Source organism: Cricetulus griseus, chromosome 3, assembly GCF_003668045.3.
Source record: "Cricetulus griseus strain 17A/GY chromosome 3, alternate assembly CriGri-PICRH-1.0, whole genome shotgun sequence".
Lineage (NCBI taxonomy): Eukaryota > Metazoa > Chordata > Mammalia > Rodentia > Cricetidae > Cricetulus > Cricetulus griseus.
The window spans coordinates 88097278-88323060 of NC_048596.1; the positions used below are offsets into that span (position 1 = coordinate 88097278).

General features: G+C 45.0%; 2 protein-coding genes across 3 annotated transcripts; both read right to left on the minus strand.

Annotated features, from left to right (window-relative positions):
* Positions 1 to 1390: 1390 nt before the first annotated feature.
* On the minus strand, positions 1391 to 157093 carry Parva (parvin alpha). 2 transcript variants are annotated; one of them, XM_027410101.2, is made up of 13 exons: positions 156893 to 157093; positions 49398 to 49487; positions 48124 to 48194; positions 43904 to 44006; positions 33039 to 33179; positions 25260 to 25375; positions 19653 to 19711; positions 17498 to 17517; positions 16390 to 16451; positions 15852 to 15920; positions 13105 to 13206; positions 11956 to 12028; positions 1391 to 4526 (listed from the first exon to the last, which is right to left on the minus strand). In XM_027410101.2, the coding sequence occupies exons 1-13, from the start codon at positions 157026 to 157028 to the stop codon at positions 4450 to 4452; spliced, it is 1119 nt and encodes a 372-aa protein (XP_027265902.1). In that variant the 5' UTR covers positions 157029 to 157093; the 3' UTR covers positions 1391 to 4449. The 2 variants fall into 2 exon arrangements, with proteins under 2 accessions (XP_027265902.1, XP_027265903.1); XM_027410102.2 differs by lacking the exon at positions 156893 to 157093 and adding an exon at positions 69641 to 69683.
* A 9486-nt stretch (positions 157094 to 166579) lies between these two features.
* Micalcl (MICAL C-terminal like) lies at positions 166580 to 220380 on the minus strand. The gene is made up of 11 exons (XM_035442287.1): positions 220117 to 220380; positions 216309 to 216490; positions 209224 to 209298; positions 204185 to 204318; positions 201735 to 203037; positions 193645 to 193745; positions 191044 to 191121; positions 188389 to 188482; positions 177013 to 177112; positions 172908 to 172981; positions 166580 to 170341 (listed from the first exon to the last, which is right to left on the minus strand). The coding sequence occupies exons 1-11, from the start codon at positions 220350 to 220352 to the stop codon at positions 170157 to 170159; spliced, it is 2562 nt and encodes an 853-aa protein (XP_035298178.1). The 5' UTR covers positions 220353 to 220380; the 3' UTR covers positions 166580 to 170156.
* Positions 220381 to 225783: the final 5403 nt, after the last annotated feature.

Consider the following 225783-nt stretch of genomic DNA (forward strand, 5'->3'; position numbering starts at 1 on the left):
TCTTCGGACATCTGTAGAAGGTCTATGTGTATGTGGTGCATGTGTACACACATGGAGACAAAACACTCGCATACAAAACATAGGAAAAATTAAAAAATATTCTTAAATTTTTATATAGCCAGTGAGTGTGTCAATCGACCATGTGGTACCGTACCTCAGTGTGGTTCTCCTGTTCTCAGTGTTTGCATGACTGTCTTGTATTTTCTAGTAGTTACAAGTGAATATGATGGGAGTGATTTTATTCATTGTTGGGATTAGAGAAGGTGTGAGGATATATTCCTTTTGCAAGGGTAGGATGGAGCATCCATCTTAGATTCCTGAGGAGGGGCTGCATTAAAGGCAGTGAGTCTCAAATAGTTTGCTACTTAGGCAGCATGAAACTATCTGACTTATGGACTCCATCTAGTCTCATTTTCCAGTGGAAAAATAAATGAGCACTAATTGGGGGGGGTCAGAGAGTGGATGATGTATACATGTGCTCTTATACTAGAGAAGGGTGATTCATATGGGAACCGCAATGTATACATGTTGGGGAGTCTAGTTATTGGAAAATTACAACCCTGGAATTCTGTTGATGTAAATAAGCTCCAATATCCTCTGTAGGGTTAACCAAGCAACCCACAACAAAATGAGCTGATAATGACAATGCTGATGATCCATAATTAAAAAGTCCCTATGGCAGCAGCTGGAAATTGCAAACAACTCAAGACTGCTGGTGAGTGGCCGATAAGGAAGCTTTCTCCAAGACTTAGGGGTAGATGAAGTCTATCTGCATATGGGAGATGTGTCTTTTCTTGCAGCCTGGCAGACAGTTGGACTTCACAATATTGCAAGGGATGCAGTAGCCTTTAAAAGGCTTTCTTAGTCAATTGCCAATTAGTTGACCTAATTGTGTGCAAAAATGAAACCTTAATCAAATCATACACATTGGGTTTTGTGTGTGTTTGTGTGTGTTTGTGTGTGTGTGTGTGTGTGTGTGTGTGTGTGTGTGTGTGTGTGTGTCTGCAGTAGAGGATGTTTAATTTGTGTAAGACTCTGGGTCCCAATCCCAGATCACTAGCCATGAGAAAAAAAATACACACAATTTACCATTATGTTCCAAAGGAAGACTTAGAAAAATTTGGTTCCAGGAGCATGAGATGCTCTGATGAGATGTCTTCAGTCCTGTGCTGAGGATGCTGCTTTTTCAGCCTTTGGGCTGGGGTTTCCTTCCTACCTCAAGCAGACTAGAGCTATGCATTTGGATGAACACAGCACTCAGATTCTCATTTTGAAAAGTGTACAAATCATCCATGAGAAACAGTTTAGAAGATTTAAAACGGTTCATTTAATGTCTCATGGAAGATGGACCTCCAAGATTTAACACAATGAAAGACAACGCATAGGAGAGTATATATAATGGGATATCTATATTGGGAAAAAGCACAGCAAAGATTTTGTATGTACATTCAGGCTTTATTTGCACAGAGTATTTCTGGAATCATGCAGAAGAAATGGATCAAGGGAGTCATCTCCTTGGAAGGTGGAGACCGATAGGGAAAAGGAGAGATGGATATTTAGGATTTTTATCAGACATGGTTCCCAATTTCTGAATTCTGTGTTACTTATGCATTAACTATTAATTATGATGATTAGTTGAGATGGGAAGACTCACCCTGACTGTGGTGGCACCACTCCATAGGCTGGGGTCCCAGATTAAATAAAAAATCAGCAAGCTGAGCAGCAGCTTCCTGCTTGCATATGACAGCTGCCTCACACTCCTGCTGCCACGCCTCTCCACCCTCCCCCTCCCCCATGCCCTCAAACTGTGAGCCAGGATGATTCTTGTCTCAGTTTTTTCCTTCCTCTATTTTCTTAGGAGATGAAGGCTGTTTGATTACTTATAATGATGATGTCTCTTTCTTCTTCAAAACCATGCTCATGTCTGAAGTATGTGATCCTAGAATCTAAAGGAAAACACCCATCTCCATGAGATGACAGGGTTATATATCAGACACAAGCCCGGGACTCTGGAATGAGGCAAAGACCTTAGTCCCAATGCCCAGTTATTGGGTACACTGGCAAACTATTAAGAAACTTTCAGAGCTCTGGTATGGTTTCTCTACTGGTGATAACACAAAGACCTAAAGGAGTGCTCTTAGGAAGGTACTATGTACTAATGGCTTGAGCATCAGGGACAAGGCACAACCCAAGAGCAAAGTGTGTTCAAGTGGAGGCAGGCCTCTTATTTCACTCTGCTTCAGTAATGCTCACACAGGCCAAACAGCTACTAATCTCAATTGCCTGCCAGGAATTTAAAAGAGTGTGAGACCAACATTAATCCTAATGAAAAATAAGATATTTCATTAATTATGCAAAAAAGAATTCTGTTTGTACACATAGATCAACAAAAGGCAGAACATTGCCTTCACATCTTAGACGCTCACAGTGCTAAGTAACAATTCCTAGAACAAAACAGGGAGGTGCACAGCAGATCTAAACGTTCTGGGTTCTGAGCTGCCCTGGATGGCCAGTATAAAAAGAAACAAGAGCATGTGGAATGTTGTGGAAAGCCATCTTGGTGAATCTTCAAACTCCGAAGGCTTTACTAGATGTTTGAGTTTGAATGTGGAAAAAGTCCCCCACAGGTTCCTTTTGAACACTTGTGTTTCTCAGCTGGTGGCACTGTTTTGAAAATCTGTGAAACCTTTAGGAGGTGGAGTCTCACTGGGGGAGGGCCTTTGGGATTGATAGCCCAGCCCCACTCCCTCTCTGTTCTCTTGTTCTGACATACATGCCTTGTTCTGAGGTAAGGGAGCCTGACTGCATGCTCTTCCTACCATGGCATCTCCTGCTCCAATGCTTTGCCTTCCACAATAGGCTGTGTGCCTTTAGAAACAAGTCTTTCTTCCCTTAAATTGCTTTTGTCAGGTTATCTTGTTCCAATGAGGAATGTAACTAAGACAAGAGTGACAAGGTGGTCATCACACTTCTGGAGGCAACCCAAGCTGGCAACTCCCTGGCGTATGTATAAGAGTTTTGTGAGGACAGCAGTAGCATAAGTCATTATCTCAAGACCCTCTCAATTGAAGAGCACAAAGGCCAAGGACCATAGCAGCAGCTCTGTCTCTGAGGGTATCCCCCACATGTTAAACACATTAGTATTAAGCTCTCCTACCCCAATTCTTGTTCCCTTAAGTCTGACCCTCCCTCTACCCACCAGCCCCTTTGTTTTTTCTACAGGACCCAGATGCAGACTGGCACAGCAGAACTTTCCTTCCAAGTCAGGTTTGCTCCAGGAGATATGTAACCTGCAGCCCTCGAGTCACTCAAGTGAGGAATCTAGATGCTGAGCTTTGGTTTAAATGACTGACATTTTCCTCAACTGGAATTAGCCAGTAATTGCATGTGGGCAGACTTAGCCAGAATGCTCTAAATGACCAATTAGAAGGCAAAAAGGAGGTCCCTTTTTTTTAAAGTTCAAGGGTCTCCCATTGATGAGCCCTACTTCTCAGGCGATGCTCCAGTGGGTCTGTGCCCAGCTCTCTGCCATGTGCGAGTATACCCTACATTTGCCTAACGATAATGAATTGAGTACTTACTTTGCAGGAAAATATAGGGCACATCCATTACATGCAATCAAGCAAAAAGGCTGCGAAATGGGCACTCTATTAATTCCAAACAGAACCCTTCCCAAATGTCATCCTGCAACCGGAGCGTGGGCTTATTACAAATCTGAAGGAATTAAGGGTAATTTTCATTTGTACAAAGGATTTGAGGGACACGGCTCCTGCCACACACACACTATTAATTGAGTTAAATTCAATTTGGCAATTTTAGTGCGAATCACCCAGCTCTGACCTGGCCTGCCCTAGGGTGAGATCAGAGTGTCTTGTCTGCTAGAGGAAGCAGGTATATGCAGGTAAGGCGAGTCTGCTCGAGCATGCACACACTTTAGGATACATACAGAATGGAACACAGTTGACCAGTTATTAATCAGTAAGTTGCCCAAAGAGGAAAAATACATGCTAATGAGTAGTAAATCTCCAAATCTTTGAGCCTCAGTTTCCTCGTCTGTAAAAGGGGAGAATGACCTCTCCTTTAATGGCAGCATGAGGCTAGTGAACTTGAACACAACAGAGATTTCCCTTCATGTGGGGACTAACTCTGATCTTCATTTCTATGCTCTGTGGGACAGTCTCTAGGCTGTGCCGATTCCCACAGCACATGTAGGGACATCTGGGATCTGAATTTGAATGGGGACAATTTCCCAAGTCACTGCTAGGTCAGTCCCCAGGGCCTATGGATGTGGTTAGCCTTACTGATTTTAATGTCCACTATCTCTGGGTGGTCGCTGGGCTTATGGGAGAGCATAGAGCAAGAGATGGGAGCAAGCAGGATAAGGCAGATGGGAAGCTGGTCCAGACAGCCTGCAGTGAGAGAGACCAGGCAGGTAGACAGACTGGGTCCTCACTCCACGTTCCGGTACTTGGTGAAGAGGTTGTAGAGCACTCTCAGTGTGGACTTCAGGTCACAGTTGACAATGTCTGTGGAGAGACAAAACTCATCAGTGGCCTCTGTGGGTCATGCTCCAAAATTGGCAGTGATGGCCCCCTACCATCCAGCACTCATCCTCATCTTCTGAGTATGGTCTCAGTGGGACTCAGGGCCATCAGGAGCAGGTGTGTGTGTAAGGATGAGTAGATGTGCATCGAGACCTCAGAGCAGGCAAGCAATAAAGGAAGAAGAGGCCAGGTACTAGGGATTCAGTCCCACAGAAATACAGCTGTCACCCTAGAGTGTGACTTCACCATGGACATAGCAGCTGCAGGTAAGAAGGGTGTTTATCTTGGCTATGTCCAGTCTCCTCTGTCCCTAAGGCTCTTCTCCCTTGCCTCCACCTTCATCAGAGTGTTACCTGTGTTTGTGAAGAAGGGGACACTTGAGCCGGGTGTGGTGACACATGCCTTTAATCCCAGCACTTGGGAAGAAGAGGCAGACAAAGTTCTGAGCTTGAGGCAAAGAAAAAGAAGAGGAGGAGGAGGAGGAAGAGAAGAGGAAGAGAAGGAAAAGGAAGAAAGAAGAGGAAGAAGAGGAGGAGGAGGAAGGGGAGGAGGAGGAAGAAGAAGACAACGAAGACGACAGATGATGATGGCAACACTTAGGCTCTTCAGAGAAAGATGGGAGGAGGGCACAGGCCTGCACAGAGCAGAGGCTAGGAACTAATTTCTTCCTGCTTCCTTCTGCCCACTCATCCATCCACTTCCCAGGGTACCCCTCTACTCTCTGCAGTCTCCTCCACCTTCTTCTCCTCTGTCTTTCCTCAGTGAGCCAGTCTTTTAAGAACTAGAGTAAACAAAGGAAGAAAAAAAGGAATTCTGCTATCTAGGAAAGTACACGTAGGAAGTAAAATAAGGAACAGCAACTGCCCCCCCCCAACCCCAGCAACATAAGGGTGGCAGGTGCTGCTGATGAGTGAAGTCAAGACAGCAGGTGCCCTAAGAGAGGGAAGTTGGGCAGGGAGAGGACTGTGCTATGGAAAGGAGAACATAGGGCACATGGGAGAGTTGCATTCCTCCTGTACTGACCTAGGTTGGGTATTCAGCTCTACTCTTGTGTCATTTTAAATATGGAAATGGTATTTAAAGGTATGAGTGTGTAGCTCACATGAGGCAGATGACCTAAGTCAAAAGCTGACCTGGGCTCCAAGATGGGAGACTTAGCACAGAGCCCCTGGGGATGGGGAGAGGTGAGACCAAAGTTCCATCAAGACAGAGTGGGAAGTCAGAGCCCCTAGTGGGTTGAGTGGGGGTTCCCTTAGCCTTTAGGCTATAGTAGCTGTGGCTGCAGCTCCAATAGTCACATGTACTGATGCTAAGACTCCAAGCACTAACTGGCTTCAAGCTGAGGGTCCCGAGCTACAGACTGTCTTAAGAGTTCCCTCACGTCTGATTCTGGTATCCTGGTTGCAAACCAATCCTGCTCTTCTCCAGCTGTGTCCAGATGCACATCAAAATCCCTTGCTGATGGAGAACTGGCTACTGGGATATCTGGAGAGTCACAGAACCCAACATTTCTCCCTTCCCTCCACCCCTTTCAGTCTCCATTTGAGACCCTGGCTGGTGGCAGAGCCCTGTCATGGTACCCTGCACGTGATGTCCCAAGTCCCATCAGAATCACCTTTCCAGGTGCCATTATATGGCATCTGGGCTGATTCCCATTCTCTCCACCCACAAACAGCTCTGAGAAGTGCTCATAGCACAGTAGACAGGCAGAATCAGGAGGCTGTGGGCTGCACGCTGGGGTAGCTTCGCAAAGGCAGGTATACATGGAATCTGGGAGTTCATGTTTTCTCTTCCCCCTCTTCTTTGTAATGTGGATTTGCATGTGTACCTGATTGTTTGTATGCACACCACATGCGTGCAGGGACCTCTGGAGGCCAGAAGAGGGCATCAGAGCTCCTGGAGTTGAGTTATACATGCTTGTACTGCCCAATGTGGGTGCTGAAAACAAAACCTGGGACCTCTGGAAGAGCAGCAAGTGCTCTAAACCACTCAGCCCCTTCTATGCCTGTCAAAGCCAGGTGCGCTCTGAAGTTGACAGGGAAAGCTAATGTTCAGCATAGGAGGACATTTGCACTGGCCATTTGATTTATAACTTAATGTCCACTATGATTTGATGCCCATCTCCACTGCAAGACCCCAGTGGTCAACTTCTCTGACCATTTTCTTACTGGTAAAACTAGGCAACAAGTTTATGAAGAATGCCTAGAACACATTAAGGACACACGGTTTCCTTCTAGTTTTCTCACCTTTGCTCACTAACAGAGCTATTATTGCATACAGCTATGTCATGAGCATGCTACACAACAGCAGGGGTTGCCATTCACAGAGAAGACCTGCTTCTTGATTGTACTGAGTTGATTCTCCATCCCTGTCACCACAATCAGGTATATGTAGGGACAGAGGGGTAACTGCTTAGCGTATGATCTCACCAAAAAAAAAAAAAAAAAAAAGCTGACTACTGGCCATCCAGGCTGACCCAGGCAAATTAGCAGAGCACTGAGAGACTGAATTATCTTAGCAGGGGGAAGGCTGTGGGTTCCTGGGAATCAACAGAGAACCAGGTCAGAGTCAAAGAGCTCCAGAAGAAAACAGCCCTGGGCCTAGGGAAAGGATTCTTCATCTCCTCTTCCTTCTCTAGGAAACAGGGACTCCCATCTGTTCAAGAGCCATCCATGAGGATGGTACAGGTACACCATTATTATTATTATTATTATTTTATTACTTTATTAATCTATTTATATGTGTAGAATTGGAAGTCAGAAGGCAACTTTAGGAAGTAGGTTCTCTCCTTCTATCACATGGGTTCTGGGAAACTCAGTTTTCAGACTTGCAGCAAGAACCTTTGTCTGCTGAGCCATCTCACCAACCCCTTTTTTTAAATTAATGATTTATTTTATGTGCTTTTCCTGCATGGATGTCTGTCAGAGGATGCCAGATTTTCTGGAGTTACAGACAGTTGTGAGCTGCCATGTGAGTCTGGGAATTGAACCCAGGTCCTCTAGAAAAGTAGCCAGTGCTCTTGACCACTGAGACATCTCTCCAGCCCGTTTCCTTGTCCCCCTCCTCCTCCTCCTTTTGAGACAGGGTTTCTCTGTATAATAGCCTTGGCTGTCCTGGCACTCGCTCTGTAGACCAGGCTGGCCTTGAACTCACAGAGATCCTCCTGACTCTGCCTCCCAAGTGCTGGGATTAAAGGTGTGGGCCACCACTACCCAGTTTTTTTTTTTTTAAATAAAAATAATTATCCAGTAGCTGTAGACTTCCATGAAGTGTCTCTGTTTGTGTATCTTTTACATAATGGTTAAAATAATGTAATCAATATGGTTATTTAAAAAGATGTCTCATTGACCTGCTCCCCTTTATCCCAATCTTTTGGTGAGCATCACCCCACTTTTGATTTCTGTGAGATCACTACCTTTGGATTCTGCACATGACAAAGATGGCATGGTATTTGTCTTTAGTATCTGCCTTATTTCATTTATTTCCTCCAAGACTATGCATGTTGTCCCAAAAAATAACAATTCAACCTTTTTATGGCTGAATAGTAAGTATCCCATAGTTCCTATCTGTCCATCCACTAACAGACACAGGTTGATTCTATCTTCTGGGTGCCGTGACTCAAGCCACAGTGAACAGGTAGATGAAGGTATGTCTCTGACATACTCATCTCCTTGTGATATATACCCAGTAGTGGGGTTGCCACATTGCACAGAAGCTCCATTTATAATTTTCTGAGGACTACCCCTACCATTTTCCACAGTGCCAGTACTGATAGACAATGTCACCAATAACGTGTAAGGACTCTACCGTGTTTTATCTTGGAGTTCTCTCCTGGCCTGTGGCTGTGCATACCTGTGAATGGAGCTGTGGGGCCATTGGGTATGTTTACTTCCTGTTGTAACAACAAATAATCTCAGATCTGGTGGCCTACAACACAGATTTGTCACCTCCCTTCTAGGTGTCAAAAGTCCCCAGTCGGTCTCTTCAGGATGTGGTCAAGGTGCTGTCTTGGCTACTCCTATGGCTCAGTGCAGAACCCTTTGTGCTGGATTTTTTTCTGCCATGGAGTCTGCCCACACTCCCTGGCTTACAGCCCCTTCCTACCATCTAGTCTGCATCGGCCAGGCAAGCCTTTCTCATACCCCACCACACTGACATTCTTACAGCTTGTCAGGATGGCTGTGATGATGTGGGGGCTCCTGGAATGGTCTGGAAGAATCTTCTCATCCCATGATCACCAACTCAATGTCTGCCAAGTTCCTTTTGCCAAAGTAATGTGTATACTATAAAAAGAGTTGGATGGGGACTCTTGGCATGTGGGATATTTTGCTTGCCATGAAGGGTGTTGGAGATACCCAAAAACATAAGATAGAGACAGTTTTCCTGCACAGATGTGGCCATTAACCCCTGCCCCTGTGGTTTCTATGGCTCCATGCCTTTGTGATAACCAGAGTTTGAGGAAGCTGTTGCTGTCAGCTCTGCACGATATATCCAGGGCTATGGAGAATGGGGCTGGGGCAACTTTCACAGTTTTGGCCACAGACCAAGCCCACCCATGCTGAGCTGACCAGGGGAACTGCCCTGCCATCAGCTGATGCTCACTACATAGCCTGTCCCAGCCAGCAGACACCCCATGGTTTGCATATGCCACCCATCTGCTAGCTGTCCACAGTTTGATTCTGACTGCATTGGGCTTCTGAATCCCAGCCTGCCTGGCACTCTGGGATCTTGACCATTTTAATGATGAGTCCACTTGAATAGCGGGAACAGTAAAGCATGTTCATTTGAAGACACATACCCCTCAATAACAAGCCACCAACCAGCCTTACATCAATATTCCCTTTTCTCATTTCTCCGCCTCGATTTTCCTCCTCTCCCCTCCCTTTCTCTCCTCATTTCCCCTCACTTCTTCACTCACCATACTGGGTATTAAACTGACGTCCTATACAAGTGATCTACCACTGAGGCACATCCCCAGCCTTCATTTTACATGTTAGTTTGAGACAGTGTCTCACTAAATTGCCCAGAGTGACCATGAATTTGCTAGGTAACCTAGGCTGGCCTGGAATCATTCTCTAAATCTCAGACAGGCCTTGAGCCTACAATCCTCCTACTTCAGCCTCTCAGGTTACAGGGTTCCTCACCCGGTATTTTAGCCCCTCCACTGGCTGTGGATGTGAAGCTCACCCTCAGTTTAAGCCTGTCAGAGCACTGAGAGGCTCTGAAGCCCAGGTGGCAGAAGTCTGAGATGTAACATGAGGGTTATAGAGCTCTGTGGACCCCTGACCTCAGAATCTTGCCAGGGGAAAAGCCTCCATCATGGTATTTTGATCTGGAGACATCGTCAAAGAATTCTTTACAATGTTTGCCATGTCACATCTTCCAGGTAGAAGCACAGAAGCCAGAGGGAATGCTGGGATCTGCTGCTCACAGAGTCCAGCTCCACAGAGCACTACTTTAGCCCCCCTTTACGCACTGGAAATTTTCCGCATGGGCATGATGCCCAGGGTGACAACAAATAAGATACATGTGTTTTTCCACTGCCATTGCTCGGGAAGTCTCAGATTAAGTGGGTCAATAATCATATTCGAAACCTCTCTATACACCAAAACAGTCTTATAGATCGACACTGAGAAAATTCTCTCTGTCTAAAGGGAAACAAAGATCCAAACACCAACATATCAGGACAAGTCTCTCCGGCCTGCAGGTTGGAAGTTTCCATGAAGCAATTCAAGGAGCCAACCACAGAAAATGAAGCTGGGGCTAGAGAGATGGCTCAGCCATTAAAGGCTAGGCTCACAACCCAAAATATAAGAAAGCGAAGCTGGTGCTCTCCAAGTCAGGTGCTGGGGCTGCTGCAGGATGCTAGAGCTCATCCATAGGGACATTGGAATAGACAATCTTGTCTTACCAGGGAGAGTGCTCCTGAGAGCATCTTCACTCCAAAGATCCTCCCCTAGAGGTAATGATGGACATGAGACACAGTGGAAATGAAAGGGAATAAAACATTCAGCTTTGTGCACTGGAGCTGATAGTATTCAGGACTGCAGGTATCACAAACTAGGGTCCCTATCCCTGGTGGGGCCTGTGGCTCATTCCTTCATCCTGATGTTGGTCATGGTTCTTGCCAGTCTTTCTGCTGTATTCTGACTGTCCTTGGGTTCATCACACTGTTCCTTACTACACACAGATAGAAAAGGGACCAACCCTCCTGCATCTACACAGCCTCCTGCTGTACTCTATCTCAACCACTTTCATGCTATGTGTGCAGCTAGTGATGCTTTCCTTCCTTGATTGGTGGCAGGAGCCTTGAGTGAAGGGTGATCTTAACTTTAATGTGCATGATGATGCGCAGGGTTCCAGGCCGGCTAGACAAGTGCCAGCCTTGTGGGTGCAGGGTCTGGAAGGCAGATCTCGGATGGGAGGTAACAAAGCAACACGATGTAGGAGCCACAACCTTTGCTTGTCCCCATGCCATTTAGTGTCCAGGAAGGTGCAAGCACAAGGCTCTTCTAGGAGTTCCAACTTGACAAACATTATCTGCAGCCCAATGTCAACATGGTACTGTTGGTACTGATTACATGTGTGTAACACAAGAGTGTGAACCAGGACAATGACAACAGTGACATGCCTCCCACTCTCAATGCACACATACAGCCAAGCATAAGCACTCCAGGTGTGCCCAATCATTCTCTTCTGGTTTTGTTTTCTCCTGATCTCACACAGTCAACCTTCTGTATCCATGGGCTCCACGTGTATAAATTCATACAACAGTATGCAGAAAATATTGTTAGTAAGTTTTCGGGGCTGGAGAGATGGCTTAGTGGTTATGAGGACCTGAGTTCATATCCCCAGAAATCTGAGAGTGGGGGGATTGCTGTGGATTGCTGGCTGCCAGCCTAGCTGGTAAAAATAGAATAAAACAAATTCAAAGGCTCCCAGGTCAGGGAGAGAACCTGCCTCAAAGGAATAATGTGGAAAGTGATAGAGGAAGACCTTCAATGTCCTTCTCTGTCCTTTGTGTGTATATGGGTACACACACACACACACACACACACACACACACAGAGAGAGAGAGAGAGAGAGAGAGAGAGAGAGAGAGAGAGAGAGAGAGAAACAGACAGACAGACACTGCATTTATACTGAACAGGTCAAATTTCCCCTTTGTCATTATTTCCTCAACAAAGTCCCATAACAACTCTTTCCATAACACTTACATAGTAATAGATGTAATTAATTGCGTACAGGTGGCTGAATGCACATGGGGGAGTGCCTGGATTCTATGTACATACCAAGTCATCTTATATAAGGGACCCAAAGTGTCCTTGGTTTTAGAACCTATGTCACCCAGACAGACCCCATAAATGAAGGTCCCACCCCACTGTCACAGATCCAGGGAAGGGCAAAGTACCTTCTGGCCGGGGTTTAGGCTTTTCTAGCCCTCCATCTTGCATGAGCTCAAAGGCAAAGGAGACATTCAGGACCTGGCAAGACAGATGCAGTGGATATATCATTGCATACCTCCTGGTCCCTAGAACCCAAAGACCCCAGGATCCTAGGATTCCAGGACCCTAGGACCAGTCCCTGGGAAGCTTAGGTGCCTTGCATCATAGTTGTGGGACTGAGGCTGAGCCTATCTGTGGCTAGAGAAGTGGGCTGGTTATGCTGAGAGTGGCCTCTTATACTGATCTTAGTGACTGCCATAGGGGCTCTTTCTGGCCCATCCCATTCCCACACCAATTGACAAAGCCTTCAAACTCAAGGATAACAGTGCATACATTTGCTAGAGTCAGATGGCAAAGCATGTTCAAGGGGACCTCTGCCTTGGGCCAAATGCCTTTTGTTTAGTCAGGTAGGATAATGGCTGCCCTGGTACTGCAGAACCAGGATAGGCCAAACCCAAACCAAACCACCCAGTTGTTTACAAAAGGGCTGGAGACATACCTCAGCTCAATTTCTAGTAGTATGCAGGCACACATGTGTGCATGCATGCACTACTGTACTGCTGTAAGTTTGAGGCCAGTTTTCACTAAATGTAAGTTCCAGGCCAGTCTGGGCTACAGTACCTTTGTCTCAAATGCTCCCCTTTCCTCCACCAAAACAGAAAAGAATCAGAGGTTGGAAAGATGGCTCAGCAGTTAGAGGGCCCGAGTTTTGTTCTTAGCACCCATGTGGCTCACAAATGTCAGCTCCAGGAGGTCCAACGCCCTTTTCTGGGCTCCACAACACCTAAACACACATGTGTACACAGACACTGACACACACATACATATTATAAAAAAGAACCAGTCTGGCCATGGGCCTCAGGGCTAACTAGCCCTAGAGCTACCTTTGCTGTCACCTCTGATAGAGACAAAGCTGGTTGTGTATCCACAGGAGCACATGGCTAGGGAAGCAGGGACAGACAAAAGGCAAGGAACAGTGTTCAGCATGCCTGGAGCCCAACTGTTATTAAAGAGGCTCCATCTTCAAACAACAAAAGCCTGTCTCTTCCTAGACAGGCCCAGTAGAGAGAAGTAGGACTAAGGCTATGGGCTTCCCCAAGGCCACGAACCCTTACCTTCTGTTCAAAGCTGTCCGGGGTCAGGAAGAAGCTGTGCAGGGGTACAAAGTAGCCCTCTAGGAGCCCCATGAGCAGCACCAGGTAGACCCCATCTGCAAACTGCAGGGAGAGCCAGGTGTCAGCACGAGCCTCCTTCATCTCCCTGGAACCAATCTACCCAAGGCCACCTCAATAGGCAGGTTGTTGGCGAGGGCCAGAGGCTGGAGTGGGGAGCTCCACTGGAGAGGGCAGTGTGGCAGTTACCTTGTGTGTTACCTGGCTTACTCCTCAGTTAATCCTGTGGGATAGCCCACCAAACTGTTGTACTCCCACTTTATAGGTTAAGAAAATTGGAACACCACTGTATGGAGGTGTCAGGAGGAAAGATAGATGATGGGCAAGGACAGTGACATGAAGGTCCCCAGTCCTTTTGCTTTTGGAACAGAGAACATGGTGGCATCAACTGGGCCTGGCCTCTTGCTTGCATGTCCCTTCTTTGGGATTTCAGATGCAGACCAGTGCAGCTGTTAGAATCACAGATTCTGAGTCTAGTCCTACTTGCTAGCTGTGGGACCTGGACTGTCTCTGCACCTCATTTTTCTTACCTGCAAAATGGGGGTGCAGCTGTGTGGTGGCTGTTCCATTGGACTAGCATGAAAACTATATATAATGTGTATAAAGCCCCTGGGACCTGCTTGGTATGTAGGCAGCACTTATTAAGAATTATTTTGCTCTCTGGAAAATGACAAAGCGATTGGGATTCTTGCTGACCAAACAGAACTCTATTAAGGATCATGGAAAGGAGCTTGAGACCTGGTTCCTTCCAGGGAAGTAAAGCTACTGGGGTTGGGAAACTGGGTCAAAGCACCAGACTCTTGGGCTAAGTACAGGGTGGTTTGTTCTAGGGCGGTGAGCTGTGTATCCTGGGTGATCAGGAAAGTGGTGGTCTGGGGGTGAGTACATTTTAGGGACTCAGTGTTAAGGTGAACAGATAGGTCACAGTCAGATGCTGATCTGTTATCCTAGCACCTGCAGAGGATGATGGGCCACTACACATCTGTAGACCACAGATGCTAGGGTTTGCAGTCATCCTATTAGGAGAATGAAAAGGACTAGGTTGCTAGTGTCTGGGTCTGGAGCATCTTCATGAAGCTTCCTAGGGTGATGCAAATGACACACAGAGCCCAGGAAGAATTGGAGCTCCTCCATACTCTCCTGGGTCAGCTCATGCTGGTGAGGCCTGTGCATGGTATCCCATGCCACCTGTGTGGGTCCTGGAGAGCAGAGCTCAGGATCTGTGTGGAGACGAGAGCTCTCTACAGTGCAGTTAAAGCAATCAGGTCTGGGTCTGGCTGTGGTTGGAGTAGGCTGAGGTGGGAGGCAACCAATCTGTGAGCCAATAGGGTTAGGATGATTCTGCCCAGAGGGACAGCCAGGTGGTGGCTCCCTGTCTGCTGGGATTGTCCTGTTGGGTGGGACCTGTGGACAGATGTCAGAGTGCTAAGCAGCACCCTCTGGCATAGCAGCCCTGGCCCCAAGTCAAGGGGGAAGTTCCAGAGAGCATTCTAGCTGCTTTTCTAGAATGCTCCAGATTGTCCCAGAGTTCAGACACACAGCAAGAGAGCTCAGTGAAGACTGGAGTGGGCTCTATAGACGACAGGAATTGCTTACACTCACTGAACATCAGTCAGCAGCAGTTCACTCAAAATGAGAGGCCCAGAGTGCCAAATTACAGATTAGTTATTAAGTACTAAGGTAGAAAATGACATAGCAGGTTCTAGTCAGAGTCCAGTAGACACTACCCTGGTGACCTATTTTACCACCATAGTGGGACTAATAAGACAAATGCCAGAGAGTGTCTCCTAGGGAGTGCTGGGGTGGACAGTGAGCAGCCTGTAAGGCCTACAAACCATTTGCTTGGGTCTTTTTCAAAATCACCAATGCCAGCCTGAATGGAAGAGGGGCTCAGAATGCCCCAGAAGTAGCTGAGGAGCTATTGGAAGTTGATGGCTGCTGGTGGGAGAAGAGTCAGTTTTCTTCAGAGGTGTGATTCCTTGATAGACTACTTCTGATCCAGTGGATGGTCCTACACCCTTGTGCATATGGGCAGCTCTGATTGTACTCAGTAGGTTATTTTTTAAAAAAGAGGAGGACATAAAGTTAGAAGAAGGGTGGGAGTGTCTGGGAGGAGCTGGGAAGGGGGAGTAGGGTAGATATGACCTAAATATATTATATACACAAATGAAATTATCAAAGAATAAAACAATGACAAACTCTACTGATGTCATTCCAAGAAAGGATGAGTGTTAAAGGCTGTGTTAAAAAGGGACTGAGGGGATGGGACAGACAACACGGGGCAGGGGAAAGCAGGATGACTGTCCTTTTATCATGTGACAGGCCCATCTTATTGCTCCACACCATCACTTCATGATCCCCCTCTAAACAGATGAAAACAGAACACTAATGCTAAAACTGCCAGCATCTGCATCCAATCAGTGGACAGTGGTGATCTAATCACTGGACAGTGGTGACCCAGGCCAGTGCACTTGTTCTGAAGAGAAACGAGGGAGCCATTCAGAGGTAGAGAGAGAATGAGCTTGGCCACATGTTGTGTGTCATGTGTAAACTAGACAGAATTCTTTATTGCAACTTTTCTAAAAACAGCTGGGGAAAATATCCTATCTGGTTCACCTCTCTGAGCAGCTCACATCTCACATCCCATCCCTCTCCCTGGAAAGCTTTGGGTCCCTGGAACTGGCACTCACCTGTGTCTCCAGTTCTGTGACCTCCAAGTTTAGTTTATTCAGGTGCTTGTTCACGAATGTGATGAGAGTCTAAAAGAGAAACAAAAAGGCACTGAGATGGAGGCTTTCATGTGTCAAAGGGCCCTGGGGCCAGGGAAGAGGCTCTTGGTTAGGTAGCCCACAGGCTGTAAGGGACAGGGGACCCCTGAGAGACAGGAGGATAGGTGGATATCTGGTTGGGGGTCAGGGTGGGCAGCAGGGGAATTAAGAAGACAGCAAGAGACAAAATGACCCTCTGGGTCCCTCTTGTTGATTCCTGCTTTGGTACCATCTCCTGTGCCCAGGGAGTTGAAGAATTCTGAGTGAGGAGCAGAGAATGCTGGAGTCAGTGTGAATGGGAAGACAGGGTAAGCATCCTGCTGGGAGCAGAAGGGCCCTGGATGACTAACCAGCGACCAAGAGAGGGAAGAGATGCACAGGATATCCCTGGTACAAGCTGAGATTTCTTCATGCCCTGAGGGGTCCTAGCCCTTGCTGCCCCCAGATACCATAGGCCTACCTTCTTTACCACGTTGAGCTTGTCTGGAGCATGGTCAAACAGCGTGTCAAAGGCGTCACGTTCTGAAACAGGGAAACGCACACCATGCAGTGTAAAGTAGGGCTGCTGGGAGCCATGTGGTCAGCTACCATAGGGAATCTGTGCTCGATTCTTATCCCAATGTCACCGTCTGTGTGTGTCCGCCAGGTAACACATTTCTAAGCAGACTGACCCGGGCTTGGTCCTTTCTCTTCACTTCTATCCCACATATCCCAATGTAGTCACAGTTCTAAAGTGTTTCTGACATCCTCTGGTCATTTGTTACCCAACTAGCAAATTGTTCTGGCTAATTTTCAGAAAAATTATCCTGGTAGGGGCAGAGGTGAGGGCACAAGAGACCAGTACCTTCCAAGATAGAACAAGGGTCTCTTTCTGGGGCACTCCACATCTGCTAACCCCTCTGAGCCTCAGTTTCCCCTTCTATTAAACATCATCTGAAAGATAAGCCTTCCCTGGGGCTAGTTTTTAGTATAATCAAAACATTTCATGAGATCACCATGAATCAGGCTGATAGAACATAGCTAAGCCATGCTCCTGGCAGGGATACTTCTTGCTGTGGTGCCAGATTCTCAGAACCAGAGGTGACCTAGAAGTTTCCAGAAGCAAGCTGGGATGGGGAGGGTCTGTGACCCAAGGTCAGCCTTTTCCACTTGGCACTGATGGGCAAAGCTAAGACTGCTAGGAAGTGTGGTGTGTGTGTGTGTGTGTGTGTGTGTGTGTGTGTGTGTGTGTGTGTGTGTGTGTGTGATATATCTCCGACCCTTGAAGATTCTATAAACAAGACTGAAGTTCTGGGAGAGGGGAGTCATGATGGGGACTAAGAGTGAGTGAGGCCGGGGACTAGCTCCCAAGTGCATTCAAACATCTCTTCCTAAATTTCCATGCCAGGTACAGGGTAAGTCTTCCCCACTGGGGCCATATCTGTGTTGATGAATAAGTGTTCTTTATGTCACTAAGCTGTCCCTCCCAACCTGGCCAATGTGTCCCCAAGCTGGGGCAGATACATCAGATGATAGTACTATCTAGCTTCAATAAGGCCACCAGAGCTGGAGAAGCACACAACACTCACCATGTCTTCCAGAAAGGGCCCTGGAAGAAAAAGAGAAAACAAAAATCCATTATAGAGTTAGGTTTGAGTTTGGGGCTTGCTTGGGCTACATGAGGAGCAGAGGCTGAAGAAGATGGGGTTTCGATGTCTGGGTTCCCTGGCTGACTGCCAGGAAGTCGGCTTTGTCTTGCTCCTGTGTTGCCTCCAAGTGACACCTGTCATTGCTCCAGGACAGTGTCTCTGAGAGGGCAGGGACTGGAACCTCACTCACAGGCAGAGACAGTCATGTTCTAAGAGAATAAGCACCAGAGACAGGTGACAGGCCACACTGTCTTAGACTAAGTTTTAATGAGGTCCTTTCTTCCAATCTTTGTAGATGCTCTGTGACTCCAGGAAAGCTCTAGAACCTCTCTGGTCTCTGGATCTCTTAATTTCTAAAGTAAAAATAACAGGTACTCTAAGCATTCAGCATCTAGGAAGACTGTATTGGAGTTTCTAGTGCACAGTAAATGTCCAGAAAACTACAAAAAATTATCACACTGTGTGTGTGTGTGTGTGTGTGTGTGTGTGTGTGTGTGTGTGTGTGTGTGTAAGTCAGAGGACAACTTTCAGGAATTGGTTCTTTCCTTCTATCACGTGGGTCCCAAGGCTTGGGAGCAAGCACCTTTACCTGCTGAGCTATCTCACTGGCCCCCATTCTTTTCTCAGTACAATTCTGGTTCTTAAGAATTTTAGGATATGCTTCATTCATTTGCATACCTAATATTCAGTAAATGACCATCTACATGTGGTTTGTATACACAGAATGGTGAAGCTGGAATGCCAGCTAGATCCTGCAGTTCCCCTACATTGCCCAGGGGTGGGGGGCAGCCTCTGCTGTACCAGTATATAGAAAAGAGCTGCACGAACTGTACTGGGCTGTTGTTATGAGGGCTTCACCATGCTTATATTTTTGTGGCAGAGAAAGGGGCCATAGAAAGCATAGCACACAAATTAAAAGAATGTTTCAGAATCTTAAACCTCTCCTTCCCATCCCCACAGAGGCAGCAGTTTCTCCCAGGCCACTCTCCTCTCTGGTCTGTTCTCTTCCAGAAGATGAAACAGAGCAGCCCTCATGGGATGGGAGATCCAGGGAAGACAGTGAAGCTGGACCTGAGATGGTTTTCCTCTTAGTCCTCAAAACCATGCCAAAGTCATTTGGTATCCTACAAGTCACATAACTATTGGTGACTAGGATGGGCCCTGGGAATGATGGGGAGTTTTCATGATGGGGGTGGTCACTACAGGTCATATAGCAGGCATCCTGGGAAGGGTCACTCTCTACTTCTACCCACTCCCAGGCCTTTTTAAAATCACTTGCATTATGGTCATGATAGGCAGAGATTTGACTCCTGTCAATCATGGTTAAAGAGTCCATGAATGGAGACCAAAGCCAATATCCAGTGTATACCACTTTAGTTTTGAGACAGGGTCTGTCACTGAACCTGGAGCTGCTGATTTGGCTGGGCTGACAGGCCAGTGGGTCCTGGAGCCTCCTATCTCTACATCCCCAGTGCCAGGATAACAAGTACACCCAGCTATGCCTGGCTTTTTACACAGGCACTGGGGATCTGAACTGAGGTCCTCATACGTGATTGTATGGTCCTCACTTTGCCAACTGAACCTTCTCCCCGCTCTCATGGAAAACATTTTATACTTCCTCATCTTCAAATTTCTAAAAATAAATAGGATAACCAAACCAAACCAAAAAGACATCTGTAAGGTAGAAAGGACTTTCTGGGTCATGGCACGTGACCAAATAAATCAGACTTAAGAAGGAAGAAAAAACGGCATCCTTTTGAAGATTAACAATTCAGTTCAGCCCCGTGTTTACCACATGACGATTTCATGCTGGTTAGCTTTTTGGGGGGTATGCTTTTTTTCCTGGAGTGCCACAAAATTAGAATTTTCAATCATGGCTAATTCCCCTCTCCCAGTTTCCCCACCCAAGGCTGTACCTTAAGCAGCAAGAGGCATGTTTTGAATGCAAGGAAAAGGCTAAGCTATAATCATCGGCTGCAGCTTAATCCCTCCTGCAATCCCAATAAATGAAAACTAAATATCAGCAAATGGGTGAATTTCAGAGAAACATCTGTGTTCCATTACAAACTCGCTGGCAACAATGGTGTTGACATACTCTGTGTTACCAGTTATTTCCTCTTGGATTTGTCGAGACTGGAGGATCCCTTCTCGTTTCTGGAATAGAAGAGAGAAGAGAACAGAACAGGCTTTAGCAACACAGAAACATTGGTTGGTGTTCCTGACATAGAGAAGGTTATCGGTGTTTTTATAAGAGGGTCAAGAGATGAGAAGATTTGAGAAGCAGTAATGCAGTGATCTGAGGGCACCTGGCTGCATCATCATGACAGAGTGCAACTGGTGATTAGTCCAAACAAGTAGGCCGATTCCTGGACGGCGAAGCCTGCCTTTCTTTATTGAAGATTTCTGTTGGAAGCCAGCTGTTTGCCTCAGGCAGCGAGGCACAGCAAGCCCAATGGAAATGATGGCTGGGTGTGTCTGCCTTTAGCTGGGGCCCCCGCAGGGAGGCCACTGTGTACAGCAGAGCTGTGGGGCTGGATGGAGGTGTTCAGGGCAGCTTGGAGAATTCAGACAGAGGCAAAGGGGACTTTTGCTTTGTTTTGCTTTTTACCCAATAACCATGGAGCTCTTTTAATTTTCTGAATATTTTAAACTTATTCTTTGATAATTTCATGCATGTATACAATGTCTTGATCCTATCTACCCCCTGCTCAACCCTCTTGGATCCTTTCAATGATTCCCACTCCCAGCTTCATGTCTATGTGTACATCCCACTGAACCCATTACTATTGCCTGCACACACATGGGTGTGGGGCCATCCTTGGGAACAAGGGAAACCTACCAGAGGCCACGAGACCCTTCTCTTAGCAGTTACCAGTGGTCAGTGCCTTCATAGTGAAGGATGGAGCCTTATGAGCCCCATGCCCCATTCAAGCTTTCTGACTGGCTTGGTCTTATGCAAGCAAACACAGCTTCCAAGAGAGTTCATGAGTGCAATGGCCATGTCACATTCAGGAGCCAGCATTTCACGGCATTCATCCTCAGGCCCTTTGATCCTTTTTTTTTTTTTTTTTTTTTTGAGGCAGGGTTTCTCTGTGTAGCTTTTGGAGCCTGTCCTGGAACTAGCTCTGTAGACCAGGCTGGACTCAAACTCACAGAAAGATCTGCCTGCCTCTGCCTCCTGAGTTCTGGGATTAAAGGCATGTGACACCACCGCACAGCTGGCACTTGGATTCTTTTTGTCTGCTCTTTGGTGATTTTCCTTGGGCCTTGAGGGGATTGGTGTGGGCATCTCAGTTAGGGCTGAGCACTCAACAGTCACCTATTCTCAGCACAATATGAGTCTGCATTGAGTGCTGTTCCTCCGCAGAAAGAAGCTTCTAGAACGAAGGCGGAGAAAAGCACTAATCTACGGAGTGACGACTCACTGGCACAGTTGTACTGAGTTGAAGGGTGACATTCTGAGTTGAAGGTGGTCCTTCTAGCTCCAGTAGGCTCCACTTGGTGCTGGCATGGGGACTGTGAGTGAGGGGCATCACGTGCTACTTAGGTAACTGGCTACCTCTAGGAAAAGCAACCACTTTGAGCCTTGTCCAGCCAATTTCCTCCTCTTCCTCCTCCTCCTCCTCTTCCTCCTCTTCCTCCTCCTCCTCTTTTCCCTCTGTTCTGTTCAAAGACAGCCCAGATTGGCTTTAGTACTATGTGGACTTCCAGGTCGGTGGTCAGAGATACTTTCCAAGAAGAGGGAACGTTGGGGAGATGCCACTCTAGGGGGAGGTGGCTGCCATTAGTTCCTGAGCAGCTCCCCTGGAGTGTGACTAGCTGAGTTGAGCAAGGGGCCAATGAAGGAGCACAAGAGTTCCCTACGACCTACCTTCTGACAGATGCCAGGAGAAAGACTCACTCTACCAGGTCCCTCTGCAGCCAGCAGCAGACCCTTGCAGCGCAGTCTGGGCACCATAAAAGAATGGCAGAGCAAAGTCACTGTCCCAAAGCCCAAACTAATGCTAAGAAGGGGCCTCTGAGCCAGGGTGTGGTGGCACACACTCTAGTTCCATCATGCTGGAGGCTAAGGTAGGAGGACTGAGTCTGGGTCCAGCCTGGGCTACATCGTAAAACCTTGTCTCAATCCACCTCTTCCCCCATCAAACAAACAAGGGACCTCTGAGTTTAGGAGGATCATCTGAAACATGCCTTCTGGAGTCTCCCCAAACATTCAGAAACATCCCATTGTGTTTTCAATAGCCACAGAACCCTTTCATAGAGGGAAAGGCAAACTGGAAAGAGTCAAGAGTCTCTGCATTAGAACAGGAGGGGACAATGAAGGTGGAAGAAGTAGTTTAGGAAATGAATGTGGGAATGTACCAGGGGAGGAGAAATCAGGATTTGTTCAAAATTCCATGTGAAGCATGCTCAATTTCCACTTGGGCCTCAGAGAAACCTAGTCTTGGGAGGCCACCACTAGACAGAAACTCACTTCCCAGTTCATATGTAACAAAACACTTTTCTATGGAAGGGAAGGGAGTGGGTGTTAGGGAGGAGCCCTCCTCCACAGTCCCCTAACTATCCCTTGGGAGACTCCCCACAGCTTAGTAGCTTACTTCTGTAAGGTTTGTTTTCATTATTGTTTTTGTTTTAAAACAGGGTCAGGGGGTGGTGGTGCATGCTTTTAATCCCAGCACTTGGGAGGCAGAGGCAGAGGCAGACAGATCTCTGTGAGTTCAAGGTCAGTTTGGTCTACAAAGTGAGGTCCAGGAAAGCCAGGGCTATACAGGTTTTTGAAACCCTGTCTCAAAAACAAAAACAGAAAAGGGCCCACTGTTGCCCAGGCTGACCTGGAATTTATTACATAGTCTAGACTAGCCTCAAACTCACAGCAATCCTCCTGCCTCAGCCTCCCAGGTGCTGGTACAGTCGTGCACTATCACACGAGGTATTTCTCGTCAGTTCTGGGTCCTGCTTCTGAGCTTGTTTTCTTGATTAAACTAATCACCCTGTAAACCTTAACACAAACACACACACACACACACACACACACACACACACACACACACACACCATACCCTTTTTCTGTGTTCTCATCCTAACAAAAGTCCCTGCAGAATTAAACCAATAACTGCCTTTGATGGCTGATAATTGAGCTCAAAACAAGGTCTGAGATGACAGCATGGACCACTGTTTCAAAATAGCAGTCTCCCACTGACTCTGCTGCTCAAATCTTTCTTTCCCCCCTTTTTGCCCGTAGTTAAGCAACAGGTAAGTTTTGATATTTCTATTAAAGAACTGCCATATACCTGGTCAGAAAAACAAGTAAAATATTCAATAAATGAACAAAACTAGAAGGCACAGTGGTCACAGAAGATGTGAAAGGCCACCTTACCTAGAAATCTCTCTCTCTCTCTCTCTCTCTCTCTCTCTCTCTCTCTCTCTCTCCTAGCAACAGAAGAGCCATTCGTGAACTGAATGACTGTATGTACAGTTGTAAAATAATTAAGGACTTCCCAGCGCCTGTGCTAGCTAACCACCAAAGCACTCTTGAATTAACGGTAGGGGTCAGGTTTTTCTTTTGTTGTTGTTTTGTTTTCTTTGTCTTTACCTTTGTTGGAGAGTTTTAGGTTCAGAGCAAAATGGAGAAGAGGGGCTAGGAATCTCCCTTGTTTCCCCACCCCAGCACCCGCTATAGTCTTGTCCACCATTGGCACCCTGTGGCAGATGGGTACACCGTTCACAACTGAGTCGATTGCCTGAGCTGCCCTGAGAGGTCAGTTATTATCAGGGTCTGCTGTTGGTATCCAGCTTTCTACGGCTTTAGGCTGCATATCCCAAAGCAGTTCAACCAACTTCAAAATCCTCCGTGCTCCATCCCTCCCTTTCCTGTGGCAGCATTTCAAAACACAAGATGGACTTGTGTGTGACTGGCTGGTAAGAATAACAAGTGGAGATGGTCTGGGTTCTTTAGGAAGACAGCTGTTCCAGGATGCTCTGGGCTGGCCACAAAATACTGGTCACAAAGGCAATAAAGGCAAAGAGCTCAATGACAAGGATTCTGAGTACCTGTCTATCAGCCATACTTAAGGGTCCTGTCAAGAACCACCCTCTGTCCCCTCTGTGTTGTCTTGTCTCTTTGAAGGCAGTGCCAGTGCACCCTATTCCTATTGTATCTTTATGATGCTTTGCAGAGTTGAGTGCCAGGAGGTGTGGAAGAGAGACTTTCTCATTAGGGCAGGAGTGATCTGTTGCTTAGGAGCGCAATTGTTAAATGCTCCCCTCTAGTTACCATCTGACCTGAAAACTCAAAGCCCTTTTGTCTTGTGAACAGGCCTGACCCGATCTGGCACAGTTAACCATCTCCAAAGCTTTCTCTTACTGACTGATGGCAGAGCTGCCTCCTGTTGTCTATTGCAGAACCCTGGATGGCCCTGGATACTTAGGGGGTGTGTGTGCATGCAGAGCACACCCTCTCACTGCATATTTATTTGGAAACAAAACAGAACAAAACAAAAAACCAACCCAGAGACAAGCAAACACAATGATGACCTTTTGCTAAGTGGGCACAAAGTTGGAAAATAAAATTGCATTTGAGTATTTAATGGGGTTAGGAGCAGAGTGAGCTAGCCATGGGGAGAGAGATTGCACCCTCATTGTGGAAATTACACAACCATATGTGAATGGAAACTCCATCCAACAGTCTGGATGAGATGGCTTGAGGTCCCAGATGGGCTTTGCTTGGGGACTGAGAAGCAGCAGCAAGGGGCATGAACAAACATGTATGCTCAGGCACACACCCACACACCCTTGAACATACAACACTTCCTCCCTACACACAAACTTACACATACTTTTACCCCCTATGCTTGAATACACACACACACACACACACACACACACACACACACACACACACATTCCTGTACACACAATTGAACACACACACACACACACACACACACACATTCCTGTACACACAATTGAACACACACACACACACACATTCCTGTACACACAATTGAACACACACACACACACACATATTTCTGTACACACAATTGAACATACACACATACTCTCACTCACACACACACCCTTGAACACACACATGGTTGAACACACTTCGCACATGCACATACATACATTTGAACACACACTACTCACAGGCACACAAACATTTAAACACACATTCCTCATGTACACACACACACACACAAGCTTGAACACACTCCTCACATGCACACACATATGCTTGAATATACACTCCTCTCACGTACACATACACATACACATTGTTGAATATGCATTCCTTCACACACAACACATGCATAACACTTACCCAGGGAATATGCATGATACATACAAACATCTTTTTTCCTCTTCAAGTCTGTATATCTCACAAACATATACACTGTACACCTTCAGCTATGCAAACGTATATACTATATACCTTCAGTTATATGTTGTACAGAGATTCTCCCAGCAGAAAAATGTAAAGCCCACACAAAACTACACTGCACACAAGCACACACTTATTCTTTGCATGCTTACCACGCATAAGGCAACAGGTGCTGATGTCTCCCAACACATAGCACAACCAAGTCTACTTAGTCTCCAGCAGCTGCCTTCTAAGCATCTATTCAATATGCTTTGACTGTTGCAGAGCTCAGCATCTGTGACTTAAGGATACATGTAAGTAGGGTAGCGTTCCTCTTACCTGGACCACAACCACTTGGATAGAAACATGGTCTGGGAGTCGGATTGGTGCCCGGAAATACTGAGACAGAGCGACCAACAGGTGGAGGATGGCAACCAGGCTCTTGGCATGAACAGCTGAAATACAAGATTAGAAAATGGAGCCTTTCTTCAGATTCTAGGCAAGGTAGGCATCTACTGAGGTTACAGCAGTGCCCCCCTTCAATGTTGCCTTGTTGCACCCTAAGCATCAGGGAATTCCCTCACTCATCACCTGTTCTCCCCACCCCTAACCCCCTTAATGTATGGCCATGCCCCATGGTTCTTTCTTGGACACTATGATTGGTAGCTTCCCAACATGGCATTTCTACTGTCGCTTGAGATTCCTCTTGAGGACTTCGGCAATGAATGAGCCTGGAGCTCAGATCAGTTCTCCTTGCCAAGGCCACTGTTCTCATCTGCACCTACTCCCTCCCCACCTGACAGGGAATACTGATTATTACCAATTCCCTTGTTCAAGGCTGGTCACAAACTTTTCTTTAATCAAGAGACACCAACTCAGGAGCCCTGGCTGTCTTCCTCTGTTGAAGGCCAACCTCCCTAGAAGGAATGGGAACCACTCTGGGGCCAAACTCCCTAGAAAAAGGCATGGGAACCACTCAGAAAGCTTAGCTGCTTGTGCCTGATAGGTGGGTGTAGTCCATGTCCCCAAGAAAACCCAAATATCTTCCACAGGTGCTAAGCCCTTTGCCTATACTAAACCATTTATGCTGGTTGTAGCTTTCTCAGTAGATGGGTTAAAGACTGACTTACATGGCTCACAGTCAGGCAGATTAGAACTCAAAGGTGACTTTGTTTCCCTGCTACCTGTTTATTGATGATGGCCTTGGGTAGGGGCCACTCTGGCCACTGAGCCTTAAGCTGGTCATCTCCTCAAACAAGGATGACAGGTCCCAGGTGGACATATACACTGTAAAGACTTCCAAAGATAACACGGGCAGACAGAGCTCCTGGAACACTGCAGGTGGCCAGGAATGACTGGTATTTTTCATTATAATCTGTGAGAAAGTACCTGGCATGGAGGCAATCAGGGCATGCCAACCCTTTCTCTTCCTGTCTCATAAAAGGGTAGACCCGCCAGGCTCTTTGCCTGCCTCAGAGGTCCTACTAGTGTTATGGCTCTTCATTACAGGGACATTTAAGGGAAAATCCAGAGTAGCACATGTCAATGTCACCAGAATTGGGCTCATTATCAGGGTGTCATTTGTCTTCCCTGGATCAAGAAAATCTGCTTTAGGTGCTTTGAGAAGCCACCAAGAAAGGAAATGATTCAGACAGTCCATTGACACTGTTCTTTATCATGGCTATTCCACAGGCAGCATCTCCTAATGTGGCTCAATGTGATACCAAGCAGCAGGTCTGTATTCCAGAAGATTCAGTTCTGGAAAACAGTGTCCATTGACTCTGACCTACAGTGACAACCTACAAAATACTTCCTGGTTGGGACTGGACCACTGATGTGGCACTGTTACTGAAGGATAGAGTCAAATCAGGGTTTGCTTGGATCCTGGGGACTGTAGGCACACTTGAGGCCCTCTTGCTTTTAATGACAAACTTGATGTTGGAAAAGCTCAGGTTCAGTCAAGTCCTGCCTGGTGTCACTACACATCATCTTGGCAAGTGATATCAAAGGCATTAGACAGATGTCAGACCCTTTCAACAAATATTCTGTCCTCCAAGGAATTCTTCTCAAAAGAAATAACCTTATACAGCCACACAGAGAATGTGGACAAAGATGCCAGTCTGTGTCACACATCATCATCAAAAGCAAAACCCTGGGAAACACATCCAGGAGGAAAAGGATGGCCAGATTAGGGCTTCCAAACTTGTTTTTGTCATTGAGAGACAACAAAACCATGCAGTTCTTTACCATGAAGTTCTGATGGGTCCAGAGCTTTCTGTGTAGTAGCCCAACCTGGCCCTCCTGAATTTTTTTTTAATTATTTGGGGTTTTTTTTTGTTTTGAAACTCATTTTAATTTTTTTCTTGATTAATTGCAGAGGGGGCACACATGTGCCATGGCATGCATGTGGAGATTGGAGGACAACTTTTGAGAGTTGACCATCACCTTCTACCATGTGTTGGGTTCTGGGGATTGAACTCAGGTAGTCAAGTTTGGTGGCAAACGTCTTTACCCGCTGAGTCATTTCACTGGCCTTTGAAGGTTGCTTTTTATTTTTACTCCTGCCTTCTTTCTCCCTCATAAGCAGAGAAGCCCTATGTTCTAAAAGCCAACAGCAGAACTCATGAGGGAGAGAGACCATGATGAGGGCCTTCCAGTCTTAACTGTAGCCCACCCATTTCTGCTTCTTTTCTTCCAGCTGTGTCTAAGTTTCTCCTTGTAATCCTGAGGCTAGACCAAGCATATGCAGCAACCACAGACTTCCTAAGTTATGATACAGCCACATAATAGAACCTTTGCACACAGAAAATCATGGTCAAGACAATGTCACCAAAATATTAACAATGCTAAAGGGAAATTCCACAGGAAGCAGACAAGAACACGAGCCATGCACATCTACATTCAGGTGTGTACAGGTGTATATACACACATGCATGCGTACAAACATGTACTTGTCATCAGCACGTGTAAAGGAATAGAAAGTCATTCTGGGTTGTGTGATGAAATCCTGAGCCCTGTCACTCTGTCCTGCTCAAGACTTGAACTATTCCTTGTCCAGTGTGTCCATACCATGGATGCTACTCCTCTGCTAGTCACCTGGTGGCCACATCAGGTGTCAGGCTGCCTCAGTATTACAGTGACTGTGTTATTTTACTTAATGATGACCCCAGGGCACAAGGACAGTGAGGCTGGCAATGCAGATATGTTGAAGTTGCCACTATGTAAAAAGGGACAGGTTTCAATAATACAAAAAACCCTGTGTACTGATATTCCAGATCTGCAGTAAGTATTATATGAATACTCCACATAATTATGAAAAAAAGAATATCATGCTAGGTTTCTTTACAATTAGATTTATTTACTTATTTATTTCATGTGCATGGATGTTTTGCCAGTATGCATGTCTGTGCAACACATGTGTGCCGATTCTACAGAGATCAGAGAAGGGCATCAGATCTCCCATTAGTGGAGTTATAGATAGTTGTGAGATGTCATGTGGGTGTTGGGAACTAAACCTACCCCCCTAAAAGAGTAGCCAGGGCTCTTAACTGCTGAGCCATCTCTCCAGCCCTTCATGTTAGTTTTGTTGTCATACCTTAAAGCACAGGAGTGATGGACATTGTGTATTATCAATGTGCCATTTGCATGGAAAAGGCAGTAATGGCAGGAGCACAAAACAAACCTGTAGACCAATAGGAGTAGAATACCAGGAAATAAACCCACATGGCTACAGCCACCTGATTTTTTAAGGGAAGTATAGAAAAACACACACTGGAGAAAAAAATTATAGCCTCTTTAACAAATGGTGCTGGGGAAAACCAGATATCAACATGCAAAAGAATGGAACTAGAGCTGTACCTCTCACCCCGAGTAGCAATCAATTTAAAATGGATCAAAGATCTCAATGTGGGACCTGACCAGTTGAAGCTGCTGGAAGAAGAACTAAGTAAAAGACTTCCATACAGGCAAGACAAAGCCTTTCCACAGAGAGCCAAATGGCTCTGGAAACAGCCTACAGAATGAGGGAAAGTCTTTGCCAGCTACTATCTAGATCTACAATATGTAGCTTCTATAAAGAACTTTCAAAAAAATTAAACATTATTCCACCCCCTAAATCATCAATCAATAAATAGGCAAATGTACTGAATAGACATTTCTCAAGAGAAATATGAATGGTCAATATATATATGAAATGGTGTTCAATATCTTTAGCCATCAGGGCAATTTAAAAGTACTGTGAGATTCCATCTCATCCCAGTCAGAATGACTACCATCAGGAGAACAAGTAACAACAAATCCCAGTGGGGACACAGGGAGTGAGGAACCCTCATTCACACTGGTGGGTCCACTGTAGGAATCAGCATGGTGGTTCGTCAAAAAACTAAAAATAGAACTACTGTATGTGCCAGCTAGATTGCTCCTGGCGCATCTCAAAAAAATTCCAAGTTGACATGCCACAGAGATACCTGCACATCCATGTTTGCTGCTACACTACTTACAATAGCCAGGAAATGGAACCAGCCTAGATGTCCATTAGCAGATGAATGGATATAGTATATGTGCACAATGGTACAATCTAATTCAGCTATAAAGAAAAATGAAGCTATGGCATTTGTAGGCAAATGGATGCAACTGGAGATCTAATGGTGAAATAAGCCATGCTTCTCTCTCTCTCTCTCTCTCTCTCTTTCTCTCTCTCTCTCTCTCTTTATTTCTTTCTTCTCCTTTTTCTTCATGTGTGTGCTCACATGTGAGGTGGGGAAGAAAAAGAGGAGGTGTGGGAAGGAAGAGGAAGAGGAAGACAAAGAGATCTTAAAGGACAGAGGGAAAAGAAGGAATGGGATACATATGACATGAAAACAAAATAAGGAACTATCTTGGATGAGGAATGAGATCAGCAAGAGAGGGCAAGAAGCTGGGAGAGGAGGATGGATTAGAACAAAGTATAGTGACACATGGGTATGAAAATGGCAGAGTGTAACCCAGTACTTTGTATGCTAACGTAAAGTAAAAAAAGATGGAAAAGCTATTCCATATGTGTGTCTATGCACATGTAATGTCTGGAACTACCCATGGTGCAGTAATCCCCTGGAGATTTGAAAGACACCCCCTTTGGATACAGGGAGATACTATCTATAAATGCAGAGCTGTGTATTCATGGGTGAATAAATAAAAACATGTTCTATTCATTCTTTATTACACACCACACACATGCACACACACACATGCACACATATATGCACACCTTGCAGTAATAATGCCAAAAATTTCAGGGCCCATCTCTGGATAGGCAGCTTATGGAGGCTGTGTGTACAGACTCAGTACAGCCTGGCTCTGCAGCTGGCTCTCTGGAACAGATTCCTGCCTCCATTATTCATCAATCTGTAATCAGGACAGTGGTGGTCCTTCAGCAAACATTAGTGGGCATCAAGTGTACTAGCCATAGGGAAAAAGCTAGAATCCCTGACCCTGGGATGGTGGTGATGTTCATAGCCTCATAATTCTTCTGTGCCTTGATTTTCCCATCCATGAAATGAGGGTGATGAAAAGAATTACCTGAGGTGAGTGAGCGAGCATTGCAAGGATTAAAATAGACATTAATATTTAAATGTTTATATACACTGGCATTTTCTAAATTTTCAATAATAAAAAATTCTGTTTGTGAACAGAAAAGAAAGAAATCTCTATAGTCCTAGATCAAAGACCTTGGTAACTCAGCAGTCTGTCCCTGCCACCCTTGCCCTGTACATAAAGGCGACATAGTGTCCCCAAATGCACAGCCAGGGCTGATTAGAGAGAAAGGGGAGACTTCTCCCTGTGAATTGTGCCTGCTCTGTTCCTTCTAGAACACACTGCTTCTTCTTGTAAACAAGCTCCAGCTCTTCTTGATGCCCGGAGGCATCACAGGGAGCAGCCAAGAGGATAATTATCCCTTCTGACCCACTAATCCATCTCCATTCTGAAGATCCAGCCAGGAAGAGTAATTCACAAGAAGTAAACAGACAGCAAAGACATCTAACTAAAGCCATCTGATATTAGCAACTGATATGTATGCATGTGCGTGTGTTATATGTGCATATGTTATATGAGTATGTTGCATATGTGTAAAGTCAGAGGTCAATATTAGGTGGCCAGTGTCTTCTTCAATTGCTCCACGCTGTTTTTTGAGACAAGGTCTCCTACTGAACCTGGAGTTCACTTATTCACTAGCTGGGGCTAGCCAGCAACCCCCATTGCTCCTCTTGTCTCTTTTAAATTAGCACTGTAATTACAGGCAAGTGGCACTACCCTGGGCTTTTTAACTTTTTTTTTTTTTAATGTGGGTGCTGGGGCTCAAATCCAAGGCCTCATTCTTGTAAGGCAAGCACTTTACCCAATGAGCCGTCTCCCCAGTCCCATGTGTCCTTTTCTGAACATCATTTAATTTCCCAGGGGCACAGGGAAATAGGGCTCCTTAGCAGGGCAGCTTCTGGGGCCTGGAGCCAGGCCCTGTCCTCTACCCTCAGGTGACTCTGGCTAAGCAGAGAATGCCCTGTTCCCAGCTTATCACACTGTTCTATGCCAGCAATGGTATAATTATGCTGAAGGAGGTTCTGGGCATTTTGGCTCCAATGTCAGAAACGAGGAGAGGAGATGCCCTGGCAGCTGCGAGGTCACTACAGTGGGGAATGAGGGATTTCTTTTTCTTTTCTAAGTTTGAAAAAAAATATTAAATAACACCCTCTGGGGGGGTGGATCCATTTTATGTCCTATAAATGGGATGCAATAAAACAAAGTCCCTAATACTTAGATCCAAACACCATGTAACTATTTCATTTGCACTGTAAAAACCTGCGTATGTTTCTTTACAAAGATAAAAATCATTAAACTCTCTGAGTGGGGATAGGCAGTCATTGCTAGTATCAGGTGGCCCACTGGCTTTCTGCTGAATCTGAGTTAGAGTTTATATTAGATGCCAAGGCACACTCTTGAGGCAGCAAATGAATGAATAGTCTAGGAACTGCAGAGATGGCTCAGAGGATAAGAGGACTAGCTGTTTTTTTTTCCAGAGGACCTGGGTTCAATTCTCAGTACCATTTGGCAGCTCACAACCATTTGTAGCTCCAGGCCCAGGGTATCTGACATCTCCTTCTAGCATTTGTGGGTACTGCATCAAGCAAAACATCTATACATAGCTTTAAAAAAAAAAAAGGGTTTATATTTTCTGAAATTTTTGAGCTACACTAGCAGTCAAAGGTGGAACTTAAAAAAAAATCATGTTCTAAGGGGCAGGAAGATGGTTTAGTATGTAAAGGTGCTTGTTGTAAAGCCTGGTGACTAACTGTCAACTTGACACAATGAAACACTGATTGCATTGGGTTGGCCTGTGAGGGTTTCTAGTGGACTGTCTTAACTGATGTGAAGCCAATGAGGTTACCCATCCTGTTTATAGGACTTAAAATGGATCCACCACTTAGGTTAAAAACATTTTTTTTTTCAAATTTAGAAAAAGATCCCCCGCCTCACGTAGTGACTGAGTAGCTGTGAGACCCCACCCAGTGTGGGGGGCGTCATTCCCTAGGCAGGGGTCCTGAACTAAGTGGAGAAACCAAGCAGAGTGGACACAATTAAGCAAATGAATCTATGTGAGGGTGGAAGGAGAGCACTGACTTCACAAAGGCATCTGCTGACCTCCCAATCTGTACCAAGGCATGAGCCTTCCCCCTCATCTCTTCCCACTGTACCAACCCACAGTCTAATAAATAAAATATCAAAACAAACCCTTTTTCAGTGCTTTGGACCTCAGCAGTATCTTTGCTCCTTTTGAGAAACAGAGTGGAAGTGTCAGGGGGTGGGGTTTGGGATGGAACTGAACCTCACTCTTGGCTTCTCAGCTGTGTGGACCTGTGGCCTCAGCATCCCAATGTCTCTACATGCTGGAGACAGCAGCAGTGCTCTCAGCAGGCTGTATAGGTCTCAGAAGTGGCTCCAGGAATGTATCATTTCCTTTCTGAGCTGACCTCACACAAGGCTGCCACAGAAAACCTTCCAGACAAAGGGACACTGGCATGGACAGGAATGGTGGGGACACATCGGGGACTGTGTCGTTTCACAGCTCTCCTCCTCTGCACAACTCACAGTCTACATTCCACTTGATGCTCCTGGGTGGAAGCTTCAGGGTCTCATTGATCTTCTCCAGCACAGTCTGCAGCTTCTGCTTCTGGGCAATCTCTGACTGGGTAACCTCTGCCACGTTGAGCTTCTCACTCTCCAGTTTCTCTGGGGTGACAAGGAAAAACAGCAGCCCTTATCTCAAGTCACAGAAAACCTAATTCATGTCGATTTCTTCATCCATTCACTTATGACAACATTCACTCAATCACTGAATATCTATAGTCAAGCCTATGATTGTTTGGGGTTTCCCCCAGATAATCAAATCTGGAGATGCTGAGTGTCCTGTGGAAAATGGTACTGTGTTTGCCTAGAGTCTATGCAATCCTCTTGTATGCGTCAATCATCTCTGAATTTATTCAAATGCCTCATATAATATAAAGATCATTATACACTGTTATTCTATATTATTTATAGAATCACAACAATAAAAGTATAGGTATTTTAATACAGATGCAATTTTTACTCAAATATTTCAATTTACAGTTTGTTTTAATGCCATTTTTGTTGCTGTGATAAAATACCCCAACAAAAAGCAACTCAGTAGAGAACATTTATCTTGGATCATAGTTCCAGGCTCCATTCCATCACTGTGGGGAAGTCACATGATATCATTCAGAGAGATATGAATGTATGCATGCTCACTTGGCTACATTTCATCACTGTGGGGAAGTCACAGGAGCCTGAGATACTTGGCCATATGATATCATACAGAACAAGGGTTGTGTGCATGTTCACTCACTCGTGCTCAGCTCTACTTCTCCACTCACAGTTCAGAATTCCCCGCCTAGGGATTGGTGCTGCCCACACTGGGCTGGGCTTCCCACATCAGTTAGCTGCATTAACACAATTCCCCATAGACACACCCACAGGCCCACTCAGTGTACAGTGTAGACAATTCCTCATTGAGACAGTTTCCCCAGTTGGTTCTAGGTTGTATCATGTTGCATCTGCAGACGTGAATCCTTTGGATATGAAGGACAAACTGTTTGGAGGACCTTCTAGAAGATCAACATTGCTCCTTGTCTAATGAATGGCAGCATCGGTCCTGGGGATACCTTTGATTGTGCCATGGGCCCCCAGGACCACAGAAGTGGGAGATTTAACTGGCCATCTTTGAATGTTCTTCCTTCATTCTGGGTTTCCCCCTCTTCTTTTCCAAGGATACCACAGTGTCCTAGTTGACCAGCCTTCTGTCAGATAGCTATGTCCTTCTTATAGACAACCTGTTGACTTTTGTATGTGTGTCACATCCAATGACATCAGTCTGATGGAAGCATCTCTTTCCCTTTCCCTCTCAACCCCACCCTCACCCCAGTGCCAATTTGGTCAATTCCAAGGCACATTTTTCATATCCCTAAAATCAGACTTCGTCTTAAAACTGGTGGCCTTCTATAAGTCCTGCCAGTCAGGTGGAAGATGAGCCCCTTGTGGGACTGTTACTTCCATGTTCTAATAATCCCACAGGAGCGTCTACAGAAAGAATCAGACACAAATCTGAAGCAAGAAGAAATAGGTGAGTGGGAATTTTTTTTCTCTCTGATGGTGCTCACATTGTGTGCACTTCAATACCAATGCATCTCATATGTCCTGACACAGGAGACAGCTTGATCATTTTACTAATATAAATTCATATTTTAATCTCTCACAAAGGACAAAACAATGGTAGCCTCCTTGATGGGAATTACAGGGTCTGCATCTAGATCCATCTAAGTCCATGCTCCCCTGCTTATTCAGGACTGACAGAATGCATGGCTCAGAATGTGTTTAAAATAGCTTTTCTCTGCATTTCTAAGGGCTGCCATATAAATATTTCAACTTTCCATCAGTGCTCTGATCAGTGCTTATTTATTTTTCCTAACTCTAGCTGACACAAGTTATATGCTCCTTGGTGTGAGACTGTCCACTGGAGAATCTGTGCAGCTTCTGAAGATTCATGAATTATTGTCAGCACTATGGCAGGATGACTGCGGGCTATTTGTATGTGCAGCATCTTCAAATGGATCTCTCTGCTCTTTTCAGTTGATTCAAACCATCCTTCACTTCTAAAGTGCAAGGATTTATCAAGCATATAGCAAACCTTATATATCTTGTGTGTGTGTGTGTGTGTGTGTGTGTGTGTGTGTGTGTGTGTGTGTGTGTGTGTTTGTGTGTGTGATGGGGGAAAGGAGACAGAAAAAGCTCAGAGAGCAATTTGCCTAAGTCAGTTCTCCCCTTTGACCCTATCGGTCTCAGGGATCAAACTCAGGTTGTCAGACTTGGCTGCAAGCACTTTTAGCAAATGAGTGATCTCGTCAGTCTGCCTTTTCCATTTTAAAGTTGAATTCTTATTTTGAATCCTCTCCTATTAAAGAAAGGGAAAGTTCGCTCCGCACTGCCACCCTGCCCTATTGTTTCTTGCTGACACAGGATCTGTCCTTAGAAGAAAGCTATTTTTTCATACATTACGATCGCAAGCACTGGGAAGGGCTGCACAAAACACTGTGATGATAGTTTGAAGCCCGATCTTGACCTGGGGGGACCCGGGGGAGGGGGGGGGAGGAGCTGCTGGACTACTAGAGGGCTAGGTGAGGGGAGGACAAGGATGTGAGAGCTAGGGACTTGCTGGCCCACTCTATGGATTTTCATATTTACATTTTTCTAATGGCCAGCATTAAGCATTTCTATTTGAGTATCTTCTCTTTTCTCTCTTTCTTTCTTCCCCCGCCCCAAGATTGGGTTTCACTGTGTAGCTCTGGATAACCTAGAACTCACTATGTAGACCAGGCTCACTCACCCTGAGATCACAAAAATTGGCCTGCCTCTGACTCCCAAGTGCTGAGTTTAAAGGAGTGCTCCATGACACCTGGCTTTGCCCTCATTTTTAAAGCAATAGGTGGGAAATAGGAAATATAGACCTGGAGGTACTTGCCACCTGACAAGGCAAGCCTCATGATCCATGCAAAGGTAGGAGAGAAGGGACTCTTATCCGTTGTCAGCAGGAGTGTGTATGTTCATGCACATCTACAATAAACAATTTTTTAAAAAATCTAAATAAAATTTTAAAATGAGATTATAATGCATATATACACACATGTAGAAAAGCACACTTTTTTTTTTCTGTACAAATTTATATCCTGAGGATCTTTCTAGGTTCAAGTCATTCTTTTGAAAAATGACTCTGTACCACACAGAGCTTATTGCACATTTGATCATCCTCTGTAGGTATCTAGCCAGGTTCTATCCTGTTTTCTCTGTTTGCAATAAACATCCCATGTGTCCAAGAAACGAATAGTTGCTGACAAGAATAGAAGCCCATGCCTCACACCATTTGCTCTTGTATCTGGTCATCTCTCCAAATCCCTCTCATTAGTTCTTACATTATTTTACTCAGTAAGACCTTCCTTCCTTCTTTCCTTCCTTCCTAAGTTGTGTGCATGTGTGTAGATGTATGCATACATGTGAAGCTAAAGGTATCTTCCTCAATTGCTCTTCATCATATTTTTTTTTTTTTTGAAGCAGGGTCTCTCACTAAATCTAGAGTGCACTGATTTGCCTAGTCTGCCAGTGAACCCCAGAGAACCCTCCTGCCTCCACTCCCCAAGCCTGATTATATATATACACACACACACATGCTGCTATAGCTTTTCACATGGATGCGGTATACAGACTCAGGACCTTCTGCTTGTGCGGCAGGCACTTTACCAACAGAGACACACACCCACTCAACTATTTTTACAGCTACATAATATTATTCCTCCATGATGCCAAGGAATTAAAGATACTTTCTTTTTCTAGACTTCTAATTTTCTCCTATTCTTAGAGTAATATTAGCTGGGTCTTTGCAAATCTATTGCTGAAGCATTATTTTCCAAGGAAGCCATTTCTCACACATTTCCATACTTCTGCAAATTGCTCGTTAATTGGTTAACATTTAGGAAGTGCTAATATGATTTTGAAATAGGATATGGTTTAGAATTTGTTTTCAGGTGTATTACTTTGTGGCCATTTCCCTGCTTTTAGTTAGAAAACTAAGATGTTCTTGCAGAGATTGGCTTTACACAACAATGGAATGGCATTTAACAAACGCAGAAAGTGTGAAGACAGGGCAGAATAAACTCAATTACCAGAACAATGGAATGATCCTTATGCTTTAACTTATAGAGTTGCAACACAGATCACAGCCTCAAAGAATCAGAGCCTGTAAAATCCCCTTCCTATTCAACTATTCCAAATCACTTTTGTTTTCAAACATTTGTTTTCAAATATCCATTAAATTTAAAAAATAATCAGAGAATTACTTGCTTTATGGACACGACCAAATTTTGTGGAGTTCCACACACTGTTAAAAAGAATGAGAGTTCTCCAGTTAGAGGCTGTATCATACACTATATAGAGGTCAGAGCTGTGAACTGTATTATCATATTTTACTGGTGTGTGTGTGTGTGTGTGTGTGTGTGTGTGTGTGTGTGTGTGTTTGGCAGTACTGTGGATTGAACCCAGGGGCTTGTGCATGCAGGTAAGCATTCTTCCACTGAGCTACATATGCCCAGCCCTGTAAACTTTTCTGAGTGTTTTTATTATTTGTGTGTGTATGTGCACATGCACGTGTGTGCTTGCAGAAGCCAGAAGAAAGCATTGGATTCCTTGACATTGGAGTTATAGGCAGTTGTGAGGAGGCTGATATGGGTGATATGCTGGGAATTGAACCCAGGTCCTCTGCAAGAACAGCAAGTGCTCTTAACCGCTAAGACATCTCTCCAGCCTTCTGAATATATTGTTAAGAGGTTTATTATTATTTTTTTTAAAGAAAATCTACCTATGGTATGGAAAATTTATTAAGTTCTTTTATCTTCTTTCCTTCCCTTCCTTCCTTCCTTCCTTCCTTCCTTCCTTCCTTCCTTCCTTCCTTCTTTTCTTTTCTTTTCTTTTGAGACAGGGTTTCTCTGTAGCCCTGGAGTATCTTGGAACTGGTTCTGTAGACCAGGGTAGCCGTGAACTCAGAGATCCACCTGCCTCTGCCTTCCAAATAAATACTGGGATTAAAGGCGTGTGTCATCATGCCCAGTATGGAGGTTTGAATAGGAATGGCCCCCATACACTCACATGTGTGAATGCTTGGCTCATAGAGAGTTTTACTATTAGGAGGTGTGGCCTGGTTGGAGGAAGTGTGCCATTGTGGGGGAAGGCTTTGAGGTCTCATATGCTCAAGCTACATCCAGTATAGGACACACTGATTCTGCTGCCTTTGGATCAAGACGTAGAGCTCTTAGCCACCTCTCTAGCACCATGTCTGCCTGCATGCTGCCATATCCTGCCATCATGATAAAGGACTAAATCTCTGAAACTATAAGCCAGCCCCAATTAAATGTTTCCCTTGTTAGAGTTGCCATGCTCACGGTGTCTCTTCACAGCAACAGAAACCCTAACTAATACACCAGACATCCTCCTCTTTGTGGAGACATGGTCTCACTCTGTAACTCATGCTGGCACTGAGCTCAAGGTTCTCCTGTTGCAAGATTCTGGATGCCAGCATTTATGTCCCTTGGAATAATGACTGTCACTTGAACTCTTTTATGATGACTATGCATAGGTATGTGTAAGTTTAAAAGTTCAATATTTTTCTAGTCATTTTAATTGCTCATCTATGTAGTGAGTTTAGGAATGCTTTTTTTACCTTAGAGGCTACTTTGTATGGCATGAAATAAATACCTCCATATTCTTTTAATTAGTATCTGATATACTGCCATTTCCATGTTTTCTTTCAACTTTTGAGACTTTGTTTATTTAGAAATTGAATTCTATTATAGACAGAGATTAGTAACTTCCTTTTGTTGAAGTGGTCATTTTGAGACAGGGTCTTAGGAGCCAGGATGACCTTGAACTCACTTTGTAGCTGAAGATGACCTTCAACTTTTGATTGTCCTGCTTCTACCCCCCAAATGCTGGTATTACAATGTGCCACTCTGCCCAGGAATTTTGTTTGCTTGTAACATTGTGTCTTGTTCTTAAATCTGATCATATTTGTTCTTTCAGTGGATAAAGTCAATTTCCATGGACTGTGCTTGCAGTGTACTTGGGTTCACCTGTGCCCACTGACATTAGGGGTCACTTGCACTAGGGGTCATCTGCACTAGGGTTCACCCTCATTAGTGGTTATCTGTATACTACACCTGCACTAGGGGTCAACTGCAATGGGGGGCCACCCTGCGCTATGGGTCTCAGCCTATCAGTATTCTTTAGAAGCACAACCTCATGAAAGACAAGGAAAGGTGGGAAACCACTGTGCACTCAAGAGCAAAGGAAACTTGCCAGCTAAAGCAGTGTTTGAGCTGTGATGATGAAACTGACTGAGCATTATGTTACAAAGAAGTGTATCCTTGGGGGCTGGAGAGATGGCTCAGCAGTTAAGAGCACTTGTTGCTCTTGCAGAGGACTTAAGTTCAGTTCCCAGAATCTACTTGGTGGCTCACAACCATCCTAACTTCAGCTCAAAGGGATCTAATATCTTCTAACATTCCCAGGCACCAGGCCTGTATGTAGTATACATTCATATACATAGGCAAAACACTCACATACATAATATGAAAAATAAATAAATCTAAAAAAAATTTAAACAAGAAAGCAGTATGTCCAAAAGAAGATTGTAGTTTGGTTAAATAGCTTTTTTTTTGTTTTGTTTTTTGTTTTTCAAGACAGGGTTTCTCTGTGTAGCTTTGTGGTTAAATAGCTTTTAAGGTTTTTAGTTTTGGTATTGAAGTGATGGTTGGGACAGCTGTGAACATAACGGGATCTTAGGTGAACAACATGTGGAAACTCCTTGCACAGCCATTGTGTCTCAGAGCCTAAAGTTAGTTCAAAGTCATAATGTTTAGAAAGAAAGTAACAAATGTCCTATGTTGAGCAGATTAGTGAAATGCAGAAAAATCTGGAATATCTCCAGCATGCTACTGAGGCAAGAAATGGTGTATAGGAAAAAAAAAAAGATGGAACCAAAACAGCTAAGAGAAATGAGAAGTTCTAAGTCAAGGTGGCTGTAGCATAATGATGAGAGCTAACCCCACAGAACACAAGACTATGCTGACCTCTTCTATGAGGGTTTTGCATGCTGGTTGAGAGACAGAGTGGATTTCATGCACAACAGATGGGAATGCACTTGTGTGGATGGAGGCACATGAGCAATCCAGATGACCCCAGTTCATCTGAACAACTAGGTGAGGACAGTGACACCATTCATTGAAATGGAAATGGAATGACTTTAGAGGGAACAAGGAAAGCAGCCTGTTTGGGACAGGCTGCTGGCTAGATGGCTGAGGAACATTCAGGTGGAGAACCCTGGAAGACAATTAAAGTTGAACTTGGCAATTTCGAGGAGAACGCTGTTCTGGGGTGAGAGCCATTATGGTAGCATCAATGGTTGAAACTTCCAGGAATGGGTAAGAGCCAAGATGGGCAAGGAGTCTCTCTCTGCTTCCTGACTGTGTATTTTACAATTGATTAGCAGCCTCCTGCTCCTGCCTCCATGTCTTCCCTGCCATGACGGGCTATGTCCCCTCTAACTGTGAACCAGTACAAACTCTTCTTCCTTCAAGTTATTTCTCATGGGCTATTAGATTGCAGCAATCAGAAAAGTAACCATTACATCAAGTAACTCCAACCATGACTGGAAGAAGCAGAGCCTTGGGCGAAGACAGCAGCAGGTGTCAGTGGCAGGAGAGAACCACCTGGAGAACACAAGATCACGGAGACCACGTGATGGGGGAAGGAACACAAAGTTCAGTCAAATGCCAGAAGATGAGTCTGAATCCATATTGATGACCTCGGCAGAGAAAGTTGATGGGAAGATGGGGAGGTGGGCTGCTACACTGTGGGGTGGGAGGGAGTGGCTGCACTGGTAGCAGATGCAGGGGAAGAAGAAAGGCAGAAGACTAGCTATAGGGGTGCTTAAGGTCACAGGGGTCATTTAAACCTGTCTCTAAACTGGTTTATCACTGGGGCTCCTATATCATTCATTATGCTGCACACTGGTTCTCCCCACAGGACATCCTTCCTGTAGGTTTGGAATCCGTGTGCCCAGCCTCACATCTGCAGAGGGCTCAACTGAAGTTCACACAAGGAGCATGGTTTCTGTTGTGATTCACCTTTGTGACATGAAGATGGACATCTCAAGCCATCTGACCTATTTATTCATACACAAGGCCTGATCTGGAGCTACACAGATGTGATGTCAGGTTCTTTTGTAACTCTTCCCTGGAGGCAAAATGACTCTGTGGCCAAGTTCCATCCTTGCTCTGAGAGCTGAGCATAGGACATTTCAAGGCAGCTTCTAAGCCTTATTAGAAATCTTGCTGGAGGGGCCAACAGCTGCAGCCACAGGGGACATGCTCAGTAAGGATCACATCTTCTCCATGATTACATGTGCCAAAGCCTTCTATTCTGTATTCAGTTAGCATTTACAACCTTTAAATATTAATACTCATTAATATTGATGTTTGAGTACCAAATCAGTTTAGCTTCCAAGAAATTACTAGATTTTATATTAGCCCTTCATTCATTTATCTAATATACATTGATTAAGTGCTAGGTGATGTTCGAGGCAGCTGGACAGGGCCAGAGAAACCTGGAAAAAATAAACAAGACCTACTTCTTGATTTTAAGAGTGCCACATGTGCTTACATACACAGCTACAAACAACACATAAGATAAGGCATTAGAAACACATATGTGTGTATGTGAGTGTATACAGATATACACTTATACATGCCAAACATCCCTTACCCCAAATTCTTGGGACAAGAAATATTTCAGACTATATATTTCTTCTTCAAATTTTGGGATGCTGCCATGTACATAATAAGACATCTTAGGAATGAGACTTAAGTCTTAAACACCAAATTCTTTAGTGGCTCGTATACATTTACAGTATGGATACGAAGTCTAAAGGTACTTGTTATTGTAGATGGTATTGCTAGGTAGCCCTGACTGGACATAAACTCATTATGCAGCTGAGCCTGGCCTCAAATTTACAAGGATCCTTCTGCCCAAGCTTCCTTAGTGCTAGTATTATTGGCATATGCTAGCATGCCTAAGCTGAAGTTCATTTTACACAACAGTTCTCGTGATCAGCTTTGACTGCAACTTATCATATATACCATGTGTGGAACTTTCCAGTTGTGTTAGCACTCAACAGACTTTTAGATTTTGGAATATTTCAGATTATATAAATTTGAACACATTTTCCTTTTAGACACATATGGGGCAGGAGATGAGCACAGGTGAATCCATAGCCCTGTCTTCTACATGTGACCATAATGTACAGAGTGTAAAAGGGAGACCCCTGGGTTCAGAAGGATGAATAACAATGGTGTGTCTGGGTAGACTGTGGAGGAAGAAGGGCCTCAGAGGCAGACGCAAGAGTAGTATCGGGCTGATCATATGTCATATGAAATAATGCACTGTAATAGAAAAACCAAAGGTGAGGACAGTCACTTACTTCACCTGTCATGCCCTGTCATGTGAGCCATGTGTGTAGGTATCTGGAGGAAAGGCTGTGGACAGCTGTAGGGGGTGGGGAGATGATCTGAAGACCTGATGGCTGTGTAAAGTGGTCTGGATGGAGCTGCAGGAGAGGGCCCCTGGGGTTTCTAAATCAGGGTGGACAGGACTTGTGATTTAACCAGGTGTCCCAGCTAACAGGTGATAGGCCAGAAGAGGTGGGATGGGAAGAACAGATGCCAGCTGGGAAGCTTTTCAATAGCTCAGAAAAGTGCAAAGGAGGGAAGTAAAAACAACAAATCAGATGGACTCAGGAGAGGTCTCTGAGCAAGAAGGGAGCTTGGCAACATTGTACATGGGGGTGACGGCAAGGAGAGGGGTACTTCTCTAAAAGGGTATACTCGGTCCAAAGTACACCCAGGCAGAGGCGGCTAAAAGGCAGCCAGACATTGGAATTAGAATCTTGGGCCGCTATGGGCTCAAGAGGACACAAGGAGGCTGAGAAAGGGATGCCTACTTCATCTATCACCTACTAGGATCACTCCAGAATTTTCTTTTCCTTCCCCTCAGCCTTAGATTTCCATATGAACAGTGTGTGTGTGTGTGTGTGTGTGTGTGTGTGTGTGACAGCACATACTTATTCTTAATAGCACTCAGCTCAGAGAGGGACACAGGAACACACACAGGCCCACAGATCACAAGTTAACATATCATGTCCATATATATATAGGTTTCTATAGCTGAAAGGAACATATGTAGGCCTATAGATCATAGAGGGATCACATACAGCCCCATAGACAAAGGCACACATACTTATACATGTCCATAGGTCACAGAAGAACACATTCATATGTGTCTGTAGACAACAGGAGGCACATACCTGAACACTCCCATAGATCAAAGAGGAGTGCAGACAAGCATATAAACCACAAAGGGTCACACACATGTCCATAGGTCCCTGCTATCATAGTACCTTCCTACCAGGTGAGTATATACACACACATACCTATATACCCATCAGCCACATAAGTCTAAAAACACAAGGGGCCACTCACACATGTGGAAATCAACCTAGGCATGCAATGAGATCAGTTTCCAGGGGAGTGGGGTATGCTTTGCATTTCTGCAGTGGGGGCTTCTCATCAACCCAGCTGATGACCCAGAAGGCCAGGGAGCAGAACTATGTGGTCCTCAAGACTCCTCTCACAATAAAGCAGTACCCCCAGAAGCATCTAGAGCCCCTGTGTTTCTATTGACCCACTCAATCCACTCAAAACCCCTCTCAGATGAGTCATTGTGACCTGGAACTTCCTCTAAGCTAAGAGGCAGCTAGCATCCCCAAGTCTCCCCTCTCCTACCGAAGAGCTTCTGCAGGACTTGGCCATCATAGAGATCTTCAGCCAGGTCCTTCACAATGATTCTTTCTCCCACCAGCACGTCGTTGATCCAGTCGATGAGTACCTACAGAGAGAGTACGAGAGTCAGAGAAGAGTGGCTGCCTATGTGTTTGGAAACCAGCTTTCTCATGCTGGACAACTGAAATCTACATGAATTTCAATCTTGGTTAAGAGCAGCAGAGAAGTCATGGGACTAGTGTGCAAATGTAGGTGTAAGCCCCAGTACCCCTGTGCATTTACAGAATGTACTGGCTAGTTTGTTGTCAACTTGACACAAACTAGAGTCATCTGAGAGAGGGAACCTCAAATGAGAAAATACCTCCAGTGATCTGGCTATACCAAGTCTGTAGGGCATTTTTCCCCCCAGTTAATCAGGTTTATTGGCATAAGCTTAACATAGCATACATAACCTATTGCCCAAACAAATTTCTGGTATTTATGCCCAGCTAGAAATCATTGTTACCATGCTTTAATTAGTACTTTTAATGACTAAATAATAAAAATAATTGAAATTATTTCTGTGGAACATCAATTTTGTTAATGTGAACTTCATTTTCTTAATTAGTGATTGAACTGGGAAGGGACCGGTTCATTGTGGGTGGTGCTACTCCTGGGATGGTAGTCCTGGGTGCTATAAGAAAGCACGCTGAGCAAGCAATTCAGTAAGAAGTGTTCCTCCATGACCTCTGCATCAGTTCTTGCCTCTAGGTTCCTGCCTTGTTTGAGTTCCTGTCCTGACTTCCCTCAGTAATGAACAACAAAAATCTAAACTGAATAAACCCTTCCCTCCCCAAGTTGTTTATCATCATGGTGTTTTATGACAGCCATAGAAACTCTAACTACAACACTAAGGTTAGCCTTTCTAGTGGGGGCAGTTTCAGTGAGTCTGCTGACCTTCCCTGGCTCTGCCAGGCCTTCCCCTAATGGAATGGGCTTCAATCCAGGCAAGGGTATGGACTCTGGAGTCATGCAAGTGGATCAAAATCCCAGCTCCACCTACTAACTTGTGTGTGCACCGTTGCCATCTACAGCTGTGCACACAATTGTCTGCATCTCTCTGATGTCCATGACGTCCATATGTCTGCCTCTCTGTGAACTGTGGTCTACTTACAGCACTGTGCACGTGCACACTCTTGTTATCTCTGAACTTGTCATTTGTGAGTCTGAGGCAATCTAGTTACTTCTGTTTGAGCCTCTGGTCCTGATCTCTAACACTGCAGCCTGAAGTACTCCCCATGTTAGGCAGTAGAAAAGAATTACCCATGACAATGGCCAAATACTCCATGGAAGGTAGATCTTCTTAGCATATCAAACACTTTCCCTTTAGGGTACTTGGCAGGTTAGTTACTGTTAGCTGGTCACGTCAGGAAGCAGAGATGGGTGCTGGTACTCAGCTCACTTTCGTCTTTTTATTCTGTCTGGGACCCCAACTCATGGAATGATGCTACCCACACTTAGAGTGGGTGTTCCTACATCAGCCTAATACAGATAACTGCTCACAAGCATGCCCAGAGGTTTGCTTCCATAGTCATTCTAAATCTCATCAGTTGACCCTACCCAGGTGGGGAGCACAGAGGAGGAAGCAGCAATGAATACGTCCCCAAAGATGATGTGGCTGAAGACTAGGATTTCAAGGTGGCCGATGTAGCCTAGATCTGGAAAGCCAAAGCTTTCCCTTGAGTGAGGTTATGGACTGCTTGGCAAGGTTCTGCTTTGCTCATGCCCAGCAATGCACACCTCTACTTTTCCTCTTTGGCAAGACTGGTCCTTGGTCTAGGAGACCACTGTTTGGAGCCCAAACAGCAGAGCTTGATCTGATTGTTTCCTCTTGGACCATTAGAGCATTGCCCACCCCACCACAGAAGTAATACTATGCCAGGACCAATTGTGCTAGTTTGAATGAGAATGGCTCCCATCGGTTCAGATATTTGAATACCTGGTCCCTGCTTGATGGAACTGTTTGGGAAGGATTAAGACATATGGCCTTGTTGGAGATGTGTCACTGGGGAGTCTTTCTCTCTGCCTTACACTTATGGATCACATACAAGCTCTTAGCTACTGCTCCACCATTATGCCTGCCTGCCTGACTGCCTGCTGCCATGCTCTCTGCCATGATGGTATTAGACTCTAACCCTCTGCAACTGTGAGCCCCAAATTAAAAGCTTTCTTTTAAGTTGCCTTAGTCAATAGAAAATTAACTAACATACAAGCACAGAGTTAACCCTCTCCGGTATTGGCCCTCCTAGGCCAAGCACCCTGAAGAGGTACAACGGCAGATAGAACCTTAACTGCAGTTGTCCCACCTTCTCCCTGCATTGCATAACCCTCTCCGGTATTGGCCCTCCTAGGCCAAGCACCCTGAAGAGGTACAACGGCAGATAGAACCTTAACTGCAGTTGTCCCACCTTCTCCCTGCATTGCAAGGTGAGGGCTCAGGCTCCTCCTGGGACAGGGGAGCCATCAAAAAAGGGCCAATCTGTGGGGCTTGTACTGAGGCCCAGAGAATAAAGGGGAGTATGACCCCAAGCCCAGGCTACTGAAGTGGCACTTAATTAGCCCGTCTGAGAAGACTACCTTTGGTACTATAGTTTTCTCACAACAGTCCATATCTCACATGGCTTTGTTCCAATGCATTAGGGGCAACTACAGGGACAATATTCTGATTCTACTTCTGACTAGCCTGACTGCTGCTACTGCTGCTGTTGCTGCTGCTGGTGGTGTGTGTATGTGTGATATATTCATGGGAGTACACTTGCTTGTGGGCATGAGTGTTCATATGTAGACACCAGAGGTTGACTTTGGTTATCTCCATCCATTATTCTTATTTTATTTTATTTTATTTTATTTCGAGACACGGTTTCTTCATTGAACTTGAAATTCACCATTTGTTGAGACCAGCTTTCTCCATGTCCCTCTTCCCTCAGTGAAAGGCTTTAAGTGCATGCCAGCAGTTTCCATTCTGTGGGTTCTAGGATCCAGAGTCTAGGATTTGAATGCTTGCATAGCAAGTGCTTTATCCACTAAGCCATTTTCCAGGGCCCCATCTGTCTGCTTTTATAAGCAGTTTTCTTTTTCTCCCCTTCCAGCCAATGCATATGAAACACCAGACTTTGGGGATATAATGGTTCTAATGAAAGGGAAGTCTCTAACCCCAAGGGGCTCACTGTCAGGGAGGCTAGGAGAGACAGGAGGGGGAGGGATGGAGAAGGAAGAGAGAGTGTGTGTGTGCAAGAGAGTGAGCACCTACTCCAGGAGCTGAAACTAACATATTAAGCCAAGGGGCCAATGCTACACAGAGAGGCTGAGTCATAGCAATGAGCATCAGAGAGAACTTCTTGGAGGAAGTGGTATGCAGGAAGCCAGAGGCAATCTAAGTAGAGGGAGCTGCTTAAATAGATGCCTGGGGACAGGGAGTGCTGCAGCCAGCATTCAGCTGTCCCTGTGCTTCTAGGTAGATTATCTAAGGCTGAAGAGAGCCAGAGAAAAGACTCAAATACCACCTGACCCTGCACTTAATAGAAAACTACAGGTAGGCTTTGAGCAGGAAGACACTATTAGTAGACTTTTGAACAATGAAGAGGGACATAGGTCAGGGGACAAGAAGGGACAGGTGAATGGCAGAAGATTTGCTGCATGATGGTCAACATCCCATATACAACAGACAGTCTCTCTCCTTCCCCCACTTTCTTCTTCCTCTTTCCTTTTTTTTTTTTTCTTTTTCTGAGACACAGTCTCAAGTACTCCAGGCTGGCCTCAAACTCTATGTTGCTCAGGATAATCCTGGATTTCTGATCCTTCTGCCTCCATTTCCCAAATGCTGGGATTACAGTCATATATCACTATGCCAGGCTATGCTCTGTTGGGGATCGAACCCAGAGCTGTGTGCATGCTAGGAGAGTACTCTACCAACTGAGCCACACTCTCAGGCCCCAATTCCATCTCTCTAAACCAGCTAGACCATATACAAATCACATGGCTTCCTAAGACTTAGTTCCCTCATCTGGAACAGGGGACTGTTCCTAGCTGACTTTTTAAGTTCCTTTGAGGACTTTGATATGACTGTGACCTCCTTGTAGTGTCCCCTGTATGGTATCTTCACAGAATAGGCGGTCTGTAGACACCTTCAAAGGCTGGGGGGTGGGGTGGGAATTCTTCCAGAACCTTTCCTCATCTCTTCTTACCTTCATCAGCTCTTGAAGCTTGGGATCACTGCGTGAGTTTGGATCCACCATTGTCCGCACCTCATTCTCCTCTGTAAAAGGAAAACAGCCTCAGCCTCTATATTGATTGCTGCCTACTGCAAAGAGAAGATTCTCTGATGGAGGCTGAGAGTAGCCAAAGTGCTGGGAATAGGTAAGTGTGAGGGTTCGGCCCTAAGGGAACACTGAGGAAGAGGAGACAGCTGTAATGTAAGAGCCAGAAAGGAGTGCTGTGATGCACTGTCTTCTGAACATGACATGGCCACTCTACTCATGGTCTCACAGCAGCTGTGGTTATCTGAACCAGCTGTGGACAAGATCAAGCCAGACAGAACTCCAGCTTGGATGGAGAAGGGGTTCTAGAGGCTCCACCCCTTGGTGAGGTGTTACTATAAATCTTTCTGCCAAAAGCTGCCTGAGCCCCACTGCCACGTGTGAGCTTTACGACAGCCGCCCGTCCGAGTTAGGCCCAAATGAATACACAGAGAGACTTGTATTAGTTACAATGCTGCTTGGCCAATGACTAGGATTCTCATCTGTTAGCTCAGTCTCAATTATCATACATCTATATATTTTATAAGACTTTTCTTATCGGATGCCTTATTGGCGTCCCTGCTAGCTGGTGGATCACATCGTGCCGCTGGAACAGGAGCTGAGGGGAAAAGAGGGCCCTTCCTGTTTCTCTTTCGCTTAAATATGAATCTCCTTACGATGTCACTTCCTGCCCGGATCAGCACTTCTCTACTACATTTCCCAGAATCCTCTTTGACTCCTAGTTCCGTCTAACTTGCTGTCTCATTGGCCAAACAATATTTTATTCAATAATCAATAAGATAAACATACACAGTTGTACATTCCCCATCAGTGAGGAGTTACAGGCAGTTGGTGGTCACTGAGGGAAGGAGAACAATTCTTTGGCAGCGTATCCACTTGTGGGTTGCCCATGTTCCAGTGGATAGCTCCCCAGCTGTGCACATGCAGGCAACTTTAGTTGGCTTTAATTGGTCATTAAAAAGAAGAGGAAGAAGAAGAGATGAAGTTGGGAGGGGGAACATGTTGGTGGGTTTGGAAGTTGGAGAGAAAACAGAAGTGGATATGATCATATTCCATTACATGCATGCATGGAATTCTCAAAGATTAAATTCTTAAAATTAAAAAAACCCTAAAACTAAAATGAGAGCTAGAAAAGGAAAAAGGGTTTGGTGGGATTGTCTAAGCTATGGGCACTAAGCTAGTCTAGATATAAGGACAGTTACCCAGCATGGTGTCCTCGGGGTCCAGCTCGAAGGAGATGGGGCTCAGGGGCAGGTTGATGGCGTTCATTCCTTCCTCCTGGAACTCGGACACTGAAAGACAAGGAAGAGCCAGGTCACATGTCATGGAAGGATGACAGGGAGGACTCTCTACAACATCCATGATCAATACTGATGTTGAGAGAATGTTCCTCCTCTCCCAGACAGTTAGCTTTTAGTTGCTTCCCACACTGAGATAGATCCATAGCTGCTCTTCCTAAGGCGACCTAATTGTCCCTTTAATCTCAATTTTCTGTCTGCCATCCCTCTCACTTTCCTGAGAAAAAGGGAGTCATAAATGCAGAGATCCATCTTCTCCCAGAGAAGACTCTGGAACCAACAGGAGCATGGTGGGCACAGCTGCTCTCTGAGGCCACTGTCTTTGGCCTCTGCCTGTCCTTCCTCCAGGGTTGGTTCACTGTCCCTCCTCCTCACTGTGGACAGGATGAAGGAGGCCATCAGTTTCAGGCTGTTATCTCCTGAGCCTTTTTCATGTATAGTTCAACCCTTCTTAGCCTTCCTGAGACATTCTTTCATGATCTGCCCTCCCTCCTGCATCTAACCCCAGCCGCTGTGGGCTCACTCTTGGCTCTGGTTTGGGTTCCTCAGCTCTAGTGAACTGTGGGACCATGTCTAGGAGCTACCACTTTACAGTCCTGTATCCTCAGCTAAAAATGAACTTTCAGTGGGGGAACTACTAACTTAAACAGTTTTCTATTACATTTAATTTCTTTTGGATGTGTGTATGTGTGTGTGTGTGTGTGTGTGTGTGTGTGTGTGTGTAATATGGAGGTGAGAGGACAACTTTTGGGAGTAGGTTCTCTCCTTTATCGTATGGTATGCAGGGGTTGAACTCAGGTCAGCAGGCATGGCAGCATGCACCATTACCCACTGAACCATCTTATCAACCTGACTACTAATTTTTTTTTCATTTTCCAAATACTGTAAATCCACAGTCCAATTTATCAACAAAACACCAAAAAAAACCCAAAAAACCAAAACCAACCAAACAAACAAACAAAAAACCATAAACCATGAGAGCAGGATCATGTTCCTTCAAATACACAACCCCATGAACCTTGGGGGAAAAGATTCCTGCCCCAAGTCAGTTGTGCACCACACACTTGGTGTTGACCTTGGCTTACTCCTCCTAAAAGCCGGAACTCACATTCTCTCACTTTTCACCAATTAAGCACAGAAGGGTCATTTTCTCTGAAGGTGTTGGTCACTGGGAGGTTTGAAGGAGCTAATACGGCAGCAGCAATCAACCTTAATGAAAGCAACATCTTTCCATTTTATTTATTTATTTATTTATTTATTTATTTATTTATTTACTCACTCAGGCCTGTCTGTACCTGGACAGGGAATGCATCAGCTACACCAACACAGAGAAACAGGCCAGTGGATTCTTGTATGTAATGTATGTAAGTTGTATGAGTGTCTGCATATATGTGGGTGTGCATGCCCTGCATACAATGGGCCCAGAACAGGATATCAGATGTCTTCCTCCATCATTCTCTGCCTTATTCCTTTAAAACAGGGTCTCTTAGTGAGCCTGAAGTTTCCACCCTCAGTGCTGGGGTTATGGGTTGGTACAGTTATGTTCAACTTTTATGTGGGTACCAGGGATTCAAACTCAGATCCTAATGCTTATAAGAATAAGTGCCCTTACCCACTGAACCACTTCCTCTGCCCTGTGAGCAGCAGGCTTTTAACATTCCTCAGGACATTGCCCAGTTCCTGTCTCCAGATTTATTCAACTGCCTTTCTGTATTACCCCCCACAAAACATAGTAGAAAATTACAGGTGACCTCAAAGCTCCAGTGAGCACATATAGGGCTGCATTTATTTTCCAGCTAACTACACTTCCTTCTTAGGACTTACATGTACTTTGCTTTTTTCCAGTCCATTTCTTATTTTTTTTTTCTTTTTTGAGATAGGGTCTCTCTCTATAGTACTCTGCTGGCCAGGAACTCACTATGCAGACCATGTTGGCCATGAACTCACAGAGATCCATCTGCCTCTGACTCCTGAGTGCTACTGCACCTGTCAAAAGCACAGTTTTTATTACTTACCACACTCTCCTGGTGACTACCAGGCAGTGGAAATAGCCATACTTACATACTAATGTGAGAGTAGCCCAGGTACCTGGAGGGAGCCCAGGCTGCTTCCTTGAATGCTAGGGCTCCTGACTTCCTCTGACTCTTCTGTTTGTCTCTCCCTAGGTCTGTGGGGCTTTACATAATCATTTATATCTCTGTGAATTAAGCACTCATGCCCTTAGCTGCACCAAACACATTTTAAGTACTCAAAGGTCCTTGGTTCTGCGATCCCCACGCATGGTGATGCAACATTTCCCACATAGGAAGTCTAATTGTCTTATGGGCTCTTAGGAGATCCAGTTGGCCTACACACTGAGGACATTCATGTGAGAAGTCCAGCCAGGCCTGATGGATGAAGTCTCTGTTTACTCTACCACTTGTAAGTCTACTGAGATCTCAAGTTTGGATATCCAAGACAGAACTTAAGATTCAGTACCCTCATGCCTACCCACAACTGTGCAAAAATAAGCTCACTCTCTCCCTATCCTTCTCCTCTGTAGGAGGCACCACTGTTTACACCAGGGGTGTCCCACCTGCTCCTCATTGGTGTTTACATATGACCTAAGGTAGCTTTGGATATGGCCCAACATAGAAATGTAAACATACTTAAATCATTATGAGATGTGTGTGTATCTGTATATCTGTATATATGTATATATACATGTGGGTATGAATATGTGTGTATGTATGTGTGTGGTAACTTGGTTGCATGGTGCTTGAGCATTAACTTAGAAGATGAATGCTTTGTATCAAAATGTCACATGAAATAAGCATAAATATTCTTTTGAAGCACCCTGGTTTACCTACTATTTCAAGTTGAAATCTGGAGAGCCCCCCACTTGGGCTCTTTTCCCTTACCCTTTTTATCAAACACACTGACTAGCTAGTTTTCTAGGCCCCTCCACCAAGCCAGGACCCCAGTCCATCCCCTCCTTACCAACACTTTCTACCCCCAATCCTGGCTCAAGTCACCATTCTCCTCCATCTGCTCATCAGATCCACCTCCTACCCATCCTATTACTTTCTCTTGGATCTCCCACCCCACCTACTTGGCACTGTGCAGCCAGAATGCTCTATGAAATGCAAAGGAGTCAGTCCATCCATCCTCCTGCCTTCTACTCTCCTACTGTCTGTCCCTCCTTGAACACTGGACTCCTGGCTATGACTTCTGAGACTTCTGCTCAGCCTTCTGCTGCCCTTAGATTTTCTCCACAGAATTGTCATCACTTGAAGAAGTTACTGGAGATATGTATTTCTAATGTTCTCCACATCAGAAGGCAAGCTGGGTGAAGTTCTTTGTGACAAGGCCTAGTGTGGCTCAGGCTGGCCTTGAACTTACTGTGTAACTGTTACATAACAGTTTCCCCCCCAAGATCAAAACATTCCAACCTGAAGAAAGCTTCTTAAACAGGAAGAGAAACAACTCAAAATAGCTCCAGGAAGTACCTGAAACTGACCAGATTCAGTAGGACCCTCCCTTCAAGAATAAGTAAAAAAAGCTGAGAAGCCCCCTGTGGTGGTTTGAATAAGAATGGTCCCCATAAGCTCATAGATTTAAATGCTTAGTTATCAGGGAGTCATCAGCTACCCTCTACCTCCAGCCCCCAGATAGGGTTGAAAAGAATTAGGAAATGTGTCCTTGTTGGAAGAAGCATATCTCTGGGGGTGGGCTTTAGATTTCAAGAACCCAAGCCTGGCCCAGTGGCTCTTTCTCTTCTTGCTGCCTGCAGATCAAGATGTAGGGCTCTCAGCTACCTCTCTAGCACTATGTCTGCCTTGATGATACAGTTTTCTTTAAGTCATTTCTGCCCCTGCAAGGAAGTCCTCACCCATATTCCTTAAGTAACCCCAATAAAACTCATGGTTCACCAAATTGTTCTTTGGTGGTATCTCTACTTTGGTTTGTCATGGGTTCCCTATCTGGGGTGAGTAGATATGTGTGCTGTGTCTCCACAGGAAAAGTTTTGTCACACAATGATAGCCAAAGATGACCTTGAACTTCTGAAGCCCCGGCCTCTACCTCTTGGTGCTAGGACCACAAGCATGTCTTTATCAGCTCCCTGGTTATGTGGTGCTGGGGACTGATCCCAGGGCTTCCTGCATGCAGAGCCTCACCCTCCCCGCTCCTGCTGGGGGAAGCTTTGTCCTTGTTGACTACCAGATTCCCAAAGATGCCAGATAGCAGAGTGCTTGGCAGCCAGACTGCCTAGATTCAAACCCATGCTCTACCACTTTCTAGCTATGTGACTTGGACAAGTTCACTAGTTTCCTGTGCCTCAGTTTCCTCATCTACAGGGTGGGAGTAATAATAATATTTCCAACTTCCTAGGTCTGTTGGAAAGATAAAATGAGTTTCTGGTCCCCGAGGAGAGCCAGGGAAATGCAAGGCACTGCTGCTACTTAAAAATGGTATCTCTGATACTCTCTGAACACTGGCAAGTATTTATGGAATAAGTAACCCAGACTGCAAAGGTCACACTTCAGGGCACAGGCTAGATACAGAGGCAGAATTTATCCAAGGAGTTTAAAAAAAAAAAAAAAAAAAAGGCCTTCATGCTGTGTGGTGGGGGTGGTGGGTGGTGTTGGGCCAGGAATCATTTACATTTTAGTCTGAACTTGAGCCTGACTCTCTGTGTGCATGCATGTGTGTTTCTGAGATAACATTTGCAGCTTGTGGTTGTTTTGTTCTTTTGAGACAGGGTCTTGCAGGTAGCCCAGGATGCCCTAGATTCACTATGTAGTACATTCTGGCCTCAAACTTGCATCAATCCCTCTGTGGCCAGTCTGCATTTTGTGAAGGAAGAAAACCCACATTTGTCCCAAATGTAGTTAGAACCAGGGTATAAGAACAGCGGTCTCTAAGTACCTCCTAACTGGAAAGATGATATTCCCAGCCAGGACTCCTAAAGGTGGGTCTGAATGAGGTCCCCTATTGTGGAGCGTTGTTCAGAATGTTTTCAGATGAACACAGCTACGGTCAGAACTCCGCCCTCTGGCCTGCCTCTTTAATTCACTCACAGAGACATAACAAGCCCCAGAAGAAAGGCTCAGATATGCTTGCAATTGGAAATGGGTGTTTGGAAGAAACCATTGGGCAGGAACCCCATTCCCGTTCCATTAACCGCTGACTCAGAGCCAGTTGTTTGTAAAAGCCAATATGCAAACTGCTCAGTCTGCGCCTGGCCCCCGCCCCACGAGGCCCCATTAGCAGCCACTTTCCCAAAACAGCCCGCCTGCTTTGGAAGGTTCCTTTCTATTCAGCCCGAGCAGGGCCCAGCGGCAGCCTGCTTGCCAATCCCTGAGCTCGGAAAGACAAAGGGCCGCGACTGAATTTTCTCAGAGCAGAATCTGAAGATGTTGTTTACTCTAGAACAGCCTGAAGCGCTGGGCCTGAGGGTGCAGCCTCCAGTGGCTCACCGGCCATTAGTCATAACTTAATAAAATCGTACGTAAATGGTTAGCTGAAGGGCCGGCTGGGAAAGCTCCGAGATTGCCTTAGTTCACCCCAGGAAAGGGGTTTCTTTCTTTCATTTTATTTTCTAGAAAATGCCATCTGAAATGATTTCCAAGTGGCCAGCAGAAGGCAGATTTGGGAATTTGAAAGAGCTGGATTCGAATCCTTCTCTGGTTTTTATTAGCGGTAGGACCTGATGTGGCTTCCTGCAGTTAGGTCTAAAATATTCTCTCTGAATTAACAGAGTAGCTGGCACTTTTGGTTTCCTCCAGTGTTTTTATTCTTTTGAAAGAATCCCCATTTTAGTCTAGGGGCCACCTGTCCCTCGTGTGCCCGGAGTGAGATTCTGATCGTTTCAAGTCAGTCATGATGCTCCACACCCCTGCACTGGGGGCCCTATGCTACAACTCTAGTCACTGAGCTGCAGGTGGAAATATTTCTAGGAGTTTCTAGGAATAATTTACCTCCATTTAAGAATGAGTTCGAGGAAGATAAGTGCCCCATTCCCCATCATTATTGTATCAGGCTATTATTTGTAAGCTTGCCACTGCTATTTTATAGCCAAGAGGTGAGTTGGCCTAGAGAAGAAGTTAATATGCTGAAGTTGGCAGGAATGAAGGAAAAGACGGGGATTTTGTTGTTACTAGTGAGTTATAGCCCCGGAATCACCCCTTACTATTTAAACTGGAAAAGTAGGTGTTTTCTTGGGCCAGGGGCACAATCTACCCAATCAATGCACAGGAACCAATATTACATTGAGGGTATAGGTCTGTAATTGATGGTAACTTTACCTCCCCTTTCTCTCCAGGAAGAACAGAATAGCTACAGGACTTGCTAAACCCTAAAGTTCTATGCCTGGGAACCCAAAGAACCCCAGAAGAGAAACAAGAATGGAAAAATGAATGAAGAAAGGTTGTAAAAGTAAAAGAGGGTTGGGGGTAGATCATAGCTGGTAAGGGTGCTTGCCTGGCACACATGAAACCCTGGGTTCCATCCCCAGGAAGTGGAGCACACATTAACCCCAGCCCTGGGCAAGTAGAGACAAGAGGATCAGAAGTTCAAGACCACACATAGTGAGTTCGAGGCTCCATAATTAAATTCACTCAACTGAGAAGCATGTCTGCCTCTGGAGTCTGGAGACCTGCCTCACTCTGCTCCCAGGAGTGGGAGAGAAAGGCCCAGGAGAACAATGGGGTCAGTATGCTGCACTCCAGGCACCAGATGGGAACCAGAGGAGCATTTGTGGAATGAGGCTGATTCTGATGCTGAAGTCTGGGGAGTACAGGGGTTCCCAGAAAAAGGGCCATTTGAGAAGGACTTTGAGACATCTAAATTCTCATCTAACACATGTAGACCCCCCCCCCCCAAAAGCACAAAGTGCAAAAATAGGGAGGTTTGGGAAAACAGGGCAGGGGTTGAGACAGTGGCCATGATGTCTGAACACTATTTTGGAGTGCACACATTGAAGGAGTGGGAAATGAGGGGCAGAGAGGCGATTAACCCAGAGTGTTAGAGCTGTGGGCTTCATCATAAGGAGAAAGGAAAGGCAGAATGCCCCCAATGAACAAGATATAAGCGAGTGTCCAAGGCTGCAGGAGGTGCCATTATCACTGTACAAGCTGACTGCCCTCCCACATACTAGAAAGAACGACTGGAATCTGAAACTAAAAGCAGTGTTATTGTAGTAGCACAAAAATGTAATGCTTAGGGAGAAACCAAACTAAATGTGAATAGGATTGACAAATAAATGGGCAATACAAATCTCTCAGCTAAAACCATAGGAAGATATTTCCTTGTCATTGACAAACTGATTATGAAGCTCCCAGGCAAAGGCAGCAGAGTACTGATAGTAGACTTCAAAACACTAGTAAAGCTATCATAGTCAAAACAGGATGGCATTGATAGTAGTTTAATGGCAAAGAACAGAGAATTCAGAAACAGACCCAGATAGGGTCTCATGGATGCCTGGCTAGCCTTATCATGTAGTTGAGGATGATCTTGAACTCTTGATTCTCCTGCCTCTACCTCCCCACTGCTGGGATTATAGGTGTGTTTTTATCACACTTGGTTTACACATTGCTGGAGATGGAACCCAGGGCTTTGTGCATGCTAGGCAAGCACTGTACCCACTGAACTCTATCCCAGTAACCTCAATTCACCTCTGTTGAAGGCCCAAAGGCAATTCTATATAGAAAACAGTCTTTTTAACAAAGGCTCCTATAGTGACTGGATGTCCAGATGTAGAAAAGTCAACAAAGACACAAAATTTAAACCTTGCCTCAAACTTGAAATAACCATAGATCTAAATCTAAAGTATGATGCTATAAGAAGCTTCTTGGTCACCCTCAAAAAAGGGGGGGGGAGGGCGATACTGACCTTGGGTGTAGCAATGCAGTTATTTTAAGATGAAACAGTAAAAGGAAAACCTACAAAAGCAATCTATTGACCTTTATTAAAACACCCCTTTATGAAGGACACTGCTAAATAATGAAAAGGGGATGGAGAGATGGCTCAGTGGGTAAAGTGCTCGCTATGCAAGCATGAGGACCTGAGTTTGATCCCTAGCACACACACTGGGCATGGTAACACTCATCTGTAATCCCAGTGCTCTTATGGGGAGATGGGAAGTAGAGGCAGGAGCTCCTCACCTGAAGCTCATGACCAGCTAGCTTGGCATGCACACTGACAAAAACAACCGATGGATCCTGGTCAAACAAGCTAAAAAGTGAGGACTGACACTGGAGGCTGTCCTTTGGCCGACTGCCACAGGTCACAGTAGCATGTGCATGCCTGCAAACACACACACATGAATGCACATACACACATATTAACCTATGTCATACACAACATACACGAGAATGGATAAGTCAAACTTGGAACAATTCAAACAACAAAATAATAATTATATTGGATTATACGCAATTCCCCACTCCTTCCTTAGGTGTGTCTGTGACAGCTACCTACCTTGTTCTGCAGTATTGTATGGAAAGAGGGACAAGGCATGGCTTTACACTGGAGCATCCTGATTTGCTACCTCAGCCACATGACCAAGTCAATAGTAACAGCCATGTGGCATGTTGATTCCTCATACTATTGATATGATGAGGTAAAAATGCTACTTCACATTTTCTTCTCAGAACCAACATCTCAGTAGAAGGAAGACCTAAAAAAACACTTGTCCAGGGGCCCGAGAAATGACTTACCAGTTAAGAACACTGGTTTTTCTTCTAGAGGACCTGGGTTTGAGTCCCAGCACCCATTTGATGGCACACAACTATCTTTAACTTCCATTCTAGGGGATCTGACCCCTTTTCCTGGCCTTCATTGGTACCAGATATGGATGTGGTGCACAAACACACATGCCCCTGGGTTAAAGTGGAGACATCATCAGGGCTGCATCCTTCTGTGGGCTCCTAAGGAAACTTTGTACTCTCATCTCTTTAACCACATTCCTTGTCTCTTGGTTCCTTTGCACCATCTCCAAAGCCAGTGCTGGGAGGAGGGGGTAAGTTGTCCTGTTGTACTCTCTTACTCTTTTTTTTTTTCTGTCTCCCTTGTCTACTTTCAAATACCTTGTGCTTACACTAGGTCTACCTGTGTAATCCATCATGGACTTCTCCACCCAAATCCTATCAACAACCGTTAATCCCTTGTGCCACATAAAGTACTTGAGGATTTCCTGGTAGTCAGGGCTTGGGTATCTCTGAAAAGACCATAATGGCTACAGTGGCTTTTTCCATGGACTGGGGTTGTTCTCTTCTCCCCTTGCCCTTCCTTCCAACATATGGGTTCACTTGCCTCCTTGAGAGATTGCCAAAAGAAAATGCAAAGCCTGGATGCTGCCTCCCTCAAGTCCCTCAAACAAGGGAAGCTCTATTACTTTCAACAACAAAACAGTTACTTGTTTCCATAGCTATCATAGGTGAGGCAGGAGCCAGTCCTTAGTGGCTTCAACACAATGCCAGGGTCGAATCACATGCTCCTATACTCTCTATTCTCTCTCTCTCTCTCTCTCTCTCTCTCTCTCTCTCTCTCTCTCTCTCACACACACACACACACACACACACACACACACACACACACACACCCCTGGGGGAAAGAAGCAGAGGGAGAGGCTGGCACTGTGATGGGAAGGGATGGAAGGATGCATAGTCCTCTGTCTTAGGATTTCCACCGGTTTTTAATTTGGTGGGCTTTATAGCTGCTGCAGAGTTGGAAGGTAGCCAAGCAATGACCCTGGGCATGATTTTATTGTTCTGCCCAGCACGTGGTACAGCTGCCCTCCAATTGCTAGGTAGCAGAGAGAGATGGAGGGAGGGAGGGAGGGAGGGAGGGAGAGGGAGAAGGAGAGAGAGAGAGAGAGAGAGAGAGAGAGAGAGAGAGAGAGAGAGAGAGAGAGAGCACAGAACTACTGTTTGGCTTCAGGCAGTATGTGAATGGAAATGTGAATGGAAACATTTGCTGAGATCTTAAATAAGCCATGAGAGTTCAGTTTAAACAGGACAAGGCAGGCGGGTGGGGGGTTCAGGGGAACAACACATCAGTACACTTTGTTTTTTCCATGTTGCCTCTTTGGATGGATAACCATACCACTACCGTGGCTTTAAAGTCTACCCAGGGCTGGTGAAATAGCTCAGTAGGTAAAAGTGCTTGCTGCCAAGCTTGACAACCTGAGTTCAATTTCCAGAACTCCAGTAAGTTGTTCTCTGACTTACACACACACACACACACACACACACACACACACACACACACACACACACACTTTAAAAACCTCCTAAAGTCTATCCCTACTCAAGCAAATGGTTGTGTGATGTTTCAGGTATATATAAAGGTGATGCACCACATCACTGTGGATAGGTGTGAATTTGGGTATGTTCATACATCCTAAGCTTTTGGAAGTATACAGAATTTAATCTAGCAAGTTGTCTAACTGTATGTCCAGTGAGCTGTCTAGTCAGTAGAACTGAACCTGCTTATCTCCCTGGCTCCTAAACATAGAGGGGGCACCTCTGGTACCAGAAGCCATGAATGCATTGGCAGATGAGCTCCAAATTGTTGGAGCTAGCCAATTTCTATGGTGGCTCTCAGATTCTAGCAAAGTACCAGAGACCCAATCTTAACACTTAGCTTGGGTGATGCTTTTCTGGGAAGAGGGTGTTTGTTCTAATTTCATTTCTGTTGCTGTGGCTAAATATCTTGGCAAAAAGCAACATAGGAAAGAAGGGGCTCACAATTCCATAATATAGTCCATTATTATGAAAAGTCAAGACAGGAATTTAAATATTATATCTTCAGTCAAGAGCAGAAAGACAATAAATACATAGAGGCCTGCATGCTTCACTCATATATAGGACCAATTGCCTAGGGAATGGTGCCACCCACAATGAGCTGTGTCTTCTTACACAAATTAGTAATCAGGTCAATCCTCTACAAACATCCCCATAGGTCAACCTGATCTAGACAACTCCTCATTAAAACTCTTTCTAGGCTGTGTCAAGTAGCAGTCAAAACAAACCATCACAGAGAAGTTATGCTCAGTGCAATACACTAAAATTCCCCAGATAGTTCTGACACAGTCCTAAGAGTACAGGGTATGCCTGGGGTGTATGGAGGACCTGTTATTTGCTTTATCTTTGCACAAGTCTTGGATTAAGTTTTCTTTCTGCAGGTCATTCTCTGTGAATCTCTCACCTTCAACATTCATAGCCTTCTTGTATCAATTCTGACGGATGTCACTCATTAGTGCAGTGGCTCTAATAAAGAAGCAGTACATCAGCTATTCATCCACTCTGCGAGAATGACAACTGAGTGTACCTGTGGGCAGACATGGGTGCTGTGTTCTGACTGGGTTCATTTGCTTGTGAGCCAAGATGGGATTTGTCTAAGCATCAGCTAGTAGTTTATTCTGTAGGAACACCACGTGTGGACGCTCAGTCTGTGTGAACCATAAGCCTATGCAACACACTCACACATACAGTTCATTTAATATTCATAACAATCCCCCACCATGCACACAGGGAAAAGTAAGACCCAGAGAGGTTATTTAGCCTGATCAAAGTCACTAGAAAGTAAAGCTTGGATTTAATGCCAGGCCAACCAGTTCAAGAGTTCACATCCTCAATACTAATGCTGTATGAGCCCAACTCCATCTAACAGCTTTCTTTTTATATAAAACTGTGTGGTTCAATGCACTAAGTAGATGGAATATTCCCCAAACACAAATGTTTACCTCTAAAAAATAAACCCTGCCTTTCATAGGCTGCATTTGTTGGGAACATATAGGAATGTCATTACTTCAGCTTTCCCATACAAAGCCAAAGGTTCTTTATCTGGAATAACTACAAATATTGTGCTTAAGGGTCTGTAGGCATTTTTATGTGTATGAGTGGTATTTCTACATGTATGCATGTGTATTGCCTGCATGCCTGATGCCTTCAGAGGTCAGGAGCAAAAAGCATTGGATGCTCTTGAAGTTGTGGATGGTTGTGGTCCACCATGTGGGTGTTCTTAACTGCTCAGCCATGTCTCTAGCCCCTATTTTGCATATGTACTCATTTAAGAGAACTTTGAAAATATAAAACTAGGTGTGTGACATAGCTCAGTGGATTATGGTGCTTGTCACCAAACCTGGTGACCTGAACTTGATCCTCAAGACCCACATGGTAGAAGGAAAAGAAGGGACTTTGTCTTGTTGTCTTTTGACCTCCACAGGTAACTATGTCACAGGTACAAACATACCTCTCAAAATAGGCAAACAGAAACCAATTAAAATGTATTTAAATTTGCTAAAAAAGAAAGAAAAAGTGAAAGCACTTTTCAAAGTGGGGTAATAGCCACTGAGTGGGAATCTCTGGGAATGCTACAACTTCTTACAGTCTTTCCCAGGCCTCATGCACACATGACTTAACCGTCCTGTAGCTGCTGGACATTTAGGGAATTTCCAGATTTGGGGGAGCAGCAGCAGGGTCTGTCAACTGTGAAGGGTGAGGGGTGAGCTCAGTTGATACAATGCTTGCCTGACCTGCATGAGCTCTTGTGCTTGACCCCCAACACAGCATAAACCAGGCTGGAGCTACATATCTGTAATCCTAGCACTCAAGAGGTGGAGGCACAAGACTCAGACATTGTCATCCTTGACTACATATTGAGTTTGAGGTCAGCTTGGACTACATGAGATCCTCATGTGAAAGGATGTGCGCTGGACCAAGGAATGCAAGAGGTGATAATCTCCTTCCTCATAGGTGGCAGTTTATCCTCACCAGCCAGCAGGGAATTAATCCCATGGAAACTGTTGGGATTGAGAGGGAGGCAGGGGCCTTGTAGAAAGCACCCCTGAGAGACTTCCCATCAGCTAAGTTCCACACCTCAACTGTCTCTACATTTTCAGGTCACACAAGGCATAGGATGTGGGATTCCAGAAGCTAGACCTTGGCCAGAAAAAGAGGAGTTTAATTACACTGGGACCTACACTGTCTCCTACAGGTGGGCCAGCACAGAGGTGGCTGTGCATAGCTGTGAGGGACAAACTTCTGTTGTACCCATGAAGGAGCTCATTAAGACCTCTTACCCCAGAGAGAAACCTAAAGAGATTTGTGGGAGATAATCTATTTTTAGGAAGAAATCTGAGAAGGACACATTTTATTTTCCTTCAAGGACAGAGAAATAAAGAACAGACTACGCCTAAAGCAGAACCTTCTTTGAATTGTGACATTAGACCTATGCCATTTCTTAGTCCTGGCTCTATGACATGACCACACAGGAGCTTCTGAGGGTGTCTGACGTTACCCAGGCTGATCTGAGAGGATGGCAAATCCCACTGAGCAGGCACCTTGCTCCCATCAGAGTCCTCCATCCAGTCTTACAGCCTCCTGAGGAAGCTTCTGAGGGTGGGGAGAAAGGCCAGACCCTGTGCTTTCCCCTTTACAACCCTCTGGGGAATAGAGCTGAAATTCAGAGCTAGTTCAGCCCATTGTCCCAACCACTGAGCCACAGGCAGGGGATGAACCCTTTGTCTGATGGAACAACAAATGGTATGTGTGATAGTTACCTTTAATTATCAACCTGACCCAACTTCGATTCAGCTGGGAAGAGAGTCTCAGTGAGACACTGTCTACATTGGGTTGGCCTATGGTCATGTTTGTGTGAGATTGTCTTAATTGATGGGGGAAGACTCAGCCCACTGTGGGCAGCATAATTCCTTAGGCAAGAATTCTTGAACTGTATAAGAGTGGAGAAATCTAACTGAACACAAGCAAGCTATCATGGGTTGGTTTATTTGTCTTTGTTCTTGACTGTGAGTGTAATGTGATTAGTTGCTTTAAGTTCCTGCTGCCTTGACTATTCCACAACAATGGACCTTAACCTGCAATCCTTAAAAGAAAATAAACCCTTCCTCCCCTAAGTTGCTTTTTGTCAGGGTATTTTTTTTTTAATCACAGGGACAGAAATGAAACTAGGACACTCCTTTCTCCCATGCTCAATGGCTGTGCACTGTAATGCACACTTCTCTAGAAGAGAATGAGCCCTTGGCCTGGAACTTCACAACCATGCACACTCAAGTCTAGGGCGCCAAGGGCTGACTTCGAAGAGCTCCAAATGGTAGAAGAACACCATGGTGTCCAGAAAGGACCAGATGGGAAAGAGGAATGGATCTTATGATAAAGGTGGCATCAGATCTTTTTGTTCCCAGAGGTCTGTTTTCCTGTGCATCTCACCCAGCAGTGGGCAATTACACACCTGTGTGCATATCTGAAGAACACATGGATCCCCCGTGATTCCGAAAGGCCCAAGAATGGCCCATCAGCATCTGCCAGCATCCAGCACACAATGAATGCTTAACATGCATTTACTAAATGAGTGAACAGGATGGCAACGTGGGCCACTGGGCTTTTCTTCCCTTCCCACAGCCAAATGTTCAGCTCTACCTTTTACACCAGAATCAGCATTAATCCTTGAAGGTCTGATCTCCCAGAAGGGACCGGAATGGATGGAGGACCAAGGCACCCATGGAGGAGCAGAGTTGGTAATATGTGTTTGTCCAGAACATAGGAGTTCAGGAAATTTTGTGTGAGGCAACTGTGATTATCATTTTAGACCTCCTCAGTGCTAAAGTCCTGTCCAGACCTGGAAATTCATGGAGCATGGCACCAGAAATGGCATAGGCTGCCAGCCTCTGCACCACGAGAGCCATCACAGCTCTCTGGTTATTTATCTTTTTCGAAACCAACAACCCATGTTGACAGCAAATCTGTACAGAAAAATCTATTAAAAGAAATTGTAGTGAGTCGAGCTGCTTTAACTGTCTGCTGTTCTGCTGATTGCGGGCCCTGCACCTCCCCTGAGCCAGCCTTCTATACAACCTTCCATTTGACTCCATTCAATGGATAATTATTGGGTCTCAACTCTGAGCAAGGCAATGCACTGGGAACCTCATTCCAGGAGCATCTCCCAAGCACAGAGCATGATTTGACTTAGAGGCAGAAATGAGCATATACAACAGAAGTTCAGAGCAGCAAAGGCCATAAGATATATATTGCAAAGATCATTTTAAAGCAACTTATGTTGAACCTGTGTGAGCAGGAGTAGGTACCATGCATTATGCGTCCATTTAAATTAACATTTAGCAGCCCTGGTGAGCAATGTTCCTGGGCCACAGTGATGGTTAATTCTGACTGTCCACCTGACTAGATTTACAATCACCATGGAAACACATGGTGTTTCTGGTTGGGTCTATGAAGGTATTTCCAGAAAGGTTTAGCTGAGAAGACCACCTCCACTCACAAATGTGTTGATACAATCTCATAGATTGGGGTGCCTGAATGAATGAAAAGGAGAGACAGAGTTAAGCATCAGCCTCTCACTGCTTCCTGGATGCAGATGAAATGTGGCCAGCTGCCTCATGCTCCTGTCCCTCTGCTTTCCCTGCTATGAAGGACTGTAGCTCAAGCTGTAAGTCAGTAAACTCTTCCTTCCTTGAGATGCTTTTGTCACAGCACCAATAAAAAGGAAATCACATAGCCTCATGCTAGGTTCTGGAGTGAGGACAAGGAAGAAACTGCCCTCACTCACACGGAAGTGAGAATTAGAGAGGACATCTCAAAAGAGGAACTTCAGTGGCTTCAGGAATTCAGCAGGTGCTGAGCAGATGAGAAGAGGACAGGCTAGAGGCTGGCATAACTGTGGGTGTCAGGCCACTCTAGCCAGAATATGCAACATGTAGGTTTAGCCCTGAAAACAACAGCCAGCCCCTTGATAAACAACAACAACAACAAAACAAAAAAACCAGTTTTTCAAGTTTGCAGGGTGATTCTGGAAAGATCCTCCAGGGAGCTAGGAACACAGCTCTATTGGTAAATTTCTAGCTACACAGGATGAGATTCTGTGTTTGGTCTTCAGCATTCTCACAAAAAGCTTGTATGATGGTTTGCACTTGTAATTCCAATGTTAGAAACGTATAGACAGATGGATCCCTGGGGCTTGCTGGCTGGCCAAATCATGAGTTCTAGGCAAGTCAAGAACCTTCTCAAAAAAAAAAAAAAAAAAAAAAGAAAAGAAAAAAAAAAAAAAGAAAGAAAGACAGAAAGAGAGGTTGGGGAGTGATTGAGGAACACATTTAAGGTTGACCCCTGGCCTCTACATGCAATATGCACTTTCGTACGAGCACACACACACACACACACACACACACACACACACACACACACACACACAGAGAGAGAGAGAGAGAGAGAGAGAGAGAGAGAGAGAGAGAGAGAGAGAGGAGAGCCTCCCTAGGATGCACGATACCATGATAAGGTAGACTGAGTTAGGCTTTGGAGACAGGCAGACCCCAGATGAATCCCAGTAGTACAATGTCTTGGTTTTCTTCCTTTCCAAAATGGGAATCATATTGCTTTGCTCAAAGGTTGGTAACAAATTATGATGACATAACACATATAAAATGCCCAGCGCAGCAGGACTTGCCTTCCTGAGCATTCAGTAACTGCTCATTTGCCCTTTCACCACCTCTCCTCAGTGTGTGCCTAGTAATGGGTGACCACTGGGAGAAAGCCAGAGGGGCTTGCCAGAGATGATCTAATGGGCTAAGAATGACTGGGCGAGCTAACTGGGCTCTAAAACTAAGTGAGAGGAGAATCTAAGAAATGATCCAGCCCCTTGTCTTGGGTGGATGTGACAGGATGATGAAAGAAAGAGCAGGCTCACAAGAGGCTCTATAATGCAAAAAGATGCTTTGGGGCAAGTGGCACATTGGAGTATCCAGATATGGAGGGGAAGGGTCATATGATGGCTATGATAGAGTCAGGAGGGAGGATGCTCAAAAAAGAAGACGACAGCATAGTGAAGTCAGATCAATGCCACTGTGAGAAGGGGCTGATATAGTTCTGAACATATTCAGAACAGAGGAGGCATAGGTTGAGCCTATGAGCTCCAGAAGGACCAGTCAGTGTTTAGCTGACCAGAGGAGGAAAGCATCAACATCAACAAAGACAGAGACAGCAATGGGATGATGCTCAACAACCATATGTAAGTCCATGGATTAGTAATGATACCACGGATCCAGGGATGTAGCGTAGTTGGAAAAGTGCCTGCTGCACAAGCATGAGGACCCAAGTTTAATCCCCAGCACCTATGGAAAAATCCAGGCGTGGCAACTAGACTTTGTGATCCCAATGTGAGGTGAAGACAAGAGGATGGCTGGGGCTCACTGGCCAGCCAGCCCCTGCAAGTCAGTGAGCCCGAGGTTTCAGTGAGAGACCCTGTCTCAAAAGAAGTACAATGCTGGGGGCTCTATCTCCAGCTCTGGAAAGTCTATAAACCATTTCAGCTAACTAATGATGCTTCAGTGCCCCCAAAGGATCAATTATCGAAGTAGTAACCACCAATGGCTGCCCACATCACAAAAAGAGGCAAAGAGGAGCTAACACTTCCCACCCTCCCTTAGGATAGAAGCTGTGATGACCCTATATCTACCCAGCAAGCTTTGGGAAGTGCAGGGACTAGAGGAATAGGTTCATCCACACTGCCACCATCCAATTAGCAGAGTCCAGACTGTTAGAAACTCTACAACTTTCTTCAGGAGAGACGTTGCAGGGACTCAAAAGATCATGAACGGGGGATTCACCAATTCCAGCATGGTTTGGGTTGTTGTCTTAAATATTGATTCCAGCATGCTGTAAAAGTAGTTACTAAATGATCAAAATTTGGAAAATGAAAAGCTGAAAATGTTAAGAAATTGATTTTCCCCAATATAATTTTGTATATAAAAAATGCTTCTATAATGAAATGCATTACTTTGTATGGTACCATGAATATAAATTTTAAAGACTGAAAAACGGTAAAAATTTAAATCTTTATGCATAAGAGCTATATATGAACTATATTTTGTGCATTTATTGTATATCTGGATTTAATCTAAATTAACTTCCCATTGGAGATAGGATACAAGACAAGAAGTATCAAGATCAAGATTGACTGTTGGTGAATTGATCGAAAGGTTTATTTTGGGGGAAATCACACTATTCTTTCTACCTTCATGTGAGTTACAAGTTTTACATTGTCAGTTTTTTTTTAAATTTCTAAATTAAAAAAAATATTTTGTCTTTTTGAGGAAAAGTCTTACTATGTAATTGAATCTAGCCTCAAAGTCTTTGTCATTTCCCACCTCAACTCTCCCAGTGCTGGGATTATAGGCACATGCACTCATACCTGGGTCTTTTAATTTTTTTTTTAATGGTACTTGGGAATGATGAGCCGAAAGCTTATTTTAAAAACTAAGGAGGCAGATGAGAGCAAAGCCTCTTGTCACACCTAAGACAATGCCAAGCTGAAAAAGAAAACTAAGGAGATGTCTCAGCGTGGGGACTAGGTTTCAGATCCCCAGGACTCATGGAAGTGCTTGGTGGGCATTTCAGCCTGCTCATAATCCTAATGCCTGAGAGTCAGAGACAGGGGCTTCCTGGAGCAAACAATCTAGCTACACTAGACAAACTGGTGAGCTCTGGTTCAAGTGAGAGACACTGCCTCAACAGTGAGTTGGAAAGCAATCAGGGAAGACACCCAACGGCTTCGGGTATGTAGCACACCCACACCTGCACATAGATACTACCCACCAAAGAAAACCAACAAATGCAGCAAGCAGCAATGGTAATCTTCAGATATAATGACTTCCCAAATGTATAATAAATGCCCATCAATGTCTTTAACAGAAGTTAAAAATACATCAAATGCACTTTAAAGTTTAAAAAATTTTAAAGTTCTTGGATTTATTTACTCATGTGTGTGAGTGTGTACACGCGTGTGTGCACAGTCGTGTGCGTGTGTGTGTGTGTGTGTGTGTGTGTGTGTGTGTGTGTGTGTGTGTGTGTGTTTGTGTATTATATGTGTAGACGTCAGAGGACAGCTTGTAGGGGTTGATTCTCTCCTCCCATCATGTGGCTTCAGGGATGAAACTCAGGTCATCAAGTTTGGCAGCCAGCACCTTTACCAGCCAACCCACCCCACCAGCCCAAGTGCAATCTCTATGAAGAAAGAAATTACAGATAACTGGCAAGTATTTCAGAAAATATTTCTCACTGGTTTCTAAGGATACAGTGAGGAAACAACAGTACCTATTAGTGGTGGTATGGATATTCTTACCAACTTACTTCCCCCTTTGTATCTGGCCCAGGGCTATCCCAACCCCATGGTGACACTTGTCCTGCTTAGGGACCTCCAGAACATAATGGTGGGTGCCATACCTCCAGACTCCTACCTTTCCCCCTAAGTAGTCACTATCTCTAGTTGGAACTTTCAGCACAAATGGCTTACTTACTGGAGGGGTGAATGGTGACTTCATACATGATGAAATTCATCAGTGATGGAAGCAAAACCACCTCCCCCAACAAGGGAGCCAGGATTCTCCTACAACGCATCTTTAAGGGGGCCAGGAAGACCCACTAGGTTTTCAGTAACCATGTTCTTCCAGAACTTGGATCAAGAAGCTCCAACTGATATAACCTGTCAAACATCCTAGGAGGCATCTCAGCCCAGCCACAGACCCACATGCGAATTTTCAAGCCCCATTTTACCCACAGATGGAAGCTAAGCAGAAAATCTTGCCACCGACCCGGCACACCCATCAATCAATCCCACAGCAACACCTGTTGTGATTGAGCTATCTCAAACCAGGTGGGAAAATTGACTTGCAAGCTCTTAAGATTGAGATCCTTGTGTTCTTCATGCTCCTGCCCCCAGAGACAATCATGACCGTCTCTCTGAACCAGCCGTAGAAGAGAGCTGGCAGATCCTGGGAAAAGCAGTTAGCAGGAGACAGCTCACGGGGGGAGAGGGAGCACACATTTCTCTGTGCACACTTATTTTGGGAGCAGAGAACAAACAGCCAAAGGTCCAGTTAGGTACTGCTTTCCTTGCCTAAGTCCTTCAGTCCCTTATCTGTTTATATCCCTCCCTACCCTTCCCATACGATCTCTAACATAGCCAGTCTAACCACCTCAGATGGAGATCGCTGTGTACATACATTCACACCCTTCAAGAGCAAGAGGGAGTGGTCCTCATCTCAGAAACCCAAATACCAGGAGGTAGCCAAGGCACATCTGACACAGATTTACCCCCACCTTAGCATGTTGAACTCTGTCCACATTTGGTCCTACCTTTAGGGCAAAGTGCCCCGCAGCCCATGGTCTAAGACTGCAGCCACAATCATTGTCTCTTCTGTCCAACTGCCCTCTTTCTGTGGGGTCCCTCGTGCCTGCTTTCAGGACAGTCTTCAGATGTGTGGAGGTCTGCAAAGATATAGATAGGATCCTTGCCCTGTTTCCTGGGAGGCTCCTGCTTGCCTGGTACAGCTCAGAGCACAGCACCGGCTGAGCACAAGTGGCTGCCTATATAATTTAATATGATGCCACTTGAGACTTGTGGATCTGCTGAAGAGCAAGCAGGATTCTGTCTCCTGCCTCTTGGCAACTGAGATGTGGACTGCCTGTTTGTTTCTACTCCGTTGGGGTATATACCTCAGGTGATGGGTAGAGACAGTGCAGGCACCAGTGAAAGCATATTACCCTTTTCTAGGGGTCAATGCTGGGGGCCGCTTCAAAAAGGGTCTTCTGAACCTTCTTAGCCCCTTAAAGACTAGAAGTTGTCAGCGTAGGCACACCTGGATGATCCCAGCCAGCCTTGGATATGCAGTGGCCATGTGGCACTCCCCACCACCCAAAGGTTTCTCCCAGTGGTTATGTGGGTGTTGCCCTACCAGGAGAAAAAGCCTAAGCTTATAGAGAAGACAGTGAAGGTGATAGAATTACCACAGAAACATTGCTAAGTTCAGGTTTGTGTTACGGAAAAGCAAATCCTCTTGGCTTTAAATATTTGCCACTGGTTCATGGAGTTTGCTGGTTGCTTGGTTTGATGCAAAGCCCTTCCAGGAAAGGCAAGCCTGGGACCACTCAGCAGGTCCACTTGCAGTGAAGCAGTGAGATGACTGGTGTTGGCACTGAGCTAAATGGATAACTCAGATTCAGAGACCAGTTCATCTGAACTCTAATGTCACACTGTGGGGACTCAAGACTTGGTCCCAAGTTGTTTGGATCATGGAGCAGGGTGTAGCAGAGATGATCACCACTAAGGTCTGTCCTCTGGTGCCCTACAAAGGTCTCCCTACCCTAGGCATGGGTACAGACAGAGCAAGGGGACAAAAATGGTCTTGCTAGTGAGAGCTAAGAATGGCCTCTGGACAGGAGGAGCTGTCTCCTGAGGCTGGCAGAGGACTCTCCTTTCTTGTAGCTCTGACCCTGAAGGCCAAGGTATGGAATATTCTAGAAGGTGGTGCCACAGAAAGTATATCTTCTGAGGTCTGGGTACTTTCCCTACCCATATAAAGGGAAGGGTTAGGTCCGAAGGATCTGATACTCAGCATCCTCCTCTCTGCCAGGTTTGTTGTTCTGGATGATGGATGAAGGGTTTTGTTTCATTGAGTTGTGTGGAAGAGGATGGGGTGACGTGGGGCTATCTCTGGTTGTTTTCCCTTTTGAATTTCTCCCTTTTGAAAAAATACAGAACTCCAAGTCCCCAATGGCCCTCTAAAAGCCCTAGAAAGAGAAATCATGGCCTACAGTGTCTATGCTACCCATGGTTAGTTGACAGAGGGCACATGTCATACCTGCCAAATCCATGATTATAATATCATAAGAAGCATAATATTATTCAAACTAGCCAGTAGCTAAAAGACACAATCTATGCAAATTCACCTAATGATCCTTAATTAAAAGGTTCTGTTACCAGCATTAAGCTGTGCCCCTCACATACATTATCCCATTTAATCTACAGGATAGAGAATCTCCAAAAGTGAATTTATTTATTCCTACTGCTTAATGTATTAGCACATGGGAAAGACAAACCTAGAGATTGCACTGTAGGACTGAGCTAAAAGGTTCTGATTCTCAGCAAAGGAAATGTAATTAAAGCATGTAATGTCAATTACTGTCATTCATAATCTTATTAGACCTCCCCAGAAATAATACAGATATCAAAGTCTACCTATGTGTTTGATGTAAATAGGATAAAATTATCTAGGTTCTGAAAATATCCAGATATCAGGGAGGGGGAAAATGGTCTATCTAGTCTCATGTGTCATCAAATTTCATTAAGCAGGAACAGGGACAGCCACCTCTCTAGGAGAGCATGTTGTAGAAACTCGAATCTGCCTGGAAACCTAGTGGTTTAACGTGTGTTTGAAACCACTCAAGATCAGATGCCTTGCTTGTGCTGATAAAGTCCAAGAGAAGATTCAAACACCTTAGTAGGCTAAACCCAGATGAGAGGGTGGCTAGTGCGATACTCTCGTTAACAGCTTTGAGGGACTGTGGAATGAAGGAACCACAGGAAACCACCCGAACAAAGAAAACATGACACATTGGCCCAGCTGCTGCCAGGCCTCCACTGGTCCATCTAAGGAAGCCCAATCCCCAGCCTCTTCCTTCTCTTCCCTCTTCATCATACAGAGCGCACTGTCACCAGACTGGAGACAAGTAGAGGGTTTGCTGCCAGCACAGGAAAGCAGCAAAGCTTGTGCCTTCTTGGGATGACAGTGCAGTGGGGGGAGACTGACAATAATTTTAAGTGGTACCAGTTCACAAACATAAGCAAATTCCACTGAGTCTTATTTTCTATGTGTCTTATATGGATATTAGGGTGTATCTATTTTACAAGGTTCTAGCAAAGACCAAATAAGTGAATATGACCAAAGCTCTTGATTGAACAAAAATTAAAGGGCCAGGGAGATCACTCAGTAAAATGCTTGCCTCTCAAGTATGAAGGTCTGAGTTCAGGTCTCCAGCTCCCACACACACACAAAAAGCCAGGCACAGTGGCACGTATCTGTAATCTCAATGAGAGGCAAACAGAGACAGGCAGATCCTGGGAGCTCACTGCCCAGCCATCCAGACAAATAGGTGAGCCTCAGGCTCAGGGAGAGACTGTCTCAAAAATAAATGGGGAGGGACTGAGATGTCTCCATGGTTAATGGTGCTTACTCTTCTTACAGAAGACCCAAGTTAGTTAGGCTGAGATGCAGGGATCTGATATGTCTGACCTCTGAGGGCACCTGCATTCATGTGTACATACCCACATAGACACATGCAATTTCAAATAAATCTTAAAAATTATAGTGGAGAGAGATGGAGGATGATATCTAATGTTGATCCCTGGCCTCCACACACATGCACACACAGGTATCCACATCTTTACATAAAGCACACACACACCTTTACGTATAGTACACATGCACACACACACATCCTCATCTTTACATATCCTGCACACACAAACATGCACGCACAGGTATCCACATTTTTACATACCCTGCACATACACAGGTATCCACATCTTTACATCTTTACATACCCTACATACCCTACACACACACACACACACACACACACACACACACACACACACACGCACACACCTGTATCCACATCTTTTACATACCCTGCACACACACACACACACACACACACACACACACACACACACACACACAGAGGTATCCTCATCTTTACATAACCTGCACATATACACACATGCACACACAGGTATCCACTTCTTTGTATATAGTGCACATACACACACATGCACACACATATATACAAATTTAAAAGTCAGCCGGGCATTGGTGGTGCATGCCTTTAATCCCAGCACTTGGGAGGCAGAGGCAGGCGGATCTCTGTGAGTTCGAGGCCAGCCTGGTCTACAGAGCGAATTCCAGGATAGGCTCCAAAGCTACACGCAGAAACCCTGTCTCGAGAAACCAACCAACCAAACAAACAAAAAACAAATTTAAAAGTCAATACAAATTCTGCCCCTTCCCTTCCTATCATGAGGAATGTTCTCACTAGCTACTAGTTTGTGTGTCCTAGGCCAAGTTACTTCACTTTCTCATATCTTGGCTTTCTTGGGTTCCATACTATTAGGTTTCAGTAAAATAAGGAGACAGTGATTTCTAATGAGCAAGTGAATATGCAGAAATGATGGCTCAGAGACATGCCTAGCATGTTAGCTGGTAGTGGAGATTATTAGTTTGCAAAGTATCTGGAGAGGAGCCTTGCTGTTATGGCATTGTGCCAGCACATGGTACACTCACAGTCTAGTTCCAAGCACAGGACAGGCACTATTGACCATTGCGCTGGATAACCTTTGCCATGGGAACTATCTTTCACACTGAGGGATTTTAATAGCATCCCTGGCCTCTCTGCCCTGATGCCATTAACATCTTGCCACTCCTGCAGGCATGAAAACCAAAAATGTCCCTAGACATTGCCTAATGTCCCCTGCCAAGGGAAATGTAAATGGTCCCTAGAGAGAACTACTGATGTAGCTGGGAAGTGTTCTTGAAGAGGAAGAGAGGACAAAGAGAGCTAGTGTCTACAGAACAAGAGTGAAAGTGAGTCAGCTGACCCCACCGCCCACAATGCTGCTTACCAGAGAGGCCCTTCAGTGGTGCTCCCTGGCCATCGATAATATATGACCTTTTTGATAAACAAAAAATCTATTTATTGAGATTTAAAATCTCAAAACAAGTTAAACATCATGGCTAAACCCAAATTAGACTTGCTGTAATACATGGGGCACCTTTTTGTTGTTGTTGCACACAGTTCTCCCCTGCATCAATTCCCATAAAGCTGTGTGGCCAAATGTCAGCTCACACTGATTTACATAGCTAGAAAGAGGAGGAGAGGAGAGAGGAGGGAGGGGAGGGAAAGGAAAAGGGAGAGGAAGGGAGGGGAAGGGAGGAGGTAAGATGGCTAAGTGGGCATCTGAGTGGGCATGGGCACTTGCTGCCTAGCCTGACAGCCTGAGTTCCATCCTCAGAATTTACATGGTAGACTGAGAGAACCAACTTCCACACACTGTTCTTTGACCCCAACAAGAGTACTGTGGCATCCAAATTCCGCCCCCACCAAAATAATGAATGCCAAAAATTATTTTTAAAAAGGAAGAAAATGGAGCTGGCTCAGTGGTTAAGAGAACTTGTTGCTCTTGCAGAAGACCTGGGTTCAGTTTCTAGAACCTACATGGTAGCTCATTATCAGCACTTCAAAAACTGGGTATAGTCATCCCAGTATTCAGGAGGATCAGGAGTTCAAGGTCATTCTCAGCCTCAAAGTGTGCTAATCTGGGACACCGGAGACATTGCCTCAAAAAAGAAGCCCCCCCCCCAAAAAGAGGTCATGGGTTAGGTTTTTCAATGTTCACATTTGCATAATGAATGGTCTCCATCCATTCCCACTTTTACTTTAGCAGCTTAGTATTTGAAGTTTTAAAACTACATAAAGCTCTGTATTATAGATCCTATTGACTTGCCTTACAGTTAAGAGGGTGTTAGGTTAGACCAAGCTGCATCACTTTAGTAGTCAAGTGCAAACAGTTATGTTACAGGAGTCACCTGACACTCAGAAGAGCCTCATCATCTCTTACAGCTATGTTCTTCAGCATTCGTGCATGGCTCACATCTAGGAAAGATAGCTCACACAACACCATTTTGGACGCAGCTGTCCTTACCAGAGCAGAGGGATCTGTCTAAAGAAGCAACTGGCATTCACTTCTGAGACCTACTGTTCAGAGCTCTGGGGTCACAATTATGTTCATATTTTTCTCCATTTGGAAAACTTGCCTCTGGTTAGAATGTCTAAGACCAACAATAAAAAAAAACAGTGGGCCAGAACAGGCAGGATACACTTTCATCACAGGAAATGAAAAGATGACAAAGTTTAGCTTCTTACCCGATCCTTATAGCTGAACCAGATGAGCTTCCACAGGGTCACAAACCAACTGTGATATTCTCATTGTGTTTTTTTGTCACTTAACATTCAAAATACATCTTTCCCCATGTTAATAGGGTAAGTTCATTTGATATTTAATACTAACGAAACATTCACTTACCCTGGCCTATTAAAATACACTTGAGCCATCATGCATTTGTTGGTCATTTGAGCTGCCTCCGTGTAGATAAAATGAAATCAGCTTATCTACCTACGTACTGTGTCTATCTCAAGTGTTGTTTTCTTGACTCCATTCCAAAGTAGAATTGAAAGTCAGAAAGAAACATCTTGTGATCTCTTTGCTTCTTACACTGCTATCTAGGAGGAAGACTTAGAAGATATTTCATGATGTCCTCTTCGAAGCCCATGCAGATGTTTTCCTAAAACTTTGGCAAGGTTATCGTTGATGGCTTTTAGTTAGTTTTGAGAATGTAGTAGGTATGACATGTGGATTCCCAAATCTTAATGTGAATTGCACATTTATTTTCCTAGGATTTGTTAACAGTTTTACATGTGTGCATTGCCTGCTCTCAACCAATGAAGTCATGTTTGTGATATGTATGGACATGTAAGTACATACACATGTGTGTATAGGTGCATGAGCATGCATGTGGAGGCCAGAAGTCAACACTGGCTGTCTTCCCCCATTGCTCTACAGCTTATTTTCTGAAACAGTATCTCTCACCATACCCAGAGCTGAGTGAGCTAAATGGGCAGTGGATGAGCTCCAGGGACCTTCCCGACTCCCATGCTATTCCCCCACCCCCACCCCCACCCCACGCACCAGGATTACAGACAAGCACATCACACCCAGCTTTGAACATGGGTGCTGGGGATCCAAACTCAGGTCTTCATGCTTGCATGACAGGCATCATATTGACTGAGCCATCTCCCTAACCCTGCCCCCCCCCAGATGAAGACTTCATCCTATCCTTTCAATTTTAAAAAATTCTTCCAAAGTATGTGGCTATTGAGAATTTGGTTGTCGTGCTTCATCACAACTGCTCCCCAATCTATTGCTTCTCTTTTTCCCTTTTGTTTTGTTGATTTTCTTCATAAACCAAAAAAGGTGATTTAAAAAAAAATAATTGAACCCATCTAACTTGTCACCGATAATTTCTTCAATTGCTTCAATAGTCAGAAAATTGTCTTTCCTCAACAATTGGGATAAGTGAACCATTAAAAAAATTAGCTCTTTAAGCCATCTGGCATTTGTTGTGGTATAGGGGATACAGTGACCATATTTTCTGAGTCAAAAATTGGAACACGTGATCTGACAAATGCCAATGTTCTTATGGGTAAAATGGGACAGAATATTTGAAATTGAGACAGTACTGGAAAATTGCGGACATGTGGCCCCCATATGTAAGGAACAAGCTGTTAGTTTAAAGGTACAGTGCTCAGCCTGCTCTTCCTAGCTCCCAACAACATGAAGCAACAGAGACTTTTAGCCTCAGGCCCAGTCTCACTCACAGCCTGAGCCCAATCCTACTAGGACAGGCAGGGTGTCAGGAGGGCCAAGTCAATCTGAAGGTAGGACCCAGGGCAGGCTAAATTACAAGAAGCCCATTTTTGCCCTCTTGACTCATCTCTGCCTACCTGCCCCTGTTCTCTGTGCAGGAGTGGATGTTCCAAAGGGCATCACAGCCTTCTACCCTGAGCCGAGTTGGATCAAAGGCAAGTATCTGAAGACATTTGGGAAGAAGGGGAAAGGTCACTGGGGTGATTATTTCTTGAGAATACTGCAACTACAAGCAGTACTGATATAGTTGGGGGCCCTCCTCACACCACTATCCCTTGAACTGGGGACCATTCCCACTTTTTTCCTTTGAGGTAGTACCCACAAGATAGAGTAGGTTTAGTCCACTCTTTTGTAACTGACTTTCATTACACTTTACTCAAGCTCCAAAATCTGATGTACTAACATTTCTAGCAGGGATCCTGACTGACAGGTGCCCTCCAGGATGCCTCAGAGAGGAGACACATATACGACAATAGAGCAGCATTCCCCAGACACCATCACTGAGTTGGCTCTGGGCACACAGTAGTTAAAAGTCTAGTTCCTCCTAGAAACAGAACTTGCCCCCACACCACAGCCTGCTTCACAATTCTGCCAGCCCCTTTTCTGCAGGGTAGGATCCCCAGTTCCACCCACTGGCTGCAGAAATTCTACACTCTGGCCCACACTGGATTCCAGATGCCCATACTGTCTTGACAGCTTGCATTTCCTGGCCTGGCTTTACCCCACCCCTGTTGCTTTCTGTTCCCGGGGCCAGGGTTGAGTTCATCTATGTGGCAACAGTCACACAATGGGCTGAATGTCATTAGGCACAGAAATCAGTCGTCATCATCATCTGAATGGCCTTTTCCTGGTAGCCCCCACCCATCTTTAGTGGCTACCTGCTTCTTGTGGGTCCTACCAACTGAGCTGTCCAAACACCTATGCATCTTTGTCTGTCAATAGACTGCATCTCTAAATGATGAATGCCCAGGGCATGGTTGAGTAAGCCTCAATAAATGCTTTGTCAAATATAAACATGTATTAATATTCTTAATCCTCTGATGACCAAGAGCCAAGAGTTTAGTTGTCTATCTATGAGTCTTAGACCTGCACCTGTGGTGAGATGGTCTGCAGCCAAGCTTGTCAAACTTGCATTTAATGCCTGGGACACACATGGCAGAAGAGAATTGCCTCCCCAAGGTGTCCTCTAACTTTTACATGGGTGCCACAGTGTGTGCATGGTATGTACAACCTCTCCACATAAATTAATAAGTATTTAAAACAAAGTTTTTATTTTATGTGTGTGCATGTTTTGCCTACATGTATCTGTGCACCACATGTATTCAGTGTATAGAAGAGGGTATCACATCCCCTTGAGCTGGAGTTATGTTGGTTGTTAGCTACCATGTGGGAGCTGAGAATCAAACCCAGATTGTCTGGATGAGCAGTCAGTATTCATAACCACGGTTCCATCTCTCTAGCCAACAGTATAATTTTTTAAAAGGGCAAAATCCCAAAGTTCAGTTGTCTATCTTTCTTTGTGGAGAAGGGTCACCTTCTCCAGGCAGCATTAGGGAGGGCTGTTTTTGAGGAGTCAGTGAGTATCTTGACCACCTCCGTGCAGCTTTGCCCTGTGGGCAGGGTGCCTTCATTCCATTAGAAGCACATACAAGTCTTCTGCTTCCTACCCTCCCAACATTGTTTACAAACTTGAGCATGGCCCCTGGTTTCCTGGGAAGCCTGGCACATAGCTCCTAGGAGCTTGCTTTCAACCTGTACAGCTGTGAGTTTACACTGGATCTGTTGGTGAATATTATTTTAAGGTGTGACTTTTGTTTATGTTGCATTTGTTTAACTCTGTGAAGCTGTGTTACCATGCCTGTCTAAAACACCTGATGGTCTAATGAAGAGCTGCCAATAGCACGAGGCAGGAGTGAAAAATAGGAGGGGCTGTCAGGCAGGGAGGATAAATATGAGAAGAACTCTGGGAGAAAAGGATCTAGGATCTGAGAACAAGAAAGGAAGGAGAAGGACTTCAGAGGCCAGCCACCCAGCTACACAACCAGACATGGAGTAAGAAGGAAAGAAAAGGTATACAGGAATAGAGAAAGATAAATGCCCCGAGGCCAAAGATAGATGGGATAAATTTTAAAAAGCTGGCAAGAAACAAGCCAAGTTAAGGCTGGGAATTCATAACTAAGAATAAGCCCCTGTGTGTGAATTATTTGGGAGCTGGGTAATACCTGCCCCCACAAAGCCAAAAGAGTAAAACCAACCAACTACATGGTCCTGTACACATCTATGCAATGTGGCCTTGTGCATGTGCAAGTATATGCATGTGTGTATGCACACATGATGTGTGTGTACACAGGTGACACCTGAGGCCCGAGGACAATCTTGAATCTCTATCAACCCTGACAACTAGGTATTACAATTTCTGCTGGATGCCAAACTTCATGGGAGGGTGATGGGGATAGCTCAGTTGGTGAAGTGCTTGCAAGCACTAGGACATGAGTTTGACATACATAACAATAGCCAGTGTGATTGATGGCACATGCTTGTAATCTCAGTGATGGGGAGGCAGAGACAGGTGGACCCCTAAGGCCTGCTGACTACTTGGTGAGCTCCGGGCCCAGTGAGAGATGATATCTTAGGGGAAAAAAATTAGTGGACTGCTCCTGAGAGTGACATCTGGAATTATCCTTTTGTTTTGTTTTGAGACAGGTTTCTCTCTGTAGGTTTGTAGACCAGGCTGACCTCAAACTCACAGAGATCCGCCTGCTCCTGCTTCCCCAGTGCTGGGATTAAAGGTGTGTGCCACCACTGCCCAGATGGAATTATTTTCTAACCTCCACACATGTGTAAAGTGTATCCAAACATACCCATGAATGTACACATATTCACAGGACACACATATACACACAAAATACATAAACTAAAAAAAAAAAATTAAGTCTGGTTCTTATGTACGGGGCCAACTACAGCCTAGGGCCATCTCCAGGCTTTATCACTCCCTCAGCCTTTCTTATGCTTGGAAGGTGACTAAGCAGAGGTGACAGCCTCCTGTCTCTCATGCCTTGAGCTGGTGTACATACCCATAGGCTTGAGGTGGTGGCAGCAAGGAGGTCTCCCCAGTTCCAAGTCTCTCTGATTTGGTAACATTACAATCTTTCAACTTGCCAGCACCTCTCCTAAGGCACGTTTGTTTCTCCTCTCCTCTCCAACTGACCACATGCTATTTTTGACCCTCTGCTATGGTTGTACGTTTTGAAGCTAGACAGTGAATAGTGTTGTAGACAGAGTGGACAGTCGGCAGCAGGAGGCTGTTTCTGTGTCATGTCGTCCTACTCAGCAGATTTTGTCAGTGATCTCTCTAAGAGTCATGAAATGCAGGAAACAGCACAATCTGTCTTACATTTTTCTTTTACATTTTAAGCCCAGTTGAGTTCTTTCTATGTGGAATGTCCTGATCATATCCCGGGACAAATACATACTTCCATGTAATAGCCTTTCTGCTCACAGCATTGCTTAGCCAACATCACTCCTTTCCATCAGTACCCAGAGGGCTCTAGCCACTTATATCCCATGTTTTCTGTGCAGGTGTGCCAGGTGGCTCTTGGCTTATCAATTAGGTCATGGGGAAAGACTCAGGATCACCCATGACCTCACTTGAACAGTGATTTTAAAGAATTTTTTAAAGAGAGGATTTTATGTAGTCTAGAATGGGCTCAAACTAGAAGGCTGATGATGACCTTGAACTTGTGATCCTTCTGCTGCTACCCCCTAAGCACTGGAATGTTGTACATCACAACATCTGGTCTATGGTGGCAGGCTTCATGCACCCTAGGCAAACACTCCACCAACTAAGCTACATCCCTACATCCATAACCCTGAAAAATGGGTTTTGTTTGCTTGTTAAGTTTTCAGCAGGAAAGTTTAGAGACAAGGGGCCATGTTCATTATTTTTTGGCACATGAAGCTCAGCAGATGGTCTTATCGTCCCCATCTCTACATCTCAACTCTTTTGTAGATGGAAACTCAAGAGTGACATTCAGTAGAGGTTAGGAAGGCAAAGTTTATAATCCACCTCCCCACAAAGCAAGGCCTCTGAGATTTATACTCATTACTATTTGGTCATAAGCAACAGAACTCCCCTCCCAAGCCCAGTAATTAAAGCAGATTTAAAAAAAAATACTGTGGTAGGCAGAATCCGAAAATGGCCCCTTACTATTTCCTGCCCTAATCCCAGGGCTGTGACAAGACTGGGTTCCTGTGGCCTGCCAGTGGTAGGTTCCTGGGAAAGGAGATTTCACAGATGTAATTAGTTTTGATTTTGAGTTACTCAAAGGAGATTATCTAGATAAGCCCGACCTAATCACAGGAGCCTTTTGGAGCAGTTTGCTCCTATAGGTAGTGGGGGAAGTCAGGAGACTCCATGCAGAGCAGCAAACTCTGTTGCTGATGCTCAGGGGGTGTGGGCGACCACTGACTGTAAGAAGAGCACCCAGCCAACACCAGCAAACACATGGTGACTTTGGACCTAAGACTATAAGGAACTGAATTGAGCCAACATGTCTAACACAATGCTAAGTGGAAGGCTTTTCCCCAGACACTCATGAAACCCAAAGGAGAAAGCACAGCTGACCTCACCTGGACTTCTGGGCCACATTGGAGATAAGTAACAAGTGAGTGTTGTTTTAAACAGACACTGAGACAAGTTCATGGTTAGGGGCTCCAGGGTACGAAGGAGAGAAACCCCCAGGAAGTAAAACTCTGTTCTTCTCTCAGGGAACCCTCTTGGCATCTCTCTTAAGTGTGGTCAGCTTCCTATGCTTCCATGCGGCTACACATGGCTGCTGGCTCCACATCTGGCTACTCCACAGGGCTAGTACCTATCATTTATCAAAAGAGGTCACTGTATTTTTATCCAGATTACTAAGAGAGAAACTGGCCACTGGAATTTATTTGCCACCAAATAATAATTGAACTTCCTAGGCAGTGTGCTGACAATTGTTCTAGATGCTGGCCTAGGCAAAACCATAGACGAGAATGGCTTTCTTATAGGATGCTTACAATTGACTGGAGGAGACGCACAATGGAAAGAAATAAAAAGAAATAAAAAGAAAAAATAGAACAAAACAAAAATAAAAGACAAACAAAAAAAAAATCCAAACACATCGACAGGTCAGACAGGACAAAGGGCTAAAGGCAAACCAAATGCTGTTGTCAATGGGCTTATGGAGGCACACGAGGGGGTCCATGGGAGAAGGATTTGAATCGAGATTTGAGAATAGACAAACCCAGGTTTACAAACACATGCTTACCTTATGGAACATTCAGGAAGAGAAGCAGAAATTGCAAAGGCTTCATAGGGGAAACATACTTTGCAGGTGTAGGGAAAGGGAAAGGAGAGAGCAAGGATCTGGAGCACAGAAAATAAGAGAGGGACAAGAGGTAGGAGAGGTGACATGAGACCAATACAAGTGGCCAAATACCCTGGGCTGAGCTTGGGAAACCATTTAAGAGTTGACAGCAAAAAGTGGTCATACTGCCATCAGACTGCCTTCTAAATATTTATACACAGGCCCACAGATTAGTGCTGCTCTCAACCCTGGCCAGAGCAGTTTCTTTCTCTAATGGACAGCAGTTAATGCAGAGGCTCATAATGGGTTAAAATGGTCAGAATAAGAGGATCTATATCAACCCTCTCCACGAGGCTTAGGGAATATGGAGGAAGAAGGGGTGGAAAGAATGTAAGAGCTGGAGGATGAGTCGGGAGTTCTGTGAAAGGCTATCTTTTGGACATGACATGGTCATTGTACTCATGAACTCATAGAAGCTATAGGTACTTGAACAAAACCTTCATAAGGTTAAGTCAACATGGCCAGTCAGCAGTCCAACAGGCAGCTGGACATGTTAGTGTGTCACAAAACAAAAAAATTAGAGCCGGCAGGAAGGGAGTTGGAGACATGCTAGGGGTACCTGAGGCAGGTAGTGGAAAAGGAGAGTTAGGGGTGGATAGGATCAAGACTCATTGTTTACTTGAGTTAGCTTATCAAAGAATAAATATAGACTATTCTATTCAAAGAGAAAGAGGAACTGGCATCAAGGTTTGTGATGTGTTGGCTGGTCCTCAGTCACAGAGTCAAATAAGGTCTACTAGGTATCTAACCTGTCAGCCATGGGTCTCATATACTCCAGGATAGCCATGAATGTGCCCACCACAAAAACATCAGTTTATTTTGAAATATTTTGAGGGGTGTGTGCTTTTTAAGTGTTTTAAAAGCACAACTACACAGCCCTCAAGCCTGAACATTGTCAGTACAATATCATGGTACAATGTGAGAAGGTTAGATGCAAGTACAGCTTCCTATAGGCCTGCTCATGCAGCAAGGCTTCTGGGCACCTCATCATCAGAGGCCAGGGTAATGGTCAGTCAGACTAAACATCGACTTCCATCATAGTCAAGGCCAACTGTGGCAAATTCAATAAAGCCCTGGTCATTCGAAAAGTGTAAGCCTGAGCACTTAAGTCCTCAGGCCATCTAGGATCATAGAAGGTTTCTTTGGAGGGACAGATAGACCCTCTAGTACAGTCTGGGGAGAGAGTTGTCAGAACCAGTGCCCAAAGTCTTGTCCCATTCCTCACTTGAACATACTGGGACACGTTCATACACTCCACTAGAGAGGTTCTAACTGAGTGACTGTTTACAAGTGTTTCTGGGATCAGAAGACATGAGATCCCCTGCCACAGCTCCACAATCCTTGTTTGCTGCCCATCCTAGACTTGCTACCATTGTTCTTACTTTTTAGAGACAAGACCTCACCATGTGCCCCTGGATGGACTGGCACTCACTGTGTAGACCAGGCTGGTCTTGTGCTCACAGAGTTCTGCCTGCCTCTGCCTCCCAAGTGCTGGGATTAAAGCTCGCACTACCACACCCAGTGCTATATTCACTCTAATTTGTACTTCTTCTCTTTCCTGGCCATGAGACCCCAGGAGATGAGCCATCCCAGGTTCTATCCCAGATTACTCCATTCCCTTTCAGAACTGCCTGAGCCAGTCCCTAACTCCAGACTGCCTCTTTCTTCTTTTTTTCCTATGCATTTTATATCCAACTTTCCCCAGAATAACTCAACACACATTGACTGAGAAGTACCTGCAGAGTGTTGTGTATGAAGGCAGGTTTTGAAACCCAATTCTGTCACTGAGAAGCTGCCTTAATTTTGTGCAAATGACTCAATCTCCTTGAACTCATTTATGAAATGTGGACAATAATAGCTACATTGGGAGGGTTTGGGGTGAAGGATAAACTCTCTCACATGGAGTTAGAGAAAGAGCTTCAGCTGATACATGTTGGATGATGGCTAAGTTCATGAATGATAAGGGTTGAAGTATATTTGATGAGTGAATATAAAAAACCAGGATGAATAGTTCGCCAGAGGGTCAAGGCCAAGGTGAATTGGAAGCAGAGCCCAGGCTGTCATCTCTTGCCTCCCCAGCAAGCTCATTACCCTAGCTACTCAACCAGCTTCAGACCAGCCAGCTCCAGCCTCCAGGTCTCCCTCCACACCATCTGACTCAGAGCAGAAGAATGTCTCTCCCTTCCTGCCTGGAGGAGACTTGGATGCCAAGAATGGCCTAAGCACTTTTATCTTCACCCCACATCATCATCTCCAAACCTCTCCAAACCTGCTCCTTCACTTCCATTCAACACATTTCAGTTCAGTTCATGAGAACAAGCCTGCCTTGTGTGGCAAGGCAGTGTGCACAAGGAGATGAAGAGGCCTTGGGCTCTTCTCGCAGTGCTTCTCTCTAGTGAGGGTGACCACCAAGCTGGCCAGTTCCTGTACCTTGATGAAGCAGACAGTGGAATTACAATTACAGTACAGTGGAGGTGAGTGAACCTCTGTTGACACCCAGAAGGCTGCAGGTGAGGACAGGCAGAGAAGCTTCTGGGAAAGAGGGACCCAGAGGTGGGCTTTGTAGGCTAAATAGGGCGTGCCTGGCAGAGGCATGGAGAGGATGTACTGCATTCCATTCCTTGCCTGTCCTTTCCCAGAGACCCTGTGACTTTCTTATTCTTTTGTTTCTCAAGCCAGATGAAGAGCCAGTGAGTTCCCTCCCTCCCTCCCTCCCTCCCTCCCTCCCTCCCTCCCTCCCTCCCTCTCTCTCTCTCTCTCTCTCTCTCTCTCTCTCTCTCCTCTCCCTCTCTCTCTCATTATTTGTAAACCACTACAGACTAGTACTTTGTAAAAGTCAAGTCAGTTTAGTAAGACATACTGAAGCAGGGCTGGGGAGATGGCTCAGTGGAAGAAGTGCTTGTGGTGCGAGTGTGTGGACCCCAGTTCAGATCCCCAGGACCCACAGAAAACCAGATAGGGTAGTGCACATCTTCAGTCCCAGCACTCCTGCAGCGGGATGGGAGCTGGAGACAGACGAATTCCTGCAAGCCCCCATCAGTTAGCTTGGAGTACTCAGTGGCAAACAGGAGTGTCTCAAACAAGTAGAAGGCGAGGATGTGAGGGTGCTCTGACGATGACAAGTCATCCCATTGCCCATCAAGGTTAATTAGGCTATCTGGCTGCCTAGGAGGGAGCTCCTTCTGTTTCTCATGGGAGAAAATACCAAAATGAGGTATGCACAGTGCAAGCACACTGACTACCCACTCAGCTGGCTCAGCAACTGTCAAACTGTTGTAAAGGTTTCTCTTCTGGGGATGACAGTACTGTAACAATGCGAATACACCAAGTGGAACTGACTATGCACTAATGAGGGTCATAGTGGGAACCCTTACACTGTGCCACACTAAGAGTTTTATTTTCATAGAGTCTCCAACAGAAACTCAGAAGTCACTTTAAAGTTATGTTTTGCTTTCATCTTGAATTTGTCACCAATATATGCAATAACTTTTGCCTTTAGAAATAGTGTGACATCCCCTTCTCTCCTTCCCAATCTAAACCTGCATTGCTTCGGATCAGGGCCCCGTTCCTGTATCTGCCTTCTCAGTACCCTCCTTCCCACCCCCACCAAAACGTCTCTGTGTCATTTATTTGTAGACAGAGTCTTGTGTAGGTCATATGTAGTTGAGGATAACCTTGAACTGATGGTCCTGCCTCTGCCTTGATAGTGCTGTAACTGAAGGCATGCACCACCTCATTTGGGTTTATGTGGTGCTGGGATTGAACCCAGGGCTTTTCATATACTAGGCAAACACTCTGCCAACTGGCTACATCCTTAGTTCTCCAAAATATTTTTTCAATCAGTGCACTTATTTTTTCCCCAGTCCTGTTTCATCACGTTCTCAATAAAATACTCAATGGCTCCGTGCTTCCTCTGGTATTGATTTTAACGTCCCTAAGTACTTATCACAAAAGCCTGTATAACTTGTTCCTTACTTTATACCAATGCAGGCAGACTTCCCAGGCCACACCCCATCAACCTGAACCCCACTGGCCTTCCCATCTCTAGAACTCTTACTGTCCGATGTCATGGACACCTCAATGCAAGATCATTGATAGACAGACTCCAAAGGAGTTGTGCCAGGTTTCCTGGGGCCAGGTCCAGGAATTCTCTCAACTCTCATACCAGTGTATGTGTAGAAAAGTAATATGCAATTTTTAGTGAGTTGGCAGGTGCCAGGTTTATAGTTAGAATAGAACAATGTCACCATACCACCCTGATCGCCTACTAAATTGTCTCTCTCTCTTCCCACTAGTACATTATCTCTCGTCCTCAGGAAAGAATGAAACCATGTCACAAATAACAACAGAGACACAGCTGGGAGAAACCAGCTCCCTAAGGTCACATAATGGTAGGAAGAGAGTGGGTTTGAAGTACCATGAATAATTCCAAACCCCACAGAGTTTCCATGGCCCAACCAGCTCGAGAATGGCAGATTCACCCCAGGCTGTAGAGCACCTGCCTGGCAGGTGAGAATATGGATGCCCAACACGACCACTCAAGCCCTGCTCTAAACTCTATATACTCAGAGACCCACTTTTGACACCACCATCAGAGGAACACTTTCTACCCTAGGACTTCCACTGTGATCTCAGACACAGGCTGCTAAGTTACCAGTCACCTACAGTGGTTCTCTTCCCAGGTATTGAGTTAGGAGTGAGCTTCCAGGTGCAGCCTCTGGAGTGGCAAACCTGCTGCACTTTTGGGGGTAGTAAAACGTGTGACGGAACAAAAAGAAAAGAGAAAGCCACTGGGCACTGGGGAAGTAGAACAAGAGGGAGAGAAAAAGAGTAACTATCATCACAATGAGGAAAGAGAAGAGCTTCAAGACAACAAGAGAAGAGAACTCAGGAAGATGAAGAAAGATCTGGAAGTTGGGCAGCGAGTCCTTGGAATGGAGCCGGAACTCATGTATAAACAGAAGCAAAGATGTGGCGGTTGTAGATGACTTTTCTCGGCATGTGAAACCTTCCCAGGTTTTCAGGAAAGGAAATGTTGCTGACTGGGAAGGAGAGGTGGGGAAAGGGCAGGGGTCTGCTTAGCAGTCTCAATACCCAACTGGCTCAGGCTGGAAGAACATCTCCTACTTCTTTCACATGGGGACTGTGTTGTTGGTTATTTTTTACTCTTTGGGCTCTTTTGGCTCTCAAAAAAAAAAAAAAATCACACAGAGTCTTTCTTATGAACACCCAGATTTAGTTTGGCTTGTTTCTTGCCAGCTTTTCTTAGTTTAAATTATCCTATCTACCTTTTGCCTCTGGGCTTTTACCTTTCTCTACTTCTGTATATCTGTTCTTTCCTTCTTAGTCCGTTTGGCTGTGTGGCTGTATAACTGGTCCCCAGCTTCCTTCTCTCCTTTTCTCGCTCCGCAATCTTCTTCTCCCAGATTTCTCCTATTTATTCTCTCTGCCTGCCAGCCCTGCTATCCTTTCTATCCTTGCTATTGGCTGTTCAGCTCTTTATTAGACCAGTCAGGTGTTTTAGAGAGGCAAAGTAACACAGGTTCACAGAGTTAAACAAATGGAACATAAAAGAACGCAACACATCTTTACATCATTAAACAAATGTTCTATAGCATAAACAAATACAACACATTTTAAATTAATATTCCATAACAGGACTGCCCAGTTCCTGCAGTGACAACATAAAAGGTATTGGTGGTGGAATGGGGAAAATCAGGGACACCTACTCTTGTCATCATCCTGGTGAAGTGTGACTGGAATAATCAACAGTCAACTGGGCTGGGTTGGGAGGACACCAAGGCTCTGGAGAATGGAAGATCATTAGTTAGGGGCCCAAGAACAAGGCACATGAAGGATAAAGAAGAAAGGATAAGATGGAGGGCAGTGGCCAAAGAAGGCAGATGTTCAGACATAGCCAGGGAAAGCAGAGGAACCAAGTGGCATGTACACAGGTGAGCAAGCAGGCTGCCAAATTCAGCTGGCAGCAAGGGTGAGTGCTCAATGGACACCAAGAACTCAAGGTTTTGGTGACTGCCAAGAACACCGAGGCTCCTAAAAGTCAGGCGTGGGTACATCAAGCACCTCAGCCTCTGGGGAGGAGGAACTTCAGAGGAAGAGTGACCTGGATAGACATATGAAACAGCAGAAATCTCAGGAAAGATGAGGAGTTGGAAGGCAGGCCCAGGTTTCCAGAAAAGCACGCAAGGAGTGGGTTAAACATGTCCGGAGGTCCCTGGCAGCAGAGCTAGGGCTCCAACGAGAGGGAAGTGGTTAGAAAGGAATATGGGCCTGGCAAGAGGCACAGAGTTAACGTGTGTGTGTGTGTGTGTGTGTGTGTGTGTGTGTGTGTGTGTGTGTGTGTATGTGTGTGTGGTGTGTGTGTGTGTGTGTGTGTGTGTTGGGGTAGGGGTGGAGACAGAAACTACATGTGGCCAGAGTGGGGTTCCTTTTCATGGTGAGTCCCACACAAAGGGAAGGTAAGGCTGTGGTCCACTTTATTTTGAGGGTAATTTTGACCCTCTTTTCCTACAGGAGTCCAGAAGCAGAACTCACGTCACCTGACTGTAGGTGTAGGCACAGGAAGTGATGGCCCATACCCCAGAGAAGGGTCAGAGGTAAAACCCACCCTGGCCTGGTCAAGAAAGGACAGAGGAGGAAAGGACAAGTGAGAAAACAAGAGGCCTACATTAGGCCTACTTTGTGACTTTCCCCAGAGGTTTTAAAAGTATTATGCCTCGTAATCCTAGAGAGCCCCTATAAAGGAAAGTGTGGGCCTGTCACAACACGTCCTGCTCTATGCTGGTCTATGCCAGGTACTCAGCTCTTTGTAACTCTCAGAAACACATTCTGGGAACAAGGCAGGACCCATCTCTGGTTAATCTGCCATCCTGCAGCTGTGACAGCAATCAAAGCAAGGACAGCAACAATTCTCAGTGCTATCTAGGTCCCATCACATCACCTCTTGTCTCTGTTGGAGAAAGCAAGGCTGCAGGATGGTTCCATATCATCATCTTTCAAACGCAGCTGGTAAAACCACTCATGTGCATGATGCTTTAATCCCTGGCAGGGAACCAGACTCTGAAAGTACCTGCACACGAATCTCTGGGCCAGGCCTGGAGGTGCACATTTGTAGAACATAGTCCAAGGATGCTTGGGCATGTGTTAGGACAGAAGGGGAGCGAGTTTCCAGCCTGCCCGGCTTGGTCCTCTTTGTTTTTATCTGTGGGATCGGGTGTGTTGGAGAGGGGAGGAGAGAGGCTTGCTAACAACAGCTTCCCCATCATTCTTGGTTACTTACATCTGTGGTCAATTTTCCACACTTTATTCCATAAAAGGTAAATGAGACACGGTACTTGCAACAGGATAATCTAAACAATAAGAGCCATGTTACTGTTAAAATCCATCTGGCTGATCACGCCCAACCCTACACTTTTAACTCCTTGAGGTAAGAAAGATGCCAAAGCAGAGGGGCTGGGGCCCTAGTCTGGATCTCTTCCTTCCATACCTCTTCCCGTCAATTGGACCAATCTCCCCTGAGTGCTCTGCCAACTCCAGTATTCCCCCTGATTCTAGGCTGGCCATGGTGGAGAGATTTGCAAAACGTTTTTTTACCAAATGCTTTTGCTCTTCTTTCTCTTTAAAAGGAAACATTAAAAGCTTAAAAAGAGAAAGCTTACACACAGTCCAAACTAAAGCACTCAAGTGCTGGGCTGTTTCCTTCTTTCTGATGCTCCTCCTCCAAGCCAAAGGGTTCATTTACATAATTTTAATTTCCAAAGGCAACCAACACCAGTGAAGAAGCAGCATGACTGTTCTTTCTTTTTATTTGGGCTTACACATTTTTCTGGCCATCTGTTATCCAAGAAAATTGCAAACTCAAATAAGAGATGGGAAAATTTGTAACTCTGATGGTGGGGGATTTTTAAAAATTATTATTATTAGTCTTTGGGTGGGGAACTAAAAATAAGAGATTCCGGGAAGCTTCAGATGGGTAAGGTCATTGAAGAACTGGAGCTTGGTGTTTCTCTGAGATGCAGTGGTTTCCACCTGCAGAAAGAATTCGGCCTTTGACCTAAAAGTCTAAAAGTATTTTGCTCTTGGGCCTTCTGAATGACGGCGGCTCCCCTTCCCTGCCCCCCTCCCTTTGGGGGTATTAAAACCACCAACACCGTTCAGTTTAATACACCTTTTAATTTTTAAAACCCTACTTGTTATCTTCCGTCCAGGTTGCATCTTCCAGAATCAGCCACAACAACCCTCATTTGCAACCACGCCCTCCCCACTGTGTAACCACAGGGCCAGCCTAAGCGATTTCTGTTGTGGGAATTGGTTTTCAGTGTTGCAGGCAGAAAATACACTCAGATAAAAAGGCCCCTGGAACTATTAATTCTGCCTGCCCCCTTTTGAAAGAAAAATTTATTTTTATGTGTATGAGTGTTTTGTCTGCATGTATGTCTGTGCCCAGGTTGGCTAAAAGAGGGTTCAGATCCCTTGGAACTGGAGTCACAGACAGCTGTGAACCACCATGCCAGTGCTGGGAACTGAACCCAGGTCCTCTGCAAGAGGTGAGTGCCCTTGACCACTGAACCATCTCTCCAGCTCCAAGCCTTCCCCCTTTTGAAAGGCATTCTGGGACAGGAGAGATAGCTCGGCCAGTGAAATGCTTGCTTTGCATGAGGACCTGAATTTGATCCCCACAAACAGCAGCAGTTGCCCTTGGCATAGTGGTAGGCACTTGTAATCCCATCCCTGGGAAGCAGGGACAGGTTCCCTGAAGTTCACTGACCAGCCAGCCTAGCCCACTTGGTGAATTTTAGGCCAATAAGAGACCCTTTATCCATAAGAGGTGGATAGTATCTGAAGAATGACACCTGAGTCTGTCCTTTGGTCTCCATACACACATGTTCACTTGTATATGTGCACTTGTACATATATGTATACTCTCACACACATGAACACACACACACACACACACACACACACACACACATATAAAATAAAAAGACAGTCTGGAAAAATCTTGATAAGAAACACAGAAAATAAAAGCCTGCTGGGGCATCAGTTGTTTAATATTGTGAGAAACTTTTCTATCAAAGGCAGTCAAGCCAACAAAGGCCTATATTTCCCGGGCCTTTCACCTTCATATTGATTAGTCAATCACATGTCATATTCTGAAGTCAAGCTCCCGCCTCTGGGGTGAGATTCAGGCACCACCTATGTCAGAGGTAAAAGACCATTTTGACAAGTATGTTCAGTAGCCCTGTTCAAGTTCTGGTGCACCCTTTTTACAAGAAGAAATTGTCTGGCTGAATTACTTTAATTTTGTTTGTGTGTTCCTTTGTAAAATAAACCAAGATTGTTTGTTCCCCAACATGATTAGGATTAGAGAGATGGTACCGCTCTTAAGATTGTTTGCTGCTCTTTCAGGGGACCTGAGTTCAGTTCTCAGCACCCAGACCAGGGAACTCACAATTGTCTGCAACTTCAGCTCCAGGAGATCGGTGTCCTCTTCTGGCCTACACACACACACACACACACACACACACACACACACACACACACACACACACAAATAAATCATTAAAAATACATATATCTTGGGCTGGAGAGTTGGTTCAGTGGTGAAGAGTGATTTCTCTCAAAGAGGACCTGAGTTCAGTTCCGAGCCCAGATCAAGGAACTCATAATTACCTGTCACTGTAGTTTCAGGGGATCCAATGCTCTTTTCTGGCCTCTGCAGGCACTATACTGATGTGCATAAACCCACATACAGACATACACATAATAAAAAAATAAATTTAAAAAAGCATATTGAATGTGGCTCTTTGTTAGCTTCTCTGATTTTAATTCCATAGGTCCAGAAAACCAGTTTATGTGTTTGTAGTTTTTGGATGACCTGCTAAAATAAGCTCCAACATCCTGCTTTTCTCTCCTATCTACCTTGCAAGTCAACTCCTCTGGCTGTACAAGGCAACTCGGAGTTGAAAGAGTTAACAGTACTAACAGAACCCGTGGGAGACAAACCAAGGGACCCCGATCATAAATCTCTTTCAAAGCAAGTCGGACTGCATGCTACTACAGCTTTCCAAACTCGGCTTTCACCGCCAGTTACATAAAGTGATATTTACGTCGGTTCAGGCGCTCTTCGTTTCCCAACACGTTTATCTCAGGAAATGACAACAGGAAAAAAAAAAAAAAAACCCTCCCAAGCACACATGTTATTTTTTAAAAAGTGGGTTAAGGAATCAGGCTAAATCACTGAACTAACAGGCCTTTTATTGGAATTCACTTTTAATATAAATTCTCAAACATCTGTAAGCAATATTTTATAGAAGTGAGCAAGAAAGCAAATGAGGAAAAAAAAAAAAAAAAAGAAACCATGATTTAATCATTACTCAGCTACGGTAGTAATTTCACAACCCGAAGCAAAGTAGGCAAGATTTCGTGATAACTGAAAAAGCGAGTTTATTATGAACATACAGCTGGATATTATGACAGTGTAGTCCCTCTGAAGAGCCGATTCCTTTGGAGAAAGGGGCCCCAGCTCTGTGATTTTGGTCAGTGTAGGTGACTCCATGTAAGCTAGTACCTCTGAGGACTCAGGCTGCAGCCAGAGCAGGGAAGGGTGGGAATTTCCAATGACTGCTGAGTCGGAATGACGGTTAAGGTTGGAAACAACAGAAGATGAGGAAAAGTCCCAAATGGCCTGAGTCTCAGCTGGGCGAGGGTGAGTTTGTCACACCTGGCAAGGCTTTAACAAGGGGACAGGTGTGCCTGCCAGGGCTTACCACCCGGGGACCTGTTTAAAGGAACTGGAAGGGACCCACTCAGGCATGGGAAGACTGGAAACGAGGGGCAGACATGCCAGAGAAGAGCTTGGGGTTTTAGAGACCTGGGCTGATTCTAAGTCATTGAGTTCTTCTCTCCTGGAGACAACATGGATCCTACAGCCATGAAAAGGGCTGGTGACTTCTGGCAGGGACTGCAGATGGGCACCGAGTGCAGAGGAGTGAGTAGCTGAAGCCCATGGCCCTGAAGATGAGAGCAAAGGGCAGGTGTGAGCATTAAACCTGGGAAACAATGGTGACCAGCCTGTCAAATGCCAGGGTCTCTGACCTTGCCTGCTGGAAGCTCCGGCTGGGCATTTGGGCAGCCAGCTACTTATCAACTAGTGTAAGCACAGTCAGCTGTGTGTCAGCCCTGGAGCAGGGCAGATGGGCTGCTCCACTCCACCTCTGTGTGAAAGGGATATTGCTTAAATAAAAGAAACCAAGGAGGTGGAGGCTGGAGCCAGAAGGAGCTTGTGCTGGTCAAATTTCTCAATAAACATTTGTTTTCCTGATAAGTTTGGCCCATTTGCACTGAGGAATTGTGTTCCTTTGTGTTAGTGGCATCAGAGGAGAGAAAAAGTAGAGAGTTCATCCAACCTGCCTGGCAGGTTTGGATGTCTCCCAGGAGGTGAGGTCAGGGGTCAGGAGGGAGTTACCTTAGGGTAACTAATTCACTTGATGGTTGTTGCCCCAGGGATCTCTCCTTAATGTTCTCTGCTAGAGCTATACACAACCAATCTCCTTGGTATAAGGGAAATAAATGTGAAATATACAGTTACTACAGAATTCACTGGATATCATAATTAGAGTGAGCAAAGAGATCACATTAGAATTGCCTCCCCACCCCAGCACCCTCTCCCCAAAATTCAGAAAAGAGATAGCCCCTGTTTACTAAACCCGTGTGTCTAGGAGGGCACGGTGAGGAAAAGCAGGCAGCTAACCTAAGAGATTTTTACTTTGCCTGGAACAAAGAAGGCATGATGTTGAAGATAGCTTGTAGCACCTCTCAAACACCAAATGTTTAGAAAGTCAGTAAAACCAGCTAAAATACTGAGCTGAAAAATGTGACAGTGCTTCCTGCCCTTCATGGGTGTGTGTGTGTGTGTGTGTGTGTGTGTGTGTGTGTGTGTGTGTGTGTATGTATGTGTGTGTGTTAAGGTTTACATTCCAAGACTTCCAGTGTAAGCCCAGAATCACAGGCAGCACTGACCCTGTTTAGAAGCATACCCCTCCAAGTCAATCTGACTGCCTAGAAAGCAAGGTCCAGAGAGCAGCTGGGCAAGAGGGCAAAGCATGGCATGTGATCTCACCATGCTGCTAAGAAGAACATGTACTTTAAAATTTATAAATTGTTCATCTCTGTAATTTTCCATTTAACATATTCAAATTGTGGTTGGCCATGAGAACCCGAAACTGCAGAAAGAAAGCAGAATTTCTGATAAGAGGAGATTATTGTATACTTGAAAGAAAGTTTGTGCTCACAATGTAACATTTTGTTATTATTATACTGGAGATTATTTACATTTTCAGATCAATATAACCAAAGCAGATTTCCTCTCAGTTATAGATCCAGGGGTCCTGACACTGTAGATTAGAAAACTGTGCATGGGGAGGAATCTTCATCTGTGACTATTTCTTGTTTTGTTAATCTAGACCTAAGGAAGTGATGGAGGAAATGTCAGGGCAGATTAAACTAAAAAGTGAGTTGTGCTGGTCACTATATTGTGAATAATATCTTAAGAAGAGGAGCACTCTCTCTCAATAGCTGAAAGCTGTTGTCAGGTGTTTGTGCATGTATGCTGACGTCAGATGATCTCCATATAACAACTTGAAACTTTTGTTTTTGTTTTTGGGATAGAATCTCTCACTGACCTGGAACTCACCTAGTAGGCTAGGCTGGCTGGCTAGTGAGCCCTAGGCTGACCAATGACCTGTCCATCTCTATCTCTCTATCATTAGGATTACAAACAAACACCACTACATCCAGCTTTGTTACATGGTTTCTGAGACTGGAACTATGTCCTTATAACACTTTACTGACTGAGATATCTCCCCAGTGCCTACAATGGGACTTTTTTTTTTTTTTTTGAGACAGGGTCTTATTGTATTCCAGGCTAGTCACAAATTCTTCCTGCCTCAGCCTTCCAAGTGTTGGGATTACAGTCTTAATGCTGCACACTAGGCTACCGCAATACATTTACCAGGGAAGGATTACTGGACTTGGAGGGAAATTCTGATAGTCTGATCATGGCTAAACTGCATCATAAGCTAGCCATGGTTAAAAGAACTCAACAGAAATAAGCAAAGTGCCCACTCTGAGTCAACTGTCTGCACAGAATTTACTATGTGGAGGAGTGGAGATTTTATTATCGCTTGTGAAATATATGCTACACAGCTTTTAAATTAGGAAAGTTACAATGATTTTATAGACTTGTTCCTACACATAACTTTTTCTTTTTTCCTGGAAAGCTGGTCAAACATTTACCAATAGGCAACTGAATGATGGTATCTAGAGACCTTGGGCCTTGGGGAGAGAGCTGTTCCCCCATTTTCATTTCCAAAGGGACAAAGGGCTAATACACTTTAAAACTCTCAACTCCATCATAGACTAGATGGACACAAAATGTGCTCTCCCTGCCAATCCATGGAACTGACCTCTCCCTCCAATTTTTGTAGTTCCTTCCACTTTCATTCATGTAGACTTAGAAAAATGAAACCTTTGTGTTGATTTTTCAACCAGTACCATTTCATACTGATGCCCCATCTTGATTTGGACCAGGGTCAGCCACACATGCTTCCATTGAAACTTTTTTTTCCCAAGACCAGGTTTCTCTGTGGAGCTTTGAAGCTTGACCTGGAATCTTCTAAAGGTGCCTGCATGGACATGTGCTCAAAATTTATTTATTCCCCTAGTCAGTTGTTCCCCTTGGATTAACAAAGTCTCAGAGTACCTGAGTACCAGACATGGTTCCAACCAAGATTCCTGGGCATCTCCCAGCAGTGAGGGTGACGGTGATGTGGGGATGGATGAGCTTTGCTAGGTACTGACTACATGCCAGATTTGTGTGTGGTCTTCTGCCTGCAATACTCAAACACACTGCTGTCTATACATATGTGTATGTATAGAAACTCCAGAAACTGCTTACATTGTGCAGTTATTTCCTTAAAGACTTGTTAAGACTTAGAAAGTTCTAGAGACAGGCTGGAGAGATGGCTCAGTGGTTAAGAGCACTGGCTGCTCTTCCAGAGGTCTTGAGTTCAATTCCCAGCAACCACATGATGGTTCACAACTGTCCGTAATGAGATCTGGTGCCCTCTTCTGTCATGCGGACATACATGCAGGCAAAACGCTGTATACATAATAAATAAATCTTAAAAAAAAATAAGTTCTAAAGACTCAGGAAATTTCTGAAGGGGGGGGGCTTGTTAAGATTCAGGATGTAAACAACTCAGAAATCTCAGGAAGTCCCTGAAATGACCAGATGCACCAGGCCCTCCCCCAGGTTACATAAACAGTACTGAGGAAAGACCACATGAGCCGCCTGGAAGACATCCTCCCTCCTGTCCTGTTGAGATGCCTGCAAGTTGTGCAGAGAACTCCAGGGTTGCAGCTCTCATGAGCTGTCGTCCCTGCTGAGGTGGCTTTCAGTAATACAGCTGCTTTAGAGTCATCCTGACTCCTGTAAGTAACCCTCACCTGTACTGCTGATAGTGACCCCAGTAAAAACTCATTGGCTCGCCAAGTTGATTATTGGCGGTTTTATTTGTTCATATCTTCCCAGTAACAATGTCCCACAAGACCTCGGGACTACACCTTGGTGATTGCAGTCTTCAGGCCCCAGCCCTTGTCTAGCTTAGGAATGCTGAATGGGGTACAAGGATGAAAAACTGAAGGGCCTGGTGTACACATTAATTTCTGGTCTTCTCTGCTCTTCAGCGCTGTCCTTTGTCTTTCTTCCTTCTCCTTGTAAGTACAAGGACCTCTGTAAGGAACCTATGTGGCCTGAACACGAAGCACCAAAGACTTGGCGTAATCCGGCAAAAGCTTAGTGCACACGGCTAAAGACTATGCCTTGCCCGGCTCCCCACCCACGGTTGGCCGTTGCCATGGAGACACAATTTCACCCCCTCCTAGACACCACTTTGCATCACCTCAAAGGGTCACTCATTCCTGAAGGGAGGTCCCACCAGCTTCAGGAAGCCCTGTTCCATCATTGATGAAATGTCTCCCAGGACAGAGGAGGTACAGAGAAGGCACACGTGGGGATAGCCCTACCACATCTGCCTTCCTCACCCTCTCACTCTAGGTGTGCACTTAGCCCAGGTGCAGGTGCTCCCCATATACCCTCAACGGGTCATTTAATCTTGCAGTTTGAGAACTTGATGGCAGTGTCCTTTTCCCTGCTCAAGAAACTCAAAGTTCATCATGGAGCAGCTGTATTTGAAGTTTTTGTCTAAAAGATGACATTGCATACTGCTAATAGTTGCTGCCTTCCAATTTTGTGCTGTCTTGTTGATGATCCACCGTGACAGAAATTTCTAGGGTTTTTTTTGTTTTTTGTTTGTTTGTTTGTTTTTTGAGATAAGGTTTCTCTGTGTAGCTCTAGCTGTCCTAGAACTCTATATACCAGGCTGGCCTTGAACTCATGGAGATCATCTTGTCTCTACCTCCTGAGTGCTGTGATTAAAGCTGTAGTGTGCCACCACCACACTATTTTAAAATATCTTCAAACACCAAAATTTGCTTTTCAAAACTGGGTCTTCTGTGGTGGAAATCATTTCTGAAGCCTATTGTTCAGGAGGCCAAGCAGAAACCCACACACAACAAGGCCAGCACTCGCTGCTGTCAACTGTCAGTTTGCACCAAACCTACCACATATTCTTATTGACGGTTTTATTTTTCCACCCTAGGCAGGGGTTTGAGCAGGGTCATAAAGACTGATCAAACTTCAGCAGGCAGGAAAGGGAAGGCCACACAGAGGGCAAAAGATCTCCTGTCAGACTTAATGGCAATAAATTGCTGACTGGTTCCATTATCTCATGCTGTCACTTTCTCTGTCTTAGCTTGGTTAGCTAATGCTGCAAGGAGTTATGGGTAATGGTCTAGAGAAGTGACAAACTTTTAAATAATATTTTCTTTCTTGTTTGCTATTTCTACTGTGTTACTTAAAATGAAAAAGCTTACCTTGTGATTTTGCTTCTCATTCTGTCTTTATGTCCCTTTTTGTGCTGTGATACAGCTTGGGACTTTTTTGTTTTGTTTTTTTTTAAACTCTACAACAACAACAACAAATGTACCTTCTTGAGGCCACTTGGTCTACAAAACAAGTTCCTAGTCAGCCAGAGCTACATAGAGAAACCCTGTCTCAAAAAACCAAAATAAATGAATAAATAAATAATAAAAGTACCTCCAAAGTGTTTTATTTCATACTGAATATATCAAATCTATTTATTAGTACAAATAGTTCCACACCCCTCTGTCACCCCAGAATGCCCGTTTCTCTGCAATGATACAGCATCCCAGGTCTAAAGCTGCACATGGAAAGATCCTCTCAGTTTGTCCACTCCCATACTGACCAACCCCACCAGCCACTTAAGGTCCAAAAGGCATAGTTATATGGCCATGTGGTGGCCAGTGTGTAGACTCTGCAGGCTCAAGATGATCTGGGTATTTCCTAGTCCCTCCAAGAAGATTCTAGTGACACCTGTGTTCTTGCCTGTCACCACAGGGCTTTGACTATTCAAATGGGAAGTGAACATATTAATAATATCTATATAGCTGGATGTGGTGGTACATGCCTTGAATCTCAGCACTTGGGATGTAGGCATAAGGAGGATCAAGAAATCAAGGCCAATTTTGCTACATAGTGAATTCCAGCCTGAGCTACATGAGACCCTCTCTTAAAATAACATAAATAAATAATAATGCCTATGTCATGTGAAATCTCAGTATTAGATGAACTAATACATGTTTATTAGATGGGGTACTATTAAGGAATAAGCTAATTTAGAAAAGTTGTCATGGCTGGGCTGTAAAATATCCCTGGAAAACTTATGTGTTGAAGGCTTGGTTCTAACAGCAATGTTTAGCAGAGCAGGGCTTTGGGTACAGGACTGAACTATGAGGATTCTATCATAATTGGTGAATGAACCAATTAATATACTCATAATTTGATTAGGAGGTGATGGAAAACAGGAGGTGGGGCCCCTTTTGTCCATGTCCCTGTGTCCTGACTGCTGTGAGGTGAGCAGCTTCCTCTACTATGGATTAGGGTTCCCTTCAGGCCCAACCGACCATGGAATGAAGCCTCTGAAATCTAACTCCCAATCACTTTCCACCTCTATGTTGTTTTCTTCAGGTATTTTTTTTTTTTATCACAGTGATATAGAGAAGTGACTAACATACAACATCTTTGAAAACATACAATTAATTGCTTCAAACCCAACTGCTCAGGCCTGGGATATAAGACCTTTCCCATCAGGACATGACTCACCCCATAGCTCTCCACCCTGACTCACCATGTCCAGTCACATACTGGTTGCTTTTCAAGGGAACAAAACAACCCCACGTCTCAGGACCCCTGTACACCCTGCCTCCCCTGACTGCCTTCTCTGATTGACTGCTGGCCCACTGTTCCATTCTCAGCTTAAATGGTCACTTCCTCATCTGAAGAGGCCTGCTCAACTATCAAGCTAACTGCCGTTATCTACATTCTCTCTCCTATATGATACTTAGCACAATTTGTAATCATACAGCTATTTGTTGGTTTATTTGCTTAAAACCAACTTCTGCTACTAGACTGGGAATACCATGAAACCAGGGAAGGCACTTACTCTGTCCATCCCTGAAGCCTCCATACTCAGCACAGGGGAGCCGCTCAACCGTTACCTAAGCATTGAATAGAAGCAGATGGATGGATCGCTGAGTTGGACAGCCTGGAAGGTAAGCATGGCCCCTTGTGAAAACCCTGAGTTACAACAGTTCACTGGAGTTAATCAAATCCATTCCTGGCCAGAGTCTAGGTTTTGCTAGAGAATAAGGTAAGAAATACAGATTTACCAACTGCTTACTCAGGGAGAATTTCTGAATGTTTGCCACATACTTAGCACTGTAAAGCAGCTTGTGTTAAATAAATAAACAGACCTGAAGCCTCCTTCCACATTGTCCCTACAGGGATGCCAGACCCGGGAGACACACATAATGACACAGGAGGCAATTAGATAATAGGACAAAGCTAGGATAATTATTTGCCATGGTGAGTGACACACTTAAGGAAAACAATGAGACACAGGCAGAGAGATATCACTTCAGGGCACTTGCAAGAGGGTGTCCTCCGGATCAGGACAGGTACACAGGAAAGCCATTCTGCAGTGTTGGGAAGAAGCCACAAGGTCAAGTTCCCTGAAGAGGTTGTGATACTGAGGAGACTGACCTAGATTGACTAATGGGGGGTACAGTAGGGGAGATAAAAAAAACTCACAGGGGAGCCCCTAAGACTCCAGGAATAGGAGAAGTGAGAACTCAGGGATTTTTGTTTGGTTTTGATGGATTTTGGGATATTCTGCCATCTAGCACTTAGCCTAGTATTTTCTAATCATTTTGGGATATTCAGCCATCTAGCACTTAGCCTAGTATTTTCTATTCTATGTGGTATATATTCAACTGTGCTTGCTGACAATACATGCACACACACATACACACAGAGAGAAAGACGAGGGAGGGAGAGAGGGAGGAGAAATCATAGGTTTGTCTTACTTAATAGTTTAACAAATCCTAAATAATACTGTCCAAAATCATTTATGAACCATCTCACAAGGACAGAGAATTAGGACCACTAAGGAAATAATTCAAAACTTGGACATAAAAACATTTTTTGAATATAAGACTATTCTGAGTGGGTAGAGAGATGGCTCAGCAGTTAAGAGCACTGGCTGCTCTTGCAGAAGACCTGGATTGGTTCCTAACACACACACAGCAGCTCACAACCAGCTCCAATACCAGTTCCAAGGGATCTGATTCCCTCTTCTGGCCCCTATAGGTATTGCATGCATAGTATAGATACTGCATATACACATTATATACATACAGGCAAATACTCATACACATGAATCTTTAAAAAAATGTTTTGGCAGACACTGAGGAAGCTATCAATCACATTCAACTAACTTACTCTTATCCTTACCCCTCCCTCTCTTCCTCCCTCCACCTGGAGATTGAATTCCAGCCTCCCACACACTAAACAAGCATTCTTCCATAAAGCAACCTTCTTAGCCCCTTTAAAAAAGAAACTTGAATTTTACATAGGAGCGTGTTAAATTGCCCATGCTGTCCCTGAACTTGCAGTTCTCCTGCCCGGGTCTCCTTAGTTGAGATTATAGACATGAATCACTTTCAACATTAATTCTTTATAAGAATTCTTTAAAATCAAAAGGCAGGCTTTTCCCCCTATAAAATTAGAAGAGATGGTCTGCTAAAATGGCTTGAAGTGGTTTAAAGGCACTTGCTGCCAAACCTGATGGCCCACGCTTGATAGCTGGGACCCACATGGTGGTAGGAGAGAACAGACTCTTATCTTCAGACATGGCTCCCATATGCTCCATCCCCAACACTAAATGAAACAAAAATATCTTAGTATTTTAAACAATTATAGACTTAAATATGAGTTTTAATAGTGGGCTTAATGTGTACTCAGTCCACTTTCTATTGCTACTACAGAATACGGCAGACTAGGTATTTCATAGAGAAATTTCTCTTTCAGAGTTCAGGTGCTGGTGTCTGGAGAAGGCCCTGGTGCTGCTGGGTCACACACACAGAAGAGAGCAGCAACATGAACTCCAGGTCTTTCTCCTCTTCTTATAAAACCATTCACTTCATGAGAGCCCCACCCTCATGACTCCTTCTAATTGTGATCTCCATCCAGGCCCCATCTCCCTAGGATCAACATCCCTGATGGGATAAAAAATGCTCACTATAAAAAGCTTCTGACAGAGTCGGGCAGTGGTGGCGCACACCTTTAATCCCAGCACTTGGGAGGCAGAGGCAGGCAGATCTCTGTGAGTTTGAGGCCAGCCTGGTCTACAGAGCAAGTTCCAAGACAGCTAGAGCTACACAGAGAAAGAAGTCTTTTGTCTTGAAAAACCAGAAAAAAAAAGTTTCTGACAGCTAAATGTAATCACAAGGGCCAGAAGACAGAGGGAAGGGGAGATAAGGGAAGTTGGGCAGCAAACAGGTTAGGCAAAACCAAGAAAACCAAACCAAAACAACAAAAAATGGATCTATGTTGCAGAAAACAGGTTGAAACTTTTATTTAAATCACATTGCTGGGGTTAGAGAGATGTCTCAGTGCTTAGGGTCCATACTGCTCTTGTGGAGGACCTGAGTTTGGTTAACAGCACTAGCTGGGCAGCTCACAACCAGTTTTAGGGGATCTGATGCCACTGACAACCTTGGACACTTGTACTCATACACAAGTACACACCCCACTCACATGCAAAAAATTAAAAATAAAAACATGAATTTTTAAAACAAAAACTTACCACAGCTGATCACTAGGCAGATACCACTCTGCTCTCTTTGCATCTAGGTCCCAGACTGCTCATGTTAGTCACTCTAAAAGCAGTTACGGTTTTCCTCATATCCCAAAGCTTTCTCAGCTTTGTCTCATCTACCCCTCCACACGGTCTCACTGTGTAGACCTGACTGTCCTGGAACTCTCTAGATAGACCAGGCTGGCCTCAAACTCACAGACACTTGCCTGCCTCTGCCTCCTGAATACTGGGATTAAAGGTGTGCACCACCACCACCAGCTCCTTGGCTCCTCCACAGCCAATGCAGGGATACTTTCCTCCAAATTTTCATTATAAAAATACTCTGAAATCTAGGTCTGACATATTTGCTCCAATTACTATCACTACAGTTGGGGTTGTAGAAACCTGTGGCTAGCATCTGAGACAGCCTAATAAACTCTTTTATTTCAGATATGCACAGACACCATAGCCTTCTATAAGAAGCCCTACAACAGGCGACCTGCAGGGACTTTCTGTGGTCATTTGTATGCTGTGAGGTGCAGCTGAGGTGTTAGCAGGCAGTGACTGGTCACAGACACCCGTGGAGCAAGTAAGCAGGACTCACAGGACTGGGGAGCTAAATTGTTATTTCTTTTACACGTCAATTTATTTAATTTTAAATAACCATGAGTGGATATCAGCTACCATAGTGGATAGAAAAGACTTTATTCTGCAAATTCAGGTAGAAGCCTCAGGCAACCCTCTCTGTGCTTCTATTGGAAGGGGAAAACCCCACAGGATTAAGATGAAAAGGAAATAGAAAATAAATATGAAAAAGACAGAAATGGAAATAGCACTTTTTCTTTTGCAGATGACATAAAGTTAGAAAAAATATTTTAAAAACTACCTATCTAGATAGATGAACTATCTAGAAAAATAAAAGGGAAAAACAAAACAATCCTAAGTAAACAAAGTTGGATTCATCAGTCCTGATTTAGAAAATTCATGGTAATGTCAGTATGATTAGTCTGTGAGATGAAAAATAGATTAACATAATAACAATTACATTCCTGCTAGAATACTCTAGAATGTGATAAGTCACTGGCAAAATTAAGGAGGAAGCACACACACACACAATAATACCCAAGAGTAGAGGAGGATGCAATAATCAAATTTTAAGACATATTATAAAGTGATCTTCATCAAAACTGAATTTTGCTGGATCAAAGCCAGGACAAAGACTAATAAAATAATGATTTCAGAGATAGATTTAAGCACTTAAGAGTCCTTAGGACATAGTGAACAAAATAAAAACTAAGAGTCACAATAATGGATGAAGGAATTACCACTTAATAAATGTGAGTAGAACAAACGAATATCAATATGAAGAAAAATATATTATAGCCATAACTCACCAAATAGAATCATTCTTTTCAAATTGTCCAGTGAACTAATTAAACACAGAAAGCAATAAACAAGAGAGGATGATGTGTCTCCAATATAGTGAAGAGATGACGCATGACTACTGAAGACCACAGAGACAGACCTAAGTGGGTTGAAATGTTTTAAAGCACCTTAGACTCTTTTAATAGAAGGAACAAAGTAACCATGAAAGAAATAAAGCATTTTAAATCATGATAAATATAATGGAGATTTACAATCCCAAATAGAAAATAAAATAAGCCTTATATCATGGCATAAACACATACTGCCATCAGTGACATGGCATCGGCTAAGCAGAAGAAGGACAGAACTGGCAGGTACTAGCTAGCCCCAGTGTCACTTCTCTGCATTCTGCACACTGAGAAACATACCTACTAAGCTAACTGGAAGGTGTTCAGTCTAACTAAGGAGTGAAGAAATGCAAGTATAGATCGTCCCCAATTTGTTTGTTTGTTTGTTTGTTTGTTTCTACTAGCCAATGTTGTTAGTAGAAACAGTATTTTGAATTTTCAAGACTTATTTTAGTTTTAATTGTGTATGTGTGTGGGTATGTGAGTGCAGATTTCCATGGAGGCCAGAAGGAGATATTGAATCCTCTGAAGTTGGAGTTACAGGTGGTTGTGAGCCACCCCACAACCAAACTTGGGTCTGCTGGGAACTGGACTTGCATCTGCTTGCTGCAAGAGCACCAAGCACTCTTGACTGCTGAGCCATCTCTCTATCCCCTTTGCTTGGTTTTCTTTGGGATACATGCAAACATTTCTATTTGGAGCAGAAATGTTAGTAACCCCTCTTGGGGATCATCTGTGCTGCTCTAGCTTTATGTCAGACCCTTGTGGTCCCTCTTGCTTGTCCACTTTCCTATCCCTCACATGTCATACAATCACAATACCAAGCCCTGAGTCTGCCAAGATGTAACAAGTCCTAACATCATGGTGTTCACTTGTCTCAGAGCTGTGTGGACTGAGGTTTCAGTGTCCCAATAGAATGGTAAGAATGACAGTTGCCCTCTGCTATGGTAACTACTAAAGGACACCAGGACTCAGGATTTATGCCAGTTGGCTCCTTCCACCCTTGTTGGGAGGCATTGGTGTGGGGCAAGGATCACAGTTCAAGCTCCTGCTTCAACCTGAATGCTGGTTGGCCACTAACTAGCTGTGTGACCATGGGACATCCTCCTATAAGATTGATAAGAAAATTACAAGATCTTTCCTGTCATAGGCTTAATATATAGAAAGCATCAAATAAACATCATCATCACCACCACCACCACCATCATCATCACTATCATCAGCAGCATCACCACCTCTACCACTTTCCTCTTTAAAGGACAAGTCTTGGGCTCTAGGTCTTAGCCCCCAGAAGAACCCTTACTTCAAAGAGTTTGGAGCTGTTCTCTGTCATCAGAATGAAACATCTGTCTTTAACATCTTGATACTTCCCATGTGTGTCTGCTCCATATGTCAAAACTCATTACCCTCATTGTGATAGTTTTTAACTGTCAACTCAATACAACCTAGGACTACCAAGAAAAAGAGGATAAATTGAAGAATTGCCTAGATCAGGTTGTCTTGATATGGGAAGACCAAGCCCACTGTGAGCCGTACCATTTCCTAGAAAGGGGTTCTTGAACTAAGTAAAAGAGAAGAAAGCTAGTAAGCAAGCAAACAGGCTTGCATGCATTTATTTCTCTCTGCTCCTAGTGGATGTGACTCCTGCCACTGTGACTTCTCTGCCACGAGGGACCAGGACCTGGGATTGTAAGCAGAATGGGGGTCTCTTTTTTCCTTAGTTTCTCATTGTCAGGATATTTTATCACAGCAACAGAAATGAAACTAGACCACACATCATTCTTATGTTTGACATCTTGCTTTTCTACCTTTAATAATTTGAATACAGGTGAATAATTTAAACCAAGTGAAGGGTTTATACCTCACCTTCCTTGCTTCTACTTGGAAGACAATTTATTTATGATATTCAGATTCAAATTCGATAAAACAGCCACCTGATATGGTAGGGTTTTTTATTATTATTATTTTTACATCACAAGTCCACATTCTCTGTTGCAATCAGTATCCCCCAAAGGAGGATGACTGATGTGTACAATAATTTCTCAAGGGCTCACATGAGGAGTCTCTAAGAAAGGGTATTGTACTCCTAGGAATGAAGTCCCTGTTAGATCCCCAAACACCATCTTTTATTAGTATTCATGGAAAGTGGAAGACTTTAAGAAATGTATTCTAAGAGACCAGAGTGCTGCGACCCAAACGGGACATAAGTATCACATCTGTCCCTGCTGGGCTTGGGGACCTTCAAGGAAGAGGGGGCAGAGAGATTGTAAGAGCCACACATCATAGCTGATCTCAAAGAAATAGTTTTCCAGATACCACATGACAGTTACACATAGAACCACAGCAGTTATAAAAGCATGCACAAAATCTGCACAAGCTCAAGCAGACAGAAATCCCTGTATGGAGGGAGGAAGGTAGGCATGAAACCCTACCACTAGCTAAGGAGCTGCTGGGAAAGAGAGAATCAGTGTTCTCTAATGATGTAATTCTGGGTAGGTCAACCACATGCCAGGGCAGGCTACCCACCCAAGGCCAGTTGATCAATTCAAACTGGACTTGATGGGGGCAGCATTCAAAGTTGGATGGGTTGGGAGGAGAGGATGTGGACAGTAGATGTTTGAGGAGTAAATATGATCAAAATACATGGTATGAAATTCTCAAATAATTAAAAAATATTACTTAAAGAAGAAATGCTTTCTGCAAACTAACTACACATGAATTTGGAGCATCCTAAGGATATAAACAATTACATACAATAGTAATAGAATTGAGTTGGCATTTGTACATGTACAAAATATATAATTTATATTATATATGCATGTACCTCTCCTTGTGATGATGGGAAACATACAGTAAATGTTAATCTCAGAACTATTTCTGACAGCGTTTACCTGCACAATGTTGTCTTACCTACAACAACATCAGAAGAATTCAGTTGAATTCAGGTTGACAGGCCATTGAAATGGCTGGGTTAGGTGAAAGTATGTGCTGCCCAAGTCTGAAGACCTGAGTTTCATCACTCTTGCCCTCCATGAAAGATAAGGACGGACTTCCACAGGTTGCCTCCTGACCTCTACACTCATGCCTCGGTATATAGAAGATGGACACGCACATATCACACACCCCCACACAGGTTCCCATACAAAAGATTCAGAATAACATTAAGGAACAGTGACCCAGGACAGGTGTTGTCTTGGTCCATGCTGCACCTGTCAAATTCAGATGCCAGATGCCAAGAATATAAAATGATGGGCTGGGCAGAGTATCCTTCCTGGGGACTCTGTCCACTTCTAAAAGCAGGATAACAGTAATTCTGAAGAAGTCCAGAAGTTTCTGTGAGGAGATGTGTCCTCTCTCTCCTTGTCCCCCAACTTGCTCAGAATGAGGTCTGGGGTCCATTCTGTCTCTCATTTGCCCCAGAGGGTGGACACCTTCTCATCTCACTAGTTCCAGGATATGTGGGACAACTCTGCCTTTTGTCAGCTAAACCCTGAATTCTCAGTCCCCACAGTAGCCATGTATGTAGCCTTGGGAAAGAAAACTCTTTAGCTAGTTTTCCAGGTCAGATCAGAAAAATCAGTAACTTCTGTGGATCCCAGCTGAATCCATGTGATCTCTCAATCCAATGAAATGACCATTCTATGTTCAGAGAGTTAGCCCAGTGGGTTTTAAGAACTGAAAAATAAATCTTTAGCTCTTGTTCCTTGGGTCACCAATACCATCCAATTACAGGTAACAGGAATCAAAGAGACCCTGCAACATTGTTGCAAATGTCAAAAGCACGGCAGGCAGTCTGTGTTCCCACATAGCAAAGATGGGTACCTTAGGTGGCCATATTTGGTACCACACAATGCAGACTGGGCTGTTTGGTCCAGATGGCCAAGCAGGAGGCTTGCCTGTAGCCTATCACGAGGTTTGGCACTTAAGAATGAGCTGGGCAATTACAGCATCTTTTTTAGTAGCCCCACTTGGAAAATACCAAGACAAAGGAGTAGTGGGCAGTCAAATTACTGCTGAGATACTCAGAGGCTGATAGGGCATTGGGAGAGGCCTTCTTGTGCAAAAGAGACTGGACATGACAGACAGGTCAGCAGAAGTGGATATGCGGAGAAAATACCTGAAAGGAAGCAGAGAAGCCAGCCAGTAGCAAGAGAGCAGAACCCTGGACTTGGCACATAAATGAACTTCCAGCCCAAAGACTTGGTCTTACTAGTATGATGTGTTCTGACCAGCCTCCATTATCCCCTGTAAGGAAGCTGGTGCTGCCCAGCCTGTGGCTTGGCCCACCCTGCTCTGGCTGACATTCTTCCTCTGTGAGGTCTTTGGAGATGAGGAGCCTGGGAAGCAGCCTTATGCATAGCAGGGCCACAATGCAGGCTTCTGAATCCCAGCTTCCCTACCTCCTGGCTGGTAAAGGGGTCTTGGGATGCTGCTGGCAGCCTCAGCTGACCCTTATTGTCTTGGACTTGCAGGGGCTCAGAGCAGAGCTCAACCTTGACTATGGTTTTCCCTACCACACTGCACTTCTTGTCATTTTTAAAGTTAATAACAGAAACCAAAGGCCATGTAGGCTTCAGATATTTCTTCACTTGCTCCTCTGTGCTCTTTTTCCTCCCAAAGCCCTGTCTACTCTGACTGTGCCTCATTCATTGTCCTGGAATCCTAATGTGAAGGGATGAAAGGAATTCAGTCAGCGCTGCAGTCATTTCCTTGGGGCTCTGAAAAGCCCTCCCACTCTGCTAATTAGCGGCTGCAGCTTCCTCCCTTAGCAAACCTCAGCATGGTCCTCCTTTCCCTCATCAGGAGGAATTATCAATTCCTAGATTCAAATTTCAATCCAATAACTCCTTCCTTAATTCACACTGCACCCCAGTCAAATCATCAAGGGCCCATCTTTCCCCATCGTGGTGTGTGTGTGTGTGTGTGTGTGTGTGTGTGTGTGTGTGTGTGTGTTTAAATCATTTGGGTCCTCTGGTTCTTAGTCCTGGAAGTCTGAAGAGTCTGGTAATGCAGACTGCTCAGGCTATTTTGCTCAACTTTGGGCTAGTATTGAACCCCAAGTTGCCTTCCTTCCATTATACTTTCTTATCTTTTTTATTGTCTTTCTAACCTAGTACTCAGTGACTCCATACCTTACTTTCCAAAGAAAATTGGTAAAGCTCACATCCTCTCTTATCTTCCTTCAGCTTACATCACCTCAGGACAAACTGCCAGTTAACACTAGCACAAGCCAGGAGAGGAGAGAGGAGACAGGAGAGAGGAGAGAGGAGAACAGGACAGGTGACCTGAAACATGACAAAATGAAAAGCTGACACACTCAGCAGAGTGAAGCGGTGACCCACCAGACAGGAAGAATATTGCAAACTACATACTGACTGAAGGGTTGATATGAGACTATATAAAGAACTCCTACATGTCAAGAAGAAAAAAGGCATTCTAAGTGAAAAATGTACTGTTTTATGTATTTACTTGGGGGTGTGAGAGAGGCCCCCACACATGCTTCAGAACATGTGTAGAAGTCAGAGGACAACTTGCAGAAGTTGGTTCTCTCCTTCCATCATGTTGGTCCTGGGAATTGAACTCAGGTTATCAGGCTTGGCAATGGTGCTTTTACCCACTGAATCATCTCCCTGACCCAAAGCAACTTGGATTTTAAAAGGGCAGAGAGCCCCGGGTGGCACTTGGAAGACAGAGGCAGACAGCTCTGTCTGTCCAGAGTGAGTTCCAGGACAGCTAGGGCTGTTTCACAGAGAAACCCTGTCCCCAAAAAACAAACAAACAAACAAACAAACAAACAAACTAACTAACTAACTAAAATAAAAAGGCAGAGAACCTGGGAAGATGTGCAAATGGACATATGAAAACACTCAAGTTGCCATTCCTTAGGGACTCTTGAATGAAGACCACAATGAGATACTGTGGTCTTCATACTGTATCACTCCAAGCAAGATGGTCGCTGTCCTACTCCATGACTGAGCTATACACCCCCAGCCCTCTCCTTCCAGTGTGTGTGTGTGTGTGTGTGTGTGTGTGTGTGTGTGTGTGTTGTATGTGTTGTGTGTGTATGTATTTGGAAGCCAGAAGTTGAGGTTGGGTGTTGTCTTTGATTGCTACTTTTCAGTTTCTTTTTTTTTTCCCTCCAAATTAGAAACAAGAATGTTTTACATGTCAATCCCAGTTCCCTCTCCCTTCCCTCCTCCCCTGCCCCCCACTAACACCCTACCTATCCCTTACCATTTTGGCTCCCCAGGGAGGGTGAAGCCTTCCATGGCTAGTCTTCAGAGTCTCTCATATCCAACTGAACTGGAATCCAGTTGCAGAGGAGGAGTGAAGGGCAAAGGGGTCAAGTCCAGGCTGGGGAAACCCACAGAAACAGCTGACCTGAACAAGGAGGAGCTCTTGCCCCCAGACTGATAGCTGGGAAAACAGCATGGGACTGATCCAGACCCCATGAATGTGGGTGTCAGTGAGGAGGCCTTGGAAATCTATGGGACCTCTTGTAGTAGATCAGTACTTATCCCTAGCATAGGAATGGCCTTTGGGAGCCCATTCCACATAGAGGGATACTCCCTCAGCCTAGACAGTTTATTTCTTGATACAGGATCTCTCAAAGAACCTGGATCTCAACAGTTTCAGCTAGACTGCTGGTCAGCAAGCCCCTGGATTCTGCTGTCTCTGTTCCCTATGCCCTGACATCATGCCTAGCTATTATGTGGGTGCTGGGGATCAGAACTCAGATCCCTATACTTGCACAGCAAACACTTTACCCACTGAGCCATCTCAGTAAGTTGCCAATACTGATCTTGAACTCACTCTGTAGTCCAGGCTGGCCTTAAAGTTGTGATCTGCCTGCATTAACCTCCTAAGTAGCTGGGATTATAGGCTTACACTACCAGGCCTGGCTAGAATGACTACGATCAAATAAAGGAAACAAAGTGTTAACAAAGATATGAGAACACTGGAACACGTGTCCTCTGTTATAGGAACATAAAATGGTGTAGCCACTACAAAAGTGGTATGGCAGTTCCTTTACAGTCTGAAAACAGATTTACCCATATAATATGGCAATTTTACTTCTAGGTACCTACTTGAAATGAAAGCCAGGACTCAAACAGGCATGCCCTTGATTGTGGCTACAGTGCTAACAATAGTTAAAAGGTGAAAGTAACCCAAGTGTTCATCTACAGAGGAACAGGTGAGCAAAAAGTGGGAAACTTCATACAATGTGTGGAGCAACCTATAATCCCAGTGCTGGGGAGGTAGAGACTGGCAGATTTCTGAAATGTGCCAACTATCCTATTCAGTGAGTGAAGGTCGGTGTGGGACCCTGTATCAAAACAGGCAGACAGCACATGAGAAACAACAGCTAAGGCTGCCATCTGATCTTCACAAGTGCAACACACACACAGAGAGACAGACAGACAGACACACACACACAGACACAAACACACAAGACACACAGACAGACAGACAGACAGACAGACAGACAGACAGACACACACACACACACACACACACACACACACACACACACACACACTCCCATTACTGGAAATCAACAAGCACAGGGCCTTCCTTGTACATGCCAGGATAAGCATTCTACCACTACCAGTGAGCTACATCCTCAGCCACGATGGCTCCACTCTGAGGAACCTAGAGAACTCAAATTTATGAAGATGTGAAATAGAACACTGGTCTCCAGGATCTGCTGGAGGAGGAATGAGGCTGTTCCATGGGTGCTAGGTTTTGGCTTTGCAATACGAAAAGGGTTTGGTGTGCCTAGCTCCATAACAATGTGAATGACTTAGAACTACACTCTAAATAGCTAAGAGGGTAGACTGTAAGTTATTCTAAAGTATTCTATGACAGTGGTTGGTTTGTCTCATATATCTTATAAGTGTGTGTGTGTGTGTGTGTGTGTGTGTGTGTGAGAGAGAGAGAGAGAGAGAGAGAGAGAGAGAGAGAGAGAGAGAGAGAGAATACATGCCACTGCACACACATGTGGAGATCACAAGACAACCTTGGGTGTCAGTGCTTGTCTTCCACAATGTGTGAGGCAGGGTCTCTTGTTGCTTTCCAGTGTGTATGTTAGGCTAGCTACCCTGCAAGCTTTGGGGACTTTCTGCCTCTACCTCCTGGCTCACCTCTACCTCCTGTTCTATGTGGGTAGCTTCTTGAGACTTCCATGAAACAAGCGCTTTGCCTACTGAGCTATCAACAGTGCAACCTTTTTTTTTTTTTTAAAAGAACTCCTTTTTAAAAAAAGGAGTTTTGATTTCTGCAAGAGTGCTTGGTGCTCGGTCACCACTGCTACAGTGCAGGCCCCATTTGGAGCACTTCCTTGTGTTCATTAATCCCGCCTCTACTCTCTGTAAGGCTGAAACTTCAGACCCTGAAGTTAGCGAGGCCCTGGGTGGCAGAGTGAAGATGGTATCTGGCCTTAGTGATAAGTAGTTACCAGGGATCCTCAAACTGGCTCCAGATCCAGTCAGAACTGGATCTTAAGTCTCTGTGGGTGGGTGAGGATGGGGCTGCCAGTGTTGGTGAAGTAGAGAAGCTCCTCAGGGCTCCTGGCCAAGAACCCACCCACTGAAGAATCCCAACAGTCCTGTGTTCCTCCCACACCCATCCTGCCCCAGGGATAGGACCAGCTAGAAGCAACAAAGAACAGGAGCCGAAAGCCCAAGTCCAGAGCTTCATCTAGAGGTCACCACAGTCTCCAAGCAGATGGAAGGTGGAGTCTGGGGAGAGGCAAGGTAACAAAACTCACATGGCCCTGCCAGAAACCAGTCAGGCAGCCTGTGCCCCAGTCATCATCCCTACTTTGGCCTGTGCTGACTTCCTTGGAGGATGTCTGAGAATAGGGCAGGCTTTTCAGTCTGGCTACCCTCAGGACCCAGACCAAGGAACCTTCCAGTGACTTGTAGCTTGGGCTGTGTGCTAGCTTTGAAATCAGTGATTTGGACTCCCTACCTCACTCCAAGCTCTTAAAAATACCAAGGTGGCTGAGGAGGTCATGTTTGCTTCCTGACAGAACTGGGAAGTAATGGGTCTACTCTAGAGGAAAGGGTTGGGGGTGGGGGACTCCTGGGAGCTGCCCACACCAAGGATGGCCTCTAAAAGATCATCTGCTATCTCTAGGCCACTCAGGTCTGCCCTAAGGGAGAAGGAAGTTCTCACACCCGGCACCTAGGAGCAGGGTGTATTTGATATCTAGTGTTTTTTTGTTTTCATTTTTGTTTTGAGAGGATGAGTCTCTCATGTAGCCCAGACTGGTTTTCAACTCACTGTAGCCAAGGATAACTTTGAACTCCTTTATCTTCCTGCCTCTACCTCCCATGTGCTGAGATTACAAGTGTGCATACCTCACTGTGTTTATGCAGTGCTAGAGATTGGTCCCAGGGCTCTGCACAGACCACGAAAGCTCTCTACCAACTGGGCCCTGGCCCAGAATTTTTTCCCCTTTAATATTGAGCAAGGCACCATAAACTCACACTTAACTCAGACTCTTCTCTGTAGAAAAAGAGCTTAAATAGATGCTCTCTGAGTAAAAAAGTCACCTCCTACCATTTTTTTTTATATTAGGTAAGCCATACATATTCACAGTAGAAAATGAATTAGGAAAATACAGCAGAAAAATTAAGTACTCCAAATCCTACCTTCCATATTTAATCACTGCTGATACCTTAGGACTATGTTTCCAAACTTTGTTAAATGCAAGTACAAGCATGTGTTTTTACATGGATCACATGCAATTACATACCTCCTCTGAAAAACATTATAGGTAATATACTATAGAAATCAGTCTCCACAAATATACAGAGCTATAGTTTAAGTATCTTATAAATCTTCTTATGATATGCTACCATTTATTTAACTAGTCTCATCCTTTTTTAAGATTTTATTTTTGAATTCTGTGTATGTGTGTCTGTTATTTGTGAATACGAATGCAATGCCCATGGAAGCCAGAAGAGGGTGTCAAGATTCCCTTGGTCCTCTGTTAGAGCAAAAAGTACTCTTAATGGCTAAGTCATCTTTCAGCCCCATCTAGACCCTGCCTCAAAAAAAAAAAAAAAAAAAAAAAAAGACAAAACAAAACAAAACAAAAAAAGTAAATAAATAAATAAAATTCAAACAGGTAATACCAACAACAACAAGAACAAAAAAACAACAGAACCCACAGTGGGTTTTTCAGTATAAGTTCTAAGATGGAGTGAGAGAGGTAAACAGGTAAACAATATTGTTATCTACAGTTCACATCTGGTCCATTTATTTCTTCAGAATAAATTCAAGCTGGGTATGGTGGTGAACATCTATGATCCTAGCACGTAGGAAGCACACACAGGAGGATCAGAAGTTCAAGGTCACCCTCATCTACAGAGCAAGCTCAAAGCTAACCTGGGCTACATGAAACCCTGTCTCAAAAAAAAAAAAAAAACACACAAAATAATAAGTTCCTAAATAATAAAATCTGCAATGGTTGCATCAGAAATGTTTTTACAATATCCTTATATCTCTCAGATCAATTATTTTGATCAATGAACACAAGTTCCCCCAAGATGGCAGACCTGGAACTGTGCTTAAAAAGTAACGCAGTGCTTGTGGCCATGTTGAAAAGAATAAGACAGATCTCTGCTAAAGCTAGTTTCAAAATAAAACCCTTTAAGCCTGATCTCTGTGAGCTCACCAATAGCTAATGACATTTTAAAAAAAACATACAGTGCTGTTTTGACTTTGGTATTCTGTTAAACAAAAGCCCACGTGGCAGATGTGCTGGGAAGGACACTTAACCACACATTTTTGGGTTTTTGTTGTTGTTGTTGTTTTTTTTTTTTTTTTACAAGATTAGGCTTAACTACCCACCTTCTTACAGTCATTCATCTTCTAACCTTCCATCTATCTGCCCTCATTGGCCCCTGCCTTCTTTCATCTTCCCTCCCCTCTTTTCCTTTTCTCATTTATTATTATAGTATGAGTATGCATGTGTCTTATGATGAGTTCATGAGTGTAAGTGGAGGCACACATGTGAAGATTGGAGAACAATTCTTGGCAGTTGGTTCTCTCCTTCCTTCTCTTCTCCCTGGGCTCCAGGGAGGGAACTCAGCTTATCGGGTTTACTCAGCAAACACTTTACCCACTGGCCTGGGAAACCTGGGCTCAAGCAATCCTCTACCCCCTCCGCTGCCACCCCTCTCTCCTTCAACATGGTCTCACATATCCCATGCTGGCCTTGAACTTGCCATGTAGCTAAGGATGACTTTGAACTGATGCTCCTGCCCCTCCTCCTGAATGCTGGATTACAGGATGCACCACCACACGTGGTTTGTGCTGGGGATCACACCCAGGGTTTCCTGCAGGGGAGACAGCACTCTGCCCACTGAGCTGCAGCCCCAGCCCTAGGCCTGTCCCCCTCTCTCTTTCTAGCCTTTGTTCCTTCTTCCTGTATGGCCTCCTCCCTCTGAGAAGAGTAGGGGCCTGCACAGGATGACCCTGTGGAGTTGGGCAAAGGTTTCAGCTGCAAAGAACTGTGTCCTTAGTAAACTCTTGAGTTTGGGGTATTTGTGATTTCAGTTCTGTGGAAATGGGATTGCTTTGGAGTTCCCTGACTCATCCTTCTCTTTAACTTATTTCCTGTAAATGAGGCACTTGGGGTTTTTTTTTGGGGGGGGCAAGGGTGATGTCATATAGCATCTCCTTCAGAGTGGCTGTCTGGGCCGGGGATCATCTGAACAGGACCCCTTACACAGAAGAACTAGAGCAGGATGCTGACTGGCTGGCTCTGCATTCTTGAGAGTTGCTAGAACAGCCCTAACGGCTGCCTCGAATTAATAATACAAAACACATGCTCCATCTGCCTGCTAATGGTGACAAAGCTATTCGTGTTCAGCATGGTCACAATCCTTCTCCAGATGGAAATCCTTCATCACCTGGGCTGTTCAGTCATCTTCACCAAGCAGGAAGATTGCCCCCATCATCCCACTTAAGACCTCGCTGCCAAATCAGCCAGTTCAGCATGGCATCATGCCGTTGAAAAGGGCAAACAGAGGAGAAACAGTTCACCCAACTTTTCAAACTTTCTGTTCCTAATAAGGCAGGCAGAGATCAGTGCCAGTGGCCAGGCGGAGAGGTTGCTGTGCCTTTCCATGGGGATCCTAGGAGCTAGACATGGCTCCTGTGGTTTCAGAGACCAAATCAACTGGTTACAAGGCTGCTTCTTTAAGGAAAAAAACAAGTTGAAAAAGGACTGTTACCAGCAAAATGCTAAATCTCTATCTCTTTTTTTCTTTTTCCTTCTAGCTAGGAACAGAAAGCTATTTCTTTGATAACTGAAATAAAAGTTGAATTATTGGCTCTTCATATTAATATGCTGAATTTTACTACTGTCATATTTCAAAATGAAATTATTCTAACATTTATGCTTCAAATTAAGATCTGGGATAATATATAGTGTAGTCCATAGAATGTCTTAGGTTCAGATGATGCAAAGGTCAGTCCCCCTCTGAGAATAAACACTGGCTAATGCTCTCCCTGTCCCCTCCAAATAAATCTAAGCAGCAATGACATCAGGGAGGGCTGGCTGTCTGGTTATCAAAGCGCAACTGGCGATGGGCACCGACAGCACACGCAGCTGCTGAATGCTGAAGAGGTTGGTGTGGCTGATATGCAGCTTTCTCCACAACTTGGAGACATGAAAGTCTCTTGAGAATGGCTGGCATATGGCCGGTGAATCTCTCCCTCTTCCCTTCTGCCGTGCTTCAAGTTTCTCATTCCATCTTTGCTCTGAGACACATAGCGTCTTCAGTGTGTTCATGCTTCTGCCTTCTAAGGATGAAGTTCTGGATGCTGACTTACTGTCCTCAGCAAGTTACATCATCAAGGTGTTGAGCAAGGAGGAGAGGACAAGCAGTTAAGCCAGCCTGTTTGGGACCAGTCATTCCTGCCAGCCTACAGTATATGACACTATACATCTAGCCTTCCATTCACAAAGAACACTGGCCCCGCTCTCTGTAGTGTGACTTCGTGTCTTGGAGAGAGCACATCTCCACCCTGAAGCCTTCATGTCATTAAGTTTTGATAAATCCCTCCAGGCCTAATCATTAACATCATCCACAATCCACAGATTCTTCACCATCCAGGGGCTACATAACAAACTGACAAAGGACCCAATCCCCACCTCCCAAATGTTTAAGGGGTTCTGGGGATGGAGCCCAGGGCCTTGTGCATGCTAGGCAAGGGCACTACCACTGAGCCATATTGAGAGTTCTCTAAATTCCATTTATAATATTACCTTTCATAATTGCTTTTACCTCTCAGGAAAATAAGACCAAATGTTTGTAAGGATTCATTGGGCTATATTTTCACTTTCCAAACACAAACTTAAGGAATCAAGAAAGGAATTCTCAGCAGCCACAAGAATGCCTTTCTCTTTCTGCCAAACCAGAGGTTGATATCCTGATAAACAACAGGATGTGAAAAATAAGAAATCTCCAAATGCTTTCTGAAACATTCTCTTACTTATACGTTCTTCATGCTCACTTTTTGTCTTATTTATTTATTTATTTATTTATTTATTTATTTATTTATTTGGTTTGGCAGCACTGGGGATTGAACCTAGGACATCATACATCATATATTGGTGGCAAGCTCTCTACCACTGAGCTACAAATCCTTTGTTTAAAAAACTTTACTGTTCATATTTTAATTGTAGTCTCATGGCCTTAAATGTCTCCAGCAATGCTAGAAGAAAAAAATTGCAAGTATTATTTAATGTTAACTTGGAGCAAAGAAGAAGACTTTGGGGTCCACTACAAATAAAAATTTCACATTAAACCACTTGAGCAGCTCCAGATTTGCATGAAAAACAACAAACTAATCACGCTGAATCTTTGACCAGGGAGGTGGGCTATCGGAAAATGTAAGTAATTCCTGCCTGGCACCTCTAGCTATTTTTGTTTTAATTTAGGAACCGGAATGTAATTATCTCTTATTTACTACAGTCACAAACACCGCCAAAGGGAAAATAAACCATTCCTTTTGGGATGAAGTTGCTGACAAAGGTTTGACAAAGAAAAATAATTAATAGCTCCACGCTGGCACAGAGCTCAGGTTCTGCTAAGTGGGTGTGCCAGGCACAGCCACCACTCTGCTCTCAGATCCTAGGCCCAGGGCAGACAGTGTGCCTGATTCTGGGCTTTATACAGGCTTTAGACTGTTGTGTGGGGCAAAAGGCCAGGAGGTTTTGAACACGCTCCTTAGGTCACCCTCCTATGGAGACTTGCTGTGTGCTACAGTTACAGCTTTCTGTTTTCGAGAGCTGCCCAGAGGGGACTAAAGCCTTTCAGCTGGGGCAAATGGTCTCACAGTTTGCTGCTGGTTTCTCACCCTGAGAATCCCATCTTGAAAAACAGTGGGAAGGCAGCCCCGGAGTCAAGGAACTGAAGGGGCCAATGTTCTAGAGTTTGGGTGACATCTCATGTAACCACACCTGCCTCTAAGGGTTTGGACTGGCAAGATCCCATGAAGCCAGGTCAAACCCCGAATAGGAAGACACTGAGGGGGTGGGAACATGGTGGCTGCCACACAAGCATGAGCACCTGGGCTCAGAACCCCTACATCCACAAAGGAGCCAAGCATGGGGCATGTCTATAACTCCAGCCTTGTGCTAGGGGAGTGGCGATAGGCCTCCTGGCTGGACAGTCTAGGTCTGTCCTCTGAGCCCAAGGTTCAGTGAGGGACGCTGTCACAAAGATATAGTGGAGAGTGACTAAGAAAGACATGTGCAGACACACACCTACACGCATGTACGTACATACACAAACACATAAACATACATACACAGTATACACATACACACACAGGCTGAAGGTATAGCTCAATGGTCCATCTTTTGCCTAGTATGTAGCCCCAGGTTTGAGCTCCAACACCTAGGACTGGGGGCACCTTTAGAAGGAAGAGTCTGAGGCTGGAGAGATGGCTCAGCAGTTAAGAGCACTTGACAACTCTTCCAGAGGTCCTGGATTCAATTCCCAGCAACCACATGATGGCTCACAACCGTCTGTAATGGGATCAGATTCCTTCTTCTGGTGTGCATGAAGACAGATCACTCATATACATAAAATACATGAATGAATAAATCTTTAAAAAAGGAAGATTCTACCTCTTAAATGTATACAGAGTCTACCATAGCTTGCACTTAAAGCAAACTAAGAAAGCTTTGAACGTGGTATTCAGTTTAACCAGACAGAGATCCCTTTGTATTTTTGTCTATTGTGGATTCTGGGAATCTCATGGACCCAGAAAGAGAAGATACAATTGTTCTTTTTAATATTATTATTAATGATGGGTTCACCTGTCATGATTATATATTACAATCCTCTGCTTCCCTGGGGCATGAGGAGGCCTTACCACTGGCAACTTGACTATATCCTTTAGGGGTGGCAAAGAGTCTCCAGGGCAGGCAGGATGTTACTGTGGCCTGGACAAATCACTTCATGTTCCTGGCCTTAGATTCCGATCTCTGAATAGCTAAGGGTTATGCTGGTCTAATTCTCCTTATGTCCAAAGGCAAGCAAATATGGAGTAGGCACCAAAAACACAAAAGCCATGATTATTATTACATTAATAATATCAAAGATGAGAACAAAAGAATAGACCCCACAGAGCAATGTCTAATTCTACCTCCATTACCACAAATTAACACAGCTATATTCTCCCCTTCTCCCTAGAACTCAGAAGAGTCAGTGCTCACCTTCTCAGTGGTGGACTTGGCTTTAGGAGTATCTATTAAGAGTTTCTAAGGTGAGCCCTTAACACTGAAGTAGAAAGAGAAATCGGGAAGTCCACAGGAAGGTCTGCTCATACACGTAATAATACCATGTGTCTCTACCAGCGTCACTTCATGGTTCTCTGTAGCTTTTGTCCTCTCTTTAGACCTCTGGGGTAAAGGACATTTGGGACCCACACATGTTTGAAAACAAACCAGCACATCCTGTCCTTGCTACAGAGTCTGGCACATCGGTGGCAAAACAGACTTCTCTTTTGACACACTTTCTTTCAAAAGCTGGACCAGGGCTTGCTACAGAAGCCATCCCAGCCTTCCTCCCCCACTAGCTGCTGAACTGCCTCCTGGAGCCCCCTAGTGGTCAGTCCCATATTCACACCCCATTCTCACTCTGGCACAGGGAGAAAATGCCCTTAAAAGATCCAAGAGTGAATCACTGGTATGCATCACCCACTAGGGCACAAAGATGGGGTGCTCTGTTGAGGCTGGCCAAGAAAATGACAACTTTGTCTAATGTTTCAACCACTTCCCAGCCTCTGGTGTCTGCTGTGTACTGCTGTGTTGGTATAAGGAAGAGTAGAAGCTCTCCAGGAGCTTCCCAGCATAGAAGAGAATGACTACGCCTGAGGGAGCCCTGGGAATTGCACCTTGGGGAAAGTGGGGATGAAAGCAGGGATGAGGTGAAGAGTCAAGTCAACCTTGGCATCTTTCCCTCGAGATCAGAAGTGAGCCAGGCAGAGAGAATGAAGGCATTCCATGGAGGGGAGTCACCATGCTCCAAGGCAGGACTACTAGGGAGATTGCAGACTGGCTGCTCACAGTACACAGGAGGGAGAAGAGGCTGGGAACATGTACTGGGACAGACAGAAAAAGCTCTCGAGTGTCAGGAGACTTGGTTATCATATATCATCATTAACTTTTCTAACCATGCTGTAGGCTATATATATGCATTTGATTCCAATTTCATAGATGCCAAGGTTAAGAGAAGGCTTATGTAAGCATCGGTGACCCAGGCTTCAGGTTTCTGGGCTCAACTATAGCCTGACTATGAGAGGATCATGAGACAAATCCCAGGACAGAAGCAACCTACAATACACCTGACCCTAACTTCCTGAAAAACATACACTCTAGGGGCTGGAGAGATGGCTCAGTGGTTAGGAATACTGGCTGCTCTTCCAGAGGACCCAGGTTTGAGTCCTACCTAGCACCACATGGTAGCTCACAACCATCTGTAACCCTAGCCCCAGAGGATCCAATGTCCTCTTCTGGCTTCTGTGAACACTGTATGTACATGGTGCACAAACATACACGCAGGCAAAAAAAAAAAAAAAATTATACCTATCACATAAAGTAAAAAATAAAGGCAAAACATTTTAGAAAGAAAATATAAGATCCATAAGAACAAAGTCTCTTGCCCCACGGAGTCTAGGAGACTGGGACCACTAAGGGAATGTGGTACCCTGGATGGGTACCTAGAACAGAGGTACCCTAGAGTCACCATGCTCCAAGGCAGGACTACTAGGGAGATTGCAGATTGGCTGCTCACAGTACACAGGAGGGAGAAGAGGCTGGGAACATGTACTGGGACAGACAGAAAAAGCTTTCTCCTAGAACAGAGAAAGATGGTTCTTAGGTAATGGCTACACAAATCTGAGCAAAGTGCAGGGTGTGGCCTCTAGTGAAGAGTTGTGCATCAATACTGGCATGAAACTATGGTAGGGGAAAGTGCATGCCAGGTGTATGGGAACTCTGTATTGGCCGTACCATTTTTTCTTTACGTTCAAGTCTGCTCCAAAAAATATTTAAAGTCTGTTTTGCAATTATTGTTGTTCATCAAATATCCAAAGGAAAAGAAATGAAGGGATATTTGAAAACCCCCTGAGTTGTTCTCTTACTGAACCTAGAGCTGTGTTTTCAAGCTATACCGGCATCCAGCAAACCATAGTGACATGATGTGGATGTGGCTACACATGTGACGATCAGAGGACAACTTTCTGGGGTCAGTTCTCTCCACAGGCTTTCACAAGTCATTAAGCAAGCACTCTACACACTGAGCCATCTTGTCCACCCAACCTTCAACTTCTGATCCTGTCACCTCCACTTTCCATTGCCTGGGCCTCCTGAGTGCTGGGATCATAAGCTTGTTCCTTATGATGCTCAATCTTAAGTGGTGCCTGGGTCAGCATCCAGGGCTTTGTGTACACTAGAGGTGAACTCTACATTCTGGCCTTTCACTTTTATACACTAACGTTCCATGACATTTCACTAAAAAAGAGGGCTCTATGCTGATTTTATTTTACTGTTTTATTTTCACATTTGAAGCTAAGATGGTTGTAGTGAGGAAGAGTCCTTGACTGTGTCCAGGGAAGGAGAGGCAGGGTCAGCATTGGGTTTTGGAGTGAGCAATCTGGCAGGCTCAGTGTGAATCACAGACTGGTTGCCGGCAGGCGCTGGGCCCTGCTGAGATTTGCTGGTGATGCATCCAGAGAGAGGAGGAGAAACAAGAGGAGAAAACCAACTTCCCTAAAAGGAGAAAGCAACGTGCCTTGGGTAGGACCCCTTGGATGCAGCCACAACCAATCAAACTGTATTCGCTGCTGAGCCCCAAATGTATGTCTAGAACAGGCTGAGCTGGCCCTCTGCAGATGGGCCTGACAGCTAGGAAAAGGAAAAAAAAAAACAAAAGAGCAAAAAAACAAAAAACAAACAAACAAACAAAAAAAAACCGCAGCTCAGGAGGTGAAGCAGCTGGCTGGGGCCCTGACCAAGAGAAGGGATGGGCTTGCAGGGAGTTTCCTGGGAGCTGGGACAAGCTGGGGTGTTTCTCGTTGGAGGCCTGGAAGCTGTACTTTAAACCAGGACAGACAAGAGGGACTTTACACAGAACCCACAACAGTCTGAGGACCATCCCACCCTTGATCCACAGTCCCTGGACCAGACCACCAGAGGGTCTTGGGGCTGGAAATTCAATCTTTCTCCCCGAACTCCATAGTGTCCTCTGCCCTCCATGGTCAATTGAAATCAGGACTCTTAACAAGCTACAATGTGTCACCTGGAAACTTTTTCTGTTTTCTGCATCCCTGGAGGCTAGAGACAAATCAGCAAGTCCCTTCCTATCACTCCTCCAAAGGCATGATGTCATTTCACATAACCAGGCAAGCAGTCTCTCTAAAGAGACTTCCCTCCCCTGTCTTCCCTTCTCCCTCTCCCTCCCTCCCTCCCTCCCTCCCTCCCTCCCTCCCTCCCTCCCTCCCTCTCCTCCCTCCCTCCCTCCCTCCCTCCCTCCCTCCTTCGTTTTGAGACAAGTTCTAACTATGTAGTCCTATCTAGCCTAGAACTCACTATGTAGACCAGGCTGGCCTCAAACTCACAGAGATCTACTTCTGCTTCCTAAGTACTGGGATTTAAAACATGCTCCACTAAACCTGACAAAAGAGAGACTTAAAATTTCTAGGTCAGAGGTCACAGATAGTTGGTACAAAGATGTTGTTTGTATTTCCCATGCTGCTGCAACAAAATAACACATATTTAGTGGCTTAAAACAACACACATTTATTATTTTACCACAGTGAAGGTCAGAAGTCACAACAGGTCTCACTGGGCTGGAGTCAAGAGCTCAGCAGGGCCATGTTCCCTTCTGGAAGCCCTGAGGAGAAACCCTGTTCTTCCCTTTTCCAGGGGCTAGTAGTGACTTCCAACATTGATTAGCTCATGGCCCCTCACCGGGGCCTGTTGTGTTACACCTCTCTGACCTCTTGTCCCTGGCCACACTTCCCTCTAGCTGTCTCCTGACCTCTCTCTTCCACTTTTCAGGTCCCTTGCCAGTATGAAGGCTCACCTGTGTGATTCAGGGTCACTTCTTCATTTTGTGGTCAGCTGACTGATTAATGATAAATCTTTGTTAATTTCCCTTCATCATGGAAGGCAACGTATCTGCAGGCCCTAGAGATTAAGATGTCCCAGTGTTTAGTGGACTGCCCTAGCTTTTCATCACCCATGAGAAACAGTTGAAAAAAAAATGGAAGATTGAGACAGGGCATGATGGCACATGCCTTAAATATCAGCACTTAGGAAGCAGAGGCAGATGGATCTCTGTGAGTTCAAGGTCAGTCTGGTCTACACAGAGAGTTCCAGGACATCCAGGGCTCTGTTGAGAGACCATGTCTCAAAAAACAAAAAGAAAAGAAAAGATTGATTTGATTCTTGGCCTCACAGATTTCAGCCCGTGAGAAGAGCTTTATGACTTTAAGATCTGTGTGAAGAGAGAATATCCTGGCAGCTGCTGACTACGTAGCAGGGAGGGAACGCTGGGAATAAGAGCCCCTTCAATGACCTCCTGCCTCCACCTAGGTCTACTTCCCAACAGTCCATTCAGCTATAAACTCAAGAGTGGACTCACCCATTGATGAACATGGGGCCCTCGTAATTGAATCACGCCCCAACAGTATGGCCAGCTGGAGATCAGCCTCCAACCCATAAGCTCTTAAAGGTGTTTAATCCTTCGTGCCACCTACCAAATTCTCATCTTCTTAAACAACAACAACAAAATCACATTATTATTAACTGTTTATTAATTTATTTGTGTGTGTGTGTGTGTGTGTGTGTGTGTGTGTGTGTGTGTGTGTGTGTGAGCGAGCATGTGCTTGCCATGTCGCACATGTAGAAATCAGAGGACAACTTTCAAGGGTCAGTTCTTTTTCTTCCACTACGTGGGTTCCAAGGGTGGAAGTGAGATTGTCAGGCTTGGTGGCAGGCACCTTTTCCTGAGCCAACTTTCTGGCCCCACACCTGGCCATTTAAGGTCAAACTACAGGAGATTACCATCCTGTCTCCAAAACAAAGTCATCATCTCATCAAACATGGGCCACACAGCTCGCATACAGTAATTGTATTTAACTGTAGTCAAGGTCAATGAAGTGGACACAGCTAATGTTCAGAGCACAGCAGTCCCCTGGCTCAGACCCTACAATGGCTTTCCTGTGTCCTTGAAAGGAATTCCTAAAAGCTCTTCAGGGATTTTGGCCTCAGCTCACCTCTCACTAATCTCTCTAGCACCTCTATGTTGTCACCTTTTGGTTCCTGGAAATCTTGTGTCTGTGCCTGGAATGTTTGGGACATTCATCCCCAAGATTCTCACAAAACAGTCCTGACTTTTTACCTGGGTCTCAGGTCTCATGTTCCATCCTTAGAGAGGCCTTCTTCAGCCCTCTTAGCTGTTTCCCAGCACTCTCCTCACCAAGCCATCACTATTGACAAGTCTAATCATGCCTATCTCGTCTATGAGGACCAGAGACCTGGGCTGTCCTGTCAAAGCTGTATGTCTAACTCCTAAAAATGGGGCTTGGTGTATAGCTGGTACTCTAAAAACACTTGTGAAAAGAACAAATATGAAATATGTAAGTGAGGAGAGAGATGGCTGGCTTCCCAGAGACTCTCATTCAAGACAGGAACCATGCTTGACCTCTGGATTTTTAAAATCACATTAGTATTTTATTGTGTGCGTGTGTGGGAATACAAGTATGTTGTGGCACTCATGTGAAGGTCAGAGGACAATTTGCTGGAGTCAGTGCTCTCATTCCACCAAATGGGTCCCTGGGATCAAACTCAGATCATCAAGCTTGCAAACAGGCTTTACCCTCAATCAGACACCTCACTGGCTCCATGCTCTGAGTTCTGTATCACAGAATGTGTCTGAGAGATGCAGAGAAGGAAGAATGGGTCTGGCTTTGAGTGGTCCTCTGTTCTGGGAGTGCAGTGGAAAAAATAGTGAGAAAGCAGACCCCAGCTCATCATCGGAATCACTGTGGTCTGTGTGCTCAGCCAGAAGGCTGAGAAGGGGACAGGACATGGTCACTGCAAACCAGGAATTCCCAATCAAGTTTGGGAAACCAATCCAAAACATGAGCCAATCAGAGGCAGCAGGAGGCCAGAGATGCAGGGTTCACTGCGGTGCGGGGGCTCTCAGGACCAGGTGTGCTCAGGAGAGCATAACTGAGTAGGGGAGGGGGTGTACTGAGTCTGAGCAAAGGTATAGACTCTAGAAGGGGCAAGACATAAATTAGAAAGACAATTAGCAGAAGAAGCAAAACAAGTTGAGGGTGGGGATGGGGCTTCCATGGAAGAATACATGCTTCATCTTAAATCATCTTTAAAGGATGGAGAGTTGGGGAGATGAGATGGTTCAGTGGGTAGTACAAGCTTGAGGAGCAGAGTTCAATCCTGAGCTATGGGTGTGGTAGTGTGCTTGTAATGCCAGCACTGGGGAAGCAGAGACAGGCAGATCCCAGGGGCCTTACTAGACAGCCAGGCTAGCCTACTGGGCAAGCTCCAGATCCCCATTAGAGTCCTGTCTCAAAAGAACAAGGTGAATGACACCTAAGGTACATCACTTGAGGTTGACCTCTGACCTCCGTACACACATGGACACATATATCCATAGAAACATGACTCCCCCCCACCACCACCACACATACATAGACACACAAAAGGATGGGGTAGGTTGGGCATGGCAGTGTATACCAGGGATCCAGCACACAGGAGATAAGGGTAAAAGGACTCTAGTCCGAACCAGCTTGGGCTACATACTAAGACCCTGTCTTAAAAAAAAGTGTGTGTGTGTGTGTGTGTGTGTGTGTGTGTGTGTGTGTGTGTGTGTGTGTTGGCAGGTTCTTGAGCAGCAGAAAGGCCAGTGATTTAGTGACACATTTTTTTTTTCCTCTTCTGTTAGTGGAAGACAGTATGGATTGAAAGTCAGTAAAAGTCTATTCCTATCAAGCAGAATGTGACAAAAGACCCCAGGCCATCAAATGCCTCTGCACTTTAAAACCCCACAGGGACTCTATCTCCCTCTGCCCTCATCTAAGGCCCTGAGGGTGACACAGGGGTGACCCTAACACTTGCAGGCTGAGCAGCTGGGAACACCTGGGAGGTGTAAGAGGAGAACTGAAACTGAGCTGAGCCTCCCAGTCTCTCCCACAGCCTAAGGGAAGTGTTTACAGTTTCCTGACCTCAGAAAGTTAGCTGGAAGGAATTCTTTATTTATTGAGCATGTTTTAAATGAAACACATTAAAATATCCTCCCATGGTTTATCTCCTCAACGCTTCGATTCCAAAGAACAACAACCCACAGTCCCTGCCCTCTCTGTAGCCTCAGGTTCACCTATGACGCCTGCAGTAGAAGGCTGTATCCCAAGACATCGGATGGGGAACTGAAGCTCCAGGACCGAGTCTTTAAAAAGATGCCGGCATCCTTTAAGTACTCTTCACCATACTCCAGCCTTGTACATTTTAAATGTCAGAACTTTGGGGCATGTGAGAGTTACTCTGATGCTGCTTTGCTTTGATCCACACAGCCGTGGAGGCTGCGGTTTCAATGTCTGACTGGAGCCCTTGCACCCAAGATTCCAGCCAAGGCCCAACTGCGCTAACAGGGTCCCCTGCACAGCCTCTAAGGAACCATATGGGACACCAGCTATGAGCCTGCAAGCTCGCAGTGGCCAGAGAGTGTGACAATGACACCAACTCATGAAGACATCTGTCCCTTCTCGTCACTCCTTTCCATGCCAGGCTGTAAATATGGAGCACAGGAAGTTCTGGGTGAATATTTGTGCCTTAAAACCTTGCCCAGTGTGATATGATAAAGAAGGGGATGAGCCATGAGGTTGGAGCCTCCATGAGAGGGATGAGTGGCTTTATGAATGAGCCCCATGAGACCCCTCACACCCCCACCATATAAGGACACATAGAGCTGGCACTATCTGTGAGGAAGGGCAGCCACCAAGCCAGAAGGCATATTGATGTTGGACCAGCCAACCTCTAAAACTGTATATGAAATTAGTTTCTGTATTTAAGTCACTTAATCTAGGGCATATTTGTTAAGATAGCCCAAACAGCCTAAGATAGAGGAAGCAGGAGCTGAGGACAAGTAATCCCAGGTCCTACCCCTAACCCTAGCTGATGTAGACACCTGAGCCATAGGCAGGATGAGCTAGGGGGAGGCAGGCACATAGGACTGAGTGGGAGAGTAAAATTTGATTTCAGACAGGACTAGATCTTCGCAGCCACAAGCAAGTCACAATAATCTAAATAAGACCTTCTTGAGCTGGACAAGACTGGAAGGAAAGCTATGTGTTCTGTGGGACCAATCACAGAGATGATTTACAATGTGGCTGTGGGTAAAGAAAAACAAAACAATTTTTCCTCACTGAACTTCTCTGGTAAAATTAAAATCAGAAGAATAGAATAGAGTTCTTTTGGCTAGTGAATTAGTAACGGTGAAAGATGATAAGGACCCGGGTATGGCAGCACACACCTGTAAGCCCAGCACTGAGGAGGCTGAGGCAGGAAGATCACGAGTTCCAGGCAAGCCTGGGCTACAGAGTAAAACCATATCTCAATAACGAACATTAACAATAACTAACAATAATGATAACATTAACAACAGCAGCAATAGCAGCAATAATAAAAACAGAGAGAAAGGAAAAACATGAGCATCCTGTTTTAATAGGGATGTGGCTAAACAAGCCTCTATGTATTTCTAGCTGGGCTGAAAATTGGGAAGAATTTTCTTGGACAGTATCTCTTAAATTTTTAGGTACATGTTAGGACTAATAATTAAAGAAAAAGAAGCTATGAATTTGAGAGGGAGCAAAGGAGGGAATTGGAGGGTCAGAGAGAGAGAAGGGTGGGAATGACATAATTGTATTTTAATTTAAAACAAATACATTAAAAAACTTTAATTCACATGCATGTCACTATGGATCTTGCTAAAATGCAGACTGATCCAGGGTGAGTTTCATGACATCAGTTACCAAGTGACAGGGATGGGGTCGGTCTGAACAGTCACCATGAGAAACAATAACCCAGAGAGAATTTAGCAAGCAGATGAAGAGCTTAAAATCCTCAAATCTTCAGTAATTCTATGTTAATAACTGTATTCTAGGAACCATAATGAATGAATGAATGAAAAAGCAGCACACAAAGGCGTTTATACCAATGTCACGTTTATCATGAAACACAGACACGACAACATGGAACTTTCTAAACATGTCCCATAATGTCTTTAGGCCCCGGGACATCATAAAAATTTTCAGCCAATATCAAATTAATGGTGTTGTAGGGAAAATGTTAACGACGTGCAAAGTAAAAAAGTGAAATATGAAATGGGGTTGGTGCTAGGGAGATGACCCAGTAGGCAAAGTGCTGTCATGCAGGCATGAGGACTTTGGGTCTCTAAAACCACATACAAGCTAGGTGGATATGGTAGTCCAAATTGTAATCACTGTGCACAAGGCAGAGACAGAAATCCCATGAGCAAGATGGCTAGTCAGACTAGCCTAGACAACAACTGTGAGTTCAGGGAGAGCCCCTGCCTCAACACATAAAATGGAAAGTGATTGAGGAAGATAACTGGCATCTCTCTTGGGCTTACACCTGTGTGTGTGCGTGCACTCGTACACACACACACACACACACACACACACACACACACACACACACGCAAATACACATGTAAACATGCATGCACACATCCCACTCCCACACACACTGGGAGTGTGCAGTACTGTGATGGCTAGTTTCATGTGCCAACTTGGATAGGCTCTAGCACCCAGTTATTTAATCAGATGGAACCTAGGCATTGCTATGATGTGAGTAACATCTAGATCAGTTGGCTTAAATAGCAGAGTTTGCTTCCATAACGAGGCCGGTCTTCATCCTGTCATTCTCCTAAAGTCCCAAAGGGTAGAATTAAATCCCCCAGAGAAGAGGGAAATGCACCTGGAAACAGCTGGGACCCTTCAGTGCTCTGGCCTGATGGTGTGACCACCCTCCATACATTTTAACCTGTCAACCTTATGTTTCCCAAACCAGCTTCTGTGAAGAAAATCTCTTCATACACATGCCCCAATGGCCTGTTTCTCTCAAGAGTCTTGGCTGGCCTGCAGTTTGAGCCCACAAAGCTAAAGGCACACAAATGCATAAAAACCTTGTGTCCAAGGACTGAACACCCAGGAGAACTCTAACTCTGTAATTTAAATTATACTATTCAAATATTTAAAGTAGATGCATAAGCAATGAGAGAAGAAAACATCCCAAATTAACAGTTATAAGAAGGGCTACTGTATTAAAAAGTGGGGTACAGAACCAAATAGACAATTCTCAATAGAGGAATCTAAAATGGCTGAAAGACACATAAGAAAGTGTTCAACATCCTTAGCCATCAGAGAAATGAAAATCAAAACAACTTTGAGATACCATCTTACTCCTGTCAGAATGGCCAAAATCAAAAACACCAATGACAGTTTATGCTGGGAAGGTTGTGGAGAAAGGGGAATACTTCTCCATTGCTGGTGGGAGTGCCAACCTGTACAGCCACTTTGGAAATCAGTTATGTCGACTCCTCATCAGTCTACCACAAGATCCAGCAATTCCACTCTTAGGCATATACCCAAAAGAAGCACATTCATACAACAAGGACATATGTTCAACAATGTTTATAGCAGCACTATTTGTAATAGCCAGAAACTGGAAGCCGCCTAGATGCCCCTCAACCAAAGAATGGATAGAGAAAATGTGGTACATTTACACAATGGAGTACTACTCAGCGGAAAAAACAAAACAAAACAAAACAAAACAATGGAATATTGAAATTTGCAGGAAAATGGATGGAACTAGAAGAAACCATTCTGAGTGAGGCAACCCAATCACAAAAAGACAAACATGATATGTACTCACTCATGTGTGGATTTTAGACATAGAGTAAAGGATTACCAGCCTACATTCCACACTGCCAGAGAAGCTAGTAAACAATGAGGTCCCTAAGAGAGACATACATGGTCCCCTGGAGAAGTGGAAAGGGCCAAGAATCCCTGAGCAAATTGAGAGCACGGGAAGAGGGGGGAGGGAGCTATGAGAATGAGAAGGGAAGAAGAGGAAGAATGCAGAGGTCATGAGGGAGCAGTAAGTTTGAGTCAGGGGAAGAATAGAAGAAAGGATATGTGATAGGTAGGGTTTTAGTTGGGGGGTGGTAGGGGAGGATGGGAGGGAGAAGGGAACTGGGATTGTCATGTAAAACAATCTTGTTTCTAATTCAAATAAAAAATCTGAAAAAAGAAGGGCTACTGTATATTTTATTATTATATATTATTATTATGTATATGCACTATATATTATTATCTTTCTTTATATTTAATTTTTCTAAAGTTCTTCCTAGAAATATACTACTTTTGCAACTAGAAAGAAATATCATCACAACATGGCCTACATGCAATGTGGCAATTTCAGTGTCCACTAAAGGGTTGTCTCAAGGTTTCAGACAACCTGAAAGAGGGAAGGCTCCTCCTCACATCTCACCTGCTGCCCAGGCCAGCAGTCTTTCTCTTGGCTTTTCTCCCTATCTGCCAAGCTCCAATTTCTTCCTTTTTATTCCATTCTGTCTCCTGCCCAGAAGAAAAGCCCACGGACAGGTACAATAAAGCGACTTCTGTTTTCCAAATGAGGAAACTGAGGCTACAAAGGCTAGAAGTAGCACTGGGCTGCCCAGCTGGTAGTTGATACAATCCAAATGCCTCCCTCTGTAAACTGTAAAATGCGACACATATGAGCGCTTTCTATGACTGTTCCCATATGGTCAGTGGGAGAGCCATGTCAATTACATTACAGGTGCTCTCCTTGCCTTCCACAGCCTTCTCCAATGACTGTACACCATGGGTCATTAGGCTCTAGAAAGGACAGGGATGATGGCCAGGGTCATGTGCCAGGACTAAAGGCATTCTGGCCTCTTCTGTGTGTCCCAAGCATCCTGGGGTGGCCCTGGTGACTCAAGCCTCACAGCTGGAAGAGAGCAGGGCCACCTGCACTGCCCAAGTGGGCCAATTTCAGAGCCCGCTTTCCACTCTCAGTAGTCTCTCTAGTCCCCATCTAATTACTGGCTCAAGACCTTGGCCAGTTGCCAGCCTTATGCCCAGAAGGAAAACCTAACACTCAAAAGCATTCACTGCTTTCCCACTTGGGAGTTCTGTCTCTGTACACCCAAGGCTGTCCCTCTCACTCCTTCAGTCCATCTGGACCTACTGTGTAAGTCCCTTTAGGATAAAACCCAATGCTCTCAGTTATCCTCAGTGAGTGGAGTCCCTGTACCAATGCACCTACAACAGATGGACTGGTCTCCCCAGATCATGAGCCCTCTGCCCTAGAAACCCGGAGTTGCTGCTGTCACCACCCACCTAAGAACCCATGGCAATGCAGGCTTCAAGAACATCTGGTGTTTGCCCAACAAATGAATGGTCGGAATAAACAAAGGCCACACTACTTAGATGCTGGCAACCTTCTTCTCCAAGCCACAGGACCATATTAAATGGTGGGCTAGCGGGCCTGCTGCTTGAACAGATGATCATACCAAACACTGAAATGGCCCAGGAACAGACTGGAACTATGGTGCCAGGTTTGCACACGTTGTCAATCAATGCCATTTCTGTAAAATGAGACAGCCCATTTATGAAGGAAGGAGAAAGACACTCTGTGTCTATTTCAGATTAATGTGTTTATGATGTCAAGATACAAGGCGTCATTAGAGACCATGCCACCAACCCTGAAAACAGCTCTGGGCAGGCTGACATCATAAGCCCAAACTGACCCTCAGCAGGAGAAGTTGTTTAGTGAGAGTAGAGGATGTGTGTATTTGCAGAAATAAGCCTGGACACCTATACCCTATTTTCTAAGATGTTGTTTAGTGTGTAAAGCCACATGAAATAAGCATATAAAAACCTCTTCTTCTGAACATCAAGAGACAGCTAAAAAGGAGGATGGCACCCAAGGAATGATACTCACGGTGTCCTCTGGCTACACACACACACACACAACTAAAAAATTAAAAATATTAAAATAAAATTGTCTACTAGTCCAGGAAGTGGATAGCAGGCTTTCCAAGTTGGCCCTGGATGCAGTGGTATGCTGGGTCCCCTGTCCCAACTACACCCTGATACTCGTGCACATCCACTCAATGGTTGTGCTTTGGGCACACTGAGAATCACGACTTATTGACAAATTGTTTCTTGAATTAATAAAGAGCAAATGAATCTTCCACAAATCTTCTTAGGGGAACATATATTGAACACAGAGGTCAACTTTACCACTGGATTCCACCCTAGCTCAAGGGCCTTCCCATGCCTTCCTTTGCCCTCTCCACAAGCAGAACACACAGCCGTCACCTAGAATTTCCAACCACCCAGTTTTCAAATGTTCTTCCTACATGACATCAGAAATGTCAACTAAGAAGAAGGCATAAAAACGGACTCATTAGAGCTGGGAATTAATGGTTTTTGTTTTGTTTTGTTTATTAATGGTTAAATCCCGTAAGTGAAAAGGGGGAGTGGGGATGGCTGAGAAAAATCACTGGAAATACTCAAGTCAAGTCCCTGGAGTCTGTTGCATTACAGATGAAGAACACTCAGTACAAATTTGGGTGGGGTGCTCTAAACACAAGGAATGGTGCTGAAGATATAGCTCAGTGGTAGAACACTTGCTCAACTCAAGTGAGGGCTTGGGCTCTGCCAATGCAAGGGAGGGAGGGACAGAAAGAGGAAGGGAAGGAGAACTGGAGGGGGGCTCTAAACACAACAACTGTAAAGGTCATAAAAGGAGGCCCCATGGATGGTCTTAAAGACATGGGGAGGACACAGACCCTGAACATCACTATGCAGAGACTTGGCATCTAGCATTACTTGAACTCCAATTTGAAGTACTCTGAAATTTATTCAAAGTCATAAGGTTTTTTTGGTTTTTGTGTTCTGGTTTCTTTGAGACAGGATTTCTCTGTGTAGTCCTGGCTGGCCTAGAACTCAATGTACAGACAAGGCTGGCTTTGACCTCACAGAGATCTACCTTCACGAGTGCTAGGGTTAAAGGCATGTGCCACCACTGCCAGACCAAAGCTGTAAGTTTTTTTCTTTTTTTTTCTTTAAATTAGAAACAAGATTGTTTTACATGTCAATCCCAGTCCCCTCTCCCTCCCCTCCTCCCCTGACCCCCACTAACACCCTACCTATCCAATACCATTTCTGCTCCCCAGGGAGCGTGAGGCTTTCCATGGGGGAGGGGGTCTTCAGAGTCTGTCATATCCTTTGGGATAGGGCCTAGGCCCTCTCCCGTGTGTCTAGGCTGAGGGAGTATTCCTCTATGTGAAATGGGATCCCAAAGTCCATTCCTACACTAGGGATAAGTACTGATCTACTACAAGAGGCCCCATATATTTCCGAGGCCTCCTCGCTGACACCCACATTTATGGGGTCTGGATCAGTTCCATACTGGTTTCCCAGTGATCAGTCTGGGGGCCAAGAGCTTCCTCTTGTTCAGGTCAGCTGTTTCTGTGGGTTTCACTAGCGTGGTCCTGACCCCTTTGCTCATCACTCCTCTTTCTCTGCAACTGGATTTCAATTCAGTTCAGTTTTGAGCTGTGGGTATCTGCTTCTACTTCCATCAGCTGCTGGATGAAGGCTTTGGGATGGTATATAAGTTAGTTGTCAATCTCGTTATCAGGGGAGGGCATTTAAGGTAGCCTCTCCATGTTGCTTAGATGATTAGTTGGTATCATCCTTGTAGATCTCTGGACATTTCCCTAGTGTCTGATTTCTCTTTAAACCTATACTGGCTCCCTCTTTGATGGTATCTCTTATTTTGCTCTCCTCTATTCTTCCCCCTACAAAACCTTCCTGCTCCCTTATGTCCTCCTCACCCCTCATCTTCTCCCCTTCTCATTCTCCTAGTTCCCTCTCCCCTTCCCCCATGCTCTCAATTTGCTCAGGAGATCTTGTCCCTTTTCCCTTCTCCGGGGGACAATGTATATCTCTTTTAGAGTCTTCCTTGTTGCCTAGCTTCTCTGGCAGTGTGGATTGTAAGCTGGTAATCCTTTGCTCTATGTGTAAAATCCATATATGGGTGAGTGCATACCATGTTTGTCAAAGCCGTGAATTTTAGTTCTAGTGCCCAACTGAGTATAAAGGAAACAGAAATGGTTATAAGAATAAAAAATGTTCAAACTTACTGGTCATCAAAGAAATGCCAATGAAAGCAATTAAGACTGTTTCCATGAAATAGGCTTTAGGAACAAAGGCACACTTTACCAGGTGCCCTGGAAGAGAGCTGCAGGAGCATGCATGCCACATATGTTTTAGAAAATAATTTGTTGATATCTATGAGGAATATATGAGCCAGAGGTTGGGGGCTATGGCCCAGTAGGTGAAATGCCATGACCTGCACAGCTTTGGAACTGACCTGACTCAGGTGACAGGGAATGAAGAAATGACAGACAGACAGACAGACAGACAGACAGACAGACAGACACACACACACACACACACACACACACACACACACACACAGAAAAGCTGGGATCAGGTGGGCCATGTACTCTGATGGAGACACAACAGCCCAGAAATTTAGCACAAGAACCATTTTGAGCCAGGCATGGTGGTGCATGCCTGTAATACCAGTACTAGAAAGGTAGAGGCAGGGAGATCAGGAGTTCAAGGTCAGCTTCAGCTACAAAACAGTTTTAAACTAGCCTAGGCTTCAAAAAATAAACTGGGCATGATGGCAATTCAAGGAGTTGGGAGTCTAGGACAGAGCGATCTTGATAGCAGGTCAGTTTGGGCTTTATAGAAAGATAAAAAACAAAAACAAAATACCCCCAGAAAAGGGGGATTTTCTAATTTTGTAATGTTTAGCTCAATAGTTCCATCCCATAAAGTCTACTCTACATAAGCAATACTACATATGGAGAAAATATTTCTACAAGCAAAAATATAACCATAGTATTTCTGTAATGGCAAATACCTGGAAACTCAACTACTAAAGGAGCAGTTGGCAAGCTACAGTATGTCCTCCAGGCAGAATATTATTCCATTAGTCATTAAAAGTTACACTCCTATTCACAGGAGAATGGCAACAGGAAATGCCAAGAGGAAAGATCACAGTAATGTGTATGTATATGAAAATCAATCAATCAAACAAACAAACAAAAAAACTACAGCAGCAAAACCCATGGGAAAATACTGAGGTGAATATGCTAAGTGCCAACCGTGACTGTCCCTGTCACAGTGACTCATGGTGTGCATAGACCTTGCCTGTGAGCTGTCTGTTATGAAGCCTTGACAGATAAGAAAATAATTTTGTAGTGAGTAGGTAGGGACCTTTGGCGACCCGCTTTGCTGTAGCATCCACACAATCACACTAAGACTCATCTAATTGAGTTGGGTACAAACCAGCTAGACTCTTGTCCCAGGAAATCGAAGGTGTGGAACAAGCATATACCCAAGACACCAGGGCCATGAAGATCGGGAACTGCAAAGATGTCCCAAGTCAATTTGCAGAGACTCCTTCTCCATACAGTCCCATGTTTTTAATGTTATTTTGGTATTATGATAAAAATAACAGTTGGGTTTTTTTAATGTAAGAAAACAAGAAAAAGCATCCTTTATTGGTCCATATTTGGAAACTCTTCTATGGAAATGTATATATACCAAGGGGCAGAATAACCTAATGGTTAGGGGAACATAGGTTCTCAAGTTAACAACCTTGGTTTGAATGCTATTCTGACCCCATCATTTACAGTGAGTTGATTATTCAAGCTCTGTAACCCAATACACAAAAGGAGATTAAAAACAAAGCCTTGAGGCCAGCCAAGTGGCACAGCTGGTAAAGGAGCTTGCCACCAAGCCTGATGACCTGAGTTTGGTCCCCTGGACCTACATGGCAGAAGGCCAGAACTGATTCCTGTAAGCTGTCCTCTGACCCTTATGTATACACACATATACAATAGATAAACATAATAAAAATAGCAAACCTTACCTCAGAACTAGTCATTGGATTTAATGGAATTAAACGAATCTATCTTTCTATATATAATATATATTGTATATAACTGTGAATTCTACAAGTTCTCTATAATAACATTCCAAACTGTCAGGAGGGGGTGAAGCCACAATCACCAATGGGCCAAAAGGAAAGGTAGAAATAATAGCAAGGGAACAGCAAGCATTTTTTTGTGCACCAGGTGTTGTGCCAAGCCCCTGCCTTGCATGGGGCCCTCAGAGCATCACCCAGGGAAGGCTTTCACTCCCATGAATCTGAGACATTGGGGTCCTTGACATGGCTGTGCTCATGTCAAACAATACACATTCACTCAGACTTCTTCAGTCTCTCCTGACATTGCTCCAAAGTCTTTTTATACCCATTTGGTAGATGGGAAAACTGGCATTCAAAGAAACAAGTGACAAGGCCAGGGCCAGCCAGCTGTTAGGTCTGTGTTCCTCCAGGGCACTGGGTGGGCTAGGCACAGAGTCCCTAGAGGCTAGGGCTGGAAGTTTCTTAAGAGCTGAAGCAGGGTACGTATCCTTCCCAGAGCAGCCAGGATTGCTAACCATAAGAAAAATGAGCCCAAAATTCAAACCCAGAGCTGTTTAATCTAGGGCATATCTCAGGTCCCCTCCCAGAAGCTAAAACTTGGCAGCTTGCCTTCTGTCCCTTGGTAGGATGGTGTTCTCAGGGTGTGAGCTCAGCAGGAAGGCAGTTCTTGGAATGTTCTGGGAGGATGCAGGGGTTCATGAGTCACTCTGCTCTGCTCCTCCCCACTCCTTCCCAAGGCCTTGAATGTCATTCATTATCTTTGTCACTGGGATTTCTGCTGCTGGTTGGCTGCACAATTATCCCTAAAAGGAAATCAGCCTTAAGTCTCATGTCCACAGCCAAGTGCACTGGAGGCAGGAGGGATGGGCAACTGACAGGGCCCCATTCCTGTCCTGGAAGAGCTGGAGAGATGGTAGGGGGAGGTGCTGTGGGCTGGCAGACACTAACTGCCTGGCTTTGGACCTGCTCTGGGACTGATCTTTAGAGGCCTCCTCCAATCAAAACCCTCTGCCTTCTGCATCAAAGGAGAGAGTGCCCAAAGAGGACACCCTCTCTAAATATTTATCCCAAAAATCAAGAAAAAAAAACTGAGACAGCAAAGGCTGGGAAACCAGACGCAGTTGGCTGGGGAGAGGGGGGGGGGGGAACTAGGAACATGTACGATTTTGCCTTGAACTCAAGAACTTTCTGTGAATGTGAAATGGTGGAGACAGAATCTTGGGATTTCACTGCCTAGAAATGTATGGGTACATTCCCAACAAAATCAGGGCTCAATTTCCAGAACCTCTTTACAAGAAAAATTCTAATTTTGTATTTAATTTTAGTTTTGTGAGACAGGATCTCACTATATAGCCCAGGCTGGTCTCAAACTTTGCTACATAAAACCATCTATGGGTGCCACATGCCTGTAATCACAATACTTCAGAGGTCAAGACAGGAGAATGACAAATTCATGACCAGCCTGAACCGTATAGTGACATCCTCTCTCAGAAAATCCAAATCAACAACAAAACCTGCTGTGCAGTCTACAGCAAACTCTAGTCTTTCTGCCCCATTTCCTGAATGCCAGGACAGGACTCAGTTCAGAGTAAGGAATAAAGAGTCCTGGCCCCCAACACACATACCGCATCTCCTTCTTGGAGACCAAGCTGGACATACCTAGTTAAATTAAAACCCAAGAAGCTTGAGTCAGCAATTCCACTTTCAAGAATTTACATTTGGGGACTGAAACCAGCAAAAGGTAGGTGGGCAGATGGGAGAGAGCAGTGGGCAGGGGGTGAATATGAGCAAAGTTTGGTAATATATTTGTGTGGAAACAATGTGATGCAATACATTTCTTTCTTTCTCCTCCTCCTCCTCCTCCTCCTCCTCCTCCTCCTCCTCTCTCCTCCTCTTCCTCCTCATCCTCTTCTTCTTCTCCTTCTCCATCTCCTTCTCCTTCTTCTTCTCTTCACAAAGTGCCATTTATTTATTTATTGAGTTTTTGAGTATTTGAGTTTTGGCTTTTTTTTTCCATTTTTTTAATTTGAATTAGAAACAAGATTGTTTTACACATCAATCCCAGTTCCCTCTCCTCCCCTCCTCCCCTACCACCCCCCCAACTAAAACCCTACCTATCACATACCCTTTCTGCTCCCCAGGGAGGGTGAGGCCTACCATAAGGGGTCTTCAGAGTCTGTCATATCCTTTGGGATAGGGCCTAGGCCCACCCCCGGAAACACATTTCTTTATATTCTATCAAAAAAAAAATAATGAAAAGGAACTCTTGGTATTGGTAAACTGAAATAGGATATTTTTATTTGTTTGAGAGCAGGCTTAATGCACCATTTAGGAGGAGTGAATTGTCACGAAAAGCTTAAGTGCCCTGCAATAGGAAACCGAACACCTTCGAGCAGGGTGTGACTCCTTCATACAGTATACCAAGCAGCTAAAACACAAGGTCACACCAGAAAGGCACCAAGACCAGTAATAACCAGAAGAATAGTCAGACATCTATACTTTGTATTTATTATTATTATCAGTGTGTGTTGTGTGGGTCAAACTCAGGTCTTCAGGCTTGCATAGCAAGCTCTTTATCCACCAAACCATCTCCCCAGCCTACTACACACTTTTAACATATGGCTGAAGCACTAGATTCTATCTGTCTGTCTGTATTTGTGTCTGTCTGTCTGTCTTTGCCTTTGTTTTGAGACAAGGTCTTACTTTGTAACCTAGGTGGAGCCTCAAACTCGAATCTATCCTCCCAGCTCAACCTCCCAAGTGCTGGGATTACAGGAGTTACTCCCTGGCCTGGCTCACAGTTTCTCTGACATGTACACTACCACTGTCTTTTCTGTTCTTTTCTTTTTCTTTTTTTTTTCAAGATGGGGTTTCTCTGTATTGCATTGGAGGTTGTCCTGGAACTTGCTCTGTAGACCAGGCTGGCCTCAAACTCACAGAGATCTGCCTGCCTCTGCTGGGATTAAAGTGTGTGCCACCAACGCCTGGCTCACTACCACTGTCTTTAAGTCTAGAAGTGAGGAATAAAGATGGGTCCAAACTTTCCAGCTCTAACTCCAGGAGCTGGGGAGACGGCTCATTGATCAAGAGCAAAAGACTTGAGTTCAGTTCCCAGAACCCACATCAGGAGGCTCACAATCCTTTTTAACTCCAGATCTGGGGGATCTGGTGCCCTCTTCTGGCCTCCAAGGACATCTGCATTCAAGTGCACATACCCACATACAAATACATAATAGTTCTGAATTATTTTTAAAGTTTTCTTTTTAATTGTGTATAAAATTTAGTTTAATAAGAATGTCAGTAATATTATGAGCTGGCTAGATATCCTGTGAACAAGAAGGAAGTTCCCCAGAGCAACAACCTAGAGCCTGAGCTCACATCAATGGAATCCTCAGAGGGCCCAACCTTGTTTTCCATGCTTCCAATATAGGGCAATTTCTTGACAATTCCATAAGGTGCAGAAACAAAGGCCAGAGTTCACAGACAACAATAAACTTGTCTCAGTTTGCACAGCCAATGTGAGACCTAGCAGGCTGGCTCCTGGGTGAGACTTGCCTCTCAGTACCAGTTTGTTGAACAAATGAACCAGCTAGGAAAGTACCAACATCTTGAAAGACTAGGGAAACTGTAACTTATTAAGTTGTTACTATGGCTGAATGAACACACACTATTCAGAAAAGTTGGGCAGAATTGGGTTTACTTCCTGAAGAGACTGACTGAAATCTGTTCTACTTCTTTTGTGGTTGTTGTTACTTTTAAAAGATTCACTCTATTGTGCCTATGTGCACTCCTGCATGCACTTGAATACAGGTACCCATGAAGGCCTGAAGAGAGCATCAGATACTTTGTAGCTGGAGATATAGGTGGTTATGAACTTCCTGAAGCTGGTGCTAGGAATCAAACCTGGGTCCTCTAGAGGAGCATCAATCTGAGCCATCTTGAGCTATCTCCAGCCCCACCTTCTTATGCCTCTTAATAGGGGAGCAACTTTAAGCAAGTTACTTTGCTGCTCTGAGCCTCCTCTCCATATCTGTAAAATGGAAGTGACAAGACCTCCCAGGATTCCTACAGGGATTTAATTCATCTGAATGTATCACAAATCCTGGCTACACAGTATGCTGGGAGGGACTAAATCACACTGAAATCATCACCAGACACACCCCATCTCTGTCCATCTTAAAACTGTGCTGGAAAATGGATACACATCTCCCAGTGTTCTGACTGGGAAAGCTGTCTTTTAACTGTTCTGATCCTGCCTCTCGAATATTGACTCAGGACATCTAATACCATCTCCAAATGCTAGGCTTCATTTGCACTGGGTCAAAAGCCAGCCTGCTGACTATCTCTGTTGATTTTAAGCAGGGACTTCAGCACCACCCTAGCCCCTGAGGTCCACATTCCTCCTGGCCCCTAGCCAGGCCTGAGCTAGCTTACTTGGTACTCAGGAGAGTGATGGATTTTTATTGTTTAGCTTGTGCAGCTTGGGCCTGGACTGTACCCTTTGGTAAGACATTCGTCATAGGCTGTGCAACTAGGCCATGCAGAGGCCACTTGGCAGGACGCTGCCCATACTTTGGCTTTTCTTCCTGCCCGGGAAGCCTGTGTGTCAACCCCTCAGTGGCTCCAGGGTTCACCCTCATGAGCTCCTCTAGGTGCAGCAGGTTTTACCTGGGAGCATTTTAGAATCTATATTTTTAAAATAGCCAATGGCTGGGTATGGTAGTACACACTTAATCCCCAGCACTTGGGAGGCAGGGGTGGGTGGATCTCTGAGTTTGAGGCTAGCCAGGAAAGCCAGGGCTACATAGTAAGACCATATCTCAAAACAAAACAGAATGAACAAATGAAAACCTGCCAGGGGCCCTTTGAAGACCTGCCCTGGAAGCAAAGCAGCTGCCCCTTTCAGTGAGGACATTCAGTGCTTGGGGCACACCTGACATTTCACTCACTATAGGGACATTGAATGTCTACCTTTAGGACTCACAGAAAGTTTCTATTTTTCTCAAAATCAAAGTGGAAATTTTCAACTATCTCCTAAAGTAGCAATAGCAACAATCACCCTCCTTGCCCATTCCTTCAACTGTAATTACAATCATGTGTCAACATACACAAAGATAAATTTTAAAAAAAATTAAAGAATATTTTTATAAAAAGCAATACCAGGGCTGAGAGTCACTATACTCCATGACTTATGATATGGAAGTAAAGCCTTGAAGAGCAAGTGGCTGAGTCAGACCTCCTGGGTTCAAATTTCATGCTAAGATACCATGGAATGTATTTCCATTCCTCCTCAAAAGCAATGAGGTTATGCTTCTCAGCCTCTGTTTTGCTTGATGGTGGCCATCACTAAGTTCCTGTGGATATCAGTTTGCAATGTGTTAGGACAGGCTGGCCAAACTTTCCCCTGTATCTTCCACCTCTTTCTGGTGGGCAGCAAGGACCTGGAGGACAGGAAGGCTGCAAAGAGTTCTGCTTGTGAGCGCTAGGTACATGCTTAACACTGGGCTATCTCTAGACCTGGGAAACTTTCCTTTTGTTTTGAAACAGAGTCTCACGTAGCCCAGGCTGGCCTCATGCTTGTTATGTAAATGAAGATGACTGAGCCCCAGCCCCATCCCCAAAATATCATGTTGCATGTTAGAATCCCACACACAAAAGAAGCATCAATTATCAGTGACTTTAGGAAGCAAAGTTAAAAACACAGGAAGTCAGATCTGTGTTTGTTTAGTCTGAATAGATGCTGCTAATTAGTCTCACCAAGTGTGTGAAAGTTCATTGATAAAGTCACCTGACATTTTATTAAGTAGCCACTGCTTTTAGAATCATATGGTGTGTTGTAAAGAAAGCAGTTAATTATCTAGATTTCAAAAATAATACAGTATTTATATACTATAAGAAATCACAGTACCATTGTACTAAATCCAAATGTTTCAGGCTTTGAAATAAATCTTAAATAAGTGACATATGTAAATTTTGAGCCAGGGTCTCATTTAGCCTAGAATGGCCTCAAACTTGCTATTTGTCTGGGGATAATCTTGCTATGTACCTAAGATGAACTCTTGATTCTCCTGTCTCCACTTTGCAGGTACAAGGAATATAGGTGCACACCATCATGCCCAGCTCATATTTGCTCTCAAAAAAAAAAAAAAAACCAAAAAACAAAAAAACCAAAACCAAAACCAAACCAAAAAATCACGAAACAAACAACAAAAACATGCTGGGCATGGTGGTGTACACCTTTAATCCTAGCACTAGGGAGGCAGAGGCAGGCTACATATTGATATCCTGTCTCATAAAAAGTACGAAAAATCCTTAGATGATCATGTGTAAACAATCCAGTCAAGGAACAATGCCAGGGTGTTCCACTAGGTTGTAAGATGCTTCTTTATACTAATTTTTGTTGTATTAAACTTCAGAGAATTGAGGGCCTAGCTGTTGCAGCAGCTGGTGGTTACTTAACTAGCACAGGAGCTCTGGCTTTGGAACGCTTCCCTGGACTTTCTGTGCCTTGGTATCCACATCTGTAAAGAGGATAACTAACTCCCTTCATAGGTTTTCTATAAAGATCTAATAGGTCAATATGTGTAAGACACCAACCACAGTGCCTGACCCTATAGTGGAACTGTATTATGGTCCCCACTGCCAGTATTACTGTTTGAAGAGTAACAGTATATATAGACTATGGCTTAGGTCAGTGTCCCTCAAGGCCCATGTGCTAAAGATGCAGACCCTAGAGGGGGCTTACTGGGAGGTGGTGGGACCTCTAGGAGGTACGACCTCTCTATTGAGACAGCCTCAAATCACTAGAGTGTAGGACCTTCTTAACCACAAGATAACCAGTTTACTGGATCATGTGCGCCCCATCATTACCACTTGGCACGTCTAGCAGCAATACATATCTGAACTGAAACCTTCAAATTCATAAACCAAACTAAACACTTTATCTTTATAAGTTAATTATCTCAGGCTTTCAATATAGTTATAGTAAGCTGACTGACATAACATGTTTTCACATTTTTCTGTATGTCGTTTAAATGTATATACATTCTTAATCTTTACTCACTTCCTGGCATGATTTTTTTTAAGTACACTGGTGTTTTGCCTGCATGTATGTCTATGTTATAGCGTTGGGTCCCCTAGAACTGAAGTTATAGACAGTTGTAAGCTTAAATGTGGATGCTGAGAATTGAACCTGGGTCTTCTAGAAGAGCAGGCAGTGCTCTTAACCACTGAGCAATCTCTCCAGACCAATGATTTTACTTTTTATAGGTTGGGGCTGGAGCTATATTCCAGGCAAACAACTTGTAGTTTAATGATAAAAGCTAAAAAGCATAACAAGATTATGACAATTTTCTTAACAGGAGGTATTTTGGGAATATGTTAACTCTGCAAAATGAAATATGCCTAATTCAAGGTGAAAAGTGGCTCTACTGCCCCAGCCAATGTCAAAAATGAAGAGGAGATGGTGTCAACAGGCAGCTTTCTGGCTAACATTCAGGAAATGTTCATGCATTCTATGAAATTTAAAGAACTGGTGCCCAAGACATCCAAGTGGCCAGAAAGCATGTGAAAAATTACTTAAGATTAGCCACCAAGGAAATACAAGAGGAAGCAAAGTGAGAAACATTTCATGTATGCTAGAATGGTATCATGGGAAAGACAGACACTAACAAGAGGCGGTGAGGAGGGAACTGGTCTCCTCGTACACAGTTGTTGAGACTGCACTTGGAGTAGCTGCTTTTTCTCCCCTTCTTTTTGCATATGTATGTGTTTGTTGTGCCTGTGTGCATGTGCATATTTACATGTGTGACAATGTGAGGAGACTGAAGGGTGATGCTGGGAAACTTCCTGTCACTCTTCTACTCTATTCTTTGAGGCAGAGTCTCTCCAGCAAAACTGGAACTCCCTGTTTTGGCTAGTCTCACCAGCCAGCTTACTCAGGGATTCCATCTCCACCTTCTAACTTACAGGGGAACTGTCATGCCACCTGGCATATATGTAGGTTGTAAGGGTCCAAACACTGGTCCCCTTCATTGTGTGGCAAGTACTTTAACCACATAACAACCTCCCCAAGCCTGGTATATATTTGAAAAATTTGGCACCAAACATGGCAATTACTGTATAACCCAGAAACCTAGGTACAAAAAGGAAATGAAAACACATAATCAATCACACAAATGCTTATATGTGAAAATTCACAGTGCTAATTTGTAACTGGTAAAAAAAAAAAAATGAAAATAACCTGTGTTCATCAGTTGATGAATAAGTACATCTCCCAAAAGAGTATTTTCCAGCTATAAAAAGAAATGAAATGCTGATACATGCTGATGTGTGGGCACCTTGACAATATTCTGCTAAGAGATCAGACACAAAAAATCACATTGTAATTTCCACTTAGAAACAATGTTTAGAACAGGTTTCTAGTTTCTTCCTGTTGCTGTGAAGAAACACTCCAACCAAAATTTAGGGGAGTACAGGGGTTTTTTCTGTCTTACACTCCAGGTCACAGTACATCACTGAGAGAACTCAAGGCAGGAACCTGAAGGCAAGTCTTGCTATTCCACACAGCACCTTGACCAAAGGAACTCACAACTGAAGTGCACAGGAACTATGGAGATGGTGTTCTCTAGCTGGCTTGCAGGCTGTTACACTCAGTTTGTTGCTTTCTTACACAGCCAGGGACCAACTGCCCATGGTAGGCTGGGCCTTCCTACATCAATTAACAATCAAGGCAATCCTCTACAGTCATGCCCATAGGCCAATCTGATTAGGTGATTCCTCAACTGAGGCTATGTCAAGTTGATCTTAAAGCTATCCAGGACATTAATCCATAGAAACAAATAGTAGATTGGGGTAGAGGAATGGGGAACGTTGGTATAGGAATTTTTTTTCAAGGTAATAGAAATTATTTGCAAGTTACAGCAATGACTGTACAACAGTGGACACATTACAGAATGACACATTTAAAGATGGGTTATATCTGAGTACAGATTTAAAAAGAAAATTACCACCCCTCTGTAGGGACCCAATGGTCTCTCCTCTGGCTCTGAACTTCCATCAGGGACCTGAAACATGCATTTGTACCTCATGAGAAGCTGTGTGAAGACAGCTTACTACTGCGTGACAGCACCATGACACACATGCTAATGAGCCTGCAAGTTAAGACAAGAGGTCCAAAGCTAAGAGGTCTGGGTGAGAAAGGTGGCTTGGGAGGTACCAGCATCCCAGGCAGGAGATGAGCCTGTCATTCATACTCCCTCCTTCATCCTCATCAAACAAGTCTTCCAACCCCAGAGGTACAGGCAGGGCTGTTAGATTTCTCTCTTTCCTTTTTTCTTTTTTTTCACACAAGAATACCATGAATCACAATTCCCAGAACCAGAAATCCTAAAAGGGCTAGGTAGCCAGAAGCCCAGATGACTTCAATTGATGTCATAGCATTGGAAAAACTGACAGTCGGCTGTCAGACTGAAAGTCAATTGCCAACCATGAAATTCATGGCCCCTGGACTCCTCTTCCCCACCTGCTTCAACACCAATTTAAGCAATCCTGAACTTTGATCTCTGTGGTAGAATGCCCCCCGATTTATTGAAGTGTCAGATCCCAATTGTGTTAACATCCACCTCTGGCAGGGCCATTACTAGGCGTGAATCTGGGTGCCCATCACCCTGTCACATTAGCACAGTGACAATCAGAAGGAACAAATCAATCTTCCTCTTCAGAGTCATCAGGGAGCCTTGCAATTTACCATAATGACGGGCAGGGAGGAAAAGCAGGTGAAGCATCCTTCTTCCTCCAGGAGACTGGACAGGCACTGGAAGGGCAGCCAAGCCCACCATGAGGCCTTGCAACCCTCAGCCAAGCTGCAGCTGCAGCTCCCTGCAAAGCGCTGCACCATCAGACTTGCTTTACATTAGAAATGGGTTACCCTCCCCCTGTGTTTTGCAAACAGCCTCAAAACTGTCAGTTCCTGCTGCCCAGGCTTCTCCCAGCTGTCACTATTAACTACCTGTCATCTGCAGGTCTGCTCCACCAGGGCTGAGAGCCAGGAAGTGTGTGTGTGTGTGTGTGTGTGTGTGTGTGTGTGTGTGTGTGTGTGTGTGTACTCAGCCTTATGATAAACAGAAGAATCCTTCCAGCAGAGAAGCAGACAGCAGTGGCTATGTCCAAGCCTGAGGTATGGGGGTGTGAGGTGAACAGGGCAAGAAACATCCCCCACCCCTACCCCGTGAGCACCCTCTTGGCCTCCTGGAGCCAGTGAAGTTGTGATTCTGTAGTGTTGTCAACAGGGCTCAAGCTCATTATTAACATGGTGAGGATCCCAATCTGCCTGCAGAATCCTGCCGGCCTTTGTCCCTAGGACCATGCATCTGAGACTGTGCCCTGATTTCCCATAACTTTCTCTGATTCAAGATTGTGATGGTTAATCTTGATTGTCAACTTAACTGGATTTAGGATCACCATGGAAAGACACCTTTGAGTGTATCTATGAAGATATGTCCACAAAGGTTTTGCAGAGCAGAAAAGACCCATCCTGGATGTGGGTGGCACCATCTCAGGGGGTAGGGTCCAAGACTGAATACAGAGGAGGCAGTGGGCACCAGCCCCTGCCTCTCTCTGCTTCCTGACTGCCGGTGGGACATGGACAACTGACTCACACTCCTGATGCCATGCCCTCTCCCCCGTGAACACACCCTCAAACTGTGAGCCAGAATTAAATCTTCCTTCCTTCCTTCCTTCCTTCCTTCCTTCCTTCCTTCCTTCCTTCCTTCCTTCCTTCTTTCCTTCCTTCCTTCCTTCCCTCCCTCCTTCTTTCCGTTGCTTTTGTCAGGTATTGTCACATCAACAAGAAAGATAATAATAGAAGAACTAAGGCATTTTACAGACACTAAGAATTCTCTGAACAGAATCCCCACACCTGATGCCTTGGTGCCTGCTTCAATAAACCTGGTGTGCCATGCCCCCTAAATTTGAGCATGGGACTACAAGACCTCACTGTTTTCCCCTCACCTTCCACCTCCTCATCAGAGTTGCCTGCAGCCCCCATCACCATGCTAGCCAAGGCAAGAGCTAACTGTCGAATCATTGCTCTGAATCAAGGAATCAATGGAATTTGCAATTAGCAAATATAGGATTCTACCAAAGAAGGTGGCATGAAGAGAGAGGATCATAGAGTACTGCACTGAGCCCGAGTTGTGGGGTACCCACAACCTGGGTTTGCATCATGGGAGAAGCAGCCCATTCTAGCCCAACACAGTCACCCCCAGGAGCTCGGCTGTATTTTGTGCAGAGCTTCATTTCTAACTGCTGAGAGCTGGCCTGTGCTTGTCACAGCACAAAGGACAACAGTGGGTGCTAAAAGAAACACAGGAATGACTGAAGGGAACAGCATGTGAATCACAGATGAAACAAATGCTCTGGACACACCTGCTACCAATGACTCCCAGAAACACTCCCTAAGGTATGGGGTGTGATGGATTCGTGCTCCAGGGTGCTAAGCTCCACAGCAGATGTGAGACATCTGATGATTGACTCCTGTCACAGGTGAAGAGCACTTACTTGCACAATCCCTTGCCAAAAGAAGGAAGCTGAGATGGCTCAGTCAGTAAAATACTTTCTCACAAGCACAAAGACTTGAGTTCAATCCCCAGAATCCACATATATCAATAAAAGCCAAAATGGTGTGACAGTGTGTGCTTATCATCTTAGCCTTGGAGGGGAGATGGAGACAGATGGGTCCCTAGAGCTCATGTGCCAGCTAGGCTACTACCTACTAGGCAAGTTCTAGGCCAATGAGAGATACCATCTCAAAACTCAGTGATTTGGTGCCTGGGTAGCAACACTCCAAGCTGTCGCATGGTCTCCAGACACCTGTGGGTTTTGTTGTTTGTTTGGGCCTTTTTAGTCAGCTCCTTGTTGTTTTTTGTCTTTGTTCGTAGTGACAGGATTTCTCTGGGTAACCCTGGCTGTCCTGGAACTGATTATGTAGACCAGGCTAGCCTTGAACTAGCCACCACATCTGGTCTTATTGTTTCATTTTTAGAATGCTCTCTCAAAGTACCATAGGCAGTACTTGAACTTGAGGCTTTACCGACTCACCTCCCAGGTAGCTGAGGTTACAGGCTGGTGCCACGATATATAATTAGCTGTCATGATTGATTGACATGCTGAGGAATGACATGGTGGCCTTGCTTCTGGTTCATTGGAAGTTCCTTAAGCTTCGCACTTGGGGGTTGGGGGGAATGTTGAGACAGGTAAGAAAGTATACATGAGGTGGGAGGAGAGACTGACAGGTGTGAAGTAATTCTGAATCTTCAAGAAGTCTGGTTTGCCTATGTCTTACTGATCCCCACACCCTAACCTTGGCCAGTGAGCTACTTTACACCAGTCCTTCATAAAGCACTCCGACATAAGCTTGTTCAGCTCCCCCACACCACCTCACTCACCCCACTCCTTCACACTACGAAGTCAGTACCCACATATCTGAGGACCCTATTTCTGCTCTTAGAGGTCTGCCAAATAATAGGACTTACTGAGAATGTCTTCCCACGAAAAAGACATATTCCTGGGGACAAGGAGAGGAGGCATTTTCACAAGCTAAACACACATGCACCCCAAAAGTTGAGGTCTAGTTGGAATCCAGGGGCCAGAAAAGCCACAAGATTACAAGAAAATTTGTAGGTAATTTGGGGACTTCCTTGAGGCAAACAAGTTGCCCACTGATGTGTAATATAGTTAAGACACACTACATGGAGTGGCTATTAAGTACCCTGTGCTATGACAGACACCTGGGATATACATGTCATCAGAATACATACAACTCCTGCCTGCATGGTATCTGTAGGGGAAATAAAGGACAGGTGAGGCCCAAGGCCCAGGCTGAGGAAAGCTCCTATCCAGGGCCCCAGCCTTCAGGTGAAGTCCTCACCTGGATTTCTTGCTGGATTCAGGCTCCACCACATACTGAAATGGCACACAAGTTTACACCTGCCTTTACAAGTACTTTACTTTTACGTCTTAAAGTGATTTAATATTGAATTTGTTGTTCAGTCTCCTCAAACATTGCCCATTTATGCACAACAGTGAGTGGAGGTTTTAAGTGCTCACCAATGTCCACGGGAGGACTCCATCTCTTCTCCAGTATGAATGGCTGAAATGTAATTATGAACTGTGCATGTTAACCAAATAAAGATATTCCAGGAGACAAGAATGATCCCTAATATGGAGGTGTCCTTGGGCTGGAGCCCACTTATCCAGGGCTCCATCTCCTCTTCCTGACACAGAGGTGCCTTCATTAGCAAAGGAAAGAAAGAGTCTTTGTGGTGATGTAATTCCCGGACCACCCCATGCAGACAATAAACTGGAGTTTGAGGGAAGGCTGGTGAAATCCGAGATCAGAAATCATAGAAGGGCTATGAGGGCCCCCAGAGGTTATTCAGCCTAATCCTCTAATTTTGGAAATGGGCAAAAGTCACCAGAAAGAAGCGACTCAACTGTGATTATATAACCAGTTAGTGAGGGCAATTTTCACCAAGGTAAATACGGGGAAATTCATCCCACATAAAACCCAGTACTGATGTGTGTTAAATATTGTGCAGGGCTACAAAGAGAAGCCATCCTGAAGTGGGATCCATGCACAGACAGAGGACTGAAATGCCATGTGCCTAGTGTCACAACAGAGTGGCAGGCTAAAAGGCTCTGGTGCACACAGAAGGAAGCCTCCCACTGTCTTCAGAGTGTTGTAAGTGATATGCAGAAAGGAGATCTTCTGAGTTTGTGTGGTTTGTTTGTTTTCATACAGCCTAGGCCATCTTCCTAAGGAGCCGAGGATGACCTCTTGCCTCCACCTCCCAAATGCTAGGATTACAGGCCTCCACCATCACGCCTGGTCTAATGAGTTTATTGAATAGAGAAGGTATTTTTAGAAATGCAAAGTAGTATGTGAACAGGCAAGAAGACTATGGCATTTTTGTTGTGAGCCTAGCCTTTAGGGCTGAGCCATCTCTCCAACCCAAAGGTATGAACACAAGAAAGAACAGGATATGTTTAGGGAATGAAGGGTCTTTGCTGTGATTAAAATGGAGATTTTTTTTTTTTTAAGTGGAGATTACTTAAAAGGGAAATAAATGAAGCCTAGAATGCAGAGAAATTTGTCCTGGGGAGAAATTCCTTTTACTTTTAAAAGTAAAACAACAAAGCTGGGTGGTGGTGGCACATCTTTACTGTTTCATAGAAAACTAGCCCTTAGAAAATATCCTTCCTGCTGGGCAGTGGTGGCACATGCCTTTAATCTCAACACTTGGGAGGTGGAGACAGGTGGATCTCAGTGAGTTTGAGGCCAGCCTCATCTGCAGAGATAGTAAACAAGCAATAAACAAACAAACAAAAAAAACAAAAACAAAAATTTAGGGCTAGAGAGATTGCTCGGTGATTAGGCATTGGCGACTCTTCCGGAGGACCAGGTTTGGTTGCCAGCACTCACATGGTGGCTCATACCACCTGAAATTTAAGGGAATCCAATACCCTCTTCTGACCTCTTTGGGCACCAGGCATGTACATGTACATGATGCACACACACGGATGCAAAATGCTCACACATGAATTATTTATTCATGTAAATAACTCTTGGGGGAACAAATTGGACAACATATTTTCAGGCATACTGGTCTACACCTGCAATCCCTGCATTTGGTATGCAGAGACAGGAGGATCAAAAATTCCAAGCCAACCAGGGTTATATATACAGTGAGACCTTGTTTCAAAAATCCAAAACCAAACTAAACAACACATTGGCCAAAGGATAAAGAAAGAAGAAAAATGGACCAGAGATATACTAGTTGGGTCTACACTGCAATAGAAAAAATATGGCTGGGGTTATAGCTTAGTGATAGAATGTTTGCCTTGAATGCAGGAGACCTGAGGTTTGATCTCCAGTCCTGCCAAAACACAAATAAAACACAAATGTGGAAATTTGCTTGATATTTTCTAAATGAGACTTATTCTATCATGTAAATCGCAAGTATCCTTAGGAAGACAGTTTATTTATTTATTTATTTTGGTTTTTCAAGACAGGGTTTCTCTGTGTAGATTTGTAGACCAGGAAGGCCTCAAATCCACAGAGATCCACCTGCCTCTGCCTCCTGAGTGCTGGGAGTAAAGGCACATGCTACCACTGACAGGCTCAGAAAGACAATTTTTATATACATTATTGACCTAAATAGTCTAACACACATCAGATCTTTTCCAATCTTTGTGTCCTACAGTGGGACAGAGCAGGCAGGTATCAAATGGCGATGGGTGGGTCTTGGTCCCATGAGAAGTCCATGCTGAAGCCCAAGGATGTTTGTCAGCATATCAACGCACATGATTCTGAGGAGTCATGAAGAATGAGAACGAAATAGAAGGCAGCTTCTGCACAGCACAGAATTGTGAACTCACACATGATGCAGAAGGGGCCCAACCCGTCATCACTACAGTTGAGGGCTTATGGGGTATGGGCACACATTCACCAACAACTCTCATTTTCACACCAGCCTCAAGCCTTCTTTGACAGTCTTAGCTGGAGTGGTTGGTGGCCAGCCCTGTCAGAAGCTGTGTGTGTATAGTCCCATTTGACCATTTATGGCCATTGGCTTCACTAATGGACTGAACAGAATTGGGGCTTTATAGTTTACAGGAAAACAAGATCTTGCACTTGGTTTTGAAAATCTCAATGGATTAAACCCAAGATAAGGAAGGGCAGGGCTTAGGAGCCACAAAACAGGCTCAGTAAGAGACAGTGTGGTACAGGTAGCAGAATGAAGAGCCCCCACCCCTACCCTGTGGCAGTACTAATGAAATGCTGTATCTCTGCTAGAAAAAGGAAGACAGTTCTGATGGGGTTCACCAGGTCCATTCCACCTTCTCTGCTGAAGAATATGTAAGAGCAGGCCCCCACAATCTGCCTCCTACAGTCTCTCCTTGCCCTGGTGGCATCTCACTAGGTTCAAGGACAAGAAAGAGCACAAATCCTCCTTGATCCACTCTCTCCCTGTCTGTCTGCACATTCCTAGCAGTGGCTGTGTCCCTATTGACTACAGTTCCTGTCTGACAACCCTTGGAAGCTGGGCCTGGAGCATATGCCTGTAATCCTGCTTACTCAAGAGGCTAAGGCAGGAAGATTAAAATTTCAAGACCTGAATTTCTGAAGTGAAATCCTGTCTCAAAATAAAAATAAGAAAAAGAGGGTTAGGAGGGCTGGGAAGACCACTCAGTAAAGCATTTACCATACTAGCCTGAGGACCCAGCTCAGACCCTCACCATCCATTTAAAAAGGGGACACAAGAATGTGTGTCTGTAACCCTAGCCTGAGGGAGGCAGAGGCAGAGGATCCTGGTCTTGATGGCCTGGTGCTCTACTCTAATCACTGAGTGCCAGGTTTGCTGAGAGAAGAAGCTGCCTCAAAAAAATAAAAAATAAAAAAAATAAGTAAGGTAGGAGCTTGTCAAAATGGCTTGGCCAGTAAAGGAGACTGTTAAGCAAGGCTGGTGACCTCCATATAGGTATCATGGCACATAAGTGCTCCCCAACATGTACATCTGAACACTTAATAATTAAAAAAAAAAAGGTGGAGAGCAATTGGGAGACTGCTCTCTATCCTAAATATGCATGCAAACAGGAACATACCTTACACATATACTATATGGCATAAGCAAGCCCACTGAAGATGTTGCTCAGTGTTACGGGACTTTCTTCTCACATGTACAAAGCCCTAAGTTTGAGCCCCAGCATCACAAAAACAAACAAACAAAAACAATAAAATCAAGACCTGGAGAGTTGGCTACCTGATTAAGAGCACTTGATACTCTTATGAAAGACCCAAGTTTGAGTCTCAGCTGATAACTGTCTGTAACTCCAGTTCCAGGGGATCCAATGCTCTTTTCTGACCAAGCACACATGTGGTACAGACATACAAGCAAGCAAAAACACTAATATACATAATTTTTTTAAAAAAATTCAAAAAACAAACGAGGCTCCAGCTCTAAATGTTCCGCTTACCTTTCTTGCCCCTTTAGGTATAGGGTAGGTAACAAATGGCTTCCTCTTATTGCCAGCCCTCCAACTTGTGACCCACAGCCAAGGATGACTATCAAGGCAGCCTAACATAAAATCATAAATCCAGTTAAAACATTATGATGACAATTTTTTGGTGGGGGTAACTCAACTGGGTGGCTTTCAATCATCAGCTTTATCCGTGACAGCATGTGGCGACATAGAAAGGTTGGACATGCTTGCTATTGTAGCATCTGTCTTGGTTCTCATAATCTTGCCCATGGAGATGTAAATAACTCTTTTACTGCAACACATGCTGCTTGGGTTACAGAAACCTAACTGAGGTGATGAGGGAATGAAGAAAAACAGACACACGTACAGAAAGGCTAGGGTCAGGCAGACCGTGCACACTCTGATGGAGTGGCACCAACTATGCAGTAACTTAGCACTTCAGCAAGTTTATTATGGACAGCACAGGAGAAGGAGTTAGCCAGGCTTGGTAGGAGGTGTCAGTAGGTGAGCCGTCTCCAGCTTAAACATCTGAGAGGAGGAAGTCAGGGATGTTATTTTTGCACAACCTGGTCAGTTGTTCGTAACATTCGTACTTGTGCACACTGTCAACAGTGTGCAGACCAGAGGAAGGCTTTGCCGTTGCCCTGAGCCTGATTTAGGGGAAAGCTTTGCCAGCTTCCCATGGGTCCAAGGTTTTAGTCCTTGACATGGCTGGCTCATGTCAAACAACATACAGTCCTACAGAGTTTCACTCCCTCTGGACTTCACTCTCTCTCCACACTCCTTCATTATTTTCAAAATCTCATCCAATTTGACCTTCTGTTTCCTCAGGGCTCTGATGAACGGAAGAGACAGGATGCCAAAGAGCCTTAAGATCATGTCCCTGAGGGCCAGCTGCAGGGACAGCGGATACTGTGCTTGGTCAAGATTAGAGTCCAGAAATTACTACAATCTATTTCAAAATGTCGGAATCCACATCAGACTCCAAGACAGTAGCAAGGACAAACTGATCATTTTGGGGCTAATACAAACCTTTCTCATTGTTAGTAACAGTGGGATGAACACTGCTGGATAGTTAGCAGCCTCAGTAATTCTGAGCTGCCAACCATCAGGTGGATGAGCTTATAGCAGGAACACAACCTAGAGAAAGGACTTCCCAAGCTAGGATCTCATCATCAGTCACCCACTGGACATTAATCAAGGGTTTAACAAAACACCTGCCCACAATTTCCACTTCTGTGGTATTAGAGACTTGTGGTCAACTGTGGATGCGAAATCCTAAATGGAAAGTTTCAGAAATAACTAAGTTTTACATTGCATATCGTTCTGATTGACACAATGAACATTTGCATCATTCTACACCTTCCTGCCTGGGATAGGAGTCCTGTGGCTCCACATTGTATATGCTACTAGGCATCAGTAACTTATTAGCCATCTTTGTTACTGGCTCAAGTATCAGCCCGACTATCTCAGCATTGCAATGCCTGCAATACTAAGTACTACCTGTTATTCTCATTAATGTGTGTGTGCATGATGCATGTATGTGAGCACTCTGGCACAGGTCAGAAGACAATTTGAAGAGTCAATTCTTTCCTTCCAACTTTATGTAGGATTCAAATCACCAGTCTGGCATGGCAAAGTGCCTTTATCTGCTGGGCAACTCAGTCATGTGAACCTCTCTGTGTCTAACTAACATACAGGTTAAACTTCACCATAGATTTGTACAGGAAGAAACATACTATATATCAGACTCAGTACAGCTCATAGTATTGGCCATTTGCTGGGCAGCTTGGAGCAATTTCCCTACAGATAAGGGTGAACCCGCTATAACATTAACGGGGTGTGTGTGTGTGTGTGTGTGTGTGTGTGTTAGTCTCTCGATGCAATCTAGACAACACTTAGCTCTTGCATTGAGTTTGCTAATTAAACAGCAAAGTGGCTTCCATACTTCAGGAGACTAAGAACATGAGGCATTTCCAATTTCATTACTTCACACCTACTCCTAATCCATCCCCCAAAATGATCTGGGGGCTTGGGATACAACAGAGTGGTAGAATACTTTGCCTAACATCACTGAAGCCCCAAGACCAACCTCCAGTACCACAGCAAGAACAATCAACCAAAAGGGAACCATGTTGTGCAGGGAGGCAACTGCGTTGAAAGCTGAGGCAGAGGACCACAAAGTCCTGCATGGGCTACAAAGTAAGCTCAAGTTGGCCTGCAACTTAGTGTCTCAAACCAAAAGTAACAAGAGGGTGGTACTCACGCAGTAGAACCAAGGCCCTCTAAATTCAACCTCAAGGCTGCCAAAAAAGAAAACATTTTTTAACCCTACAGCTCTTATTCACACACCTATCACTACACTAATTTTTGAGAACCATCACTTCATTTCACACACCCAAAAGCAAGTTGTAAATTCTGCCTACAGGACAAAGTATTTTACACAGAAACTATTTGAGAGAGAGAGAGAGAGAGAGAGAGAGATTGCTCCGATTTACCAAGGTGGGAAAAAGAAAGTGTTCGGGTTTTGTTGTTGTTTTGATTGGTTTTTTGGTTTGTTTTTTTTTTAATAAAAGCTCAGAATGGAAAGCCTGGGTTCACAGCAGGGTAATGTTCCTTAGGTGTAGAGAGTTTATCCCTTCTTCCACCTCGGCGCGTTCTTCTCTCATTGTCAACAAACAGGGGACCCACGAGAGATCCAAGGAGGCCAGCGCCCCTGCAGTAAAGGACCTGAGGCGCCCGGGAAACTACGGCGCTGCAGAGACCAATGAAGACAGAGAGCGGGGAGTGACGGAGCGGGAGAAAACTTTGCAGCAGCAACTTCGCAAATGCCAGCCCTCGGGCGCGAAGAGGGCGGGGACAGCGGCCTAGCGGAGGGCGCAGGGGACCGGCTGGGCCTGGGCTCTGGGACCACAGTCGCCCGAAGTCTGGGTTCCGTCTGTGGCTCAGCGAGGACACCCGCCAGGTCCGGGCCCGGAAAGGAGACGGCGGTGGCAGTGCGAGGCGCGCCCGGGCACTGCCAGGGGGTCCCCTCAAACCCAGGCTCCCGGATCCCCGCAGTGCTCCCGGCCTCGGCCGTTCCTACCTTCCTTGGCTTTCTTCCTCCGGGCCAGCGTCCCTCCGAGTTTCCCCAAGAACGAGTCATCCTTCTTGCGGGACGGGGGCGACTTGGGGGTTGGAGATTTGGGGACCGAGGGCGACTTCTGCGGGGAGGTGGCCATGGCGGCGGGACGCGGAGCTGGAGCTGGGCGGCCGCGGCGGGCGGCGGCGGGACTGAGGCTGCGGCTTTCCAAACGGAAGCGGAATTATTCCAGGCATTTGAGGCAGCTCGCTCGCCTTTCCCGTCCCTCGCTCCCTCCCTCGCGCCGCCCTCCGCCCTGCAAGGAGCTGCTGCGCCTGGGGCCCCGTGCCCCGGGCTGTCCTGGTTGCGAGGATGCTGAGGCCTGCCGCTTGCTGGGGTCTATGCATGCGGGGGCACGTGCATGCAAGGCGGACATGAAGCCTTATCTGGAGTGTGGAAGCTTTCATTTCTCTCCTGGCTTGCATACAACACACACAGACACACACACACACACACACACACACCACACACACACACACACACACACACACACACACACCACACACATACACACACACACACACACACACACACACACACACACACACAGACACACACACACACACACACACACACACACACACACACACACACACACACACACACGGCCTTGCTGGGGTTCGCTTGAATGGGTCCCTGTGTTGCTAGCATTCTCATGTCCTGTGCTCATGAAGAAGTCAACGAACCAAAATGGGCTCTGGTCCCAATAGACTTCTGCAAGAATCTTCAGACTTCGACCCTTTCTCTACACTCAACTGAAGCTGGACATCCAAGATGGCAGAGGCCAGTTTATTCTTGCGAGGCATCCATGGGTCTGGTATCATAATGCTTGTATGAAAAGACCAGATGTAGAAACACAAGCGAGGCAAGCACAACCATGGACTCCTGCAAGACACTCATCCTCCATAGCCAAAAGCAATAGAGTTAGTTCCAGACTCTCTTGGCCTGACATTGGAGTCACTCGGGGCAGTTGCAAAGACTCATGCTGGTGATATTTAAGAGACATAGTTTATTGTGCTTCTTTGATCTAAGTTCTGGCTTGGGCTTTTGTGTTTGCCTATCTTTCCCATACTTACAGGGTACCTTGGTAGCTCACCAGTCAGAAGAGTTAATTACTATTTCCACAGCTCCTTCCTTGGTGAGACAGAAATAAATATCTACTCCTTCTTACAAAGCACCACCAACAAACTACAATTCCACTGAAGTCAAATTTGGGGGACCATTGAGGTTGTCAGACTTAGTTACAGAGCCTGGGTAAGGGGTGACCCCAAAGCAGCCACACCACTGCAAAGTCCTACCCTAGCATAGATGGATGAGTTCTCCTAACTATATAAAGGGAGCCCCCTTCAGCTACTGTTCCACAGCCCACTACTCTAGTACCTCCAGAGACCACATGCAATTAGGGCAGAATTACTTATGGGGGTTGCAGGAGGGAGTGGCCAGAATTGAGCCGAGAATCCAATAACTCTCCTGGCTTCCTCCTTCTGTAAGGAAACATCTATAAGAAAATAGGGCAGGTCTCTAGGTGTATTGTGGAGGGCAGGGGGTGGAGGGTAGGGAGTGGGGTGTGTGGGAGGGTTCAAGTACTCACAACTGCTTAGAGGAAGATGATGAGTGTTTTGCTCTGAGGACGATGCTCTACAACACACACACACACACACACACACACACACACACACACACACACACACACACAGAGAGAGAGAGAGTCTTCCAGCCATGCTGATAGAAGAGTTTGGACTGAGCTTGAGAAGCTGTGGTCCAGTGGTGGGCACTAGGCTGCTAATCATACTGCATCCTGGCAGGGGTGTCTGTTTTCAACCACAGGCATGTTGATGAGTGACATGCATGCTGATAAGGGGCACATGACTCTTAGCTTACTTCCTATTGCTCAGATAAAGAATAGAATCAGAAACAACTTGGTGGGGAGTGGGGTATTTCACCTCTTAGGTTGTAGTCCATCATGGAAGGAAGTCAAGGGAGGAACTGAAGCAGAGAACATGGAGGAACACTGCTTGTTGGCTAGTTTCTCCTGGCTTGCTCAGTTTGCTTTATTATACAACACAGGAACATCTGCCCAAAGGTGGCACCTCACATAATGGGATGGGTTCTTCATATCAATCATCAATGAAGAAAATGCCTCACAGTCTTGCTTAAGGCCAATCCGATGGGGACATTTTCTCATTTGTGATTCCCTCTTCTCAGATGACTGACTCTAGCTTGTCTCTAGCTTGTGACAGGTTGACCAAAAAAAAAAAAAAAAAAAAAGCAACACAATATGCCCTCAGAGAGACAGAGGGCCTTATCTGGCATACGTGTGTGTGTGGGGGGGGAGGTGTGTGTGTGTGTGTGTGTGTGTGTGTGTGTGTGTGTGTGTGTGACTCCAGGCACCCAGAAGTGAGAATAAAGGAGTGTTTTCAAGAGTCTATATGGGCCAGACATGATAGTACACACCCATAATCCTAGCACCCAGGAAGTGAAGGCAGGCAGGAGAAAAGGATTAATCTCACTGGCTAGTGAGATAGTCTCAAAATAAAGGCCATGTGATAGTCTAATCATTGGAAACTCATGGGATCTTGCATCTTTTCCATCCTCACATGAAGTTCCTGCAAGGCCGGCTGTACTTCCATCCAAGGAGATACTGCTACTAAAGCCTTCTTGAAACCATCCACCATTGTGTGTTCTAACCCATACACTGACTAGCAGCAGTTTCTGAGATCCTCAGGGTCCCAGCAGAGTGTGGATTCACTTATGTCTGCTCAAGAGTTGCCATTTCACCTTTTCTTAACATAATAATTTTCCTGGTGCCTCTTACCAAAGATATATAGCAAGACCTTGTTTCCAATAAATAAAGGTGGGGGGAGTAAGATGGCTCAGAGGGTAAAGGTGCTTGCTGCCAAGCCAGACCACCTAAGTTCAATCCCTGGGCTCCACAAAGTAGAAGGTCCTTTGCTTTCTACATAAGCACCATGAGGCTTGTACGCAACTAACTGGTCCACAATTAAATCTTAAAATGCATTAAGTAATAAAAAATAAAAGAGTAAGCTACAAACAGACCCAAAAGCATAATAAGTACATAAAATAACAAAAAAGTCTTTGTAGGGTGTAAAATATAGAAATCAAATTAAAATAAGCAAAAGAAGTCTTTCTACTGGGAGGGGAGTAGACAGTATTGAATGTCTTCAGGTCCAGCCACTCCTTGTGAAGAAGTAAAAGAATACATTAGACATTAGGGTTTGGCAAATGGAGGATGGTGCAGTATAACCCCTGGGAGAATACTGGAAAAGTAAGATTTTAAGATAATGGAGTGAAAATTGGCATCTTGGAGCTTGGTTCAGACAGAGTTCATAAATTGTGTGTGCAATCTTTACTTGTCACATAGTTGTCAATTTTACTTTTACAGTGTTTTCCTTTTAACAAGATCATATTTCTTCAAAGCTAAGGATGAAGGCTAGCTAGTCATCTCAAAACAGGTTACAGTAAAACTCAAAAGGCTCATGCCAGGGGAAGGTTTCCCTACAAGTGAATGTTACAGATTGAACAATGTCCCCTCAGGGAACCCTACTTGGAAACAGGATTATTGAAGACACAGTTAGAATGACCTCAGACCCTTTTTGGACTCTAAATTACTAGTGGTGGTCTTTGAAGGCCATTCTGCCAGGGAGCATATCCCTGAAGTACGGTGGCCAGCCAATCCAAGAAGGCTGATGTCTTTATGAGACGAGGAACATCTGGACACAGGCAAGCACAGAGGGGACATGATAGGAAGCAGATGGTCACAAGCCAAGGAGTGCTTGGCAGAGGCATAGAAGTGTCCTGACATAGAATCTCCAGGCATCCTGGCTCAACAGACACCAGGTTTTGGACTTCCAGTGTCTACATCCAAGGAAAGTTGATCTCTATTGCTCTAAGCCACCAAGTTCTTGGTCCTTTATGTTAGCAGTGCCAGGAAGCTAACGCACATCTCCGAGTCATGTGACTGTAACCTGGGATGAGCATTTTACAAGCACTCTGGGTCCCAATCTGTAACCAAAAGTTGATAACCACAGTGACATACATGGGGAGGGAGCAGAAGAGCCTGCAAGAGTCTTTTGGGAAGCTCTCTGATCATGGATAAGGAGATGTGCTTCCAGGATGAAGGCCATGTGTCTGATAAGAATCTGGAAAGTGGGGCACGGGCACAGTTCTTAGGTGAGGGGTCATCTATATATCCTCCTTAGGAACTCTGGGGTCTTAGCAGGAGCCTTTGAAGGCCAATCTTCTGGCATGTCCTCTGAAGAATAATGAGTCCAGGAAGACCGGTGTCCTTTTGAGGAAAGGAACATCTGAGTACAGGCATATCCTGGAGTTGTTAGGGAGGTTATAAAAACCTTGCTGTGCACACTCAAGTACTCTGGGATTGTAGTGGTGGCCTTCTAAGGCCAGCCTGCCAGTGATCATGAGAAGTATGCAGAAAGAGGATGGGAGGCCTCAAGCATGTTTTAGAACATGGTAGACTGAGGGTGGAATGAATTTTCTTTTGTTTTCTGAGACAGGGGCTCACTGTGTAGCCCTGACTAGCCTAGAACTCACTGTAGTGACCAGGCTGGCCTCCAACCCACAGAGATCCATCTGCCTCTGCCTCTCAAGTGCTGGGATTAAAGGTACACAACACCACATCCAGCCATAGGTGAGATATCTTCGAGAGTTACATGGATGCACTTAGTGATATCCTTTAGGAGTCTCGCAATGAATATAGACATACAGAGGGATTTCTTTATTGTGGGAATTCATTTCGCCAATAGCTTTGGGGTACCAGACTTAGGGTGTGGCTTCTTGTCTGTGGACTTGACTGCTTAAAAGAAGAAAGAGGAGGTCATGTGCTCGATTGGGTTGTGGAGATTGGGTCAAGAAGTGTGAAACAGTGTGTGGTTGGTTCCTAGCTCCTTTGGACCAAATGAAAGGACTCTGCAACTGGTTATACCTTGTCCTGTATCAGTGAGTCTATTTCCCCATAGCACTCCTTAATAAATTTATATAAATATATATCTTTGTGGTTCTCATATATATATATATATATATATATATATATATATATATATATATATATTCCCCTGAGTATAATAGCTGACTACCAGCTACAAAGACAAATCTCTAAAGTCAGTAGCTGAGACATAAATCATCCAGTGGATGACTAGAGAACATGGTTAAGAACAGTAGCAGCAGCTAAACTTGTGTGTGTATGAATACATGTTGTGAATGTGTAAATGCACATGTGTTTGTGAGTAAGTGTTGTAGAACATGGTTATCCAAGCGAAGCAGGTGTGATCTTCATCAGATCAGCTGTGCTTCTTTTCAAATACCCGTCACAAATGGGCCTGTGAACTGTTGACATTCCCTCATAGGAATGGGAGGGGAGGGTCACTGGAGTCTCACCTAATAGTCCAGCCACTCTTCCCAGCCATTTGTTTGCAATCCTGTCTAATGGCACATGGTCTCTGGCTGGGGAAGCGATAGAGTATATAGACTAGGAAAGATTAACAGAAAGGGACCTTAGGTGTGCACTATGGGAAGCCATCGTCCTTCCTAGGTACAGACTTTACAGTGGTTGCTTTAAGTGCCCCACGCTCCTGCCCTGTAAGGAAGCCCCATGAACTCATTGGTTTCCCTGGGTGAACTTTGGTTTTTCCTTGACCTTATAATGAGTGGGTAGATGTTTACATCTGTTCTGGAAGAAAAAAATCTCATTACAGTTCACACACAACTGCACATTTGAGTACATGGAAGCCAGAGAAGGACAGCATAATCCACTTTGGTTTTTTGTTGTTATTTTTGAGACAGTGGCTCTCATTGATCTGGAGTTGTCATTTTGGCTAGGCTGGCTGGTCAGTGAGTCCCAGGGAATTACATGTATGTCTCTATCTCCCCAGTGCTGGGATTCAAGCCCCAAGCACCTAGCTTTTAAGGACAAAAGGACTCAGGTTGAGTAGCTTTACAATTGGATCTCACACTGTGGCATGGACTATCATCCCCAATCTCTCCTCTGCCACTTCCCAGATCAATGTGTCTTGGAACCAAGATTTCTCCGCTATGGTAGTAACTGATTCCTTCCACACCCCATCTCCAGACTTGTGTGGCCAGCAGGAAAAAGAGTGCCTGCACCAGTGTTTGCTGAAGAGATACTAACACTATTAAGAGCTGAGACATTTCCTTTCATGGAGGAAGGTCAGGAGTGTGTGAAATGGAACTAAATCTGAAGGTGGCTCTTTGGGAAACCCTGAAGGGTGGGCTTGAAGCATTGCTGGCTAGTGGGCAAGGAAGGGGCTGGACAGCGGGTAATCAGAGAAAGATGACCCCAGGGCAGTTTGCACACAAGCCATTACCCAAGGGACAGTCCTGTAAGGAGAGCACCACCTGACCTGATGTCTGCCTATGTCTCCCATTACAGGAAACTGCTCCTCTGACCTGAAACTCTGTGGGTCCTTTTTTGGCTCTGCTGTTGGGACTGAGCCACTGAATCCAATTACAAAGTTAAATGCTGGCTGTTCCCATTTTAAAGTGTTTTTAAGATTTATTTATTTTTATATAATGTATATGAGGGTTTTCCTGAATGTATGTTTGTACACCATATGCATATCAGGTGCACATGATGCCAGAAGGCTTCGAATCCCCTGGAACTGCAATTACAGATAGTTTTGAGCCACCATATGGGTGCTGGAATCAAACCCAGATCCTCTGCAAAAGCAGCAAGTGTCCTTAACCTCTGAGCTTCCTCTCCAGCCCTGTGATTCCCATTCAAAAACTATATACAGCCAGAACCCTTGAGACAGGCAGGTGTGGTGGGGGGACCAGCCCCATGTCACAGATGGTGACATCAAGGCACAACAAGTTTTTGGGGCATCCTGGGAGCAGCACTGAGCAGGAGCTAGAATCCTAATCTAGCTACCTCTCTCTCGGGGACTGTGTTTAGAAAGGATATACTTATTGAACTGCTGGATTACTTCAAAATTATTCTCCTAAGGTCTTATTTACACATGCATGCATGTGAGTGCTACACACACCCATATCCGTGCACACATCAAATTACTATTATTCTAGGATTCGGAGGGGACTGGTCATGTGCCACCACTGCTCTTGGCTCCAGTGTGACACAGGACCATGAGAGCTTTTCCAATGACTAATGTCCCGCCTCCCTCCTGGAATGCCTTGACCTTCTACAAGTCTCCCTAAAAGCCTGCAAAAGTCACCTCTCCTCACACTCACCCCAAACCCTCTCTCAGTTCCTTTCTTGCATATCCCTCTTTGTTCTTTAGCACTGGATGTAATCCTTTCTTTAAAATGTATTTATTTATCATTGTGTGTACCTGTGTGTAGGTGAGTACATACAGCTATGCTCTCACTCTGGCATGCCACTGTCTTCTCTAATGCTTTCTTTCAGCCTTACTCCCTTGAAATAGGATCCGTCACTGAACTTGAAATTTGCCCTTTTGGCTAGGCCAGTTGGGCAGTGAGTCTGTCTCTACCCCACAAGTGCAACCATGCCTGGCTTTTACATAGGTGCTGGGAATATAAACCCAGGTCCCCATGCTTATATAGCAAGCATTCTTACCTGCTGAGCCATCTCTCCAGCACCCTTCTCATACCACACACACTATTTTTTGAGACAGGGTCTTATGTATCCAGGCTGGCCTGAAACTCACCATATGGCTGAGGCTGACTCTGAACTCCAGATCCTCATGCTTCCAGCTCCCAGGCATTGAGAAGACAGGTATGGGCCATCATGCCAGGCTAGGATGGAGGCATGATTTCATGACACCCACATCCTAACCTAGGTTCACAACTCCAGCAGTATGTGAGATTAAAAAAGAAAAAAAAAAAAGGCATCTTCCTAGCCTAGGGAGCATAGTAGTAACATGACCTTGTCCTCAACAAAGTTCATGCTATAGAACAGCACAGTTGGTGGGTGGGTGGCAGACAAAAAAAAAAAGTATAGCATCGAGTTTTAAGTGAGTTCAGGATTTATGTCAGGCTACATCTATAGCTATCCCAGGGAGCATGCAGCTTGTGGGCCTTGGGTTGGACTTTGGAGAGTTGCAGCAGAGCTAGTAACTTGACAGTTTTGGACTTCTATTTGGATGTTGGAACACACACACACACACACACACACACACACACACACAGAGAGAGAGAGAGAGAGAGAGAGAGAGAGAGAGAGAGAGAGAGAGAGAGAGAGAGAGAGAGAGAGAGAGAGAGAGAGAGAGAGAGAGAGAGAGAGAAAGCACAAAATACTGGATCAAGTGGCAGCCTGGACTGTGTTCCCAGGTTGACCTTGATGGGGTGAGTACCAGCATGTTTTTGTGAGGGCTGGTGATGGAAACCTATCTGAAACAGGAAGGGAAAGTGCAGGTAACACAAGGCAGGAAGCTGGAGGGGGTGCAGAGTAGGGCTGTACAGCCTGGAGATCTAAGCCCCAGACTCCTGAGGCCACAGCTGGGTTGGGTCGCTAGAGAGATGGCCATGACTGATGGTAATTAGTTGAGTGGCTGAGCCTCTTTTGTCTTGGGCTCATCCTCTGAGAATTCAGACAATGCTTACTCAGGATTGAAAGTTTCAAGACTAGACAGGAAGCTATGAGGCAGAGTTTATAGCACCCAACAGGTGCGGCCAGCTGAATTTGCAGTGACTGTCATGCTAGAGGGGGGTCTAGGGGCTGCCCTGGTCAACTGTGTTGTCATGGTTTTTGCATTCCTTCATTCCTTTTTTGTGATGCTGAGGGTCAAACCCAGAACATTATGTTTTCTTTTTCTTCCCCCTTTCTTCCTTTATGTCTTCCTCTGCTCCCCCTCATTCTCCCTATTCTGCAGAAATGAGCTGGAAGAAGGCTTGGGATGGTGGTCTGCAGCTAACAGATGTAGAAAGGCTGAGTCTGTCTGCCACTCAGGACCACTGAGAAGGCAGCTGAGCTCCAGAAGATTCCCAAACAACACCAGTCAAGCTTTTCCAAGGTGGCTGTCCCTGTCTCTTCACCTCATAGGTCAGACCTACAAAGCACTGATGACTACGAACATTTCCCATTGACAACCAATGAGAAAAGCAGATCCCTTTTGCAACTGTGGATCAGAGCTTTCTCATGATGCAGGGGGATTGAATGGAATGGGGAATGCTCCCAAGACTGACTGCTTAATGTCCCTATGTGGCCATCTAGGTGCATTATAATTTACATTCTATACATTTACATGTGCTGAGGTTAAGAATGAAGGCAAAACAAACTTGATCTTTAAAGATTGTGAACGGAAGAAAGCAGCCAGCTCTGTGCACAAGGGTGTGTACCTGGTGAATAATTGGAATTCAAAACCAGCCTTCTCCAGGCAAGAAAATGAGAGGACCTGGCAGGTTGGGTAAGAATGGCCTTGTCCCTCCCCTATGATGGCATTGAAAATACCTTTCTTTGTTGAGAGAACACACCTGAGCCAAGCTCTCTCCACCTCTCCCACTGGAATCCAGGTAAATCCTTCCAGGTGCCTAGTGTAATGAGAGGTCCCATGCTAATTTCCAGACTCCTGTACGAAATCAAGGCTTTGTACAGGTTCTTTCACCAGGAATAAAGAGATGAAATGAACGCTGCCCTCCGAGGGGCCAGGCAAGCCCACATGAATATGTTTTGATTCCCGAGACACAAAACCATTTATTTGAGGGTTCATTTCAGTATTTAGAGCCATGCACATATAACACGTTTCCATCAACATGAATAGCTACCAATTGTTGCAGCAGATTAATCTTTTACAAGCTTGTCAGCAGTGAGGTGAGGTGAAATAGGAGACTTTGCCCCACATGAACCTTCCGAGGACAATCAGTTCCCACATTGGATCTTGCCCACATCCATCAACCGCCACTTTCTCTATTTGTGCGATGGCGCCAGCTGCCCCTGCCACCTCTGCCCAGCTGAGGTGGTTTCTCTGATCAGCCACCTGGGTGGGGCACGCTGCCATTCTCAGTTTGGAAGGAGAAGCCTATCAATCTGCTGCCTGGGAAGAGAGACATCACTGAATTGTCATTTGCCCCCGCTCCCCAGCACAAAAAAAAAAAATCAGTTGCATCGCAGCTCATCAGAGTTGGCATCACCTGCCACTTCCTTTCTCAGTGGTAATTAACATGCTGCAGCTCGCCATTGATTGATTCCAAGCAGCCGGATGCTGCCAACAAGAAGGTCTAAATGAAATGGTACAACCTGATAGGATTTTTCACAGTTTTAGCAACAGGAACTGATTTTTATTGCCAGTCTACAGTAGTCAGAGAGAGAAGCATCAGGGAGAGAAGCTGATTTTGCTCTTTATGCTTGTCTTTGGGGATGGCAGTGAGTTCCTGACCTGTGTATCTCTGGAAATGAAGAAGAGAACAAATCTCTTTTGCGTAGCCTAGCACCCAGCACCCCATCAGCACTCAGAGAAGGCTGAATGAGTAGATCAATAGATGGACAGTTGGAGAGACCACACTTAAGAACAAGTCTTGATCCAGCATGGATAAAATTCTGAGCTTGTGACTATCAAAACCTGTTTGGCTTGATTTTGACACCGTGGGAGGCTGGCTGTGAAATATGACCCAAGGCTGAATCTTGATCTCAGTTTCTTCTTGACTTTCTACCCTGGGGCTCTTCTGTAGAGCAGGGCCAAATCCTTTTCCATTCCTGCTCCATTACACAGAGAAACTGTCTTCAAGATGTGCCTTGTGCATCTTGAGAGTCTAGAACATTCTCCATTGAAAGGAATCAAACCCCTTTAAGTAGCCCAGAAACCACAGTATAATAACCCAAGTATGACCAAGATTTCCTTCTCTCTTGCCCATTTTGAGAGAATCCCTTTTAATATAACTAGTTAAGAGATGTGCCAATTCTTTTTCACAATGACACCCTAGGTACCCTAACTCAAATCCTCTGTTAAACACATGCAGATATCAGACAGTGTGCTTTCATCTGACTGGAAATGAAAACTGGAGTCACACATCTTTTTCTCAAAATGAGCTCATTTGTATCCAATATTCTTCTCAATGCCTGGGGGCTGAAAAATATTTTTTGAGAAAAGGCCGACTATATCACCTTGGCTGACATGGGACTCATTATGTAAATCAGGCTGTCTTTGAACTCAAAGAGTTCCACCTGCCTCTGCCTCCTGAATGCTGGAATTAAAGGTATGCACCACTATGCATGGCTAAAAATATTATTTTGGAGATCTCCATACATCTTTATTACTATGCAAATCACTGCCTCAAACAAACTTCTCCACATTATGTTATGGTAATATCTTTGCTTTGAAAGGTCCTCCCCAAATGATAGCCTAGACGAATCAGAATGATGGGGAATCACAAGACCCATGTCCACTAAATATGCAAATAAATAAAAATAAATAGTTAAAATTGGAAGCATTTGTAGGTTAGTAGGTAGATAGGAAAATGCTCCCACTGTTCCCTAGTATTAGAACTGAATACACTGGGAGACTTGATTCTAGAAAATAAAAATAAAACAGAAAAAAGAAAGGAGAAACTGAGGGAGTAAAGGCAACTGTTGGACTTCAATGTCCCATAGAGGGTTGCACTTAACTACTCCCCCAAACACTGACTGACTGGGGACATCTATATGCATCTAGATGTGGCTTGTCCCCAGCCAGGTTGTACCACACAGACACCTTCTCAGATGGAAGTAATTAATGAGCCAACTTAGATTGAGAAAACTCCAGTCACCAGTTGCAGCCAACAGCTACAAAGCACCTTTGTCTAAAGAAACATTTAAATACTCATGGCTATGAGTGGCCAGATACACACCCAAGAGTCCTTCAGTGTCTTTCATCACTAGCAGGTTAAATCCATAAAAAGAGAACAATATCTTATGGCAAACACATCAACACTCTAACTCTTGTCTTCTTTTGTCCCTGTTTGCATTGTCCAAATATTCAAGGAAGCCCAACAACATGTTGACATGGCCACTCCATCCACAAACATTTTTTTTTTTTTTTGCAAATTTCAAAGGTCTCTCCCCACCCCATACACACACACACACACACACACACACACACACACACACACACACACACTCATGACTCAATTTGGAGTTCAATAAGCGTGGGCGCTGCCCTCAGTTCTACCTGGAAGTCAGAAGTGGTTTTGTCTTTGTTTCAAAGAGGTCATGCACTTAAGATGACCGTAGGTGACCATAGAAAAGCCGCCTCCCCTGGTACCGCAGTGTTTTTTTTTTTTTGTTTGTTTGTTTTGTTTTGTTTTGTTTTTTGTAGCAGTGTCAGCTTACCAGTGTTTTATCAACAAATGAAAGCTTCCCTTTCTGCCATCACCAAAGCTCCCTCAAAAAGCACTGTAAAACCGCTCATTTTCTAAAAGCACTTATTATGGGCTAGAAGCAGAGCATTGTGGGAACAAGAGGCTTTAAAGGTAGCAGATTTGGTGAAAACCAAAGAATCCTGCTGGCATGAACTTAAAGTTTTATTTCCTTTCTTCTTCTTTTTTTAAAATTAACTCTCATTGCTTATGTATATTATATTAAGGCTTATAAATATACCTGGTAAATTAAATTCACCCTGGATTGAATTAACACCTGCTATATGAGTTATTGGCTTTATTTAATCAGTAATCTCAGGCTTTCTCTGCTTTCTCTGGAAACACAATTTAAATATTAAGCTAATCTTTAAACTGCTGCTGCTGTGTCCTGACATTTGGAAACTGGTCAGCCATGCAAAAAAGACAAATATGGGCGTATTAATGAAAAGGCATTTCTTAAAAGTCTTAAAAACATGTAACTCAATGAATTATAAAGAAAAATGACAAAGGCAGCTGGGAGGTCAAGCCTGTGTGACTTTCCAGGGAGCAAACAATGCTGGTCGTCTGCCAAGATCACCTGCACTCTCAGGACTAGCTGTGTGAACTGCCAAGTTCAAGGGCCTTTGTCATTTTTTCAAGAAAGACTTTGGGAAAAATCTTGGGAAGCCATAACAGATATAAGACCTACAAGAGATGTTTGGTTTTTTTGAGACAGGGTTTCCTTGTGTAACACAGGATGGCCTGGAACTCACAGAAATCCTCCTGCCTCAGCTTTCTTCAGCAGGGATTACAGATGTGAACTACCATATGGAGCTCATAGAGAGGCATTTAATTTTCTTTCTTTCTTTCTTTTTTTTAAGCAGTAAGTTCCTGGGTGAGAAAGTGTGGTGTTCTTGGCTCCCTGGCTTCAGTGTGGGGGGAGGGCACCTCAAGTCCTGCTGAGCTGACAGCCTTTGGAGAGAACGAAGTTTTCAAAGTGTTGGTCTTGGGTTCTTTCTTTGACACGCTGTTCCTCTAGGGAATCCACAAGCTTGTTTCTTTGCTCAATCACCTGCATCATCTCCTTGAATATTTCTTTCTCCTCCTTTAGATCATTCTCATCTTTCTGGCCCTCTAAAGAAAGGAAGAAGAAAAAACAATGCTCCCGTAAGATTGGGTCCAGGGGAATTCTTAGCATGGGAGTTCACAATTGTTCTGGGCTTGATTACAAGGAAGTGAATTTAACGCTGGGGAGCTGCCCTTAAAGCCACAGAGGAGAAAGGTGAATGCTCTGTGCTGGAGTCAGCTCAGATTTCACATGTGTGCATTCGTGTGTGTGTGTGTGTGTGTGTGTGTGTGTGTGTGTGTGTGTGTGTGTGTATGCTCGCGTGCACATGCACGCATGTGGATTCATGTGTGTGCATTCCTCTGTGTGTGTGCATTCGTGTGTGCATGTGTTTGTGCATATGTGTGTAAATGAGTGTGTGGTGGGGAAGAGGCATCTGAGAGAAAGAGAACTAATGCAGCCATACCCTGTCGAGCCTCAAACCTCTTTCCCCTCCAAGGAAAACACCAAACAGAACGCTTTCCTAATCACATCTGAGCCACAGCAAACCAAAGTGCCCGCATCAGGGGCCCCTACATCAATGAGAGCAACACTTCTGCCATTTGTATATAATGATAAATTGTATTTTTGTTTTGTTTTAAACATTAAGTGTGTCTGTGTGCACCATTTTCTCTATCCCAGACTGGCGTCAAACTTGTTTTTAGCTGAGACTGGTCTTGAAATCCTGATTCTCCTGCTTCCACCTTTAAAGTACTGGAATTATAGGCATGCACCACCATGGCATGTGTGTGGAGGTCTAAGGACAACTTTCAGGAGTTGGTTCTTGGGTTCCACCTTGTTCTAGGCAAGGTCCCTCTTGTTCTTTGCTGCTGGGGTTACAGGCACGCCCTACCATGGCTGCCTTGCATACCTTTCTTAATAATGCTATATAGTGCAGTCCTATAGGGTTTCTTAGAAACAGAAATGGCTCAGGAGATGAAGGTACTTGCTATTAAGTCTAATGACCCGGATTCAATTCCTAGGACCCACATAGTGGAAGGAGAGAACAAACTCTCACAAATTGTCCTCTGACCTCCACAAATGTGCTGTGGCATGCCCCACCCCCCATGGATAAATAAAAGTGTAGTTTTCTAAAAAGAAAGAAATAGTCTGGGCTGGGTATATGGTGCTTGTCTGTGATTCCAGTACTTGGGAGATTGGGGAAGGCTGCAATTTAAGGCAGCTACAGAGGGAGACCTTGAATTAGAGAGAGAGAGAGAGAGAGAGAGAGAGAGAGAGAGAGAGAGAGAGAGGAGCTTGTAAATTACTTCCATGGGTGGGACATGAGTTTGTGATCTCCTGCTAAACTGGAGCCTAACTCTCACCTTGAGCTCAATATTTCTCTTCCCTGAGACTTGGTTTTCAAATCTTAAAATGGGAATAAAATAGTTAACCAAAAATGATGATTCTCAGTACCAGGTAACCCAGTGAGGCTGGGATAAAGCTGGCTCTATGAGATCTAGAAAACCTGTAAGATGCCAGTGTAAGAAAGTCATCATAGACCAGGCCCACAATCCCACAAACACACCTCAGAGTGAGACTCTTATGGCTGGAGCCAATGAATTCATAAAGCATTGTGGGACATTTGTCTCACGCACAGTGCCCCTGTCACAGTCCCAGCCCATGCCACCAGTAATTATCCTTACTACCATTTCTAGTGCCCAGCAGAGCCAGGTCTGGCTTCTCTGTGGCTCCCAACAACTTTTATGGTCCTCATGTTCTGTGATAACTGATCTGGCTATTGATGTCCCCGTTGAGATCACAATGGGGAGGGGCTGGTTTTTGCCATGTGCCGAACCTGTACTACCTTTTCCATAAATATTTGCTAAGTGAAAGGATAGCTAAGTAAATAGGACACCACTGTGCTTGCCAGGCATGGTGGCACATACCCAGAAACCTAGCAGGTGAGAGGCTGAGTGATATGGTTTTAATAGGAAAATCTCCCCCACAGGCTCGTGTGTTCAACACTTGGACCCTACCTGGTGGCATTGCTTTGGAAGATTTTCTGATCTTTTGGGAGGTGGGGCCTCACTGGAGGAACTGGGTCATTGATGGGAGAGGGATGAGATTTATAGTCTTGCCCTGCTTTCTGTCCCAATTCTGCTTCCTGCTCTGCTAAGAGCAGACAGATGCTGCATGCTCCTCCCACCATAGACCCACCAGTTATCATCCTTCCAGCTGTGAGGGACCTTGCTCCCTCAAAATGTGAGACAAAACAAACCTCTTCAGGTATTTGGTCACAGCTGTGAGAAAAGTCATGAATATACAGAGTCAAGAAGACCAGGTGTTCAAGGCCAGTTTGGACTACACAAGACTCCACCTTAATGAAAATGCATTTAAAAATTAAATAAATTGCTTTATTCCTATCAACACATGGGATGAAGGAGATGTAGCCCTCACAAGGGAATAACACCAACTGAGACCTCCTGGGCTTCAGGGGAGGTCAAGGAACAGGCTGGCTTTGTGCTCTGTTTCTCAAACTGGTGGCCGCACAGGTGGGATGGGGTCTTCACTCATATCTGTAGGGTGCCTTGCTCAAATGTCCTGGGGTGTGTGTGTCTTCAGCAGGGACCCCCAAATGTGCCCCATACTCACCATCCTTGAGCATTTTCTGTCGTAGTTTCTGCTCCAGTCTGCTCTGCTGATCTTCTAATTCTAGTTCTTGGGCCCTGAGTACAAGAATATGTTCCAACCATCAATAAGGGAATATGTGGAAATGGGAGTAGAGTTACTCATGGACAGTGGCTGGCACAGTCTTTTTCCCCATTAAAACTGACATCTTCTAATATCTCTAAATAGAAGGCATTGCTACTGCTGGGACCGCTAGAGGTGCCTAGAAAGATGACTGAGAGGTGCTGGATTTGAGAGATGATGAGACAGCTGGAGGGGGTGATGCTGGAGATCACCACACTGTTCTTTAGGGCTTGCCTCTGTGGGGACCAGCAGAGCAGGGCGTGGAGCTGAGTTCTCTTTGACAGACAACTGAGGACTTGACTTTTCAGAGCCTGGCGATGTCTCAGGCATTCCTCGTTGTGTAGCTCCCCAGATGCTGGCCCATGCATTATTGGTTGGACTCCTAAATGCCACTCTGGAATTCACCAGAGAGACAAGGACCTAGACAGATGTGGTGATGCCAAGAGGTGATAGTCAGAGTTACATGATCCTCAAGAAAAGACTGTAGAGAAAGAAAAGGGTTGAGGGGAGAAGTGCTAAATGGCCCCCAAGGGTTGAAGGGCACAGCAGCATATGCACCCTCACAAAGACTAGCGGGTGAGGGCCACTGCTCCAGGACCACAAAGAGAAGACCAAGGATTGAGATTGGGCCCTTCAGCTTCTCCTATAAGGACATTCTCCTTCCAGACCCGACCTATAGTTGCATGAGTGGCTGTGACAGTGTTGAGTCACTTTATTCTACCTCATCGCTGCCATTAGTTTTCATATTTATTTTTTTCTTTGTTTTTGAGTAAGGGTTTCATGTACTGCAGGCTGGCCTCAAACTTGCTATGTCACCCTGAATCTCTGCTCTCCCTGCCACCCCTTCTACCCACCCTGTGTACACTGCTGGTATTACACATGTGTGCCACTACCCCAGTAGTGCTGGGGATTGAACCCAGGGCTTTCTGCACCCTAGGCAAGCACTCTTAACAGTTGAGCTACATCTCCAGCCCTACTACTACTTTTACTTCTAAAGTTGGGGGCTGGAGAGATGGCTCAGCTGTTAAGAGCACTGCCTGCCCTTCCAAAGGTCCTGAGTTCAATTCCCAGCAACCACGTGGTGGCTCACAACCATCTGTAATGAGATCTGGTGCTCTCTTCTGGCCTACAGGCATACATGCAGGCAGAACACTGTATACATCACAAATAAATACATCTTTAAAAAATGTTGTCTGGGCTGAAGTCCCACCTTATTAATGACAACTGGACCCTCTGCAGGAGCTCAGAGGTAGAGCTCAGAGGTGGTGACAGCTCTCAGAGAGTCTCTGAGAGAAGCTTAATGACAAGGAGGCTTCTATAGGATCACCTTCAATGCCACGTTGAAGACCTGTTATTTCTGGGTGGCTCCCAGCCAATGACTAAGCATCATAGAGGTGTGAGACCTGGCAAGTCCTTCTAAACATGGAGCTCTCTGATGGGCTGTCTCCACTCTGATGTCTGCCTCGGTAGAGACTCAGAGCTATTCACACCAGGACTCCTCCTGCCAAGTCTCTGTCCTGTGTTTTTATAAGGCATCAGAACTGCAGTAGGGGCCCAAGACTCTACAACTACCTTGTCTTCTTTCTCTTTATCCTTCACAGGTGTCATCCTCATGTAATCTTACATACCACTCATTCCGTCTTCCCAAAGGGTCTGACCTGACATGCAAATCTAAGACATCACTCCTTGTTCATCCTCCAACCAAAACCTCCAACATGCCTCTGTCCAGTGCACATACCCTGGTTGTCCTATTTGACCTCTTATGGAGGAGAAAGTCCTTGGCCAGTCCTGTCTAGTGAAGCTTGCTTCTGGCTCTGGCCTGCAGCCTCAGGTGGTCTCCCTTCTCCCCAAGACAGACTCTTGCATCCTTCATGAAACTTTTTTTTTAAAGATTTATTTATTTATTTACTTATTAATTATATACAGTGTTCTGCCTACATGTATGTCTGCACACCAGAAGAGGGCACCAGACCTCATTATAGGTGGTTGTGAGCCACCATGTGGTTGCTGGGAATTGAACTCAGGACCTCTGGAAGAGCAGCCAGTGCTCTTAACCGCTGACCCATCCCTCCAGCCCATTCATGAAACTCTTGATGGATTTTCTTACTGCCATGTGGTCACTTCTCTGCCCTGCCCCTTCAACTTGTGAAGTGCTGGGGTTCTTGCCTTTCACTACCACGCCTGGCTATGGCCTATTTCTATAGAAACCAGCTGAGTTCCCAGTACAAAGATGTTTTTGATAAATTTCTGTTGAAAGGACTTTATGATTCAGATCTAACTCCAATGCAGACCATATGGCTGCATATAAGGCAGATATAGACACACATTATTTAATTCCTCTGAGGCTCATTATACTCATCAACAAAAAAAAAAAAAAAAAAAAGTCCAGAAGAAGCAAATGATTACTAGAGAGGATCCCCCCTTTTCCATTCCATGCAGATGGAGAGTAGTGAGTGTAACTCCTGGCCTCCTCCTCCAACCCCTCCCATCCTAATTCTCAGGTAGATTTTGGAAAAATAGATAAAGCATGTTCACCTAGCTTATCCTTCTCTCCCAGGCTCAGTCTATCTTCAACAAGCATGTGTTTGTTTTCAAGTCCCCTAGGCTTTGCTAGCTTTAGGCTGCTGGCTTCTTGTGGGTGGGAGGAGGGGCTGCTCTGTGTATTATAGGAAGAAAGCTTAGCATCCTTGGCCTGTATTCACTAGCCTTTAGTTGGAGCCCCACATGTGACAATCAAACACATCTTCCTGGCCTTTGCATAAGTAGCCTCTGGAGATATCGCCTCCCTCTCCACCCTTGAAACCTAAGGTCTAGGATAAAGCCTTTCCCCTAAGGATCAAGTAGGTCCACTTCCTTTTTTCATGAGGTAGATATATCCAATTGTTAGGTTTGGCTAAGTGTCATATGGGTTATTCAACCCATTCAGAAGACATGTCCACATCCTAAGTTCTGGAAATAGTGACTGTGATGTTACTTTACAAGGGGTCTTTGCAGACATGGTTAGGGACCTTGAGATGGCTAAATTCTAGATTCTATCAGCGAGCCCTCAGCCCAGTGAGACTTTCAAAGAGACAGAGGAGGTAACACAGACACACAGAGAATGCCATGTGGAGATGGAGTGACACAGCCACTACCAAAGAATACCTGGAGCCATAAGAAGTGGAAGAGGCAAGGAGGCATCCCTGAGAGTGTCTGGGAGAATGAGGCTCCCTTGGCACCTTCATGTGGACTTCTGCCTTCCAGACTGGGGAAAACGTTTCTGTAGTTGTGAGTCATCGTCTTCTTGTTAATAGTTTGTCAGGAGCCCTAAAAAGCTAATTAGCAAGCCAGCCTGGGTTTTCATCCTCAGCTAATTAGTCACCTATTTCTTGCCTGGTTCCTAACCTGGGCAGGGAAGAGTGGACCCTCTCTCTAAAGCTCCCCAGACGACCACTCAGCGTTGGAGTAAAAGTAAAACCAACATATAAATGAAAACTCCTACGGAGTTCTGGAGCTTAGTGGTTTACTCTCAGTACTGTTTTCTCTCTGTCCGGAATGCTGGCAGGTACAGCATCCTTTGTCTGTTTCAGGATTGTGTGTTTGATCATCTGACCAGGCCACCAGCCCTTTGTCTAAGAAGACACACAGACAGATCCCAGACAGCCTGTGGTCAGCCCTTCTTTCATTAAAGCTGCCAGGAAGTGGTCAGGCAGATTTCCCATGGTTCACATACAGGCCAAACACAGCTTCCCCACTGATGGTGTGTGACTGGGGACCAGGAATGGGCTGGCTGGCTGCTTGCTAGCTCCTTACCTGCTTCTAAAAACTCAGAAGAGATCTCGGGCCACTAAAGAGTCTTTCCACTAATGCCAGCATGATATGCAAGACACAAAACACCAATTTGCCTCAATCACTGTTCCGTATGCACAAAGAAGAAAAACCCTGGGACTCCAGCCAAGGACGGTGAGCCACCCGCTCCTGGTACCAGGCTGTTAGCACTCACTGTTATCTGTGTTGCCTTACTTACATGATCAGTAGCTCCGACTCATATCGCATTAATTTATTCTTCTCCAGAACCAGCTTAAACCATTCCTGCAAAAGCTGGGCTTCGTCCTGTGTCCCTGAATCTGCTTAAGAAATCAATGACAAATAGGTTAGATTGGCATTTCTCGCCCCATGATCAAACTGCTTCCGAGCCACTTTAGCAGGCCATGTTTGTGGCAAGCAGGGCTCGGCAGGAAGCAGCTCCTGGCACCCTGTGGATACATCAAGGTCATGGGCATCACAAATGAAACCCACCTGTGCCTCCTCTGGGGGAGTCCTCTTGGGCCTGGAGGACATGATTACTTCAATTCTAAGGTCACATGCCTGTGATGACTAATGTCCTACTACAAAGGACTCATCTCCTGCCTACTTGTATGTCCATAAAACTGACGTGCGGTTCTGCATCAGAGAAGCCCTAGCTGCCTGCTAGTGACCTTTTCTCATCCCATCACCCCTCTGTAAATCAAACTCATACAGAGTGCCCAGGTGGTGTGTGGTCCCTTCCCAGGCCAGGGATGCTCACACCACATTTGACCACAGGAAGGCGATGGACATTTTGATTTTTTTTCTCCTGAAGAAAAGCCAAATGATGAAAAAATTACAATTAGAATTGAGTCTCATGGGAGATAAATTTGTATTCCTATATTTTTTACAGCATAGATATTCCCCTTTATTAAACAGAGACATAATTGTACATCATGTGCATGCCTGCTGCCACTGAGGTCAGAAGAGGACAACAGTTTCCCCAGGAACTGGTGTTACAGACAGTAACCAGAACTGCCATATGGTTCTGGGGACCAAGCCTGGGTCCTCTGGAAGAGCAGCTAGTGCTCTTAATCACTGAGCCCTCTCTCCAGCCCTTAATTCAAGGTTGCAAAAAGAATTTTGTTTATTTGGCTTTTACCAAAGTCAGGGATAGAGTGATAAGTTATGTTCCCTATCTCAAGTTGGAGAGAGTTCAGTGTATCTATAAACAGTAGTGTCTGATAATCTTTGTGATCAGACTGACTCAAAACTCAACAAAGTAACCCTCTGGAAATATAGGGGAGGTGGGGGAGACTCTCACGCCTTTGCCTTGTGATCTGGAGTTACAGACATTGATTTTAACAGCCCTGGTCATTGGACTTCATATTAATTCACAAAGGAACTCTGACTTTGCACCATAGTGATGGTGCAATGATGTTCCATGTTTTGTTTAGGTAGAGAGTCCTTTTCTTAACCCAGCTCAAGATTGCATATATCTTATTAAATACCATCTTGTTAAGCTGAGTGTGGAGGGACACATTTGATATCCCAGCACTTGGGAGGCCCACGCAGGAAGATTGCCATGAATTCAAAGCCAACCTGAGCTACCTAGTAGTCCAGGCCAGTCTGGACTATGTAGCAAGACCCTGTCTCAAAAAACTAACTAACCAATTAACTAACTAAAATGAATTAAATACCAACTTGTTTGTTTTTTTCTGTTATAGGGAAATCTCTTGACAATTTAACCCAGCTGACACATTTCTTTTTTCTTTTTTAAAAAATGTCTCTATGTGAGTGAAAACATGTGAGTGTAGGTGTCTTTGGAGTCCAAAAGAGGAATTCAGATGCCCTGTAGTTGGAATTATAAGTAGATGTAAATCTCCTGATGTGGGTATTGAGAACTGAACTCCTGTCTTCTGGAAGAGCATTATGCACAATTAACCCTTTTTAGTGGTGCACCACACCACCACACACTATACTACATACACACATCACACACCACACAACACAGATACATACAAGACACACACAGACACACACAACACACACATATCACACAATACACACACAGACACACACAATTTAAAAATAGTAAATTCTTAAAAAAAAATCTAAATTCAAAGCTCTTCATTTTATCATCTACCCAGAGTCAATTTCTTCTAGATGTTTGTTTAATGTTTCTATATTAGGAATCATTTTCCACGATAGAGAAAACAGAAAAGCTGCGAGTTGCAAATGCTGCTTCTCCTTATCGTCTAACACGACACCATCTGCCACCAGCTCTGGGCTTCCCCTTCCTTGTCCGCAATCCAAAAGAAACAGCTTTAAAGCACTATTTTGCTGTCTGTAGAGAATCTTTTGCTTTTCTTTTCAAATTCAGATGCTCTGCTACATGGGTCTGCACCATCTAGTTATATTGGTACCCTGGATGACATAGGTCTGCACCATCTAATTAGATTGGTACCCTGGATGACATGGGTCTGCACCATCTAGTTAGATCGGTACCCTGGATGACATGGGTCTGCACCATCTAGTTAGATCGGTACCCTGGATGACATGGGTCTGCACCATCTAGTTAGATCAGTAACCTGGATAACATGTCCTTGCTTCCATCTTATGTGTCCTTCTGAATACCTTGCTCACAACAGACTTCCTATGTGTCACAGTGACTTCCCCTGCCACACATGGAACAAACACAAGATGAACTGAGCCACTTAATTTTCCTTTATCAGTAGAATAGTTGGTGATTTTATTGGCTCTGGTTCCTTTTTTTGGGGGGGGGGTTTCGAGACAGGGTTTCTCTGTGTAGCTTTGGAGCCTATCCTGGCACTGACTCTGGAGACCAGGCTGGCCTCGAACTCACAGAGATCTGCCTGCCTCTGCCTCCTGAGTGCTGGGATTAAAGGCGTGCACCACCAACACCCAGCTCTGGTTCCGTTTTTTAAAGCCTTCTGCTCTTTGACAAAGTCCCTTTGGGGAAACTGTAAATATAGCCTCTTGAAAAGCTTACAGGTATTGTAGCTTGAACATAAAATGTCCCTCATAGGCTCATGTAGCTGAACACGTGGTCCCTAGCTGAGAGGTTGTGGAACCTTTAGGAGGTCAAGTCTCACTGGAGGAAGTGGATCAGGCCTTGAGGCTTTACAGCCTGGCTCCACTTCCTGTTCACTCCCTGCTTCCTGAATGTAGATGCGATGTGACCAGCCAGGCTTGCTCCTGCCACCATACCTTCCTTGACCTACCATCACCCCTTTCCCACCATCATGCCTTCCCCACCATGGTGTACTCAAACCCCATGAAAATATAAACCCTTAAGCTTATTTTGTCAGGCTATTTTATAACAGCAACAGAAGTGTAACTAAGATACCAGGGAACCTACCCTCTCAAAGACTCAAATACAAAGCCGGGTGTTGGTGGCACACACCTTTAATTCCAGCACTCGGGAGGCAGAGGCAAGCCAATCTCTGTGAGTTCGTGGCCAGCCTGGTCTCTAGAGCGAGTGCCAGGATAGGCTCCAAAGCTACACAGGGAAACCCTGTCTCAAAAAAAACCAAACCAAACAAACAAACAATAAAAAAAAAGACTCAAATACAGAGGGATCTTGCTTTCTTAATTACAATGGTGTACTGGAGTACATGTCTACAGTTCCACTTACTGATTGTCTCCTATCATATGCTGTCCTCGTGGGTCCTGTGAAGTTCAGAAAGCATTGCCTTTCACTGTAGGTATAGCAGAATGGACAGAGCATGGACTTCTGGGTCAATCAGGCCTGTGACATTCAAGTCACCTCACATCTTTCTACCTTGGTCTTTCCCATGTTCTGAAATAAGGATGCTGCAGATAGTGCTACCTCATAAGTTGGTGAAGGATGTTAAATGAAATGATACGTGGGAAATGTTCAGCACAGTGCTTTGTACATAGTGACCCTTCAGTGAATTGCCCCCCTTGCAATACTTCTCAGTCATCCTTCCCTTGCCTAGCTGCAGAAGGGTTAGTTTCTATTAATCTTTAAAACTCAACTAGGTTGTAAAACACAAAACAAAAAACACAAACAAACTTTGTCTTCTAACAACTTGAAACCACCACCACCTTACTAATACTCATTCAATGGATTGTCTACAAAGATGTGAGTGTCTGGTGCCTACCCAGGCCCTCCCATTGTTCCAGTGGCTGCTGCTGTTACACTCAAATACCTTCCATCACAGGGCTGTGACTCCTTACCTAGGGCCAGGCTTCAGCTAGAGGGCTGTGGCCAGAAGGCAAGGTGGCTTCTGGCCATGACTGGGACACTGCAATTATCTAACCCTTCCCCTTATCCTCTCTGCTTGGGTCTACTGTCAAGGTTATTTGCTCCTGAACTCTTGCTATGGTTCTTCTTTGACACAATGGCAGGATTCCAATTGTCATGGTGAAATCAACACTCCATGGCTGGGCAGGGTAGCACCCCAGCTCTTGGGAGGTGGAAGCAAGAGGGTCAGGAGTTCAAGGCCAGTCTGGGGTACATGGGATTTTTGTCTCAAAAAACTAACCAACCAATCAATTAACCAAAAAACAACAACAACAACAAAAAACCAACAACAACAAAAACAAACAAAAAACAAAACCAACAACAAAAAAACCCCTCAACCACAAAACAAAAAACCACCACCACCACGATACACCTAAAGCTCCATACAAACCAACTTTTTGTTGATCATTTATATTGACTCGGTTTTGCCCAAGAGTGCTCTCAAAAACACAAAGCAAATTATGCTAGTCTCTACTGAAACTCAATGACTCTCCATATCAAGTTCAAGTGACCGAACCTGGTGCACCCTAGTCCTTGCTTACCTGGGGTGACTGGCATACAGTGTTCAGTAGTTTGTTTGTTTTCTGGATGGAAAATAATGGAACAAATGTACAATCTGTCCTTTAAAGCCATGCTGGTTTTGTCCATTTTCCTTTCCAGGTGCTGCCTGACTGTGTATTTGTGTGTTGTTTTCTAAGCCCATGGAGTCTTGTTTGCTGTCTGGCTCAGAAGTAATTCTTTAGATATATTTTTTTCTGCCTCCTTAGAATCTGTGAGGAGTCCTAATTTGGTGTTCACTGCAATTTTGGTAATGCACAGGACAGCTTGCTGGCATTAAAGCACCTGTAGTGGAACCCTCCATGCACTTTGTGGTGTGCCTTCCTCAGACTGGCTATAGCTCTTCCTTTTGTTCTCTGCTTTTGTTTATTTTATTTTGTTTATTTTGGCCTCGTACATGCTAAGCAAGTGCTTTCTCAATTATGCTACAAGCCAACCCACGTCCTCTGACTTCTCATCAGCTCATGGCTCAGTTCACACTGGCTGCTTCACAGAAGGTCCCAGAGCTTAGAAGGGTCTCCCACAGATCCTTACAGATAACAATGATGACCCAGAGGTGTTTTCTGTACACTTTTGGGAATAAGTTCTATTTCTGAAAGATTCTTTCTAATCCTAGGTAGCTATTGACTTATTAAATTTACTAATTTACTATTGTGTGTGTGCATATGCATGCACACTTTGAATGTCAGAGGACAATTGGTGGATGCCAATTCTCTCCTTCCACCATGTGGGTCCTGGGGACAAAATTCAGGTTGTCAGAACTAAACAAAACTTGGTGGCAAGTGTTTGGACCTCTGAAAAATCTCACTGAGTCATGGGTATTAAGGTTTTTCAGATGATTTTTGCTCCTTTTATTGAAAACATAATAAGGCTTTCCTTAATTTTCAGTTTGGTGGTTATAAAATCACACTTGTCTGATTTTTCAGTTGGATTCATGTCCATTGGGTTATTTTATCTTTTGAACATCAGTCCTATCTTTGTCTGCCCTGATCTTTTTCTTCTGTTTTTTTTTTTTTTTTTTTTTTTTTTTTTTTTTTGAGACAGGGTTTCTCTGTTTAGCCCTGGCTGTCCTGGAACTAGCTCTGTAGACCAGGCTGTCCTTGAACTCACAGTGATTCACCTGCCTCTGCCTCCTGAGTGCTGGGATTAAAGTGCTACCACGGTCCGACACTTCTTGGTTTTATTTTAAACAATCAACTTAGGAAGATTACCTCTAGTTTATCAGCACAGTCCGGAAAAAAAAGATCAGTGACCAACCTTTTGATATTGTGACAGGATGTTGTCCTTTACAAAGTTCACACTGGAGGAGAACTACACACGTGAGTTACAAATCAACCAACCAATCAACCTCACAGCCTTTTAAGCAGGTGCATGATGTGTGCTTGCCTGTGTTCCCAGCTGTCCTTGGGCTCGTATAGACCATGAACTGTAAATTGGACACACCCATGTCTTCAGGGTAGCCAATGAAGCTGGGAACAGAAGTGGACATGTAACAGATGGTTACTGATATCTGTGAGTGTGGCTGTCTTCTTGGACTGTGAGCACACCTGCGTGTGTCTTTGCCAAGTGTGCAAAGCATGAGGCTTATATGTCTTAAACCTGAGCTTCTCCTGTGACTACACTAGAAGAAGATTGGTGTGTAGCTCAGAAGCTCACGCTGCACTGACTGCACAACCCACTCATCCACTGCTTGGTATAAAGCCTGCTGTGTTCTTTATCCTGGGCTCCCTAGCTGTAGCACTAGCTTTGATGTGCTAATCTGAACCTATTGTGTCATACCCTGGGACTTGGGGACAGATATCTTGTACCACCATGCTGCTGCTCCTTCTGTTTGCTGTGCAATGAATCACAAGCCCCATCCTTGGAAACATTGAACTTCAGCAATGGCTTCTACACATTTGGGGGAAATGAGGCAAACTCCTTGCTTCAGTAACCTCAGACCTGAGTAACTCCTGGAGAGCTCTGTAGGAGTCCAGTTCTTTTCTGACATCATATTTAAATACAGGGTTAACATTACCTTTGGCTCCATTTTTATAGTTCACCTGTACTAGACAATCATGGAGAGATCTCCTTCCTCCCCTGCCCTGCTGTGTGTGGAAGCACAGAAACCAGCCACATGGATTGGCAGCCAAGGGGCTAACCTCAACTCACTGCTTTTCCATTCAGAAAAGAAAGTTATAGAGATCATGTTAAGGCCATCCAATCCCCAGAGTTCATCCTGAAACAATGGCCGACAGTCAAACAGGCACTCCTCCCTGCCACAGGCTTTGTCTTCTTCTTTGAACTGTTTTCACTTAGTTGCTGTTGTGCTGAGAGTGACAGTGAGAATATACACTGGGGACTGCAGAGTTGACTCAGTGGGTAAGAGCACTAGCAGTTTGGTACCCAGCAACACACCACACCTACCCCCCCCCACACACACACACCCCAAACAAACAAACAAACAAACAAAAACCAAAAAACTGGCTAACTGGTGATACAGCCCTTGCCCCAAGCCTGACAACAGTTTGGTCCTAAGAATAGATATGGTGGAAGGAGAGAACCAACTCCTGCAAGTTGCCCTCTGTGTGCCATGACATGTGCCCCCAGGCATACACATGATATTTATATGTCAATGAAATACAAATTTTCACAATCTACATTGAAATTATGTTCCTCCTCTTTTTTTTTCCTCCTTCTCTTCCTCCTTCTCTGTGAGACAGGCTCAACATGTAGCTCAGGCTGGCCTTGAACTTCTCATCCTCTTGCCTCAGCCTGCTGAGAGGATTACAGGCATGAGCCTGTATGGGCAAGCATGTGAAACTCATGTAATATACATGTCTGTGGAAAGCAGCTTAACTTCTGTCTAGAGAAGAGAGTTAGAATTGAAGGAATGGATAAACAAATGAGCTGAGATAAGGGAAAATCAGCCCCCTTGCTGGGTTTTATAAGGGGGGGCTTAAAAGGAAAGACAAGAATCCATCCCTTTGACGTCCTAAGATGTGACACAGCCCCATTTATCAAGTACTTTACTAAAATGATCTCATTTATTCTCTCTGTGTGTCTCTTCCTCTCTGTCTCTCCTGCTCTGTGCATTTGTGAAGGCCAGAGGTTGACATAAAGCATCTTCCTCAACCTCTCTCCCACCTTCCTTTAAAAACAGGGTCTTTCACTGAGACTTGGGACTCAATGATCTGGCTGAACTGACTGATCAGTAAGCCCCAGGATTCTCTTGCCTCCACCTCCCCAGCATTGGGATTGGGATGCCATACTAAGCTTTCTATCACAGGTATGGGGATTGAACTTGGTTCCTCAGGTTTGCGTGGAACTGATCCATCCCCCTACCCTGCCTTATCATTTCCTCTTTCATCTGTCTCTACCATCCCTAAGAGGAAGGTTTATCAGTCCCATTTTACACATGGGAAAATTTGACAGAGCAGTAACTTCACAATGCTGGTGAAGTCAAGATTCATTCAAGAATACCAGATTCATTCCTGTGCTCTATCCAGAACCCCTCACTGTCACATGAGGGAGGAAATTAGCATTCCTTGGGTTCCTCAGCAGCAGACAAGGTGAAAACCACAGGGTAGCAGTCAAACTACTTCTCTTCCTAGCTGGGCTGGCCATTAAACATTCATAATGTATTGCTTCTGCCCTCTGCTGGTAGCCTCCAACATCTACATTGCCTTTGCCATCCTTGTGAAGGAGAAATTGTGAGGCTCCACCAAAGGAGAGAAGGCCAATGTGGACAGGCAGCTGCCTGAAGTGAGCAAGGGTATGTGAGGGAAGGATCTTGCTCTCCCACCTTCCCTCAAAATAAACCTACATCCTTTGAAACTTTTCTTCTTTTGCATTTGATTTCTCCTGTCTCCAGACATGGAAAGAAAGTTCAGGCTCTGCCCTACAACTTAAGCTGAGTGGTAGTTTCTTTCGAGGGCATACCGTGATCCTACCACTTAACATGACATAATCCTAACATTCTCTAGTGTCTCAACTAGGCAAGTCTAAGTAGCTGACAGTGCCAGGTCTGGCTGTTCATGCAAGGAGGTGGGACTCAGGGGGTCCAGGTCACTGAGTGTCCTGCTCCATTGGTGACATAGTCACAGGGGACCATGGGGTTCTCTGCTGCCTTTGCCAAAGATACCCACCACATTCACAGATATCCTGTGTGTCTTGGTTTATCATTTGGGGTTGATGGTTGTCTCTCTGCTTCACTTTGTTTCCTTTTCCTGAACAAATTGGGAGGGGGGGACCCTCTGCTGGGGTTGGGGGAGCTCATTTCTGACTGTTGGGGAAAAAAATTAAAAGAAAGCCAGAATTGTTGTCGGGACAATGAAGAGCTCATTTCACTCAGACGTCAAGGCCCTTGGTCTGCACCCTCTACCCCGCACCCCTGCACAGTCCTCTAATTCAATGGGCCTAATGAATAACTCCCAGGCACAAAAGACCCTTTCAGGCTGTCCCCAGTCATTATAGAGGGGCCTCGCCTAACTGTCGCAGCCCACTCCTTGTTTGCAGGCCTGCCTCTAAATTTGGTTATTCACAACCTTGATAGCTCAATATTATTGCCTAGCTGTGATCATTGTCTAATTATCCTAATAATACCTATTAAATAATTCTCATTAAATCTCTTGAATGGGAGCAGCAGAGGCCAGCTCAAATACAACTTAACCCAATAAGCATCGGTCATTTGCTAAGCGGCAGGGCAATCTCTTCAAGGGACTACATAGACTATGGAACCACAGAGATATAGGACTGTTGCACAAATGCACGTCTTCATTTTGATGGCGCAGTTTGCCAAGATTCCACTTGGTTCCCTCTGAGGCCACTCTCTGTGACTTGACTCTTTTTTTGTCCCTAGCCCCTTGTTGATTTCCATCTGTCAGCCTCACATGGACATCAAAAGAGAAAAGGCTGAGAAACCTAACAGGTAATTCGTTTACTGAGAGTAGAAAGGGAATGAAGAGAATCCATCTTTGGGCTGGCCTGATTCACCTTTGACAACACCAATAGCCGACCACATTTCTTTAGGTCTGGCTCCAAATAGCTTTTTCCTCCCCACTGTTGGGGACTGGGGAGGATGCTCAGAGCAGGATTTAAACATCCAGGGTCTGTAATTTAAGTTTCTGTCAAGAAAGATCGCAGAGCTGGGTGTTTCCTTGAAAGTGTCTGTGTGGACTGCAATGTTTTGTAGAATATGGGTAGTGTTTGTGGACTATCTCCATGTAGGAGAGACATTGGTAGTAGATGCCTGAATTCTTAAAATGGCCCAGTACTAGCTCACTTTTCAGCTAAGGAATCTGAGAGGTTAAGGGAGTGATTTTCCCAGGACTGTGTCCAGCCAAAACAGGTGATATGTTTTTGTTTGTAGTGCTAGGAGTAAAACCCCCAACCTCATGAACCACACTAGGCAAGCACTACACCAGCTGAGTTACATACCTCCACTGTTCATTCTGCATGAAGAGAAACAAATTTAAATACAGAGTTCATGCCTATGAGAGGGAATACCGTGTGTGTGTGTGTGTGTGTGTGTGTGTGTGTGTGTGTGTGTGTGTGTGTGTATGGCCAGAATTCAGTTTTGGACCTCATTCCTCAGGTGCTGTCCACCTTGCTTTTTGAACCTGGAGATCGTCAGTTAGGCCTGGCTGGCTGGTCAGGGATTCCCCGGGGATCTGTTTTGTCTCCAATTCCCTAGGTCTGAGATAACAAGTGTGAGCCACCATACCTGGTGAGTTCTGGGGACCAGACTCAGGTTTCTGTAACTGCAGGCTCTTTGCACAAGGAAATCCATGGTGTGATCTAATAAGAAAGGAGCACATTGTGTTCAGGCTTCGGCTCCATTGTAAGCCCTGGGTCAAGGCTCTTTTGAAAAGTGTGTGTGTGTGTGTGTGTGTGTGTGTGTGTGTGTGTGTGTGTGTGGTGTGCTTATGTACCTATGTGCTCATGCATGTGGAGACAGAAGTTGATGGTGTGCCTCTTCCTTGGTCAATTTCCAGTTTATTTTTTGAGATGAGACCTTTCACTGAACCAAGAGCTCGTTTTTTTTTTTTTTTTTTTTTTTTTTTTTTGTTCTTTTTGTTTTTTTTTTGTCCTTGGCATCATCCTCCCTTAGCCCCTCCAGAACTAGGATTATAGACATGTGATACTGTGTTCACATTTTAAATGGTGTTAGGGATTTGAACTCAGGTCCTCACACTTGCACAGCATGCTCTTTATCCATTGAGCCACCCCCAGAAAGCAAGATTTGAACTCTGGGCTTTACTTCTTAACCAGCATCGCTTGAACACTCAGATATTCCTCCTGGAGTTTTCTTGTGAATTTTAAAGGTTATTCATGCAGAGAGAAAGCTACAGAGGATGTCCAGAGGAATTTCAGATCAAACCAGCAGCTTCATGGTTAAAGTGTGAGGCATGGGGCCAGAGAGCTGGCTCATCCATTCAGAGCACTTGCTGCTCTTCCAGAGAACAAGAGTTCCATTCCCAGCACCCATGTGGCAGCTAACAACCATCTGTAATTCCAGTTCCCTGGAATCTGAGGCCCTCTTCTGGCCTCTGTGGACATTACACTCAATGGTGCACAGACATGCATGCAGGAAAAATATCCATATGCATAAAATAAAAATAAATAAATAAAAATAAAAGCATAAGGTTAAGCACCATATGCCTGTGTTGACCTGTCCCTTGAAGGGGATGAGTGCTCTTTGTCCTCCCCCACATGCAAGGCCAGTGTCAGTCTCAGACTCTCTTAGATCCAGACCTATACCCACGGCTGTGGGCCCACCAACTGTACCTGCTTCTCCTCTTAGCACCTTCTCCAGCTTCACGCCCTGGATCTCCAACGTCCTCTGCCTCTCTTCCACCTCCTCTAGCTGTCTCTGGATGGCCTGCAAGACCAAGAGTGCATGTCATGATATGTGGGAGCACAAGAGAGGGCTGAGCCTGCTACTAGCTGTCACCAGTATTGTCATTGCTTCCATTCACTCGGCAGAGATTGTGGAGCTCCCCAGGTCTGGACCGTGTTGCTTTTGTCCTTAGGATGAGAACAGAGCACAGCATCTGTACATGTGTAATTGACATGGCCTTTGGCAAGGTCCACCACACTGGAGTCCTGGGAGAGGCTCCTGGGTTGGCCAGGGGATCCTCATGAGTCCTGGACTGTGACCATGGGCTCAATGGCAAGGACTGTCTCCTCAGCACAAGCTAGGAGCACTCAGATTCTGTTTTGCAGGAAGGAGCAGCTGACACCTCCTGAAAAAGAGCTGCTCCTGGGGATCGGTTCTCTTTTTTGGGGGGGTCATCCTTCATCCCATCTTAGCTACAAAGGGCACCTGTCCTTGCCTTACACCTGGTTGTGGCCCAAGGTGCTGCCATACCGGAAGTGCCCGTGGATCTGTTATCATCCAGTTATGAAGGTGGAGCGCCAGGTGCTGAACCCATAAGGTTCACAACCCACATTCCGTGGACCCCTGAGCACTTGCTAAGTTTGAGGTTATACTTGGGTTTGGGTGGGCGTGTTTACTTTCCTTACTAGCTGCTACTTTCATGGAGTCTCTTAGGAAGGAAAGTTGAACAAGGTAATTTTTTTTTGTAAGCCTTGTTCATTTCCATCAACTTTCCCTGCTTTCAAGCACTGGGATACCAGGAGGTAGGGCAGTCCTTACACACAGCTGAACAGGAACAGTAAAGAAACCATGAACCGCCTGGGCAAGTGGTGCATCTGTCCACTTCTCGTTCACCATAACATCCTTCTAAATATCCCCTGGAATCATAGGTGCAATGGTCAAGGCATCCCCAGCACCAAGAGATCCAAATGGTGACATGAGCTGCCACCTGGCTCCTCTTGCCAGAGCTGTGAATATTTAAGCTGGAAACATAAAAATTAGACGGGGATTCTGCTGCTAACTGCTTGCAATTTCATGTGCCCTCTTCTCTGCTGCTTTTGAAAGAGGGTTGTGTCTTGATAAAGCGATCTCTTCTTGCAGGTAAGGCACAGGATGGCTAAGGAAGGTGGACATTTAGTGACTTTATAGCTGACTGTTGTGCAGTTACAGCTATGAAGTTGTTCTGGAATAAAATGAATTGTCTCTAAATTTGTAGGTTGAGACCCTACCTCCCAGGGTGACTATATTAGACACAAGGTGTTTTAGGAGACCATTGAGATTATAGGGGTGGAGCCCTGATCTAATGGGGCTCCTACCTGTATGATTACTGGAAGCTATTTCTCTCCCCTCTCCCCATCCCCTCTCCTCACACTTCAAAAAGATTCTGTGAGGATGCAGTAGGACGGTGCTGTCTTTTAGCCAGGAACAGAGGCCTTGGCAGGACTCCCAGCCTGATGTGCCTTGATCTTGGTTTTTCAGCCTCCAGAAAAGAAATATTTGTTGTTTGAGCCACCCAGGCTGTAGTCTGTGGCTGTGGAAGCCCAAGCAGGTAAACACAGTGCTTATTCTCCAAGGGCCCATGTCCCAGTCAAGGACACTACCACAGGCAGTGAAACCTTTAGAAGGCAGGGCCTCACAGAAAGAAGCCACATCATGGGGAGTGTGCCCTTGAAGGGGATACGAGGAACTCTTCTCTCTGACTGTCTCTGCTTTTGGAGCCATGAAGTAAACAGTTGTCTCCATTCTATCTATACTCCCTGCCATGATATGCTGCCTCCCCACAAGCCCAAAGCAATGGTGCCAACTGACCATGGACTAGAAGGACTGACCTATAAATCCAAACAAAACTTTCCTCTTTTAAAATTAGTTGCCTTGGGAATTTTGTTACAGTAATAGAAAGTTGACTAGTGCACAAGACTACATGGCCATATAAAGGACGCAGTGGTGAGAGTAATAGAATGCTACATGGATTAACAGGCATGATTGTTCTAAGTACTTATATACTAAAGCCCAGCTGTTCTTCAGGACTAGGTTTGGACAGGGACAATGTTTATGTTGTCTGCTTCATATTGTTCATCTGTGACAGAGAGAGACAGATCAGCTTGGGCAGACATGCTTGGAGCAAATCATCAGGTTAGGAAGTGATAGGTACTTATGCTTTCAACTGATTCTAAAATGAAGTCAGACCCCAGTAGCTAGCAATTTAGTAGGGATTCAGTCAAGGAGTTGGAGGACGACTTCTGTCCGTACTGAGGACACAACCAAGATCACTGCTTTGCAGGAGTAAGGGCTTATGATGATGCCCAAAGCCACATGCCAGCCTCTCGTTGCAGTTCACAAACCTGAGGCTGAGAAGGTGACTGAGATGGGAATAGTTGAACCTCCTGAGCTCCTCACCCCAGAGCCTGACTGGGGATTGGGTCAGGACCTTCAGAATGGCCACAAGCCTGGTTCTCAGAGAAAGGAGGCAGGCCTTTCCCTGGTCCATCTCCCAAATACAGATTGACTCCTAAAGGATTTCCCACCCACACCTGGGGGTACCCTTCACATGTTTGCTTCCTTACCTGAGCCTTATGGAGTCTTTTCAATTCTTCTTGCCTAACCAACTTCCTCTCCAGCTTCCTTCTTCTTCTGGGCATCCTCTACACAAACCAACAGAGAAGAAAAGGCCAAGACTAAGAAAATGAGGTTAAAGTTTACAAAATCTAATCATTAACTTCTAACCTCTCCATGCATGGCCACTGCTGAGTTTCCAGCATAATGGCATCCAATAGAACTTTCTACAATGATGACAATGGCCTCTATCTGTACCATGTGAAATATGAATGCCACTATTCACATGTGGCACTGGAATTGAGCTGTGAATAAAAAATTGAAGTTAAAATTTCATTTAACTTCATCATCACCACCATCAGTAGTATCATTATCATTATTGTGAGACAGGGTTTCATGGTATAGCTCTGACCGGTCTGGAACTTGATACATGAACCAGGCTGTCTTTGAACTCAAAGAACTTGGGAGGCTGTCTTTGCCTCCCAAGTGCTCCATTTCAGGGATGGAATTTGTTCTTCTAGAATTTTTAGAATCCTAAAGATCTTTGGGAGAAACTCTTGACTTTTACATCCCAACAAGTTCCATCTTTGTTCCTGGAGATGACCCCCAGGTAGACTACTCGGGTTCTGGCTTTAGCACGGGGACCCTCTAATAATCAGTAGGGATCTTTAGAGAAAGTCTGGACCAGGGTGAAAGGTGTTTCCTGCCCTGAGAGGATCTCTGCTCACCTGGAGATCTGGTTTGCTTATTTTGCAAGCATCTCAGGAGCACCCATCACATGAACACACATTTTAATCCTAGAATGTGTACGGTGTCATGTGCCAGACAATGAATTAATTACTTTATGGTGTCTCCTTTATTTCTCAGATTGTAGGTCTCTACAAATATGGACAACAAAATTCAGAAAGATAACCTGCCCCAATTGACACAGTAATAAGGCACAGGTCAGCTGTCTTCAGCATGCATATTTTCCCATAGGCAATACTGTTATCTTCTATTTAAAACATATTCTAGCAATGCTCAGGTCCCCTTACACACAGGCTCTTTATTCACAGCAATAGGGATGTTGTAGAAAGTAAAGGACAGACGCTAAGAACTGAGCAAGAAAAGAGCCAGTGCAGGAGGAGAGAAGGACTAGGGGTCAGCTGCCACGCGTCCCCATGCCTCAGGCATCCTGCCTCCAGCTTCCTGTGCAGAGGTTCATCTGAGCAGGCCCTGTTGTGACCCTTGGGCGGGGACACACCCTAATGCAACCAAAGAAACAAGAGAACCCAGAGGCCAAACCCCTTCCTTCCCACTTGAAGGCTTCCTGGAGGAGTAGGGCCCATTAGAAGGAGGTAGCATGGGTACACTTTACCACCTGGCACTCTGAAGTGACAACTAGCATACACTAGGCCAGCAAGATGACAAGGAGCTGGTCATGAGGTTTATTTGAGATATTATGGTACTTCCACATGCCAGTGTTAACCTATTCTGTCTCTTGGAGTGTTAAGAAGATGGAGTCTGGGATCGGTCTCATTTGAGTGGAGAGTTAAACTCATTTGAGGGTATGGGGGCAATAAGGAACCCCCAGAAACTAATGTAATACAATTTACATACAATTCGTTTCTGATGAGGATCGAAGTAACTTAAGAAGCCCACAATTTAAAAGAGAAAAATTCTTGCCCTCTCCTCCACTGTATTTGTGTACAAGTGTGTGTGCACTCACTTGCCTTGGGGAGTTGGAAACCCCCTTTGTGACTTGAACTGAAGCCAAAATTTCCCTTGCTAGATATGGAAAAGTCAAGTGTGTGTGAATAAATTTGCTTCTCCTCTTCCCTTACTAGATCTTCTCTGCTCCAAAACTATAAACAGTACCAGAACAGTACACGTCTCCTCTGCCTACCCTTGAGGCATGTGGGTACACCATCCAGCATCCCACACTTTTGTGTCCTAGGGGACAAGCTTCAATAAAACAGTAGTGGGCTTGGGTGGCAAATGTTTGCCTTGGTATATGTGACATACAGACACATCTACAGGCATGCCACACTCTGTTTTCTCTGCATTAGTGAGAGAGATTTGGAAAGTGCTCTCTATCACTAACATCCACTAAGCAAAGGGGATGGTTGCCTTCCCAGTGGCATGCAGGTTGTTCTTTCGACAGTAGGTGCCTTGGTGCAGCCGTGTTTCTGTGCAACTGCATGGTTCATTTCATAGCTCTGATTAGAATAAGCATAACATTTTCTATGCAATCTGCCTCTAGTGTTTCTTAAATGAAGTTGTGCTTCCCTTGGGGGAAATACACATCTGCTTGTTGAAATTTTTCAATGGTTTGCTTATTGGACCACATATTAAACCCACTTTAAGCATGGCACTTGCCAAATGGTTTCAAGTCCGTATGTCTTCTTTTTCCCTTCCTCCATTTGAGACTCTGAGATTTTTTTGTTTTGTATTTTTTTAATAGAAGACAAATCTTGGGGTGTTCCAGATAAAAAGAAGGGTGGTTGTTAGTTGCAATGTGGCCTGATCCCCATGAGGATCCTGGCAGCTGGAGCTCACATTGGCTCTGAAACCTGGATGGGAAATGAGCCTCAGCCAGCCAAGGCATTGGATGGTGTTCCAAATGATGTTACCTTTAACTTGGAGGAAAGTTGGGAGTCAAAGTCTTCATCTGCAGAGGAGGAGGTGGTGGAAGAGGGAGAAGAGGTGGCCTCTGTCACTAGAGCTCCAAGGCCTGAAACAAGAAGCGAAGAAAATCACCAAACCGCTGGCTTCCTTTCCTGCTACACGCCTCACAGCTGCCTCTCTTCTCCCTCACCCCATTTGCTCCCTCCTGCCTACCCCTCACTGCACCTGCCAGGAGCTTGGGAAAGCAGTACCTCAGGGCCACTGAAAAGTTGGCCCTCCACGTTAATTACATTTCTGGATTCCTGCCAAGAGCTCTGCAGCTCTCTTCTCACATTCAAAACAAAACAAAACAAAACAAGGTATTATGCAGAAATCAAGGAAGTCCTTAAACACCCTTTACAGGGCAAGAGCCTTGCTCACAATGCTTTTGGATCAAAAATCTATTATGAAAATGCATATCTGAAGTTAGCTGAGTTACCTAAACGCTCGATCGGGTAAGGTTCATTCTACAGAGTAATTGAATGCAAAAAAAAAAAAAAAAAAAAAAAAAGTCAGAGCCAGCTCTTAAACAAATCGCCCTTCTGCGGCTTGCAGCATCTGGCACCCATTTTTACTACACGACATCTGCTCAGTGTAAAAGAGCTGGCGTCAGAATGTCTGGTCATAGAAAAAAAAAATCCCAAATGTAATCAGAAGCAAAAGGACTCTAAGCCTAAGGATTTTATCACATAGCCTCATGCAACATAAATATTTCATTAATTATGGCTAAACAAATGCCACTTTTATTTTCCCAACTTGCAGATATTATCACATCATGGAAGGGATGATTCAAATGCCAGAAAAAAAAAAAAGCAGTTTAAGATAGGGACGGCCCAACAAAGCAGGGCCCATGGGAAGCTAAAGCTGAGGGGCCATACCAGACTCCAAACATGAACTGGATGACTGAGGATCATAATGTGCCCATGTTGACCAAACACCTTTTTGTGATCTGGCTGGGCACCAGGTGTGATGGGGCTTCCAGGTGCTACAGGAGACTTTCGTTTTTCCCAGCAAGAACATCTGCCCCTGCACACACCCCTGATGGAGTCTATGCCAATACCAGATGAACCCATGCTGGTCACTGCACTGAAGAACCTACTAGAACTTAGTGATGGCAATTGGACTCTACAGTGGCAGCTTGTGTCTGCATAGAACGATGGAGTGGGTGGAGAGAAAAGAGGGAAGTAATTCCAAGTCAGCTAGCATCCTCTCCAGCCTCCCTATAATTTTCAACTATTCACCCCAGTGGGAGCAGCCAAGTGTTACAAAATAAGGGTAATTTTAACCTCCAGCAACACATTTACATATGCTCTTATTCAGAGTAAAATAATACAAAACATGCATATAACAACCCAACTCTCTAGGGAGGGAGTTTGCTGTTTTCCACTTTAATTTGCCAGATGGGAAAGCTCAGGTAAAGATAGAATCAGAGAGTGGCATCGTCGCTGTAGGAGGAGGCTGTGTTCTCTTTGGGGAGGGATTACATCCTGCTTCAGCCACTAAATTACCACAGAGGGATGGAGGCACTGGGTACTGAGTATAGAAGCTACAGGAACAGACTTTATGCCCTTGAGTTCTACTGTCATGATTCCCATGTGCAGAATTTCTGTAGACAAGCAAACCAATCAAAGGCCCTGATGGTGGCTAGTATATGGGAGGTAGCTATTGGGAATGTTTAGACTTGTTTTATTCACTCCTGTTCTCATTGCTGGAACCAAATACCTGATATGGAACAACTTTATGGCTGGGGATATAGCTCAGCTGATATATCACTTACTCAGCATGCAGGAGGCTCTGTGTTAGATTCCCAATCCTGGGTTAGATTCTCCTGTCTGGGAGACAGAGGCAGGAGGACCAGAAGTTCAAGGTCATCTTTGGCTACATAGGGAGTTTGAAGTCAGCGGGAGCTAGAGACTGTCTCAAAAGAGTCGATTTGCAGGAATGAGGGTTTATTTTGGCTCACAGTTTGAGGATATAGTCCATCATGGTGGCAGAAGGCTGCTCACTCACCTCTGAGTATCTGGAGCAGAGAGATGAATGCTGCTGCCACGCAGTCCTTTTATCCCCTTTGTAATCAATCTACTCGTCCAGCCCACGACATGGTGTTGTCCACATTCAGGGTATATCTTTATCCTCAATTAACCCTCTCTAAAAGCACCCTTGAAGAAGACCCAAAGGTGTGTCTCCTAGGTGGTTCTACACCCAGTCAAGTTGACAACCAATATTAACATCCCAGTTGTTTCCACCATCTTCATTGTTATCATTGACTCAATTAACAACACTTTCATGTTACTAAAACTGCCTATTTGACCTTTATGTGTGGGAGAAGTATAGATGTAAAGTTGAAATGTTTTCTAATTTCAAAAAGTAAACACTTCTGTAGAATTTCATTTGGAAACTAGCTTCTAAGCATATGCACCTCCTTAGGTAAGAAGGGCGATTAGCAGTTTCTTGACACTGAGTCGTCTCTCTCCTTTAGTCAATGGAGTACCAGTTGTTCTGAAGGCCACTTTTCCTTTGCAGTTTTTAAGCACTTTGCAGCATTGCTCCACTACACTATGTTAGAATGACTGATTTTGGAATTGACTTTCCACCGGAAAGCGGTAGAATTGAGGACACAATATACGAAGCATCTTTTTCTGGATATCTGCCAATAGGCAGTACAGAAAGATGTAAAAGATAAGAGCAGAAACCCATAAGGAAAGTCCTACGGCCATAGATGCATCTGTCCCAGGGTCTTTTGCTGACCACAGGGCAGGCAGGAAAAATACAAACGGGGAAAAGGCAGTTCAGAGTTTGTTCAGGCAGAGGCAGTGGTCATGTGTAGGATGGAGCCCTGGAGAGGAGGGAATGCTGTGAAAAAAGAAATTTAGAAACAAGAGTAAAGTCCACGTGTAACTACTACTTAACAGGAATTCAAAGATGTATAAAAGGAAACTACCTGGTTGGGCATACAACTGCAGAGAAGTTGCAGGCTCTATAGTCTCTACTGCAGAGGTTCTCAACATTCCTAATGCTGTGACTCTTTAATACATACAGTTCCTCATGTTGTGGTTATCTCCAGTCATAAAATTATTTTGTTGCTACTGTTTTGAATCTTAATGTAAATATTTTTGGAGATAGAGGTTTGCCAAAGGGGTCTAGACCCACAGGTTGAGAACCACTGTTCTAAGTTTTCCTGGGTGGGAGATGCTCTGATTGTCCCTAGTCAGAGTAGCACAGACACCTGGGACATTGTAGAGATCACAGAAAACTTACTTTATTAACAGGGATAGATTAGTGCTAGAGTAACACTTATCAGACACACCTAACAAGTGCAAAGACAAAGCCTTGGAAGGAACAGAGTGATCTTAAAGTTATTCTACTGCTTATTCAACGTTCTTTATTCCCTGTTTAATGTTAAAAAATAAAATCCAATTGCTTTTCAACAAAATATTCATAAACTCTATCAGTTGGTAAACAATGACTAGGTACACACACACACACACACACACACACACACACACACACACACACACACACAATTAGTCTAATAAGCAAGAGAAAAATCCTTCAATATAAACAGACCCAGAAATGACTGATACAGTGAAACTAACAGACAAGTATTTAAATTATCATAAATGTGCTCAAACAGTTCAAATGTATGCTACCAAAACAACTTTGAGAACTAACAAGTTTAGTAAAGTAGTGGTAAATAAAATTAATGTTACTATAGTTAGCTCCTTTCCCTCTTCTTCCGCCTGTTCCTTTCTCTCCCCTTCTCTTCTCCTCTCCTCTCCTCTCCTCTCCTCTCCTCTCCTCTCCTCTCCTCTCCTCCTCTCCTCTCCTCTCCTCTCCTCTCCTCTCCTCTTCTCTTCTCTTCCCTTCTCTTCTCTTCCTTCCCTCTCTCCCTCCCTCCTTCTCTCACTCCCTTTTGGCCTGGTGCTGAGAATTAAACCTAGAGAATCATACATGCTAAGCTTGAGTTCTACAGCAAAGCCAAATCCTCCACTCAAGTCAGTAGCATTTCTATCTACTTACATGCAACTATATAAAAAAGAAATCACAGAAACTCACAGAAGTGGAGACTCTAATAAAATGCTGATCACTAGAACTAACAGGTGAAGATGGGGGCTGGGGAGATGTTAAAAGGATCTGAAATTTCAGTTCAATAGGATCAAGATTAAAGGATCTATTCTATAGCATGGCTCCTGTTATTGTTGGGATGTAAAATGTCTGCCACAGGCCCGTGTGTTTGAACAGTTGATTGGAAGGTGCTTCGGAACCCCTAGGAGGTAGAGCCTACTTGGATGAAGAAGGTCACTGCAGAATGGACTTTGAATGCTACTATGCACTGTTTCTGGCTCAGTTTCTCTGCTTCTTGACTGTTGATATGATGACAGTATCAGCCTCTAGCCCCACAGCCTAGATAGGAGCTGGTCTGACAACCATGTGTTCCCTGCCATGCAACAGCTCAGTGAGTAAGGTAAGCATGAAGACCAGAGTTCAAATCCCCGGAACTCACATGGAGCCAGATGTACACATCTGCAGTCTCAGTGCTCCCTCTCACTGTGAGATGGGAGGCTTGAAGCAGTTAGCCTGGAGTACACCGTGCTGAACAACTACAAATGAGAAAGCCTGGGGCTGAAGAGATGACTCAGAAGTTAAGAGCACAAGCTGTTCTTACAAAGGACCTGGGTATGATTCCCAGCACCCACTTGGTAGCTCACAACTGTCTATAATTCCATTTCCAGAAGATCTGACACCCTCTTTGGGCATTGCATGCACTTAGTCTGTAGACATACATGCAAGCAAAACACCCACACATATTAAAAAAATTAAAATCTCAGGAAAGCGACCCTGTCTTAAACAAGTAGGAGGACCAACCCCCAAAGTTGTTCCTTGACTTCTACTTGTGTGCCATGGCACTCACAGGCCCACATTGCCACACATACTCAGACATATCACACACACATGCACACACAGATACATTAAAAAGAAAAAAATATATGACCCCCAAAGTTACAGAACTGAAACAATATAAAAACAATTGACAAAAACTCTGTAGTTGGGGGTGTTCACTCTACTCTCTTGGTAATTGATAAAATAACCAACCGATGTAAGAGTTTGTAGTATGAGCATCACTGAGTAACTGAAACACACTTCACATTATGGACACTTTACTCGGCAACAAAATCCCATAGAAAAAAAACAGCCTCTCCACTCCATTGTGTATGTCCACTACATTTTCTTTATTTACGCATCTGTTTTTTGTTGTTGCTTTGGGTTTTCTCTGTGTGTGTGTGTATGTGTGTGTATACACACTCTATCTATATATATCTATATATCTCTATATCTCTATATCTATACATATCTATATATCCCCCATTGGTTTGGTTTTGAGACAGGATCTCAGTGTAGCCCAAGTAGTCCTCTACCTCTCAGTTCTCCTCCCCAAGTGCAAAGACTGCAGACCCATGCTGCCACACTGGGATCTGTCAATCTGTGGATGGGCACTTAGGCTGACAGACTCTATAACTTGGCTGTTCTGGATAGTATGCAGTGTGCATGGGTGTGCAGGACCGTTGTGTGCTAACTTTGATTGTTACAGGTATGTAAGTAGGTGTGGGACACCTGGATCTTATGGCAGCTCCAGTTCCAGTGTTCAAGGGACCTTCATATCAAGCTTCACGGGAGCTGAACTAATTTATATTTCCATTAATAATACAGAAGAATCTCTCATGTTTGTCCCTACTCCATTCTCATTGGCCAGCATTTATTGTTTCCTTGGTGGCCTTGATGACAGCTCTTCTAATTAGGGTGAGATGGAATCTTAAGGCAGTTTTGATTTGCATTTCCCTGATGGCTAAATAAACATTTTTATGCATCCATTGGACATTTATTCTTCCACTATCCGGTTTATTTTCCTACTTATTGGTTAGATTATTTGGGTTTTTAATTTTTTAAATTCTTAATGAGTCTGCATATGAATCTCTAATTAGATGAGTAGCTGGCAAAGATTTTCTCCAGTTCTTTAGAATGCCTTTTCACTCTGTTAACAGTGCTTTTTGCTATGCAGAAACTTTCTAATAAGATGGATAAATTCATATTTATGCAAAAGGATTGAGTCCCCAGCTATTTTCTTATTTGTTGTTTTTCTTTTTTTTAGATCCAGTTTCACTTTGTAGCCCAGGCTGGCCTCAAACTCACACTCTTTTTGCTTTAGACTTATGAGTATCGGAATTACAGGCATGAACTACCACACCCAGATATATGCCTTTTAGTTTTAAAGCAGATAAATGTACTATCTATTAAACATCTATTACAAAGGGCTGGAGAGTTGGCCCACTTAGGAACATTTGTTGCTCTTGCAGAGGATCCAGTTTGACTCCAAGCACCCACACAATGGCTCACAACCATTTGTAATTCCAGTTCCAGGGGATCAAGTGCTATCTTCTGGCCCCCATTGGCACCTGGCATGCACATGGTTTATAGACATACATGTAAGAAACAATGCATATACATAAAATAAAAAGCAAATAAATATAAAACTATATATATGTATGAAATTTCATGGTGTGTGATTTTAAAAGAATCCTTACACCTCAACTTACCTATGCTTATTCCAAACTTGGCCACAAATAAATTCTCTTGTTAATCTATACAGATATTTGACCAGAGTGCAAAGAACACAAATAATGTGTTCTTGAAAACTGATTATCTTCTAAAAGTTATAAAAAATTTAAAAGGTAAAAATATAAAGAAAAACAGAATTTTTGAAAGGGGTCAAATGAACCACTTCAGTAACAAAAGAAACCATTGTCTGGGGAGACAGTAAGGATGCTGCTTACTGGGGAGACAGCTTGCAGGGGTAAGGATGCTGCTTGTTGTGCAAATGTGAGGACCCAAGTTAAAATCCCCACATAAAAAGCTGTGCACTGCTGCACCCACTCCTGCAATCCCCTCATGGTAGGGGAGTGGACAGGAGGATCATGGTGGCTTTCTTGCTACCAGCATAATTTCAGGTTCAGTGAGACACTGTCTTAAAAGCAATAAGAAGCCAAGGAGTAATTGACCAGGACAACCAGCAAGTCCCTCTAGCCTAAAGTGCACACATACATGCACACATTCACACACATGCATATACACAACACACTGGCATACCCACATGTAAAAAAAGACATCACGTATGTGTTTAAGGTATCTTTAAAGGAATACACTAAATGTTTGGCAAGGTACAGATACAATAACATGTTTTGCTTTTTGCTAGGTATTTCCGTACTGTTTGATTACTCTGAATCTTTGATATATTAATTAAATAATTAACAACAACAGGTTTAAATATAAAAAGTCTCTATTTTCATTGGTAATCAAACATACAGAAAAGTGGTTAGTAATACAAGGGAAACAAAAAGGTACATGTGCAAAAATGTCCAACCAGCACCATCCATACATTATAAATGCATTCACCTATAAGCATGTGTGTGTATAGATACATTACACATATACTTATAAGTTAAACAATCAAATAATGGTTCATTAAATGACAATATTGCCACAAGACAGAACATCCTTTTAAATCACTTGTATACAGATTCTGTGATTATTTGTATGATACCTAGACTATAAAGTTGATCTTTCAAAATATACAAATTGTATGTACACCTCAGCAAAAATGATCACATAACCACAGAGAAAAGGGAAGAGCTAGGGTTATTGCTTGTAATTTCAATTTCTTTTAGGATTTCTCTTTAAAAATTTTCAAGTTTCCTTGCATTTCTTTTTCAATTACATTCATTTGTATATTGAAGAAGGGAGAGGCACATGTGCAGGCCACAGGACAACTTGGGAGAGCTGGTTCTCTCTCTCCACCATGTGGGTACTGGGGATGGAAATCAGGTTATTGGGCCTGGTAGCAAGAGCCCGTAAGACCAGCTCACCAGTCCCAACTTTTCCCTCTTTTGTCAGAATGAACTGGATAAGTAAATTAAAGTGCACAGTGCCTGTTTGTGAATCCAGGGGGACCGCTAACTGCCCAGCATGAACTCTAGACTCCACTACTAAGCAAGCCACTTACGTGCATCTTGCCCTGTAGAAGGATGTGCCACCTGCCCCAGGGAGGTGCTGCCCAAAGGCTGTACCAACTTCTCCAAAGATGGGACTCTGTTCCTGGGTGGCCCCTTCTCCTTTGGGCTAGTAAAGAAGTCCCCAATGTCCTTTCTCTGTTTACATTCCTGGAGAAAGCTCTCAAAGGATTTATCTTTGAGGCCAAGGTTGGAAATACGTGAGGCTCGTATCTTTGGAAAGTGAGTGCCATCCTGCAAACTCACTTTCTCTAGTAGGGTGGGGACATCTTCAATCTTGCTGCTGGGTGGTGGGGATGTGGTTGCAAAGAACATCTTGTATGGACGACTGGGCAAACTCCGGGAGCGGAGGAGGGGGTCAGGAAGGCTAAAGTCTGAGGCCTGGGCAGTCTTAGACGTTGGAGAAGCCAAAGAGAAGAAAGCTGAAGCCTTTTTAAAGGCCATGTGTCTCCCTGGAGACTGCTGGTCCCCATCTTTATTGGAACTGGGTTTCCGAAGACTAAAGGAGCGAGTAAACCCATGTGGCTGGCCCCGAGGCGATGTTTTTGACTCTGGTTTAGGGCTGGTCTTCTTTCCACCTTCAGAATTGGGGCGCAGAGACTTTAGGATGGCATTTGCTATAAGCCTTAGGGGGGACTTGGGCGGAGGCACTTCTCTCTCCCGTGGCGCCTTGATAGCTGGGGTATGCATCTCCTCCTGGGCCCCTGTCTGGTATAGCAGCTTCTCTTTCACTGCCCAAGGGAGAGGAGAGGAGCTGAATGGTTTCAGGGTACAGCTTCTGCCATTCTCGTCTCTTTCCTGGGAGAACTGTTTCCCAGCCTTGTGCTCAGGGGTGGAGTCACTCCAGTCTAGCAACATGGTCTTCTGCTCCGGTGTAAGGACTAATTTCTTCAAGCCCAACTTCCTTTCTTCAGAGGGCTGTGGAGCACCCGTCTGGTCTCTCCTGGGTCCCATATTCACTTCTCTTGGGTTCCTTGCAGTCCTAAGAGTTGGGTTTTGATTGTACAAATACTGGTCCTTCCCTGCAATGGGGTGGAAATCTTCGTACATGCTTTTGGTGCTCCCAAGATGAGCCGGGGCTTCCTGGTAGTCCTCTGAAGCCATCTCCGGACAGTTGCTGAAGCTTTCGCCAGCAGGGCTCACCAGGCCTGTGCTCTCCAGCATGGGACCATGAGGCAGATAGAGAGGAATTTCCTTCAACATCCCTAGAGCCCTGGCACGTCTCAGGTAGAGTGGAGTAGGGCTACAATCGCCGCCTCTGGAAACTGGCAGGGAGTGAAGGTTGTAAGCTGGCACCTACAGGGGATGGGCAGAAATACCAGTTACTTAAAGCTCCTAGTGTTTGTTTTTGTGGGGAAGGTGAGTGTCAACGCACACCTCATTTCCTTCCTTTCTCCCGCTCTTAGATACTCAAGGTCAGAAGGGGCTTTCAGAAAGGCCATTCTTTGTTCTAAGTGGCTGTTTAGAAGTTACTGGTGTTTACCTGCAGTCCCTAAATAACGCTCTAATCAAAGACCATTAAAGTCTCTAGAATAAGTAAAGAAAAAGCCAGAAAGGAAAGCTTGGGCATGGCTGCTGCTCTTGATAAGCTCCTGAGCAGTAAGCACAGGTAGGACAGGGTAGGTTCCTTGTGGTTTGCTCAAGTACTGCCTTTACTAAAGGGGACATTCTTCCCATAGGTATACTTTGCTGACATGCAAGAAGTCAGTTTCTATAACCATGCTTTGTGCGCCGTCAAGGTAAGGAGTTACAGTTAACCTTCTGAGCTGAAGCACTGGTAGTGTGAAGGATGGCCTTTGGGACTTTCCAAGGACCCTTCTAAATGTCACACAATGCACCACTGTGAAATCATGTTTCTAGTATATGAGAACTTGGAAGAACAGAAGTGGACTCTACAAAGAGTCATCATGTCCTGCCAAGAGTCTGGTGTCTGAGGTGCAGGCCACAAGTCAGAGGGCTTCAAAAGTGTGCACACCTTTTCTGTCTTGAGGGCTCTGCTGAGTCTAGTGCAGACCTAGCAGGTTACAGAGACTGCATGATGTATATGGAAGGAAAGTCCAGCCACTCATTTCAGTGATGCCACTTTTTATTCTAAATTGATATTGCTCTCAGAGTCCTGGGATGCTACTGAGACCATCCTTATTCTGGACCTATCACCCTTTGTCTGTTCTTCCTTGTGTTCTTCCTTGTGTTCTTTCCTTGGGGGCATATGTACTATGCCCGTCTCCTACACAATGCTGAAGGGGGTGACTGTACTCATGAGGGTGACCCAGGATGAATTTTTATGAAAGGCACATGTAAAGAGTGTCCGGAGACCCACAGCAGAGCCTGTCTCTGCCCTGGCTTTGCACTTGGGGAGACCTGTGAGCACTTAGAATTCAGAATTAAGTATGGCAGTAGTAAGGAGTGTGCTCCTTCGTGCAAGGCCCTCGAGAGCACTTACCTGAGGAGGGGAGGAATTATCTGAAGTGTGCCCAGGTTCACTGATTGAAGAAAAGGAAGATGATAGGGAAGATGAGGAAGAAAAAGATGGAGGAAGAGGAGGCGATGGTGTTCTTCTGTTCATGGATGTTGAACCTATCAAGGAAACAACATACTTCATTGTTGCCTTGTTTTTAGTATAAAAAGAGAAGACTGTGGGTGGATCCTCAGTTTTACCAATAAAGAGGATGGGGATGGATTCAGAGGGAGGTCCCTCGTGCCCATAGCATGGGACTTGGCAGCAGAGCCTTGGAGGAGAAGTCATGTGACTGTGTTTCTGACTTCTGTAAGATTGTTCCTGGGAGATGTGAGCACAACCCCCAGAGTGCTTTTTGCAGATGGACATTTACTGCTAACGTTTCCCTGAAGTCATGGTGGTTAGGAGCTGGGATTGCACTAAATCTCTCCCATCAATAAACTATTTGAGGTTTCTTTCCACAAGATGTCAGACCATTAGTTGTGGACACAGACAGGGTAGATACTAGTTCTAATGAAATGGGTTCCCTCTCTCTGTGTGTGCTGCTGAGGGGTTCTCAGACAAGGTGGTTAGGCTGAGATCTTATGGGAACCCAAAGGAGGGGGTTACACACTTATCGGTGGCTCGAATCACACAGAATTAATGGGCCTGACCAAACTTCTGTGGCTCAGGGAACAGGCAGGAAGCAATACATCTGTTCAGAGATACATGAGAAAGGAGCGAGGCTGGCCTCTGAGGAGGAGCCCAGTTCTCAACTATGGGCAGCTGAAGTCATCTGGTCCTGCAAGAGCAGCATTCTGACAGTGCAGCCTGGGAAGTCATTCTTCCCAGACCCACATTTACTGACACTTCCTGTCCCTCGACACTTCTCTCTCTTCCTCTCCAACTTGGTAACCTTAAATCTGCAATGTCAAGTATTTTATCTCCAGGTGGGGGCAATTCTGATAACTGTCCTCAGGTAAATTCAGAAAAACAGCACACAGCCTTTCGTGGACATGTGCTTCATCCTCAGGCCTGTAACATGAGTTCTAATTGGTCTTAATAATAAAAACCCACAGTCAGATAGCAGGGCAAATGCTGAAAATCAGAGAGAGAAAAGAACAAGCCACAGCCAACTCTTACTTGATAACCCCTGAGCAAAAAGAGACGGAGTTCCTGTCTCCCCCTGCCTTATAGTCCTCTCTCTGCCCAGCCACATCACTTCCTGTCTGTCTGTCAGACCTCCAGACCTCTATGGTTAACTAGTGGCTAGCTCTGCCCTCTGATCTTCCGGCAAGCTTTATTTATTTGAGTATAAACAAGATATCACCACACAGGCCACCACAAACCACCGTGGCTCCATAGCACCGTTCCCTAGGCACATCCTGGACCTGTGTGCCTCAATTGCTTATTCTCTCATCCAATACCTCAACCTCCTGCTTCCTGAAGCTCAGGTGGTCCATTCAGACTTCCCTTTGTGTCCAATCTACAGGTTGTACACATCTACATTTCTTAGTTCAACACAAGTCCTGGGCCTCAGTTCCCCCAAAGCTCTAGATGATAGGCACCTGCTCAGGCACTCAAACTGTGCTTTTGTTAACTTGAGCAAATTCAAGGAACTTAATGACACAGTGTCAGGGATCCCTGGGGACACAAGTCTGGAAGAAAAGCTATTCTTAAGTTCCCTCCAATCAAGAAGAGTTCCACACATCTTTCAGGGGGATGTTGCTGTGGACTTTTAGTAGGCTTCTTGCTGTCCTCACACAGAGGCAAACATGTTAGGCAGTACATACCAGGCACAGGCTCTGAAAAGATGGCTCTGTAATATGCGGTCCTTGAGCTCCATATGGTACCCCACCCGGCCCCAGAATGCTTCTGAGGGAAAAGGTAACGGGGGAACACAGCTGCTGTGAAGCTGGACAAAGAGAAGATTCTGGGAGAAAGGGTATCTGCTGCCAGGAGCTGTCACAGGGGAGCGCTGGCCTCTATCCCATCACCCGCACCCCATCTCAGCCCACAACAAGATGGTTAGAGCCTAAAAAGGCAAAACTTGTGAGTCAGTCTCTGTCTTGCTTCCTGCCCCCAGTTGCTAAATTCCTGCCAAATTCCTTCTCCCCCTCTTCTTCGCCCCCTCACTCTCCTCTCTCTGCCATCCTCTGAATCAGGCTCCTTAAGTAGCCTCAAAAGTCCCCTCAGCTCCACAGACTGTCCCTTTGTTCCTCTGAGGAGTCACAGGGGACCTTGCAATATAGGGCCAGGGATACCTTGGGACGCAAGCTAGACAGAAAAGTCTTGGGATCTAGAAGATTGTGACCCCAAAAATTGATTCCCTTCTTCTTCCTTTGATCTCAGGCCCCACCCTTGTGGTGGGGTCTCTGGCCACAAGGTCTTTATGCACTGTCTTAAAGACAGACCTTGTGGAAGACTTGAGACATGGAGGTCCAGTCTCTCCTTTGTCTTTATCCTTGGGCCAGGTCATCACCCAAGGGCCAGGCATGACTCTAGGAGGGGAAAAGCCAGCGAGGGGCTGAGAGATGGGAAATCTCTCCAGTAAGACTGGTGATGTCTTCAAGCTCCTCTAAAAGAAGATAAAGGGGACTCCAGCACCTCAGTTTGTTCACATTTGCAACTGACATGAGCAAGTTGCTTACCTACAGTGTCTTCATTCCAAAAGTACACACAACCATGCAGACAAACGCTAGCTTAGTACAAATCACACCTAGTTCTCCCTCTTGCACACAAACTATACAGTAAAGATACCGAGAGACCCTCCATCTGTTTCAGAGGAAATGGGACACCCAACCCAGCCAGGGTTTCTCTAACTCTTGGCCTAGGAACTTACTCTTTGTCTACCTAAGTCTTCTGTTTGCCCAGGGACTCTGGAATGGCCCAGCCAGACTACTTTGTCGTCTGTAGGGCACAGGATCTGAGGGCTTCTAGCTCTCAGGTCCTATTGTGTTAAAGGGCTTGATGCGCAGGCCTGGGCTAGGGTTACAGCCTCTGTGCCCACTCGGACAATTCCTTGTGCTACACCTCCTGTTGGCTTTGCTGGCAGTGGTGCCCTCCCCCCCCCCCCCCAAATGGTAGAGGTCACTCTGAGCATAGTCAGCTTGGAAAGGTTGTCTATGTTCTCTTTCCTATTGACTGACAAACCTTCTTCTGGGGCATAGGGGTTCTTGACTTTTGGGTTGCCATGAGTACAACTGCTTCCTGGAATTTGAAGGCTAGGAAGTACTCAGTCTTCTCAAAGTCTTGGAGCGCCCTCTAGGGGCAGTAGCTTGCAAGTCTGAACCCATGGAGAGTAAACAAAGCTTGGCATAGCCAGCTGAGGCAGGACCAAGTCCCTTCCCACTGCATCAAGGCTGAGCAAGGCATCCTACCATAGGGAATGAGCTCCAAAAACCAGCTCATGAACGAGGGATAAATCCTGTTCTTTTGATCCCAGCTTTAATCTCTTTTTGTAGTCAAAAGTAAGATGAGTTCTGTAGGCACAGCGCCTCCCTTAGAAAGTGCTGGAGAGGTGCAACGGCTGGGCCAGCAAGGGCAAAACATAAAAACATACAAGCAGGGTTTATAGTAACTAACTGCTTTTCTTCTGGGCTGTTGCTCAGTGTGGCTCCTGTCCTCAAGAGCCTTGAATGTACCTGGCTCTTAGGCCTTAGCTGAGGCTGACTCCTTACAGTGCCATGCTTTTCCTCAGCTCTCTGGTGGGTTAACTGGTACTCATGACAATTCTTAGCTTAAATCTTCTCTCCCTCCCTTCCTCCTTCTCTCCCTCCCTCCCACTCATAAATAAGAACTCCTTTGGACCAGACCTCGCTGGACCACAGAAATGACAGGCTCAAGCACTCAGCATCTCTTCGTGCTTAACACTCAAACCCTACATTTATTAATATCTGAACACTGAAGTCTACTGTCTGTCCCCATATCCCACCTCTGCGTAGCAGAATTCTGTCTTGTTTTTAGAATCTCTGCCCCTGCTGTTTGCCAGTCTCCTATCTCACCCCATGCTGGGAGCTTTCTGAGAACAGACTGAGCTCCCTGATGCTGGTGATACTCAGAAACATGGGATAATCTCAACACCAAGGAGGACTGGCCTGAGAGCAGGATCCTAGTGAATCAGAAGCACTAGGCAAAGGGTGAGAAGACTACTCTGTCCTCTCACATTTGCCACCTGGGGGGACCTCAGATGAGTCAATTGTCATTTTAGCTCATCCCTAGGTATGCAGGTCTGGTCTAGCTCCAAAGGTGGCCCTTGTGCTTGGTAGACACAATGATAGGTGTTGAGTCTGGGGGTTGATGGGAAATGACTCACTGACCGGGAATCAGGCTGACTCAGAAGGAGGGAGAGTTGGGCCCAAGGTCTTCCTGGGCTAGCCTTGGGCAGAGTGAGGCTATAGAGGAAACATGGATACAAGGGGAGGCAGAATGGGGTGATGGACTCAGAGCAGGATGGAGCCCCAGCTTCTCATTCAAATGGTTCTGGAGGAATTCTGTTGCTGTGTGAATGTGTGCATGGTCACAATACTTCTTGTGGGAGCCCTGGTACTCACCAGGGACCAAGACCTGCTCAGAAGAAACAAATTTTCTCTCTCTCTCCTCTCTCTCTCTCTCTCTCTCTCTCTCTCTCTCTCTCTCTCTCTTCTCTCTCTCTGTATGCACACATAGACTCCAGTGTTTACACTCATATTCTAGTGCAAGAGGCTACCTTCATGCCTTAGCCACAGTGACATGAGCCAAAAGGGACAAAACCAAGTACCTGGCTTTCAGTCTCTCTTCTTTCTCATTTTAAGCTTAGAGTTCATGACAGAGAAGGTGTTCTGGTGAAAGCATAGAAGCTGAATGCACTGGGATTTCAGAGCAGAGGGGAGGCATGGGGAGGTCCCAGATCCCTTGGCAAGTGCTTCTAGTTAGCAGTGGAAATCAAGTAAGCTAGGAGTTTCTTGTCCTCATTACCCAGGCTATGTCAGAGAAGACACCATGTAAGGAATGAGAGCAGCTGCCCACACCTCCATTCCCCCCCCCCCCCCCCGTTCATGACTCACTGGACTGGAATTTTCTCCTCCAGTTCTGGTATTTGCTTGGAACTGGAGACTGGAGGCTGTGGGTCCTTAGCAGAGCTGTGGTGGAAAACAAAAAGGGGCAGGGAGGATGGGAGGGAATAAGGGTCTGCTAATGGTGTTGGAGAAGAATTTGTCTCCTGTGGGGCTTTCTCACCAAAAGTTAGCAGGCTAACACTTAGGATGGATGATGGAGTCACTCCTTCTTATCACAGTGTGCTTCTCTGACCCCATCCCGCTATTCACTCACCCACTCACTCATTTACTCACTCTTCATCAGATAATTACACAGGAAGCTGGGGAGATGTTTCAGCAGATAACCTGAGTTTGATCCCTGAAACCCAAATAAAAATCCGGAGAGGGAAAGATGGTTCTCTACAGGGAGGAACACATCAATTGATTGTCCAATGCTAAATGGTTAGCCCTGAAAACATACATATAAGTGGCAGTATATAGACTCAACTGGTTATATTTAGGAATATATGTTTATGTACAAACACTGTAACAATTCATGAAAAAAAGAGGCCATGAATTTGAAGGTGAGCAGGAGGTGTATATAGGAGAATTTGGAGGAAGAAAAGGGAAAATTCAATTAAATTATAATAAAAAAATCTGTTTGTAGAGGCATGCATCTATAATTGCAGCACTCCTATGTTGAGATGGGTGGTAGACAGGCGACTCAATGGAATGTTCACAGCCCAATTCGTCTGTAGTATACTGTATGGAAGCAATAGGAGAAACCCCACCTCAACAGAGTAGAAGGTGAGAACTGACTGGGGAAAGTTGGGTTCCCAATGGAAGCACATTTGCAGGACCCTGTGTGCTTCCCCTCTGCCTGGCTGGGCCTTGAGCACAGGCACTGGCCGTTCTGAACCCGAGAACAGTCGTGGAATCTAAGTGCTTACTGTTCCCACACTGGACTCTAATGCTCAGGCCCCTTTGCTTCTTCATAGAGAAAGGAGGGGCATGCGTGCACATCTGAGGGGCAGAAGATGGAACTAGGGGGTATGGAAAAGAAAGACACCCATGGGAGGGATCTGGGTATGGGAGAATGGTCAGAGAAGGTTTGAACACAAAGCTCTCTGAATCTAAGACCTGGCTACTGAGTGTTCTCTAATCTCACCAGACATTTCACCCTTGCCCTTATGAGCTGACCTTCAGCACTGCCATGCCAGCTACTACCTGGGCTTTCCTTTCTCAGGACAAGACCCCCCAGCTCCTTAGGATCTCTGCTTTAATTAAACTCTGTGGAATGGTGGAACAGATTGCCTAGATGCACCACTGGTGCCAATAGAGCACCCAGGCGAAATTTTACCATGGCAGGAACAATAGTGAGGTCATAATATAACTGGAGTCCTAGGTCAGAGGCCTGACTCCACAGGTTCTGTGATGGTTGGGTTAGGAAATGACCTCAGAGGCTCAGTAATTTGAACGCTCCACTCTACTTCGGTTAACATTCTGCTTTGTGTTTGCCATTGAAGATGTGAGAGCTCAGCTTCTTGCTCTGGCTGCCACGCCTGCTGCGTGCTGTTATGCCTGTGCATGCTGCTGCTAAGCCTCCCTATCATGCTGGACTCTCATCCCTCGAGTACAGTAAGCCCAAATAAACCCTTCCTCTCTAAGTCGCTCTGGCCATGGCATTTCACCCAGACAGCTTCTCACATGTCAAGCTTGCCCCAGAGAAAATGAGCAGAGATCATGGTGAAAATGCAGGAAGGGGTTTTAAACAACATCATTAAGTGGGTAGAAGGCAAGCATTTGAGCCCATCTTTGGAGCACTGCCATGAGCTCTGGATTCAGTAGACAAAGAACTGGGCAAGGAGGCAAGAGGTCAAAGTGGAGGTGTGGTCTGGTTAATGAGTGCTCTGTTCTGGCTCTGCATAGTGACGAGAAGCAGTCTTTAGTGCTTGAGAAGACAAGCCATGTGCTTCGGATGATCATGGCTTGGGGGCAGGGATGGGCTGTGTATAATCTCATCACTAGGTGACACATTTGCCAGGCTATGCTGGTCTTGAATCTAAGAGGTGACTGTAGGATTAGGACAATGACTAAAAACTTTTGGGGCCTGGAACAGGACATTATAAAGGCTAAAAGTAAAGTCAGTATCACTCTTTGCTGTGGGCCTTCATGAAGTGGGGCTGGGTTGGGGTTGGGGGGCGGTGAGATAGGGCAGGTGTCACTTGGTTTGACACTGATGCACCTGGAGTGATTAATATGCAAGGGTCTGGTCTAAAGTTTGGACAAAAACAGATGCAAACTCAAGTAGAAAAGCCAGATGTTTACCTTGCTCTGTATTACCTCATGGGTCCAAGTGAGGAGCAGTGTTTTTTTTTTTTTAATTTTGAGATTATAATATAATTACATCATTTCTCCTTTCCCTCTAGACCCTCCCATATACCTCTTCTTGCTCTCTTTCAAATTCATGGCCTTTTAAAATTAATTGTATGTATGTATGTATGTATGTATGTATGTATGTATGTGTATATAGATATATAGTACTAAATATAATCTTCTGTCTGTGTAATGTTACTCGTATGTGTGTTTTTGGGGCTGACCATTTGGTATTGGACAACCAGTTCATGTGCTCTTCCCTGGGGGAGACTATTCCTCCCACTCTCAGCATTCCTTAGTTGACTATGGTTCTTTGTGTAAGGTTGAGGCCACACAGGCTTGCTCTTGTCCACTTTGGCATGTCTATTGTCCTTGTTCAGCTCATGTTTAGTCAGTCATGTTGCTGAGACAGGGTATAGCTTCTGACATGACTAGAAGACAATCTCACAGCAAACTCCCTGGTCCTCTGGCTCTTTCAATCTTTCTGTCCTGCTCTGGAGCTAGCACGTTTTAACAAAAGAAGCCCTCTCTCCCTCTATACCCTCCTCTCTTTTTGTTCCCTTCCTTTGCGTTTTGAAATGGTCTTACTGTGGAGCACTGACTGGCCTGGGTCTTGCTGTGCACACCAGGATGACCTCATCTTAGCATCAACCCTCCTCCTTCTGCTTCTGGAGTGCTGGGATTATGAATGTTAACTGACTGCTGGGATTACAGGTGTGCACACTCATATCTTTCTTGAGTGCTGGGATTACAGGTGTGCACACTCATTTCTTTCTTGAGTGCTGGGATTATAGGTGTGCATACTCACATCTGGAAAAAAATGTCTAGGTAGCTTTTACAGCAATGATTTATCTAGCAGCATCCAACATAGCTTGTGCTCTATGTGTACTGAATAACTTTGTATAGTGTGTGTGTGTGTGTGTGTGTGTGTGTGTGTGTGTGTGTGTATGTCTGTGACCATGTGCATGCCTGCTACCCTCAGGGCCAGAAGAGTGTGTCAGATTCCCTCAGCTGGAGTTGCAGCAGTTGTGAGCTGTGGGTATTGGGAACCAAACCTGTTCTGTCTATGAGAGTAACAAGGGCTTTAACTTCTGAACCATCTCTCCAGCCCCACTTTGTATTAATTTTAAAGGAGTGCTTTTGGAGCTTACTGTACCCAACCTATTGTGGACAAATGAGTAGAGGGCAAGCATTTAGCGAGATGCTTTTGATCTGGTTTTATTGCTACACACTGGCCAGTGTTCTTCCTGTCCTATAACTGTTGTCAAATGACTGCTCCTAGATGGAGAATACCAACTTGTGTAGGCTGGAACAACTTGGGGACAGACTGCCCTCCTAAATCTTACTGGTTTCTGTCCATGAACTTGATGAATTAGATACATCTGCTATGTTGCTTTGGGCATGCACCACAGCTACTTCATACAGGCATGCTGGAAAGTTGCTCTGCTGTGATGCCTACATCACAGGCCTGCTTACCTGCATCTGAGTGCTTGGGATTCTTTTGCTAAATGCAGACACTCAATTTCAATGTAGGCCCACTGAGCCTGGCTCTTGGGTGGTAGAAATCTGGGACTATCGTTTACCCAAGATTTGTATGAACCACTGAATGGGGTTCTTATGCTTTGGATTTTATGTGTTTCCCAAAGGGATACTCTGTTAAAAGCTTGGTCCTTAGCCTGTGGTACTGGGGGATGAGGCAGAAGTTTCAGGAGGTGGGTCTAGTGGAAGAAAGTTAGGTCATTAGGCTTGTAACCTTGAAGGAACATGAGGATCCTTGCTCCTTCCTTGTGTGTGTGTGTGTGTGTGTGTGTGTGTGTGTGTGTGTGTGTGTGTGTGTTTCTGAGGTTCTACCAGGCAAGCAGTTTTCTCCACTATAATATGTTGCCCACCACAGGCCCAAAAGCAACTGGGCCAAGAGACCAGGAACCACAAGAACCCAGAGTATTGTCTCTGTGTAAGTCGTCTATCTCAGGCATTTTATCAGAAGCAAAGGAAAGCTGATTTGACACATAACTTAAATGAGTGTTTTCTAGAGTTGCCATAGCACAAGGGTTTAAGTTGCTTAATGCCTTCATCTCAGGAAGGTTCTGTGTTGAAGAACTTGGAGGGTGTGGAAGGTTGCTTGGCATGCCAAGGCAGTTCTGGCAAGCTCTTGCTAAGCAGTGATAAAATGCACTAACAGAAAAAGGACCATCAAACTCATTATGTTTTTACATTTACTCCTGTGTTGTAAAATGATAAAAACAGATGCAACCAAATAGAAATGATGTCTAGAGAGATGGAGAGAGAGGGTTTTGTCTCCCCTTGGGGTTGTTGTGGATAACATCACTGTGGCCATGGCTGTATAGACCAGGAGTCTTGAAAACATTATCTGGCTCTTACTCAGCCTCCTCTGAATCCACTGGGAGGCAGTGATGCAGGTGAGCATCTTGGCTAGTGAACCTCCATAAGATCCACTAGCGGGGTTAGTCCTGTGCTATTTGGGAAAGTAATGGACTCACTTCAACACTGTGATGTATGGCAGTGCAAACTATTTAAAGCAGGAGAAATTTGCTAGGTATCAGGGTTTTGGAGGATTCAGTCCATAGCTAGCTGGGTCCATTGCCATGGGCCTCTGGTGTGGCAGAGCATCTCATAGTGGAGTGAACTATTTCACTGGGAGGCAGAGAGAGTGGGAGGAAGATTCTGGGGATAGGGTGTGCCTCTGCAAAGCACACCCGCAGTGATCTACTTGTTCCAAGGAGGCCTCATTGATAAGTTAATCCACTGAAGTTATCACGATTCATGATCTAATTAACCGTCAATAGCTGGAGACCAAGCCTTCAACAAACAAGCATTAGATGGGGGAAGGACATGTCATATCTCAGCTGCAGCATCTATGTAAGAAATGTTATGCTTGCATTGGGGCTTGTCTATCACTCATCATGATGGCTGATGAGATGAGTCATTTTTCCACCTGCTCAGTAATTCACCATAGAATAAAGCTGGGCTGTCCTGAGGGCTAACCCATGCTTCATAGGGACCTAGACATATCTGGCAAGAGGGAATCCCCTTCATCACGCTGGCCTGTGGGCATGTCTGTGGAGGTATTTTCTTAATTGCTAATTGATGTAGGAGGGCCATCCCACTGTGGGTAGTGCCACCCTTAGGCAGGTGGCTGGGCTGTGTAAGAAAGATAGCTGAGTAAGCCAGAGGGAGTAAGCCAGTAAGCAGCACTCTCTTCCATGGCCTCTGCTCCAGTTCCTGCCTCCAGGTTCTTGCCTTGAGTCTTGGCCTTGGCTTCCATTGAGTCTATAACCCATAAGCCAAACAGATACTTTCCTCCCCATACTGGTTTGGGTCAGTGTTTTATCATTACAGCAGAGACACAAACTCAGACTAGCATTGACAAAAGTTGTGTCAGCGCACACCTACAAACTAGTGTGTTTTTCTCTTTGACAGTGGGAATAATCGGCTCTGGGTTTCCATTTAAGCTGACAAAACTGTTTCCTTCTGAACAGTTCTAAGATGGCTATTTAGAACTCTGGCCTCCCTCTCTGGAGTCTTTGCCTCCTAAACTGGCTTTGTTATTCCTGATCCAGAGCTTTATTTTTCATACAGACAGACACATGATTCTGATTTACAGCTTCCGGGCAAGTTGCTTAAAGCCCCACTGAGGAGAGAGGACACTCGGAGAAAAGGGTGAACGGCAGGCAGACTTCCCTCTATTGGGGTTATGCTTAAGATTAGGGATTTTTTTTTCTTGTTTTGTTTTTGTAGCTCAGGTTGGTCGGGCTTCAAATTTGTGGCAATCCTCCTGCCTAATCTGCTAAATTCTGGGATTACAGGCATTAGCCCATACCGTGCCTGTCTGCTTCCTGGTTTTTAAAGGCCCACATGGAAGGCTAAATTCAGAGTTTCCAAAATTTGGAAATGTCTATACAAGTTTCTGTGTTTGTTTTGGCCTAGCTCTTCCCAAGCCTAGTCTTCTGGGAAACCCCCACCCACACTGGTGAGAGGACCAGCTGGAGATTTTGCTCTTGGCCACCAGAGGGCAATGCAGGGTAAATTGACCACCAGCTCTCAGGCTATTTAAAGCAGTTGGTCCTTCAGGTGGCAGATTTCTATGATCCCGCTACTCCCCAGGCCCTGCCAGGGTCCCCAGGAAGTCAGAGGATGTCCTGATTTGCTCCCATGTTGCTGAAGATAGAGTCAAGAGCTGAGCTACTAAAGGCAAGTTCTTAGCTGGCTTGAGCTTAGAGTGTGGAGTCACTAGCCCAGGCCATACTGTTGTCTGGAGACCATAGCATGCCTCACAGAATCACCTACATGCTACTCACTTCATAGGTCAACCTAGAGATGGAAAGGGGTCATGTATGAAGAAGGTTCCAGGAGAAAAAGTACCCTCATTACTGTGTAGGTCATCACACACCAGTGATGTCTCCTGTGCCACTCTGAGAGGTATGCTCAGGGGGTTCTAGGAGACTGAGTTACCCCATGTTCCTTCTCTCAAAAACTATGGGATGCTAGAGGGACCCCTGAGACACAAGGAGGCTGTAATAGGCAAAGGAGACCTAGATTTCCTTATCTATGGCAGCCAGTGATATCCAACGGCTGCCCAGAACTATATTGGATGTCATCCTGCTTGTGACCCCAAAGCTTCTGGAGGAGTCTAGGTCTGATCCTGACCCCCCTGTATGTACTGGGTCCCTGCTCCCTCTCTGTGTCCTCAGATGAAGCTGGGTGGACCCTTTACTTACCAGACTGATTTTGTGGCTCCTCATGGTATTGTAGAGAGACTGGTCTAGTCAGGGGCTCCCTCAGGGAGACGTGCCTGGTTGGGGGCTTTGATGGAGGTGGGGATTCTGGAAGCTGGGGCCTTTCTTCACAGGCCTTTGCACAGAGGGCTCTGGTGTCACCATAATCAGATTCTGTATCAGAGCTAGAAGAAGGAAGAGGAGGGTGAACCAGAAGCTCTAGAACCCCACCCCACCTCCACACTCCATGTCCTACTCATCATCTCCTCTGACAGTCCTCAGGGACATGGAGCAAGGGTGTCAGCTCAGCTACCTCTGGCCCAGACTTAACTCTGCCATGTCCTGGATTATGTCTCCTTAGATCCCTGTGCTAAAGGGGCAGCTTGTGGCTATATTTAAAGAGAGGACCATTAAAGAGGTGATTAAGTTAAAATGAGGTCATTATGGTGGACCCTAATCCTATGATTGGTGCCCTTATAGGAAGAAACTGGGAAATAAATGTACATAGAAGGTGGCTGCCATTGCAAAAAGGAAGGTGCCATCTGCAGGCCAGGAGAGACTTTAGATCCCTCCCTCAGATGCCACAGGAGAATTCTCCCCTGCTACCCTTTTATCTCATACTTGCCATGTGACAGTTTCTTCTGTTATTGAAACATTCCATTCTTCAGGAAGCTTCTTAAGCAGGAAGGTAAACAACTCAAATAGCTTCAGGAAGTTCCTGAATCTGACTAGATTCACTAAATCCCACCCCGCCAGAATAAGCAATAAAAGCCCAGGTTCCCCCTCAGATGAGAGGGAGCTGAACAGCCAAGAAGATTCAGACAAGCTGATACAAAGAAGGCTCTGAGATCAGACCTCCTGGAAGGAGCAGAAACCAGCCGAACTGCCCAACTGTGGCACCTGGAAAGGACACTATCCAGCCTGTTGAGCTGCCTATAGGCTGTGCAGTGTGCTCTGGGATCCCAGCTTTGTGAGGTGTCACCCATACTGGAGTAGGCTTTGTTGATTCAGCTGTCTTTGAGTCATTTCTGCTCCTTATAGTTAACCACTCACCCATTTTCTTCTAGGTAACCCCAATAAAACTAACTCATGGTTCACCTAGTTGGACTTTGGCGGTATGTAACATTAATAAATAAATGACCCAGAGACTGATATTTGGGTTCAAATTTCAAGATGAAGATCAGAAAAGCAAAGCAGCTGGCCACTAGCTCTCACCTCTACCTCAGGCTCAATGGGCTGATCCTGTCTCCATGAACTCACTCAGCCTCGGACTGTAACTTCTCAGTGTGGCTGGAGAATGAATGCTCCTATCTTCAGTGTAGATGGAGAATAAATGCCTCTCTGAGACCTTGCTTCTGTCTTACATACTTCCCTAATGTTGGGATTAAAGGTGTGAACTATAATTTTTTTTAGACTGATTCACGATTGTGTATTTCTGGGTGGCCTTGGACTCACAGAGATCCATCTATCTCTAATCCTGAGTCCTAGGATTAAAGGTGTGTACCACCATCTGCTATCTTCTGGCTGCTGGGATTAAAGGTGGGTATCACCACTGCCTGATCTCTATAGCTTGAGGCTGACTTTGCTTTTCTAAATCCTCAGTCAATCTTTAATAAATTATAAACATCACTACGGTGGTATCTGTACTTTGGTCTGTTGTGGGTTCCCTATCTAGGATGAGTAGATGTGAGTTGCATCTCCCCAGAAAATTTTTTGTCATATGTCATACTCCAGCCTCCAGAATGTAAGAAAACATTTTTGTAAGGCTCCCAGGCTGGGCACTTTGTCCTGACATTCCCAGAGGCTGCTATAGCCTTGGGCAGAACATGAGGAAGGTCTCTTGAGCCACTTCAATGAAGGCTATTCTCACCCTCTTTGTTCCCAGGCCTTGGCTGTAGGGCTGGGGATGTAGGTAAGTTGGTAGAGTATATGCCTAGCATGCACAGAGCCCCAGGTTCAGTCCCCAGCACCTTATAAACTGGGTGTGGTGGCACACACCTGTAATTCCAGCACTTTGGAGGTAGAAGCACGGGTAACAAGATTTTAAGACAAGTCTCAGTTGCACAGAGAGTTCAAGGCCACCCTGGGCCACACGAGACTGCCCCAAACCAAACCAGACCAAACCCACAAATGGCAACAAAGATCAACAAGGATGTGACTGCTAAGCTCTTTGGCCTAATAAGGTCCTGTCTAGGGACCTTAAAGCACAGAATGGACAGGTGGCTTTCCTCCATCAGCATGGCTGTGTGGGTGGGCAGGCAGAAGGGAAAACTGCAGGGATTCAAGTGGTGGGGAGGGGACTTCTCAGAAACTGTGAACTTAATGCCCAACTGCAGACACAGTGTCAGCACAGAGTCACAACCCAGTCAAGCTCAAAGGCTTCAACACAGAGCAAGTGCTCTGCTTTCCCACAGCCCAAGTCTTCTGCACCCTCAGAGGCCTCTAGAATATTCCTAGCATCCCTTCATGAATTCAAGACTGGGGAGAAGCCCTTGAGTGCTCTCTTTCTCTCATGTTTAGTCGATCGGTAAGCCCATCACCATGGCTCTGACCCATGTCCCCCAAGCTCCAGGAGCCCCAGGTTCCTACCAAGTCACCCCCTGCCTTCAGTCTCATGTATCCTGTTTCCCCTGCTATCCACACCAAAGCCTGTAGATATCTAAAAACTGTTAGTGATGTGCCGTTTAGAATTTAACTCCCTTCCAATTATTCCCAGAAAAAACTATGCATTCCTTCATAACCAGTCTCCTTCCTTCCCTGTCTGCCTCCCTCCCTTCTTCCCTGGTGCTGGGGATTGAACTCAGGCCTGATACATGCCAGCTAAGTACTCTACCACTGAACTACACTCCAGCTTCCCAGTATAATCCCTCTTTCACCCATTATTGGCTGCTGGCCACACAGACCTTCCATTCTGTTCGTATACCATTTTACCTGACAGCTAGCTCCAGACTCCATCTGGATGAGCCCTGCATGGCCAGCACTGTCTCACAGAGGCCCTTTAGCTACTGGCCCACATGTGATGGAAGGGAGTAACCTATTCGCTCTGGGACTGCTCTGGCACTCTGTCACTGTGGAACTCAGTAACTGACACAGAAACCTTTCCTGGCCATCCAGGCTAAGGTAATCATGTTTATAACACAACCCCACTCTCTTTCTTTGCCTGACGCAAACGTGGTATTTTTCTTGTTTAATGTTTCCTTGTTTCTCTGGCTGTCTACCCAGGTGATGAATGTGTCCCGTAGCAGGGACCTCACCTGGTGCATGAGTCACAGTTACACACTCAGTGTCTAGGCATTAATAAGCAGTTGATACTGATGATTTTCTGAATGCACTCAGTGAATGTGGGGGCTGGAGAGGCCCGAAGGCTGCCATAATTGGCACTGATCGGATGCAGGGTGCATGAGAACTGTCTTCTCCTCTCTGCCTATCTTGGCCTCTCCATCACCATGTATCATAGTATTGGGGAGGGGGGAAGCAGGAGCCTCTCCCTGTGGCAGTGTCACTCATTTGCAGCCCTCAGTGTGCCTGCATGACAGTGGACTCCTAGGGGATAATAGTAGAGCCAGGGCCTTTCCCTTCTCTGAGAAAATAATGACCACACAGCCTTATAGGATTTATTATGTATGCACTAAGCAATATTTGGCACGTGTCAATTCTCTGCATCTTATAGCTCCTTCAGAGGCAAGCCACTATGATGGTCCCCATTAACAGATGAGAAAACAGGCCCAGTGGAAAGAAAACCAGATCCCAGATGCAGTCTGCCCCCACCATCACCTTATTGCTGTACCATTCTTCAGCAATCTGGGCATACCTGCTGTCCTCACTGGTGACCAGGACACGTACAGCCAGCACATCCTGCCCGACTACATTTTCCTCAGGACCAATCCTCACTGAAGTCCATTCAGAGGGTTGGGGAGAGGTGACTTCAGGTTCCATGTCTCTGGGAGTGGGCTCAGGGACACTCTTTGGCTTCTTGGGGGAAGTGGGCTCATCTGCTGAGAGAATAGTGCCTATAGAGATAGCGGAACAAATGGCTCCTCCAAGCATCTGGAAAGGATGCTGGAAAGGAAGCCTGTGGTCCACTCAGATGTTTAAGGACAGACCTTCCAATCCTCTGTGCCATTGGCTACCTCTCAGCCCAGCAGATGCCTCAATGTTTAGGGCACTCCTGATGTGTGTAAGACATGAATACACATACCATCCCATTTAACCTGGAGAGAGGTGCTGAGATGTCCTCAGGGTCCCTCACAGGCTCACTGGCCTCTGGACTGCTTTGTTCAAACTGCCTCTGCCAGTGCCTTGTTAAACCCAGGGGTGACATCTTAGATCTCATCTTTAAAAATTGTTTCCACCAGGCATGGTGGTATACTCCTTTTATCCCAGGACTCGGGAGGCAGAGTCAGGAGGATCTCTTAGAGTTTGAGGCCAGCCTGGTCTACAAAGTGAGTTCCAGGTCAGCCAGAGCTACACAAGGAGACCCAGTCTCAAAAAATAAAACAAACCCCATAAATAATGTTTCTATTTTCGTGGGGGAAGTGGCAGCACACTCCTTTAATTCCAGCACTTGGGAGGCAGAGACAGAGAGATCTCTGTGAGTTCAAGGCCAGCCTGGTCTACAAATTGAGTTCCAGGACAGCTAGGACTGCACAGAGAAACCCTTGTCTTGAAAAATCAAAAACAGTTTCTATTTTTCATATGTATGTGTATGCTGTATACACATGTGTGTATGCATAGCTTTACATGTGTATGGAAGCACATGTGTGTGGGTGCATATGTATGTTTGTACATGTGCATATGGAGGCCTGCAGTTGATATCTAGAATCTTCCTTGATTGCTCTTCCACCTTATTCATTTATACAGGATCTCACAATCAAACCCAGAGCTCAGAGATATGGCTAGTTTTGCTAGCCAGTTTACTTTCAAAGTCCCCTATCATCATCTTCTGAGGCTGTAATTACGTAGGGGCCACCACTTGTACCTGGCATTTCTGTGGATCTGAACTCATGTCCTCATGAATGCACGACAAGCAATCTCCACAGCTCTTCAGTTCTCATCCTATTGACCTTGTGACTTAGCCTGTCAAGCTCTTCTACAAAAGGCCCCTTTCAGCTCCCAGACAGCACTTCCCAGATCCTCCTTCCCTTGTGTCAGTCTTGTCTCTACTCAGCCATTAATTTCACCTGCTCCCATGATTCCTAATGACCCTGGACAGTGAGGACTCCCAGATTTGCATCTACAGCCTGGACGCTTCCCCTGCATCTAGATGAGTGTCTCCTGTCTTCCTTGACATCTCCACGTGGGGGGTCTATCAGACACATCACATTCACACTGGGAAGGGAGGTATTTGGGAACTATTACTGGCTGCTTTGCTATTGATGATGGTAGTGACAGTTGTGGTGATTGCTGTGATAAAGTGGTTGTGATGGCAGTTGTGATAATAACAGTAGTTTTGGTTTGGGTGGTGATTGTGGTGATGGTTACGGTGATGGTGTGTGTATGGTGGTGGTTTGGTTTTGCTTGTGTTTGTAGTGATGGTTGTAAATAAGAGCAGCGGCAGCTTACTTTTATTGGACCCCCAGGATTTGCCAGGGACAGTTTGAGCACTGACTTGTACTAAGTTTGTAACATTCAGATAATCCTTCAAGCAAAGCATTTTGTGACCCACATTTTCTTGCTGAGCTAGGTTAAAATACCCACAGATGGTCACGTGTTGCCCTTCTGTATGTCTGTGAACATGACAGAAATATTTGTTTGGTTGGACAGAGTCGAACCCTGTTCTTGATGTTGTAGTCCTTCTGAGAGTAGGCAGAACACACCCCTGCCCCAGCAATGTTGCACCTGTCTACCACAGACCAGTGGATTTTTGTGACCCATGTGAGCCAGGGCTTTGAGTGGCCTTGCTGGGTTGAGTTGTCATGCATGTTCCTGTTGAAAAAGCTGGCTTCTGATAGCCACTGCCCTGTCAGTCTGGATCCTCAGTTTAGGGTACATGGAAGGACAGACCTGGAGCCCATCCTTAGACATCCAGCTTGTAGAGTCACCCAGCAACCCTTAGACTCATGAATAGGGAGCAGAAGAGGCCACCTCCTCCCCCTCCCTGAGATTGAGAGATTTGTTTGACGTCCTAACTACTAGAGTCACTTCTGGTTTGGGGCTTAAATTCCTCTTGCTGCCCCTGCCCCCATGGACAAAAGTAGAGGAAGAAACATATGGAGGGAACTAAAGGCATCAGGATACAATTGAGAATATAGAACCCGAGCCAAAGAGCTCAGCAGAAGAAGGTCATGGAAGGCAAGGCGATATGGGTGGTGCTGGACAAAGTGAAGGGCCAGCCTTACCAGATCCCAGAAGCCAAGGTCACTGTTATGGTATTAAGAGTGGGGTGTCAGGAGTAATAACCTGGCTTCTTTTTTGAGCCCATCCCACCCTTCCACTGGTGCATCCTGGTCTCAAACCTAACTCTGGAGAATAGTTTACAGGGTTTACACCTCGGCAGCATAGGGCTACAGGAGATGGCAGAGCACACAGGCAGCACAGACAGGCCAATGTCTAGGATGCTGTGCACAGAGTGGGCTCCCCAGCCTTTTGTAAGGTGGACTGTGATCAGTGATGGGGGGAGATGAGGCATCAGCAGATGACAGAGCTTGGGCAGGGAGCCCTTCCACACACTACCAGAGGTGTTAGAACTGCTTTGGGAGGAAGATTTGTCCCTGGCAGTGTCAACGTCCTCAGCAGGACACGTGTTCAAAGACACTGCTGCTACCCCAAGGGCTTCTGAGAGTTACTCATCACATTTTCTAATGGGATAGAGTATCCTGGGATGTTCAGAGATGAGTACATGGATAGGTAGCCCTGGGGTCTCCGGGACCACCCTCCACCCTGAAGCCTGGTCACCCTGCTTACTGTGCTTTCCCCAGGTGTCACAGACTCAGTGCGTGTGAGTTCATGTGTGTGTGTGTGTGTGTGTGTGTGTGTGTGTTGTGTGGAAGGAGGGGGTGAGATATGGAATATGGACACACAGTTCCACCCTCTGCTGAATGAAACCAGGATAGATAGCATCACTTAGAGGGCCCTGCCTGGCCTCAGCTAAAGCCTAACCAAAGAGATAGAAGCATTCAGCTAAATGAATATGGGAGGAAGCTATTCCCATGCAGACGGAAGCCACACCTTTGCCCAGAGAGGAAGGGAACCAAGCCCAACCTGATCCTGTGGCCTCAGTGGAATTTACCCATTCCCATCCCTGACCCTTCATCCTAAATCTTGAGCCAGACACTAGGGAAATGCTAGCCTCACATGAATCCTAAGGATAGACACCAGCTTTCAGAGCATGGGGTGAGGGTGATGGTGGTAGGGAAGTGAGGAGTGTGGGGGTGAGGGGGTGGGTAATGGTGTGGTTCACTGGATGTATTTGTTTTTCTTCCTAATGTAGTCACATTGAATACATCTTTCTGTTACTAGTCTGTTTAATTGGCTTATTGAGGACAAGTGGTTGAGCCTGGTTTGTTAGGACTCCTAGGGTCCGGGCTCTGTCCCTAATAACTATGGTAATAAGATGGGAAGGCGAGGATCTGGAATTTCTGGAAGGTATTTCACCACCTCCTGCAGCAATCTAGGAAGGCAGGGAGGGAGGCAGCTTTGGATCCTGTGTGTTACCCGCCTTCTTAGACCAGTGTTAAGGAGTGGTAGGCTTTGCCATAGGTCCAGATGGGGTCTACACCTGGCGAGGTAGGTTGATGAGACAGATCTGAGAGCACTTCTGGCCTCCCACACAGTTGAGAGTCTGGCCACTCTATCCAGATGGGCCCCTTGTTATAGCCACATATAGATAAAGGGAGTAAAGACAGCAGTCAGTGCCTTTGGCCCACCTAGAGCCCAGATTATAAGAGTGGCACATTCCCTACTCCACTTACTGTCTCCAAAGGTCAACTGGATTCCTATGCGAGAGACAGTGAGGATAGGAGAGAGGGTATATATATGGCCTGGTGGCCTTGTGACAGATTACTAAGCAAGACCTTGGTGTCAAAGTTACCATAGGAAGGGCTGTCAATTCAGGTGCATCACTCTGGGGTTGTGGGAGGGGGCACTCAAATCTGCTTTGTCACAAGATGTGACAGCCCTCAGAAGGCAAGGAGGGAACAATATGGAGGCATTGTATAGGGGTGGCACAATGCACGATGTCTGCCTTTTGCCCCTTTAGGGCTCTGTCATGAACTGTGGCTGGACACCAGCAAGACCTTCCCAGCCTAAATATACTCTTCCAGTCATCAGGACAGATTCTAGATGGGTGACATGTGGGTCCAGGAAAAAGCAGACTCAAGCATTACTCCAGGGCTTGTGAGATGAACAAGGGGACGGGGATTGGGCAGCTCTTCACTTGTAAGGGAGATGGTTAACAATGGAGACTGTTTTGTGAAAAAATTTGGTGTTGGAGATGATTGTGATCTGGAGTAGCCTAAAGGATGTCCAGGTAAATATGGGGAGTGGGGAAGGCTGCAAAGTAGTCAGGGCCCGTGTTTCCTCTTAGCCCATGCTCTGGCATTCCCCACACAAAGCCTTTGACAGGTGGCAGGAGGTGGGACTCTGGAGCTGAGACCTGAGTCTGAGGGGAAGTAGCTGGTTGCCTTCAAGAGGCTGGGGATGAGAGTATAAGAGAGGAAAGATGGTGCCGGTACCTCCCAGCATGCCCTGGGGGCCTCTGTCCAGTGTCCACCTACCTTGTAGGGGAATCCAGAGCCTCAGTTTATCTACAGTGTCAGAAGGAAGCCTTCCCAGAAGCAATCCCTTCAGAGAGGTGCCATCCAGAGGTTGGTAGAACGTCTGACAACAGAGTCCCAGGCACTGACCTAGGTTGGCTTGTTGATTCCACCTTCCCAAAACTCAATGCCAGAGACTCTGTAAGCTCCCAGTACACAGAGGGGGCTCACCCCAGGACACAGTGAGAGCTAAATTTCAGGGGGCAAAGCTGGGATTTCAGTCAAAGCCCAGGCTCTTACTACATAGGACCCTGGCACCTAGTTTGGGCCCCAGTGCTCGTTGCTCCATCACAGTAGAGGATACCACTGTAACTGGCCTGCCTAGCACCAATGATCTTTCCTAAGATCTTCTCTCATAGCTGCATGGACTTCGTGATGCTACAGGGAGATAAGCACTAATGAGGGGCTGGACTTGGACAGATTGGTACAGAGATGGCCACAGAGAAAGGACTGGGCAGATAGCAGCTGACTCAGGGCAGTGAGGAAGGCAGACACTCTTTGACTTAAAGATTTTGGGGGTGCTTGTGTGGGGTGTTAAATCGTAAAAAGTACAGTCCACCTGAATGAGGAACAGCCCACCGACAATGGAGGCTGCACTGACTCTTACTATTGGAGGTACACAGAGATTTCTTTCTTATGGGGACAAAGGTCAGGGTCCTTTTCTGAGACTTAATCTTGGTTGTTATAGTGCCTTTCAGAAAATAGACTTTCTCTGTTGTCAATCC

Bases quoted from the DNA above. Each gene is read 5' to 3' on its own strand.
- Micalcl (XM_035442287.1), bottom strand. From the start codon at position 220,352: ATGCTTGGAGGAGCCATTTGTTCCGCTATCTCTATAGGCACTATTCTC. The intron at 191,122-193,644 runs GTAACATCATTT...TGGTTTGTGTAG, and splicing joins AACTTTCCTCCAAGTTAAAG to AGGATGCCCAGAAGAAGAAG. The intron at 188,483-191,043 runs GTAAGGAAGCAA...TTGGTCTTGCAG, and splicing joins AAAGACTCCATAAGGCTCAG to GCCATCCAGAGACAGCTAGA.
- Parva (XM_027410101.2), bottom strand. From the start codon at position 157,028: ATGGCCACCTCCCCGCAGAAGTCGCCCTCGGTCCCCAAATCTCCAACC. The intron at 15,921-16,389 runs GTAGGCCTATGG...TTTCTCTTTTAG, and splicing joins AGCTCAACGTGGTAAAGAAG to ACTCTCATCACATTCGTGAA. The intron at 13,207-15,851 runs GTGAGTGCCAGT...CTCTCCCTGCAG, and splicing joins TCACAGAACTGGAGACACAG to TTTGCAGATGGGGTCTACCT.